Source organism: Scyliorhinus canicula, chromosome 19 (genome assembly GCF_902713615.1).
Source record: "Scyliorhinus canicula chromosome 19, sScyCan1.1, whole genome shotgun sequence".
NCBI classification, from domain to species: domain Eukaryota; kingdom Metazoa; phylum Chordata; class Chondrichthyes; order Carcharhiniformes; family Scyliorhinidae; genus Scyliorhinus; species Scyliorhinus canicula.
The window spans coordinates 93,204,985-93,493,342 of NC_052164.1; the positions used below are offsets into that span (position 1 = coordinate 93,204,985).

The 288,358-nt window shown below is 47.4% G+C and overlaps 3 protein-coding genes and 1 non-coding gene across 6 annotated transcripts in view; 1 reads left to right on the forward strand and 3 right to left on the reverse strand.

The window, feature by feature from the left end:
* Positions 1–21,463: 21,463 nt before the first annotated feature.
* On the reverse strand, positions 21,464–185,577 carry sik2a (salt-inducible kinase 2a). 3 transcript variants are annotated; one of them, XM_038779350.1, is made up of 15 exons: positions 185,322–185,577; positions 144,190–144,306; positions 128,790–128,853; positions 73,644–73,805; positions 63,240–63,364; positions 60,783–60,906; positions 55,720–55,940; positions 52,989–53,141; positions 47,976–48,137; positions 41,150–41,378; positions 37,484–37,768; positions 32,698–32,858; positions 31,524–31,637; positions 27,767–27,858; positions 21,464–26,559 (listed from the first exon to the last, which is right to left on the reverse strand). In XM_038779350.1, the coding sequence occupies exons 1-15, from the start codon at positions 185,454–185,456 to the stop codon at positions 25,986–25,988; spliced, it is 2,718 nt and encodes a 905-aa protein (XP_038635278.1). In that variant the 5' UTR covers positions 185,457–185,577; the 3' UTR covers positions 21,464–25,985. The 3 variants fall into 3 exon arrangements, with proteins under 3 accessions (XP_038635278.1, XP_038635280.1, XP_038635281.1); XM_038779352.1 differs by lacking the exon at positions 31,524–31,637; XM_038779353.1 differs by lacking the exon at positions 27,767–27,858 and having other exon boundaries at positions 26,330–26,559.
* A 68,523-nt stretch (positions 185,578–254,100) lies between these two features.
* On the reverse strand, positions 254,101–274,325 carry trappc4 (trafficking protein particle complex 4). Its single transcript, XM_038779504.1, has 5 exons — positions 274,104–274,325; positions 263,163–263,337; positions 258,529–258,632; positions 257,354–257,480; positions 254,101–254,377 (listed from the first exon to the last, which is right to left on the reverse strand). Exons 1-5 carry the CDS (start codon positions 274,276–274,278, stop codon positions 254,299–254,301), a joined length of 660 nt encoding a protein of 219 aa, XP_038635432.1. The 5' UTR covers positions 274,279–274,325; the 3' UTR covers positions 254,101–254,298.
* trnai-aau lies at positions 254,848–254,921 on the reverse strand. The gene has a single exon. It is a non-coding gene; the product is annotated as a tRNA-Ile (tRNA).
* Positions 274,326–279,801: 5,476 nt separating the features above from the next.
* Positions 279,802–288,358, forward strand: part of LOC119953918 (40S ribosomal protein S25) — an 8,916-nt gene continuing 359 nt past the window's right edge. Inside the window, exons 1-4 of the mRNA XM_038778586.1 lie at positions 279,802–279,918; positions 282,328–282,423; positions 285,286–285,469; positions 287,895–287,993. Of these exons, the coding sequence (XP_038634514.1) occupies positions 279,916–279,918; positions 282,328–282,423; positions 285,286–285,469; positions 287,895–287,989 (378 nt within the window). The 5' untranslated portion in view covers positions 279,802–279,915 and the 3' untranslated portion in view covers positions 287,990–287,993. The remainder of the gene's footprint in view (positions 279,919–282,327; positions 282,424–285,285; positions 285,470–287,894; positions 287,994–288,358) is intronic.

The following is a 288,358-nucleotide window of genomic DNA, read 5'->3' on the forward strand; positions in this document are numbered from 1 at the left end:
TCAAAGCCACTCAACCAAGGGAGATAAATGGAAAGCACTTAACTCTCCCCTTTGACATTCAACAGCATTACTGTCACTGAATACCCCTCCCATTGACGAGAAGCTTATCTGCACTAGCTCATCAATACCATGACTACGAAAGCAAGCCAGAGGCTGGGAACTCAATAGCAAACAACTCACCTCCAAAGTTTTTACTACATCTATTTACAAGGCACAAACCAGGCCTACCCAGCGATGCCCATACACCCATGAATGAATATAAAATAAGTAAAATGGAATAGTCTCTAATAACCTTGCTGAATGCAACTACTGTAGAATGAGGGGCCCACGGTGACGCAGTGGTTAGCACTGCTGCCTCATGGCACCAAGAACCCGGGTTACTGTCTGTGTGGAGTTTGCACATTCTCCCCATGTCTGTGTGGGTCTCACCACCACAACCCAAAAAAGATGTGCAGGGTAGGTGAATTGGCCGCGCTAAATTGTCCTTTAATTGGAAAGAAAGAATTGGATACTTTAAATTTTTTTTAAAATTATTCTGTAGTGACATGCACAGACGACTGATTGAGAGAGCTGACGTCAAACAGGACGTGACAAGGAGGAAGTGGGAGGAAGACTTGGGGTTCGATATAGGGTGGGGGCTCTGGAGCGGAGCACTACAAAGGGTCAACTCCCTCTCCACATGTGTAAGACTCAACCTAACACAACTAAAAGTGGTACATAGAGCCCACTTGACCAGAACTAAAATGAGTAGGTTCTTCCCGAAGGTGGGGAACAGATGTGAACAGTGCCAAGGAGGCCCAGCCAACCACGTCCACATGATCTGGTCTTGCCCCAGACTTGCGGGGTACTGGACAGCCTTCTTCGAGGCAATGTACAAAGTGGTGGGGATGAGGGTGAAGCCATGCCCAAAAATGATGACACATTCACTCCGTGTCTCCCCAGAGTCCAAAGATGTGCAGGTTAGGTGGATTGGCTATGCTATATTGCCCCTTAACTGGAAAAGAAATAATTGGGTACTCTAAATTTTAAAAAAATTAAAAATTATGCCACTGTCCACAAACTTAATTTTTTACTTAGCATTGCCAACAATCCACCTCAAATAATTCAAGAATGATCACTTTATTTATTATAATTCGAACAAGTTTGTATATGGAAGCCCAAGGTTAGCTTTAAAGCCCTGTTTTGCCAAGTAATTGAATAAATCCATACTGGAACTAACTAGTACTACAATTGCAACATTAATCCAGCACTTACTGGCATTAAGGAGACCTGTCTAAATGCTTGCACTCAAACTGACTTTTAATTACAGTAAACTTGCTGCCGTGTGCCTTAGTACGATACTCGGAAATGCATTTAATAATTCAGTCACCAAGGGAGTTTGAGATACATTTAACCCAGTGATGGGGAAGCAGATAGAGGAAGCTTTGTCATATCTCCCGTTGAAAGTCACAGGACACATGACAGTAAAATAAAATGGAGCGATAAGGAAACGCAAGGCCCGTGAACTCATGATCAATCAGCGAGTTTATTTCTTGTGCAATCGAGGAGAGGCTGAAGATCAAATCCAATCTTGGCCGGATTAGTGGCAAGAGTGTTCAGCCTCTCAGGTTAGGGAGGTGGAAATGGGACAGCTTTTGTATCTATTCCCATTTGCCTCTCAGCAACTCCTACAAGAAGAGTTCATGCATTGAGGTCACGTGAGTGCAGAATCGGGCTGGCCTGTGATGCTCCTTATGGACGAGTCGCTCAAGAGATGAAATCAGCCCTGGGGCGGTAACGCAAAATGGGCGATAATGCATGAGCAGCTTGTTTTTCACCCATCTGGTTTTTTTCCCCCTCCAACACAGAAGGTGGGCAGAGGTAATATGATGCTAAAACAGGGCCCATGTCAGTCTGTAAACAATATATCTAAAAAAAAATTAATGGATGGATTTCGATGAAACTTAGTACACAAAAAGGGTTTGTCCCGAAGAAGAGCTGAATTGTTTTTGGCGAGGATGCAGACGTTGATCCAGATCCTGGAATTTTTTAAAGGGTCCATTAACCTTGGGAGATAAAATGAATTGACCTTTTTGAGAATTTTGCGTGTTGTTCTATTTGGAATGCTGTTGATTGTTGTACGTAAGAACACAGGATTAGGAGCAGAAGTAGGCAATTCAACCCTTTGAGCCTGCTCCGCCATTCAATCAGATCATGGCTAATCTCTTCCTGGTCTCTAAGCCACCTTCCTACCTGTTCCCCACTTCCCTTTAACCCGTATTTAAAATCAGAAATACATCAATCTCTTTCTTGAAACCATTTAATAATTCAGACTCCACTGCACTATGGGCCACAAATTCACCTCATCTGCGAGAAGTAGTGCCTCCTCATTTCAGTTTTAAATCTACCGCCTCTCAACCTATAATCTGGGACCTCTTGCTCTAGATGAAATGAAATGAAAAAAAAATAATTTGCCCCACAAGGGGGAATATTTGGTCTATATTTACTTTAGCAATCCCTTTTAGTATTTTATATACCTCGATCAGATCCCTCCTCATCCTTCTAAACTCCAGCGAGTATAAGCCCAAACTGTTTAATCTCTCAACCCCTTCATCTCCGGAATCAATCTGGTGAACCTCCTCTGAACTGCTTCTAATGAACACCACCATAGATCATAGAATTTACAGTGCAGAAGGAGGCTATTCGGCCCATCGATACTGCACCGGCTCTTGGAAAGAGCACCCTACCCAAGGTCCACATCTTTCCTCAAATAAGGAGACCAGAACCAAGCACAATTTCACCAACACCCGATACAATTGTAACAATACCTCTCTACTTTTATACTCTAGTCCCTTTGCAAAAAGCACTAACATTCCATTTGCCTTTCTTATTACATTTCATACCTGCAAACAGACTTTCTGCGATTCATGAACAAAGACATCCAGATTCCTCTGCTCAGATGTATTTTGAATCTGCTTCCCATTTAGATAATAATTTGCCTGACTATTTTTTCAGCCAAAATGGGTAACCTCAGACTTATCCACATTGAACTCAATCTGCCAAATGTTGGCCCAATCTGCTAGCCTAATATGGTGGCACAGTGGTTAGCACTGCTGCCTCACAGCTCCAGGGATCTGGGTTCAATGTCGGCCTCAGGTGACTGTCTGTGTAGAGTTTGCACTTGCTTCCCATGTCTGCGTGGGTTTCCTCCGGGTGCTCCGGTTTCCTTCCACAGTCCAAAGATGCGCAGGTTAGGTGGATTGGCCATGCAAAATTGCTCTTTAGTTACCAAACGTTTAGGTGGGGTTACTGGGTTTGAGGATAGGATGGAGATGTGGGCTTAAATAGGGTACTTTTTCCAAGGGCAGGTGTAGACTCGATGGGCAGAATAGCCTCCTTCCCCACCTATTTTAGTATCATCCGCACATTTTTCTATGTTACACTCTGTCCCTGCTTGAAGATCATTTATGTAGGTTGTAAACACCTGAGGTCCGAGGACTGAATCCTGCGGCACACCACTAGTTACAGTTCACCAGCCAGAGAAGGACCAATTTAACCCAACCCTCTGCTTTCTGTCAGTCAACCAATCCTGAATCCAATCTAGTATTCTAACCCCCAATCCTCTGGATCAATCTTTTATGCAATTGTAGAACTTTATGGATTGTCTCTTCTGCGAGGGAACTTGTCACTGCTGTCAAAATGTGAGCAGAGTTTTCAGGGCAGGTTATTGGATGCGATTGGCCCGGAGCCTCTTCAGTGAGATGGAAGCTCCGAATAAAAAGATTTATTCTTTCAGCTTTGTAGTTACGGAGCAGGTGGTGACCTTGTGGCTCAGTGGTTGTCATTCCTACCTCTGAGCCAGGAATAAAAACTCTGGGGTTTGAGTCCCAATTCTGATGGCCCCAGAAGTTGCATCCATAACGTGGCAAAGCAGGTTTACGATCAACCTGTAGATCCTTCCAATACACCTATGGTGAGTGGTGAGAGCGGGTGAGTCTCCAGGTCAACCAGAGCCTGCAGAAGGAAATGCCAAACCACTGCAGTACCTTGGCAAGCAAAACCATGGACCAACGCTTGGGAGTTCATCATTGCCAATTCCTCTGAAGACACGGTAGCTGAAGCGAGAGAGTTACAGGGTATCAATCAGACAGGGAAAAGCCTCAAGGAAGAGCTGCATAATTGTAATGACGTTGAGTCAACAGAGGTGTGCACTGCACCGTGTCACCTCTTTAATTTTCGGAAATTAACAGGAAATAAAATTGAACAGATTGTAAAAGGGGGCTGACTCGCGACTGACTGCTTTAAAGCTACCACCAAGATTCCTTCTAATCTGCGTCGCCACACTGCAACCAAGGACGAGCCGTGAGAACCTCATAAGCCATGTTAAAGTATGAGCCAGCACTTCAGCAGTATTCCTGGAGATTTCATTATATCACTTCCTACCTCCAACTACCCCACTGTTGATCACCCAATATATCCATCCTCACAGTGTAACGCCTTCCAGCATGATGCGACCATCAATTCACGCTAGACAAGAGTAGAAGTAAACTGTGGCTTTAATCAACTTAGAACATTGCCTGCCTGCGACTGATCCAATACTGAGAACCGCCTACAGGTCGACTGCTCTTTATACCTCCCTTCGAGGGGAGGAGCCATGGGCAGAGCCCATACATGCCCCAACATGTTCCCCTATGGATAATGCCATACAATGGCCCACAAGAGAAGCCCACAAGGGCTACAGCATAGAACAGATACAAATACAAGGGCAACAGCACAGATACACATACAATGGTGGATTATTGGCATAATACATTCACCACATTCACCCCCTGTTAAAAAAATGAAGTCCGGCGGGGGTGACGGCTTCATACGTTCAGCCGGTCTGGCGCATAGATTGTGCGCTGTGATCGCCGAAGCTCTGGCATTGTTGCTGGCCCGGGTGTCGAACTCGTCCGTGCTGGCATCGGTAGTGAGGGCGCTGGTGCGGGTACAAACGTGGACTCTGGGAGCGTCTTTTCTGGAGCTTCATTCCGTGGATCGGTGAAGGGGGGATGGCGGACGGGAGGGAGCGTGGGAGCGTGGGGGCAGGGGCGCTGGTCATGGTAGGTTGGGCGGGATATGGTGGAGGGGCGGTGGTGGTGGTGGAACCGGTGGGCACCAGGTCCTGGAGAGAGACTGTATCCTGTCGGCCATCGGGGTGTTCGATATAAGCGTACTGGGGGTTGGAGTGTAGGAGCTGGACCCCCTCTACCAGAGAATCGGACTTATGGCTCCTGACGTGCTTTCTGAGTAGGACTGGCCCCGGTGTCTTCAGCCAGGATGGAAGCGAGGCCCCTGAGGTGGATCTTCAAGGGAAAACAAATAGGCGGTCATGAGGGGTCTCGTTTGTGGCCGTGCAAAGTAGGGACCTAATAGAGTGGAGCGCATCGGGAAGGACCTCCTGCCAGTGGGAAACTGGGAGATTCCTGGACCGCAGGGTCAGTAGGACGGTCTTCCAGATCGTCGCGCGTAGACCTCGTTCACGGGTCGTACATAGAGGCGTTTGAGCATCGTAAGGGCGTCTGCTTGGGAGGAGGCCTCGTTGAGTTGAACAGAGATTCGATGGCTCACCCGTGCGTGGAGGAGGCTCAGCTTCTGTTCATCAGTGACAGAAGGCGTGGAGAAGGCTGTGAGATAGGCCTTGAAGCAGCGGAGCCAGTGCGAAAAAATTTATTTCGCCTCAGCGGCCTGCAGATCGAGTTCCAGTCGGTCAGGTTTGAGGGCCGAGTCCATAGTTGCGTTTAAGTTGATTAAATTGATGCGACCATCAATTCACTCGAGACAAGAGTAGAAGTAAACTGTGGCTTTAATCAATTTAAAACAGTGCCTGCCTGCGACTGATCCAATCCTGAGAACCGCCTACAGGTCGACTGCTCTTTATACCTCCCTTCAAGGGGAGGAGCCATGGGCGGAGCCCATACATGCTCCAACATGTTCTCCCTTGGATAATGCCATACAATGGCCCATAGGAGAAGCCCACAAGGGCAACAGCATAGCACCGATGCAAATACAAGGGCAACAGCACAGATACAAATACACTGGTGGATTATTGGCATAATACATTCACCGCACAGCAATCAACTGAAAAGCAAGTAGCCACTTCATTATCAAATGTAATTGTTGACTGTCAATACAGAGCCTTCTTTCCCAATCTCCCATACTTTTCTAACTACTCACCTTCAATCCCAGCAGTTTCCAAGCCAATCCCAACCCCAACTACCAAGCAACACCAGATTTTTTCCCCCCTCCGTGTACCAGCTCACCAATTAATTGTGGCCCCTTAGACAAGGTGTCACTGGACGATTGGCAACTCTGAGACTCTATCCCAGATGAGATGGGAAAGTTAGTTTTGGGGCGGGGGGCAGGAAATTGTCAGAGGAAAATGAGCGGCACGTTGGTGCAGTGGTTAGCACTGCTGCCTCATGGCACTGAGGACCCGGGTTCGATCCCGGCCCCCGGGTCACTCTTCATGTGGAGTTTGCACATTCCTCCCGAACTGCTTGGGTCTCACCCCCGCAGCACGGTAGCATTGTGGATAGCACAATCGCTTCACAGCTCCAGGGTCCCAGGTTCGATACTGGCTTGGGTCACTGTCTCTGCGGAGTCTGCACATCCTCCCCGTGTGTGTGTGGGTTTCCCCCGGGTGCTCCGGTTTCCTCCCACAGTCCAAAGACGTGCAGGTTAGGTGGATTGGCCATGATAAATTGCCCTTAGTGTCTAAAATTGCCCTTAGTGTTGGGTGGGGTTACTGGGTTATGGGGATAGGGTGGCGTTGTTGACCTTGGGTAGGGTGCTCTTTCCAAGAGCCGGTGCAGACTCGATGGGCTGAATGGCACTGTAAATTCTATGATTCTATGAACCCAAAGATGTGCAGGGAAGGTGGATTGGCCACGTTAAATTGCCCCTTAATTGGATAAAAAAGAATTGGGCTCTCTAAATTTATTTTTGAAAAGGGGGAGGGAAGTGCTATGTAAAAGAAACAGAGTAAAGAAAAAGTGAACCATGAAAAACAAGTTTTTAAATTAATATTAAAGAAACAGAGTTAAATAATAACACCCTCGCAAACAAATAAAGCTTAAAGGAGCCATCCATTGAAACTGATCTGTAGAACACATCAAAATAAGGTAATTTGATTCTGTTCCATTGATGGAGACAGGCTCAATGCTATTAATGGGCTGTTAGGCTGTAATGAGATGAATTTAGTCAGGAGCACATCATCAATCAATATGTTTCACAAGTGAAGCAAACTGCAAGCAAATGGCCATTAAATAACCAAGGCAACCTCCCGTTACCCTCCTCAGGACCAATGCACTCAAATTATCCTTAGATTCATCATCAATTTTTAAAACAACAAAGCTGGCAATTTGGGATTGAAAGTTTGGCATCATTTCCCTTTCTAAACTGAAAAAAACAGCGAGCAAGTTTATTGCTTCTATCCAGAATCATCAACACCTGAGCAAATGTTTTCCATTGCAAGAAATTAAAATATATTTAATTCCTAAAAATATTTTCGGGCCGCCAGCTGGTCTCACACTTTGGGCAGGATTTTCCCACCGTTCCTGCAGGCGGCAGAGGGAGCAAACAACAGGAAACTCTGTTGACACCGGTGGGATCGCCGACGGTCAATGGCAGGCTGCCTCCACCACCGAAAAACACGCCCCTGGGGTAGTGGGGGGGGGGGGGGGGGGAGGGGGGGGGGAGGGGGGGGGAGGGGGGGGGGAGGGGGGGGGAGGGGGGGGGGAGGGGGGGGGGGAGGGGGGGGGGGGAGGGGGGGGGTACAGGAAACCCTGCCCTTCGGATTAAATCGCCCAAATCCCCATATCCAAATTACAAACGTTGATTATTTTTCAAACTACCAATTGTAATCTTTGATCTGTCAGAGACCGTTAGGAACTGGGGGAAATCCTGAGAGGAATTTTCCAGATTTCCTCCCACCAAGTTGGCCTGAGTTTGTAACCTTTTTTTTTTTGGCTTTCCCGGAGATCACGTGGTTTTGGGTGGGGTGGTGTGTGGGTGTGAAATTTAAAAAATGAAATGAAAATCGCTTATTGTCACGAGTAGGCTTCAAATGAAGTTACTGTGAAAAGCCCCTAGTCGCCACATTCCGGCGCCTGTTCAGGGAGGCTGGTACGGGTGTGACCCGAGGTCTTCCAGTTGTGAGGGAAAGACTGGATGATCCGAAGGATCTTCACCTGTCTGTTATTGATTATATGTTCATGATATAATCAGGAGGGCATCATAATGGCGCAGTGGTTAGCACTGCTGCCTAACGACATTGAGGACCCGGGTTTGATCCCGACCCGGGTCACTGCCCGTGCGGAGTTTCAACATTCTCCCCGTGTCTGCGTGGGTCTCACTCCCACACCCCAAAAAGATGTGCAGGGTAGGTGAATTGGCCACGCTAAATTGCCCCTTAATTGGAAAGAAAAATAATTGCATACTCTTTTATTTTAAAAAATGATGTTAATCAGCAGTTGGAGGCAATTCAAAGACTGATCTCGCAATAACTGTATAATTTGCTTTAAACCCTCAGGGCAAACTGATCTAATGTAATCCCTCTTTCACCCGTGATGATTTTCCGTTTGCTCTCACACCGCATTTTTCATTGAGGCATTTTAGAGTTAGTCCACTCATGTATACTATTTTGGTGAAACCAATTAAATTAATTCAACAGACGAAGGGACAAATCAAAAGAGTAGCCCCTTACCGCATCAAACAAAAACAAATGGCAAAGGAAACTTTAAACATCAAATCAAAATGTCAATAAAACACCTCAGTCCCCACGGTGCCCACTGGACATGGAAGGTCTCGATGTTGCCACATGTTCCCTCTCCAAAGACACCTGGCCGTGAATGTGGCCATGGTAGAGGAGCGGACAATCTGGTTGGATGATCCCCTTGATCGCCCATTCCCTGGACGTATCCATTTGTGTATAGGTGTCCAGATCACATGAGGATGTGTAATTGACTTTGCTCAATTAATAATAACAATAATAATTGCTTATTGTCACAAGTAGGCTTCAATGAAGCTACTGTGAAAAGCCCCTAGTCGCCACATTCCGGCACCCGTTCAGGGAGGCTGGTACAGGAATTGAACCCGCGCTGCTGACATTGTTCTGCATTACAAGCCAGCTGTTTAGCCCACTGTGCTAAACCAGCCCCTGTCACAGTGTTGTCCGTGGCTCACTTAGCATCACTCTCGCTGCTGAGTCAGAACAATATGGTTTCAGGATTTGAGCACAGAAATGATGACTGACACTGCAGTGCAGCGCTGAGGGACTGCTGCTTTGCCAGAGGTGCTGGCTTTCAGAAAAACTTTAAACCAAGGTTCTATCTACATCCTTGGGTGGATGTAAAATATTCCATTTTCCTCTTCCAGCAAATGATACCCTGGCAATTATTGATCCCTTAACCAACATCAGTAAAGCAGATACCCGGCCATTAGACATGACTGTTTGTGGGAGCCGGTTGTGAGAACATTTGTCATTCTTTCTACGATGGTGAATGTAATTCACAAGTGAGCCATTGTCTGAAAAGTGCTTTGTATCATCCTGTAGACATGAATGGCACTATATAAATGCAAGTCTCTCTTGAAAAATGAAAATCGCTTATTGTCACGAGTAGGCTTCAAATGAAGTTACTGTGAAAAGCCCCTAGTCACCACATTCCGGCTCCTGTTTGGGGAGGCTGTTACGGGAATCGAACCGTGCTGCTGGCTTACCTTGGTCTGCTTTCAAAGCCAGCGATTTAGCCCTGTGAGCTAAACAGCCCCTCTTCAATGAAGTTACTGTGAAAAGCCCGTAGTCGCCAGATTCCGGCGCCTGTCCGGGGAGGCTGGTACGGGAATCGAACCGTGCTGCTGGCCTGCTTGGTCTGCTTTAAAAGCCAGCGATTTCGCCGAGTGAGCTAAACCAGCCCCTAAAATGAAATGAAAATCACTTATTGTCACAAGTAGGCTTCAATGAAGTTACTGTGAAAAGCCCCTAGTCGCCACATTCCGACACTGCTGGTACAGGAATTGAACCATGCTGCTGGCCTGCTTGGTCTGCTTTCAAAGCCAGCAATTTAGCCCTGAGCTAAACAGCCACATTCCATTCTCTTTCATTCACGTAGATGATGCACTCTTGTTCCCTTCTTCTGAATTTTATCTTTCTTCTTTTGCCCTCTCGACTTGACACCGTTGCAATTTCTACAGTAAATTAACAGCAGCATCCCTGCACGCTATAGAGATCAACTAACTCAGCACAGAGTAGAATTAAGACACATTTATATGATTCATAGAACCTGACTCTTTCAAAGTAGAATGTGTTCCCTTCAACGGACTTGTCACAACTCATTTTTTTAAAATTTAAAGTACCCAATTTGTTTTTCCAATTAAGGGGCAATTTAGAGTGGCCAATCCACCCCCCCACACATCTTTTTGGGTTGTGGGGGCGAAACCCACGCAGACACGGGGAGAATGTGCAAACTCCACACGGACAGTGTCCCAGAGCTGGGATTGAACCCGGGTCCTCAGCACCGTGAGTCAGTAGTGCTAACCACTGTGCCACCGTGCCGCCGTCGTCACAACATTTTTGGACTGTGGGAGGAAACGGGAGTGTCTGGAGGATACCCATGCAGATACATGGAAAACATGCAAACGCCACACAGAGAAGGCTGGAATTGAACCCGGGTCCCTGCTGCAGTGAGACACCACTGTGCCCCCGTGCCATCCAAATGTTGCTGTTGAAAAAGGGAGGAGGGGCAGCTAGATCAAATAGGAAGGCCACAGATAGGTTAGAGGTTGGCGTGGATCCAGAATAAGTCTTAATGGCATTTATATTAACACTTAGTCTAACTCTAAGTGTTAAATCTAAATTAATAACTTAGATTAATAATGGGTCCAGAAGAATAACACTTTGGCAGGGCGGTGGTGCAGTGGTTAGCACTGCTGTCTCACGGCGCCGAGGTCCCAGGTTCGACCCTGGCTCTGAGTCACTGTCCGTGTGGAGTTTGCACATTCTCCCTGTGTCTGGGTGGGTTTTGCCCCCACAACCCAAAGATGTGCAGGGTAGGTGGATTGGCCACCCTAAGATTGCCCCTTATTTGGAAAAAATGAATTGGGGACTCTAAATTAATATTACAAAAAAGAAGAACACTTATTCTGGACCCATGCTTAATTTACTGCAACCGTTACCACTCCCTTTTCCTTTTGTTCTGTGACTTCTTTGTTATTTAATCTCTCCCGCCCTGTCCTCCTATCTCTGACCTTCCATTTTGTCCCCTCTGACCGCTATCCTGTATGTTACAGCTTAAAACCCATCATATTTCTACCTCTCCTAAGTTCTGAAGAGGAGTTATGTTGGCTTGAAACGTTAACTGTGTTTCTCTCTCCACAGCTGCTGCCAGCCCTGCTGAGTTTATCCAGCATTTTCGGTTTTTATTTCAGATCGGCAGCATCTGCATTTTGCTTTTACTTTAAAAGTGCTCACATTGAAGCTCCCTGACAACTTAACGGACAAGTGCCCCCCTCCCCGCTCCTCCCCGCTTGTGCTGATAAGGCTTCATTCTTTGAGTCCCAAAGGAAAATAATTTAGTGAATTTGCACCACATCAATAGAACAGAAAGACTTGTATTACTGTGGAGCCATTCACAAACTCCAGATGTCCCCAATTGCTTTCTGAGCAATTTAATGAGGCATCGGACAGCATGGTGGCGCAGTGGTTAGCATTGCTGCCTCACGGCGCCAAGGTCCCAGGTTTGATCCCGGCTCTGGGTCACTGTCTGTGTGGAGTTTGCACATTCTCCCCGTGTATGCGTGGGTTTCGCCTCCACAACCCAAAGATGTGCAGGGTAGGTGGATTGGCTGCGATAAATTGCCCCTTAATTGGAAAAAAGAATTAATTGGGTACTCTAAATTTATAAAAAAATAAAATAAAAATTTAATGAGACATCAAACTGAGATTCTGTCTGCCCTCCCAAATAGAAGTAAAATTCCCATGGTGCAGTTTTAAGGAACAGCATAGAAGTTTCTCCCCTGTGTTTTGACCAATATGTATCACTCAGACAGATAATCTGGCCATGTGGCGTAATGGGTGGCATCTCTACCACTAGACCAGACGCTCCAGGTTTGAGTCCAATGCCAAGATTGGTTGGCCACGGAAGGAGCGTTCATAATGTGGCTCAACGGGCTGATAATCAGATCAGGAATACTTCCAGCACTTCCCCGCTGGGGGACAGAAAAGCAGTGAAAATAGGCTTTTAAAAAAATGTTGCTTGTGGGAGCTTGCTGCGAACAATTTGACTGCCACATTTCCTACATTTAAACAATGACTATACCTCAAAACATGCTGGAGTGGGATTTGCACGGACAACATTCTGACTCAGGGGCGAGGAGGCACTGTGCCACAGTTCGCTTCCCGGTTTTAGTCACTTGGCTAAAGTTCAGGAGCAATTGCCGGCAACAGTATCACAGAAAAGACCAGCACCCAGAGGAAGAGAAAATATTGGCAGGAGAATGACAGAATCTACTAACGTGCGACTTTGTCTTTGAATCAGTGAGAACATGCTCAAAAACAGACACTTTCCTGATAATCCAGATTAACAGACAGGGTCTGGGGACTCTTTAAGACTCATTACTCGGCTGGCCAGCCTGTATATTGCCCTGTAATAAAGCTGGAGAGAGACTGGAACACTTCATCATCAATAAAAAGTGTCTGAAATGTTAAAGGAATGGCTGAATCGGAAACCTTTATCAATAGTGTTAAAAATGATTGCAACGTGTTTATTTTTACTGCTGTTTCGTGTAATCAATCAGATCACCTTTGGAGTTACTTGGGTTTGGGCCTTCAGAAAGCTAAGAGAATTACACTGCATGTGTCCTGTGTTATTCAAGCTCCATTGCGAATGACTGATTTACCCCAGCTAGCCCTTATTTTCATCCCTTTTTGAACTATTTCCACCGTCTGATTTGTAACCGAGGAAGGACAAGTGCCCAGATTCCTCGGGTGATTTTATTGATTGTCAAGAAGTTTGTATGACTCAATGAGGACACGCTACCCAATTCTCCCGGCTCCACCTCCCAATATGCCTAGTCCGTGATCGAGGTCCTCTGGCAGCAACTGTAACAATATGTGTATTGTAAGGAATACAAAGGGTTAACAATAAGATAGTAATACTTCTCACCAGCAGATGGAGATAAGGAGCAGCCGTATAAATATCATGTGACTCCTTGGATTCTGGGAGAATGTGGTTCGGCGTGAGATAGTTTAGGTGCCTAGCACAGAGTTCTGTAAGAGATGTCATATTGTTTTATTTAATAACTTATTCTTTGTTGACTGGTTAGAATCTGTAATTTAGTACTGTAAATAAATCAGCTTTGTTCAATACTCAATGGATGTTCTTCGTTAACACTATGTTCTCAAGACGTCCTGACAGACCCAACAGAGAACATCACAGCAATAACAGCTCAGAGATCAGGAAATCAGCCAATGGACGCATGGAGCCAAAATCCAACAATTCCAGCAGAGTGAAAACAAGAAAATTTACCTTTTTCCTACTTGAAACATAGAAAATAGGAGCAAGAGCAGGTGGAGGCCATTCGGCCCTCCGATCCTGCCGCACCATTCAACATGACCACGGTTGAACCTTTATCTCCACACTCCAGCGTTCTCCGCCTACCCCTTGACTGGTAGCAATATTGTGGCCAATTTTCCCATCAATAACAGACCCAGTTGAGACACAGCAGCCAGAACTTTGGGCAGATTCATCTCTAATTCTACCAATTGTGGTGACCGGATGTCTGAAAGTTATCTGGTTCTTCAAGGAATACAATCAGTTACGTCACCAATGGAGCACACAATCTAAATAATCATGAATGGAATCCCTCAATTTGTTAGTATCATCTTAAGCAGATGGTGGTGTGGTGGTAATGTCATTGGACTAGTTATTCCAAGGCTCAGGCTAATTCCCCAGGGGCATGTGTTCAAATCCCATCTGGCATTTAACTTCAAGAAATAAATCTGGAATATAAAACTACTCAGTAATGGTGACCATTATTGATTTTCATAAGACAATGCCCATCTGGTTGATTAATGCCCTTTAGGGAAGTAAATATTGAGTCCTTACCTGGCTTACAAGTGACTCCAGACCTATGGCAATGTGGTTGATTTTTAATTGCTCTATGAAATGGCCTCTAGCAAGCCACGGACTGTAATGATTCAGGAAGGCAGCTCATCACCACTTTCTCAAGGCAATCAGGGATGAGCAGGAAATGCTCGTGGACCCAACGATGCCGTGAATAAATGAAAAGAAGTAAAGTGATTGTCATTTGGACAAATGTGACAGCCTAGGCCTGCCATTTTCAGTGCAATATTGCTCTAAAATAATAAGACAATTGTAGCAAATCAAAGAAATATTGTATATGCTTGAGTATTTTAAAAATACATTTTTGGTGCCCTATTATTTTTTTCCAATTAAGGGGTAATTTAGCGTGGCCAATCCGCCTACGCTGCACATCTTTGGGTTGTGGGGGTGAGACCCAGGCCGACACGGGGAGAATGTGCAAACTCCACATGGACTGTGACCTGGATACTTGAGTAGCATGGTGGCGCAATGGTTAGCACTGCTGCATCACGGCACCAAGGTCCCAGGTTCGATCCTGGCCCTGGGCCATTGACCGTGTGGAGTTTGCACATTCTCCCCATGTCTGTGTTGGGCTCCCCTTTTTCTATTTATTTCAGCCTCCAGTGTTTGGTGTTTGTGTTTCTTTCCTTTGGCTCCATTCCAGGTGAGTATATCTTTCTATTACTTTATTTGCGTAAATGATTAACTAATTGACTAATTAAATAAATACGGTTGGATAGATATAGCAGGACTGGTGGTGTGCCGTGATTACAGCATGTGGGAATGTGTGGAATGCACTGTTACCCCAGACAATTATATCTGCAGTAAGTGTCTGCCACTTGGGTAACTTCAGCTCGGAATTGCTGAGCTGGAATATGATTTGCGGAACATCAAGGAGGGAGAGTAGCTAAAGTAAACGTTGGTCCCTTAGAAACAGAGATGGGAGAAATTATCATGGTGGAGACATTGGACAAATGTGGCGAGACTTTGTGCCCCCTCCCCGTGGCAGGTTTCACGGCAGGGGAGACAACCCGCCATTGCCCACGTGGTTTTCCCGCTTCACGCACCTCCCCTACTGAAGGAAAACCCGTGGCGGGGGTTCACCGTCGATGGGACCGGAAGATTCCACCAGCTAGGATGGCTGGAAAATTCCATGTTGTGTCTGTGTTCACTGTAGCAGACACAAATATCACACCAGAAATAAGTGGTAACCTAAGTGGTAAAAGGGGAAACTAAGGAAATTAATAACGGCAAAGAAGAAATATTGGAGAAAATGAAGGGACTAAAATTTGACATGTTTCTGGGACCTGATGGCCTCCATCTTCAGGTTCCACAAATCTTCAGAAGCAGTGGGTATACGGCTCTGTTTTTCCAAAATTCCTTTGATTCTGGAGAGGTCCCATTAGATCAGAAGTTGGAAAATGTTGAACCATTTTCAAGAAAGGAGGGAAAAAGAAAACAGTGAACTGCCGACCAGTTAGCCTAACATCAATTGTTGGTAAGTGCTGGCATCTACTATTAAGGAAATCTTAACAATTCACTTCAAAAAACATATAAATGATTAGAAAATTCAACATAGGAACAGGAGGAGGCCATTCAGCCTGTCAATTCTGCTCCACCATTCAATATGATCATGGTTGATTGGATACTTCAGTGCCTTTTACAGCCACCACCCCCATAACCCTTTGCATTGTTGCTAATCAGAAATCTATCAATCTTTGTTTTAAACATACTCAATGGCAAAGCTGCCACAGCTCTCTGGGGCAGGCGAATTCCAAAGATTCACAACCCTTAGAATAAAGAAATTTCACCTCATCTTGGTCGTAAGTGGCTTTTCCCTTAGACTCCCCAACCAAGGGAAACATTGGGGGCTGGATTCTCCGCCCCGCCAGATTTCTGGTTCAGCACGCCAGCGGGATGCTCCCTTTCACTGGCTGGGCAATAGGGTTTCCCATTGTGGGGCAGCCCCACGCCGTCAGGAAACCCCCGGGCTGCCGGCAAAATGGAGCATCCCGCCGGTGGAGAATCCAGCCCCTCACCTGCATCTACCCTTTAAATATATTGTAGGTTTCAATGAGATCACCTCTTATTCTTTGTAACTAGACAATACAAGCCCAGTTTGCCCAATCTCTCTTCATGAGGCTGTTTAGCTCACTGGGCTAATCGCTGGCTTTGAAGGCAGATCAAGGCAAGCTAGCAGTACGGTTTGATTCCTGTAACAGCCTCCCCGAACAGGCGCCGGAATGTGGTGACTAGGGGCTTTTCACAGTAACTTCATTTGAAGCCTACTCGTGACAATAAGTGATTTAGGGGCTGTTTAGCATGGGCTAAATTGCTGGCTTTGAAAGCAGACCAAGGCAGGCCAGCAGCACGGTTCGATTCCTGTAACAGCCTCCCCAAACAGGTGTGGAATGTGGTGACTAGGGGCTTTTCACAGTAACTTCATTTGAAGCCTACTTGTGACAATAAGCAATTTTCATTTCATTTCATAAGATAGTCAAACCAAAGATGTGCAGGATTGATGTAAGTGGATTGGCCAAGCTAAATTGCCCCTTAATTGGGGAAAAAAAATAATTGGGTACGTTAAAGCCTTCCTAATAGTTTGTTGAACCTGCATGTTAGTCTTCAATGATTTATGGACAAGGACAGCCAGGTCTCTGTATCTACACTTTCTAATTTCTTACCATTTAGGAAGTGCTCTGCACAATTATTCCTTTTACCAAAGTGGATTCCCTCATGTTTTTCCAGATGATATTCTTTTTTTAAAAAATAAATTTAGATTACCCAATTTTTTTTTCCAATTAAGGGGCAATTTAGCATGGCCAATCCACCTACTCTGCACATTTTTGGGTTGTGGGGGCGAAACACACGCAGACACGGGGAGAATGCAAACTCCACACGGACAGTGACCCAGAGCCGGGATCGAACCTGGGACCTCAGCGCCGTGAGGCGGTTGTGCTAACCACTAGGCCACCGTGCTGCCCTTCCAGATGATATTCTAACTGCCATGTTCTTGCCCACTCACTAGGTCTGTCTGAATCCTCCTGTAATTGCCTTACAACTTCTTCACAACACACATTTGCACCTAGCTTTGTATCATCCGCGAACTTGGAAGTGTTACATTTGATCCCCATATTCAAATCATTGATATGTATTGTGAACAGCTGGGGTCCAAGTACCGATCTTTGCGTTATCCCACTAGTCCAAGCCTGCCAACGCGAGAATGACCCATTTATTCCTACTCTCTCTGCGGCCTGTTAGCCAACCCTTACTATTGGGTTTACTATTTGCTCAGTTGGCTGGACAGCTGGTTCGTGATGCAGAGCGAGGCCAACAGTGCAGGTTTAATTCCCTTACTGGTTGTGGTTAATCATGAAGGCCCCATCTTCTCAACCTTGACCCTCGCCTGATCCTCAGTTTAAATCGCCACCAGTCAGCTCTCCCCCTCGAAGGGGAAAGCAGCTGATGGTCATCTGGGACAATGGCGACTTTACTTTTACTCAGGGGAAATTCAGTTTGACAAATTTATTAACGTCTTTTGAGCACATAACTAGGTGGATAGATAAGGGAGAACCAGTAGATTTAGCACACCTGGATTTCCAAATGCCATTTGATAAGGTGCCACAGAGAAAGTGAAAAGCAAGATCAGGGTCATGGGTTGGGGGTAATATTTTAGAATGGACAGATGATTGGTTAGTGGTAGAAAGCAGAGAGTGTGCATCAATGGAGTTCTTTCAAAGTGGCAGATAGTGAATAGCAAAGTGCAGCGAGGATCAGTGCCGTGGTCTTAACTGTTTACAATCCACATTGATGGCTTAGATGAAGAGACACAGAGTAATGTACCGATGTTTGCTCATGATACCAAGCTGGGTGGGAAGGTAAGCTGTGGGGAGTTCAAAGAGAATTGACAGGTTAAGTGAGTGGGAAACGAGATGGTAGATGGACTACAATGTAGGGTAGTGTGAAGTTGTTTTCTTTGGTCGTAAGAGTAAAAAAGGAGAACCACTTTTAAAAGGTGTGAAACTTTTTACTGTTGATGTTCAAAGAGATTTGGGTGTGTTTGTACAAGGAACACAGAAAGTTAGCGTGCAGATGCAGCAAGCAATTCAGAAAGAATGTGGCATGTTGGCCTTTATTGCAAGGGGTTTGGAATACAATTATAAAGAAGTCTTGCTGAAGGGGTTTGATAGGGTAGACACTGGGAGATTGTTTCCGCTGGTTGGAGACACTAAAACATGGAGGCGGGGGGGGGGGGGGGGGGCACAGTCTCAGGATAAGCAGCCGATTATTTAGGGCTCAGATGAAAAAAGGTTACTTTAAAAGTTTGTGGAACTTTGGAATTCTCTGCCCCAGGAGGTTGCGGATGACCCATCATTGAAAATATTTAAGATTGGGATAGACAATTTTCTGGTCTCTTGGGGAATTAAGGGATTTGAGGAGTGCGTGGGATAATTGAATTGAAGCCTAATATCAGGCATGATAATAATCTTTATTGCCACAAGTAGGCTTACATTAACACTGTAATGAAGTTACTGTCAAAATCCCCCAGTCGCCACATTCCAGCACCTGTTCGGGATGCACGGAGGGAGAATTCAGAATGTCCCAATTACCTAACAAGCACCTCTTTCGGGACTTCTGGGAAGAAATCAGAGTACCCGGAGGAAACCCACGCAGGCAAGGGGAGAACATGCACACTCCGTAAAGACAGTGACCCAAGCTGGGAATCGAACCTGGGACCCTGGCACTGTGAAATCATAGTGCTAACCATTATGCTACCATGCTCCCCGATGTACTTAATAGCAGAGCAGGCTCGATGGGTTACTCCTGCTTCTTAAATTCTAGAAGATCGAATGGCCTCCTTTCGTGCTGTAATCAATCTATGATTCCATTTATACAGCACCTTCGATATCTCAAAGTGCTGCACCGTTACTGAGACAAGCGCAGCCATCAATTTGCACACAGCAAACAGCAATGGAACGAACATCCCAGATTACTGATAAAATCTCGCAGCTGAACAACGATGGGAGTTCGCCTGCCCCTTTGTGCAATGTGTATCGCCGGGCATCATTGTTAGTGGGAAACCCAATCGTCATGAAGGCAGCTGGCAAGCGACAAAGTAAAACCTCGCCTGTCCAGCTGTTGCCAAGTGAACTTAAATTACAACACTAAGGTGAGCATTTCTGCAAGGTTTCACCGGTGAATAAAATATTGATGTGTCTTTATCTAAATGAGGCTAAGGTCCCTTTCCTAATCACGTCAGGGACCACAGGATGACACCCAAAAGGAGGATTAAATGCTTCTATTTGCTGAGTTATATGAAACATCCCCAAGCATCTTCAGTAAAATTGAATGTTTTTCTAGTGTGTTTAAAGAATAAAGCAAAGTGGAAAATGCTCATATTTCACAGAGTGAGGTTCCAACTCCAGATAAAATCCCCCTTTTGTTTGCAAGCCAATTTATCTATGTGCCTGCCAGCACGTCGTGCTTCACAGTCCTTTCGAGTCCAGTAACAATGCTGACCTTTGTTCTGTTACCCCCTCCAGGGTGGAGAAATCGGTGCAGGTCAGTGAAGTCAGGTCAAGGACTGGTAAACATGCGTCTTGCTAACCCCCAGCTCCGCACATTGCGCCTTGCTCTGCTGTGTCTTTTTTCCTTACTCGTTCTTGGCATTTGAGCTTTACTGGCAAAGCCAGCATTGACAACCCATCCCTAAACACCCTCTAGAAAGGTGGTGGTGAGCCATCTGCTTGCAGTTCATGTCGTGTCGGTGCACCCGCACTGTTTTTCTCCCCCTGTGCGTTTGATACAACCATATTGCTGCGGGTCTGAAATCATGTGTAGGCTAGTCCAGGTAAGGATGGTCATGAATGAACCAAGTCAGTTTTGAAGAGCAATCCAGTCGTTTAATGATCCAGATATATCAATTAATTAACTTCAAATTGCCCCATTAATTGTGGTGGGATTTGAACTTACATCTCTGGGCCCACTGGATTAATTGGCCAGTGACATTTCCACTATGGTATCATCCACTTTTTGCCTTTGAACCTTTAAATCCAATTAGCTGTCAGAAAAAGCAATGGATAGGACAGCACTGCTGCCTCACGGCGCCCAGGTCCCAGGTTCGATCCCGGCTCTGGGTCACTGTTCGTGTGGAGTTTGCACATTCTCCCCGTGTCTGCGTGGGTTTTACCCCCACAACCCAAAGATATGCAGGCTAGGTGGATTGGCCAAGCTAAATTGCCCCTTAATTGGAATTTAAAAAAAAAAGATAAGTGGCATTTCAACTGCTTTGAGTTGCTTAAATGGAGTTAGTAGCAGGTATAGATACTGTAGTAGGTTTAAGTTTTTCCTTGCGTTTAAGAACTGTTTAACTGATAATTGTAAAGCTATTTTCTTCTGTTAATGTGGTTAATTCTGTGTTTAAATTAAAGTTTGTTTTAACATAAAACAAAAAAAGACCTATTGGTCAGTCATCACTTCTGGGTTAAGTATCCTTTCCTCAGTTTTTATAAATTAAAAAAAATTGATCGGAATTCTTGTCTGGTATCCTAGCTAGTGTTGGGGTCAGGTCCGGTATCTTTACTAGTGCTGGGGTCAGGTCCGGTATCCTAACTAGTGATGGGGTCAGGTTAATCCATCTGGTGGTCACACCCATCTGTCAGGATATTACACCCTGCATCCCAACAATCGAGGCTACTGTTAGTATGTATCCGTGTCCCATGGGACAAACTCAAACCATCGCTCCTCTCGGAAGCATGCCAGTGCGTCCATGTGTGAGGGTGGCACTGAGCTCAGCTGCGATGTCCTGTGACGAATAGTTAACACTCTTAACTCAAGAGATGAACAGTGGCCTCTTTTAGTGATGTCTACCTGTGGTTGTGGGAACGATACACTCGTATAAAACATAGAACAGTACAGCACAGAACAGGCCCTTCGGCCCTCGATGTTGTGCCGAGCCATGATCACCCTACTCAAACCCACGTAACCACCCTATACCCGTAACCCAATAACCCCCCCCTTAACCTTACTTTTTAGAACACTACGGGCAATTTAGCATGGCCAATCCACCTAACCCGCACATCTTTGGACTGTGGGAGGAAACCGGAGCACCCGGAGGAAACCCACACACACACGGGGAGGACGTGCAGACTCCACACAGACAGTGACCCAGCCGGGAATCGAACCTGGGACCGTGGAGCTGTGAAGCATTTATGCTAACCACCATGCTACCGTATAGATCAGCACTTTTGAGGAGAGTTGAGAAAATATCAGAGAACGTTCTGAATAGGACAAGAAATACGAGCATTTGCTTCAACTTGCTGTATAAAGACAACCACTCAGTGTTATTGCTCAAAACACTACAGCCTTTATTCTCGCTTCAATCAAACTGGGGATTTGGACCAGTACATGAACGGTATTCAGTTAGATCCTTGAAGTAAATTCTCTATTTAAATTTTCCTTTGGTTAACAGTACAAAGATTGCTTATCAAACTGCCGTAGCCACAGCAGCATCTCCTCCAACAGCCTGGGACAGAGGTCTGCTGAATAATTCAACAACAAAAAAAATGTCATCCTCATCATCGTACGAAAACTTGCTCTTGAGGTACTGAAGACTGCCGACTCTCTCCTTTTGAGTAACACAGACACGAAAAGGCAGCATCACACAATTATAATACAGTTCTGTAACCACAGCCTGCAATTTTCTTCACATGGTCCGTGATGTGTATTAACTTCTTCATCGTAGAAAGAAAACACTATTGTTTAATTACCAAATTGTAAAAAAAAGCAGCTTTTACATACATCAAGAGCATATAGAACTAGTGCATTTCTGAAGCGTCAACTATTTAACAGAATGCATCCTATGTACCACATGTATTGCACTTGTCTCCGTGTACATCTTTACCCCGTATACGGTGCACCAAAGTCTCTTCAAAGTATGTAACCGTATTAAAAGATTATAAAGGTAAAAATACATTTTTTTTACACATCAAATTCAGAAATTGGACAGAAGACTTTTTTTTGAACTTTTACAAAAAACAGACGATGAAAGTGAAATCAGAGGCCACAAGGAAAGATTATTGCACTCAGCTTGTGTCCTTCCATTTTTAATCAATGGGTGAGGAAGAAATAAAGGTGGTAAGGTTGTGGATGAATTCATGGGTTGTTTCATGATGGTCTCGAAATGCAACTTTCCGTTCCCAACATCCCTTTGGTTATTTGGCAGCTAAAACAAAAGCGGAGGGGAGGAGGAAGGTTGAACGTAGTGGGGGCACAGAACAGGCAGAATTCCATTGTCACCTGTTATCTGACCTGCCTCACGTTCCATTCCATTGACGTCCCCAGCTCGTATCCAATTTTACCCCAATAGTGTTTTATCATTCTCAGAGAGATGCTAGTCTTTGACAGCTCAGTTTTAGTGTATGGTTACTTACTTATTTATAGTTTCTTAAATGTAAAACAGAGAGGGATCATGCACACGCTTCTCCATTGGCCTAGTGGGCAAAGGCACTGTGCATTGCAGCAATAAAAACCATACAAGATCCAATGGTCAAATCCTTGATACCCCCTCCCATTGGTCTGAGACAGGCCATACCTCTGGGGTCAGGCTGCGTCCTCGCTCTTGCCTGCTATCCATTCTGCTGGTGCGGATATCAGGCAGGATGAGATATCGTCTTGCCAACAGTCAGGGCCCGCACATGAGGAATGGGGACTTGACTGAGGAACCAGCCAATCCCTGTGCAAAGATGCCAGCGCTCTCAGTCCTCATTCAGGAAAAAGAATTGTAAAAAGAGAGATCACACACACTACAGGTGCATCTGCTGTTCAGTTGTGAACACAGGGCTTATTCTTGTCAGTACACCGAGGAACCGTTGTACCAGTAACAGCTACAGCATAATATGGGTACAGTCTGTGGGTTTACACTGAGGCAGAGAGAGCTCGTTGAGAGGGGAGGCAAGACAAACACTTGCATCCTTACACGTCACTCCCGACAGCCTCTAAAACTGGCTCCCGGGGTGTATGAAGTGAGGCCGTAGCTAAACATCCTGCCTCCAACTGAGCATAGGTACATGACACCAGGGCAGTGATAGATATAACATCTGTGGGGAGTTAAAAAAGTCACAATTTGAAAGAATCTTCATTGCATCAGCACCGCGCTCACAGCACTGGGTGGAGAATGGGGGAAGACATGCTTGTGAAGACCTAGAAACGAATGTATTTATAATCAACCTCCCGTCTCAACACGAATAACACATATTCAAACAACGGATGGAGGAAACGCATTCAAATACATTCAGCATTTGGATGCTCGTATTGCTTAGTGGAATTTACAGATTCAGATTTACTCTCTTGTAAAACACCAAAACCAAAGGAGAAACACAAATTGGAGAACTTTTGCTTACGTTCTGTGACCAATCATTTTCCTTTCAGTTGAAGCGCTCTTTCTGGCTGCAGTGAGGGAGGTGGAGGAGGGAAGCTGGCTCTGCCTCCAGCAGCTTTGAACAGAGTGGAGGAAAAAGTTCTCCCTTCGAAGACGAAGAATCTTGTCCGTCGACCCCACTCCCCGACTCTCCAGTCCATGAAGCAGCAACTGACACAGGTCCCCGAAGGGTCACTGGTTGTGAAAGATTTCTTTTTTTTCTTTTTTCTTTCTATAAACTTAGAGTACCCAATTCATTTTTTTCCAAATAAGGGGCAATTTAGCGTGGCCAATCCACCTACCCTGCACAGCTTTGGGTCGTGGGGGCGAAACCCACGCAGACACGGGGAAGAATGTGCAAACTCCGCACAGACAGTGACCCAGAGCCGGGATCGAACCTGGGACCTCGGCGCCGTGAGACTGCAGCGAGGCTTCACTGGTTGTGAAAGATGCGTCAGAGCAGGGAGAGTTTCAAAGCAGCACAGAAATATGCACACTTTTAAAATTAATTAATTTTGTGCCCCCCCCCCCCCAACGTGCCAAGTTCCGTTGGGGTATGAAATTGTGATTGGAAGGGTGGGGGGGGAAGAGTAATACTTTGTACATTTCACTCCTTAAGTGGACACCCTGGAGGCAGACAGCCGTCATCCTGCAGGCGGGCGATGTCAATTAAAGAGGGACCAGGTAAATAGGCAGCAAAAGCAGGACAGTGCCTTCAACGTTCACAACGTTTGCAGAAGCACAGATTTTTAATGCTGCTGCTTCGTGGTTGAAGTTGGAAACTCAGCACCGACGCTGGTGCCCATCCGACTCACCGCAATATCACCAAGTACAATCGCAGCCCGTAATTTGAACTGGAGGCACCCCCCCCCCCCCCCCCCCCCCCCCCCAAAACTCTGCTTGCAAAACCTTCTGCTTGCTGAGGCGTTTAACACATTTTGTCATTGGGAGGGGTGGGGAGCAGGAAGAGGGAATGTTGAGGTACAATTTTCTACAGGGCAATGTCAACATTGCTAACTCTTCATGGTGACGTGCTGATCCAACCCCCGGATTGGCAGCTTTGAGAGGGCCTGTGGAGTCCAGGAGTTCCCGTCCACTACTGTAATCATGGGCCCTTTTGTCGTGCCATCCAATCCATCCAGATCAGTGCTTCACCACCAATCCCTGACGGTATAATATCCCAGTAAAGGAGGAAAAGAAAAGGTCAAATTATTTAGACAGTGCACAAAACATCCATCACGGTACATGAACGGTACAATCGTCATTTCAAAGTATTTAATAAATATTGCTTTTTACTCTTTACATATAGATCGACTTAAAAAGGAGCACAGAGCAAAACATTGGCCTGAGTTCCACATAGTGGAACCAGAAATAATTACTCTGAAGTGACTTTGGTTAACTTGCCAGTATAAACGGGGCATTGTTTTTCCAAACTTTTTTCCAGAAATGTGTTTTTTTTTTATTCTTAAATTAAAATAAGCAAAAGGCACAGCACTATCACACCTCACAAAACAGTTTCTGTTTCAAAAACTTATTTCTCGTATAACTTCTAAAACCCTAGGTAAAGTGTACAAAGCTTTTAATAAACAACCAGCAACTCATATCTGAAATTCAAAATTACAATGAGTTATTTCTTGAAAAGCAAACACTGAAACAACTACTAACACGTTAACCCGGCGCCCCCAGAAACCAGAGCTAAAATGCCCCTGGAGGAGGCACTTCTTAAAAATTATATTTTCTTTTGAATTTCCATAGTATGTCCTTCCTAGTGCTACATGTAACCTAGCAACATCCTCTGGTGATGAAATGCAAGTGTATCGCTTTCAATAATCTGGATGTTCACAATGTCCAGACTTTGGAGCAAGATGAACTCTTCTCCCCTGCGGGTGGGGGCTTCACTACACTCCCCAGACGGTTCAAGTTGATGGCATCAGCCAGGGTTTGTGGGGGGTGAGTGGGCATCCAGTGGATTAGTGACAGCTTTTAATTTGGATAGCAATACCATTCGTGAAAATTTCCAAGCTCTCTAACTCCAGTTTTTCTGTTCATATATTGCTGCGTGGGCAGAAACATTGACACTCTATTCTGCTTCTGTCCCCTTCCTATTTAGCGTTACGTGCTTATTGTCTGGTGGGTAGGGTGGTGCCTTCTTTCGGAAAGTGCGTTTGCTCCTTAAGAGAGGCCTCTCCTGCCTCTTTCATTCTCCTCAGCACCTGTACACAAGGGCCAACAGTACCACACCACAGCTACATCAACTAATGAGAACTAGTCCAAGCCAATTCCACACTGTTGATTTTCATTCTCTTCGCAATGCTTTAAGGAGGAAAGGTTATCAACTTTAGTGTTTTCTCGAATATACAAACTAAGTTGACTTCCTTTTTTCCTCTTCTCTTCATCCCTTCTTTCTCGGTGAAATAACACTGAAAAGCAAAATAAAGTGACTGAAGTCAGTTCACGAGGACGTAGCCTCCATGTTGGGCATCAACTGTCTCCATCATCTCACAGTCAAAAAGCCCTGGGAGTTCAGGGATGGTTATGTTCTTGAAGGTCGTCGGCGGGTCAGAAGTGGCGCTGCATGCCTGACTTTCAGACAAAGCCAAGGCAACCTGCGGGGTTTGGTTGAGAGCGTATGGACAGTGTTCTGGGTAGCTGGGCTCGGGAGTCGTGGCTCCTACTAGATCACACGGCTGGTAAGGATACTGAAGGACTTGTTGCTGCTGCTCGAGGTGAACGTGCGGCTGAAGTGGAGGTTGGGTTGGCTGCTGAACGGGTGACATTTGGTGCAGTGATAGCTGAAGCTTATAGTGCTGGCTGAGGAAGGGGTCGCACTGCATCTGTTCGGAGGGCTCCAGCACGGGGCTTAGCGGTTGGACCATGCTGAATTGCTGCTGCTGTGCTTCAGGATGAGGTATGGGCATCGGTTGGGTTTGCTGCGGGTACGAGGCTTCTGCAATATGCATCTGGTTAAAATAAGCCTGGAGCTGCGATTGCTTGTGGAGAATCAGGCGCTTCTGTTGTAACCTGAAACGGGAGATCAGGGGTTTAGAACAAAGCTACAATTCACGAGGCAATCAAGGCAAGCTACAGATGGAAGGAACCTTGCTGTCAGGCGATACACATGAGGGGGTTTTCACAGCCTCCCAAATAGGATAACTGAAGGAATCATTTGATTTATTCTTTCAATGGATGTGGGTGTCACTGGCTCGGCCAGCATCTGGTGCCCACCCCTATTTGCCCTTGAACTAAGTGGCCTGATAGGCCATTTCAGAGGGCAGTTAAGAGTTAACTGCATTGCTGCAAATCTGTGGTCACATGTAGGCCACACCAGGTAAGGACGGTGGATTTCCTTCCCTAAAGGACATTAGTGAACCAGATAACACCATTTCGGAGACAAACTTTCAGTTCTAGATTTAGGGCGTGATCCACCTGAATTTGACCATAGACCTATAACGAGCGTGTTTAGCCGGGTGTTCTCTGGCGCTCGGAGCAGTGAGAAACCCGAACTGCCCCGGTTCCTGCACTGAGTTCCGCTCGCCGGACGTCCTCAGTGCAGATCGGTACGCCATTTAAAAATGGCTCCTGATCTCCTGATGCAATCCCCGAAACCGCCCCCCCCAGCCCTAACTCACCTATACGGGAATCTTCAGGCTCCCACTGCACCCCAGGCCCAATCCCCATTGCAGGAAAAATGCCAGTTTGGCACTGCCAGCCTGTCCAGGTGACACCAGCAGTGCCAGGGTGCTATGCTGCCCAGAGGGCTAGCACCTGTGTGGTCTCCAATCCCCTGGGAGACCCCCTCGAGTGCCATTCCATCTCGTCCCCTTTTATGGGGACCTGCACTGAATGTTGCTCGCCCGACGCCACCAAGGCAAAGGGGTTAGATCCCAACGCCTTGGGTAGATCATGGGGGTCCCTATTAGGGTGAGACTTGCTGTCTCTAATATGCAGATTTGTTAGAAAGTGATCCGGCCACAATGGGTGGGATTCAGATCGCGACGTCTCGCAGGATCTCCCGAGGCTTGGCGAATCGGGTAGATCCCGGAAGAGAGATCTCCCGCCATCTACCGGCCACGCCGTGGCTGGCTTTTGTGCATAACGTAGCCGGTAGATCTGCAGCCTCACTAAATGAAGTTACATTTTACCAGCTGCCAAGATGGGATTTGAATCCATGTCCGCAGAGCATTACCCTGGATCCTCGGCCTCTGGAATAGTAGGGTTCGAGTCTTACCTATGTTCCTGTAGTTGCTGCTCCAGACTCCTGGGTGTTTCCTTGCAATACAATGGACAGCTGTTTTGTGCTTTATTCAATAAGCTTGGGTTCTGGAAAACGTATGGAATCTTTATGACAACAAGAACTTGCATTCATATTGCACCTTTAGCACAGCAAGATCACTATAACTACCCCCTCCAAAAAGGCACTTCACAGAAATGGAGCATTATGAAACAAAATTTCAAAACGAGCTTCACAAGGAGAGGAAAGGTCAGGTGTAAGTATCTTTTGAATATTGTCTTAAAGGTGGAAAGGGAGAGGAAGAAAATATTTAGGAGTTTTGAGCCTAGATAACTGAAGAAACGGTGGCCAGTGTTTCGTGGGGGGGGTGGTGGTGGTGGTGGGGGGGGGGGGGGGGGGGGGGGGGGGGGGGAGCCATGGGAGAATTTGACCACAAGGATGAGAATTTTAAATTGCATCATTGGAGACATTGCAAGGAAATTATTATTCAAATGAAGGAATATTACAGTGAGACTCCATTGATCTGAGTTTTTTTTTTGTTGTGTTTTTCTTTTTCAAGATCCAACTCACAAGAAGCCTGCTGGGCGTTTTAGGAATAGATGCTACATTTCCACACCTCTGCCTCACAGACAACGAGATGAGTGTGATCACTGAGGGGAGAAGGCACTCGGTGATGGGTTCATCCATTAAAAGTGCAGGTCTTATTTCAAAATACACAAGTTGTGTCGATGATTCACAGAATTCCTACAGTGCAGAAGGAGGCCAATCGGCCCATCAATTCTGCAACCACCCTCCGAAAGAGGCACCCTACCTCGGCCCATTCCTCTGCCCTATCCCTGTAACCCTACCTAACCCGCACATCTTTGGACACTGAAGGGGAAATTTTTAGCATGGCCAATCCACCTAACCTACACATCTTTGGACACTTAGGGCGGGATTCTCCAGCCGCACCCGCCCGGGCGAGCGGAGAATCCCACCCGAGGTCAATGGACTTCCCCATTGTCCGCGGCTCGCCCGTGGTGTTCTTGCAGCGGGCGGGGCAGAAGAATCCAGCCCTAAGAAACAAGTTTAGCATTGGCCAATCCACCTAACCTGTACATCCTTGGACTTATTTCCGGAACGATTTTAACATTTTGATTAATACAGAGGCAGGCACTATTTTTCTCCCTGTGCGAAGGTGTTATGGACTCTTAAAATAGAATCATACAGGGCAGCACGGTGGTGCAGTGGGTTAACCCTGCTGCCTCACGGCGCCGAGGTCCCATGTTCGTTCCTGGCTCTGGGTCACTGTCCGTGTGCAGTTTGCACATTCCCCCCCGTGTTTGCGTGGGTTTCGCCCCCACAACCCAAAGATGTGCAGAGTAGGTGGATTGGCCACGCTAAATCTCCCCTTAATTGGAAAACATTAATTGGGTACTCTAAATTTTACAAAAAAAAAATAGGATCATACATGGTTACCGCACAGGAAGTGCTCATTCGGCCTGTCATCTGCAGGAACATTTCGCTTCATGGCACTCCCTCTCTCCTGCATAGCCCTGCACATCTCTCCCACTCGGATAATGATCCAATTCCCTTTCGGAAGTCTTGATTGACCCTCCCTCCACCAATCTCTCAGGCACCACATTCCAAATCCTAACCACTCGCTTGCATGAAAACAAATCTCCTCTCGCCATCACTTATTTTGCCAACTGCCTTAGACCTGTGCCCTCTGCTCTCGATCCTTCCACCAAAAGGGCAGAGTTTCCTCCCCAGCTACTCTGGCCCTTGGGCTGGTCACCGTGGGGATACAAATGGGACCTCAGGCCTGACGCTTCCAGTCTACCCATGGCTTCAATTCCTCCCCTGCGCCCACCATCTCCTCCCGCCTCCTGTTCGGTCTCAGCCAAACGGGTACTGAGCATGCTCAGAGCACAGCCCAATGCTGTGCCAGCGCACCAAGCTCATGTAGTCATGGTTAGAAGACTTTCTCACCTGTGGGGGATTCTGGGTCAACGGCCTGCCATAGAGGCCAATTAGCGAAGAACAAGTTTTAAAAAAAACAAGAGTACCTGTTGCGTACTCATAGCTAATTCAGAGAAACACAGTCAGTTGGTGCTCCTCTCATGGGTTCTTGATCAGTACAATTTGTCTGTTTGGTTGTGGGATTGGGCAGTGGGTGGGGTGGTGGGCAGTGGAGGTTGGTGTTTTTCAGGTGGATGAAGGCCAGGAGAGACAGTTCATTGCCAGTTTGACAGTGAGCTTCTGATTGCGGTTTGGCATTTGGTGTGTTGACGTCATCAGGAGCTGAGAATTTGCAACCTTTCAGATGACGGTGCCAAAACTGATGCTTCTTGCCCAACACCTAGCCTTGGATCTAAAAGACTCTGCCACTGGGGAGTTGAGTATCTTCAAATTTTCATGAATTAAAAAAACAGTTTTGAAAGTTAAGCAGGTTTCGTATTGCTCAGTGGCTGATAAATAGCCATTGACCCAGGCCATTACGCCCTTCACATGTTAAATTACAACATCGGATACAAAGGAACCCGAATTTAAGGATTCTCAATTCGTATTGCAGTGGTTTGGAAGACTCCAGTCTCTTTCTGTGAATTTTGCAAATGGATCGTGTTACATTGACCTCTGCATTCACTACAACTCTGCACGGCCGGCCCTAACCAAACCATTGCCAGGCTGGCAGCGGGCACAGCGGGTGAGGGTGAACACCATTTGTTGAGCAGCACAATAGTGCTTTAGACTTTGGGCGCGATCGAACGGCCAAGCTGCGCCCGTAAAGCAGCTCGCCGCAGCGCAGCGCTAGAAGCCAGATGACCCCCCCCCCCCCGGAATCTAACCGGCTCACAGCACCACTCCATGCGGGATCTAATGGGATCTTGCGAGATGTTGCAACGCAAACCCTGCCCACTGTGGGGCGGGATCACTTTCAGGCAAATGTGCCTATTGAAGCGAGACAGCCGGTCTCATCTTAATGTTCAGTTTCCCGAGGCATTGGGAATCTATGCCCTTCGCCGCCGAGACCTCAAGTGAGCGGCCTTCAGTGCTGGTCTCCACTAATGGGGACCAGATGGGACGCCACTCGCCAGGTTCTTGCAGGGCATCGGAGGCTCCAGGTGCATGCCCTTTGGGCAGGGTGGTGCCCTGGCACTGCTGGTTCCGCCTGGGCACCCTGGCAGTGTCACGTGGGTGCCAGCCTGGCACTGTCAGAGGCCAAGCTGGCATCTTTTTGCACAGGAGCAATTGGATTGAAGGTGCCCTGCACCGGCGTTGAGGGAGTGCAGGGGGATCGCTTCGGGTGCCCCAGAGATCCCTCTCGCTACACTGAGGAATTCCAGCGAGTGGAGCATCTCAGTGCTAAAAACGCAGCTATGTGCGCCTCGGCCGCGCGTTCACCGCTGAGGCCCTCTGTCTAACCCGGGTGACGGTTTACTTCTCAGCGCTGCGAGCGCCGGGAAACATGCGGCTAAACGCGCTCGCTATGGGACTTTGTTCCCATTTAGTTAAATCCCGCCCTTCAATGCCAAATGGACATTGCTTCACAGAATGCTAACGCACGTCCAAAATTGAACAGACTTTTGGCACAGCTCCCAAAAGTCATTTCTGGAGTGTAGCACAATGGCACCTCATCCACTGAATTACTGACCGCTACTTGTTTACGAATGAATGCATCCAGAACCTTCTACTAGGTTTTGTTTATTCTTAACTAAATGTTAAAAAAACTAAATGCCTTGCAATTAAAATCCGAGAGTCAAAATACTTATACCGGTAATCGATGTTGCAAATAGTGCGTTTCTAGGCTCTGGCGTCGTGAGAGCATGTGTGGGTGGACTCCATTAGGGTATAATGCTACATTTTCTTGATGACGAGAAACTTCATCCTACAATAAAAGTCATGGCAGTGATTTGTTTTGTTGCAAAGTCTGGTTAATGCTGCCCTATTTAATTTGCAGTTACAACTGATAAATTCAATCAGAATGCAAGGTGATGGTTTCATGGTTTAACATTCAAATTTACTGAACAGGTAATGGTGTAGTGCCCGTAACACAGAAAAAAAACCACATCTCAGTCCACCTTGCGGACGAGATGGTGGATGCCGTCTATGAGAGGGGATTAAAAGTGTACTTGGATGACCCGGTCGGAGAGGTCTTTACAGGCTGGGAGGGAGGTAGAAGCTTGAAGCAGAGCTCTAGTCAACAGAGGCAGGGTCAGAGATCGAGAGATCGACGTGCCACAAAAATAATAAATGGAGTCAACAGAGAGATGCTCCATCAGCAGGAATGTAAAAAACAATCCAGTGTCATGAAGGGAAAATGGGGTGAGGTTTAAAGCACAGGAGGTCGCCACACCTCCCAGCTCACTTTCTGAGGAGTCATGTGGAGAAACAAATAATTGTACAACATGCGATAACAACTTGGGGAAGTGCTTCTCTAGACACTTTTGGAGAGAAGCCCGCACGAAGAGCAGGCAATCTTATGAGAACTTTCCACAGTGATGGGACTGGAACCACCTCCCAATTGGGTTTGTTACTGTTCCTAGATCCTCGTCCAATGTATAATGAATTAATTCACTGCGGTAAACACATCAGAAGATGGGACAGAACTATTCCTGACTTATTGGGTGAGGTTCTGCCCCCGCAGCCTGTTCGGTGGAGGCTGATCTTCTGATACCGCCGCTTTATTTCCGCTTTCATTTCATTCCATTAACGGGGCCTCCCGTTGTTCATATCCGGGAAACCCATGGCGACGGTGGTTGGGGGGGGGGGGGTTTGGCCATGTGTGGACCTGGAACATCCCACCGGCACGAACGGACAGAAAATCCCACCCATTGTTTCTCAGTTGTTCTTAGGCCAGCCCAGTCATTGAAAATACATTGAATCTCACATCTTCTCAATCACTCTAACAATGTCTTTTAACCATGAACCTTGGCAGGAGAGTTTACCTGATGGTGGTTGGTGAGGAGGCCTTGTAAATGTGCTGCCGGTAACACATCAGGATCTTCATCTGAACCCAACTGTTCGTACAACATCTGTACCTTGTTGAGCTCCAGAATTCCTTTGGTCCGGGCTAGATTCTGAAGGTGCTGGCGGAAGGCTACAATACCTAGTTGAAGAAATGGAGGTCAATTGGAGTCCTCTGCACGGTTCGAATCATAGAAAAATGGAATCATAGAAACTTCCAACACAAAAGGAGGCCATTGAGCCACCAGTACTTTGCCTCTTAAAATTATTTACGGACCTACTTCCACCGCCTGCTCAGGTGGGTATTCCAGATCCTGACAACTCTTTGGCTGAGAGGGGGAAAAGCAAGATGTTGAAAGTGCAATGGATAGTCTCTTCAAATTCATAATAGAAAACAACGCTTCTATTAAATGAGGAATCGCTTATCTTGGACCCAAGGTTGTGGTTCAATTCACGATTTTTTGCCTTCGTATTGGAAGGAAGTGTGTGCCATGCCGTAGCTGGGCCGCTGCGGCTGTCAGACACTTTGCCACAGATAGAGGGAATGCTAAAATAGTTTTCTCTCTTACAGCAAGGCATGACCCCAGAAACCTATGACAAAGAGACAGGGGCATGACCAACGGAACCAAACCGTACACTTTTCAAGGGGAAAATATAAAGCCTCCTAATAAAAATGAATCCTATTCTGAGGGACAATACAGCTCTCTGCGAGAATGTGTTACCTCCCTCTCCATTTGTTCCTGTTATGAGCAACCTGTTTCAGCTCAAACCACTGGTCCACAGTCACCTTTTACATGTAGCTTTCTATTTTCGACACTTCCGTTACTGCTCCTTTGCAAACTGCACTTCTCCAAACCAACAGGCTATACAACAACATACAATCTTTTTGGTCGAATACTACTGATACGGGAGCAAATACTTCACAGCAAGTCTGATCACACTATTTTATCTGAAAAGAGTTATTCTGGCAGCATAGCTCAGTTGACAGCATGTTTGGCTCTGGGTCAGAGGATTAAGGTCTGAAGCTCACACCAGGGTTGGGGCACGCACAAGCCACACTGACACTCCAGCGGAAGATGTATTGTTGAGAGCAATTAAAACAATGGCCTTTTCCCAATTCTTTTTTTTTTCCCAATTAAGGGGCAATTTTGCATGGCCAATCCACCTACCCTGCACATCTTTTTGGGTTGTGTGTGTGTGTGTGTGGGGTGTGTGTGTGTGTGTGTGTGTGTGTGTGGTGTGTGTGTGTGTGTGTGACCCACAACAGGCACAGGGGGAATGTACAAACTCCACACGACAGTGACCCAGGATCGAAGCCGGGTCCTCGGCACCGTGCAGCCCTCCGTTGGCCGCTTCCCACATTTAAGTGGGCATAGAAGATTCCACACCGCCACCGTTGAAAGGGCAGAGAGTTCTTCTGGCAACATGTCACACTCAACCAGCACCACCAGAGTGAAATGGGTGTTGTTATGTGAAAAACGCTACTCCGTTTGCCTTCGTAACACTGTTCAAAGTAATTTGCTGATACATAAAGTGCTTAGTCAAAGGTTATAGTGATAATATGTCAAATAAACTATGTGTAGTTAGGAACGAGTTGGCGTTATTTAGGAACTGAAATCAAATTTACATCAAAGTGGGCAGCAAGTCGAAGGAAATGCCTGTCATTTCATCGCACCACAAACCACAAATTGGGAGTTCTCACATTTACAATACAGCAGACCGTGAGAAGATGTTTCCACTTGTGGACAGAGCAAGAACGAGGAGTTATAAATATAAGATCGTCATTAATAAATCCAATAGGGTTAGAACGTGGAGCTCACAAGGAGTAGTTGAGATGAGTGCCACAGATTAATTGAAAAGGGAAGCTAGATAAATGCTTGAAGGCGAGAGATGGGAGGATGAAGTGAAAGGGCGAGATGGGGGAGGGCAGGAGGAAGTTAATGTGCTGCATGAACATAGACCCAGATCTACTGGGTTGAACGGCCTGCTTTTGTGACTTGGAACTTTATAACACGATAGACCCCTAGGCAGCGGGAGACCAGAGCTCAGACATCTGGAAATGTCCAGGGGAATGCTTCTATTCAATGCGAATGGAGGGGCAATGTCCCACTTAAACTCCTTAGTCCCGCCAGTGACCTGCCATGTAACATCTTTCTTACAAAAACATCAGAGTGCGACCCAGCGGATGATAAAGCAGAGGAAGAAACTGGTTGCTTCATGCAGAGATGATGATAATGGTGTGTAGTTTGTTGTTACAATGACAGTGAAACTGTCAGCACTGTCGTGTCTTGCCTTGTGAAATTGATAGCAACCTCTGGTGTCCATACATGCATAATTAAACACGGAAATCCAGAAGTTACGGTCAGTGACTCCTTGTATCTCCACGGGGCGCAGTGTTGAAACCCTCGCAGATGGTAATTAATTAGAAATCACTGATCTGACGTGAACCTCCACTTTTTAAATCCATCATTGTTTAATTGTTGGATGAAGTGTAACTAGGCTTTTAATGGCGTACTGAATCTCAATCATTACTAAACGATTATTTTTAAAACGTGTTCACCATATTTCAGCTTGTACCTTAATTCCATGTATACATTTCGCTCTGCATAATGTTGTTAAAAGTGAAGGATAAACCTTTTTATTTCTTGGTTTGTTGTCTGAGAATTCGTCAATGTGACTGGCTGTTTAGCCTGTTTGGTGAGGCAGCAGTGCTAACCACTGTGCCGCCTGTGGCGGAAGGGAATTCCAAACCTCTACCACCCTTTGTGTAAAAAAGTGTTCATTCCTGAAAGGTACAGCTCTAATTTTTTTATTTCATGATTCACTGACCAGTGCAAATAACTCTTTGCTGTTTACCTTCTCAAATCCTTTCCCAATTTGTACAGGTCTTTGAGACTCTGGCTGAATCTTCTCTGCTCCATTCAATATAGGCCGAGAATTTCTTTATCTAATCTTTTTGTTCCTTATGTTATACATTCTATGTTGCACCTTTTCCATGGCAATTCAACAGGCTGACCCAGCCTGCACAGGACTCCAACCCCAATATAACTTGCAGATTCAACATTTCTTCCCTGCTTCTGTATGGGATCAAGTCAGGAAGTAGATTGCAAACTGGAATTTCCCGCGGGAAATATGCTTGATACAGGCAGCTATCCTGAGACTAACACTGACTGGGTATTAATGATGATCATGGCTGATCATCCAACTCAAAAGCCTAATCCCGCATTCCCCCCACCCCATATCCTTTTGATACCTTTTGCCTCAAGTGTTACATCAAATTCCTTCTTGAAAACATGCAATGTTTTGATCTTAACTACCTTCTGCGGTTGCAAATTGCACAGGCTCACCACTCACTGGGTGAAGAAATTTCTCCTCATCTCTGTTTAAATGGTCTACCCCGTATTCTCAGGCTGTGACCCCTGGTTCTGGACACACCCACCATCGGGAACATTCCTTCCTGCATCTACCCTGTCTAGTCCAGTTAGAACCTTATAGGTTTCTATGAGATCACCCTCATTCTTTTGAACTCCAGTTTATATAATCTTAATTGACTCCATCTCTCCTCATATGTCAGTCCCAGGAATCAGTCTGGTAAACCTTCACTGCCCTCTCTCTAGAGCAAGACCATCCTTCCTCAGACAGGGGGACCAAAACTGCTCACAATATTCCAGGTGTGGCCTCACCAAGGCCCTGTATAATTGCAGCAAGACATCCCTGCTCCTGTACTCGAAACCCTCTCGCTGTACATGATTATGAGGGGCATGGACAGGGTAGATAAGGAACAGCTGTTTCCCTTCGTTGAAGGGTCAGTTACGAAGGGACACAAGTTCAAGGTGAGGGGCGGGAGATTCAGGGGGGACAAGGAGACACCAGTTCAATGTGAGGTTCGGGGGGATTAGAGGAAAAACCTTTTACCCAGAGGGTGGTGACGATCTGGAACACACTGCCTGGGGGGGTGGTAGAGGCGGGTTACCTCAGATCCTTTAAAAAGTACCTGGATGGGCACTTGGCACGTCTTAACATTCGAGCCGTGGGCCTCGATGGGATTAGGATTGGCAGATCAGGTGCCTTTCACGCGACGGTGCAGAGTCGATGGGCCAAAGGGCCTTCTCTGCACTGCATTTTTCTGTGATTCTGCGATACGACGGCCAACATACCATTTGATACCCGGGATGGTCTTTCAAGAAAAATGGCGGAGGCAAAAGCTCTGGGATCATTTTGGTGGCTATTAGATGCAGTTTCTACACCTGGTACGACAGGCCTGCTGGACAGTTTGCACCACCATCCTGCTGATGTATAGGAGTGTCCCACACACTACAACAGTGTAGTACTCAGTGGGCAGAACTTTTTCTTAATCGCATGAAGAGGTGTGACCAGAGGTGGGCAGGTCCACAATTTCCCAATGCCGGCCGGTGTGCCAACACGTTCCCAACTCGGGGGGGGGGGGGGGGGGGGGGGGGGGGGCTCCCGCTTTGAGGGAGTAACTCCCATGGCGGACGGCGTGGTTGCCATTCTCTTTGTGTTGGGAAGGCTTCTGCTTAGACCGCACCCTAGCCTATAATTCGACATGCCAAGTTGGGCATTCGATACCAATGCAGGAATGGGGTCCAGAAATTCCCCCGACATTGGGGTCTCGACCCAATAGGTTAGCCTTTCACCACATTTATTGCACGAGAGTCTCAAATTGCTGTGGTGTAGCGAGGTATTATTGACACAGCACTCACACACGCATATGCGGAAGATAACAGGTGCACGGTAGGTAGCCACCTTGAGTTAAAGACGTATCAGAAGCTCTTCGACCTTCCCGGAAGCTGACTGGCGACCGGTTGTGCACCTCGCGTTTTTGGGATGCCAGTGCCTCCATCGCCGGGTTGGGTGGCCTGATGCCAATCAGCGGTGGGGTCATCCTTGCCACAGGTTGGTTGACGAGTACCACCTCCTTCAGAGACGCCGTGTCCTCCAGGATATTCAGCTCACTGTGCATCAATCCCATGTCGTATTCTGAATCGACACTCCCCAAGGGTGGATTGTTCCCTACGGTGAACAAGTTCCCTGCGATGGGGCAAAAAGCACAAATGGTTAGGACAAGAGAAAGCTGTCGGCTCAATTAAACCCAGTCAGTGGCGCAGCCTCAAACCCTGCTGACTCAGCCCAAAGGTTCTTGTAACTTCGCAATTAATGACTAACAGAGCAAAACAGGTGCTAATTGTATCAGTAAGGCCTCCGAGCCGCTATGAGAAGTCCTTCTGTTGTCACTTCCCTGTATTTTGCTGCCTTTACTGATGATGCGTACTAGATACACCCACCGAAATATTAATGGTGGAATTAAGTCTGCCCCAGTTATCATCATGAAAGCCTTAGGTCCAATGTGGTCATGGCAATGGGCGGGGGTTAAAAATATTAAGCATAACCCAGGCCAACAGACAGGAGTGCAATAGACTTTGGGTATGTGTAGTGGGAGATTTATTTGAAAGAAAATTCACACTTGGCTTGAAGCAAGGAGGTTCACGCTCCGTCCACCCCAACCAGAGGTGGGCAAGCAGGCAAGACTGGGAATACCATCAATAAGGTCAGGGGGGGAGGGCGGGAGGTGGTTTCTGGGGCATCAGATCCGCAGACACAGACCTCAATCTCTTTCAGGAAGGCCTCAAGAACAGAAAAGGAAATATTCGCACTGGGACGGCAAGACGAATTGGTGATCTGATTAAATCATTGACCTCGGGGTCAATTCCAATGCTGCTCGTGTTCAGTCTTAGTCTCAACATCAACAATAACATTAACTGAGGGCAGCACGGTGGTGCACGGATAGCACTGCTGCCTCGCGGCTACGAGGTCCCAGGTTCGATCCCGGCTCCGGGTCACTGTCCGTCTGGAGTTTGCACATTCTCCCCGTGTTTGCGTGGGTTTCGCCCCCACAACCCAAAGATGGGCAGGGTAGGTGGATTGGCCACGCTAAATTGCCCCTTAATTGGAAAAAATGAATTGGGTACTCTAAATTTAAAAAAAAAACAATACCATTAACTGGGAAAAATAGAGCAAACGCAATTCCGGACCTGTGCTTACTTGCAGCAGGCGGAATCTGAAATTAAACAGAATGATACAAGACAGATGAGGGCCATTCGGCCCACCCTTCCTGTGCTAGATATTTGAGAAATTCTATTAGTTTCACACCCCCTTGCTTTCTCCTCATCGCCCTGAAAATATTTCCCTTTCAAGAAATTCCGAAGTTATAATTAACTTTTCTTCCATCTGCCCTTCAGACAGTGTATTTCAGATTGTAACAACTTGCTGCACTAACAAAAGGCTCCTCTTCTAACGTCTGCTTCCTTTGCCAATTACCTTTTCAAATTTTTTTTTAAAGAGTACCCAATTTTCCAATTAAGGTGCAATTTAGCGCGGCCAATTCACCTACCCTCCACATCTTTTTGGGTTGTGGGGGTGAGACCCACGCAGACACGGGGAGAATGTGCAAACTCTACACGGACAGTGACCCGGGATCGAGCCCGTGAGGCAGCAATGCTAACCACTGCGCCACCCGTGCTGCCCGCTTTGCTAATTATCAGAGTCACAATTATAAAATAGTGTTATAGCGAATTGGGTAAAGGAGATTCTCTTAGGGCAGCATGGTGGCCTAGTGGTTAGCACAACCGCCTCACGGCGCTGAGGTCCCAGGTTCGATCCCGGCTCTGGGTAACTGTCCGTGTGGAGTTTGCACATTCTCCCCGTGTCTGCGTGGGTTTCGCCCCCACAACCCAAAAATGTGCAGAGTAGGTGGATTGGCCATGCTAAATTGCCCCTTAATTGGAAAAAATAATTGGGTAATCTAAATTTTAAAACAAAAAAGGAGATTCTCTTAAAAATCAACAACTTGAGTCAAGTGAACACAAAGAAAGGAAGAGAAATAAACTACATCGTTCTGCAGATAAAGGCTCAATGTTGCGTATGGTCCGCAGCAGACATGCCCAGGTGGAACAGCAGCAGCACATTAATGCTGAGAAAGCACCAGAGGTCCTTTCTGAACGCACCCTGCCTGTAACTGTAGACCATGAAAGGCTGATGAATCTCTGGGAACAAGCTACTAAGAAAGCTGAGGGATTCACTGTACATCAGCTTGAAAAATTGTATGCAGTGCTCAGTCAATGCATTTACCATCATCGTAAAGAGGTTGACAAGACTACGCTAATACAGGAAATGGAAAATGAAGTGAAAGAGTTAAGTCAATCTTGAACTTTGATTGCAAATAGATTTACCTTGTGCTTGTTGTTCCCATCACTTCTTCAAGTTTTTGTATTTGAATGTTTGTAATATAGAATGTAAAATCAGCTTTTCCATTGATTTAATCCTTTTGAATGTAAATATATACTACCAGAACATGAAGTTTATACAGTTGGACTAAACGTTTTGCCATATTATCTTGCTAAAAGCCATATTTTGTAATTTTATGTAAAGAATAAAGTATAAACTGAAGAATTTCTACCCACTATCAGGCTAATAGGAACTGCAATATACTGTATTCTTTGCAAAAAAAATAAAAATAAAAATAAAATAAAATAGTGTTATGACACCCTGGGCTAGGACACAGTCAATTTCAGCCCCAGTTGACCCAGACTCGCAACAAATTGAAATTAACTCTTAACTTTAAAAGTACCAAAGTCTTTGGTCTCCGTCTACTCAATAACTACAGTCACCAGGTTTGTAAATTTAAACACAATCAACTTTTATTAACAATAACTAGGAATATGTAGGCAACAATTTAAACTGGTTAACTATTATCTAATTTCTAATCCCCGCCTTGTTAAACTCACTCCACCCTCTACATACATACACACACAAGAGAAACAAAGAGGGGTGTAAAAAATAACACTGAAAGTAAAAGAATAAGAGTCTCTGTTTCTAATGGATGTTTTCCAGTTAGATCTTTCTTCAGTCTAAGCCTCTGGGAGGAGGGAGAGCAACCGAGAGCTAGAGAGAGCGAGAAGAGTGAGAGAGAGAGAGAGAGAGAGAGCGCGAGTGAGAAAGAGTGCGAGAGCGAGATATGCTGGGTCCTCTGAAAACCCATAGCTGGCTCTGTTGCCAGGCAGAATACAGTCCTCGGCCAATCCATTGACTGCCAGCCAGCCAATCAAACTAAATCTCTCTGATCTCCAGGGTGCCAGATGGTCTGAGTTCTTCTGTTCAAAAGTTAAACCTCCATAACACAGTCGATTATTTTGAAACTTTTGAGTTCCTCGCTTCCTCTGCTCGACATAAAAGTATACGTCCATTAAGGATCCTTGGACCAAAAACGATAATGACAAAATAGGAAATCAGGGAATCAACTCAAAGAATATCCAAGGGCTGCGGCCAGTCTTGGGAACTGTACCTCAGATGGAGTGAACCGCTTGAGCAGAGGATGGGATAAAAGTAGAAATAAATACCATAAGACCTTCCTACCTGTGTTCGGCATCGCCATTGGCTGGTTGGTCACTTCGGCGAGAGTGTGCCGCCTCTGGCCACAGCGCATTGCCTGAAATGATTCGTACACCTGGGCAGGATCCTCTTCGGAGTCATCCTCTGTCTCTATCCCCTCATCGATGGACGTCTCCATCATATTGCTAGGAGATGATGGGCATCCCTTCCTTGCTATCACAGGAGGCAGAGGGTCCAGGAGACAACCATTGACCTGTGGAATTAGGCCAACGGGTTAGTTATCTCATACAACATCTTCCGCCAGTCCTTGGATAGTGCTCCGCCTGCTGTTTGAATGAATAACCATGGGTGGACGAGACTTTTGGAAGCCTGGCAAATTACTGTCCAACAAACACCCTAACTAGCCCCTTTGCCGATTTTCCCAGCTGGGGAATCCAGCCTCAACCCTGCACCTTTCAGTTTTAAACAACCTGGGATATATTGTGGAAACAAAATACTGCAGATGCTAGAAACCCGAAATAAAAACGGAAACTTCTGGAAAGGCTGAGCAGGTCCCGCAGCATCAGTGGAGAGAGAAACAGAGTTAACGTTTGGAGCCTGAATGACTCTCTTTCAGAGCTCTGTGCCTTTTCAGCATTTTCTGCTTTTATATCTGGGATATATTATGTTGCATTGTCGAATCACATGACCGTGATATTAATAATCTTTATTAGTGTCACAAGTCGGCTTACATTAACACTGCAATGAAGTCACTGTGAAAATCCGCAGTGGCCACATTCCGGCGCCTCTTCGGGTACACGGAGGGAGAATCCGGAATGTCCAATTCACCTAACAAACACGTCTTTCGGGACGAAACCGGAGCCCCCGGAGGAAATCCACTCAGGCACGGAGAGAATGTGTCGACTCCGCACAGACAGTGACCCAAGCCGGGAATCAAACCCAGGACCCTGGCACTGTGAAGCAACAGTGCTAACCACTGTGCTACGTGCCACCCACAGCATGCGGAGCATGGAATCAGATTATATGGCCCAGCTGGTCCTTGTGGAGTTTATGCTGCGCACAATCCTCCCCCTATCCCTCTTCATTTAAACCTGTCAGTATATCCGTCTATTCTTTCTCCCACATTGATCTGTCAATCTTCCCTTTAACTGTTTCTAAAATTGGGTGTTCTCCTGTAAAGATCCAAGAATATAAACATGTTTAGAAAGCCTGCAGTTGCAATAGCTTATGACAAAACGGAGGAACGGAAAATGGGGGTGCTGAAGTAGAGGGTAGAATTCACGCTGTGACTGAAAACCAGCAATGAGTTCTCCGGCTGCACAGCCGAGTTTTTAGTCCAGATTTCCAGGGGGGGGGTTCACGCCATCAGTCTGGCGACACCGGCTCCACAGAAATCGGGGTCCCATCCATCTTAAAAGACCACCCCAATCAGCACTGAAAGTAAAGAGGCTCCCAGCTCTTCCCCACGGACATGGAGGCCACATCCCTCCCAAGCATCGGGGGCCCCCACCACAGCACAAGCAACGGGGCTTCCCTCCCCCCCTCAATGCCAACATCAGGGCAGCGCACCGCTCCCAACATCAGGGATTTCCCCCCCCACCCCAGTCTCAGGGGAGCAATCCCCCTCTCCCCTTCAGGCCCAGAAATCTAAATGGCGATTATCCTCCTCATAGGCATCAGCACCCCCTCTTCCCCACACACAAGGGGGAAACCCCCTCACATGGTACTGTCCCAAGAGCCCACCCACCCTGGGATTGCCCCCCTGACTGACTCATGCCTTTAAATAGCTGTTGTAAACCTTGCTGGGATGAATATTCAGTGATGGGAGGGGGGGGGGGGGGAGAGGGGGAAAGGAGGGGGTGGGGGGGGGGGGGGGGGGTACTTGCGAATTATACATAAAGGTATTTAAATGTATTGCAAATGAGGTTTCCATCCGGGTGGGAATCTCGTTACATTGTCGAGGGCATGCAAAAATCGGGAAATGCGATCGGGCTGGTGAGAATCACGTTTCCCCACTCTGCCGATATTTTGCACCCGCGGCGCCGTTCTCGCTGACGGGGGGGGGGGGGGGGGAGGAGCAAAATCGTCCCCCGAAAATGTATCAGTTAAAATTTCCGAACCTTTGCAGACATTCTCACAGGGGACTGGGACACATCCTGCCACTTGTGTTCAGTTAGAAGATTCTAGAAATACCAAAGGCACGTCTGCTGTTTTGTACCCCTCCCTCTCTCAGTTTATCAGTGAATGCATTGTCTGAGTCACATCCTCCCAAGCAGCAATTCTGTTTTCACCATTTATGAGATTGAACACTCTTGTTCTTTGCTACATGTGCTTTCTCCCGCTCCATCCAATTCCCACAGACATCCTCACATTTCAAAACAATGAAATCAGAAATCACTTCTGTCAGTTCATCTCTTGATTTTAAATATTTGTCAAAATTGCTTAAAGATGACAGCCTTTCTGAAGTGCACATTTCAGAGTGCGCGCTCCCCCCTGCAAATGGCCCCACAAATAATGGGAATTTTATTGTGGTCAGAAATTTGTTGGGGGGGTGGGGGATATATTGTTGGATAAGTTTTCAAACAGATCAAATGCACAAATTGATCGCCAATCTGTGCTGGCGATGGGATTGCCCACAGACACTCCCTGGGTTACAGGGGTAACAAATCAGCCTGGATTTTCTAGATCAGTGTTCTTCAAAGTCGGGGGTGCGACCCGCAGGTGGGTCGTGGGCGGGTGTCGGGAGGGTCGCGGAGCTGTTGTCCGCGGCGCTCCCGATCGCGCAAATCCCTGCGCAGCAGCCGGCTTTTCATTACGCCGGCTGCAAGCGGCCGCGAACATGTTAAAAATAAACTTCAGCCACATTTGCGCATGCCCGCCAATAATCGGGCACGCATGCGCAGCGCGGCCGCTATTTTTTAAAATGGTTGCAGCTTTTTGTTTTACAAGTTCTGTAGTGGTTTTATTTTATTCATTTAATTTTTTTTTCTCATCATTTATTTTATTAATTTTGTTTTACAAGTTCGGGGGAGGTTTTATCCATTTTTTTCATTTATTTTACTCATTGTATTTTTTTTTACAAGTTCGGGGGGGGGGGGGGGGGGGGGGGGGGGGGTTTATTGATAAAATTTTACAGGAAAAAAATGCGGAACTTTGGACAGATGGAGACTCCATACTTTCCGACACAGGAAGGCTTCACCTTCATCCAACAGGTTCCATTGGAGGATTGTGTACGAGGGCCAAAGGGACCCAAACCCATTTCCTCCATTTTTGTCAGCAGCAAACAAGGTAAGAGAAAATGGTGGGTCGCGCAGGTCGGCCGGCTTGGGTCGCGAAGGTCGGCCGGTCGTTAAAAATGGGTCCCCAGAAAAAAGTTTGAAGAACACTGTTCTAGATCATAATCCAACGATTGCTGTGGAACACACTTGCACAGATATTGGGCGAGGACTAAATTGTCCTGGATAATTGTCCTGCAGCCAATAATAGCGTCGGCTGTGGTCCTCCCAGCTCTGGGTTAGAGGGTTTGAATTTGACTGCCACTCCAGGATTTGAGCTCAATACTCTTTGCTGACACTCCAGTGCAGCGCTGAGGGAGTGCAGCACTGCCACTGCCATTTCTCGGATGGAAACATTAAACTGAACGAGCCCCAGTCAGCCCTCTTAGCTGGGCATAAAGGTACCAAAGCATTATTTCAATGAAATGCCGTGGAGTCCTCTATCCCCAGTGTCCTGGCCAATATTGAACACGTAATCAACATCACGAAAATAAATCAGATTATCTAGTCATTAGCACATTGCTGTTTGCAGGAGTTTACTATGTGTTTCCTACACTAACAGCAGTAAACACACGTCAATACAAAGTACTTAATTGGTTATAAAACTTGTTGGGACATCCTGAGCTCATGATAGGTGCTATATAAATACATGTACTTTTTTCCCCCCATGCACACTGTTTAGTGCAAGAGTTATTTTAATGTTCAATACATTCCTCTAATTGGACTTAAGTGGAAGGAGAGTGCAGATCAGAGATAAAGTCACATCACTGGCAACTATTCTGCAACCCACACTCCCTTCTAATGGGGTTCCACACCGGAAGTGCAGAATTTATCCTATAATCTGCATCCCAAACTCTCAGTACCCCGCCCCCTGCAGAAAGGAAACAAGTTTGTGGCTGGGGCCACAATCCCAAATTAAACTGCATTTTTTTGTCCTGCAAGTTAATTCATTTGGTAAAGCACGGCATCAATAACCTGAATTCATAGAAAACTACACAGTTTTAAACTTTGTCCTTTATAAAAAGCCTTCCTTGTTGAACAAACCTGCTCTACATCACTTGGCAACGCAGGAGGAATCCAAATTAAATGCCAGAGTCCATTGTTAACGACAGATGCACTGACCCTACAGCTCCTGCATTTGTCATCATCAAATTAAGTCTATAAATGTCTGAAGTAAGCGCCAACATTGGGTTTTAAAAGAGTTAATAGGTTTAAAATGATGGTTGCGCCCTGCTGTGCTAACTGGCCTGTTCCTTCATCCAGGGACCGCAGCACAGGAGGAGGGTGTTTTTCCCATCACAGCTGTGCGGGCGCAGGCTCTTCGACTGCAGCCGTCCCCTCCGAACATCTCTCAGCATTAGCACTAACTCATCAGCATCTCATTACGAGGATATACAAGCTGGGCTTACTTTGGCAGGGGAGCAAGTATAATAATGGATACAAAAGGAAGCATGGTTAATTCCCGACAATACCACTATTGTGCCGCACTCAAACATGTACACAGGGAACTGAATCCTGTAATTAGATTCAAGTACAGGCAGGGTGCTGGCCCTACCGTTCCCCCAACGCCCACACCCAGCACTCGAGTGAATTCCCGGTGGAAAGGAGCGTGCGCTGTTGGGAATTTCTCGTCTGCAGGGTTGCAGAGGAGACAGCAAGTGTGAAAAACTACCGTAAATCTTCATATTCCAGCGTTTCAACACATTGTGAGTCACGTCTGTCTCCTCCCAAGGCAATATTTAGCACCGCAGTTTTTTAAAAAAAGTTACGAGCTAATTATATCTGCGTTATTCTGGAAGTTTGCAGACAGCCAGACAGCTACCTGAGCTAATAATGCCCTCCACTACAGAATCACAACCTCAGGGCTCTTTAAAGTCAGTTAAGGGCTATGATTAGTGTGAATGGGCTTCCTCTCTGCCTACCTTTTGTAATCTACTTTTGTTCAGGCACTGTATACCGAGATGATAATTGCAGAGACTGCCTCCAGAAATACCTACCATTCACTGAGATGACACAAAAATGAGAAGGGTAAAAAGAATGCCTGAAGCACCAACAATTAGTGGCTGCATTTGCTGGGGTTATCTAGCGGATACAGGAGCGCCAAAGCAGGGGCGCCTGTCATTTTAAAGAAAAACCCCACTGACTACCGACTTAGTGCAAGGTGATGCATCCTGCCCTCAAGAAGACGCCTTGCCATTTAAAGGTTTAAAAAGAAAATTGCAACCATCAAGTGCTTTCCACAACCGCCGGGGGTCTCGATGCAGCTAATTAAGTTTAAAGTGCAGTCACTGTTGTAATGTGGGAAACCTGCCAGTTGATTTGCGCACAGCCACATGGTAGTGACCAGATAATCCGCTCTGGTGATTGTGGTTACTTGAGAACACAAAGCAGGTCGTCAAATGCGTCGTTTAAAAGGAGGAATTTAAAGATTATTATTATAAAGGCGAATCTTGCTTACAAGTCATCCTCTTACAGACCGAGTAAACCCACCCAAAGCTCACACCTGCTCAGAACCCTCAACAGACGCCAGTAAAAACAATTACATAGGGGAAAGGCTTAGAAGAACAATCTGCAAGAGTGACGTTGACTGAGAGACCAATATTGGCTAGGATATGAGGGATAACGTTTGCCTGCAAAATGGTGCCATGGGGTCTTTGATGCCCACCCAAGCTGGCAGGTGGGTTTTCAGTTTAACATCTGATGCAACAGCGCAGCACACCTTCTGTGCAGCGCTGCACTGTCAGCCATGGTTTTAGTGCTCAAGTCCTGGAGTGGGACCTGAAGCCCGAACTTTGTGATTCAGAGGCAAGGAGAAACACCTTCCCTCAAGAGGGTGTGGAGGCCAAGTCACTGAGCACATTTAAGAAGGAAACAGATGGGTTTTCCAAATGCATCAAGGAGTATGGGGAGAGAATGGGAGTATGGGCGTTGAGATCAGCCTTGATCATGTTGAATGGCTCGAGGGGCTGAATGGCCTATTCCTGCTCCTAGTTTCTGTGCGCTACTAACTGGGGCACAGTTGAAACCCCTCAGCAGCCTGGGTCCGCACAGGATGGCAGTAGGTAATGCCAAGTTTTACCACCTGCCCATCCAATTTCTGGCAAGTAGATAGAGTTACAATGTCCACTTTGATCCAGTCCAACATGAACTCTATACCAAATGAATCTCCGGAGAAAAAAGGTCTGAAGTTTCCCCCCTGCCACCCTCTCCCCACAAATATTCCATAATATCCATTCAACCCTGCACTTACTGCGCAATGCACACTTTCACCAAAATAATAAATAATCCAGTTGCTTACTGATAACTGTGCCGTGAGGCTTGTAACAACAACCTGGATTTATAAAGCACCTGTAACATAGGAAAACGCACCAAAGCATTTTTCACAGGACCATTTTCAAACTGGATTTGACGCCAAGCCACATAAATGTAACGTCACTCTCTCTCTCCCCCTCGATCCCGCGCTCTCTCTGCCCCCCTCCTCCTCCCCCCCCCCCCCCCCCCCCCCCCCCCCACTCGCTCTCATCCCCATTCCCCGATATTCATTGCCGCATGTTAAAACCAACTCAGTAACAAACCTTGGGAGTGTTGACATCTTCCTCCATAAAGCCCAATTCCGGCTGGCAACCGGTTTGCAGGAAGGAGAATGCGTCCACAGAGGAAGGTTGCGGCAAGATGGCGGACCTCAGCAATCTGACATTCGGTGACAGAAGACTCACCTGGGGCACGACAGGACTTGCCTGAAAGGAAATTAAGGTGTTGGTACATATTTTTGAAATACGATGCATAGTTTTTGACCGTTTACAATTCTTTCCCTTGCTTGAGAATGATCTTTAATTCCCTGCCCCCTCAGGGAACAGTAAAGAAATAAGCCCTGTCCTGGAACAGGTGTCCAACCCAAACACCTGTTCATCAATGCGAGTTCAAGACAGCAAATGTCAGCAAAGTATTCAACCACGACAGGGGCATCATTTTAAATGCAATCTTGCCCTGACATTGACATCTCGATGGGGGCGTTGGGGCGGAAGGAGTTTGGGAAGAGCAGAGAAGTTCTTCTGTGTGTAACATAAACAGGATCCTATGGATAGAGCAAAGTAAAATACCGTGGATGCAGGAAACCGGAAATGAGCATTAAAAAAGGGGGAGGGGGGGAAGGAAACAAAAACTGGCGTTTATTCGTTCTTTTCACGATTGCCGGAAGTCTCCATAAAACATCGGAGTAGAATTAGGCCACTCGGGCCATCAAGTGTGCTCCGCCATTCAATCATGGCTGATATCTCAAAGTGCTGTACGGTCACTGAAGTACTTTTGAACTGTTGTGATGTTGGAATTGCGACAGCCCATTTGAGCACAGCAAGCTCCCACAAGCAGCAATTTGACAATGACCAGATAATCTGGGCGGGATTCACTCAGCCCGGGGCTGGGCAGGAGAATCCCCTTAACCGGCGCGGATCGTGCCACGCCACCCCGACACCATTGGCACCGGCGTGGTCGGCGCGGCACCAGTCGAGGGCCGCTCTTCGCTGCCTCCCCGCCGATTCTCGGCCTGGGATGGGCTGAGCGGCCGCAGCAGAAAACCCGAGACCCGCCGGCGGCGTTCTAATCTGCTCTCAGCCGGCGGGACCTGGGCGTGGAAGGGTCCGGGAGCCGCCGGTGGGTGGGGAGAAAATCGACCACGGCCAGGGAGGAGGGGGGGGGGGGGGGGGGGGGGGGGGGGCTCCGTTGTGGCCTGGCCCACGATCGAGGCCCACCGATCGGCGGGCCAGCCCCTAGGGATGTGGGCCTCCTTTCTTTCGCGCCGGCCCCTTTAGCCCTGCGCCATGTTGCGTTGGGGCCGGCACGTAGAAGGCAGCCACTGCGTATGCAGGGACCCCGCGGCGCCCAGCTGACGCCAGGATCAGCAGCTGGAGTGGCGTGGGTCACTCCAGTGCCGTAGGGGTCAGAATTGCTGATTTCCAACGGCGTCAACACTTGGCCTCAGGACCAGAGAATCCCCCCCCCTGTTTTGTGATGTTGACTGTGGGATGAAGATTGGCCAGGACACGGGGGAGGGAAATAATGTCATGGGATCTCTTACATCCACCGGAGCTGCCAGGTGGGGCCTCGCTTTAACATCTACTCTACAAGGGGACACCACCAACAGTGCAGCACTCCCTCAGGGCAACACTCCCTCAGCGCGGCACTCCCTCAGGGCGGCACTCCCTCAGTGCAGCACTCCCTCAGGGCAGCACTCCCTCAGGGCAGCACTCCCTCAGTGCAGCGCTCCCTCAGCGCAGCGCTCCCTCAGTGCAGCACTCCCTCAGGGCAGCACTCCCTCAGGGCAACACTCCCTCAGCGCAGCGCTCCCTCAGGGCGGCACTCCCTCAGTGCAGCACTCCCTCAGCGCAGCGCTCCCTCAGCGCAGCGCTCCCTCAGCGCAGCGCTCCCTCAGTGCGGCGCTCCCTCAGGGCGGCACTCCCTCAGTGCAGCACTCCCTCAGGGCTGCATCAAGTGTCAGCCTTGGATTCTGAACCTGGAGATTGGGAGGCAATAGTGTGACCAACTGAGTCACAACCCTCAGGGGATTCAGCAGTGTCCATGGAGAGAAACAATGGTTGGCCTGGTTAGGGTCGATGATCTTTCACCATGGGAGCAGCACGGTGGCGCAGTGGTTAGCACTGCTACCTCACGGCACTGTCGACCCGGGATCAATCCCGGCCCCGGGTCACTGACCGTGTGGAGTTGGCACATTCTCCCCGTGTTTGCGTGGGTTTCACCCCCACAATCCAAAAGATGTGCAGGGCAGGTGGATTGGCCATGCTAAATTGCCCATTAATTTGAAAACAATAATTGGGTACTCTAAATTTATTTTTTAAAAATGATCTTTCACCAGTTCTGATGAAAGGCTGTCAATTTGAATTGTTAACTCTGTTCCTTTCCACAGCCAATGGAAATCGTCAATTCTGCCTCATCCAGATTGCCACAATGTTACTTCGGAGCATCCCTACAACAACTAACTGCGGCCCAATCAGCTCCAATCAGTGGTTTAAAAGCAAGATGCAGGGTGGCAAGAAACAACTGGGTGACTCATCAAATATGGATATCTCTTAATATTAACGGTTGTTTAGGGTGTTCCAGTGGTTAGCACTGCTCCCTCACGGGCACCGAGGTCCCAGGTTCGATCCCGGCCCTGGGTCACTGTCCGTGTGGAGTTTGCGCATTCTCCCCATGTCTGCGTGGGTCTTGCCCCCACAACCCAAAAGGTTGCGCAGGCTAGGTGGATTGGCCGCGCTAAATTGCCCCTTAATTGGGGGGGGAAAAAAATAATTGGATACTCTAAATTTAAAAAAAAGATTAATGGGCGTTCAGTAACATCCCTCCCCTTTATCAGCACAAATCTTCAAATATTGACACAGGGAGGCGGTGGCGTGACAGTAACAGACCTAGACGGTCAGCAGGGCAGTACTGTTAGAAAATATCTGCGACACTTGCTCAGGAAATCCCAGCTGAAAATTTTGGCAAGTTGCTCCGGCGATTTCACTGACTGGAAAGTTTTTCAGGTAAGTGAAAAGCCAACCGCAGGAGATGTGCGGAAGAAGTGAAGAGCTTGGCCAAGTGGAAGCAGGAAATCTTCAACAGCCCTCAACGGGCCAAGCAGCCAGTTTGAGTTGGGCTTGGGGCAATTGAGACAATCCCCACTGAGACCCCGCTCTGGACAAATTTCAATTACGTGGAATATTAGATGGCAGGTCGGAGAATTGCCTCATCCAGCAGCTGATGATCCACCTTGTCCCACTGTTTTGTGGTTCCTCGAAATGGCTGCTGTACTTGGAATTGAAATAATGACGGTGATTTTAACTCTCCTCAAACCAGTGGAACCTGGCCAGATGGGAAGTTAAAATTCCCCAGGAGGAAGCCATCCCGTCGACTGCGATTTTTACACAGACTTCTGGACGGACACCGAAGCTGCCCATTCCAAGTCAACTGGGTACTTGTTCAACACCACCAGGGCCTCAATTCCCTTAACTCGAGGCACAGCAGGATGCTGGGGTGCACTGCAGATTTTCGCCTCATCACTGTAGAACGCAGGCTATGACCAGCAGGCAGCAGAATGGGGTGCATGCCGCAGGAAGAGCTGCAATGGGGAATCCAGGCCTTACTGTAGGAAGCTCAACCGGGCAAGAATGATCACTCTCACACTTTTAAGGGCGCAGATTCCAGGAACAAGAGGAGCTGGCTGTGGTAATGTAATCACGGGGAGCCTGTCATGAATATTTGCTCACTGTGGGTCTCCAAATCCAGGTGGAGTCCAACACACAACACAGCACCGCACCCCCCCCCCCCCCCCCCCCCCCCCCCCCCCAAAATATATCTACAAACACTTCTCTCCCAAGACTAGGGCTGGGATCTTCCAGTGCCTTCCTGGCAGGACCCGCCGCGGGAGATTAGGCGGCCCAGCCAAAAGTCCACTGACCTTTGGCAAAACCGGATGACCCCTGCGGTGGACGGAGCCAGGAAATCCTGCCCAAAATCAATGGGCGTTTGGCTGCCTGTCCGAATTTTCCGACCCGCCCACGAACAATCCCGGCCGTACCTTTCACAAAAAGGAACTTTTGAAGTGCGCAGACGAGGTGGGCGATCAGGATTTTGGCGACAGGTGAATTTTTAGTCTGGCTTATTACGAACGCTGATTGTGTTTCACATCAGTCAAAATCATAAAGGAGTTCTGATATTTAAAAAAATAAGGAGAAACTTGTTTTCACTGGTGGCAGAGTGTCTAACCAGAGGACATAAATTTAAGGTCATTGTTGAAAAAAAAAAAAATCAAGGGAGGGGGTGAGAATACTTTTAAACACTGCATGCTGTGATTTGGAATGCACAATCTGAAAAACTGTTGTGGAATAGTCAAGATGTGCTTGAAGGGAAATAAAGCAGCAGGACGGCGGGGCACGATCTGGAGCATGGGACTTATTGGATAGCTCTTTCAAAGAGTTGGCAGACGCACAATAGGCTGAAGAGCCTCTCTCTGTTGTGTATCATCCTATGATTCAGAATCCAAACACTTCCTGTGACTCTGTGTGTTGGAGTTCCCAATATAGAACGCAACTCAATATGGTCATGAAGGAGTTGAGGGGAGGAAGGCTTAATGTTCGGCTCAATTAGTTCTTCAATTAACATTCAGTTAATCAGCACCACAGGCGCAAGGAGGGAAACAGCTTAAAACAGATCTTAGTGAATCACTGGCAAAATCCAAGTGTGAAGAGAACCATAAATAATTCAAAACATCATGGGATGTTCTGTATTTTTAGCAAAACTACACACTCCCAAAAGCGCTGTACATTTAGGAAGTCTCAATAAAATCCTTTGCTGCTGATAAAGCACGAGGTTATATAAAAGACTTGAGCTGTGAGGTGTAAAAATAGACCAAAAATATTTTAAAACACAAGCACTAACCTGCACTATTATGCCAGTGCATGAATCGATCAGAGCGTAAGCTGGTGCAACCTGCGGAGCAGAGGGTGGGAATCTTTGGGCTATCGTTACTTCGCCCATTGCAGTGCATGGTACATACACAAGTGACACGACGACCGTCGGGTGGATTATGGCATTACCTTGGCAACACTTTGTTCAGCGATCGTGCTTGGCCGCCGCTGCCGTGCGTCAAGCCTCTGGTCTACGGGGAAGCTGCTTCTGTGAGACTTGAGCCTCTCCACCAGCAGATAATAAATCGCGGCAAAATGGTTATAACTCTTGTTCTGTAGAGACTGCGTAAAATGGCAAAAGAGAAGGCAAAAATCAAAAGGGAAACGGACGAGGAGCAACAGGATAAATCGCGTCAAGTTCTAGTTTATGGAGCACGGGGGGGAAAGAAAACACACAAAGCCAACACAGCGATGATGGGAGAATGTGACTTTCTTTAAAATCTAGTGTACCCAATTCATTTTTTCTGATGAAGGGGCAATTTGGCGTGGCCAATCCACCTACCCTGCACATTTTTGGGTTGTGGGGGCGAAACCCACGCAAACACGGGGAGAATGTGCAAACTCCACACAGACAGTGACCCAGAGCCGGGGTGGAACCTCGGACCTCGGCGCTGTGAGGCAGCAGTGCTAACCACTGCGCTACCGTGCTGCCCTGAGAATGTGACTTTTGATGAATTATAAGGGATCTCAGGGAGGCAACCTTGCTTAAACCTCGCTGTTCTTAACCCTTGTGTGCTCTGCACACTATTTCTCAGTCCTCTCTGATCAACGCAAATTTGTGCTCATTGATTACTGGGCTGTCGGCTTCTTTGTTCTTTATTTACGGGTGGCACGGTTGCACAGTGGTTAGCACTGTTGCGTCACAGCACCAGGGTCCCAGGTTTGAATCCCGCTTGGGTCACTTTCTGTGCGGAGTCTGCACGTTCCCACGCTGAACACCGGGTGTTCCGGTTTCCTCCCTCAAGTCCCGAAAGACATTCTGAATTCTCCCTCAGTGTACCCAAACAGGCGCCGGAATGTGGCGACTAGGGGCTTTTCACAGTAACTTCATTGCAGTGTTAATGTAAGCCTACTTGTGACACAAATAAAGATTATCATTATATGAATTATGAGCAAGTTAGTCCTCGTGCCATCAATCTCATTGAAGTGGGCAAGGGAGGGACAATCTTCAGGCACGGGGATGAATCACCCATGACAGCATTTAGCTTCATAATTTTTTTCTGGAGTGGGAAGAGTGTGATTACATTAATCCAAGTGATGTTCCGAGAGAAGCAACAAAAAAAAAATACCCGCAGTTGAAAATCTTTTTCAGCAATTACAAGGAGGAAGGATAACTACATCAAAAAGGGAAAGACTTCATCAATAGGGAGTTTGTTCTCCTTTTGGAAGAGGGTAGAATATAAGGGGTCGGGATTCTCCAACCCCCCCTGGCCGGGTCGGAGAATCGCCGGGGGGGGATGAATCCCGGCCCGGCCGGCTGCTGAATTCTCCGGCGCTGGGGATTTGATGAGGGCGGGAATCGCGCCGCGACGGTCGCTGGCAGCCCCCCCCCCCCCCCCCCGGCGATTCTCTGGCCCGCAATGGGCCAAGTAGCCGTTCGTTTTCGGCCGGTCCCGCCTGCCTAAATTAGAGTAGGTACTTACCGGCGGGACCTGGCTGCGCGGGTGGCCTCCGGGGTCCTCGGTGGGACCTTGCCCCGGGGGGGTTCCCCCACAGTGGCCTGGCCCGTGATCAGGGCCCACTGATCCGCGGGCGGGTCTATGCCGTGTGGGCACTCTATTCTTCTGCATTGGCAGTCGGCGGGATCTTCTGGCTGTCAACGGTATTTCCCGTTGAATGCAACCCTCACCGCCGTGAAACCGGGGGGTGAACCGCTGGCAGGAGCGGAAGATCCCGCCAGCGTGAACAGCCAAAACTTTCCGGCCGCAGAGTTTGATATTGATCCCCGGAATTCAGGATTGGAACAAACAAAGCTCATCATTATTAAAGCCATTTCTTTTTTTTTTTAATTTCAATTGCTTAATTCTTTCTTTTTGTTCCAAGGGGCAATTTAGCGTGGCCAATTCACCTACCTTGCACATCTTTGGGTTGTGGGGGTGAGACCCAGGGAGAATGTGCAAACACCACACAGACAATTATTGAAGCCATCTCTAACTATTTGCCCATTCAGATGATCTGGCTGTGGAAACTGTTACAATGTTTTATGAAGACTGAAGCAATAGGTTATATCAGGGTGCAGTGTGTCTTTCTCTCATACACAAGGTTTCAAGTAAGCTCACGTCCACCAGGCACTTGGAGCTGCTCAACTCTCGTGGTTAAGGTGGAAAAAACAAGGAATGGGGCAGCACATTGGCACGGTGGTTCGAGCTGCTGTCTCATAGCCCCAGGGACCCAGCTTCAATTCCGGCCTGGGGTGACTGTCCGTCTGGAGTCTGCACGTTCTCCCCATCTCTGCGTGAGTTTCCTCCGGGTGCTCCGGTTTTCTCCCACAGTCCAAAGATGTGCAGGGTAGGAGAATCGGCCACGCTAAATTGTCCTTTAGTGTCGAAGGGTTAAGTGGAGTTACTGGGTTATGGGGATAAGGCGGGGGAGTTGGGCTGAAGTAGGGTGCTCTTTCAGAGGGTCGGTGGAGACTTGATGGGCCGAAAGGCCTCCTTCTGCTCTGTGGGGATCCTATAAAATGAACGACCCCTCATTAGTTCTAGATTCACCCCCGAGAGGAAACATCTCCCCATCCACCCTGTCAATACCCCTCAGGATCTTAGCGGCTTACTCTTACAAACGTTACTAGTGGCGCTGAGAACACAGATTGAAGAAAACGTAACACTTGTCTCAACTGAAATATGCACTCTTTATTTACCTCAATGGTTTTCTGCTGGTCAATTCCCAGGCTATGCATCAGTCGTAGAACTTGTTCGTTGTATTCTCCCACAGTTGTTTCATTCTCAGTGGCTTGAGGATACACGATTGGTCGCTGCACTGGCACCTCAGTTAGCATCCATTTGTGCTCCTTTATCTGGGCAATTGTGAGCCTTTTGGAAGGGTCTAAGACCAGCATGCGTCGAATAAGGTGTTCACAGTCTGGCAGGTAAGAAAGTCAATGAGTTGAGGATATGGTCATCAATAACTGGTTCACACACTGATCAAGGGTCTTACAAACAGAAATTTGTCCAATAGTTTGTTTTAAATAATAGATGAACATTCATTTCCTTGGGTAAACGTGCGACCGGGTATGGTGCTGAGAGCTTGCAGGTTCTCAGTTTTAGACTTGGCCTCTGCCGAGTGCTGCACCTGGAGATTCACCATTGGTCTCGTGTTTCTCTGGGCTGGACAACGAAAAGGAACCAGCCACGGTTTTCCCCGGAACTGCTCCCCAATCTCTATCCAATGACTCCTGCAGGATAGGGCAGGCCACCGTTTCCCCTCATGTGATGCCATGGCCAAACGGGCCGCCACATTCACCAGCTGGGCGTACTCGTGATCGAGAACCCGGGTGAGGGTGGCTGGACTCACAGCAGTGAGGTGGCAGAAAATTGGGACGGAGAGGAGGAAAAGGGGGGCGGGATTCTCCCAACGTGAGTCTAAGTGCCGACGCCGGAGTCAAAACCGGAGTGTTTCAATCCGGTGTCGGCGCCCGTTCCCGGACCCCTATTCTCCGCCTCCGTGGGGCTAGCAGGGGCGTCGTGCGATTTACGGGGGTGGGGCAACTAGCGCATGTGCGGTGGCCGTCCTCCCCCAGGCCGCCCCGCACAAACATGGCGGATGGATCCAGGCTTGCCGGCGGAGGAAAGGAAGCCCGCCGATAGAGAGGCCGGCACACCGATCGGTGGGTCCCGACCACGTACCAGGCCACTCCGGAGGGCCTCCCTGGGGTTGGAACCCCCCCCCCCCCCCCAAAGGCCACCCCCCGAGTGTTCCCACAGTGTTCCCCGCCGGCAGCAACCAGGGGTGGACAGCAGTCATGTCGGAGTGGCCGCTCGGCCCATCCGGGCCGGAGTTCAGCGCCACCGCCGACTCCAGCGGCCCGTGGCCGGCGCAGATTCCCCGCACCTCGGAGAATCGTGCGCCGGCATCGGGGCGCGGCTCCTTCGATTCTCCGGCCCGGCGCGGGGCTCGGAGAATCCCCCCCGGGATATCAAAGGGTACCAGAAAAGGAATCATCTTATCCCTCTCTTCAATTCCAAGATGAATGTGCAAGTCGCTGGCAAGGCGAGCATTTGTTGACCATCCCTAATTGCCTTGAACTGAGTTTGCCATTTCAGGCCATGTCACCCCCTTTCTTGCCGCAGGGCAGGAGTCACGTGTACTCCAGGCCAGGTAAGGTCGGCAGATTTCCTTCCTTAATGAATATTAGTGAAATCAAGTTGCTTTTTACAACAATGAATAATAGTTTACTAAGATCAGACTTCAAGGCCAGAATTATTGGCCGGTCGTCTCCGTTAACCTCCGCTCCTAATGGTGATCCAGTTCGGGTAGAGAATGGAGCATCCCTTGAAACACAGGCATCAACCCGTTGTTATGCACCCATCCACCAGAGGCGGCAGCACGCTACCAGACCCGCATCGGCGGAGACATGTAAGTTAAAGTCCCCCCGCCACACCCCTCACCCCGTCATGCTCCCATCCCCTCATCGGGAACTCCACTGTTGGTGCCAGGTTGGCCTGACATTTCAGACCTGACAGGGTGGAGTCTGAAGGGGAGGAGGGGGGGGGGGATCAAGGGGGTCAGGACACTGATCTGATTCTGCCAGATTGTGGTGTGTGTGTGGTGGGTGGGGGGGGGGGGGGTGGGGATCGTCCCCAATGGTCCTCTTTATGACAGCAGAAATCGATTAGCTGCTTTTGATGTGGTGAGGAGCTATAAATCATAGCAAGAGTATTTATAAATGTTGTGGTTAGCACCAAAGCAGGGCACTGGAGATGCATTCAAGCATGAAGGCAAAGATAAATAAACCAAGCACCTGTATCTGGACCAACAAAACAGTCAATCACTGGCTAGTGAAATGTATTGCTGTGTGAAATTGAATTGAAGATTTCTATTTCAAAGGCTGTCTGGGGATTTGCTCAAAATTGTGGCCCGATACTGGGATTACAACGGAATCCAGCAGACTCTCCACCCTGCATATATGTGCATGGACCTGAAAGGAGACTCGTAGCTGCGCTCCCCCCCCCCCTCCCTCCCTCCCCCCTCCCCCCCCTCCCCCCTCCCCCCCCTCCCCCCCTCCCCCCCCCCCCCTCCCCCCCCTCCCCCCTCCCCCCCCTCCCCCCTCCCCTCCCTCCCTCCCTCCCTCCCCCTCCCCCCCCCCCTCCCTCCCTCCCTCCCCCTCCCCCTCCCCCCCCTCCCTCCCTACCCCCCTCCCCCCCCTCTCCCCCTCCCCCTCCCCCTCCTCCCCCTCCCTCCCCCTCCCTCCCTCCCCCCCCCCTCCCCTCCCCCTCCCTCAGTGCCAACAGAGACAAGGCCTAATTCTCCTAATTAAGCTCCAGAATGGAGAATCCCAAGCATTAACTGAATTGAAATTCCATGAGCCACCATGGTGGGGTTCGAACCCATTTCCCCAGGCCTCTAGATGACTAGCCCCATGACGTTACTACTAAGCTGCTACAGTTTACAGCTACTCCTTTAAAGCTGTGGGACACTCCTAGGCTTAGGCCTTACACCTCAAACATGACAGCACACACTTTGCCAAGTCGGTGCTTTTATCTGATCAAAATAAAGTTTCTTTTGAAAACGGCATTGTCTAGTGCGGGGCCCATGCCTTGGTACGTGCACTAATGGCGGGGAACCCGTTTTCTGCCTAAATGGCCAATTATACAAAACTGAATTCCAAGAACCAAGTTACTCATGGATCAGTTATTCCATTTGGCTCGAATATATTTTGCGCTGAGCAGCTTTCAATCTGATCTTGTTATTTCTGACCGGAGTCAGAATATTGCTTTCGCAGGCTTTTGTTTCTGAACACGTCTGTGAGCCCTTCCGACAGAAATTAGGTCACAAGTTCACCAGTTATTTATTGACTATAATTCTCAACACTATTGACGCAAAATTTAAGATTTGGCTTTTAATGCAAATATGACGCCCAGTAAAACAGCTACAACGGAACTGTAGCTTATTAGCAGGGAATGCACTTAAAAAAAATAATGTTCTTTGATTTAATGTGCCCAATTCCTTTTTTTTTCCAATTAAGGGGCAATATTAGTGTGGCCAATCCACCTACCCTGCACATCTTTGGGTTGTGGGGCTGAGACCCACGCAGACACGGCGAGAATGTGCAAACTCCACACGGACATGAGCCGGGGCCGGGATCGAACCCGGTTCCTCTGCGCCGTGAGGCAGCAGTGCAAACCACTCTGCCACCGTGCCGCCCCGAGGGCATGCACTTTTAACACTGGCATTTAACTTGCTTAAACAGACTTGCAAACTACTTTACTTTAAAGAGGGAGGCTTTACTTTAAAGAGAGAGATTATGGGATTCTGGAGCTGCAATTTATCTACCCTGGTAACGTCTGTGCACCAGCCCCTTATTTTGGAGCGTCCACCAGTCTCCCAAAGTGAGAAACACGGCAGAATATCAGGGCCAGGGTCACAGTGTCGAGATACCCTCTAAAAGTTAACTGAAGGGCAGCACGGTGGTGCAGTGGATAGCACTGCAGCCTCTCGGCGCCGAGGTCCCAGGTTCGATCCCGGCTCTGGGTCACTGTCCGTGTGGAGTTTGCACATTCTCCCCGTGTTTGCGTGGGTTTCGCCCCCACAACCCAAAGATGTGCAGGATAGGTAGATTGGCCACGCTAAATTGCCCCTTAATTGGAAAAAATAATAGGGTACTCTAAATTTTTTTTTAAAGTTAACTGACGAACAAGGATTCCAATTAGCGTGTCCTTCTGTTTTTGTGGTCAACTAGTCAAGTTTAAATAGCAAAGGCTCATTGTGGCCGCTGTGTTAGAACACCATTTGGAACTGAAAGGTCCCTCGTTTTACTGGTGTTCTGTACAGAGTTTGCTAATCATAGCCAAGGCACGACTGAAGGGATTAACACTCTGACCCCATCTTCCTATGATAAAAGCAAATTACTGCGGATGCTGGAGTCTGAAACCAAAGAGAAACTGCTGGAAAGTCTCAGCAGGTCTGGCAGCATCTGTGGGGAGAGAAAAGAGCTAACGTTTCGTGTCTAGATGACCTCAAAGCTCTGACAAAGGGTCACCTGGACTCGAAACGTTAGCTCTTTTCTCTCTCTACAGACGCTGCCAGACTTTCCAGCTTTTTCTCTTTGGCCCCATTTTCTTATGCTGGGAAAGGGGCAAAACAGCCTGGGATTCCGGCTCTTGATGCAGCTCAGCCTGTGTTGACATCAGGTGAAAGGACTAGGCTGTGTTTTGGCTAGAGGTGTACCGCCCACCATCACCCGCTGCCCAATTTACAAATGACGATGGCCCTTGGCAGGTCACTTAACACTTCAGAGGGTCGGGGAGAGTGGGGGAGACAGAGACCCAAGGCATAGCTGCTTTCCGTGATTTTGTAGCGTTGCGTTCGCTTTTTGAAGGAGATCCTGGCCTATAAGGTTTCATTTTTCTTGCTCGGTTGTCCCTGTCCAGTGTGGAGCAATGGTCAACTGTGCTGTTACTACTTGCCCCTTCATCCAGGGCAAAAGCCACTGACAGAAGCTGTGCTCAAAAGATTTAGTCAAAGGCAGCACTTAAAACTTTGGGTCGCCTCTATTTGCGCGCCTGCTGAAAAATCAATCAGAGTGGAGTGCAACATCTGAATTGTTGGAAGTTTGTTCAAAGGCTAGATAACTCGTTTCCCATCTAAACCACACACAGTGTCATTCAACCAGACACCAAGGCTGAGGTAAGTGATGTACTGGAGGCTTATTCCCCTCACGCAGACTGCAGCTTAACAATTATCAAGTGTTTCGTCTATTCTCACCTTCTGACATGAAGTACGGAATTCTAAACCTGCCTTCCAGAACCCTTTGCCTCAGGATGGGAAGTGTTGGACCGTCAAATGGTAAAGCTCCACAAACCAGAACATAGAGGACCACACCGAGACTCTGCACAGACACAAAAATGAGAAGCATTATGGAATGCTTTATGCAAAAACACTTCACTGCTCACCGGTTAACAGGGGTTAGATTGTACTGCATCCAGTACCGAGCGGACCCAAAGCACACACTGTCCCTAGTTCAACCATAATTGCTAGTTCCACTCAGGAAGCCACAGGGTGACCAGTGTCGGGGTTTGCCCTGCTACGGTTGAGCCGGAGGCACATTGCCGGGGCAGAATAGAGGCGAGTTCTTGCTACCAATAATGGATGCCTGGATAGTGAAAGTCATCCACTCCCTCGTACTCACATCCCTCAATTTGATGATCACAAAAAAATAAAATAAAAATGGAAAGATACTCATTGATGATAATGCTTGGGACCTTCATGGTCTTGTAACATAACTGCCCTGTCTTATAAATGTGTTCCTTATCGTTTCGTGCCACTGTTAAAGCAGCAGTGCCTCATTCGCAATTGACTACATACATATTCCAGTGATACTCCAGATGATCCAATGCCCAAGATTTGATATTTTAACAATGTGATGGTTGGAAAATCCAGGAAGTGGGAAATCCAGACAAGAGAATATCTTATTCTGCGCACGGTTCTCACTCCCCACCATTTATTTGGAGCAAGAGCTAGTGAAGCATCTATTTTGAGTGATAAAAACATGGATTGAGGCATGGATTCATATCCAGCTCACTTGATGGAACCAAAGTTTCCATCCGCTGCCTGTTGAGTGTCCGACTTATGAAAATGTTGTGGGAAGTTTTGAAACGTTCCCCGCCACGAAAACCACCAGCACAAAACGGCACATAACTGGGCACCCATTGCACCCCTCCCCATTCAGGTATCAAGGCAGCTGGTACTGGGAATGGCTGAACATAAGAAATAGGAGCCGAGTAGGTCATTTGGCCCTTCGAGCGTGCTGCACCATTTTGCCTGACCTCAGCTCGACCATCCCGAATTGTCCCCCTGCCCCTCAATTCCACCAGTCCACCAAAGTAAAAACAAAAATTTCACACTTGGGGGCGTGATGACATAATCAGGGCCGAGTATAATGCTAGGCTGGAGTAGAGTTTCACTCTGTGACTAACTCTGCTGCCCCTGACGTAGAAATCTGGCTGCTGATGCCAGACCCTTCAAAGGTGGGGGGGGGGGGGGGGGGTTCCATTCCAGTTGCCAGTGCGAACAACCCATGGCAGAATATGTCCAAAACTAATTAACAAGTAAACAAATTTGAAGGAAGACAAAATAAACGACAGGAACATCAGCGCAAAGATTTCTGGACCAGCACATTCTCTGAAGAAGCGTTTTGCCAAAACCTTTGAAAGTCTTCGTCACCAGCAGAGTTTTGAACTCAGTGGCCGGTTATTTGGAGACCGCAGACATACTGCGGCAAGGTGGCACAGTGGTCAGCACTGCTGCCTCACAGCGCCAGGGACCCAGGTTAAGATTCCAGCCTTGGGTGGTTGTCTGTGTGGAGTTTGCACTTTCTCCCTGTGTCTGCGTGGGTTTCCTCCGGGTGCTCCACTTTCCTCCCACAGTCAAAACATGTGAAGGTTAGGTGGAGTGGCCATTCTAAATTGCCCCTAAGGTTGGGGTGGGGTTACAGGGATGGGGCGGGGGATTGGGCCTAGGGAGGGCGGTCTTTTGAATGGTTGGTGCAGCTCAATGAGCTGAATGGCTTCCTCCTACACTGTAGGGATTCAATGACTGCCCATGACACTCTGTCCATGCTTTGTTCAGACTCCCACGGTTCCATTGGGTCTCAGCCACTTCATCTCATCAACTTAACAGGAAGGAAATACATTTTGACCTCATTATACGTAATACCAGGCTGGCAAATAAACATTCATAAATACAACAGCACTTATCAGGTCAATGATAACGGGCACTTAAATTTTGAAAGGAATTTAGTTCAGAATTGTTTCCTGGAACTGTACCCAACCTACGTGTCATTCTAAAAAAGTCACAACCTAGATGGGCGAGGCTAAATGAAGGGATGAAGGTGTATGACTTTAAAAGACCCATCAGACCAGTCAAGGAGATCGCATGTCTTTCTGTAGTCCGTGCAATGGTAGCTGATCTCCAGCAGAGCACCACAGCATCAGTACAGGCAAGCTCAGGGGGTGCCAGGGGCCCCACTCTTCATTGGTAACCACTGACGCCCATCTTTGTTGAGAAAACCAGAAAGCCCGTCCACATGGAGAATGGACAATTTGTCAAGGCCTGAATCCACAGGAACAAAGTCAAAGGGTTGGCGGGTTTCAGAAGGGGGAAGGGAATTACGTTTTTGTTAAATCTCTTAAACTACTTTTAGGGTTAGAGTGATGTTGTTACCCAGATGTCCAGTTGTGGTCCTTCATACTGCTGTCCTTCAAAAACCTCTGGAGCTGCATAAGGTGGGCTGCCACACCAGGTCGCCAAGGGCTCTCCCGCTTTGTAGAAATTACCAAACCCAAAATCTGTTCAAAACAGAAACACAAAACCGGAAGTGAAGCAGCTTTCATGTTACTTCTGATATTGGTATCTCGCGTGGGTCATGCACTGTCACAAACTCTATTTCGGGTCGTCAATTTACCATTGCGGTTGCTATGTCAACATTCAGGTTTGTTTGGTCAAGCGCCACAAACGCTGTTTCAGACATTTGGCAGTGACTGCCACTGTGGAACAGGTTTCCAGAAGTCTTAAATTTATCAACAGGCTAGGGCAATGCCACCGGCAATTTAAATCCATAATGGGCAGGATGGAGTGAGAAATAAAAGTGAGAAATACCGCGGGAAATCGGAATTGAAAACAGAAAATGCTGGATAAAGTCAGCAGGTCTGGCAACGTCTGTGGAGAGGGAAACCGAGATAACAGGTGCAATCGAACGGCCTCGTCACGCCCGAGTCAGGCACAACGAGGCCGGTACACCTCGCGGGAAGCCTCTGGCGAGATTTATGACGCTTGTTACGCCTCACGAGATCGAACAAGATGTCGCGAGGCATCGCGATCTGGGTCCTGCTCTCAATGGGCGGAATCCAGATCTGCTCGTTCAGTGTGAAGTTCAGCTCACTGAAATATGTTCACACCGGAGTTACCCAAGGCGCGAGACCCAACGGCCTCACCTCAGTGACCCCGTTTAGCACTGGTCTGCACAAACGTGGATCGGGTCCCCCAGGGATTGGGCTCTGGGCAGAGTAGTACCCTGGCACTCCCGATGACTCCCAGGCAATACCAACCTGGCAGTGCCACCTGGGAAATGACCCTTCTACAGAACTGCGGAACGTAGATTGGCTACAAGAATGTCATTCTTTGTTTTTTGTTGTTGTAGCTGCTAATATGCGAAACCATCCCCCTTGGAAATTCTAAAGACTAGGAGAACCATCATCAGATAAGCCCAAATAAACCTAGCAATCAACAGATCATTCCCCCCTCTACTGACTGGCATGGCCAGGGTGAGGCTTCTCACCAACCCTTCCTCAAGACTCAAAACTATTCTAAACTGAAGTAAAAAGTCCCCAACTCACCAACAATTCCACAGGTTCGCCACCCTCTGAGTGAAGAAGTTTCTCATCTCAGTCTGAAATGATCTACTCTGTATCCTGAGACTGTGACCGCCATGTTCTAGACCCCCCCCCCCCCCCCCCCACAGCCAAAGGAAGCAAGATTCTGGAGTCCAGTCTGTCCAACCCCGTCAAGAGTTTTACCTCTTTCAACAAGATCCCCTCTCATTCTTCTAAACTCCACAGTGAACACAGGCTCCATCTCTCCTCCTACGACCATCCTGCCGTCCCAGGAGTCAATCTGGTGAACCTTCGCTGCACTCCCTCTCTCTGGCAAGTATACCCTTTCTGAGGTAATGAGACCAAATCTGCGCACGATACTCCAGGTGTGGTCTCACCAAGGCCCTGTACAGCTGCAGTAAGGCATTCATTTTCTTGACATATTTCTGACCTACCCGTGCTTTAGCTTTTAGATCGCAGCTGTACATCATTCTGCCATTTGCACCTCCTCCAGACACATCTCGTTTCTATCTTGTCCCTCTGGTCCTGTACTAGGGAACCATTCTGTCATTTAATGTCTCCAAACCATCACCGTCATTCCCTTTCCACCTTCTCTGCTTTCATTTGCTTAGAAACCGATTACATTTCTAACTTTTCCCAGTTCTGATGAAAGGTCACAGACCTGAAACTCCGTTTCTCCACAGATGCTGCCTGACCCGCTGAGCATTTCCAGCATTTTGTGTCTTTATTCACCCGAGGGAGACGGAGCTGGGGGGGGGGGGGGCACAGCAGTGATGTTTATACCCACTATGCAAATTCCCAAAACATCAGCAGGCAAGACGCCACAACATACACGAGGCTCACCTCGAGCCAGAACGCTGCGAGTCCCAGTCCCACTCCAATCCCACTTGTGCGCATAATCCAGAGTGGCATTCTAATGCAGCGCCGAGAGAGTGCTGTGCTGTCAGGTGAGGTTTTAAATCGCGGGCCCCATCTGCCCGGGTCTGTCTTTGATGGACAGATGGGATTGACAAACATTCATCACAGGAGGTGAGAAAACTGTCCCGTCCCCTCCCACAACGTGCATCAGTGACTTTTGAAACCAATTGCACCAGGGTAGTACACAACTCAAAATAGAAAAAAGAGTTAAAAAATTTTGCTATTGCAGTCTTTGCCATTTGTCTTGTTAAAAATTGCTTTTTCTTATTTTTTGACACGAGAAAAGCTGCAAAGCAATACCCAAGTTTTACACTGGGGCAAGAAATGACCACCCCCCACCCCCATAATCTTACTTTGCCTCTGCCCTTGAATTAACAGTTTAATGGAGCAGTGTAACACTCAAGGGCATGCTATTCTTTGACTGGGATAATGCACAATTACCAAGACCGTTAGACCCACACTGAGCCAACCGTGAGCCCCCCAGGGAGTAATCATCAGGGACCATTCAAAACATGCCCATTTTACAGTAACTTCATTGCGGTGTTAATGTAAGCCTACTTGTGACATAAAGATTATTATTATTTACTGCCCGCCTCTCCACTGCCAAAGTGATTGCTGCAAAATACCATTCAGTTGCTTCCTGCCTTCTGAGTTGCCTGGATTGCTAAGTGTTGGCAAATTGAAGGCCATTTGTTTTGACTAAGTCCGATGGCACAGCCCAAAACAAAAAATAAACTGATTGCACAACTCAGTCTCGTTGACCCCCGTGCCCGCAAACATCCTTCAACGGGCCCACCACTCAATGCGTAACATCTTTTGCAAATGGCACCAGACCTCACGTTCATTCCAACAAATAGAATTTCCTTTAAAAGTCTAAACCAGATTGATTTTCACATGAAAGAACGAAGAGAAATTCCATTCCTTTTCCAGCTAACTACCTCGCTTACATCAGTGAAGACAATTAAAGTCGCACAATGTTCAGTTGCTTGGCTAATCTTTGACTAACGCTGCTTGAAATATTCTGGACCATTTTTCTATCCAGTCCTTAAAAGAAAATAATATCCGTCAGAGAATGCAACGAGGCTTCAAAAGAGTTTCCCCCTGGACTCTTTGCTGTGGAAGCTACCATCACTCCTCCCCCTCTTCCTTATTCCACCCCCCCCCCCCCCCCCCCCCCCCCCCACATCAGCACTGCATTTAAGTGAGGGAATTTATTCACCAACGCTGCTGACAAAAAAAAAGAATAGATAGGAGCCCATGGTTGTGAACTAATTGTCTCAGCTGACCCACTTCATGAGCAGCATACTGATCAGCAGTGTTTGACGTCAATCCTCCTCTGTTGTCTACCAGCTAGGACAACGGAGGCTGTTTCAGAATAAAAGTCACACAAGCTCACCGCAGGCATTAAACACATTCCTGTCACAGTACAGGGTGGGCTTCCTTCGCCCTATCTCCCCCCATCCTACCCCATTCTATCTACCCCTTTTACCATCTTACGCCAGGGCTCACAGGGGGGGGGGGGGGTCACGGCTAAGGATCTCAGTTCTGGCAATTCCCCAGCCCCCACCCCTCGCTCCACAAGCTAAAATGACTTGGGGTTGTTACGGGACTTCTAGATGCGACGGGGAGGAATGATATTTGCCAGAAAGAATCTCTTTCATCTTCCCGTCACTGGTTCATCTATCAAAGCGTATGAGTAAATGATGCCCAGAAATCCTTCTCCCAAGCTTTCAATAAACAAGATTAATACAGAAATGGGCTCACAGATAAATACGGGTCTCTCTCTCTTTGGCACTTAACCCGTTAACTGCCGAGCGAGATTCCAGCAAGAGTTTAAAGGATAGTTGTTAGTTGGTACTATATTTACGATGTTAGAAACGGATTTTAAAATGTTTCTAACACAAAGGAATTTTTGTATAAGCACAAATTTATCTCCGATATGCCCAAATTCAGGGCAGACTGAACAATTGAAGGAGATAGAGAGATTGGTTAATGAAACTAGCCTGCAATCATGTTTAGTAAGATAACGGACTGCACTTATATTATAGGTTGCCAATCATACCCCGGCGATGCATTTTGCTTGCTGTCCATGGGTTAAATCCTAAAGCCCCTCCCTAAGAGCACTGTGAGTGCACCTACACCATCTGGACTGCAGTGGTTTAAGAAGGCGATTCATCTTCTCAAGCTGGCCTAGCACACATGCCAAGAATGAGTTTTAAAGAAATCATGGGATTGCTTCAGTCAGTATATGTGTCTGCTTAAACAACAATTCACCTCTTGCCTCCTCTACCCATCCTTGAATCCGGATGTACATCATTAATGCAAGATGGTGATTTGCAAGTTAAAGACTGAGTGAATTCTCTGGCTGTATTTGATCACTCGGGAATGCTTCAGGAAACTCAAATAGACTCACTATCAGCACCAGCAATTGTGCAGTGAGGAACGGCACTGTTTGATGTGAACCGGCATCGTACAGACTGAGAAAGTCTAAGGTTCGATGCCTGGTCTGTGCTGAATTGACTGACCTCAGCAAGCATAGTGGATAAGACAACAGTGCTAAAACAATTCTCAGTGCTTCTAAGCTAAGGGGGGAGGAGGAGGGGGGGAGGGGGAGGGGGAGGAGGAGGAGGGTGTGTGTGTGTGTGTGTGTGTGTCGTCCCCACCCAGTTACTCCCAAATGACCTTGCTGGGGAGTACATCAGGGCAAGAACAAGCCTGGTCTTACAGTTGTGTGACTGGATCATTCGCTGTGCATGCTTACAGATGGCTACTTGTGAGTGGCAGAGGAGGACGCTGGCTCCTGTATTTACATGCCAATCGGGCTCAGTACCTTCAAAAGTGGAGATGTGGGTGGGGGGGTGGGGGGGGGGGGCACAGAAAGGGGATTTGTTTTGTGAATTCCTCCCCGTCTTGCTTTTGCCTTCTAACCTGCTCGTCCAGAAAAAAGCCCTCCTCCTCTGTGCTTTGCTAAGTGGCCCAATTAAAACAAACAGAACACAGAGTTCACAAACCGCACGCCATCTTCCTGCATTTTAAACCATTCCAGATTACCCCTTCTGCTTTTTAACACTTGGCCCCCACTGTTCGAATCAAAGGAAAATAAGCCAGTGCGGCAGAGCCTTTGGAAGTGGAGAGCGAGCCCCGTTTAACACAGTAACTGGAGGTGCTTTGAAGTTTTGAATGAAAGCACAGTTCGCGCCGCTGACCTTTCTTTGCGTAAAGGTCTCAGACAACAAGTGGTGGAAATGGTCTTTTCAGCATGAAAGTGTGTTGAGTGTGAGCGAGATGTATTTTGACCAGGTGGGGGAAGCTGAAAGGGGCAAGGGCGGAGGCTCCTCCTGGATGGCTAAACACAGAATTATCTGTGTCTTACAGCATAAAAGGCCATTCTTTTTTTAAAAATTTAGAACAACAAAGAACAAAGAAAATTACAGCACAGGAACAGGCCCTTCGTCCCTCCCAGCCTGCCCGATCCAGATCCTTTATCTAAACCTGTTGCCTATTTTCCAAGGTCTACTTCCCTCTGTTCCCCGCCCGTTCATATATCTGACTAGATGCATCTTAAATGATGCTATCGTGCCCGCCCCTACCACCTCCGCTGGCAAAACTTTCCAGGCACCCACCACCCTCTGCGTAAAAGACTTTCCACGCACATCTCCCTTAAACTTTCCCCCTCTCACCTTGAAATCGTGACCCCTTGTAATTGACACCCCCAATCTTGGGAAAAGCTTGTTGCTATCCACCCTGTCCATACCTCTCATAATTTTGTAGACCTCAATCAGGTCCCCCCTCAACCTCAGTCTTTCCAACGAAAACAATCCTAATCTACTCAACCTTTCTTCATAGCTAGCACCCTCCATACCAGGCAACATCCTGGTGAACCTCCTCTGCACCCTCTCTAAAGCATCCACATCCTTCTGGTAATGTGGCGACCAGAACTGCACGCAGTATTCCAAATGTGGCCTAACCAAAGTCCTATACAACTGTAACATGACCTGCTGACTCTTGTACTCAATACCCCGTCCGATGAAGGTAAGCATGCTGTATGCCTTCTTGACCACTCTATCAACCTGCGTTGCCACCTTCAGGGTACAATGGACCTGAACTCCCAGATCTCTCTGTACATCAATTTTCCCCAGGACTCTTCCATTGACCATATAGTCCGCTCTTGAATTTGATCTTCCAAAATGCATCACCTCGCATTTGCCTGGATTGAACTCCATCTGCCATTTCTCTGCCCAACTCTCCAATCTATCTATATCTTGCTGTATTCTCTGACAGTCCTCCTCGCTATCTGCAACTCCACCAATCTTAGTATCATCTGCAAACTTGCTAATCAGACCACCTATACCTTCCTCCAGGTCATTTATGTATATCACAAACAACAGTGGTCCGAGCACGGATCCCTGTGGAACACCACTAGTCACCCTTCTCCATTTTGAGACATTCCCTTCCACCACTACTCTCTGTCTCCTGTTGCCCAGCCAGTTCTTTATCCATCTAGCTAGTACACCCTGAACCCCATACGACTTCACTTTTGCCATCAACCTGCCATGGGAAACTTTATCAAACGCCTTACTACAGTCCATGTGTATGACATCTACAGCCCTTCCCTCATCAATTAACTTTGTCACTTCCTCAAAGAATTCTATTAGGTGTGTAAGACATGACCTTCCCTGCACAAAACCATGCTGCCTATCACTGATAAGTCTATTTTCTTCCAGATGTGAATAGATCCTATCCCTCAGTATCTTCTCCAACAGTTTGCCTACCACTGGCATCAAGCTCACAGGTCTATAATTCCCTGGATTATCCCTGCTACCCTTCTTAAACAAAGGGACAACATTAGCAATTCTCCAGTCCTCCGGGATCTCACCCATGCTCAAGGATGCTGCAAAGATATCTGTTAAGGCGCAGCTATTTTGACCCTCGCTTCCCTCAGTAACCTGGGATAGATCCCATCCGGTCCTGGGGCCTTGTCCACCTTAATGTCTTTTAGAATACCCAAAACTTCCCCCTTCCGTATGACAACTTGACCTAGAGTATTTAAACTCTAATCCCTAGCCTCAACATCCGTCCTGTCCCTCTCCTTGGTGAATACCGATGCAAAGTACTCATTAAGAATCTCACCCATTTCCTCTGACTCCACGCATAAATTCCCTCTTTTGTCTTTGAGTGGGCCAATCCTTTCTCTAGTTACCCTCTTGCTCCTTATATACGAATAAAAGGCTTTGGGATTTTCCTTAACCCTGTTAGCCAAAGATATTTCATGACCCCTTTTAGCCCTCTTTATTGCCTGTTTGAAATTCGTCCTACTTTTCCGATATTCCTCCAAAGTTTCATCAGTTTCGAGTTGCCTCGATCTTATGTATGCTTCTTTTTTCATCTTAGCTAGTCTCACAATTCCACCCGTCATCCATGGTTCCCTAATCTTGCCATTTCTATCCCTCATTTTCACAGGGACATGTCTGTCCTGCACTCTAATCAACCTTTCCTTAAAAGACTCCCACATTTCAAATGTGGATTTACCCTTAAACAGCTGCTCCTAATCCACATTCCCTAGCTCCTGCCGAATTTTGTTCTACTCTGCCTTTCCCCAATTTAGCACTCTTCCTTTAGGACCACTGTCGTCCTTGTCCATGAGTATTCTAAAACTTACGGAATTGTGATCGCTATTTCCAAAGTAATCACCGACTGAAACTTCAACCACCTGGCCGGGATCATTCCCCAATACCAGGTCCAGTATGGCCCCTTCCCGAGTTGGACTATTTACATACTGCTCTAAAAAACTCTCCTGGATGCTCCTTACAAACTCTGCTCCATCTACGCCTCCAACACTACACGAATCCCATTCAATGTTGGGGAAGTTAAAATCTCCCAGCACAACCACCCTATTGCTCCTACATTTTTCTATAATCTGTCTGCATATCTGTACCTCTACTTCATGCTCGCTTTTGGGAGGCCTGTAGTAAAGTCCCAACAATGTTACTGCACCCTTCCTATTTCGTAGCTCCACCCATATCGCCTCAGTGCTCGAATCCTCCATAGTGTCCTCCTTAATCACAGCTGTGATATCATCTCTGATTAGTAATGCAACTCCTCCACCCCTTCTACCTCCCTATCTATCCCTCCTGAAGCATCTATACCCTGGGATATTCAGTTGCCAGTCCTGCCCTTCCCTCAACCAAGTATCAGTAATACTAATAACATCATATTCCCAGGTACTAATCCAAGCCCTAAATTCATCTGTTTTACCTGCTACACTTCTCGCATTAAAACAAATGCACCTCAGACCACCTGTCCCTTTGCATTCATCATCTCTTCCCTGTCTACTCTTCCCCTTAGTCACATTGAGTTTATTATCTAGTACCTTACTGGCTTTAGTTGCTGCCTCTTTACTGACCTCTAACTTCCTAATCTGGATCCCAAATTAGTTTAAAACCTCCCCAACAGTGTTAGCAAAAGCACCCTGGACTGGACATTGGTTCCAGTCCTGCCCAGGTGTAGACTATCCGGTTTGTAATGGTCCCACTGCCCCCAGAACCCAATTTTTTTTTTACAATTAAGGGGCAATTTAGCATGGCCAATCCACCTACCCTGCACATCTTTGGGTTGTGGGGGTGAAACCCACGCAGACACGGGAAGAATGTACAAACTCCACACGGACAGTGACCCAGGGCCGGGATTCGAACCCGGGTCCTCAACGCCGTGGTCCCAGTGCTTTCCATTTCGCCACCCCATAGAAGACCATTCTGCCCATTGTGACTGTGCCACTTCACTAAAAAACTATCCAATTAGTCCCTTTCACACAGCCCTGAAAATGTGTCCTTTGAAGTACGTATCCAATTGCCTGGAAAAAGTTCTGATGAAATCTGTTTCCACTTACCTTTTTAGGAAATGCATTCTGGATTGCACCAACTCACTATGTTTGAAAAAAAAAAATCCCCATATTGTCCCAAATATTTACCATTACGATCTTCATTATCTTAAATCAGTGAGCTCTGGTCCTGACCCTCCCCTAACACGGAAAACGTTTTGTTCCCACCTACACTTATCAAAAAAATACCCTCAATTTTGAACGCCTCTCCTAACTCTCATCTGAACCTTCTCTGCTCTCAAGAGAGAGAACGTTTTTAAAAAAATAATCTTTATTGTCACAAGTAGGTTGACACTGCAACGAGGCTACTTTGAAAAGCCCCTATTGCCACATTCCGGCGCCTGTTCAGGTACACAAGAGGGAGAATTCAGAATGTCCAAATTACCGAACAGCACATCGGGACTATCTCTGGAATTAAAAAATAAACCAATTTCTTTTAAATTTTGGGAAGCTTAACAGGCACGTATCTGGTTATTTTGTTGGTAAATGCACCGCCATTGCATAGGCCAGTAAAGGTTAACTGCAGGGGTGGGTGAGGGGAGACTGCAGAATTCTGCGAACCGACCAGGGCACGCAGCGAGCAGCTCAGAAAGGTGCTTTTGTCCGACTACGCCCAATACTCACTTAATGATGACCAGCAAATAATTATTTAAACCTAGTTAGCATGAAGCAATTGCACAACCATCTCTGAAGTCCTAGCAACACGGTAGCATAGTGGTTAGCACAATTGCTTCACAGCTCCAGGGTCCCAGGTTCGATTCCCGGCTTGGGTCACTGTCTGTGCAAAGTCTGCACATTTTCCCAGTGTCTGCGTGGGTTTCCTCCGGGTGCTCCGGTTTCATCCCACAGTCCAAAGATGTGCAGGTTAGGTGGATTGGTCATGCTAAATTGCCCTTAGTGTCCAAATTTCCCTTAGTGTTGGGTGGGGTTGCTGGGTTATGGGGATAGGGTGGAAGTGTATGCTTGGGTAGGGTGCTCTTTCCAAGGGCCGGTGCAGACTCGATGGGCCGAATGGCCTCCTTCTGCACTGTAAATTCTATGAACACAACTGTTTAAACAGGGCGGAAAGAGGCCTCACGGTGCAGCCCAATCACGGTGTACGGACAAGTATCGCGATGCAGATTCAAGCCTGTGGTAGGCCTCAAGCCTCATCTGTGCCTAGAACAGATCAATAGGCTGCAAATAAATGGGAAGGGAGGAGAAGGGTAGTTGAAATATTCCAAATAGCATAAAACAGTGCAGTACCCCATGTATATATCAAACAGAAGGTGTGTGTGCGTGTAGGGGAGGGGAACGATGGGACATGATGGGTTATCTTAGTCAACAACACTCTGTTTGGCTCCAAGCCAGTAGACAGAATGTTCTCAGCCTCCTGTTAGGTTTTACAGGTAAGTGTTAATATCAACCAAGCTCCGCAGATCTCACACTCTCAATACGCACCCGCTATTTTAATATTCATATTGCTGTCTAACAGAAGGTTCTCAGCTTTCAGGTCCCGATGGACGATTTTGCGGTTGTGGCAATATTCCACTGCCGACAGGATCTGCCAGAACTTCCTCCTGGCCTCCAGCTCACTCAGCCGGCCGTGGTTGGCCAGGTAATCTGAAATGGGAAGGAAGAAAATTGTTACTGGCTTTCTACAAACGCAGCAGGGAAGATTCTTACGTTTAACAGTGCGGCACAGATCAGTGCCAGCGCTGGGTAACTCAGGACACCACAATAAAAAGGAGCAGTGAGTGGGCCAAGGGAAAATCGATCTTGGACCCGTATCACGCAAGCTGCTGCACAAGTCCCATCTTCGCACAGGTGGTCACAACCCGTAAAAACTATTTATTTTATCAATTGAGACATCTGGGCAAAGGGCCAAGGCCCATCGGCCTGGAAAAGCTGGAACAACTAGGAGGGAGAACATGAGCTAAATCAGGAATAGGTGACTGCTAGCTGCAGCTGTGAAAGCCTGCGGTTTGAGGGAGGGAAAAGTTTCAACACACTGCGGGAAAAATGTTATTGGGGGGGGGGGGGGTGGAGAGAGAGAGGGGGGACCGAGAGAGAGAGAGAGAGGGGGGGACCGAGAGAGAGAGGGAGGACCGAGAGAGGGAGGGGGGACCAAGAGAGGGAGACCGAGAGAGAGGGAGGGGGGACCGAGAGAGAGAGACGGGGGCACCGAGAGAGAGAGAGGGGGGACCGAGAGAGAGAGGGTGGACCGAGAGAGAGGGGGGGGGGGGGGGGGGACCGAGAGAGAGAGAGAGGGGGGGGGGGGGGGACCGAGAGAGGGGGGGGGGGGGAGGAGAGGGGGGGGGGGGGACGGGACCGAGAGAGGGAGGGGGGACCAAGAGAGAGAGAGAGAGGGGAGGACCGAGAGAGAGGGGGGGGGGGGGGGGGGGGGACGGGGACCGCAGAGAGGGAGGGGGGACCAAGAGAGAGAGAGAGAGGGAGGACCGAGAGAGAGGGGGGGGGGGACCGAGAGAGAGAGACGGGGGGGACCGAGAGAGAGAGACGGGGGGGACCGAGAGAGAGAGGGGGGGGGGACACCGAGAGAGAGGGGGGGGGGACCGAGAGAGGGAGGGGGGACCGAGAGAGAGAGAGGGGGGACCGAGAGGAAAGAGAGAGAGGGAGGACCGAGAGAGAGAGAGGGGGGAGGGACCGAGGAGAGAGAGACGGGGGGGGGGGGGGGGGGGGGGGGGGGGGGGGGGACCCGAGAGAGAGAGACGGGGCGGGACCGAGGAAGAGGAGAGAGGGAGGACCGAGGAGAGAGAGATGGGGGGGGGGACCGAGAGACGGAGACGGGGGGACCGAGAGACGGAGACGGGGGGACCGAGAGAGAGAGAGAGGGGGACGAGAGAGAGAGGGGGGGAGGGACCGAGAGAGAGAGGGGGGGAGGGACCGAGAGAGAGGGGGGGGGGAGGGGACCGAGAGAGAGAGGGGGGGGGGGGGACGGGGAGAGAGAGGGGGGGGGACCGAGAGAGAGAGGGGGGGGGGGGGACCGAGAGAGAGAGAGGGGGGCACCGAGAGAGAGAGAGGGGGGCACCGAGAGAGAGAGAGAGGGGGGGGGGGGGGACCGAGAGAGAGAGGGGGGGGACCGAGAGAGAGAGGGGGGGGGGACCGAGAGAGAGAGGGGGGGGGGGGGACCGAGAGAGAGAGGGGGGGCGGGGGGGCGAGAGAGAGAGAGGGGGGGGACCGAGAGAGAGAGAGGGGACCAAGCGAGAGAGATGGGGGGACCGAGAGAGAGAGAGAGGGGGGACCGAGAGAGAGAGAGAGGGGGGACCGAGAGAGGGAGAGAGGGGGGACCGAGAGAGGGAGAGAGGGGGGACCGAGAGAGAGGGGGTGGACCGAGAGAGAGAGAGAGGGGGGACCGAGAGAGGGAGAGAGGGGGGACCGAGAGAGAGGGGGTGGACCGAGAGAGGGAGGGGCGACACAGAGAGGGGGGGGGGAACACTGAGAGAGGGGGACACAGAAAGAGAGAGGAAGACAGAGAGAGAGAGGGGAGAGAGAGAGAGAGAGAGACAGAGAGAGAAAGGGACAGAGAGAGAGATGGAGCACACAGAGAGAGAGAGAGAGGGACAGAGAGAGATGGGGCACACAGAGAGAGAGGGACAGAGAGAGAGAGAGGCAGAGGGGGAGCACAGAGAGGGGGAGAGATAGAGAGGTGATGACAAATAGAGGCGGAGAGATGAGTGGGTGGAGGATAAAGAGAGAGTGGATAGAGAAGGGATGAGGACAGAGAGAGAGTGTGTGAAAAAGAGGGGACAGTTGGAGAGGGAGAGAGGAGAGAGAGAGAGTGCGAAAATGGGGAGTACAGAGCTGGGGGGAATGGACAGAGCGAGTGGGTGGAGGACAAAGCAAGGGGAACAGAAGAGCGAAGGACAGGATGGGAGAGCGTCAGACAAAGGGGGGAAAGTGAGAGAAAGAGAGAAGAGAGACAGAGAAAGGAGGGGGAAACTAGAAAGGCAGGAGAGAGAGAGAGAGGAAGGAGGGAGAGAAAGCGAGACAGAGAAAGGAGAGGGAGAGAGTGAAAAGAGGGAAAGCGAGAAAGACAAAGGAGGTAGAGGGAGGTTTGCTGCACTGGTGACAAATTTCTTCTGGAAAACCTTTTGCAGGTTTAAATGATTTGGACACTTGAATACCTAGATAGGCTGTGTTATGTTTTCTGTCGACTCGTGTGATAATTAATACTTGCAAAAAAAGAAAAATCTCACACAGAAAGATGAATTACTAAACATTTATCGGTTGCACACCACATTCTAACATTACATTACAGATTCCAGGGCAACAACTCAATCCCAAAAATAGATTTAAACAGTACAGCAAAAGCAATATTGGTTTCCGCCTTAGTTACAGTATATTTCACGACAAGCTTAGTGATTTGCACTTTGCACCAAGGCTAAAGTACTCGGGCTGAAGGATTAACCCTGTGGACACGAGCTGAGCGAGGGAGAATTCTTCACGCGTGTTGGGGCAGGTTACGTTGACACGCTAGCTGCAGCGACGGTAGAAGGATAATACTCCAGCTGTAGTGCAAGTTCATACATGTGTTAACACTGCACAGAGCTGCTTGTTGCTACTTTAAAATCAGGCACTCGGATCTTCCTGTATGTGTTAAAACTCAAGAAGAAACCTATGCTGGTGTGTGTGGGAAGGAGTCAGTTTATTTTTTAAAATAAATTTAGATTACCCAATTAATTTTTTCCAATTAAGGGGCAATTTAGCGTGGCCAATCCACCTGGCCTGCACATCTTTGGGTTGTGGGGACGAAACCCACGCAGACACGGGGAGAATGTGAAAACTCCACACGGACGGTGACCCAGAGCCGGGATCGAACCTGTGACCTCGGTGCAGTGAGGCAGCAGTGCTAACCACTGCGCCACCGTGCTGCCCTCCATGTCGGTTTGTTAAATCATAACTGCAGTTCATGTGGGCGGCACGGTGGTGCAGTGGTTAGCACTGCTGCCTCACAGTGTCGGGGACCCAGGTTCAATCCCGGCCCCGGAATTTGCCATAGAATTCACCGTGCGGGAGGAAGCCATTCGGCCCATCGAGTCTGCACAGGCCCTTGGAAAGAGCACCCAACTTAAGCCCACGCAGCCACCCTATCCCAGGAACCCCACCTAACCTTTTGGACACTAAGGGGCGACTTATCTCGGCCAATCCATCTAACCTGCACATCTTTGGACTGTGGCAGGAGACCCACGCAGACACGGGGAGAACGTGCAGACTCCACACAGACAGTCATTTGAGGCCAGTATTGAACCCGGGTCCCTGGGACTGTGAGGCTGCAGTGCTAACCACTGGGTCACCGTGCCGCCCCCGTGTCTGCGGAGTTTGCACATTCTCCCCGTGTCTGTGTGGGTTTCGCCCCCACAACCCAAAGATGTGCAGGGTAGGTGGATTGGCCACGCTAAATTGCCCCTTAATTGGGGAAAACAAATGAACCGGGTAATTTTAAATAAAATAAAATAACTGCAGCTCACGGCACATCCCAGTTTATAATCACTGCATGAGCCAAAATACCCTACAAACCTTGAAGCAAATATAAAGGTACATTATTGACTTCAATTATTCTGATTGGGGTTGCGAGGTGGGGAGGGGTATGGTGGTGAATGCAAACACCCCAAATGTTTGGTTATGTGAGAAAAAGTCAAAATTGACGCGAGACGAGGAGGATGGGGGCCAGAGAAAGAATATCTCACATGTCCTTGTCCCACGATCACTCAGTGCCTGAGGCTTGCTCAGGACAGGCAACTACAACCTTCTTGCCTCCTGTTTCAGAGTGTGCGGTGTGGTCCAAAGTCAGCGAAAAGACAGGATGGCAACGAATTGGAAGTCAGGGTGGGGCTCCGGACAGAATTAACAAAAAATGAAGTGACAAACAATTGCTCCCCCTGAAAACCTTGAAGTAAATCATCCCCTATTCCACGGTACAGGGGTAGGAGGTAGAGAGTGACTGTTAGAGGATGCCACAGAAACGCAGGAGACGTCCATTCGGCCCATTGTGCTGATGGCGATCCTTGACGAGTTATCCAATTAGCCCCACTTCCTTGTTAACTCTCCGTAGTCGTGCAAATTTTCCCTTTTCAAACATATATCCAATATGCCTTTTTTATAAATAAATTTAGAGTACCCAATTCATTATTTCCAATTGAGGGGGAATTTAGTGTGGCCAATCCGCCTACCCTACGCATCTTTGGTTTCTGGGGGTGAGACCCACGCAGACACGGGGAGAATGTGCAAACTCCACACAGACAATAACCCAGAGCCGGGATCGAACCTGGGATCTCGGCGCCGTGAAGCGGCAGTGCTAACCACTAGGCCACCGCGCTGCCCCCAATATGCCTTTTGACGGTTATTACCGAACCTGCTTCCACTGCCTTTTCAGGAAGTGCATTCCAGATCATAGCAATGCATCGTTCGAAAAACGTCCCCATCTCCCGTTGAGTTCTGATGGTGGTCACCTTGTGTCCTCTGGTTACTGACTCTCCCACCAGTCGAAATAGTTTCTCCTTATTTACTCTATCAAAAACCCTCCACACATTTTGAACACCTCGGTTAAAACGCCCCTCACCCTTCCCTGCTCAAAAGGAGAACAATCCCAGAGAATACTACGGCGCAGGGAACTTCTGCTCATTTCGAAAGTCTCTCCGATATTCGGGAGCACCCTGGCCGGTCATGTGGGCCGAAGGTGTTTATTCCGCTGCCACGCAATCTCATCCAAGCTGCGGAGTCGTGCACCACATGAACTCCACACGCAGGGAAACACTTAAGACGAAAATACACTTGTGAAATAAACCTCTTGTCTACAAAGGCAACCAACAATCTGGAAGTGGTTTTAAGCAAACTTTTCGGTAAATTCAGCAACGGCATCCAAGCTTGTTTCGTGTCTGAAAGGCTAAAGCCAAGTCATTTGGGAACTTTCACAACCTGTTCACTTTTCAAACTTTCTAAAGCTGTCTCTCTCGCTCGCTCCTCCTAGCTAAACATTTCATTAGTAAATTGACAGAATTACAAAAGGCTTACAGCAGAGGAACAGGTCAATCAGCCCAAATTGACGATGCCAGTGTTTGTGCTGCCCACACACCTCCTTCTCACCAACCCATCTCACCTATCAGAAATGTTCTTCTTCTTCACCCTCAAACTTCCTTCTACAGGCATCCCGCTAATTCATCTCAACTATTGCAAGCAGAGGGCAGCACGGTGGCACAGTGGGTTAGCCCTGCTGCCTCACGGCGCCGAGGTTCCAGGTTTGATCCCGGCTCTGGGTCACTGCCCGTGTGGAGTTTGCACATTCTCCCCGTGTCTGCGTGGGTTTCGCCCCACAACCCAAAAGATGTGCAGGGTAGGTGGATTGGCCATGCTAAATTGCCCCTTAATTGTAAAAAATGAATTGGGTACACTAAATTTATTTTTTTTAAAATTTTTTAAAGAACTATTCCAAGTGGTCGTGTGTTCCACACTCTAACCATTCCCTGGGCACATTTTCCTAAAATCTTTATTGGATTTATTAGCACACATCATATTTACAGCACCTAGTTACCAACCCCACCCCAGAGCGGGGCTATTGGTGAGATGTCAAGGATCCACTCCCACAGTTGGCGTTGTCAGCTGTGCTGCAATTGAGAGAAGCCAGGTATAATAATCCTTATTGTTGTCACAGGTCGGTTTACATTAACACTGCAATGAAGTTACTGTGGAAAGCCCCTAGTTGCCACATTCCGGCGCCTGTTTTCAGAATTCAGAATGTCCAATTCACCTAACAAGCACGCCTTTCGGGACTTGTGGGAGGAAACCGGAGCAAATCCAGGCAGACTCGGGGAGAACGTGCAGACTCCGCACAGACGGCAACAAGAGCCGGGAATCGAATCTGGGACCCTGGCGCTGTGAAGCAACAGTGCTAAGTACAGGCGAACAGGTGTACGGGGCTGGTTTAGCACAGGGCTAAATCGCTGGCTTTGAAAGCAGACCAAGGCAGGCCAGCAGCACGATTCAATTCCCATACCAGCCGCCCCGAACAGGCGCCGGAATGTGGCGACTAGGGGCTTTTCACAGTAACTTCATTTGAAGCCTACTTGTGACAATAAGCGATTTTCATTTCATTTCATTTTCAGAAGGGGCGAGTGAGAGAGACGCATGGAGAGACACAGAAATAGAAAGAAAGGGAGGGAGAGAGCCACTCATGCACAGAGGCAGGCGAGAGAGAGAGAGAGAGAGAGAGAGAGAGGGAGAACACACATGGGGACAGCTGTCGGCTAACCCCCAAATAATAAGCCGAGAGAGGCAGAAGTGAAAGGCCACAGGCTGTCAGCCACCCAGCTGTGAGACTTGCGTTGCTCTGGGGGAAGGAACGACTGGGAGCACCAGAGTAAAACAAAAAAAAAACCAATTCTGCAACCTCCATGGGGCACCTCTGCTTTAAGGAGTCTCTCAACATGCTGTCTGGTTAATTGCACTTAAGAGTCATTACTCATTCCACATGTAGCCGGATGACGCTAATTCGAGCAGGATATTCCTGAGTACAACAACACAATGTTCCCCAATTCAGCAGTGATGGGAAATAAATGAAACAGAAAGCAGTTGTGAGAAAGATTTTAAAATCACACTACGCTCCCAGAAATTGCACGGCACAAATTTACTGTAAAGGGCCGATCAGTTAAGACGCAGGAATGGACAAAGTCACACAAACATGGAGTCACCACCTTGGCCTAGAAACAACAGTGCAAAAATGTAGCTTGTGAGCTGTTAATGCGCTCATGTGCAAATCCTTTATTTCCTCTACTTTACAACGAATTAACCTGCTTACTCTAAATGGATAAGTGCGCACATTAAATTAGCAAGGACATCACGGCAATTTGGTCGGTTCTTCAAATAGCGCAAGAGGATTTTGTTATACGCACAGAGCAAGCAACTGGAGCCTCAAGTTTAAATGCTGGTGGATGGAGGTTCCTGTGACAATGCAGCACTCCCTCGGCACTGCATGCCTGGTTTGTTTGATTGGTCAGGTTGACTGAGAAAGCAATGCTACCTCAGAGGTCACTGGTGCAAATTACTTGCCGCCTTTGACTAGGTAACAAAAGCCATTGCACTTCAAAAAGTAATTAATCACATTTAAAGTGATTCCCCGAGGATGTGAGAGATGTTCCACATGTGCCCTGATCCTTTACACTCTTTCATCTAGTGCGAGAATTGGGTCGCATAAATCAACAGTATAAAAAATAGCTTTTAATTACTTGAGATGCGTTTTACATTATTGATTAACAGCAATCTGAGCTCTGCGACAGCGTGCACAGGAAAAAAAACAATTAACCTTTTGGAGGATCAAATTGACAACAATCACTGCAGATGCATCAACTTTTTTTTTTGTGTAGTACAAGTATACCCAAGCACAATAGCCTTTCACCTCTCGAACCAGGGGTTCAGCATTGTCGAGGTAGAACACAGAACAGTACAGCACAGAACAGGCCCTTCGGCCCTCAATGTTGTGCCGAGCCATGATCACCCTACTCAAACCCACGTATCCACCCTATAACTGTAACCCAACAACCCCCCCTTAACCTTACTTTTATTAGGACACTACGGGCAATTTAGCATGGCCAAATTGTATGGGTCCTAACCTGATCTGAGCTAGGGCAGTCTTAATCCAGTTCCTCATGGCCATAGGCCATGTGCAAAACTGGCCCCCCGATTCAGAACGAGTTGGTAATCTCAATCAGAAGGGTGTAGGCTGCTGCAGTAAATGGTCCTCGTGAGATTGGGGCTGTTAGATGTAACTAGGGCTTCATCCAAACCATAACTAGGAGTGGCCCTTTGAAATGGAAAGGTATTTAATTTCCCTGGTGCCAATATTGGGGCAGCACGGTAGCATGGTGGTTAGCATAAATGCTTCACAGCTCCAGGGTCCCAGGTTTGATTCCCGGCTGGGTCACTGTCTGTGTGGAGTCTGCACGTCCTCCCCGTGTGTGCGTGGGTTTCCTCTGGGTGCTCCCGTTTCCTCCCACAGTCCAAAGATGTGCGGGTTAGGTGGATTGGCCATGCTAAATTGCCCGTAGTGTCCTAAAAAGTAAGGTTAAGGGGGGGGTTGTTGGGTTACGGGTATAGGGTGGATACGTGGGTTTGAGTAGGGTGATCATTGCTCGGCACATCGAGGGCCGAAGGGCCTGTTCTGTGCTGTACTGTTCTATGTTCTATTACTCAGCTTAATAAGCCTAAAAGGTTAAAAAAAAATACACCAAAGTTTGTGTGCAGGTTGGCTACCCTGCGATTCAAGGATGACATCTACTCAGGTTGGAGAGTTTCTGCTGTGGGTCTTCATAAAACTGAACAGGCCAATTCCCGACTGGCAGTTTTTTGGGCACCTGGGGAAGACTGTCACAGGAGCTAGTGGGGTCCAGAACGGAGGGTTTGCTTCTGTCTCCATCATCGTTTGGCCTCATCAGTAAAGAGATTGCGACCCGACGCAGCTTAGAAGATAGAACATACAGTGCAGGAGGCCATTCAGCCCATTGAGTCTGCACTGACCCACTTAAGCCCTCAATTCCACCCTATCCCCATAACCCAATCTAACCTTTTTGGTCACGAAGGGCAATTTCTCATGGCCAATCCACCTAACCTGCCACCATTTTGAACAACTGGTGGCAAGCTCCTCTCTGGTCATTAAAGGCAATGCTGCCTTGCTTCAAGGAGAGCTTCAAAGTGTCTTTGGAGCGCAATATTTGTCCTCCGCTGGAGCATTGGCCATTTTGAGAGCTGAGGAAACAGGACCTTGTCTGGGAAGACATGCCGTCCGGACAACCCGGACACAGTCTCCGGAATGCCCTTGTTGGCTTTGCAGGAGTTTCCCCCGAATGCTTGTGGGGAACATCAGTCAATGCTGGAAAGAACATTTCCAACAAATCCTCAAACGAGAATCAGTGGCAGCTGACATGCTCCAGGCTATCCCCCAGGTACCCTGTGATAAAATCTCTGAACCCTCATCGATGGGAGAGCTGCAAAAAGCAATGTGGGGTTTGGCCGGGGGGGGGGGGGGGGGGGGGGGGGGGGGGGGGGGGGGGGGGGCATCATCCTAATATCATGCTGCAAATCTGGGGGGAATTGCTGGAAAAATGGCATAAATGGGCCGTCACTGTGTGATATGCAGGAAATGCAGTAAACGCCCACAAACAGTTACATTTTTTTAAATTCGTTCTTGGGATGTGGGCGTTGCTGGCTGGGCCAGCATTTGTTGCCCTTCCCTAATTGCCCCTGAACTGAGTGGCTTGCTCAGCCATTTCAATCCCCATTCAACCGCATCGCTGTGTGGATCTGGGGTCACATGTCGGCCAGACCGGTTAAGGACAGCAGATTTCCTTCCCTGAAGGGCATTAGTGAACAGATGGATTTTTATGACAACTGGCAATGGTTTCATGGTTACCATTAAAACTTTTGGTTTTTTTAAAATTTAGAGTAACCAATTATATTTTTCCAATTAAGGGGCAATTTAGCGTGGCCAATCCACCTATTCTGCACATTTTTGGGTTGTGGAGGTGAAACCCACGCAGACACGGGGAGAACATGCAAACTCCACACGGACAGTGACCCAGGGCCGGGATTCGAACCCGGGTCCTCAGCGCCGTAGGCAGCAATGCTAACCACTGTGCCACCGGCTGCCCTATCATTAAGACTTTTAATTCCAGATTTTTTTTTTTAATAAACATTTTATTGAGGTATTTTTGGTATAGTAACAACAACAAAATAAACAATATACATGAAACAATAAACATAGAGCAAAAGTCATTTACCTTTCGTACAGGTCCCACCCTTATTACCCCCCTACTCTAACCTAAACTACTCCCCCATCCCCACCCCCATCTGCTGATGATTAATTTTCCACGAAGAAGTCGACGAACGGTTGCCACCTCCGGGCGAACACTAACAGTGACCCTCTCAAGGCGAACTTGATTTTCTCCAGAGAAAGCTAGCCATGTCCGATAGCCAGGTCTCCGACTTCAGGGGCTTTAAGTCCCTCCAAGCTAATAGTATCCGTCTCCGGGCTACCAGGGAAGCAAAGGCCAGAACGTCTGCCTCTTTCTCCTCCTGGATCTTCTGACACCCCGAAAATCACCACCTCTGGACTCAGTGCCACCCTTGTTTTTAACACCGTGGACATGACATCCGCAAATCCCAGCCAAAATCCCCTAAGCTTTGGACATGTCCAAAACGTGTTGACTCTACGCAACGCGTCTGCCCATAGACCATCCTCTATCTCACCTCCCAGTTCCTCCTTCCACTTGCACTTCAGTTCCACGGTCTGCGTCTACTCCGACCCCATAAGATCCTTATAAATGTCCGAGACTGCTCCCTTCTCCTACCCACCCTCTGGAAACTACCCTGTCCTGAATGCCCCTTAGCGGTAGGAGCGGGAAGGTTGACACCTGTTTACGAAGGAAGTCCCGCACCTGCAGATACCTGAATTTGTTTCCCCTTGCCAACCCAAACCTTTCCTCCAACGCCTTCATACTCTGAAAGCTCCCCTCTATGAACATATCCCCCATCGTCTCAATCCCCGCTCTCCGCCATAACCAGAACCCCCCTTCCATACGCCCCGGGGAAAACCGGCGATTGTCACAGACTGGGGCCCAGACCGATTTAATTCCAGATTTTTACTGAATTCAAATTGCACCATCGGCCGTGCGTGGGATTCAAACCCAGGACCCCAGAGGTCAGGACCCGGGTTCGATTCCGGCTCTGGGTCACTGTCCATGTGGAGTCTGCACATTCTCCCCGTGTTTGCGTGGGTCTCACCCCACAACCCAAAAGACGTGCAGGGTAGGTGGATTGGCCCCTTAATTGGAAATTAATTTATAAACAAAAAAAGGAACAATTGCGTTTTAAGCAAGTTTTATTTTGTTTTAAATTCCAACCTCCTTATCAAATCATTTCAGAAATCTTGATCCTCTGAGATAGTCTAAAGACCTTCAATATTCATGTTAGTGCTTTGTAATTTTAAGAAAGAAATTTGAACTGAAATAGCTGCTGATTTGCAATTGTGCTTTTTGTCGATTTACTTTGATTTCTATCATTTTAATCGGAGAGATTTTCATTTAAAATTTGATCTGGTTCCTTGTCATGCTAATATATGTGCATTAAAATGTCTTGTTAACTTCTTAGAGATGGAGAGTGCTTGGTAGCCATTACCATTCCACAATTACCAGGCATTGTAAAAATACGAGGTGAAATCTACCCAGCACCCCATGGCGCTGAATGTATTTATTGGTAAATTGGACGAACTTCTCTTGAATGCACGAAAGCAATAAAGAGACAGCTTTAATGGCCTCTGCATCTTTCTCTGTGGAAACCTTTTCAGATTTTGTCGTCAACAGGTGAGAAATAAGAGCTTGTTAGCTGCTATGTGAAGTAGAAAATTTTCAAAGCCGTGCAGATGACGCACACAAGCTGTCAACGCTGTGGTGTGATTGTCTACTTACGGCCAGGGGGCTTGGACTGTGGCAGATGGAACCATTTACACCCTGCTGGTTGCACAACACAACTTTAGAAAAGCTAGTTCTTTCCAGTGTCACCAAGGTGGAAGATTTAAAGTGACAGCAATACGTGCTCGGGTGGACAAATGTCGCACAGAACAAGGCAGGTCAACCCACAGTAATTCTACATTATTTTACACATGCATGGAGGTGAACACATTTTGGACATGGAGATCTGCAGGTTTAGGACATGTTGAAACAGAAGTAGATTAAGTTGTTGTTCGTCGTGTGCTGTGTCACACCATGAACCTTTTATAATCATAGGAATCCCTACAGTGCAGAAGGAGGCCATTTGGCCCATCGAGTCTGCACCGACCCTCCGAGAGAGCACCCCACGAAGGCCCACTCCCCCGCAACTCCCTAACTGTTAGACACTAAAGGGCAAATTAGCACGGCCAAGCCACCTAATCTGCACATCTGTGTACTTAATGATTTGATACCTTTACACAGGAGGAGTTCATCATATTAGGAGACTAAATGGCATACAAAGTGGGAGATATTCATTAAATACAGATGGACAATGAATTAGAGAGGGGAAGGCGTCCAAGAGGGATAGAGTACATCAATCTAACTTACTGCCCCCCCCCCCCAACTTTCTCCCCTCCTTTCTCTGTTGTAACGCTCTCACTTCTGAGCCAGACGGTTGTGGGTCCAAATCCCACTCCAAAAACTGAAGCTCATAATCACCGCTGGCCCTCCAGTCCTGGGAGAGTGCTGCATTCGGCCAAGGACCCATCAATCCTCCCAGTTCAACATAAAAAGGTCCCATGGCACAATGTGAAGACTTACAGGAGATTTCTCCTGGTTGTCCTGATCAATATTGGCCCTGTGGCAGGGCAGCATGGTAGCGCAGTGCTTAGCACTGCTGCCTCATGGCGCCGAGGACCCGTGTTCGATCCCGGCCCCGGGTCACTGTCCATGTGATGTTTGCACCTTCTCCCCGTGTCTGTGTGGGTCTCACCTCCACAACCCAAAGATGTGCAGGTGAGGTGGACTGGCCATGCTAAATTGACCCTTTAATGGAAAAAAGTGAATTGGGTACAAAAATTTGTCCAGTGACCAACATCACCAAAACAAATTGTATGATCATTATCTCATTTCTGTTTGTGGGGTCTTGCTGTGCAATTTGACTCCCGCATTTCCACTCCATTGCAAAGTACTTAATTAGCTGTAAAGTGTGTATTTTAAAAATATATTTTGTATAAGAAACGTTTTTATTTATAACAAGGTAAAAAATCAATAATGTACAACAAAGCTGTAAAGTGTGTACTGAGCATCTTTCATGTCTATATAAATGTAAGTACTTTCTTCCCAAAGGTACCACTTGAGATTCTGTGTTGTTTAACAAGTGAATCAAGTGTCAGGAAACTGAGGGCAGCACGGTGGCGCAGTGGGTTAGCACTGCTGCCTCACATCGCCGAGGTCCCAGGTTCGATCCCGGCTCTGGGTCACTGTCCGTGTCGAGTTTGCACATTCTCTCCGTGTTTGTGCGTGGGTTTCGCCCCCACAACCCAAAAGATGTGCAGGTTAGGTGGATTGGCCACGCTAAATTGCCCCTTATTTGGAAAAAATGAATTGGAAACTGTTTAACCAGGAAGGTTGGTAACAAGGAATGCCGTTCCAAATTTGTGGATGCATTTTCCACAAGGGATCAGGAAAGGGAATGCTGTATTTTCTTCATCCCCATCCCTCTGGTCGGGAGACGATCTCCCGCACTGCCCCAGTTAACATTAGTTTATTCGTCACAGGCACAAGAATCAAATCCGGAATCATGTCAGCCTGAACACTGCACCCATGTCCTGTGTCATTGGGAGGCCTAGAGAGTATTTTAAAAATAATATTGTTAAATAGTTACATGAAGGGTCAGCATGTTGACTAAAAGAAAGATTTACATTTATGCAGCATCTTTAAAACGACCCCACACATCCCAAAGCACCTTTCAACCAATTGAGTACTTTTGAAGTGTTGTCATTGGCATGACATAGGGAAACACACGGCCAATCTGTGGACGGTACAGCCCCACAAACGGCAATGAGATTAAGTACCAGATAATCTGTTTGTGGAATACATATTAGCCCACCCCAGGAGGATTCTCCTGCTCTTCTTTGTACAATTAAAACTTTGTCCCACCTGCAATGCCAGACAGAGCCTCAGTTTAAGACCTCTTTAGAAAATCAGCATCTCTGACAGTGAAGCACTCCCTCAGCGCGGCACTGGAGTGTGAGGCTGGATTATACGCTCAAGAGTCTGGACAATGGGTCAACAAACCTGGCTGAGCATCCTCTGATCTGCTGCTGTTCAATACCAGTGCAATAGGATATCCTACCTGTTAAAAGTTAATTAAATGTTGCTATTCCTAATTCATTACTGGGTGAAGCTGTGATACACTGTGCCACGATTGTGGGGTAGACACGCATAGTCCCACAATGTGAGTGTAATGCCTTGGAAAGGCAATAAAAGACAAAAGGTTCAACAAAAAAAAAGGGGGGAGAATTGTTGACAACAGTTACGACGTGTCACCTAGCCGTCGGTTCAGTGATCAATGGCGGAGGACACCTCGGAGAACCTTTGCCATAAGATATCAAAGTGAGCGGGAAATCCGGAGCAGGTATTAATTCCGGAATCTCCACGGGGCACTCCTGCTTTAAGAAGATTCTCAACACACAGTCCAAATAATTGCACAGAAGAGTCATTATTCATTTCACATGGAGCTAGGTGACACTAATTTGTGCAGAACATTCCCCGAGTACAACACGCCAGTCCTCAATCCAATATAAAGAGCGGAGATAGGAAAATAAATGAAACAGAAAGTAGTTGCCTGGAAGAGTTTAAAATCACAATACGCTGCCAGATAATAAACTGGGATGACCATTTACTGTGAAAGGTCCATTGGGCAGGTGCACAATTGGACAGAGTTGCAAAAGTATAACAGTGAGAGCGACACTGAAACGGGTATTCAAAGAAAAATAACGTTGAAGGAGCTTGAATGAAGGATCTGATCCTGGGGGACACCTGACGGGGCTAAGGGACAGGAAATAATGGAGCAAAGGAAGCAACACACAAAAAAATAAAAGAGGAACTAGGAGGGTCAGTCAGTCAAAGGGATTGGTTGTGAAGAGGCTTTTGCGGGGCGGCACGGTGAAGCAGTGGTTAGCACTGCTGCCTCACGGCACCGAGGACCCGGGTTTGATCCCGGCCGCAGATCACTGTCCGTGTGGAGTTTGCACGTTCTCCCTGTATCTCTGTGGGTCTCACCCCCACAACCCAAAAGGATGTGCAGGCCTGGTGAATTGGCCACGCTAAATTGCCCCATAATTGGGGGGAAAAAAGAATTGGGTACTCTAAATTTATATTTTTTTTTAAAAAGAGGCTTTTGCAAACAGGGAGGCAAAGCCGTTTAGGAAAGTGTTCCAGAGAGCAGTGGCTGAAGACATCAAGCTGCTGCGATGATGGCGAGAAATGCCAACTGGAGACAATGTACTGTTGGGTTAGGGCGCATGGTTTAAAGTTACCCAAATGGGACTGAATGAAAAAGTTCATTAAATACTTCAAGACAGAGATGGATAGATTCAAGGGTATTAAGGGATATGAATTAAAGGTGGGCAAATGGGAGTTAAGGTACAGATCAGGCATGAACTAATGGAATAACAGAACAGGTTCAAGGGGCTGGATGGCCTACTCTTGTTCCTCCATTGCCTCCATATTTCCCGAGTACGCAGAGAAGCAAGAGGATCGGGAAGGTTGCCACTCTAATTCTCATGAATCCTGCCGGATGCACAGTGGGAAAGTTACTGCAGCCGTGCCACTATATCTGTACCAGCCCACCTCAAGGAGGCAGCATTTGAACTACCAGCGGCCCTGGACGGGCATCGGTCTGACGTGGAACGAGGGTCACTCTCTGCAGGGTCTCCTCAGGGTGTACAGGCGCTGTGTGGGGGTCATCCCTCTTGCTAAAGCGGCAGCAAATTCACATTGCAGCTGGCACATTCGTCCCACTTGGCATAATTTCACACCACACCATCATATTAAAGAGCTGGTTTTAGCACCACGGTGCTGTAAATCGCTGTTAGCATCAATATTAGCTCCAGTGCGGCTCGCTAGAATAAAATCTCGGCCAAATGACTTCCCATTAGCCTTCTCGTCCGAGCGCAAGGGCTGCGGATAGAAAAGAAAAGCTTTCTGTATTTAGAAAACAGTAATCCAACAGCAGCTGGTGTGAGTTTAAGGGGATTCCAAGTTGTCCACAAATAATCAGTTAAAACCTTGGCCTAGCTCCAGCCACACATAAAATACCGAGGTCACGGTGACAATGCGGAGGCCCAGGTCAAATGGCTGTATTAAAATCCAGAGATTGAAAACCTCCAGTCAAGACATTGCATACATAACAGCTGGTACAAAGAGAATGATATGGGGCGGGGGTCTAGCAATACCTTCATCCCAGCTAATGGGCTGCGTCATTTCAACACAAAGCAGAAAATCTCTGGTTGAAACAAAAATAGAAGCAAAACACCAGGCTTGACAACACTGGTGAAGCAATCCTTGCCTGACAGTTCACTCTCCCCCTAAGTCACCATCCATCCCACCATATGAATTCCCAGGTTCTCCGCAGTTCCTTCAAGTAGCCATTCTCGATAGTCATGGTAGCACCCGCCACTCTCACCATTGGCTAGAAATTGAACTGGACCGGCCAATTAAATACTGCGGCTACAAGAGCAGGCCGGAGGCTAGGAATCCTGCAGCGACTAACTCACCTCCTGTCTCCGCAAAGCCTGTCCACCATCTACAAGGCACAAGTCAGGAGTGTGACAGAATACTCCACACTTGCCTGAGCTTGACACCATGCAGGACAAAGCAGCCCGCTTAATTGGTACCGCTTCCACAAGCATTTGCTCCCTCCACCACCGACGCACAGTGACAGCCGTGTGTACCATCTACAAGACGCACTGCAGAAACTCACCAAAGCTCCTTAGTCAGCACCTTCCAAACCCACGAGCACTACCACCTAGAAGTGCAAGGGCAGCAGATAGTTGGGAACACCAGCACCTGGAGGTCCCTCATCATCTGACTTGGAAATATATCGGCCGTTCCTTCAGTCTCGCTGGGTCAAAATCCTGGAGCCCCCTCCCTACCAGCATTGGGGGAGTACCTACACCCTAGGGACTGCAGCGGGTCAGGAAGGCAGCTCACCGCCACCTTCTCAAGGGTAACTAGGGATGGGCAATAAATGCTGGCCTGGCTGGCAGTGCCCACATCCTGTGAAAATAAATGGACGACAGCAGACTGACCGCTGAAAGCATCACAGCTCGGTGAAATCCCCGGCTGACCCAATATTGGGAAGCAAGTGCCCCCGGGGAGTGATCAGGAGCCAGGTTAATTTATTTCCCCCCCACCTTCTGGTGCCGCTGAACCAGTTGGACTGCCCCAGCCCTCAATCCGAGCAAGTCCTGAAAACAAACCTGGGGCCTGGGTTATCTGGGTGGGTTGATGCCCTGTCTGATAATGCATTGTCTGATGCACCGTTGGGTGCACTTGTGTGTTTGAACTGACAGTTTGTAAGCTTGTTCTTGCACGCGCCGAAATTTTCCATCCACCAATAGTACAACGGCACGGACGTCCAAGTGAATGATCGCGGGGACCCCCACACCAGTCAGCCCAGTTCCTGCACCACACGCCATCATCATCAACTCTTTTACATTATACTGCAACTAATCTAATACTAATCTCTGGGTAATATTCCTTCATGGGCCACTAAATGCAGTTCCTTCCTTTGATTCGTTCTCAGGATAGGTACTGATGCTGGAAAGGCCTGCAATTATTGTTCTTCCCTAGCTGCCTTCTCCTTGAATCACCGCCACACTCACAGCAGGGCTACATCCACGGTGGGGCTCAGCAAGGAAGGCCAGGATTGTCTCCATTTTTGGAAGAGACATTAAACCAAGAACCAAGGAAATAGACCTGGCGAGTTGCTGCGCGGCATCTGAAATGAAAATCGCTTATTGTCACGAGTAGGCTTCAATGAAGTTACTGTGAAAAGCCCCTAGTCGCCACATTCCGGCGCCTCTCCGGGGAGGCTGATACGGGAATCGAACCGTGCTGCTGGCCTGCTTGGTCTGCTTTAAAAGCCAGCGATTTAGCCCAGTGAGCTAAATCAGCCACTAGTCACCAGATCAGCCATCTTGTAGATGATAATGCAATTAAGCATTCTGGCTAACCGGCTGCGCTAAGACATAGTCACCCAACTTGTGCTAAAAGGAATGGGTGACATCAGTCATGGTATTTTACCAGCACATGCTATGTAATCAGAAGAATTTTACACAAATGTATTAAACAGTGCCTCAGCTCAGCTGCTGCTGAAACCCCCATTCATGTCTTTGTTACCTCTAGACTTGACCAATCCAACAGTCCCCTGGTTTCCCTTCCATCTTCACACCCCTCCGTCACCATCTCTCTATCCTTAAATGCAATGGTATCACCTCCAAGGTCTCTAATCCTCCAATTCTGGTGCATTGTTAGCCCCTGATTTCCACTGACGTGTCATGGCCCTCGAGTCTAAAACTTTGTCTTAAAACCTCTCTGCCTCTTTTACTCCTCCTCGAAGAAGCTTCCTAAAACCTCTCTTGGTGGTCACCTGCCTTAATATTTCTTCATGTGGCTCAGTGACAAATTTTGTTAACACTCCAGTGATAGGGCAGCACGGTGGCGCAGTGGTTAGCATTGCTGCCTCACGGCGCCGAGGTCCCAGGTTCGAATCCCGGCCCTGGGTCACTGTCCGTGTGGAGTTTACACATTCTCCCCGTGTTTGCGTGGGTTTCGACCCCACAACCCAAAAGATGTGTAGGGTAGGTGGATTGGCCAGGCCAAATTGCCCCTCAATTGGAAAAAATGAATTGGGTAATCTAAATTTAAAAAAAAACACTCCAGTGAAGCACCCTGGGAAATTTGACTATGTTAAAGCCACTACGTAGAGGTACGGTGTTATTAAACTTTTCAGTGATGCCATTCCAAATGGAATGGAATATATTCAAAAATAATTGATTTTAAAAGTCTGTAACAGTGTAATTTTAGGATTTGGACAATAAACTTTGAGAGCTTTGTGTTTTTTACAAAGCGCTTTGTGACAACACCTGTCCTTTAACTCAGGCATTGCCAAACTCGGGGGCCGGCAGGTAACGGGATGGGTCGCGGAGCAGTCTATTGAGGCGCTCTCGATCGTGCAAATCTGCACACAGCAGCCGGCTGTCAATAACAGCGGCTGCAATCGGCCTTCAAAGTAACCGCGAACATGTTAAAAGAAAAAGTGGTCGCACTGCGCATGCGTGCCAAATCATCGGCGCGCATGGTCAAAACTATGCGCATGCGCAGTGCTGCCACTTTTTTTTAAAAACGGTCGCAGCTTTTTTTTTAAACAAGTGGGGGGGGGGGGTTATTCATCTATTTTATTAATTTAATTTATATTTATTTTATTTATTTTATTCATTTTATTTTTATTTTTTCTCACCAGTTCGGGGGGGGGGGGGGGGGGGGGGGGGGGGGGGTTTATTTGATAAAATTTTACAGCTGGAAAAAGGCAGAACTTTGGACAGATGGAGACTCCTTGGGCGCGATTCTCCGCAAATGCGGTGAGTCGTAAAGGCTGCCGTGAAACTGGCCGTGTTTCACGGCAGCCTCCGCGCCCCCTCCCGGGACCCGATTCTCCCCACGGGCGGGGCTAGGGGCGGGGCCCCGTGAAGCACGGCATCGCGGGCTTAGCGACCGTCGCTAGGTTCGCGCGCCAAGCGTCACGCCGGCTGACGCGCACGATGACGTCAGCCGCGCATACGCGGATTGGACGGCTCCAACCCGTGCATGCGCGGGGCCGTCATCTCCCTTGGCTGCCCTGTGGACTGATCCTGCGGGGCGCCGGAGGGAGAAAGAGTGTGTCCGTTACGGTGCCCACCGATTGCGGGCCCATGCCCCCCTTGGCACAGCCGTGGTACTGCCATGCCAATCGGGGCCCTGGATGCCCAGAACGGGCATGGTGCGGCCGTTTTTACGACGGCAGCAAGCAGGTGTGTTTGCTGCCGTAAAAACGGTCGTAAAGGCCTGGGAACTTGGCCCATCGGCCTGGGGAGAATCGCTGTTCGCCGTTCAGCGATTCGTGTCGTGGGGCGGCCGTGGGGGGGGGGGGGGGGGAATAGCGGGAGGGCGTGAAAAATGTCGGGGACGCCCTCCCGCTATTCTCCGACCCGTCGTGGGCAGCGGAGTATCGCGCCCCATACTTTCTGACACAGGAAGGCTTCGCCTTCATCCAACAGGTTCCATTGGAGGAGCGTGTACGAGGGCCAAAGGGACCAAAAACCATTTCCTCCATTTTTGTCAGCAGCAAACGAGGTAGGAGAAAATGGTGGGTCGCGCAGGTCGGCGGGCGTGGGTTGCGAAGGTCGGCCGGCTGGTAAAAATGGGTCCCCGGAAAAAAAGCTTGAAGAACACTGCTTTAACTGATGTTCCATGCTGCCTTTTCCCGCCACCTTGGTTTTCTATATTTAACACTGTTCTTCCTCTGCTCCAACTCCAGGCTCCTATTGTAAACTCAAGTGCTTTGAAGCAGACTAAAGCTTAGCATTCCATTCTTCTAAATATAAACAAGCGTTGAGCTTTGTAAATAAAAAAAAGGAAGAAACCTCAGGGTTGTGGACTGAAATATATTGCCTCAGTGTGGTTTCTTTGCTCAGAGGGCGCGAGAGGGTCAATAATGCATGACAGCTCGTCTCAACACCGCTTAGGAAGTCTCTTCAAAAGGTTCACGCTACATGTGTGTGGGACCTCGGTGCAACTTGAAGGATTCTTGGCAGCTAAGCGTGCTGGCCTATGAATCACAGGTTCAGAGTGAGAGTCCTCTCTGCTTCCTTTCTCTTACTGTTAAAAGCAAACACACAAATACACGGCATCTGCCTTCCTTCCCGACTTGCGAATTGGCCCCTGGCCGAGTTGAAAAGATGGAGAAATTAAGACACTCGCCGAGCAGAGGATTTTTTTTTTGGTTCCCTCACCTGGCCTGAGAGGCCTCCTGAACTTTCTTAGATGAGGTTTCACCAATAAAAAAAAAAAGGGGTTTTAAACGAAAACACTTTTAAAATGTCAGATGTTTTAACAACAATTATTCAATTTTAAATTTACTATTTTTCCTTTGGCAAGTCTGATCGTTTGAAAGCGCATGGTTCAGAGGGTCAGTGGACCACACCTCATCGTGGAGTTTGTTTATTCACTCTTGGGATGCGTGCGTTTCTGGTCAAGCCAGCAGGGGATGGTTTAGCACACTGGGCTAAATCGCTGGCTTTGAAAGCAGACCCAGGCAGGCCAGCAGCGCGGTTTGATTCCCGTAACAGCCTCCCCGAACAGGCGCCAGAATGTGGCGACTAGGGGCTTTTCACAGTAACTTCATTGAAGCCTACTCTTGAAGCGATTTTCATTTCATTTTCATTTTTCATTTGTTGCCCATCCCCTACTGTCCTTGAGCTGGTGGTGGAGAGGTTCCTACAGATGAGTGACTTGAGGGCCATCAATCTCATTGCTGAGCGTCTAGAGCCACAGGTAGGCCAGTACCGGTTACGGGCAGCAAATTTCCTTCCTCTGAAGTGAACCAGTTGGGGTGTTAACAGCAATCTGGTCGTTTCATTACCATTATTAAAGGGGTTCGCTTCTCATCACAAATTAATTCTATTCCTTCAGCTGCGGTGGTGGGATCTTAACTCATGGCTGGATTGTAGAACACCCCCCCCCCCCCCCCCCCCCCCACACAATGGGCATATTTTCAGCAGCGGGAAGCAAGTAAGTTACGGGAGGTGGCGCAGGGGTTAGCACTGCTGCCTCACGCCACTGAGGGCAGGGGTTCAAACCCGGCCCCGGATCACCGTCCGTGTGGAATGTGCACATTCTCCCTGTGTCTGCGTGGGTCTCACCCGGACAACCCAAAAAAGATGTGCACGGGTTGGGTGATTTGGCCACGCAAAATTGGGGGGGGGGGGGGGGGGGGGGCTAGGTACTCAAAAAAAATTTTTTTTTTAATGTTTAAAAAGGCACACAGACACATTACCTCAGGTTCTCTCTCCACAGATGCTGCCAGACTTGCTGAGATTTTCCAGCATTTCCTATTTTTATTTTCGAATTCCAGCATCTGTAGTATTTTGCTTTTACATTATTTTGTATGCTTCAAAGGTGGGAAAGGGGTGTCCTTTTGATGGGTGCCCTGTGCACATCAGGCATACCCCCTGCTCCAAGATGGTGCCAACCACCCCCATCACCCGCTGACCCCCCCCCCCCCAAAAAAAAACTTTGTTCCTCCCAGGCCAAACTCCGTACCTGCCCTCCCACTCCTCCCGGGTGCCCGATATTCCTCCCTGCCCTAAAAGCCCAGGATTTGCCTCACTTCAGACGGCCATCGCTCTCCCCGTGGGCCTATTTGCTGTCCCGGCAGCTCCCACTACTCAATTCCTGTCTGCTGACCAATCTGACTGGCGGACGGGTGGGACCACCGAGCGGCGGAAAGACCCACTCGCGCTCTGTTTGGCCCGCCTGTAGCGCATGGCGGCTACAGAGCTTCTTTTTAGACGTGCTGACCGTTTGCCGCCTCTTGCGTCAGGAAGGCGAGCAATACCCCGCGCTCCCCTTCGGCGGGACTGGACGTTTCCTGCCACCGGGAAGGGCTGGAAAACACCCCCGTACACTCCCGTATCCGCAACTCTCTTGTGTGCACCTCGGATTAGTGAGCCGACAGCAAAGTAGGCTTGGGATAGAGGGGGCACGGGGCAGGGTCTGGTGGGCTATTGTCTTCCCACCAGGACTGAAAGGCAGCCTGTAGTTAGGCCATCCACCAACCTGAGGACAGAAGGAAATCAAAGCAACACCGACCCGAGAAGGAGTGAAGAGAAACAGCCACAACAGACAGCAAAGCGCCCTCAAATATTTAAATTTAAATTGCCCTTTCTGGATCGGAATCGTTTTCAGGCAACATTTGTCTGTCATTTTGTTGAAGGTTTTCATACATTTGTTGTTATTCAGCTCACGGCAGATGGCGGAATTTTACGTAAACAGGTTACTGTGTAATTTTCTGCAGCATTATTGCATTGCCTTTGTCCCAGTTGTCTTGTGGCCACTTTCAGCTGGTCTCCACCCACCTCTGGCCTTTGCTGATTCATGCATTGGGCGAGGGGGGGGGGGGGGGGGGGGTCAGGTGATGTCAAATGAGCTTCAATGCAAAAACACCATTGACGTAAGAGTTGCACCCAAATAATGAACAACTGTTCTGCCAGCTGAGCCGCAAAATACACAATGGAACCACAAAATGTGACCGTTAAATAAAAGCCAGCAGTGCATGCCTTCATTGATTGGCACAGTGAGACTTTACAAGTGCGGATGGACTCTATAATTGGCAGAGGTTGAGCTCATGTACAGAAGCAGCTGAGCCCTGCTCACCAGCCTTCAGCAGAGAGCTAGGATTTTATCACAAATGATTCAAGTCTCTCTGCTTGTACGCTTGATACTTTCCTATACGACCAGGTTCAGTCAAGGCACTTTTCGCTTTGTTCTCTTATCTGCTGATGGCTCTCCTTTCCAAACCCCAGCCAGTTTCTAGACACCGACTTGGGGACGGGCTTGTCTGGAATAGACACCCGTCCAGGCAATCGACTGCGAGTTCGCTCCCTAGATTCAGGCTGTGCCCATCCCGAATCGGAGACTGGGGGTAGATTTTCAACTTGCTGCCTGTTCACAGAACTGCTTCATGCCCATTTTGCGGGCAGCTGATTCGCAATGCCAGTTTTGCGCTCGGGTGGCAAGTCCATTTCACGCGCTAGATACTTCCTTGGTTAACGGTCCTGGCCACTATTGTAACTGGGCATTATGCGCCTGCAAATCAAAGCACTCCTGACGTTTAGATAACAGTGATGGGACCACCGAGGTCTTGTTACTGTGCTCCCGTTTGCTTCAGTGCCGCCAAACGATTCCTCCTTCAGTAGGTATTTAAAAAATACAATCGACTCAGGTTATAGACAATTAGATGTGCAGATTTTTTATTTTTTTTTATAAGCACAGCGAGCTGCTACAATCAGAAATGGATGAGGGGGGGGCCCTGGGGAGGGTGCAGAGATTTTAATAAAACGATACCAGTTGTGAGGGACTTCAGTCGTGCAGACATACTGGGATCGTCCCCTCCCGAGTGAGAACGTGAGGGGGACATTTCATTGATTTTTCTTCAAGAGTAAATAAGGAGAAAGTATTTGCAATGCCGAGGGGGCCAATAATCAAAGGGCAAAGATTGATGGTAATTGGTAAAAGATCCGGAGGTCAGATGAGGAATTTTAAAAATTAAAACACAAGAGAGTTACTTCGATTGGAATACTCAGCCCGGAAGGAGATTCAATCATACTTTCCAAAGAGGAAATGAAAAGGCGCTCAAAAAGGAATGATTTGGGGGCAGCACGGTGGCTCAGTGGTTAGCACTGCTGCCTCATGGCGCCGGGGTCCCAGGTTCGATCCCGGCTCTGGGTCACCGTCCGTGTGGAGTTTGCACATTCTCCCCATATCTACGTGGGTGTCGCCCCCACAACCCAAAGATGTGCAGAGTAGGTGGATTGGCCACGGTAAATTGCCCCTTAATTGGAAAAAATGAATTGGGTGCTCTAAATTTATTTTTAAAAAGGGAATGATTTGGAAAGCAATGGGGAAGGTCCAGGGGAGTGGGATTAACTCAGCAGCTCTTTCAAAGAGTAGCCACAGGTGCATTGGGTCCAGTGATCTCTTTCTGTGCTGTAGGGTGTGGGGTGCAAGGTCGGAGTGGGTGATGATCAATTGGCAGCTCTTTAACACCCTGAGAAGTATTTTCCTTTCCCAGGAAGGTGGGCTGTCGACTCGCTGTTCACCAAGAATCAATTTCATTCCATTGAACAGTAAACAGGTAAAATGCGCTGCTGTCGCGGCAACCGCAAGTCACTATAAAGCTTCCTAATCGCCTCAGAATCAGGAACAACAAGGGTGCTCCCCCTGTGCAAATGTTCGATATATAACAGACCCGCCCCCTTCATAGATTTCATAGAATTTACAGTGCAGAAGGAGGCCATTTGCCCCATCGAGTCTGCACCAGCTCTTGGAAAGAGCATCCTACTCAAGCCCACACCCCCACCCTATTCCCATAACCCAGTAACCCCACCCAACACCAAGGGAGGTTTTGGACACTAAGGGTAATTTATCATGGCCAATCCACCTAACCTGCACATCTTTGGACTGTGGGAGGAAACCGGAGGACTCGGAGGAAATCCACGCAGACATGGGGAGGACGTGCAGACTCCGCACAGACAGTGACCCAAGCCGGGAATGAAACCTGGGACCCTGGAGCCGAGAAGCAATTGTGCTAACCACAATGCTACCGTGCTGCCCAAATGAAAATTGCTTATTGTCACAAGTAGGCTTCAAATGAAGTTACTGTGAAAAGCTCCTAGTCGCCACATTCCGGCACCTGTTCGGGGAGGCTGGGATGGGAATTGAACCGCGCTGCTGGCCTGCCTGGGTCTGCTTTAAAAACCAGCTATTTAGCCCACTGTGCTAAATCAGCCCCTTGGTCATTTCCCCTTCTCCCCCCTATAAACTATCAGAACTTAAAAGGACATAAAATTCCCTGCGCCTTGCTAACAACAACTAATTTTAACGATTGGGATCAGCCAGAAAGAATCAAATAATATAGCAGGACAAATGTTCGGATGTTCTCAGCCGTCACTGAAAAGGCTCGATATCCTCATTCTGTGGTCAGAGCCCCTTCATTGAAAAAAAGGTAATAGATTTTTAGCCAAAGTCACAAAGGGCCGTACAGAATACTGATCACTCATTTGTTCCCAGGCAGATTGCTCCCCAAGCAGAGGTTCAAAACCGCTATTTACTTTGCAAGGAAAAGAGCAAAACTTCAAGCTCAGTATAAAACTCTGACCTGATTCTATCTTTTCGACACGTTGCGGGTTTGCCCTGTGCTTGAAAAGGCTGTTAATTCCCACGCAGCCCCTTTGAATAAATAATTGCAGCCCAAGAAGAAAAAGCATTCTTTTAAAATTTGTGAATGGAAAGGAAAATATGCTATTCAAACAATTCCCGCCGGGTTTATTTAAGCAATGGGAAAGCAGGCGAGGCTGGAGGAAGGATTTGAGGAACGGGAGGTGAAGTCTAGCTATTTTCAGTGTTTACTGGTGCAAATCACCACGAAGCATTTCTCCACAAAAAAAAAAATCAAGTTGCAAAAGCCTTTCAGGGATTTTTAACGCTGAGATTTCTCAGTAAATAGAATTCCAAAATTCAGCGCTAATGTGTGAAATGCAGCCCTCTTGTAAAAGCCCTCAAACCAGATGGCATGTGAAATGTGGTGGGGGTAAATCTACTGAGGGAGATTACCCTGCATGCTGCGGATCATCAGTAAACCGAGGAGACAAAGAGTGAGAGAAAGAAAGCAACTGGGTTGATAAATGACCCTTCCTCTGACTCAGAACAACAGTAAAGTGAGCAGAAAAGGCTAAGGGCAGAATTCTCCGCTCCCGCGTTAAACCGGGAAGGCCGTCGTGAACTCGGCCGAGTTTCACGACGGCCTCGGAGGCCGCTCCTCTCACCTTATTCACCCCCACCCGGCGGGGGGGGGCTAGGAGCGGCGCTCCGTAACTCTCGGCCGCCGGGTCATGACCCTAGCGTCAAGGCGGCGCGCCGAGAATGACGCAACGGCGGCGCCTAAGTGACGTCAGCTGCGCATGCGCAGGTTGGGCGGCTCCAACCCGCGCATGCGTGGCTGACGTCGCGACGGCTCAAACCCGCGCATGCGTGGCTGACGTCGCGACGGCTAAAACCCGCGCATGGGCGGTTACCGTCTTCCCCTCCGCTGCCCCGCAAGACGTGGCGGCTTGATCTTGCAGGGCGGCGGAGGGGAAAGAGTGCGTCGCTTTGAGACGCCGGCCCGACAATCGGTGGGCACCAATAGCGGGCCAGTCCCCGCTCCCAGCCCCCCGGGTGGGGGTGAATAAGGTGAGAGGAGCGGCCTCCGAGGCCGTTGTGAAACTCGGCCGAGTTCACGACGGCCGTCCCGATTTATCGCGGGAGCGGAGAATTCCGCCCTTAGTCTCTGTTTTTATGGTACCGGCCACTCTTGGCCTCCTTAACCCACCTTTCTACAGGTGCAAAGGCTAATCCTCCACTGACATTACAGCCATATATGGGATCTACTTCAAAAAGTGTATTAAAAGGGGCAGCACGGTGGCCTAGTGGTTAGCACAACCGCCTCACGGCGCTGAGGTCCCAGGTTCGATCCCGGCTCTGGGTCACTGTCCGTGTGGAGTTTGCACATTCTCCCCGTGTCTGCGTGGGTTTCGCCCCCACAACCCAAAAATGTGCAGAGTAGGTGGATTGGCCATGCTAAATTGCCCCTTAATTGGAAAAAATAATTGGGTAATCTAAATTTATAAAAAAAAAAAGTGTATTAATCTCAGGGGTTGTAGCCTGCAAGGCTGTCGGGCAGGGGGTTGCTACGATCAGGGGTGAACTGGGAGTTCAACTCAATTTTCCCTCCCTCTCCCCACATCCTTCAATTCCCTGAGGCACCAAAGATCTGCTGAATGACGGGGCATCCACAACCCTCTGGGGTAGCAAATACCCAAGATTCACGGCCCATTATTTCTCCTCATCTCAGTCCTAAGTGATCCGTCGCTTACCCGGAGACTGCCTTCCTGTGTTTTAAATTCCCGACCTTCGGAATCAAGTTGTGAAGAGGCAACATCCTTGGGCTGCAATGATAAAACTTTACAATGGATAACGTTTTGTAAAGGTATTGATCGCAGGCTTTCCAGCCAGCTGTTTCACCGCGAGCAGCTGGAAGAAAAGTAACCGTGGCACTGAGACACTGCATGTAAATGGAAAGCAGGGCGGCACAGTGGTTAGCACTGCTGGCTCACGGCGCTGAGGTCCCGGGTCACTGTCCACGTGGAGTTTGCACATTCTCAGTGTCTGTGTGGGTTTCACCCCCACAACGCAAACATGCGCTGGTTAGGGGATTAGCCATGCTAAATTGCCCCTTAATTGGAAATAATAATTGGGTACTCTAAATTTATTTTTTTAAAGGCAGCAAGAGCACCCAGACTAATATGTGACTGACTCTTCCAATCTGTACCCTCTTGATGCCTGCCCTCCTCCCTGGAGCCAGCTGACTTCTCTCAGGATTATGGCACTGTAGTCACTGGACACATTCCAGTGTCTCACCCAAGGCAAGCTCTCATATTTAAAAAAATATATATTTTCTTACAAACATGTATCAAAAGAGGTTACAGCGAATAAACACCCCGAGAAACATAGTCCCAGCAATCAACTATAGTCTGTACAGATTTTTCCCTTTATCACCCCAACCCCCGACGAACAGCCCCTCAAACACTGTCACAAACATCCCCCACCTTTCCTCAAACCCCCCCGAAGAGCCCCTTAACTCATACTTTATCTTCTCTAATCGCAGGAAGTCGTACAGATCACCCAACCAAGCCGCTATCCCCGGCAGCGATGCCGACCGCCACTCTAGCAGATTTCGCCACCGTGCAATCAGAGGGGCGAAGGCCACGACATTGGCCGCCTTCCTCTCCATGAGCTCCGGCTTCTCCAAAACCCCAAATATCGCCACCAAAGGGTCCGGGTCCACCTCCTCCTCCACTATCCTGGCAAAGACCGCGAACACTCCCGCCCAATTTTTGACAACCCCAAAACATGTGCATGTGATTCGCTGGCCCCCGCCCACACCTCTCACACTCAGCTGCTACCCCCTAAAAGAGCCCACTCATTCTCACAAGAGGAGGTCCCGTTTACCCTCAGCATTCCCTCACTCCATACTCCCCAATTGATCGCCCCTCCCAACTCCCTTTCCCATTTCTCCTTGATCTTCACCACCCGCTAGCCTCAAGCTCTCATTGTAAACTGAAGTGTTCGGGACACAGCACATAAACTCCACAAAGCAAAGCAGCTTCCCCCCAACTCTACGATCACGAATGATCTGGCAATCTACTTCAGGTGGATCAAGAATCAAACCAAATACCTGCCAGAAACCTAACTGGGAAGGCCACCTATCAAAAACCTATTGAGGGAGCAATGTTTGCAATTCCAGTGAATTTCACAGCTCTGCAGCACACATCCAATTGATCTCAAATGTCATCTACACAATTCACCTCAACTGCTCACCATAGCAGCGAGTTTGATATTCAAATTGCTCTCTGCCTACTGGATGAATTTGTGGTTATTCCATATTTACTGCCATTACATTTCTGGAAGGAAACAAGTTCTGCACATCAGCTGACAGAATTGCCTCCCAGGTTTCCCCTATCTGCTGGATCAGTGCCCACAGTTCTTGTGAAAAGTTACAGGTCTAACCATTGAAATGGAATGAAATGAAAATCGCAAACGACTGATGGTGCCAGTGATAAAATGCTTCTCCCAGATTTCCCCAGCAGATCAGATATTTCAGTCGATGGTGTCAAGCGCTCAGAAGCTGAAGCTCCATTATTTTATCCTGGTGTCGCCTCCTTGCTAATTTACTTTAGCATCGGGCTACCAAAGCAGAGCCTCTTCCGATCTCTCAGCAGCTGTCGTAGCTCAGAATGTCGTCCCCCCCCACCCCGGTAAAAGCCAAGGAGCTGGGACACAGGAATTGATTGTACAGCTCTAAGCTTCACCAGCTGAATTAAGCTAATGATGTGTAATTACATTCGCTGCAATATCATGTATGTGACACGCACACAGTAATAATTTGGTCTTGGTTCAGTAGACAACGTAGAAGAGGTCACATGAAGTCAACTTCCTAAGCTTCCTAATATTCCATTACAAAGATACATCTCGTCATCCACTATAACCTCCGCACATAATCACAGTTGATGTACGAGATGTTTTCATGACTTGTCAAGGCTTTGGACAACAGCCACTCTTCTCGACAGATGGTAACGGTTGAATGGATGGCAGCTTACAAGGACAATAAATCAGAGGTTCAAAATGTCAAGCCAAATTCTCTTCCCAACGGTCTACTCCTCCCCTCTCCCAATGTTCTCCCTCCCACCAAACCCTGCGACTGTGATCCATGTGATGGGATCACTGGACCATAATCAACAATGGTGACCCCCCGCCTGAGTTTCCCCTCTTTCAGTGGATAATACTTTATCTGATGGTATTTACAGAAATTTTACACAAATACCATATTAGCCACACTGGGAAATGAGGGCGAATTGGCGCTAGTGGTTTTGTACGCTACGACAGGCTTGTAGTGAAGTCGGACTCCCATCATACCAGTCTGTATGGAGGAGGCCACCATGCCAAGAAATAACATGGCTGAAGTCTGGGTTCCCTGCAAGGTGCCACCTGTGCCAATTCAGAGGCCCTGTCGCAGTGGGAATGGAACCAACACGTCGCCATTAAAAACTACCTCATCATCACAGAGCCCACTGCCCGTCCAACTGCCTTCAACCTACCACGCCAACATTGGACACTCCTCAACTGTTTACGCACCGGCTACGGTCTTTGTGCAACGAATCGACACAGGTGGCACCTTGCAGGGAACCCAGACTTCAGCCATGGGCCCCCCCCCCCCCTCCCGCAATCAAAAAATCAATTGAGAGTGCCCCCTGACAAAATTCAGCGGAGGGCTCAGGGAGCTCCATTGAGCCACTGCGGAATCTATTGCCTGGCCTGGTGTTTCCAACACAGGCTTTAAAAAAAATAAGCTGTTCAGACTGTGCTGTTGTTCCAACTATTGCGTGCAGATCTTGATACAAGAGAGGACAGGTACGAATGGAAGCTACTGATCACATGGGGGTCACCAAGTGTGAAAGGTTCAAAGTTGTGAATTGGATATCTTTCAAAGAGACAGCATTGGCTGGATGAGCTGAATGGCCTCCTTCCGTGATTTAATTCTCTGATAAATCAGATAAATGGCTAGTTGTTTTTATTTCAGTGTCAGTGTTTGTGCTGAACATGTTTTTTTAAGCCTCCCCGCATGCTGCATTTAGCAAATGCTATTATTAAATAATCTATTATTACCTTATATTGGTGATTCCGCCACCTACCAAGAGCTACTTTGTCAGGGGGCCGTGAACACCGAGCGCTTCACTGTCATGATTATGAAGGAGTTTTAACGCGAGCGATGACTGTGGGAAGAGGGATAATAGAGCATTGATATGAAAACAGGAAATGGAGAAGGACATCGATTGAGGAGATGCAGATCAGATTATAGTAAAGAAAGCTGGCAAGAAATCAAAAGAACAACAGAGGCACAAGTCAAGAAGTTGTCAGATGGATCCCAGGCCCCGAATAAAAGTAGGGATATTAATCCTGAAGAGGGAGAATTGCAAAAACACAAGAGTTGTTTTAGTGGGGCAAATGTAAAAACCTGCGCTGATTAAAAAGGTGACAGTCCGAGGGTGGCACGGTGGCGCAGTGGATAGCACTGTTGTCTCATGGCGCCGAGGACCCGGGTTCGATCCCAACCCCGGCTCACTGTCCGTGTGGAGTTTGCACATTCTCCCCATGTCTGCGTGGGTCTCACTCCCACAAACCCAAAGATGTTCAGGGTAAGTGGACTGGCCACATTAAATTGCCCTTTTGTGTGGAGTATGAACTTTCTCCCCGTGTCTGCGTGGGTTTCCTCCGGGTGCTCCGGTTTCCTCCCACAGTCCAAAGATGGGCAGGTTAGGTGGTTCGGCCATGCTAAATTGCCCTTAGTGTCCAATGGTTAGATGGGGTTACAGGGATAGGGCGGGCGAGTGGACTTATTGGTAGGGTGCTCTTTAGGAGGGTCGGTGCAGACTCGATGGGCCGAATGGCCTCCTTCTACACTGTTAGAGATCCTATGAACCTTTAGTGTTAAGAATAGTTCAATGCACTTTACAGGAAAACAGATGCTGACTCAAAGATTATTCGAAAAATAATATAATTGTGTTAGAAGCAACAGTTCAGAGAAGGTTCATTCAACTCATTGTCAGGAAGAAGTACTTCTCTTATGAAGAAAATTGGTTGGGCCTATACCCATTGGAGTTTCGAAGAATAAGAGGTGATCTTATTGAAACAAGATCCTTGACAGGGCGGATGTTTCTTCTTATGGGGGAGACTAGAACTACAGGTTAGAGTTTACAAATGGGAGGCGAGGAGAATTAAATCCACAATTAGATCAGCCATAATTTTATTGACGTTATTTTATAGCGGAGTCAGATCTAAGGGCCTAATGACCTTCCCCTGCTTCTATGTTGAAGATGGGCAAAGGAACACTTGGTTAAGGAGGTGGGTTTTGAGTGGGCTTTTTTTAAAATTCAGTGGAAGGTGGAAAGGTTTAGGCAGGAAATTCCAAGAGAATTGTTCTTTATTCTCCTCCTTTAAATGGACGATCTCAATAATAAATGTAATAATTGAGAAATAACAACAAGAGCTGACAAAATCAGTTGACATTCGAGCTCTACGGAAAGTTGCATTGCCTCCCCCGATACTGAGCCAAACTCCACTCTTTTAACAAAGTTCAGGTTGGCAGACAACTGGGGACGGGTGGGATTCACTCCGTCTGATTGACACCGCGGAATCATAATCCTTTATGAGGCCATTTATGATATTGTATCTGATGCACAAAATAAATCTTCTCTTCCCACACTGTATAATTTAATGACAGCAATTGTAATTGATGTGTCACTAGTTTAGCAAACTATCTAATTACAGGAAAGGATGAAAAGAAACTTATCTGGAATTATCTAGCACAAGGTCCATGTTCCATGTCAGTCACTGAACTTTGGACAAAGACATTGACCATACAAATCAACAGGAAACAACACTGATGGGGCAAAAGTATGCATTTGGTGAACCAGTTTGGGATGTTTGAGACACAGGCAAGGTGACAAATAAGTGAAAGTTCTTTCTTATGAATAAACCTCATCAATCCTAAAGATTGAAGTCAACTAACCCTCCTCCTTCCCCTTTGGCACAAAGTCGCATCAGGAATTTAGTGTGACGCATCTCAGGACAGACACGCAATGGAGAAGGTGTTTCAAATAATGCCTATTAAGTTAATAAACATGTACCTCTCCAATTATTAATTTAAAAACCCAGCTTGTTCTCAGATATCGGCAACAGCACAGAAAGCAAACTGGTGACAAAATTGGCTCCAACAACGCAGGTGACAAGGGCCTGCACCATATGAACGAGGGGGAGTAGGCCACTTGGCCCTTCGAGCCTGCTCCACCATTCCATAAGAACATGGCTGAGCTGATTACAATCTCAACTCCTCTACCCCCGATAACCTATCATCTCCTTGCTCGTCAAGAATCTATCCACCTCTGCCTTAAAATATTCAAAGACTCTACTTACACTACCATTTAAGGAAGAGAGTTCCAATTAAGCTGCAATTTAGCGTGGCCAATTCACATACCCGCCACTCCTTTGGGTTGTGGGGGTGAAACCCACGCAAACATGGGGAGAATGTGCAAACTCCACACGGACAGAGTGACCTGGGACCTTGGCGCTGTGAGGCAGCAGTGCTAACCACTGAGCCACCGTCCGCACGACCCCTTATATTTAAACATTGGTCCTTAGTTCTAGATTCTCTTACAAGAAGAGTCATCCTCTCCACATTGATCCTGTCAAGATCCCTCAGGTTTCTGTATGTTTCAATCAGGTTGCCTCCTACTCATGAAGTGTTGTGAGCTGGATCGGACCCAGATTTGCATATTCAAGAGTGCATTCAGGCTGACTTGAATATGTTCTCGCTGGTCTTACCCATGACGGGGGATCTAACCCTACGCCTCAGAGTCCCTGGGCGGGATTCTCCGACCCCCTGCCGCATTGGAGAATCGCCAGGGGGCGGCGCCAACCCCCCCCCCCCCCCCACTCCGACGCCGGCTGCCAAATTCTCCGGCTCCAGTTTTTGTGCGGGGGCGAGGATTGCACCGCGCCAGTTGGGGGCCGCTGGCAGCGGCCCTCCCGGTGATTCTCCGGGCCCCGATGGGCCGAGCAGCTGCCCTTTTACGGCCAGTCCCTCCGGCGTGGATTAGACAAGGTCCATACCGGCGGGATCTGGCTTGGAGGGGGGCTTGCAGAGTCCTCGGGGGGTCCGGGGGGAATCCAGCCGCGGCGGGGGGGGAGGGGGGGGGGGGGGGCAATGTGCCAGAACACGTTGGCGGTCCTGCGCATGCAGCAACTCGCGCCGGCTGGCGGAGGCCCTTCAGCGCTGGTTGGCGTGGCGCCAACCCCTCCATGGCCAGCCTAGCCCCCGGAAGTGCGGAGGATTCCGCATCTTCCGGGCGGCCCGGCGCCGGAGTGGTTCACGCCACTGTTTGGCGGCTGTACGGCCCACCCCGCCGATTGCGGGAGAATCCCGGCCCCTGAGCGAGCGCCGTTTAGCACTGGTCTACACCAACATGGACCTGGCGTATCGCCACTTGTGTGTGGGGGGGGGGGGGAATGCCACCTGGGCATCGAAGTGCTGCCAGCCTGACACCCTGGCAGTGCCACCTTGGTGCCACTCGCACTGCCAGGGGGCCAGGCTGGCATCATGTCTGTGCTGGGGCCAGGTCTCGGGGTGCCCTGCCCTTACGAGGTGAGGTGCAGGGGGCTCAATGGCCCCCTTATAGATGAGTTAGAGCATCGGGGGGGGGGGGAGGTGGCGAGAGACCAGAGACTGCAGTGGCGGGGGGGGGGGGGGGGGGGGGGGGGGGGGAGTCCCGTTTAATAGTCAGGTCACCCTCAACGCTGCCATCGCCAGGAAGCAAACACCCGGCCAAACATGCGCGACACGGGACTCGTTTCATTTCCGTTAAATCGGGCCCCAGCATTGTCCGTGTGGAGTTTGCACATTCTCCCAGTGTCTGCGTGGGTCTCACTCCCACAATCAAAAGAGATGTGCAGGGTAGGTGAATTGGCCACGCTAAATTGCCACTTAATTTTAAACAATGAATTGGGTATTCTAAATTTATTTTTTAAAAATCAGGCCCTTATTAAAAGAGAAACGTTTTTTAAAAAATAAATTTAGAACACCCAATTCATTGTTAAAAATTAAGGGGCAATTTAGCGTGGCCAATCCACCTGCCCCGCACATCTTTGGGTTGTGGGGGCGAAACCCATGCAAACACGGAGAGAATGCGCAAACTCCACACGGACAGTGACCCAGAGCCGGGATCGAACCTGGGGACCTCGGCGCCGTGAGGCAGCAGTGCTAACCCACTGCGCCACCGTGCTGCCCGAGAACCGGTTTTATTAAACGCAGGTTAATTGGTCCCTCCATTCACACACAAGCTGGATCTGTGTGCACCACAGTGAAGAGTCCAACATGGCCAGACGCTGCCTGAAGCGTAAAAGGAGGAGTGGGTAGAGTAACCACAGTCATCCCACTTCCTAAACAGGAACAGGCAGGGTTAACAGTGCGTACTGATGCAGACCACTGCACATTTGCTTCTCAACAAGGGCCTTCCTTTTATCAGACAGAAGGCGTCTCATGCTGGCTCACTTTAACCGGCTCTCATTTCATCTCATCAATGATGAACACATATCCGCTACAAATTTTAACCAGTACAATTCTTGCCTTACAATTGAGACAGGAAACAACCAATTTGCAACAAAAAAAAAAGACACAACAAGCACTTAAGACTTTGTCAGCAGGAAGCACGGATTGCTCAAGCCTCCCATTATCCAACAGGATTACAAACACATTGCAGGGACTGCACCCTCAATTATCTGGAGACTGACACCCACGTGGGGTGGGGGGCTTCTCCTCCTCCTCCTCCACCTCCTTCCCAGTAAGGAGGGACAAGAAGTGGGAAAAGAAATGAGCAACACCAAAAATGGGCAGAAAACGCGGTTCACAAATTCTTCTTTGGAAGATCAAAGGTGAAATAGTTCACCCGTCAAGTGAAATTGCAACAGGAAAAAGGAAGCAGTCTCCAGTGCAGTCACTGAACTTTCCTGGAAAGCTTTGTTTAAAAAAAAAACCATACGTGCCTCCACATTGCAGCACTTGACAAACAGGCAAACCACAACAACGGCTGGTGTCGAAAGCGAAAAAGTTAGTGGTGTTCGCTTTAGGCTCCGACAGCTCACTGGGGCACTCCGAACGTAGTTTCACTCTGTAGCTGACTGCGCTGCAACTAGCGGCGGTATAACTCAGGGAGCCGACAGTGAATTAAGAATGGAGAGAGAAGGATAATGCAAGAGCTCGGACAGAGAATATTGGTCCACCCAGTTCACAAGATAGACACCTGAGAATAGGCATTTTTGACCCGCCCAGGAGGACCAACACATTCTCCTCGATCGGCCAAGGGGCATCTTCCTGTGCTGTAAAGTTCTACCACTCTTCGACCCTCCTCGTTAAGCAACCCAAGTGGTTCTTCAAACCATTCCTGGATTACTTCCGCTATCTCCACCCAGAAATCCATCACAAGTCTCATCCACTTTTTGTTGTGAAGAAAAACCTCCTGAATAAGGCTTCCAGGGGCGGGAAACTTCAGTTATGCGGCTAGATTGGAGAGGTTGGGATTGTTCTCCTTGGAGAGAAGAAGGCTAAGAGGAGATTTGACAGAGATGTTCAAAATCATGAAGAGGCTGGACAGAGTAGACAGGGAGAAACCATTTCCCCTCATAAAAGGATCAAGAACGAGAGGCCACAGATTTAAAGTGCTTTTCAAAAGAGCAAATGTGACGTGAGACAAAACGTTTTCACACAGCAAGTGGTTGGGGTCTGGAACACGCTGCCTAGGTGGAGGCAGCTTCAGTCAAGGTATTGAAGAGGACATTAGATGATTATTCAAAGAGAAACAATGTGCAGCGGCAGATAAACGGCACAAAATCATGATGCTCGTTTGGAGAGCCGGTGCAGACATGATGGGCCAAATGGCCTCCTTCTGCACTGTGACAGCTCTGTGATCTGACATCAGGCCAAAATATTTCTTTTAGTTGGAGCCTGTGCCTCTTGTCCACCTATTACCTAAAGAAGTGTTTTAGATTAAATTTTTACTACCCTACATACATAATAATATTTATTGTCACAAGTAGGATTACATTAACGCGGCAATGAAGTTACCGTGCAAATCCCCGAGTCGCCACATTCCAGCGCCTGTTCGTACACTGAGGGAGAATTCAGAATGTCCAAATTACCTAACAGCATGTCTTTCGGGACTTGTGGGAGGAAACCGGAGCACCCGGAGGAAACCCACGCCGACACGGGGAGAACGTGCAGACTCCCCACAGACAGTGACCCAATCCGGAAATCGAAGCTGGGACCCTGGCGCTGTGAATCAACAGTGCTAACCACTGTGCCGCCGTGCTGCCCACAGAAAGAACCTCTAGAAGAACTCCCTTAAGCCACTTCCTTTCACGGCTGAGTAACCTTGAATTTCTCCAGCCTTTCCTGACAATTATTGTCTCAAAAAAAAAAAAATTGCAACACAGAAGAAAGTCTTACGTCAGGTCATAAACTGAAAGGTTGGAGCTAAAGCTATTTACGAGGCACCTGAAGCCCAAGGTTTTATTTTATCCTTCCACTTGAACAACTCAAAGGCCAGGGAAGAACGTCATGTCCAGTTCTGTGGCTGACCACTCAACCGTGATTCAACACCAAAATTCCTTGACGTCACTCGTGACCCTACATTGACGCACAGGCAATACCTCTAGAACACCGGGGCCAAGGCTAGGATGAGAGCAAATCTCATACGGAGACGGTTGGGTAATTCCTGAGGCAGCAGAGCCAACACAACATGCACTGCTTCACCCACCCTGGTCTACCCAACAGGAGCTGCTGCACAAAAATGGGAGATATCCATCGCTGGACTGTTTCTGGGGCGTTAAGACAAACACAGCTTTGAGTGACTCCCTGACACCAAACAGGCCGCTCGACACCAGCGGCCGCCCACCAGAGTGCCCCATTGACATGGGACCTCAAAAGAAAATCCGTGCACCCATTTGAAATCCTGTAGCCCTCACTGGAACACACTCCACACCCTGCAAACTGACAACAGCCCCACTTTTCCTGGTGGCCAGCAAACGTCACCGACCGCAACCTCGGAAACTGACACGAGCCGTGAAGTCACAGGTTTCAACCTTGCAGGGAAATTCTGAGCAACTCTCTTCCGTTTGAGGGTGGGCCACGAAGATTGGGGCCGGGATTCTCCAAAATCCTGGCCAAATGTTGACGCCGCGGTAAACACCGGAGTGGTGTACACTGGCGTCAACGGGCCTACTGGCCTAGCAATTCACCGGTGTTCAGGGGGCTACCACGGCGCTGGAGTGCTGCGCGATGCTCTGGCATCGAAAGGCGGCCCTGCACGGCCGGCGCAGGTCTGCGCACGCGCGTGGTTGCCGTCTCCGCGCTGGCCGTGTCGGGGACCTAACGGCGGGCCGCTGGAGGTAAGCCCGCACCAGATCACGGCCGCCCGCCGATCGGAAGTCCCCGATCGCGGGCCTGGATCTCCCCCCCCCCACCCCACCATGACGTCCACCGCAGCCGCGGGTCCGACCTCCTACCGGGTGGTGCCAGGTTGCACGCCGGTGTGAGTTCAGCCGGTCGCCCACGGAGAATTACCGCGGGGACCATTTCAGCCCCCCCCCCCCCCCCCCCCCCCCCCCCCGATCGCGATTGGCGGCGATTCTCCAGTCACCGGAGAATCGCGGCCCGGCAAAGCGGCGTGGCGGGAATTTCCCGCGCCCGTGCCGATTCTCCGACCCAGAGCGGGCTCAGAGAATCCTGCCCCTGGTCTCTTGCTCCACAACTGGAACTTGAGGAACAGTTCAAATTGTGACTGGCCATCCAGGCCAGATCATGGCCCGAGTACTAAGTTTATGCCCGGAAGTGTCCATTCCTGGTGGCGGTTCAGCCATTCATCCTGCATCTGCTGATGCCATTGACTGGGTTGTCAATCTTGACATTGATCTACAACTGCTTCCCCAGCCATTCAAATTGTTTCACTGCAACGTCAAAATCTTGAAGTGTCCCACTTTGACGTACAAAATGCTCAAGGGATTTTTTTTCAATGGAAATGTTAGAACCCCCGCGAGCTAACGTTGTTGATTCTCAACTGATTCTTGCTCTTTAAGTGTAGCACACGTCAAAGTGACAGTGCAAAGTCAGAGGAGGGTTTAACAAGTTTCTCCAGATCTCGGTGAACAAACATTCCTGATTATCGAGCGTGTCATTGAAAAAAAAAGATAATAAAAGAGACAATTAAGTGAATGGTCACCAAATGGCCAGAGTATTCAACATAAAATAACTTGAACAGAAGTTTTGAAAGCTGTTGAGCTGAAGATTAGAATGTCTGAAAGTTCACTGGCTGAATGTTGTGAGGTCAGTTATATGTTTTACACCAACAGAACCAATAAATAACGAAGAACCAAATTGTTTCAAGGAGCTCGATTTGGGATTGTGGCCCATTTTGAACAACTCCACCAACCCTGTTCATGATTGCGGCAACTTCCTGGTGTAGTGGCCGTGTGTTGACTGCCAGCAACGTACAAATTGAGTGTGTGGCCACAGGCACAGTGATCAACACTTCATTTCATTTGTCTTTAAGTAGCCCAATTGCAAATCAGCATCCACATACGGAGTGTAGAACAGTAAGACATTGGGCAGGCACACGCAATTTGCCCAGTCATAGTCGGGTTGGCAGAAGGCAATGTCAAGAAGGAGTGAAATGCCTTTTCCACTATAAGACGTCTTACAACACCAGATTACAGTCCAACAGGTTTGTTTCGAATCACTAGCTTTCGGAGCGCAGCTCCTTCCTCAGGTGAAGGAAGAGGTGGGTTCCACAAACACTTATATTGACAAATTCAATAATGCAAGACGATACTTTGAATGCAAGTCTTTGCAGGTAATTAAGTCTTTACAGGTCCAGACTGTGCGACTGGAGGGAGGGATAATCACAGGTTACAGAGGTGTGAATTGTCTGAAGCCAGGAGAGTTGGTAGGATTTTGCAAGCCCAGGCCAGATGGTGGGGGGTGAATGTAATGTGACATGAATCCAAGGTCCTGGTTGAGGCTGTACTCATGCATGCGGAACTTGGCTATTAGTTTCTACTATAAGTTGAGGTGAGGGTGCAGTAGAAGAGGTGCACAGTTAAAGGGAGTTAAGACAGAGATAAACACTTACCCAAGGGTAATAGAATTGTGAACAAGGGAAGACGAGAGAGGTGAAGTTTCTGAAGAGAGACAAAATTGAGGGATACGGGGAGAAGGCAGGTAGGTGGGTTCAAAACAATAAACGTGACAAGTGTGTTGAGCTGATGGTTGCTTCCTGCTTCTATAATTAACTAATGCCCTACTGAAGATGATCAGTTATTTTTTGTGAAAATGGTGGAGGAGAATCCAATCCAGACTTCTCTCATGCATGTGCTTGTGATAGACGATGGATACCACTCTCCTGTCAACCTCGTAATAAGAGACTGGCTCAGGGGAGTGAAAGGTTGGGGTGGACCCTCCTCTTCAGCAGCCAAGAGTTTGGCAGAACACACATCAGAACTTTCAATACACCCAATTTTAACAAGGAGTCATGTGCGGGTTTGGCACAAGTTTGTGAATAAATATTTAAACCCCGCCCAACCCAGCACCAAAGAGAAAATCCACACCCAATAATTATTTTAAAACTAAAATCAGTGCCTTGTACTGCTCATTATGATTCACAGAGGAATATGTTCCGGGATCTGTAATTTTAATGCGTTCTTAAGCCCCACCTAAGCTGTCCAAACAAGTTCTCATGTGTGCGATACATCTTTTTACTGTTTCATTGATGGTGACATTTTTATTCATAGTATGTTTTGTGAACTAGGCTTCAATTGAAGAAGAAATAATACCTTATAAAAAATTCACACCAACATCTATAGAAAAAAAGGGGCTGGCATAATGGAGTAGTGTTTATAATATGCCAGGAACACAATAGTCAGTGTGCTGATAAAAACTAGCTGTAAAACTATTTAAATGTTGATTTAAAACAGATAGTCAACTCTCGATTCCTACATGGAAAAGAGAGAGGATTTTTTTATTGCACTATAATAGAATTTTAGTGTGTTATCTAAGGCACAAGTTTCAAAGATAATAACCAATAGTGCTGAGGTACAAGAGATGATCAGATTCCTGTCAGGTAAACTCTCCAGCAAGAACACTCAATTTGGTATTTTTTGGTCTGTATTGTTGAGGATTTTTTCTATTGCTGTGTATGATTAAGAATATTTTCCCCGTGTCTGCCTGGGTTTCCTCACAGTGCTCCAGTTTCCTCCCACAGTCCAAAGATGTGCAGCTTAGGTGGATTGGTCATGCTCAATCATTCCTTCGTGTCCAGGAATGTGCAGGTTGGGCTATGGGGATAGCGTGGGCTGGATGTGGGAGTGGACCTGGGTAGGGTGCTCTTTCGGAGGGTCGGCGCAGACTGGATGGGCCGAACGGCCTCCTTCTGCACTGTACAGATTCTATGTCAGAAACATTTCCTGCCGTGAACACGTCGGTTCCCTTTGGGTTTCTGACGCCATGTTCTAAAAGCTGAGGCAGAAGAATCTCTGGAGTCCACTCCATCCCACATGGAGGGAGTACCAAGGAAGTTATGTTCACTTTCAGGGCATTCTTTTGGAGCGTGTTCCCATTCACAGGAGTCGCCGTGGTGTGTTACAATTCAAAGGAAGTCATGAAGAGCATATTGCCAATTACGCACGGTGTTAAGGGCCCATGCCTCCCATTTGCAGGGGATCCCTTGGGCTGTGCTCGTGTTTGCAATGGGTCATATTCACTGATTTCAGGAAATGGACCCGAGTGCAGCACTCGTTCCTTCTCTACTTGTGCTGATGGTGGTGTTTGGACTCCACAGTGGAATGTGGAAACCAAGAAACACAGGACTTGGGTGTTTAGATCGGCGAAACCAGTTCCTTAACCTGGTGACACTTTTTCAGAGCCACACCAGAGTACGTACATGGGGCTATCAGGGCAAAAAGATCTATAGCATGGAGTGGAGCTGATGAGAAGTGTCCCATTCACCTCCCAACGCCGCCAAGGTACACAAACACCTCAAGCACATCTGTTGAACAGGTGACAAGGTGGGCTATGAAAGGGAAAATGCTGGAAAATCTCAGCAAGTCTGGCAGCATCTGTAGGGAGCGAAAAGAGCTAACGTTTCGAGTCCAATGACTCTTTGTCAAAGCTAACAGACAGAGAAAGCGTGAAATATTTATACTGGTGGAGTGAGACTGAAAGATGAGTCATAGCCACAGAAACCCAGGGAAACCAGGTGCTAATGGCCACAGATACCAAGGTTAAAGAGTGCTAATGGCAGTCCCCAGAGGACAAACATAGAACATAGAACAGTACAGCACAGAACAGGCCCTTCGGCCCTCGATGTTGTGCCAAGCAATGATCACCCTACTCAAACCCACGTATCCACCCTATACCCGTAACCCAACAACCCTCCCCCCCTTAACCTTACTTTTTAGGACACTACGGGCAATTTAGCCTGGCCAATCCACCTAACCTGCACATCTTTGGACTGTGGGAGGAAACCGGAGCACCCGGAGGAAACCCACGCACACACGGGGAGGACGTGCAGACTCCACACAGACAGTGACCCAGCCGGGAATCGAACCTGGGACCCTGGAGCTGTGAAGCATTTATGCTAACCACCATGCTTCCGTGCTGCCCACAACGATGTGAAAGGTCAAACAACAGGGAAACTAACATCAGAGGATGAACTAACCGCATTCTATTCACCATGGAACTAACCCCCTAACTGCATTCTATTCACCATGGATGTGTAATCCCTCTACACCTCCATCCCACACCAGGATGGCCTGAGAGCCCTTCGCTTCTTTCTCGAAAAGAGACCCGGACAATTCCCATCCACCACCACTCTCCTCCGCCTGGCTGAACTCGTTCTATCTCTCAACAATTTCTCCTTTAACTCATCTCACTTTCTCCAAATCAAAGGTGTAGCAATGGGTACCCGCATGGGTCATAGCTACGCTTGCCTTTTTATGGGGTATGTGGAACATTCCTTGTTCCAGGCCTATCCGGGCCCCCTCCCACAACTCCTTTACCGATACATCGATGACTATTCTGGTGCCGCGTCATGCTCTCGCCTGGACCTGGAAAAATTCATCAACTTCGCTTCCAGTTTCCACCCCTCCATCACTTTCACCTGGTCCATCTCAGACACTTCCCTTCCCTTCCTTGATCTTTCTGTCCCCATTTCCGGCAATAGACTATCCACTAATATCCACTACAAGCCCACTGACTCCCACAGCTATCTGGACTACAGCTCTTCACACCCTACACCCTGTAAGGACTCCAACCCTTTCTCTCAACTCCGTCGCATTTGTTCCGACGATGCCACTTTCCAAAATGGCGCTATTACCCCACAAGGTCAGCTAGTTCACCTGGGATCCCATCTTTCTTATTTGTATAACCCTTGGGCCATTGATTCTTGGCAACATAAACGGCAGTATATTTTTATACTTGCATGTATGGAGATGACACTTGGTTATCTCTGTCATAGTCCAGAGTCAATCCGGACACACACTGTGTTAATTTCGCAAACAAGATTACTGAACACATTAATACGTTGCTCAATACTGATTTGATCAGGGAAACAGAATCATAAAGCACAGAAGGTGGCCAAGCGGCCCATTATGCCTCGCCTCGCTGGCTCTTTGAAAATACTATCCAATTTGTTCCATCTTTTCCCCCCCAGAGCCCTGCAATTAAATTCACTCTGCGGAGTGAAAAAGGCCGCTGCCACTGTGAAAAATTAATTTTTCCTCGATACCAACCCACGCTTTTCCCAGAGCGAGATGACATCAAGCCAGCCAACATGTGACACAGCCACTCTGTAAACTACTACTGCAAGGCAGCAGGAATAACACTCAGGGCGATTATGTCCCCAAATTGATGAGGGTGATAGGGAGAGGGCAGTGCCTAGCCATTGCTCAGGAAGTTTCAAGTCAGGAACATACCACGGGCAGAGTGGTGGGTTGCTCACAGCCTACCAGGGCAGCATGGTAGCATAGTGGTTAGCACAACTGCTTCACAGCTCCAGAGTCCCAGTTCGATTCCCAGCTGGGGTCACTGTCTGTGCGGAGTCTGCACGTTCTCCACGCGTGTGCGTGGGTTTCCTCCGGGTGCTCCGGTTTCCTCCCACAGTCCACAGATGAGCAGGTTAGATGGATTGGTCATGATAAATTGTCCTTGGTGTCCAAAATTGCCCTTAGTTACTGGGTTAGGGGGATAGGGTGGAGGTGTAGGCTTGGGCAGGGTGCTCTTTCCAAGAGCGGGTGCAGACTCGATGGGCCGAATGGCCTCCTTCTGCACTGTAAATTCAATGATTCTATGATTCAATCTATCACCACACATTAGGTATTGAAGGTAGTACCAGGAACACCTGTCAGGAAAACACAAAAAAATGGGAATATTTTCCTGTTGGTAACATTCTTGTAATTTTATTTTAAACTGTTGGGGCAATGTGAGTGGTAATTAAAGCACGGGCCATAGTGAATGCGAATCTTTTTAAAAAATAAATTTAGAGTACCCAATTATTTTTTACCAATTAAGGGGCAATTTAGTGTGGCCAGGGCAGCATGGCGGCGCAGTGGTTAGTGCTGCTGCCTCACAGCGCTGAGGTCCCAGGTTCGATCCCGGCTCTGGGTCACTGTCCGTATGGAGTTTGCCCATTCTCCCCGTGTTTGCATGGGTTTCGCCCCCACAACCCGAAAGATGTGTAGGGTGGGTGGATTGGCCACGCTAAATTGCCCCTTAATTGGAAACAAAAATGAATGGAGTACTCTACATTTAATGAAAAAAAATTTGTGTGGCTGATCCATCTACCTTGCACATCGTTTTGGGTTGTGAGGATGAGACCCACGCAGACACCGGGGGGCGGGGGGGAATATGTAAACTCCACACGGACAGTGACCTGGGGCCAGAATCAAACCTGGGACCTCAGCGCCGTGAGGCAGCACTGCTAACCACTGCGCCGCCATGCCATCCCCAGAGTGGATGTGAATCTAAACTGTGGGTTTGATATGGTAATAATTCTAGCAGAACTTCAAACAGATGTTTACATAAGGTCATTGAGTAATGATGTTTACGCAACAGGATCAGATTTGAATGAGTTGTGATTCAGAGGAAAAGATATGCAAGGTTTGAAAGAAAGGTGTCATTGGTAAAGTGTGAATAGACTGTTTGCTTTCTTTGAAATTCTAAAAACTAAAGTACAAGAGATTAAAGCAATCAACTCTGGGAGAGACCATTTCGAAAAGACACTGAGTGAGACAATGGAGAAATCAACGGGAAAGAACATATTTAAGGAAGTACTGAAACCTTTTAGATTTCAGCGGAAATCGCTGATCAGAATCTCAGCAAGCAGTGTGAATAAAGCCAGCTCTGAAAAGCCAACTGCTGTTAACCTCAGAAGACACCCAATAGAAATCAGACACTGTGCGGTAAACGTTACTGGACTTTATAGATCTTAAAACCTACACGGTGTTGCTCAACGGATGGGGAAGGTTAGCTCTGTAGGTAGTTAAATTAAGATCATTTGGAACGGTTTTAAAATACTGGTACTATGTACCATTATAGTATGTATGTATGATTCTATTTTATTTCATTGACGGTTCTCTCTTTCTCAATAAAGGTGGATTGGCCATGATCAATTGTCCCATAATGTCCAAAAGGTTAGGTAGGGTTCCTGGGTTATGGGGATAAGGCGGGGCTCTTTCAGATGGTCGTTGCAGATTCAATGGGCCGAATGGCCACCTTCCGCACTGTAGGGATTCTATGACTTGCTATAAGATTATCACAAGTAGTCGAGGCCAACCTTTCTTCATACTACACAAATTGCAAAAAGCTAAACATGAGAAACAAGAAGGCAGGAAAATGGGGATGAGGAACATATCAGTCATGATTGAATGGCGAAGCTGACTCAATGGGCCGAATGGCTTAATTCTGCTCCTGTATCTTATCTTCTAGTTGTTTCAAGTTCCCCTTTGGGATTTGAACAGCTCAGAATTTACCACCAGCCCTGCCCTTGATCTTGCCAGCCAAAATAACCGGGGGTTGGGATTGTGGGGGCCTGGGGTAATTAGCTGCGGTTCCATAGAGGACTACGTTAGGAAAGAGACAAGTGGTTAGGCAACACGAGAGACACTACTCCACATCGAATATTAGGCAAGGCAATGAGGCGGTACTCCATGAACTACCACTGCAGGTAGCAACTCTCGTTATTGGCATCATTTTGTACCACTCTCTGGCCAATCAAGCTAACCGGAAGTGGAGGTAGGGGAGGCAACACTCCAGATACCATAGGAATCATCAATTACTGCATTTCCCATGCTGAACAACAATCTGCAATCCCACAGCACCTTTAACATTATAGATGACCATATAAGAACATAAGAACTAGGAGCAGGAGTAGGCCATCTGGCCCCTCGAGCCTGCTCCGCCATTCAATGAGATCATGGCTGATCTTTTGTAGACTCAGTTCCAGTTTCACGTCCGAACATCATAACCCTTTATTCTTCAAAAAACTATCAATCTTTGTCTTGAAAACATTTAATGAAGGAGCCTGCGAAGGATTAAACCGAGTGACAGAAATCAATGACGGTCCTGGGTTTGCCTCCTCCAATTAATCATCGCAGCAGCAATGACAAAGGTGGCATAATTGGCCTCAACACTCCCTGGGATTCGGGAAGGAGTCAGGAGGAAAGTCGACCTGGACCCCCACTGCCATCCTGTGAATGTCCCTCAGCAGAGTTCACTTTGGGAGATCAAGCGAGGGCAAAACTCAAGCTCCGCTGTGATGCTCTCCATGGTCAAACAGCCCTTCAAGGTTTTCAATGTGAAGAATGGTCACTCGAGTGATGAGCACTGGAGAGTGACTGCCTCCCTTAATAGCATTCAATATGAAAATCACTGTCTTCTCGAGAGGGGAGGACACTTAACATTTTTGGGTGGGCAGTTCCAATATTTCAGAAATTGGTGGATAAACAAACCAAGGAGACCGAGGGAGATTTAGTAAAATTGAAGAAGATATGACAGGGGTGCACAAAATTATGACTGGTCCGGATACGGTAGACAAAGAAAAACTGTTTAATTAACTGATGGTTAATTAGTGGGACTAGCGGGAGACAGATTTAAGGACATGGGCAGGAGATGGAGCGAGAATGCCAGGGAGAGCTGTTTTTTTCTTACACAGCGAATGTTAGTCACCTCGTCCCCACTTCTGCTACCCTTGTGGGCAATCGATCGTTTCAAAAGTAAATTGGATGGACACTTGTAAGGAATCATCTTGCAGGGCTCCGGGTAAAGAGCAGGGGAATGAGCCTGACTGGATTTCTCCAGAGAGTTGGCACGGATCAATGGGCCGAATGGCCTCTTTGTGTGCCTATCAATGATCAGAGGGAGAGTTACAGCGTGGGAGAAACAGGCACAAATTGATATGGAGGCAGGGACGAGCAAGGCAAGGTGAGAAAGCAGCAGGGCTGAAGTTTACCTCTCAGTTTGCGGCTGGAGTGAGTCATCGAGCCAATTTTCCTCTGCCACAGAGCAATTGTGTTGCTGGGTGACACTGTAGCTCTGAAGCAACATTAATAATTGAACAGAACTCAAGGCTGAGTACATTTTTCAAGCTGAACTTAATGTTAAAGCATTCACCGGGAGGCACATGAATGCGGTTACTGCACATTCACAACGCTAAAAATATTGAGATTGCCCTCGACAAGAGGCATCAGTGGTCTCTTACTGTGACAGAGGCAGGAACAATCGTTGAAATAATTGATAGGATCTCAAATGTGCCTGAAAAGATAGCAGGAACAGCGGTTGCAGAGTTTGGGAAATAGCTATTTACATCACATTGCAAAATGACAATTTAAACGGTTTGCTTCACAGTGAGATAATACTGAATTGTTTGCTTTTTCATTCACTCCTTCACGCAAAAAAAAGAGCAAACATTCATAAATACCTCAACACAGGGCACATTGTTCAGCCTTCACCACTCTGATTATCTGCAACAATTTTCATGGGAGTTTCTGCATCAACCAACTGAAAGTCAATTAAATGTTTTTAAACAAACTTTTCAAATAGGCTGGGATCTGATTCTGATAAAATGAGCAATTATTATCCAAATGTGCAGCATGTTCTCAATGTATGCTCCTGACAAGACGATGCTGCATTTCAAATTCATAAAATTGCACCACTCCTCCCACGTCACTATTGCTACAACAAAAAAAAAGGGGCATTAGCCAAACTCTTGGTGGTCTCTCGCCATCAAAGCCCCAAGTCCTTACAGGCTCATTGCAGAGCGCCAAGAGCATCTCCCCCACCACCTTTGAAAATGCAGCATTTCTTCAATAGTGCACCGTAGGCCCTGGCTCTGGGTCACTGTACGTGTGGAGTTTGCACATTCGCCCCGTGTTTGCGAGGGTTTCGCCCCCACAACCCAAAGATGAAGGCAGCACGGTAGCATTGTGGATAGCACAATCGCTTCACAGCTCCAGGGTCCCAGGTTCGATTCCTGCTTGGGTGACTGTGTGGAGTCTGCACATCCTCCCAGTGTGTGCGTGGGTTTCCTCCGGGTGCTCCGGTTTCCTCCCACAGTCCAAAGATGTGCAGGTTAGGTGGATTGGCCATGATAAATTGCCCTTAGTGTCCAAAATTGGGTGGGGTTACTGAGTTATGGGGATAGGGTGGAGGTGTTAACCTTGGGTAGGGTGCTCTTTCCAAGAGCCGGTGCAGACTCAATGGGCCGAATGGCCTCCTTCTGCACTGTAAATTATGAAACTATGAAACTATGTGCAGGCTAGGTGGATTGGCCATGCTAAATTGTCCCTTAATTGAAAAAATGAATTGGATACTCTATCATTTTTTTTTAATGGTGCACTGTAGGAATTGGATTAGACCATGTCCTGGAGAGGGCCTTAAATGTCCACAGTCATGAATGGTACCAACTGAGTGACTCAAGCAAGTGAGCACAGTACGAAGTCTTACAACATCAGGTTAAAGTCCAACAGGTTTGTTTTAAATTCCTCAGCTGAAGGAGCAGTGCTCCGAAAGCTAGTGATTTGAAACAAACCTGTTGGACTTTAACCTGGTGTTGTAAGACTTCTGTGCTCACCCCAGTCCAACGCGGGGATTTCCATATCAAGCAAGGTGAGGATAGAGGATTTCCTCTGATGGGTTCCGAAAAAATATATTAAGCAAGTTCACGGTGTCAAAAGGTCAGTGACCCACTGACACCTCCAGATAAGAGCCTGAATATTCATCCTTATTACAAAAAGAGACACGTTACTGTTTGAAGAGATCACAGGAACTGTCCTCGATCTGCTAAATTTTATGCTGCAAGGGCAGCATACTGGTGCAGTGGGTTAGCCCTGCTGCCTCACAGCGCCGAGGTCCCGGTTCGACCCCGGCTCTGGGTCACTGTCCGTGTGGAGTTTGCACATTCAGCCGGTGTTTGAGTTGCTTTCGCCTGCACAACTCAAAATATGTGCAGTCTAGGTGGATTGGCCATGCTAACTTGCCCCTTAATTGGAAAAAATGAATTGGGTACCCTAAATGTATATTTTAAAAAAAAATTAATTTATTCTGCATCTCACACAGCTACATCGCTGGCTTTGAAAGCAGACCAAGCAGGCCAGCAGCACGGTCCGATTGCCGTAACAGCCTCCCCGAACAGGCGCCGGAATGTGGCGACTAGGGGTTTTCACAGTAACTTCATTTGAAGCCTACTCGTGACAATAAGCGATTTTCATTTTTCACTTGCATAGCTATCAAAATCACGTACCAATATTTTCCAGGGTAACAGGCAAACATAATAGTACTTGAAAGTAAAAGCCCCTTAAGTGGCAAAAAGAAATACTGGCAGCTGGTGGCCTACTGGCTGGAGCGTTAATAATCAGCACCGTGGAGTGTTCCCCTTCCTCTACGGCTAACTGATCAGAGTCTGAAGGAGGACTCTCGACAGGAGCGAGCACAGAACGAGCCTCTCTCTAAAGTCTCTGATCAGACGGTTGAAGAGTGAGTGATCGCAGGCCAGCTTGCAAAACAGGAAATGATACCCTTCCAGCCAACGAAGCTACATGCCGCACAGGGTTCATTACACATCCCTGCTGCTCGGAGTAATCTGGTGATCCGGCTCCACGTCATGGGCCAATTTGCTTTCTACATCAGCGCAAAGTGGAGGAATCTAATGCTGGGCCACCTCTGAAGCCTGGCGGCAACAAGCAGCAGTCGCAACCCCACCTCAAAGCTCTGGGCTGTTGCACTCTTATCCTCAGCTCTGCTGTGATAGCAGTGGCAGAAGCTCCCTTAAGATGTAAACTGTTCGCTTCTGGAACAGGAAGGAACTCTTCAGGCACGAGCCTCCATTGAGAAGAGGGGTAATTTAGAAGCCAGAGTGTTGACCAAGTGCACTGACTCTCTGCCAAAGCCCCTCCATTCACGCTCAGCAAAGCATTAAATGAGAGAGAGTGTGGGGAAGTCAGAACTTTCACCCATAAATGGCTTGCCTTCTGGACAGATGGTTAGCTTATAAACCAACTTCTTCATAATACAGAACTTCCAGCTCTTCAGAAACTTTTTTTTTTTAAATTCCGATTTAAAATTAAATATTTTACTGAAGAGGCCTGAAATAGAGTATGATTGTGTCCTTTGCGCCTTCTCCCCTCGACACACTTCCATCTCCCGGTGGAGGACAAACTTGAATTTACATGGGGCTGAATTCTGCACTTCGCGACGGCGGAAATGCGAATTGCGATCAGGTGGAGAATCGGGCGTCCGGCCAAAAGCGAGGTCCGCTCCCGGTGCCGATTCAGGATTCATGCCCCGGTCCCTCCCTGGTGGCAAAAACGAGGTATGCACTCCGCACGGCAGGGGCACACAAAACCGCCATTTGAAATCTTTGTCGGGATTGCTGGGGCTGGCTGCCCGGGCCGGGAGCAGTAGCGAGGAGTGACTTGATGCCAAGTCCGTGGACCTGGGGGTGTCCCCCTCCGGATGAGAGTGACCTTGCTCAGTTTGCCATTGCTGCAGTCTCTTTTTAAACGCACCCCTTAGGTGCTATGTACAGGTTCCTGGTTGCTCACACCTGTGAGTACTGTCTGTGTCCTTTAAATCCTCAGAAGGCCTTTGATCATCTGGAAGCCCGCCCAGGCCAACCCTCTGGACACCCTCATACCCCAGCTGTATCAAGGGCCAAGCTCAATAAGGAGTTCACCAGGTGTTGGCACTCCTCAGAAGCGTTGCCCCATGGCAGAGGAAGCGGGGATCAGCAGAGCTCACCTTAACCAGAGGACACCTGCACCACGGCCTGTAGACCCTTCCTCGTTCTCTGCCCCTCTCCGGCAGAGACCACATCAGTGACCCCCCACCCCTCGGGATCACCAGCTGTCTTCTCCTGGTGAGACCTCTGCCATCTCCTCTCAGGTGGTGTTTGGGAGGGCAGGCTCGAGTCTGTGGCCCGCACTGGGGAAGTGGCTGTCCCTCCTCCCCCTACTGGCATGGAGCTGTGGGTCAACCTCGGACTCCTGACCTCGGGGGGGCAAGTCTTCTCTGAGCTATCTCCGTGGCTGCAGTGAGTGTAGGGTCAGTGGAGCGCTTAACAACAGCTCCAGCTACCAGGCTCTTTGGCACCAGCCCCGGCCCCAGCAGTTAGAACGGCCGTTGGGCCGGGAATTGATCAGAATTCCCACTGGCAGAGCATTGGCCCATTTGGATGTCCTGACTCGCTGACTGAATAGCGCCCCGACGGGAACACGAACCGCACGCGATTGAGTCCCGGCGGCAACACTCAAGTCTCCCAAATGGAGAATCTTGCCCATGATGTCTTGTCATGTCTTCTGGACATCCCAGTGTACTTCACAACCTTTGCGGTCGTCGCTGCGATGTGGGCAAACACAGCAGCCATTTCTAGTGTCTTCCCAACAGACAATCAGTTGAAAGACCAGCAATGGTGCTGTTGACGGCAACCAATGCAGGATGTGGGAATGCACACTGACCTTCTTCAAGCAGTGCCATGGGATCTTTAATGTCTATCTGACAGGGCCACGGGAAAACCTCCGACAATGCACCACTCCTTCAGCCCAAAAGTGTTGACCTGAACCATGTCTTCAAGTTCTTCCGTGAGTTTGAACCCGTGATCGTCTGACTAAAAAGTGGGAGTGCTGACAACTGAACCAAAATAACACTGAGAAGGATAATAGTTACAGGCTAAACCTTGGGACCGTACAGGTGGCACGGTAGCACAGTGGTTAGCGCCTTGGTTGGGTGCTAGCTTAGTGGGTAGGTGTAGACTCGATGGGCCGAATGGCCTCCTTCTGCACTGTAGGGATTCTATGTTGTAAGTTCCAGAAACAAAGATACGGGAACTATTGAGAATGGAAGTTCCATGGTATCATCACAACTTTACAATTTGCATCACTGATATTGAAGCGGGGTAAAGACCCGGAGGCGTGCGGGTCCTACAGGCCAATCTCCCTGATTAATGTTGACGCCAAGCTCCTGGCAAAGGTACTGGCGGTTAGAATGGAGGACTGCGTACTGGACGTGATTGGGGAGGACCAAACTGGGTTCGTGAAAGGTAGGCAGCTGGCGGCCAACCTGAGAAGATTACTTAATGTGATAATGATGCCTCCGGCGGGTAGGGAGGTGGAGGTAGTGGTGGCGATGGACGCCGAGAAGGCCTTTGACTGGGTGGAGTGGGACTATCTATGGGAGGTGCTTGGACGGTTTGGGTTTGGGGAGGGACTGGTGAATTGGATCAAATTCAGCGTCAGGATTAACAGAGAAGTGTCGGAGTACTTTAGGCTGTACCGAGGGACCAGACAGGGCTGCCCGCTCTCCCCGCTGCTGTTTGCGCTGGCCATAGAGCCGCTGGCGATTGCGCTGAGAGCTGCAGAGGGATGGAAGGGGATGGTGAGGGGCGGGGTTGAACACAGGGTCTCTCTTTATGCAGACGACCTGTTCCTGTATGTGTCGGACCCAGTGGCCGGGATGGGAAGTATACTGGGAATGTTGAGGAAGTTCGGCCAGTTTTCAGGATACAAATTAAATATGGCCAAGAGTGAAATGTTTGTGGTACAGGCAAGGGGCCAGGAGAACAGATTGAGAGGGCTACCGTTTAGGCTGGTTGAGGAAAATTTCAGGTATTTGGGAATCCAGGTGGCGCGAGACTGGGGCAGGCTGCACAAGTTAAATTTGGCCAGGGTGGTGGAGCAAATGAAGGGAGAGTTTCGAAGATGGGATGCACTCCCGCTGTCGCTGGCAGGGAGGATGCAGACTGTAAAGATGACAATCCTCCCTAGATTCCTGTTTGTTTTTCAGTGCCTCCCGATCTTTGTCCCACAGTCCTTCTTCAAAAGAGTTAACGGGCTGATCATGAGCTTTGTCTGGGCGGGAAAATCTCCGCGGTTGAAGAAGGTGATGCTGGAGAGGAACCGCAGCGAGGGAGGGCTGGCTTTTCCGTGTCGGATTAATTATTACTGGGCGGCCAACATCGCTATGATAAGGAAATGGATGGTGGGTACGGGGTCTATCTGGGAGCGGGGTGGAGGCGGCTTCGTGCAGGGGCTCGAGCCTGGCAGCCCTGGTCACGGCTCCTCTACCGCTGCCGCCGGCCAGGTACTCCACCAGCCCGGTAGTGGTGGCGACCCTGCGGATATAGGGCCAGTGGGGGAGGCATGTAGGGGAGATGGGGGCGTCGGTTTGGGCGCCAATCTGCGACAACCATCGGTTTGCCCCCGGGAGTATGGATGGGGGGTTTCGAGCATGGCGGCGGGCAGGGGTGGGAAGGGTGGGCGATATGTTCCTGGAAGGGAGCTTTGCGAATTTGTGGAGCTTGGAGGAGAAATTTGGGTTGGTAAGGGGAAATGATTTTAGATACCTACAGTTGCGGGACTTTGTTCGTCGACAGGTCCCATCTTTCCCACGCCTCCCGCCAATGGGGATTCTCGACAGAATAGTCTCTAGGGGGGGAAGAAGGGGAGGGTAGAGTTTCTGATATTTATAGGGTGCTCATGAGGGAGGAAGGGTCCTAGACGGAGGAACTGAAACTTAAATGGGAGGAGGAGCTAGGCGGGGAAATGGAAGACAGGCTGTGGGAAGAGGCCCTGAGTAGGGTAAATTTGACCGCAACATGTGCCAGGCTTGGCCTGATTCAATTTAAGGTCGTTCACCGGGCCCACATGACGGTGGCTCGGATGAGCAAATTTTTCGGGATAGAGGGCAAATGCGCTAGGTGCGCGGGACGACCAGCAAACCACGTTCACATGTTTTGGGCATGCCCTGAGCTGAGGGGGTACTGGGAGGGATTTGCAGGCGTCATGTCCCGGGTGCTAAAAACAAGGGTGGCGATGGGTCCAGGGGTGGCAATTTTTGGGGTTTCGGAAGACCCGGGAGTCCAGGGGGAGAACGAGGCCGATGTTTTGGCCTTTGTTTCCCTGATAGCCCGGCGACGAATACTATTGCCGTGGAGGGACTCAAAGCCCCTGAAGACTGAGTTGTGGCTTGCGGACATGTCGAGTTTCCTGGGTATGGAAAAAATTAAGTTCGCCTTGAGGGGTCTGTACAGGGGTTCGCCCGGAGGTGGCAACCATTTATTGACTTCTTTGCGGTAGAGTAGAGTAGAGTAGGAGGGATAAAATGGCGGGTAGTACCGGTGGGAGAGGAGCGGGCTTGTGCAGTATGTCAGTATGTTATGATTGAAGTATTGAGTGTACGTGGATGTTTGCACATTTTTGCTTTCTGTCTGTTGATGTCTGTAACTGTTTACAAAGCCAAAAACTACCTCAATAAAATTGTTTATTAAAAAAAAGAATTTACAATTTGCTTTGTTGGGCATCCCATAGATTTCCAACTTCTGCTGACATTTCTGCTGCAATCAGAATGCCTCTTCAAGCCATTAAACTTAAAGTCAATCAAAGTAAGGACTGCCGCTTCTCATATCTTGAACCTGCTTGTAAGCTGAACATCTGTGCCAGGTGTTTTCATGCATTATGGAACGGTGTGGGTCTGTTCGCCAGATGAGGCGGACAGACAGTAGAGGAAATTGATAACAAAAACTAGAGTGGAAACACTTACCAAAGATCTCTCCATTTTTGGCATACTCAGTCACAAGGTACAGCATGTTTTTGGTCTCCATCACCTGTTAACACAAGAGGTAGTAAAGTCACATATAACAGTCACAACACTATTGTTGAGTTTCACTCAAAAAAAATCTACTGCTATTGGGGACCTTAAGAATCCTGAAAATACACAATGGGAGAGCAAAGCACTGAAATCAGGGTCTTACAATCCATAGAACCTTTACAATATAGGAGGCCATTTATCCCATCGGGTCTGCATCAACCCGTTGAAAGTGAACCCTGGGTAGGCCCACTCCCCCATCCTACCCACGTAACCCCACCTAACCTAAAGGGGTAATTTCTGCATGGTCAATCTGCCTAACCTGCACATCTCTGGTCTGTGGGAGGAAACTGGAGCACCCGGAGGAAACCCACACAGACACGGGGAGAAAGTGCAAACTCCACACAGACAGTCACCCGAGGCCGGAATTGAACCCGGGTCCCTGGCGCTGTGAGGCAGCACTGCGAACCACTTAATGGACCTTCAATCCTAATCCCACAAAAACATTATCCTGTTTTGTTTAAGAACCCAGAGCAATAGTTAGGAGAGAGCTTTGAGGGAGAGAAAAAAATGTGTTTCAGCCATTTTTAATCTTGAACCTCAAGCTCCACGTTAAATTCGCAACATTACCGCTGGTCAGAAAATTCTGCTCAATTAGCCTTTGCACCACAGTGGCAAATTCTTACACTTTGCTGACGCGGACCTTTCAATGGGGAGTGAGGGAAGCGCATGACAAAAACCAAGTTCCAAAGTGCACCCGCTGTTCAAACCTCCCACCATTGTTCAATCCTGATGCACCAAGGTGAAACGACTTGGTTTCAAACTCAAGTGAAATGTTCCCTGGTGTTTTAAAAAGAGGTTATTAATAATCAGCACGCTTCGGGATATCCCCTGCAATGTGATGAATCATCGAGGTCAGCGGCCGACTTTCAGATCCTCTGTTAATGTAATTTGGAATCCAGCCAGCGAGAATATGTGAAGGAGCCCTGCAATATTAACATCAGGAGGTGATAACAATGAGGTACAGGTTTGGGAAGGGGACATCGGAGGCCGCTTCAGTCGAGTGCTGTTTAATAATAATAATAATCACTTATCGTCACGAGTAGGCTTCAATAATGTTACCGTGAAAAGCCCCTAGTCGCCACATTCCGCCGCCTGTTCGGGGAGGCCGGTACGGGAATTGAACCCGCGCTGCTGGACTCATCGTTCACTGACAAAAGGTCGGAAGCAGCTCTTGTATCAGGATTGCAAGCTCAGAGGTAGGAGGAGAGATAGAGGCGGGTCTGTGGGCGGATGCCCTAAGCAGGATTAACACATCCTCATCATGTGCCAGGCTTAGCCTGATACAATTCAAGGTGGTCCACCGGGCGCACATGACGGCAGCCCGGATGAGCCAGTTTTTTGGGGTAGAGGACAGGTGTGCGAGGTGCGCGGCAAGCCCAGCAAATCATGCCCACATATTTCGGGCATGCCCGAAGCCGAGAGGGTTTGGCAGGGTTTTGCTAAGGCAATGTCCACGGTCCTCAAAACACAGGTGGGGCCGAGTCTGGAGGTGGCGATCTGTGGCGGGTCGGAAGAGCCGGGAGTTCAGGAGGCGAAAGAGGCCGACATCTTGGCCTTTGCCTCCCTGGTAGCCCGGAGGCGGATCTTATTAATATGGAGGGTCTCGAAGCCCCGGAGCATGGAGACCTGGGTTAGTGACATGGCTGGGTTTCTCAGTCTCGAGAAAATAAAGTCCGCCTTAAGAGGGTCAATGTTAGGGTTCACCCGGAGGTGGCAGCCGCTCGTCTACTTTCTCGGGGAAAATTAAAATGTCAGCAGAAGCAGAATTCCAAAAGTTGGGGAGGAGCAGATTGCTGTTTTATTGTTGGAGGGTGCAAAGATTGGGATGGAGGTGGAAATGCTTACTGAACCATGTTTATGTCGCTGCTTTTGTTATTATTATAAAAACTTGCAAATACCCTAATGAAAATATTTTTTAAAGAAAGGATTGCAAGCTCAGAACCCACAGCCCAAGGTACACTAGGATCAGTTAGCGCATGCTGAGTCTGGAAGGGGGCGAGGAGAAAGCAGGACTTCCAAATCCCTCCCCATGGCTGCTGCTCCCTTTATTCAAGCTGACAAGGCCTCTCATGCCCGCGTATTAAACCTGGACGCTTGTGCGACCACCTTCCCGTGTCTACACTCGCAGGGCTTCTTCACATCAGGCCAAACACACCGCCCTGGTTCAGCACCCCTTGGAATGCCCAACCCATAAGGTGTGAAACTCTGCCCCGACATCACAACGGGGGGGTCTGCTGGTTGGCCAATGGCAACAGCGTGGGGGCCGTTCAGTGAAAGGCAAGATGCCACGTGATGCAACCTCACGTTGCATATCAAACCAGAGTTGGAAAGCCCGCCCTTGCTCTCTGCAGCCACATTTTCAACACACCCAATCTTCTTGCCCCTGAATTGCGCAGAGCAATTGTTCAGAGACATTTCCTCGTCTCACTGCTTGGTTTGAAATTAAAAAATCTTGGCGATATTTTCCAAGCCAATGGAAAATAAAAAGTGAGCACAGCCCATGGCAGGCTGCTGCGTCACTACGGATCCGTGTCAGGCTGCTGGCAAAGATCAATCCCAATGTCTAAATTGAGTTATTAAAAGATCCACAACAAGAGTGCTTGAGATTTTGGCGCAGAATCAAGTCTTTGTTGTATACTAAACAGCCCTAATGTGGGAGAGGGGAAATGTTTATTCATGACACTGTCAGCTGGGCAGTCGGAGGAACTGGTTGGTACCATCACTGAGAAGCAGCACGATACTCGTACAACATTACAGCACAGGAGGCCATTCGGCCCATTGAAAGGGCTACTCAATCAGACCCACTCCCTTCCTCTTGCCCTCCACCCCCTCCCCTCCACCTCCAAGCACGGCAATGTTTTCCCCCCCCCTTTATAAACATCCAATTACCTTCTTGAACCTGCTTCCACCACCCTTTCAGGTAGTGCATTCCAGATCATAGAATGTACAGTGCAGAAGGAGGCCATTCGGCCCATCGAGTCTGCACCGGCTCTTGGAAAGAGCACCCGACCCAAGGTCCACACCTCCACCCTGTCCCCATAACCCAGTAACCCCACCCAACACTAAGGGCAATTTTGGACACCAAGGGCAATTTAGCACGGCCAATCCACCTAACCTGCACATCTTTAGACTGTGGGAGGAAACCGGAGCACCCGGAGGAAACCCACGCCGACACGGGGAGGATGCGTAGACTCCGCACAGACAGTGAGCCAAGCCGGGAATCGAACCTGGGACCCTGGAGCTGTGAAGCAATTGTGCTAACCACAATGCTACCGTGCTGCCCTAAACATTGAGACATGTTGTGTGATCCCCCCCCCTGTTCTTTTGCCAATTATCTTAAATCTGTGTTCCCCCCCCACCCCTGTCACCAACCCTCCTGCTAGTGTGTTCAGCTTCCTCTTTTTACATTGCCAGATCCCCTCTGTTGAATCTTCACTTAACCTTTCTCACCCCCAAGAAGAAACATTTTCCGCTCCTCCACGCGACTTACGGCCTTCAAAATGATATCAGGGATGAAAAAAATCTCCTAGATCACCCCTCGCCAAGGTCTTGCCATTCTTCCAGGAGTGTGTCAGTGTTTTATAAAGAGTAACCTCCTTGCTTTTGTACTCTATGTGAATGTCCAGGCCTCTTGTCACTGCGCCCTCCTTAAAATTGATCCATTTCGTTTTCATTGCCTCTCCTCGTTCTTCCCACCAACGGTCATCATTTCGCATTTTTCTACCTTCAGTTTTATTTGTCACCCTCTGCCCATTTCACCAGTCTGTGCACTGGCCTCTATCCTGCTTCACTGTGTTTGTTGTGGCAACTGAAAACTCCGCTCAAATCCGTGGGCGGGATTCTCCGGTTCCCCCAAACGCTAGTTTCTCAGCGGTCCACCGTTTGCTGCCGGCGGGTTTCTCTACTTCCGCCGCTCGTCAATGGGGTTTCCCATTGAAGCCATCCCACGGCACGCAGGTGGCGCTGCCGGCAGCAACAGAGAATCCCAACGGCCGGAGAATTCCGGCCCATATTACTAACGCCTATCAAAAAAATGCAGTGGTCCTTACGTCATTCTGCAGGGAACACCAGGAGCTACTTCCTTCCAGCCGAAGATACAAACAAGCATTCACCTCTGCTCAGCAAATTTCTTAACTGCTCTACCGCTCAGTTTTAATCCTGGGCTTTAGTTTTGCCAACAAATCTATTATGCGGCTTGTCATAGACTAAACCATCACAAACTAGCACTTCACTCCCACTTTCTGGGCTACTGAGTCAGCACCAGTCACTCAACACCGACATAAACAAATTATAAATTTAACACATGTTGCGTTTGTTGGGAGTCTGCAAAAAAATGTGAACGTCAGTTCAAAAGAGATTTGTTTGTTCTGTCTGGATGTGAATCACGTCATCTCATCCCCAGCTCCGCCTTCAGTGCTCAATGACCGCACTTTGCCAGATACTTCCTGTCCTCGCCTGTTCTCAAGCCTGAACCATGCTGGTTTTCTAATAGTTGCTCGAACATGGGCAATATCAGCCTAGCGGAGATGGCTCTGTAGCAGGGGCAGGAAAGCGACGGTGCTCTCAGTTCGCTCCACACACCCGTACCGCCCTTTCCAGCTGGGGGTATCGAGGCAACCCGCCCACAAGCTACATCACGCCACGTTACTTGCACAAATAAGGGCCGGCTAAGGGCTGAAATTTGGGGTTCCCCAAAGTCAGGAACGGAGGTAGGTTTAGGGAGGAGGTTGGGGCTGGTTTAGCTCACTTGGCTAAATCGCTGGCTTTTAAAGCAGACCAAGCAGGCCAGCAGCACGGTTCGATTCCCGTACCAGCCTCCCCGGACAGGCGCCGGAATGTGGCGACTAGGGGCTTTTCACAGTAACTTCATTGAAGCCCACTCGTGACAATAAGCCATTTTCATTTTCATTTTTCAGGTGGCATGTTTGTCTCGGAACATTCCCAGCCTCGGCCATTTTGGGTCGGGGGGTTGGGGAGGGGCAAAAAGACCACCCAATTCAACCAGGCGAGGAGGCAAAGCAGGCTCTGGCAGTGCCTCGTTAAAAGGGACTGACAAGGGCAGCACGGTGGCCTAGTGGTTAGCACAGCTGCCTCACGGCGCTGAGGTCCCAGGTTCGAATCCCGACTCTGGGTCACTGTCCGTGTGGAGTTTGCACATTCTCCCCGTGTCTGCGTGGGTTTCGCCCCCACAACCCAAAAATGTGCAGAGTAGGTGGATTGGCCACACTAAATTGCCCCTCAATTGGAAAAAATAATTGGGTAATCTAAATTTTTTTTAAAAAGGGACTGACAGGAGGCAGATTGGGTCTTTTCAGCCAGTTTCACAATGCGATGGTGGCGACGGGAAACCAAGTGTGAGGAGGCGGTTACCCAGTAGTTACCAATCCTCCAGGTGGGCTCCACAAGTTGCCCCTGTCTGTGTGGGTTGGGGGTGCAGCCAAAGGCTCCCATCCCACAACAACAGTGGCCTGGCTAATGTTTCTGCTCCTTTTTTAAAAAAATGAAATTTATTCAGAAGTGGCCGAGAGAGCACCACCTTGTCGAGCTGGACTGCCAGTTACTTACCTTGTACCGCAGCTGGCTGGTTCCCTGAAGTTGGAAGGCCTCTGATTGGCCCTCCAGCTTCGAGAGCTTACCTGCTGCCTTTAGTTGGACAGGAAATCTGTCTTCGTGCCAATTAAAGACTTGCCTGCCTTAAAGTCTTAACTTCACTCAGTACCCCCACAGCAGGTGGGTTTCTGAGCTAAAAACCAAACTCGCTCCTCTTTCTCGCCTCATCGGTGAAAATTCAGGCTTTAAGTGTTTGATTTCTTAGACGGTCAAATAAGAAGCTTACTGCTGTTATTCCAAACATCCGAACTGTTACCTCTTTTGCAGACATGTGTCCGCATTCAGGTGCAGGATGGCATTGCGAAACCCTTCCAAAACAGATCCGGCGCACTCCCCGTTACTGTGCCCCTGGCTTAACAAGGCGCAGTTTCTAAGAAGCGAGGGGAGAGCTTTGCTGTGCGTCTAACTGCATCCTGGCCACAATTAATGCACAATGGACCTCAGCATCTGCTTCGGGGGGGGGGGGGATAATAACCCGAAATCGACGGGCAACAAGTCTGGGAAGGGGGGGCCTGGCTGTGACCTGCAAGATGGACAACTACCCTCAGCATCTGTGCTGGTTACACCCATAGTCAGCTCAGCTCTCCAGCAGGTTGTCTCTGCACCAGGTCCAGTCTGTGACGCTATCAGCCAGAGACTCCAATCAAGCAGCAAGTAAAGGGAAACAGATGTTCCCAAGTTCCCAGCTGGGTTACTCTGTTTCTTTTGATCCAAAAACCTGTTGCCACAAGTGAAGTCTCCGATTACATTATAATTTAATCCCTCTGCACTTCACAGCAGAAAGTGGCTCAAACATGGCCATTAAACCTGACGCATAGATAGAAATAATTACACACAGATTGACATTTACCATTTTTACGTGTGCCGTACTTGCGCTCTCTCTCTCTCTTCTTCACTCTGTTCCCGTTTACAATCTGCTCCTCTTTTACTCTTTCCTGTGTCTGCCACACACAAGACAAACGTCCCAGCCCAGGACCATCAGGGCCTGCCGGTCCATGTCCAGGGGTCGCTAACGGCCCCCCCCGCCCGCTCACCACGGGAACTCCTATTGTACCAAGCCCACGGGGAGATCAATCAGTAATTCTGCCGCGGTCCCCCGTTGAGGGTTAGCGCTGAAAGGTTGATGGAGTGTGGTGAAATGTGAAGGCCCCAATTTCAGACTGATCTCTGGGACCATATTAAGTGCCTAACTCCACGCTGGGGAGGTGATTAGCACGCAACGGACTGGGGAAGCAGACAAGCAAAAAAAAAAACCTGAACCAAATAGTACAGTTACACCCACCGCTTGCACGTAGTTCACCCAGAAATTCTGAGTGGGCCTCAAAACTGGCGGCCAATCTTTCTGCTCGGAGCAGCTACATGGAAAGTTGACAACTCTGGTTGAATGTTTTCCTGGAGGTTTCATCACATGATCTTGCCCCTCGCAGTGTCCCACACTCCTGCTATTGGTAGCCCAACATGCCCATCAGTACAGTCTCCTGTAATTCCCCAACCGATTGGAAAGCAAAATGCTCTCCGCTATTTAATCAGATGATTCTGGATTGCCTATCAGCCTGGCTTTCTTCCCAATTCCTTTCTTCTAATTTAGAGTACCCAATTATTTTTTTCCAATTAAGGGGCAATTTAGCGTGACCAATCCACCTAACCTGCACATCTTCGGGTTGTGGGGGTGAAACCCACGCAGACACGGGGAGAATGTGCGAACTCCACACGGACAGTGACCCGGGACCGGCGATTGAGCCCGGGTCCTCAGCGTCGTGAGGCAGCAGTGCTAACCACTGCGCCACCTTCATTTCGATTGTCAATAAACAAAGAAAATGAAATAAGAACCTGTTCACTGCCAATGTGACTTTGCACCTGGTTGCTCGTGGCCGTGTCCTGGTGAGCCACAATTAAATCCTAGGTCCTCCAGGGCAGTTCTGGAGGTTTGTTTTTAGAAAGGAGCCTGTGATGGTGGCTTCAAAGGCAGCTGGCATTTTATTCTTTCGTCATTTGTGGGGCCAGGAGGAGCACGCCCAATCACACTCACACCCTCTCTAATGCCCCTCACTCCATACTGTCATCTGGTTTGGCATAGGAGCTAGCTAATTTCCTGCCTGCCCTTGTGCTCACAGCATGCCAGTAAGGCCTGGCCACCAAGTCTTTCCCTGCTGTAATTGGGGGCTCACTCAAGATGCTTAAAAAGGTACGGATAAAGTAGACGTGGAGCTGATGCTTCCTTTTGTGGGGCATTCTAAAACGAGAGGTCATAATCTTAGAATAAGAGGTAGCAAATTTAAAACAAATCTGAGGAAAATCTACTTCTCCCAAAGGGTTGTGAATCTGTGGAATTCGCTACCCCAGGGGTGCGGTGGATGCAGGGACAGCGAGTAAAAGGAGGAGTTAAGAGAGATTTTTAATTGGTCATGGGTTGAAGGGTTATGGAGAACGGGCAGGACGGTTGAGTTGAGGCCAGGATGGGATCAGCCATGATCACATTGAGGGTGTTTAGGGTCGGGAGGTTAAATTGCCTACCCCCGCTCCAAGGTCATGTGTTCTAGGGAGGCGATTCTCTGGCTGATTGCACAATCCAGCTCTTGGTCTGTAGCATTGTAGGTAGCAGATGTGGGATCAGCCATGATAGAATGGCGGAGCAGACTCGATGGGCCGAATGGCCTAATTCTGCTCCTATATCTTATGAACTTGTAATTGCTATTGTTTGCCACATGCCCAATTCTCTGTGTGAACTAAAATCTGGGTAACAGGCAGATTCTGATTGTCACTCTCAACATCTTTTTCAATAAATTGTACATCAAAGCCTTTGGAGCCAAGTATTTTTCGAGATGATTTTGCAAATGTAGGCAAATTAGAAGACCGTAAGACGCAGGAGCAGAAGTAGGCACTCTGCCTATCGGGTCTGCTCCGCCGTTCAACGAGACCAGGGCTGATCTGATACAATCCTCAACTCCACTTTCCCGCCTCATCTCCATAACCCTCGATTCCCTTACTGATTAAAGTCTGTCTGTCCATGCTGAGGTGCTGTGTGCCAAATCGGTTGTGTTGTTCGAAACAACAATGTTAACAGGAGGCAACTTTGAAGCAGGCTAAGTGGCCAGTGTCGGTGGTGTGACAGGGTGATACATGTGGCATTATTCCCTGTGCCCAAGATTTCATGGAAAAATATCTTCCAGATTAATGCAATTTCCATGAAGAAAAATAACACAATAATTTATACATTGCCCTTTCCTCTAAACCGCACCCCCAACTGCACCATCACTGGAACCAGCTCCTTCAGTGGCAACCCACTCTGGAACTCTCTTCCTGAAAAAGTGGTGGCAGCAGAGCCTTCGAATATTTTTAAAGGGAGAGGTGGATGGATTCTTGGTAAGCAAGGGGGTGATAGATTATTGGGGGTAGGCGGGATGCAGTTTGAGGTGCCTATCAGATCAGTCATGATCTTACTGCTTGGCGGAACAGGCTCAAGGGGTCTACTTCTGCTCCTTGTTTGTATGCCTGATGAGCTAAAAACTCACAAGGTGAAATAAATTCTGCAAAGAACTCTTATACACCCCAATGTAAAATTCAACAGTTCAACCTGAGTTTGTTAAAATAACATACAGAGGCAGAGGTGGCTAACGCACCAGATCTTGCGGTGTTTGTCATTTGCTGCATAATTCCCAGTCGCTTCAAACCTGCCCAAGCAAAGCGATGTCTGCCCGTCTCGTCAAGATCCCAGTAGTTGGGCAGCACGGTGGGGCAGTGGGTAGCACTGCAGCCTCACGGCGCCGAGGTCCCAGGTTTGAACCCGGCTCTGGGTCACTGTCCGTGTGGAGTTTGCACATTCTCCCCGAGTTTGCGTGGGTTTCGCTCCCACAACCCAAAGATGTGCAGGGTAGGTGGATTGGCCACGCTAAATTGCCCCTTAATTGGAAAAAAATGAATTGGGTACTCTAAAAAATTTTTTTTTTTAAAAGATCCCAGTAGTTGGGAATCCACAGAAGAAAACTAGTGGAACGACAAACAGAGGATTAATATGCGCCACGCTTAATAACTTGATGATAGGAACCCAACAATTTTAGTCTGTAGCGGGGTTGAGACATGACTGAAAGAAGGTATTTAAGGTAATGCGCTGGAATAAGCTCTTCTATTTTATCAATTGGTACTTTATCTCTGGGGGAAACGTCATTGAAAGGATGTGCTGTAAATCAGAATAACTTGCCTGCCAGAAAAATATATCCGAAACAAGATCAGCACAGAACAGAAACCCGATAGTGCGGAGTGAAAAATACAGCGGATAAAGTCAAGCTGAACCCAATAAATGTCTGGTTCATCCTCTGCTACGCTCGGTGAAAATCTAACCCCCATCATTCAGGCAGGAGGATTTCAGTAATGCCAAGTGATTATTGAGTGTGTGTGACAGAGACCATCAGGCAGAGATTGTTAAATTAGTTTGTGATAAAACGTAGGAACCTCAATCCCTCATTCCAAAAGTTTGATATTTTTCAGAATTGTACCCATGGGTAACACCATCAAATCTTTTCTTTCTGGGCGGCACGGTGGCGCACTGCTGCCTCATGGCGCTGAGGAGCCGGGTTCGATCACGGCCCTGGGTCACTGTCCGTGTGGAGTTTGCGCATTCTCCCCGTGTCTGCGTGGGACTCACCCCCACAACCCAAAGATGTGTCCGATAGGTGGATTGGCCACGCTAAATTACCCCTTAATTGTAAAAGAATTCGGTACTCTAAATTTTTTTAAAACTCTTTTCTTTAATAAATGTTTTTTGTGCCCAACCCAATCTGTACTCGTGTTTTGTTAAGGTTACATTTTGCAGACTTTAAATTCGATCACCACTCCTCACCCTGTTAGGTCGGTCTGTCTGAGTCACTGTACAAGCCAAGCATACAACATCCTGACCGCCGGATTGTGGAGACTCACTGGAAATTTGATAGTGTGAGATCAATGAAAAAAAACTAATCAAACATCCCCTCAATGATGCTTAAAAGGGCGATGGGCTGGATTCTCCGATTTTGAGGCTATGTCCCCACGCCGCCGTGGGAACAGTGGTGTTTTGCGACAGAAACAATGGCGTAAAACAGCCACCGATCCTCCGTTTGGCTGGGGGCTAGCGTCAAGGCAGCATAGAGCACCCGGCTCTAGCTGCCGATACGGCCCGGACAATTGCTGGGTTCCGTGGCTGCGCATGCGCGCGATGGAGGCCTGCAGCGGCCGCGGCGTGCAACATTGTATCGGCCGCTCGCGGACCCAACCTGCGAAATAGTGCCCCCTTTGGCCGGCTCACGTGTCCTGGACCACATTCCTCCCCCCCCCCCCCAACAGTCCCCCCCGCCGGTGGATTGGCCCTCCCCCGACTGTGGCGACGCTAGACTGAGTCCGCAGCCGCCACGCCCAGTCCCTGACAGATGAGACCACACACGAGCGACGCCGTCGGGAATTCGGCCGGTCGGGGGCGGAGAATTAGGGGTGGGCCTCAGGCAACGTCCTGAGGCCGTCAATACGTCGTGCGGCGCACTCTCCGAGTATGCCGCTTTGGTGGGGGCGGAGCTTCGCGGAAGTGGTGGCACCCCCGATTTCGGCACAAACTTTTTTTCCACAGCCGATTGGCAAACGATTTTGCCGTTGGCGACTGGAGAATACCGACCGGGTACTCTTCGAGAGAAGGGTGGATAACTGCTGCTAGCTAGAAATGAATCTGCCTTGGCATTGCTCAGGTGAAAAGATTGTGGTCGACATTTATGAGATGTCAAGACACTGAAGCAGGATGGTTGGCGGGCATGTGTCCCGTGATTAGTTCCACAAACTAAACATGGATCATTATGAAGTGCTTTAAATTGCGGCACGTTTCCTAGAACTGATTGAAAAAGTCCCAACAATTTGTTTGCTTCCAGACACATGTAAAGTGTTCTATTTACGATGTTAACATAGGTCGACAAATCAAATGAGCTGCATTAAGAATTCTTCACATCAATAAGCAATACATGTTTGGCTTTCCTCTCCACATCAAAAGTGATTGACAGAAAATCTTACAATGACAATATCCACGCAGGGCAAGATTTATATCAGTGTAAATAACAGCCCTCCATCCATGACATAATGATATCATTCATATTATTGTTTCCCCTTGTGGGAGAGTCTAGGACCAGAGGGCAAAATCTCCGAGTAAGCAGTCGCCCATTTAATGCAAGGATGAGGAGGGATCTCTTCTCTCAGAGCGTAGGGAATCTGTGGCATTCTTTACCGCAGAGGGCTGTAGTAGCTGAGCCATTAAGTATGTTCAAGGTGAGATAGATAGATTTTTAATCAGTAAGAGAATCAAGGGTTCATAGAATCACTACAGTGCAGAAGAAGACCAATCAGCCCATCGAGTGTGCACCAACCCTCTGAAAGAGCACCCTACTTAGGCCCACTTTCCTGCCCCATCACCATAACCCCATCTAACCTGCACATCTTTGGACCCCGAGGGGCAATTTAGCATGGCCAATCCACCTAACCTGCAGACATGGGATGGTACAAACTCTACACAGACGGTCACCCATGGTCGAATCTGGATTCCTAGCGTTGTGAGACAGCAGTAGCTAATCTACCTGTCACCCTGCCAAGAGACACGGTGGCGGAGTGGTTGGCACCGCTGCCTCACGGCACCGAGGGCTCGGGTTCGATCCCGGCCCCCTACCCCTGTGGAGTTTGCACATTTCCCCCCAAAGCCTAAAAAGATGCGCAGGGCAGGTGAATTGGCCACATTAAATTGCCCCTTAATTGGGGGGGGGGAAAAGAATTGGATACAAATTTCTAAAAAGAAAAAAAAGGTGCCACTGTGCCAGTTATGGAGACAGAAGCGGGAAAGTGGAGTTGAGGATTATCATATCAGATTAGTCATGATCTCATTGAATGACATTGATGGGCCGAATGGCCCACTTCTGCTCCTACGTCATATTATGAAGAAATGGCACTGTTACTGACAGCAACACGAAGCGTTCCATGTCCCAGATTTTTAAAAAAAAGAGGCATCCTTTTAGAATCGCACATGGTACATTGAAATGCCTGACCGTGCAACAGGAAAAATTACAAGAAGACGGAAGATGAAAATGCCAAGCGATTAAGTTATATGGAACCATGACGAAATCAGTGGTTAAGCCTCAGCTATTGTATCCAATTCTGGGGCACCACATTTTGGGAAGGCTATCAAGAGCTTGGGAGAGAGCGAGTGTGGCAAATATTTACTGAAGTGGTGCCAGGGATGAATCATTACGCGGTGAAACCGGAGACGCTGAAATTGTTCTCCTCCAGCGCAGAGGGCCTTTTTGGGGAGATTTAATAGAGGCATTCAAAATTAAGTGGGATTTTGCTGGAACCAAATAATGAGAAACTGTTTCCAGTAGCGAGAGAGCTGGCAAACAAAGGACGCCAATTTAAAGGTAATTGGCAAAAGACCCAGAGAGGAGTTAAGCACAGAGTTATTACGATCTGGAAGGCACTGCCTGAAAGGATGATGGAAGCAGATTCAATAGTAACTTTCAAAAGGGAATTGGATAAACACAGGCGAAAAGGAAAGTTTGCAGGGATATGGGGAAAAGAGTGTAACTAATTAGACAGATCCCTCAAAGGCTGACACAGGCGTGACTGGCCGAATGGCCTCCTCTGTGCTGTCAGAACGTGTAACAGTAACTTCAGACAGTTTGGGTCACTCTGAATTTTGGATCGACGCAAACTATGTCCCATAAATCAGGAATTAAGGTTGACCGAATTCTGTCAGGCAATGTCTCAGTCCCAAGGCAGTTTCATATTCCCATCAGCAGCAGGACACCCGCAACCATTGGAAACTTTGAAATGAAAAATGAAAATCGCTTGTCGTCACAGGTAGGCGTCAAATGAAGTTACTGTGAAAAGCCCCAAGTCGCCACATTCCGGCGCCTGTCCGGGGAGGCTGGTACGGGAATTGAACCGTGCTGCTGGCCTGCCTTGGTCTGCTTTAAAAGCCAGCGATTTAGGCCAGTGTGCTAAACTAGATGATCATTGGGCTCGCTGGACTCTTTTAAACTTCGGGCAGGGTGCTCCATTTGGAAGACCATGCTCTCCTGCCAGGAGCGCAAATCAGGAAGCAAGTCCCAATTCTTAGCCATTTTTCCATGGCGAGGATAGTGAGGAATTCCCGAGGAATCACGCTATCGGGCTGCCATTTTGAGCGACAGCCCGATTGAGAAGTCCCGCAGCTGGGGCCCCGTAATGTAATTCAGCCTCCCCTCCTCAAAACCCACATCTATCAACCCCCTCCCCTCCCCCCCAAACATCTCAAGTAAGAATCAGTTGAGCAACTAACCACAATGTTTATAAATATCAAGCTTTGATTTACAGCTCCTGGACCACTTCAAACAGAGTTAAGTGCTATCCATTCATCGCCTTTCCCCGTTGAGTGACTTTGAAGTGGTCTGCTGTGAGACTAACAGCACTTAAATCTGTTTGCAGTGGTCCGGGAGTGTCAATCAAAGCTTGATTTTTATAAACATTGTGGTTAGTTCACAGCTCCAAATGGAAGTCCACCAATCAGAGCCCAATGTTGTTCTGTATTGCCTGCTGAGCCTATCAGCAAATTCAAAGTTATCAAGGCTCTGATTGGTGATCCCATCACAACAACCTGTCCGTATGCCACCACCATCCCTCGAGTGTCCTTGAATAATTGTGTCCCTTCATCACAAAGTTCCTCCAAGTAGATCTCATCTGAGTAAGGGTCTCCCAGGCGTTAACGTCTATGTTGCATTTCTTGAAGTAAGACGTCAGGGTGTCTTTGAAACACTTTGGCAGGCCACAATAGGCATATAATAATCAGACCCTTTCTCAAATAATGGAAGAAAAACACATTTTTCTGAATTCAACAAGGCACTTGCAAAGTGAACAAATTCCTATTCATTAGATTCCATACGTTATCACATCGAGTGTGCGAAAGACCTCTGATGGAGTCCATCTATAGCAAGGTGTTCGGATCCAGGGTCTGCATCTCAAATGGCCTGGGAATGGCCGGGGTGGGGGGGGGGGGGGGGGGGGGGGGGGGGGGGGGGGGTCAGAACAGAGAGTCATAAATCTAAAATTACAGGGACAGTGCTTGTGTCAGGAAGGAGAGGGGAAATTTGTCGCTCTGTCCCCAAAAAAGCTGTTGAGGGCGAGTGTTATTTGAAAACTTCAAATCTGAAATTTATTTCAGGCAAGGGTGTTAAAAGTTGCGGAACTCAAGCCAGAGATGGGATTTAGACATGAAAAGCCATTATCTAACCAAATGACAATACAGGCTGGAGGGGCTGAATGGCCGAGTCCTTTTCTTATGTTGATCGAAAGTTTTTTTTAAAGTTTCAGGTTCAGCAGCAGGTTAGTTCATAGAATTTACAGTGCAGAAGGAGGCCATTCGGCCCATCGAATCTGCACCGGCTCTTGGAAAGAGCACCCTACCCACGGTCAACACCTCCACCCTATCCCCATAACCCAGTAACCCCACCCAACACTAAGGGCAATTTAGCATGGCCAATCCACCTAACCTGCTCGAGTCTGTCTGATGGAACCTTCCATCAAAAAAAATGCTTCTTTTCCAAAAGGCTTCTTTGAGTATGGGTAAAGAATTTCCCTGTTGGTAGAAATGATCTTCTAAGAAGAGGACAAGGTGACGACAGCCACGGGGATACGTTTAGATGTCCTGTACCTGATAGAGTTTGATGATGTGTGGGTGATCCAGAAGTTTCATGATCTGTACTTCCCTGTAGATCTTCTCCAGGTTCACAGCGTCCAGTTGAGACTTGTCGATGATTTTTATTGCAACCTGATGCCCCAATGTGAAAGAGAAAAGGGAAAATGTGAAGCATGCAACTGATTATCATGCTGTCTCCAGTGCTCAAAATGCTGCTATCACTTTCACACTTCTACAAATTTTTGAGTAGCAGTTGCATGATTTATATTTTTATCAACTTGAATCATAGGACCATAGATTTCCTACTGTCCGGGGGGGCCATTCGGCCCATTGGGTCTGCACCGACACGCTGAAAGAGCAACCTAACTAGGCCCGCTCCCCTGCCCTTTCCCCATAATCCCAATACGCCACCTAACCTGCACATCATAGAACGTACAGTGCAGAAGGCCATTCAGCCCATCAAGTCTGCACCGACCCACTTAAGCCGTCAGTTCCACCCTATCCCCTTAACCCAATAACCCCTCCTAACCTTTTTGGTCACTGAGGGAAATTTAACATGGCCAATCCACCTAATCTGCACGCTTTTGGACTGTGGGAGGAAACCGGAGGACCCGGAGGAAACCCACGCAGACACGGGGAGAACGTGCAGACTCCGCACAGACAGTGACCCAGGAGGGAATTGAATCTGGGACCCTGGCGCTGTGAAGCCACAGTGCTAACCACTGTGCTACTGTGCTGCCCATCCTTGGACACTAAGGGGCAATCCAGCATGGCCAATCCACCTAACCTGCACATCTTTGGACTGTGGGGGGGAACCAGAGCTCCCGGAGGAAACCCACGCACACACGGGGAGAACGTGCAGACTCCGCACAGGCAGTGACCCGAGGTTGGAACTGAATCCGGGTCCCTGGCGCCATGAGGCAGCAGTGCTAACCACTGTTAAAGTAAAAAAATGCTGGAAGCAGAGGATGTTGGTCAGCATCTGATAAGGTACGGCAGGCTAGCTGCTTTGGTTGTGACCATTCATCAGAGCTCTCTCTCTCTCTCTCTCTCTCTCTCTCTCCCCCCCCCCCCCCCCCCCCCCCAAAGCATTACTCTCTCGCCTTCCGTCTCTCTCTCCCATCTGGTTAAGCATTCCCGGCCATTCTCCATTTTTATTTTACATTTCTGACATTCACTGGCTCCTTTTTGTTGCTACTTAAAAGGAAGCATTTCTTTCAGGCTCTTTTATCCCCCAGTCTGTGCCATTTACTTATAAATTTATAAGACATGAGTAAGATCGACTGAACTGAAATGCTTTATGCAAGACAGCTGTGGAGCCCGGAACTGGTGGGAACCACACGTTGGTACAGTGTTAGGACACACACTGGTACAGTTAATGAACATCACCGGGCCTCAATTACAACCAGCTCAATTTTCAATAATGTACCTTCTTCTACCAGAGTGCAGATCATTTTGGAAGGCTGGAGCAGAACAGAAGAGAACGATGAAAGGCCGTTTACTGTAAATTGCGAAATTGGCAAAAGGAAAGTCCAATAAATTTTTCCGCTAGCTTTAATTTGTTGCTGCCCATTTTTCTGACACTTGACAACAGAAGTGCCACAAACAATATTTGCAACAAATATGTTTTAAAAAGAGGGCAGTGGCAGGGCAATTCTACACAAATAAAAAACAATTAAATCTACATGAAAATGATCCCACACATAGTGCAAGTGGACGGATGCCAGAAACGAGTTGCGGGTGGGGTATTTTTGGTCTCAGTCTACCTATCTCGCTGGCTTACTTTCAGATGATTTTGCAAATGAGAACTAAATGCGGGTCTTGAACTGGAGCAACATTGTTGTACGGAATATGCAATGACATCATTGGGAGCCCATTTTCTGCCGCGTGTTCCCCATCTGTACTCACTAGTGAAATAATCTCCATAAAATATGAACCATATTTCGCAGACATGATGATACCATGTCCGCTCCCAGCAGGCTTGCCAGGCAGGACTGAATAATGAGTGTCGGGCACGACATTCCCGCCTCAAGCAGTCCCGTTTCCTCTTTCATCCTCCCGCCTCAAGCAGTCCCGTTTCCTCTTTCATCCTCCTGCATCAAGCAGTGCTGTTAGGCCGGCCTCTCGCTCGCACATCTCAAGCAGCACTATCACCGTGCTCTCTCTCTCTCTCTCACACTAAACATAAACATCTGCTGGTGTTTGACTGCTCCACACAGAGTGTGGATCTCTCTTGGCGCTATGAGCAGCACCAAGGTAACTGAATGGAATAATAAATAAATAAAAATAGTCAGGGAGGCACCCTCTTGGAGCAGTGTCCTATTGGACAGGATCAGAGGTCAGAGAATTCCGACTGTAATATTATAGCCATTCTCCAATCAACGTTCTCACCCAATCAGACTCTTTTCTGGAAGTGCAGCCTCACTGAATTTCCCCCAAAGTCCTCACAAATGCAACTTGAGGGGCGGCATGTGGCGCAATGGTTAGCACTGGGACTACGGCGCCGAGGGCCCAGGTTCAATCCCGGCTCTGGGTCACTGTCCATGTGAAGGTGGCACATTCTCCCCGTGTCTCCGTGGGGTTTCACCCCCACAACCCAAAGAGGCGCCAGTTAGGTGGATTGGCCACGCTAAATTGCCCCTTCATTGGGGAAAAAAAATAATAATTGGGTACTCAAAAAACAAATGCAACTTGCAAAGCGGCGACTACAAGAGTCCCCATTCCTAAAACGCTGCTTCTGGCTGCGAAACGCTGACCCAAACGCAACGACAGCAACCAAGGAAGCACAGAAATGGGGACGAAAAGCAACCAAGGCCAATGAAGGACATCCTCCAAACCCATTCAGTTTGAGACAAACACTCGAGTTCTCTGCAACAGGGAATGTTTTAAAATTCGGTATCCGTCTCCACACACGCTGCCACATCTGCTCAACCTTCGCAGTCATTGCTCTCGTTTTCATTTCCAATTTCCAGCATCCACAATACTTCAGCTTTGCTCCTCTCGCTGGTTCTTGGGCTCCTTGAACCCAGGTGAGAGAAGATAGGCATTTCATAAACAACATACATACGCAAACACTTGACAGGTGGTTTGGGGGGGGGGGGGGGGGGGGGGGGGTGAGAGGAGGGGGGGGGGGGGGAAGAGAAATGAATGATCTGATCAACTGCTTGAACCCATTCTACATTTACCAGTTCATCATGCTCCCAGCCATTCTATCACTCATCGCTAAGCTGTTTACATATTCTCCATGTCTGGTGAATGTCCTCTTATTTGTTTATTTGATTTCTCTCATTATATCTATTGTCTTGTGCTAATATCATTTAGCCATGACCTTTTTGCCACTTGAGCAGTTGATCAGATCATTCATTTCTCTTCCCCCACCACCTGTCAAGTGTTTGCGTATGTATGTTGTTTATGAAATGCCTATCTCCTCTCACCTGGCCTAACATTTGTTCTGCTCCTTCCCAAATGCCGCACACTGGTGACACCATGCAGTTCTGATGAATGATCTGCACTAAACACTCGCCCCCACTGCTCTTGCCGTTAAAGATTTCCAGCATCTTCTCCCCGTGTCTGCGTGGGTCTCACCCCCACAATCCAAAGATGTGCAGGGTAGGTGGATTGGCCACGTTAAATTGCCCCTTAATTGGGAAAAAAATAATTGGGTACTAGAGATTTCCAGCATCTGCAGTATTTTTCCCCAACTTCAAATCCAAGGGGCTGACCGTTCCTTTCACATGTGCCACAAGGCCTTAAGACAACCACCCGCACGGTTATAAGAATGGCTCACTTCAAACATTTTAACTGGTATTAGAAAGTTTATCATCAACGCACTAAAATGATAAAGACTTGTAGTCTGATCTTATCCCATCCCATCACCCATGGCACCTTCCCATGCAATCACAGAAGGTGTAACACCTGCCCCTTTACCTCTTCCATGCTTAAAGTTCCGGGTCCAAAACACACATTCCAGGTTAAGCAGCGTTTCACTTGCACCTCTTCCAATCTGGTCTATTGCATTCGCTGCTCCCAATGTGGTCTCCTCTATATCGGAAAGACCAAACGCAGACTGGGTGATCGCTTTGTTGAGCATCTTCGGTCTGTTCGCATTCAGGATCCTGGCCTTCCTGTTGCTTGCCATTTTAACAAAAGACCCTGCTCCCATGCCCACATGTCTGTTCTTGGCCTGCTGCAATGTTCCAGTGAAGCGCAACGCAAACTGAAGGAACAACATCTCATCTTCCGGTTAGGCACACTACAGCCTTCCGGCCTCAACATCGAATTCAACAACTTCAGATGATTAGCTCTACCCCACCTCGACCCCTTTGTTTTCATCCCATTTCATTTTAACTGTTTTTTACCATTTCTTTCTTTCCTGCACCTTTCTCCTCTTTGCTTCCCCCTTCCCCTCCCCCCACACCTACAGTTCATCCTCTGATGTTAGTTTTCCTGCTGTTTGACCTTTCACATCTTTTGTCCTCTCTGGGGACTGCCAATAGCACTCTTTGACCTTGGTATCTGTGGCCATTAGCACCCGGTTTCCCTGGGTTTCTGTGGCTATGACATCTTTCATTCCTACTCCACAGTATAAATATTTCCCACTCTCTCTGTCTGTTAGCTTTGACAAAGAGTCATCGGACTCGAAACGTTAGCTCTTTTCTCTCCCTCCAGATGCTGCCAGACTTTGAGATTTTCCAGCATTTTCCCTTTCGTTTCAGATTCCAGCATCCGCAGTAATTTGCTTTTATTTATTATTTGTCTGATCTTATTCGCTTGACATAGCTGATGGTTCAAGTGACCCAAAAGGCTGTTGAAATAATGGTCCTAGTGGCTCTCGAAAATCTCGCAGCACAATTCAAAGAGGAGCTGTAATATCATAGAATTTACAGTGCAGAAGGAGGCCATTCGGCCCATCGAGTCTGCACCGGCTCTTGGAAAGAGCACCCTACCCACGGTCAACACCTCCACCCTATCCCCATAACCCAGTAACCCCACCCAACACTAAGGGCAATTTTGGACAATTTATCATGGCCAATCCACCTAACCTGCACATCTTTGTGACTGTGGGAGGAAACCGGAGCACCCGGAGGATACCCACACAGACACGGGGAGGATGTGCAGACTCTGCACAGACAGTGACCCAAGCCGGAATTGAACCTGGGACCCTGGAGCTGTGAAACGATTATGCTATCCACAATGCTACAATGCTACCGTGCTGCCACCGGAGCTGGCAAGCGATTGCTCAGTACAGGATCTTAATAGTGGTAGCAACATGTACTGTCAGCAACATACCCGTGTGACACCAAGTGGTTCAAGTCAGGGTCACAATTATGAACCCCAAAGTGACTTGGATGAGCTAAAGTGTACATAACCCAAATTCTGTTGTTACCATCCGAATTTGTACTGAAAACTGTTCACCTATCATCCTGGTCTTCACTGGCCTACGTCAGCTCCTGGTCCTTTGGGCCTTCATGTAGCCTCACATCCAACCTCTCCCTATCTTTGTAACGTCCTGCAGCCCCCTACAATCAATGCTATCTCTGCACGGCCCATTCTCACCTCTTCGACATCACTAGTTGTATTCACTCCACCAACAGTGAGAGTGCCTTCAACTGCCAAGATCTGGATTTCCTTCTCTAAATCTCAGCCTCCATCTCTTTTGCCTACTTTAAGGCGCTCCTGAAAATCCACTTCTTTAACCAAACCTTTGGTCCTCTGGAATAGCCACATAAACGCCGTGGCTCCAAGAGCTCGTCACTTACCACCTGATTCCCCCAAAGCCTGTCCACCATCTGCAAGGCACAAGTCAGGAATGTGATGGAATACTCTGCACTTGCCTGGATGAGCGCAGCTCCAACAAAACTCGAGAACCTCGACACCACCAGCACAAGGCAGCCTGCTGGACTGGCACCCAATCCACCATCTTCAACATTCGTTCCCTCCACCACAGACATTCAGTGGCAGCCGTGCCAACCATCTACCAGGCGCATTCCAACAACGCACCAAGGCTCCTTAGACGGCACCTTCCAAACCCGTGATCATTACCACCGACAAGGACAAGATCAGCAGATGCATGGGAGCACCAACACACGCAAAGTTCCCCTTCAACTCGTACACCATCCTGAGTTGGAACTCTCTATCGTCGTTCCTTCTCTGTCGCTGGGGTAAAAGCCTGCAATGCCCTTCCTAACTGCACGGTGGGTGAACCTACATTACACGGACTCCAGCGGTTCAAGAACGTTGCTCACCACAAGTTTCTGAAGGGCAATTAGAAATGGGCAGCAAACACTGGCCTAGCCAGTGACACTCACATCTTGTGAAAGAGCAAGAATCTGTCTTATATCGCCACACGTGGCTCAGTGTTAAATTTCTTTTGATAACAACCGGTCACATGCCTTGGAACATTTGATGACAGAAAGGCATTATATAAATGCAAGTTTCTTTTTATTTGTTCATGGGACATGGGTGTCACAGCATTTATTGCCCATCCCTAATTGTTCTTGAGGGGGCAGTTCAGAGTCAACCACATTGCTGTGGGTCTGGAGTCACATGTAAGGCAGACCAGGTAAGGACGGCAGATTTATTTCCCCAAAGGGTATTATTGAACCAGATGGGTTTTTCTTGTCCAGAGACTTGCTGTTTAATACTTGCAGCCTGCTCTTTGTTATCAGGGGTTATGTCCAGGATCCAGTGGTTCCAGTAGTGAGCCGCACTGAAAGGAACGTGTCTCAGGAGATCGTGGCTACACAGCCTGTGATTTGCTGTCCATTAAAATGACTGCTGGGAGGATTAGATCGGAAAGCAACTCAGCCAACCCAATCTTGAACAATTCGTAGCTGGAATTCACTAATTTGGGGGTTGATGTTGCACACCGCAGTATCAATGAACAGGTTGTGTGAAACGGGTTTTTGATGGCACAGTGGTTAGCGCTGCTGCCTCACAGCGTCAAGGGCCCGGATTGAATTCCGGCTTTGGGTGACTGTGTGGAGTTTGCATGTTCTCCCCATGTCTGCCTGGGTTTCCTCTGGGTGCTCCGGTATCCTCGCACAGTTGGGTGGACTGACCATGTTAAATTGTCCCTTAGTGTCCAAAGATGTGTATAGTTAGATGGGGTTACGGGGTTTCAGGAATAGGCTGGGGTAGTGGGCCAGTGTGGGGTGCTCTCTCAGAGGGCTGGTGCAGACCCGATGGGCCTCGCTCTGCATTGTAGGAATCCTATGGTTAGTTTAAGCGACAAGTTCAAAATACATGGACGGCGTTGCTCTTCGAAGGAGCTGATGTGGACTCAATGGGCCGAATGGCCACCTAGTGTGCGCTGTGCAATTCTACAATTCTGTGAAAGAGGGAGGAATTTCACGTCAACACTTTAGCTCATTCATTACAACACAATTTTATAGTCTTACGTTTGGAAGATTTCAACACTCGAGTTATGGAAATCTAGATCGGAACACGAGGGAAAAAAGTACAGGAGATTACGCTGATTGGGTTAGATGAGGGAGCGGAGGAGGCTCATGTGGATTAAACATCTGGCACAGATCAAGTGGACAAATGGTCAGTTTCTGCACATAATTCAATGAAGTGTAAAAGGAACACACTCTACTTGTTTTATAATGTGCAGGCCAGTCCCGAGAACCTTACGTTAAGATTTCCCAGTAATGTGCTGCAAGAACTATCTTTTAAAAAATTATTCGGCTTGCTCAGTCCAGTTTGTGTATGACTTTAACATTTCTGTGTGGCGAGTCAGCTGAATGATTCATCCTTGACACAACGCTAACTCTGCCAGCCCTACAAATGTCATCGAACCCCAGTAACTGTGAGAACTAATCAGTGATTAGCAAGGGCCGTGAGTCACCACTTGGTCAAGTCACGAGGTTTCAGCTAAAGGCCCTGAGCTCCTGTAACTTTCCCTGAAAGCCAGGGAGAAGAAAACCCTGAATTCAAAGTGAACTAATTAAGTTCTCATTGAAGTTAAATATCAATCTGGTTTTCTAACAATGCCATGTTTTTGTTTTTTTAAACCTGTTTGGTTAAGGATGGAAGAGGTGTCTGCGGCAATGGTGTGTATCAGCGAGCCAGGCCTCGGAGCTGACTGTAAAGGGCACTGCTGTCACTGGCATACTTCTGTTTGGTTAGAGTCAATGGTGCAACATAAATCACATTGAATCATGTCCCTCGTGTGTGGCCTTGTGATATGGGTCATCTGGGTCCCTTGCCGAATAGGGAGGATATATATTTTTTTATACGGAGGCACACAAGCCACAGCTCACCTGGCAGCTCTCCCACCTCAGATTCAGAAAACGGAAGCTGCCAATCCTACTGCAGGTACCATGGGGAGTGCTGCGGTGCCAGAGATGCATTTTTTTTGCAGATGGAACGTTAAATGGAGGGCCCTTTGTTGTAATGTGTTGTGTGCGTGGTTCCTAAAAGGTTCCAAGTCTGACATAACTTCACAGCAAGTGCCTAAGGGCGGCAGGGTGGTGCAGTGGTTAGCACTGCAGCCTCGTGGCGCCAGGGACCCGGGTTTGAATCCCGGCCTCGGGTCACTGTCCGCCTGGAGTTTGCACATTCTCCCTGTGTCTGCGTGGGTTGCACCCCCAACAACCCCAAGATGTGCAGGGTAGGCAGATTGGCCACGCTAAATTGCCCCTTAATTGGGGAAAAGAATAATTTGGTACTTCAAATTTTTATTTTTTTATAAACAGCAAATGTTTATCAACGACTCATAATTATGTGCAGTATAAGGCTAAACTGAAGTGAAAATGGCTTATTGTCACATGTAGGCTTCAAATGAAGTTACTGTGAAAAGCCCCAAGTCGCCACATTCCGGCGCCTGTTCGGGGAAGCTGGTACAGGGATTGAACCATGCTGCTGGCCTGCCTTGGTCTGCTTTCAAAGCCAGCTCTTTAGCCCTGTGCTAAACCAGCCCCTTGCTAAACTAAACTAGGAGCCACCTCTATACCTGCCTCTGCCTTGTCTCTGTCCAGTCCAAGGCCTAGATTCAGGTCATGTGTCCCCGTACACCACAGTGTGGGCGATACTGTGCCCTGTCCCACATTAACCCTTTCTATGTCAGACTCTTATACAACGCCCATCACTCTTTCTGGTGAGCATAAGCAATACGGTAGCATTATTTTGAAGAATAACAGGGCAATTCTCCCTGATGTCCTGGTCAATATTTATCCCCCAACCAATATCACTGAAAGCAGATTATCTGGTTATTAATGTTTAATGGACCTGGATGTACATTACGGAGCCGCTATGTTGCCTCCATTACAACAGTGAGCATACTTCAGAAGTACGTCATTGGAGGTAAAGTACTTTGGGCATCCTGAGATGGTGAAAATTGCTATATAAATGCAAATTCCCTCTTTTCACTTTGACAATGAATGAATTACCAGGATGCTCCACTGTTTTAAAGTAGCAATTACAGCGCTGAGGGTTCAGGGTGACTTCAAATAACCCAGAAAGAACCTGCACTCCTCACAAAATACACAGAATCTATTTTCTTCAGCCTCGTTTGAATTGGGATGCGATTTCAATTCTCAAGCTCTTCCAATCTTCAGCATCATTAACTTTGTGGCTTTTAAACTAAAACAGCAAGCTGATTCAACGTCAAAATCCCAAGGGCAATTAGGGATGGGCAATGAAGGCTGAGCTTTCCAGCAACACCCACAACCCACAAACGAATAAATAAAGAAAAATGTCCCAGTGGTGGGAAACAGGGTTGGCGTGAAAATTCATTTCATGGTTAGATCGCAGTCTCAGAGGAGATCATCAAGGAATCATTCGGAAAAAGAAAACTGTTTCCTTACTTGGTGTGAAAACCTACCCTGTGTTTGAATTTTGGGAACACTGCATTACATGGAATACTACAGCACAGGAACACACCATTCGATCTACAGTTGAGAGAGAGAGAGAGAGAGAGAGAGAGAGAGAGAGAGAGAGAGAGTCCGCAACATATTGCCAGCCCACTCTAGCCACTGGGGCATCCAAAGCTCAGAAGATATCTTGGCCTTGATGATAGTGCAAACAGGGCGGCACAGATGTGCAGTGGTTAGCACTGCTGCTTCATGCCACCCAGAGCCCAGGTTTGATCCCGGCCCCGGGTCACTATCCGTGTGGACAAAGAACAAAGAAACATACAGCTGAGGAACAGGCCCTTTGCTCCTCCAAGCCTGCGCCGACCATGCTGCTCGCCGAACCTTAAACCTTCTACACTTCCGGGTTCCGAATCCCTCTATTCCCATCCTATTCGTGTATTTGTCAAGGCGCCCCTTAAATGCCACTATCATACCTACTTCCACCATCTCCTCTGGCAGTGGGTTCCAGACACCCACTATCCTGTGTATTATAGAATTTTACAGTGCAGAAGGAAGCCATTCGGCCCATCGAGTCTGCACCAGGCCTTGGAAAGAGTATCCCACTTAAGGCCACGCCTCCACCCAATCCCTGTAACCCAGTAACCCCATCTTGACACCAAGGGCAATTTAGCCTGGCCAATCCACCTAACCTGCACATCTTTGGACTGTGGGAGGAAACCGGCGCACCCGGAGGAAACCCACGCAGACACGGGGAGAACGTGCAGATTCCACACAGCCAGTGACCCAAGCCGGGAATCGAACCTGGGACCCTGGAACTGTGAAGCAACTGTGCTACCCACTGTGCTACCGTGCTGCCCACCCTGTAAAAAGACTTCCCTCACACATCTCCTCTATACCTTGCCCCTCGCACCTTAAACCCACGACCCTTAGCAATTATCTCTTGCATCCTGGGAAAAAGCTTCTGACTATCCACTCTGCCCATGCCCCTCATAATTTTGTGGACTTCTATCAGACCTGCACACTATATTCCAAGTAAGCTCGCACATTCTCCACTGTGTCTGCGTGGGTTTCACCCCCACAACCGAAATTTGTGCAGGGTAGGTGGATTGGCCATGCTAAAATGCCCCTTAATTGGAATTTTTTTTTTTTTAAAGTTAAATTATCCCCATAAACTTGGTATGCATTCCATTAAGTTTATTTTCAATTTTCTTTTATAAATTTAGAGTACCCAATTATTTTTTTTACAATTGTGGGGCATGGACAATTTAGCGAGGACAATTCACCTACCCTGCACATCTGTTGGGGTGTGGGGGTGAAATCCACGCAGACACGGGGAGAATGTGCAAACTCCACACGGACAGTGACCCGGGTCCTCAGCGCTGTAGGTAGCAGCGCTAACCACTGCGCCAGCAAGCCACCCGCATCCCATTAAGTATAAAAGATTGAAGGGGTATTTTGATCGGGGTATTTAAAACGTTGGTTGGGGAGAAAACTATTTTCTTAGTCCTGCAAAATCAAAAATGAGCAGGCATCGTCTTAAAATTGGAGCCACTGAGGGGGAAAATCAGGAAAAGTCTTTCTCCCCAAAACAAAGAATAGTATAAATCAGAAATTCTCTTTGGCAAAAGATTCTGGATATTGAAATGATTGAAATTTTGAAACGATTGGAACAAGTTTTGTTGGCGAAGAATATCAGTGGTTGTTGAACCGAGGTACAAGTTAGCCATGGTCCAAATGAATGGTGACGTAGACTCAAAGAGCTGAACGACCTTCTCCCGTTTCTTTGTTCAAAACAGGATCAACCAATTGTGGACTGCTTCCATTCTCTCTCTCCCTCTCCCACTTGTCTACACGCTTCTTCATCAACACAACTTCATTCTTTCAGTCAAGTAATTATACCTGTGTTTAAAAACGGAAGCAGCGCGTCTGAATGTTTGCCGTTCATCGATTCACTTGCCGCCACATCCCGGCTCGTGACCATGGAACAAACAGCTCACGGGTTTTAGTACAATTTCTCACCGTCGGGTTTGCAGTTAGCCATCCTCCCATTTAACAGGCGAGAGTTGAAATATTTTTACTGGACTCGCTCAGCTGCCTGACTAGGAATTATTGAGCTAGTTTTCAATCTCCCCACGTGATGCAATAATCATTTATACATTCCTTCAGCAGAAGTGAAGGCTGTATTCTCCACTAGAGTACAATGAGTATACTGTATGAAAATGTCACACTGAACAGGTCATATTTTCTTTAATATGCCTCAAAATGGCCAAAAATAAAATAGCTTCAAGATAGAACATAAGGTAGAAGATCGGACATGATCTTACCACTGCACCTATTTCCTATGTATAAATTCCCAAATCATACAAGTATATGTACAGGAGGAGGCTATATTAGCTCATTGTGTTGTACTATATACAGTGCTGCACCTTTACTAGACACTTCTATCGCATTTCTCTCCTTTTCTCCTCTGTACAGGTGCCAGTTGGATCCATTATTCCTAGATGCTTTGAGGCAATGGAGTAAATATAATGCAGTAACTGCATCTGCTTTAACAATACATCCCAAGAAGTGCAGGTTCTTTCTGGGTTATCTGAAGTCACCCTGAGCCCTCAGCACCGTAATTGCTACTTCAAACAGAGGAGCATCCTGGTAATTCATTCATTGTCAAAGTGAAAAGAGCGAATTTGCATTTATATAGCAATTTTCCCAATCCAAAGTACTTTACCACCAATGAGGTGCTTCTGAAGTGTACTGACTATCGTAATGGAGGAAACACGGGCAGCTCCTTTATTACAAGTGGGATGGAGTTGAGAAGTCCTATTCCGACTGTGCACAGCATTGGAGAGACCTCAACTGGAGTATTGCGTTCCATTTTGATCCCCTTACTTAAGGAAGGATATTGGAAGTAGGTTCACTGGGCTGATTCCTGGGATGAAGGAGTTGTATCACACGGAAAGGTTCAGCAGGTTGGGCCTATATTCATTAGGGTTGCGAAGAATGAGATGTGATCTTATTGATACATTGGATTCTGAGGGGGGGCTTGACAGGGTAGTTGCTGGGAGGGTATTTCATCTCGTGGGGGGGAGTTTAGAACTCGAGGTTACAGTCTGGAAATAAACGGTTTCCCATTTAAGACAGAGATGAGGAGGAAATTGTCTTCTCAGAGAGCTGTTAGTTCTTGGAATACACTCCCACACACAGCAGTAGAGGCGGAGTCATTGAATACATTCAAAGCTGGGCTAGACAGATTTTTGATCGACCAGGGAGTTGAGGGTTAAAGGGGAAGAGAAAAGAATTAAAGCCACAAATCAGATCAGTCATGATCTTACTGAATGATGGAACAGGCTCTATGGGCCAAATGGCCTACTCCTGCTCCTATTTTTTTATGATCTTATGAACACACTGCCATCGACAAACAAAAAAAGAGTGCAGGGGATGACGAACAATACATGTTGACCTGGGCCAAATAATGTTTAGACACCAGTACTGCCATTATTTAAATGAACAACCACAAACAGAACACCAAAGATCTTAAAAGGATTAGGCGTGTAATCCATCATTTCCATAGACTATTCATGCTATGGAAGGTACTATTCAAAACATTCAAAAGGAACATTTTGCAAATGTTTCCTCTTCTACACCTTTTTCCTATATGCATGATCCAATACTGTAGAATATTTCTAGATCCTAGAACAGCCGCCTTTCCAATATTTTGTCTTAACATCCAACCCCAGTCCTATTCCAAACACTTTCCCTCCCGTTCCATGTTAAAGTGGTCAGCTAGGTTCGATTGGTATCACTCGTGCTTCTGAGACAGAGAGCCTAATGCTCAAGGCGCACTGTCGGACTTGAGCACATTATTCATGCTCTTTCAGTGCGGTTACAGACAAAGGTGTTGCTTAGTCGGAGGTGATGTTTTTTGAAATTAAATACTAAAAGCAATGCTCAGCTCCCCATTCTGATAGTGAAGTGTCACGAGAATGCCACTTTAAGAAATGTTTGTCTTTTCAAGTGGCTGAAGTGATGTCAGTGTGTGGGTGGAGCTGGGCTCTGGCTCTGCTTTTTACTTTCGCTTTGAGCTGTAAACTGTTTTTGACTCGGAGTTTTAGTTTCGTTTTCAGTTGGAGAGCTGCATTCAACCCAAGGTGTATTTTGGTCTCATTCATGCTAAAGAATGTCTTCAGATCACTTGATGACTTCAAAGTAATACCCGTTTCTGTAAGGAATGCAAACCTACTGTCTTATGGATGTTGTTAGGAAAATTACTAAGGGTTACCTATAGAGTACTGTATCTTTTGGGGGAGTATCAGTGTTGGTAGTTGGTAAGATGTTACTGTGAGTTTAAAAAATGTTAACTGGTTTCATAGAATAAACATGGTTTGTTTAAAAATGCTTTAGATCTCTGTTGCATCACACCTATAAATTGGGCCCTTGTGCTACCCATAAACAAAATCTATTAAATGTTGTGGGTCAGGTGAACACCATGATATACGTTGGTGTTCTCTAAACCCTGGCCCATAATAAATGGTACTGTGGCACATGCACCTAAACTATCAGAAGAGCAGGGGGGCGGGTTTGCTGGTGTCCAGACCAGCATTCCTCCCCCAGACAGCAGCTCCAAAATGTTTGCCAGGGAATAGAATACAAGAATGATTACCCTTCCAAAACATATTTTAAAAGATAGTGAAGTGCTTTGAATAACAATCAGGTGACACAAGGCTTATCCAGGATTCCACATATACACAGGAGAAGGAGAAGGAAAGGATTGGAGGTGGAGGTGATGGTGTGGGTTTAATCCTTCTAAACACTAATCCAAATTAATGCATCATCCATTTTTCTCAGCATTTTAGAAATCTAGGTCACGGGGTTAATCTCCCCAATCTACAACCCTGGGAAATCACACGCACGCACACATTCCAGTGAAGAATGCCAGAAATCTGCTTCCTACGGGCAAGGTTCCACTTCAGGATTTCACACTTTTAATAATCGGGCCCCATTTCTCCTCTCCACCTTCTTTGACAGATTCCGTAGGGGGAGTTTCTCAACACAACTTATTGTCTTTTAAGTTCGGTAGTCAACTTTATTTCTCACCTCTGAACTCTCAAATGCATTGATGTCATTATCAAAGCTGGACCTAGAACAGCACACATTATTCCAAATCTGTCCTTAATGGCATTATCAAGGTTAGAACATTTTTTTTCCCAATTTATCATCAAACGTCCTTGGTATGCCTCCAGATTACGATATAGCCTTGTTGATAACAGTTTTGTGTCAACTGTAAAGTTCCACTGGGCAGTCAGCACTCTCCCACTTATACAGCGGGAAATATTCTAAACATGCATTTATGCAGCATTCCTCATGTTGAAGGTTTGAGGGTTCTTTACCCAAGAAAAAGGAGAACACCAACTGGAACGGAAAGGATTTGCGGAGGAGTGAGTGCCCATTGTACGGTCAAAGAGACAGGTTTTTACAAGGCTTTCAAAGGCATGTAGGCATGGCAAGAAAACAGTGGTTTAGGAGGAGAGTTTCAGGGGGGTGTACATGATGGCCGAAGGATTAGTCTAAGCATTGGACAAACGGTAAGGTGAAGTCAGAGAAGTGAAGAGTTCAGGCTCGAACATCTTCCACATAGCCTGGGCTGAGACCATGGAATCACCTGGAAGCTATGAGGGTTTTCACAGAGACATTGATGTGGAATTAGAAAAAAAGGGTTGTGAGGTTTTGTAGGAGAAATAACAAAGGAATATTAGGCCCAGGATAGAATTACATAGAATTTACAGTGCAGGAGGCCATTCGGCCCATCGAGTCTGCACCGGTTCTTGGAAAGAGCATCCTACCCAAGGTCAACACCTCCACCCTATCCCCATAAGCCAGTAATCCCACCCAACACTAAGGGCAATTTTGGACACGAAGGGCAATTTAGCATGGCCAATCCACCTAACCTGCACATCTTTGGACTGTGGGAGGAAACCGGAGTACCCGGAGGAAACCCACGCACACACGGGGAGGATGTGCAGACTCCGCACAGACAGTGACCCAAGCCGGAATCGAACCTGGGACCCTGGAGCTGTGAAGCGATTGTGTTATCCACAATGCTACCGTGCTGCCCTCTGAAATGTATTAATTAGCGGGAGTGAGTCGATCAGAGATCATTTGGGATACTACCAAAAATACTAGTTTCAAAGGCTTGAGAAAAAACCTTCCTACTCTCCTTTGGATAATAACCTTTATTATTGTCACAAGTCGGCTTACATTAACACTGCAATGAATTTACCGTGAAAATCTCCCAGTTGCCGCACTACAGTGCCTGTTCGGGTACACGGAGGGAGAATTCAGAATGTCCAATTCACCTAAGAAGCACGTCTTTCGGGACTTGTGGGAGGAAACTGGAACACCGAGGAAACCCACACAGACACGGGGAGAACGTGCAGACTCCACACCGACAATGACCCAAGCCGGGAATCAAACCTGGGACCCTGAACCAACTCTAACCTCTTATTCCCCATCCCACTTCAGGCACCATATCCTTTTTTAAAATAAATTTAGAGTACCCAATTAATTTATTCTAATTAAGGGGCAATTTAGCACGGCCAATCCACCTACCCTGCACATCTTTGGGTTGTGGGGGCGCAACTCACGCAAACATGGGGAGAATGTGCAAACTCCACACGGACAGTGACACAGGACCGGGATCAAACCTGGGACCTTGAGGCAGCAGTGCTAACCACTGCCCCCCCAGGCCCCCTTATCTAACAGGGTGTTGACAGCCATGGACTTCGATTGGATTGGTCCATGATTATGTTTGGCAAAGTACTGCACTGGTTCGCCTTTGCCTTCTGCGGTACGGCTGACCAGGAAACGCTCCCACTATTACCGTCTGTCATCTGGTGTATTGGAAGGATTTACAACCTGATAATCTACCTGTTTGGCCAGGTTAGGAACGTACCTTCCATGGCCATCAAGTGGGACTTGAACCCTGAGCTTCCAGCCCAGTGGTAGAGACACCACAGCCACTCGCCACAAGGCCTTCCAACCTTTTCTCAGCATCCCTCAAGTCCTATTGTTACATTCACAGAATTGAAACTATTCCCCTCAAGACATGATCTTATAAACAATCCTGTAATGACCTCAGCCTATTTGGATTTTGCTGAAAGCTGCCCCTACGAACATTATTATGTTATTAAAATTGCTTCACTAGGTCTGCATGTTCAAAGTCAATCAGGACCTTTTGAGAGTCAAGGAGGCGAACTAGAAATTTCTGGACAGGTGAGGGACTTGAAGTTGAAGTTTGTTAAAATGAAGAGATGATTGTCTGTAAATACGTGGCTTGGCCAGGTTGAAGAATATCAGATATGTAAGAAAAGTCCTACTGTTAGAACAGTACAGCACAGAACAGGCCCTCCGGCCCTTGATGTTGTGCCGAGCAACGATCACCCTACTCAAGCCCACGTATACCTATACCAGTAACCCAACAACCCCCATTAACCTTATTTTTTAGGACACTAAGGGCAATTTAGCCTGGCCAATCCACCTAACCCACACATCTTTGGACTGTGGGAGGAAACCGGAGCACCCGGAGGAAACCCATGCACACACGGGGAGGATGTGCAGACTCCGCACAGACAGTGACCCAGCCGGGAATCGAACCTGGGACCCTGGAGCTGTGAAGCATTTATGCTAACCACCATGCTACTGTGCTGCTCCCGTGTTAGGGAGGGTCATGGCCATAGTTGTTGTTGAGGTGCTGATCTGTTGTGAATATTTGTGTTGGTTTAATGTTGTTTTGTAAATTGTTGGATACAAAATGTGAAAACTCAATAAAAATATTTTTTTTTTTAAAAGAGATGAACAGCTGGTGAGGGAGAAGAATCCATGATGGAATAATTAAAACATGGTCTCTGAATATTCTACTGTTGAAGGACTCTGGATATTTTCTTGCATCAAGTTTTAAATGATTTATGTTACAGACCATACCAAATACTTCCTAAAGCAAGGATGATAATGAAAAATCGAATGTCTCCTCCCAAAAGTAGGGGGGTTACATGAAAAGTGTCCGTGGCAAATGGTCTTTCCGCTGTCCCCAGCTACAAATAAGTTCTAAAAGAGAAGAGTTTTGGTTGAAACGGATTTGAATAGGTTTCTACAAGCAGCCAGAACACATCTGCCCAAGTCACATCAGGCCAGACATTAAATCAAAGAAAGGTTCTCTCTTCAGATACAGCACTGATGTAGAGTTGTTCAAACTATGGGAAAACCTCCAACTCCGTGGATATAGAATAAATTGGAATATATGGGCAGCACGGTAGTGTAGCGGTTAGCACAATTGCTTCACAGCTCCATGGTCCCAGGTTCGATTCCCGGCTTGGTTCACTGTCTGTGTGGAGTCGGTACGTTCTCCCCGTGTGTGCGCGGGTTTCCTCCGGGTGCTCCTGTTTCCTCCCACAATCCAAAGATGTGCAGGTTAGGTGGATTGGCCATGCTAAATTGCCCTTTGTGTTCAAAATTGCCCTTAGTGTTGGGTGGGGTTACTGGGTTATGGGGATAGGGTGGAGATGTGGGCTTGGGTAGGGTGCTCTTTCAAAGAGCCGGTGCAGACTCGATGGGCCGAATGGCCTCCTTCTGCACTGTAAATTCTATGAAATTACGTTTCCCGAAACCAAAAGGCAGTTTTTCTCTTTCCTTTTCTTTGAAAGCCACAGTCATGAAATCAACCAGATAGAAATCACCACCAAATGGCTACTCTGCAGTACGATATACCCCATCCTGGCATCCAATTTCCCCAGAGTTGTCAATGCAAGAGAACGGTCAGTAGCCACAGACTAGCACTGGTAGGAATGACACATTGGAAATGTGTTTAAACACACGGACCTGTTTACCTTTTGGGGAAAAAAAAGTGATATATGCATCAAAACAAGACACATTCTTAAACCAGGATTTTAAATGGTTGTTGGGCCTAATGAGTGGCGTTTGGCATGTCTGTCCTCACCCCAGGGATGTCATTACACTTGTAATGCATTCCTTCAGCAACACAATCTAATTGTTAAATCCTTCTAGGATCCATTCCAGCGAGATGCAATGCATTATTTCCTTTTCTTTTTAAAAAAAATTTAGAAATGAGGGAAAAAATTATTTCAAAAGACTCATTCATGGTTTTGGAAGTAAATCTGTAAACCTCAACATCTCTATGGTTACATCAACTGATTTTTTTTTCCCCTTCAGTGCATTATTCGCACAAATAATGATTGTATCCCGTAAGTAGCTACACACAAGTCTCGGTTCATAGAACTCATCAAAAAGAAGAATTTAATACAAATCGGGATGTAGCACAAGATTAAAGATAGAAATATAGCTGCAAACGACCACTACTGGGGCTGGTTTAGCACACTGGGCTAAATCGCTGGCTTTTAAAGCAGACCAAGCAGGCCAGCAGCACGGCTCAATTCCCGTACCAGCCTCCCCGAACGGGTGCTGGAATGTGGCGACTAGGGGCTTTTCACAGTAACTTCACTGAAGTCTACTTGTGACAATAAGCGATTTTCATTTCATTTTCATTACTGTGAACTAGCAATAGTTCAAACCCCAGGTTTAGTCCGACACTCCGTGCAAGGGTCTTGTACAAAAAGGGATAAAATGCTCGATTCCTGCTCTGCACAAAGAGAAGCTGATAGGACGATTCCAGCAAGCCCCATTTCTTGTCCACATCCAGCCACTTGCTGAATTAGAAAAGGGGCAATCGCTTCTCGTGGGTCCGTGCGCGATTCAATGACCGAATTCCAAACAGACGTCATACTCTGCACTGAACTCCATATCCATCCCCATCGGGAGAGTTCCATCTTCCACACTCAAGATCTCCCTCTCTCTGTCCCCTGCCGCCTCGCCCAACCAGTGATCAGAAAATATCACCCCCACCACCACCAAGTGATTAGAAAATATCAGCATGTGAGCTGAGGAAATGGAAAATGCTGACTCATCATCTCCTTTAATCCTTTTGCGGGATTTTAAAATTTCCAGACAGCATCTCGGTTTCTCCTTCTCCTGGGATCTACAAATTTGTAAAACCGGGTCTCGGTGTCCCTTAACTGCTACTTCTCGAATCATTCCACCTTTCCTTTTCAATATCCGTGGTGTCCAATCTGAATGCTGACCCACGGAGGGTTTTAAGAGAAAGCTCTGAAGTACAGATTGCCAACGAACCTCGCCAGTCAAGACGCAGCTTGAAGTGTAACTAAGGAATGTGACATCTTCGGATTGAGAATGAGATGACACTTACAGACCACAGAAGCTCTGCTCTTGTGGTTATAATGTCATCTTAAACACTTAATGTGTGAGCAATATAAAACTTACTTCACACCATGTGTCATTCTCCAGTTAGACCTAGTGTTGACATAAAGACGCTCATTCTTCCATCATCTCATTGCAAAACTCAGTCCAGTTCCGATTTCTAAATAAACCCATATTATCCCTACCAATGAAAAAGATTTTCCTGCACTTTAGTTTCTAAGCAACAATCGCTCCTTTACTGAACCATCCCTCATATAACCCAACGATTACCTCATATCACAAACTGCACATACAGATACACACACACACATATATACATATATATATAACCGCTTAGAATGGGGAATTTACAAACACCTGCCAACCTACAAACTATTGCTCACCAACACCAATTAAAATTTAGGTTCAGGCTATTAACAACAATTAGACCTGCCCAGCAGCCAATCAGGCGAAATAAAATGCACGTTAGCGATAGAATAGCTCACTCTGGATTTCCTATTCCTTTTGTTTTGTCACAGTGCATCATCTGATTTATCCTGTGCAATGCCACAGGGGAACTGTCGGTAACCCTAACTCCCAAAGCAACTGCAAAGAATTGAAGCACAGGGCTAGATCTAAGCAATAGACTAAAAACCCTCCAGGACAAAATCTGTTAAGAAACAACAGTCTGAACTTGCAGGTGTGCAGAACCATTTGCAATTTATGCACCGACCTTTTTTTTTGCAATATATATTTAAATGCCATTTTTCTATCTTTATTCCACAAGCCGGATATCGGCAGAAAAAAGGTGATGAATGCCAGACCCACTGCCTGGTTCCCACCACTGTAAACAATCTTGGTTATGACTCTCCCTTCTGTTCTTCTTCCTCCCATTGGGAGATATCGTAATTTGACTCGCATCATGTTCACCGACTACCAGGCACAAGTCAGGAGCAGGATGGAATACTCGCTCCACTGGCCTGGATGACTGCAGCTCTAACGACACTCGGGGCAGCACTGTAGCATGGTGGTTAGCATAAATACTTCACAGCTCCAGGGCCCCAGGTTCGATTCCCGGCTGGGTCACTGTCTGTGTGGAGTCTGCACGTCCTCCCAGTGTGTGCGTGGGTTTCCTCTGGGTGCTCCGGTTTCCTCCCACAGTCCAAAGATGTGCGGGTTAGGTGGATTGGCCATGATAAATTGCCCTTAGTGTCCTAATAAAAGTAAGGTTAGGGGGGGGGGGGGGGTTGTTGGGTTACGGGTATAGGGTGGATACGTGGGTTTGAGTAGGGTGATCATGGCTCGGCACAACATTGAGGGCCGAGGGACCTGTTCTGTTCTGTACTGTTCTAAGTTCAACATCACCCAGAGAAAAGTAGCCTGCATGATTGGCAACCCCGTCCATAAACATTCACTCTCTCCACCACTGACGGACAGTGGCAGCAATGCACCATCCACTAAGGTGCACCGCAGCAACTCACCAAAGCTCCTTAAAAGGGCAGCTTTCAAACCCATGACCTCTACCGTCTAGAAGGAGGAGATGCAGAGGAGACCTCCATCTGGGCAGCACGGTAGCATAGTGGTTAGCACAGTTGTTTCACAGCTCCAGGGCCCCAGGTTCGATTCCCGGCTTGGGTCACTGTCTGTGCGGAGTCTGCACGCTCTCCCCGTGTCTGCTTGGGTTTCCTCCGGATGCTCCGGTTTCCTCCCACAGACCAAAGATGTGCAGATTAGGTGGATTGGCCATGATAAATTGCCCTTAGTGTCCAAAAAGGTTAAGCGGGCTTACTGGGATAGGGTAGAGGTGTGGGCTTGAGTAGGATTCTCTTACAACATAGAACAGTACAGCACAGAACAGGCCCTCCGGCCCTCGATGTTGTGCCGAGCCATGATCACCCTACTGAAACCCACGTATCCACCCTATACCCGTAACCCAACAACCCCCCACCCCTTAACCTTACCTTTTATGACACTACGGGCAATTTAGCATGGCCAATCCACCTAACCCGCACATCTTTGGACTGTGGGAGGAAACCGGAGCACCCGGAGGAAACCCACGCACACACGGGGAGGACGTGCAGACTCCGCACAGACAGTGACCCAGCCGGGAATCGAACCTGGGACCCTGGAGCTGTGAGGCATTTATGCTAACCACCATGCTGCCCTAATGGTCAGTGCAGACTCGATGGGCCAAATGGCCTCCTTCAGCACTGTAAATTCTATGATCTGTAGGTTGCCCTCCAAGCCACACATAACCTGTCTTGGAACTGTCGCGCCGTTCCTTCACTGTCATTGGGTCGAAATCCTGGAGCACCCTTCGTAACAGCACTATAAGGTGTACCTACCTCACATGATCGCAGCAGTTTGAGAAGGCAACTCACCGCAACCTTCCCAACAGCAATTAGGGGTGGGCAGTAAATGCTGCCCTCACCAGCAATGCCCACATCCTCTGAATGAATGAATTTTTAAAAATGGCGAGTAGAAATTGCCTCAGATTGAGAACTGAGTGGTGAAAATGCACCCCTGCTCCCCAGTATGGCAAACGGTAACACTGAGCACCGAGTGGCCCTTGGAAATCTACGCTCAGGAAAAGTCAGATAAATTTGTTGCCCACTTTGTGCTTCTCGTGGCATGTCGGAAGAAATAGGATTTAAAGAGCGGGTTCTCCAAAATGGAGGCAGAGCGTCCGCGCCATCATGAATGCCGTTGCGTTACACGACGGCGCTGAACGGGCGCAGGCACTAACGATGCTGACCCCCATAGGGGGCCGCGCCAACCCGCGCATGCGCGGGGGACTTCCTCAACGCGCCAGCCCCGACGCAACATGGCGTGGGGGTTCAGGGGTCGATCGCGTAACAAAACAGGGCCGGGGCTGGAGGCCGGCCCGCCAATCGGTGGCCCCGATCACGGCCAGACCGCATCGGAGGCCCCCCCCCCCCCCCGGCGTGGCGTGGTTGCGGAGATTCTCCAGCGCGGGGCTCAGAGAATCCCGCCCCTCATCTTTTCTGTCAGGAATCACAAAGCACTTTGCACGTAATGAGTTACTTTTGAGTGCATTCGCCGGTATGTGAATAAAGGGTGGCAGCTAATTTTCATAACAGGATTCCACAAGTGAGAAATTAGATGCGTGATCGGATATCTTTGTTCATTGATATAGGTTAAGGGAGCAAAGGTTTGACAACACAATGAGAACGCCCGGCTCTTCTTTGCATCGTACCATGTCCACCTGAGGCAGCAGACGAGATCGGAGATTTAAAGCCCCCTCTGAAAGATGGCATCACCCATAGTGCAGCACTCCCCCATTCCTACACCCAAGGATCAGCCCTGGTAGTGCTCAAGTTCTAGACTCGGCCTTTGACAGAAAGACTAACAGTGTCAGATAAATTCAATGCTCCCTTACATCCAGAGGGTCATCGTCATGTGACCTCTGCCCGATGGCAGGCAATTAGTTCGTAGTAATTTTTCCATATCTCTCTAACCTGCAACCAGTCTTTCCATTTGCCCAAAACGTCCTTCAATTCACAAGTCATCTAACATTGATACTCTTCCTTTCTTGTCCCCTTTTACCCTAAAATCGTCCTTCCATAACGTCTCTTACAAGTTTGTTTCTCTTAAGGTGTGCCCTCCCCAGATTCACCATCTGTTCCTAATTACCGTCAGCAAGTGTCTTTGTCTATTCACCTATCCCACGGTATTTCTTTATTTGTTACTTTTGAAGATGGTGGGAATCTGTTTAGCACAGGGCTAAATCGCTGGCTTTGAAAGCAGACCAAGAAGGCCAGCAGCACTGTTCGATTCCCTTAACAGCCTTCCCGAACAGGCGCCGGAATGTGGCGACTAGGGGATTTTCACAGTAACTTCATTTGAAGCCTACTCGTGACAATAAGCGATTTTCATTTTTCATCTGTGCTACAGCATTAACCCCATCCTGGCAACATGACGCACTCCTGACAAACAGGATTCCCATTGAGAGGACAAGTATCTGAATTTACTCTATTCCTGATTTAGCAATCAAGAATATTTTAAAACTAACATTACCAAAATGTTGAGCAGTATACAGACTGGTCAAGAGCCAGTTGGTGTCAGACAGCATGGAGCACTTTAGATTTCTGATCAGTTTGAATTGCTTCAGATTTTTCACCTGTTGGATTGCTGTCGTTAGCTTAGAGCAATAAAATGTCCCCTTTTGAATAATAGAAGACTAGGCATTCATAAGACAATTATATCTTTAATATTTCTCAGTGCGCCAGATCTAGCCATCCTCCTCAATTGAAACAAATTAAATAGGCTCAGACCTATTTATATAAATAGGACGCAGAGAGGAAGAGCACACTCAATATTTATTTAATTTATGTGAAAGAGGTTCCCAATGCATTTAGAAAGTTATCATCCCTGAATTAGAAGCCCTCGTTTCCTCATAGACTATGCGGGCTACAGATCTGGGGGTATTGGTTAGCTCAGTTGGCTGAACGGCTGGTTCGTGATGCAGAGCAACACCAACAGCATGGGTTCAATCCCTGCATCAGCTGAAATTATTCATGAAGGCCTGCCATCTCAACCTTGCCCCTTGCCTAAGGTGTGGTGACCCTCAGGTTAAATCACCACCAGTCACCATCTCAAGAGGGGACTGCGATGACATTTACATTTACCATGTTTATGAAAATGCTCCTCCTCATTTTCAACTTAAATCCTTCCACGGACTTCTGCCACCCACCTTAGTAACCCTTGCAGCCACATGCGTGACAGCTGCAACCTGCCCCCTCGACCACAGCAACTTAGAGCCTGATCAAAGAACTGGTCAGTATGAGAGCCACCCTCCAGCCCTTACTACCCCTCGCCAATGACCAATTGGAGTGTGTTCCAGCAGCTCTTCCTGAGAAGAGGCAGCATGGGTCTCTTGCCAGCTCTCCAGCCGTCAAGTAAGCCCCCTGATGGCTGTCTATACTTTATAAACCCACGCTGGTTAATGATCACCCTGTGCTGGCTTCTGCAAAATGGATAGTCATTTAGATAAACCACTGATGATGCAAACAGTGGCTAAATATTATGCAATACAGTTTCAGGAGAGAGCTTATTGAATAACTTACAGTTCTTCACAGTCAGTCAACCATTAGTTTTCCTGTTCACACTACACATTAAAATTATTAGAAAATATTAATATACAAATAAATCTCTGTGATACTACTCATAGAAACCCCGGCAACTTTATTCAATGACATGGTAAATATTATAGAGCGCACGCTGCATTGCTTATTAAATTCTCATCAATGTATTCAACTCCCTCTGTGGCCTTGTTGTCGTCCCATCTCCAACCTCTTCCCCCCCTAACAAGATCTAACGGCAAAGTTTCTAAGTGTCATTTCAGGTGGGTGTGGTTGTGAGTTTCCCCGTGGCTCTGTCGGCCAGTTCCCACCGCTATCTAACCACACTTAAATCAGTTTTTGGGCCCCGGGGAATTCCTCTACGGGCTCGCCCACACTTAGAATTATTTTCATCACTGGGGAGCTGATCTCTCCAGCCAGACCAGCTCCTCAGAGATCAGACTACCATTTTGAAAGTGTGCCCCGATCTCTTAAGTGAGTTTGACCTCTTTTTTAAAAAATTTAGAGTACCCAATTCTTTTTCCAATTAAGGGACAATTTAGCACGGCCAATCCACCTACCTTACATATCTTTGGGTTGTGGGGCAGAGGCCTCTTCATACCCGCCCTTCACCACCCACCCCCTACCCATCATAACCTCCCTCACCCCTTCCTTCATGGGCATGGCCCTCCTTAGGCCCTGGCCCTCTTGACCGAGTCATCATGGCAGCACCCTGGCAATGCTATGGTGCCAGCCTGCCAGTGCCAAGGTGCCCGGGTGCCATCCTGCCCTGTCACGGATCACCCAGGGGTCGCTAATGGCCTGGGAGACCCCCCTGGTGCCGTGACACCTGATCCAAATTTGTGGGAACCAGTACTAATCGGCGTCCGCGTGTCCTCTCGCTGGAGAGCCGGTTAGATCACGGGAGGCCATTAGATCGCGCCTCTTTCTCTCTAATGAAACGCAGATTGGCCTCAATTAGCTTCGCGCCAGATCTAGACGTGATCCGGATCCCGCCAACGGGAGTGGACCAGTTAGATCGCAAACCGCTCACGCACGGCATGGTTCTCAACTCGGCTGTTCAAGGTTTACAGAGTTTAACCAGGATTAACCACTGGGGAGGGTTGGGGGGGGGGAACACGGATTTTGCAAGGTGCTGCACATGGAAATGAAGCCCCTCAGACAGAAGTGCAGGTTGTAGCATCTGCCTTAATAGTATTAGATGCCCTTTGCTTGGGAATCCATGCTGAGGGGAGGGCCCATGGAACTATAGAATCCGTAGAGTACAGAAGGAGGCCATTCAGCCCATCTGCACCAACCCTCTGAAAGACCAACCTACCGAGGCCCACTGCCCCATCCGATCCCCATAACCCCACTAAACATGCACATCTTTGGACACTAAGGGGCAATTTAGCATGGCCCATCCACCTAACCTGCACACCTTTGAGTCTTGCTGAATTACCCTCTGGGTTCATCCAGGTAATTAAGAGGTATATTATTGTGAAGTACTGCCTGGGCTCACACAGCTGCCAATTAAGAGATTACAGATGTCTTGGCTCTGGTATTGTTTTCTGATCAGATCCTTGGACACTTTACAGTTGAAACGCTAAACTGAGGGTGACACTTGCAATGTGACAAGACAGGAAACATGTACCAGATTTACCATTTTAATTTGACATTGCATGTTCTGCGTAGAAACAGGCCACTCTGTCCAACAGATATGTGCCAATGTTAATGCTGCAGAGAAGCCTCCTTCGCCCTATCAGCTTAAACCTTCTATTCCTTTCTCCCTTGTATAATGATCCAGTTCCTTTTTGAAGGGATTAATCTATTTGCGTTTGATGCGACAAAAAAAAAAGAGGTGAAAGGTCACAGGGATGGGTCGAGGCTGGAATGTGGCATTCAACATGGTTCTTCTCGGGGCAGCAGTGGCACAGTGGGTTAGCCCTGCAGCCTCACGGCGCCGAGGTCCCAGGTTCGATCCCGGCTCTGGGTCACTGTCCGTGTGGAGTTTGCACATTCTCCCCGTGTTTGCATGGGTTTTGCCCCCACAACCCAAAAACGCGTAGGCTAGGTGGATTGGCCACACTAAATTGGCCCTTAATTGGAAAAAAAAATGAATTGGGCACACTAAATTTAAAAAAAACATGGTTCTTCTCAACTGTGTAAAAAGAATTTGTGGAAAATATACACTTCCAATTTGGTCATATATTCACATCGGGCGGTTTCACTCTGGACAATGAAGTATTGAGTTCACTGAACTCTTTTTTTTACTGCCTCACTTAGAAGTAAATCGAGCAGCTCTGAAGCAACTCAGTGAGCTGACACAAAACAAAATCTCCAAGTTTGTTCTTGTCCAGCACACTGAAGTAAACTCTGCCTTGCCTCGTCAGTTCTGCACATCAGATCACTTCAATAAAACAGGGGGATCCGACAGCACTTCCATGCAGATCTAGGTGTCCTGCAAACCTGACGAGTCTGGTTTTCATATGGTTATAGTGCTGTAATTGGTCTGGCTTGGTTGGGAGGTCTCCTGCAGTTGATCAGCCAATTAACATCCCGCCCCCACCGTCAAGACTTGCACATGAATGATCACACCTGAAGCATGGTATCAGAGGGCAACCAGCTTGGCCAAACACCAACACCTACTGGGAACAAGGAGAGAGAAAACTGGGGAAGAAAAACAGTCCTTTTAAGTAAAAGATGATTCAAGTATAGGTACGGAATGCTGCAGCTGGGTTAACAAGAACCTCTATGTGTGTGAAAATGTGGGATACTTCCAATCCTCACAATACACCAGTGGTACAAACAATTCCATGAATTATGGTCCAGCTCCAATTCACTCCCAGGGACTACATGACTGCAGTGGGTGAGTGGGTGAGAGGGTGAGAGGGTGAGGTTTAATCATGGTTGCCTGGCAGGCTTCGGGACAAGCTGATCTTTTCCTGCCACTCAACATTTGCTGTTCGATGAACTGAACGGTGCAGAAATCAAGTGAGGAGTTCAAGTACTGTACACATCTGGTCACACTATGTGGATTTTCTCATTGATTAATTTAGCCGATATGCAGGGGGTGGTATGGGTAAATATCCTTTATACATTATATGGTTACGGTACAGATGAAGGGCATTTGAGCGGCCATGTCTGTGCTGAATCTCAATATGAGCAATATGAAGTAAAATCTTCAACATGGAGTTTTATTTTTTTAATATAAATTTAGAGTACCCAATTCATTTTTCCAATTGAGGGGCAATTTAGCGTGGCCAATCCACCTACCTTGCACATCTTTGGGTTGTGGGGGCGAAACCCACGCAAACATGGGGAGAATGTGCAAACTCCACACGGACAGTGACCCAGAGCCGGGATCGAACCTGGGACCTCGGCGCCATGAGGCTGCAGGGCTAACCCACTGTGCCACCGTGCTGTCCAACATGGAGTTTTATGAGTTAATTTACGAAGTCAGTGCATGGAGAAACCAGGAAACCTTTCCTAGATTTGATTGAAATGTATAGGATTTGTTGATTGCTCAATGTTTCAAAGCACTTTCATCAGTTTTACCACGCAACTGTCATGGAATTGCTACTCTGCAAATTGGCACCCTTTCCTGCACAGTAAAAATTGTACGTATTTTTACACACCAATAGAAATGATTCCAACCACAAAACCACTACTGAATGTAATGTGCAACCTAGGTATTTTCTTTCTGCTGTTTCAATGTAGCCACGATGTAATGTGTGCCAAGCTCTAGTCATAAAAGCCAATTATCACCATTCTAGGGGCATGAAAGATGGGCTCTTAATTTCTTCAAAGGAACATATACATACGTCATTGAGTGAAACATCAAGCAATATCTTTGGAAATCAGGAGAATAGGCATAACATGGTGACATGACCTTCAACTATTAAAAAGTTAGTTTAAATAAACCCACAAGATTACTTCACTGCTTAGAAAATGGAACACATGCTGACTGTGCAACTTTGTCCCAGTGCTTTATGAGCCTTTACCAATCATTACTTAAGATAAAGGATTGACGTTCTGGGAGAGGGTTAGAGGGAGTGGAAACAGACTCCTCAAAAAGATCCGTCAGTAAGATTAAGCATATTCCTCATAAAAGAGCAGGCTGGTGAAAATTACAGATACTGCTGGAATTTATTTTTCTCACCACCCCAGGCATGCAGTTAGAAAACATTACGTTAAAGTTATCGGTCTGGAGAGAACGTCTCACGTCTGCAGCCTGCCTGCACTCGTGGGCAAACTAAACTTAAGAGAGCAAAAGGTGCCAACTAACCAGGTTACAAAAACAAATAGCCACCTCCTCATCCCCCCATAACTTCAGGAATGGTGGCAATGTCATCTACTTTGGACTAGAAACAGATAAAATAGGAGGAGGAGGCCATTTGGCACTTCAATCCTGCTCTGCCATTCCTTATGATCATAGAATTTACAGTGCAGAAGGGGGCCATTCGGCCCATCGAGTCTGCACTGGCTCTTGGAAAGAGCACCCTACCCAAGTTCAACACCTCCACCCTATCCCAATAACCCAGTAACCCCACCCAACACTAAGGGTAATTCTGGACACCAAGGGCAATTTATCATGGCCAATCCACCTAACCTGCACATCTTTGGACTGTGGGAGGAAATCGGAGCACCCGGAGGAAACCCACGCACACACGGGGAGGATGTGCAGACTCCGCACAGACAGTGACCCAAGGCGGGAATCGAACCTGGGACCCTGGAGCTGTGAAGCCATTGTGCTATCCACAATGCTACCGTGCTGCCATTTCTGGTCATCCAACTCAGTAGTCTGGTCCCGCTTTCACTCCCCGCCCCCCCCCCCCCCCCCCCCCCCCATATCTTTTGATCCCTTTAGCCAAGAGATATACCTAACTCTTTCTTGAAAAAATTCAAGGTTTTAGCTTCAACTGCTTTTTGCGGCAGCGCAATCCACAGGCTCACCACTGAAGAAATTTCTCCTCATCTCAGTCCTAAATGGTTTACCCCATATCCTTTAAGACTGTGACTGCTGGCTCTGGACTCTCCCGCCATCTGGAACATCCTTCCTGCATCTACCCTGTCTAGTCCTGTTAGACATTTATAGGTTTCATTGAAAACGAGAAAGCTGTGTTTTCCACAGTCCCCTTATACAAATAAGTTTGGTACACTTCAGGACTATTTTATGCCCAAATCTTGTACTAAATCCTGTTGTGCCCTTCACACAAGTTTATACCAATCAGAAAACGTATTGCATGCTCTCCACAATTTGGCTTTCCTTCAGATTCTAATACCGGCAAAATGGCCATCCTGATAATTGTCCACACCTTTTAGCACATTTGAGTGTTAAATGCAAATTGTTGCTGTTGCAACCTGAACCTTAAATATATATTCCAATGTTGAATTACAAACCTGCAAGCCTTTGTGATATTGACAAGGGGTTGTGTATTAAAAGTAAATTATTCAATAAATCCACCAGCAACTCAATCGCCAAATGTAATCACTCCCATCGTACAATAATTGCTTAGTTCATCATAAGTTGGACCATCGAATACACCCTACATATTTCTGCATCAGAAGGGTTCAAAATAATAAGGGTTTCTGAATAGAGATGCCCAACAATATAAAGGTGTCCATATGTGAATTTCTAGTGAAGCCACAACTGGGCTTTCATGTGACAGCCCTGTGACCCAATAGTCCACTCTATGGCTGGGGCAACACAAGGACTGGAATTGGAACTTGAAAGGTAGTCAGGGGCAACCACACTATGAAGATGAAAGACCACTGACCGGAAACGTTAACTCTGTTTCTCTCTTAGACAGATGTTGCAGGATCTGCTAAGTGTGTTCCAGCATGGTCTCGACCAAGAAGGAGACATTAGCCTTCAGCAGAAGAGTGCAAATTGAAGAAGAGTTTTTTTTTAAAAACACACTGAAAAGTAACATTTTTTAAAAGGGCTAAATTTTTTTGCAAGAGCTATATCTAACTCTTTCTCAAAAACATACTTTGTTTTAGCTTCAGCTGCTGTTTGTGGTACAGCATTCCACTGGCTCACCACTGAAGAGATTTCTCCTCATCTCAGTCCTAAATGGTTTACCCCATATCCTTAAGTCTGTGACCCCTGATTCTGGACTCCCCCCACCATCGGGAACATCCTTCCTGCACCTACCCTGTCTCGTCCTGTTGGAGGTTCGTAGGTTTCTACGAGAACCCCCCCATTCTTCTGAACTCCAGCGAATATAATCCTAACCTGCATGCTTACTTTCAGCGACTGGTATACAAGGACACACCCAGGTCTCGTTGCACATCCCAATCTATAGCCATTCAGAGAATAATCTGCCTTCCCGTTTTTACTACCAAAGTGAATAACCTCACATTTCTCCACAATATACTGCATCTACCATGGAGGAAACCCACTTTATAATCTGAGCTGCTAATAAACATCCCCATTTAAACATCAACATTGCATCAGAATGTTTTCAAAATTATTTTTTTGAATTCTGAGGCCGAGGAAATATTATCTCCACGAGTTGGCAAGTTGATAACAAAGGGACACAGAGTAATAATTATCATGAGGATTGATAGAGCATGGGAAGCCTTACAACAAGTCTCCATGGAGAAGGGGGTTATGAAAAAATGAAAATCGCTTATTGTCACGAGTAGGCTTCAAATGAAGTTACTGTGAAAAGCCCCTAGTCGCTGTTACGGGAATCGAACCGTGCTGCTGGCCTGCTTGGTCTGCTTTCAAAGCCAGCGATTTAGCCCTGTGCTAAACAGATTCTAAACAGATATTTGAGATATAGTATCTCAAAAGGAACTGGACAAGTATTTAAAAAGAACGAAAAAAGGATGCCAGGGGTGAAGGACGGAGAAATGGTCCAAAAGGAGATAGCTCCAGTTGAAGCACTAACACGGGCACCATGGGCCAAATGGTTTCCTTTTATGTATCAATTTCTATGATAATTAATTCAAGCATTACAGAATCCCTCCAGTGCAGAAGGAGGCCATTCGGCCCATTGGGTCTGCACCAGATCTCTGAAAGAGGACCCTACCTGTCGGCCCACTCCCTGCCCTATCCCCATGACCCACTTAATCTTTAGACACTAAGGGACAGTTTATCATGGTCAATCCACCCAATCTGCACATCTTTGGACTGTGGGAGGGAACTGGAGCACCCGGAGGAAACCCACAGAGACACGAGGAGAAGGTGCAAATGCCACAGTTAGGCAAGGCCGGAATTGAACCCATGTCCTTGGCACTGTGCGGCAGCAGTGCTAAGTACTGTGCCACCGTGCTGCCGCCGTTTACCTAGGCCCACTCCACCACCCTATCCCCCGAAATCTCATAACCCCACCTAACCTACACATCTTTGCACTCAAGAGGGAAATTTAGTGTAGCCAATCCACCTAACCTGCACATCTTTGGACTGTGGGAGAAAACCGGAGCACCCGGAGGAAACCCACGCAGACACGGGGAGAAAGTGCAAACAGTCACCCAAGGATGTAATTGATTCCAGGTCCCTGGCACTGTGAGGCAGCAGTGCATACCACTGTGCCAGCCCAAAATCAGAGTGGAGAATCAGATCACTGAAAATCCACGGCATTGATTGTTCCTGAAAAATGTCGCTTTTCCAAAATGTAAAAAGAAAAATCTGCAATCGGACTCTGACGGTCAAGATACCAAATCACAATCTAGTCCAGTATTGCTGAGGCCCAAACGTCCTTAACTTATACCGAACACATCACCTGATCACACAAATCAATCTGAAGTGAGAGTGTACAGCTGAAAGTGCCCAACAGACTACAATGATAAGCTCGTCACTAAATGTCTCCAATTCGTTCCAGTGAGTTCACCTGTATTGGACTGAATCTGTTCTGGTTTGACACGGGATTTATATGGAACTGAACAATTATTCTCTCTATATTTCAGAAGCTGGTTTGAATGAAAAGGTTTAAGATGGGGTTTTTATTCCAAGTTTCTAGCTTGACCACCATCTTGTACTGGTTCATCACAAAGAAAAAAAATCATGGTCAAAGCACACCTTGCAAAGTTGTGTTTCCAGACAAGATTTACATTCCTGTAAACCATGTTGGAAAGTCCCGAGATATAAAGGTCCCTTATAGAATATATGTCGTTCTTTCTTTCGGTCAGATTTGAACACGATTGCGTTAGATTTGAACACTGTTAAGGGGCAATGTACTATGTCTAACATCCAATTGGTTTCAAGCCTCAATGCACAAATTTGCACTTTATCCGTAAGGGGGGACAGAGAAGAGTTGCCCAGATTTTATTTTCCTTTATTGACCTTGGGGTTTTCTGCTTTTTGCCTCTCCCAGGAACTTACATACCCGAGGAGGCTTGGGAAGCATTTAGCCATGATGCTCCGGCCATCACGGGTACAGTAGTGAAAAGCATCTGAAAAGCAGATGGCAATTTGTTCTTTTTTTTATCTGCACATCTTCTCCATTCCTCAAATCAATTCACAGGAAAATGATAGAATTTTAAACCATTTGATTATTCTTGGGAGGATAATGCCAGGCCACCTTCTCCAATATTCCTGCTTCGTAATTCATTCTTTCCCTCATGGCAATAAACAGTCAGGCAGGCAAACAAGCATAAAGTGACTAGTTTAAATATCACAATGGTGGTTATTCTTTTTCAGCCATGGTGGTGCAGCCTCCTATCATGCAAGCAGAATTGGTGTGTTTCTTTTGTACAGAAAATGAATACCTATCCATTACAAATACTGCACAGCAAACAATCCCGTCACACCTAAATACCCATTTTAAATAGCCATCGAGCATTAATGTGATCACGATCTTGCTTCTATCACAAAATCCTGCAGATTAGTGATCGCAATGTTCAAGTAGTCTGGGTAGTTTCAACCATTAAAAAAAGATGCCAGTATGTATTAGACAGTTAACAGTATGTTATCACCTTAATTCGAACATTAGCTGTAAACTCACACCAGTCATTTATGGTGTACGGTATTTATACTAAATAGCCATTCATTTTCTACAAAGACGCACACCAGTTCGGTTTACGTGATGGGGTAACTGCACTATGACTGAGTTGAGTTCTTTCAACTAGTTACTTTATACCTGAATTATTTACTTAATTCAACACAATTAACTTCACGTCAGTGATATTGGAATTTTCTTTCAGCTATATAACGGCACATTCTTAAAACCTAATAGATGCGCGAATGAAAGCTTCACGTTACAAATCTGGATAGAGTTGCCTCAGTGAATAAACCATCAACAACTTTGTAACTTACGGCCCCCACCGTCGGCACCCCCTAGGGAAAAAAAAACTTTGTAACTTAATCCTAACCCACTCACCAAACATTTCCACCAGGGGATTCACTATTATTCACCAGAACATAAGATTTACAAGTAGTTAAATGGGTCTGTACGTGTTGTGCAAAGCTGTTCTAATAACAACTGAGCCATGGTTCCCAGCTTCTGCTGATGTAGCTTATCTTAGACAGGGTAAGGGCAGCACGGTGGCACAGTGATTAGCACTGCTGCCTCACAGCGCTGAGGTCCCAGATTCGATCCCGGCGCTGGGTCACTGTCCGTGTGGAGTTTGCACATTCTCCCCGTGTTTGCGTGGGTTTCACCCCCACAACCCAAAGATGTGTAGGGTAGGTGGATTGGCCACGCTAAATTGCCCCTTAATTGGAAAAAATGAATCAGGTACTCTAAGTTTTTTTGTTTTTTAAATCTTAAGACAGGGTAATCAGGAATGCTATAATTGGCCTTTCTAGCCCCTGTGGCCCAGCATGAGGAAGGATACTTTATTCTTGTGCATTACCAAGTAGTCTGTGCAGGAAAATACATACAGGATCAACACAACTGTAATTCTACCAGACTTGAATTGTTACAGCATGCAAGGAGGCCATTTGACCCATCGTGTCTAGGTCAGCTCTTTGCAAAACCAAATCAACTTGTCCCACTACCACCCCTCTCCCCCAAAGTTTTGGAAGCCGTCGCTGAAACTGCATCCATCAACACCCTCAGCTAAGCACATTCCTGATCCCAACCCCTCACTGCATAAAAAGGATTCCCCCCCACGTAAACTCTGGTTCTTTGCTTAGCATGTTAAATTGACGTTCTTGGCTCATCCACCAATGGGAATAGTTTCCCGCTCTCTCACTCTGCTCTCTTCAGAGCCTTCATGATTTTGAGCACCTCTTTCAAATCTCCGCTCAAAATCTGCTCTGACAGAGAACAGCCCCAGATATACCATTCCAACCACATAATTGAAGTCTTTCATTCTATGAATCATTCTCAGAAATATTTTCTTCACCCTCTCCAATGCATTCACATTCTCCCTGAAGCGTGGGGCCCAGAATTGGGCACAATACTGCAGTTAAGGCAGAACCGGTGATTTATAAATATTCACCATAACCAGTGAAAGACGAGTAGAAGCCAACATTATTTTTGTAAAGGCAACCACCGGGAACCACCAGCTATGCATTAAAATAAAGCAACTAAAACATTTCAGTATTATGCAATTTAAAAAAGGGAGAAAGGGTCAGAAGAGATAGCAGTTGCAGAGACAGCATATCACAGATGTAAATGGTCTCCTTCCACACCACAAGTTCAATTCAACATTTTCCTCTGTAGGACTATGCTCTTCAGATCCCCAATGCTGAATTTACTGAGAATTTAAAAAACAAAACAGCTTTAATCCAGTCTGCATGCTGCTTCTGAAGCACACATCCTTGGCACTGACCATCTAACTCAGAAGTATCACAAGATAGAAGAATTAATACAGCCTCTATACACATCCCTCATTTCAATTCCAGTGTCTGTACCATACAATGCACAACCAGAGTTTGAATTTTATTTGGTGATTTTCGACGAATGGGATTCTAAACATCATAGATTGTGGGAACTGGTCCATTTTCTAAAAATGTTTAAAAAACAAGTCTTAATGGGAACGGGTGGCTTAAGTCCCTATTATTTAAAAATGTTCAGCGATGGTCATGCATATTCCAAATTAGCTATAACATGTAACTAAATTAAGGCGAATTGACTAATCCACGAGACATGAAGAAATTTGATCTTTCCCATTTCTGATCCACAGCAATTCGGGATCGGCAGGTAAATCACATCTACATACACTAAATCATACACGGCATTAAAAAGTGTTCCCAGACCACACTGCACATGCACTGACTCAAGAACAGCTGCTTCCCTACTGCCATCAGACTTTTGAATGGACCTACCTCGCATTAAGTTGATCTTTTCTCTACACCTTGCTATAACTGTAACATTATATTCTGCAATCTCTCCTTCCTTCCCTATGTACGGTATGCATTGTTTGTACAGCATGCAAGAAACAATACAATACTATTATACTAATACATGTGACAATAATAAATCAAATAAACAAAATTATAGGGCGAATGGCTGTGGAGAAAGCAGAGGGATGTATTTATTTCAACACTGTGTTGTGTGTAGTTACCTCCCAAACAGCCTGCTTGCTGGTGCATATTAGTGACTTTTAAAAATGTTTCCTTTGCTCCTGATGCTTTGAGCTGCACATGTTGCTTTTTTTTCGATGTTTTACTGAAGGGCAGATTGTTTCAGCAATTTGCCATCCTTCTGTCACGAGCTCGCCACATGTCCGAACTGGAAGAATTACTTATTTTCTGAACTTTTAACCCATCAGAAAAACAAATGTGGCTAAATGTAAAAATCTTATTTGAGCAGCAATATATCTCTTTCTCTGCCCCAACAGATAATAGAGGATTACCTGTAGGATATGGGATTAATGCAAGATTTTGCAACAAAGGTACAATAATTCTCTTTCTACCACTAGACAGATAAATTATAATGCATCTCATATATTGCACAGATCAAGAAAATCTAATATTGTTGGAAGCGCTCAAAATGTACAGCCCAGGGGAGACTGACAGAATACTATTGTATTACAGATACACATGCATATACATATTTCTACATGACACAATGTTGTGGGCATTTCTCCATTCAATTTACCTCGCACATTCCAGAGTATAAAAATATACTGAATCCTGCTATGTTGCAAGCTAAAAATAAATGAAAAGTAATGTGCGTATTTTAACATTCTGCAATTAATATAAAATGTGTTTTAGGTTTATATTTGGGCTACGTGGAGAATGAGAAAGGGGAAAGAGAATGGACAATTATTTTGGTTTTCAACCTTAAACAAATTGTTTGCGCAACATATGGGGGACCCCCTCTCTCTCTCTCTTTCTGTCCGTCCCCGTCCCCGTCCCCCCCAGGGTTAGGACTCAGGGGAAGCCAGTTGGCCCCAGGCTGAGGCTGCCCAAGTACACATGCCCGCTTTTGATCCCAGCAGGGTGACAAAAAAAAGCACAGGAGGTATAGAACCTTCCTCTTTAGGGGCTCCCCACAGGGGCATCATTCAAGCAGTCTTTTCCTGCCCTGGGGACTCCTCCAGCTGGGGACTGATCTGACTGGTGATGGCGTTCCACTTTGAAAGATATGCAGGAAAATTCCACTCTGGCATAACTAAAAAAAAAATAGAAATTAAGTAGGGATTATGGACTGTACAGAAATTGCCAACTTTTGCAGCACCCTTTTTCTAATATTCTCCTGCATCATGTGAAAGACGGTTCACCCCCCTTCTCTCCCCCCCCCCCCCCCCCCCAAAGAACAGTTCCCTAATTCCTTGTTCTGCAACTTGTTTCTGTTGGGAATCTGCAAATCACTTCAAAAGAAACTGACATCCCAAATGCCAGGAATGGTGGAGGGGGGGGGGGGGGGGGAAGAGAATCATCTTTTTTGCAAAAGCCTTTGAGAAATCCAACAAACACCTTGCTAACAAATTTGGAAAATAAATGATTCATATATGCGATTTTTAAATGTTGCATCTTTACACAAGTAACATTTAAAATTCAACTATTTCACAGCATTCACACCGGTATAAACGGGTTAGTTTTTGTTTGGGGGGCGGGGGGGGGGGGGGGGGTTGGTGGACATCGTGTCCCGTAAATGATATTGTCCCTATCTGGCTGAAATCCGTGAGAGAGAAACGGTGGAGCAACTATGACACTGGAGATCACTAAATAATAAGACGCCAAACGTGCAAAAAGAGGACAAAGAAAAAAAACACCGAGCCTGTTTTAAGAATGTGGAAACTCAACGGCGAGTACTTTTCAAAGAAACAGTGCCTCTAACTCTTTATTGGCTGTATGCTGCCAATAAGGTTCAAATTATTGATTGCTGCGGGGAAAGGGGGGGGGGGGGAGAGGAATCGTTCAGAGGGCAGCTTCACATCTCCTCCTGATAACTGCAGGGTATTTAAGAGGAAATACTTGAACAGGCAGGGGGTAGGTGGAGGGGGCAGGTTCCCTGATGTTTTACAGGGTGACTGCACTTCCATTCTTGCTGAAGTTGAGCCAGTGCATTCCCGACATCTTTAACATATCCAAATTAATAGCGTTTGGGTTTTTTTTTCATTCAACAATGGGGGGGTGGAGGTGATGTTGGGAGGGAAACAGGCATTTGTAACCATCATGAACACCACCACCCGCTGGTGACAAACTGAAATAGACTAAAGTGTGCACCTTGAAACATTAAAACACCTAACTGAATTCCCAGGCTGTCGGGGGGGGGGGGGGGAGTCACTTCATTAGCCCCAGTGTAACATTATCAAATCGAAACTCACGCAGCGTTACAACAGGAGATGGAAATAGTTCAACTTCAAAATAAAGTTTACTACCCCTCTCTATTAACTTGCCATAAAATTCACGAGAAAAATATTACTCTTGTTAACATCGTGCAAGTGTAAAACTTTTTTTTAAAACTGGATGGGAGAGGGGGAGAAATCAGTCCGGGTGCGAGATTGGGGGGAGGGGGGGGGGGGGGCAAAAGTACCAAAAGTTTTTTTGTGAACTTTTTGCTCTCGGAACCCCCAGGTCGTACTTGCACGGTCCCATGTCACTAATTCTGCCGGGTGCATCATTCAATTATCAGAATGGAAATCCGAGCTGTTCTGGACATATGATGACTTGAAAGGCCCTTTGATTAATAACATTTTCAAAACAAGACTCTCAAACATAATCCCCACCTGTAAACAACCTCCAAACAAAAACACTGAAAGAGAGATGGGTAAAACAAGGAACAGTTCAGCCTCTTGCCACCGGACCAACAAGTATCTTTATATTATATATACACATATATATATATACAGGCGTCTTTTTTTAACAAACGTTATTTTAATTCAGTTCATTAAATATGGATATCAGTGCTCAATGCCCTGAATGCATGGTTTTATACAATGGAATAAAACAAGAATTTCTATTGTATGTGTTGCAAGTGTACTCTCATTATTCAGCACAGGGGTGCCAGTTACACAAAAAGAGTAAATCAGTGATAAATTGTGACTAATATTTTCTGTATTGAAACAAATTCCGACAGTTTTGCATTCAAAACGGGATCGGTTTTAATGCCCCCGCCCCCGTATCTGTCCCAAAACTTTTATCCAGCTCCGACCTCCGCCGTTTTCAATTTTGTAAAGGCTCCTAATCGCCAAGGAACCTAGCGTAAAACTAATTCAACTCGCAGATCGAATTATATATTTTCCCTCCAACCTGCAGGACAACTCATTCCCGAGTTCATGTCAGTATTATCCCCAAAATGATTTAAGGTGCGGATTATATATATATATATATATATGTATAATAGAAAAGGTCGTCCCTCTATCGCTGAACTGGCCCGGTTACATATGATCGAAGCCAATTTATTTCTGTTAGATCTTCAGGAAAATTGATTTTGTCACAAGGAGATCTTAGAGCCAGCCGAGCTAACCCTGAAGAGAATTTCCAAATGTGGGACTCGGCCTAAAGTGGACATGATTCCTGTTTAGCAAAATGAGTCTAAAATGACTAGAATAAGCTGCCAATTATTGGATACATTTTAACTTACTACATCACTGGATACATTACTGATACAATGTGGACGATTGGAAACATTGTTGCCTCTATTTGCATTGTTGCTAAATAATTGTCTTACATCTGTGCTATAAAAAAGGGACCCGGACCATTCTCGAAGCCAATTGCATTTTGTATCACACAGAGAGAGGTGGCTGATTTCAACATGACAGTAAAATGCAACAACAGCTTGGACAGTTGGATGCAACAAAGGGCGAGATTAGGAACAATGTTATTAGAAACTAAATGAAACAGGTCGTGTCTATGTCTTTAGCCCCAAAATAAACTAACTACATCGTTATTATTCGCTGAAGGATGCCAGAAAAACTCTTTCTATTGCATTTTAAGACCTATTATGCATCGCTCTTCAAAAAACAAGATTATTATTGAAGGTGAATTTGCATCCATATAGTTAGTTAACTGGAGGGGGTCGAAATTATGAATTCCAATAAAGCATGAATGCATGGGCTTAATATTGTTGCTAGATAGAACATCCCTTTTCTAAAACAAAACACGACCAGCACGTTACACTGGAAGAATCACTAACTAAAAATAACAACTATTTCCTATTTTACATGTGCAAACGGTCTGGGTGTGTCTTTTTTGCAGCCAGAACTTGGCATGTTGCATTCAACGTCCCTGACACGAGCAGGGACACACGACCGAATATGAACCAAGCTCTGGGGCTGCCTTGCTCGACACGCAAGTGGGCACGACTCTGTATTCAAGTCTCCAAACCCAAGCCCCTATCGCGCACAGTTTCAAAAGCAAGAATGTAACACACACACACATACAAAAAAAAGGGAAAACAATAAAAACACCAGTCCGGGGGGGGGGGGGGGGCAAAAAAGTTATTTCTTTTTTGGAGTATTAGTCGCCGTTTTGAACTCCAGTGTCTCTTCTTCCTCACCCCCATTCCTCACTCGACCACGATTCAACCTACATGCCCCCTTCTCCTTGAATATTTCCCCTCCTATTTTAATTTTTAAGAACACAAAAGAGGCTTATTTATTACTTTTTTGGGGGGGTGGGGGAATTTTCACTCACCTCGGTTTTGGTGATGCGATGTCTGGCCAGTTTGACGACGGCGAAATTACCTTTGCCTAAAGTGCGCTCAATATCGTAGAACCCCACCCGGACCGGCGCCCGATGCAGTTTGCCCGGGCAATCCGCCATGACCATGCTGGGAGCCGGTATAAGGCAACTACACACATATACACAACAGCCCAGCACACAGCAACAACGGGCAAAAAAAAAGACAAGTTTTTTTTTTTAAATAGAGCCCCCCCCCCCCAAAAAAAGTAATTGAAAAAAAATAAGCCCCCCACCTCTTCCTCCTCCTTCCTTTACTAGATCTGTGGCCAGGTGATATCAGGATAATTTAAGGGGAGGAAGGAGGAATTTTTTTTTAAAAAGGTATGGGGGGGGGGGGGGGGGGTGTAAGAGGGAGGAGGGGGGGGAGAGGGCGGGAAGCTGGATAGTCCAGCCCGAGCTAAGAGAGGCAACAAAAGGGAAATAAAGCTACAAGGTCCCGGTCCTTGCAGGAGGCATCATGTTATCCTGGCTGACGCATATTGACGTAAAAACTCTCGGGTAATGTGTGCAGAAGGCGGGTTCTGAAGCTTTTCTCACTGCCCTGCGAATTTATCTCCATGGCAACCCTATCCACCTTTTACGTCAGTGGCAGCCACTTCTATTCTCGAGGTTGTCAGTCTTCAGTAGTCTAAATGCTGCCACCGTGCTGCTGCTGAATGTCTTCCCTTTCTTTATCTCTCCCTCTCAGAGTCAGGCACTGGAGCTGGGGACTTGCTGCTCTTTTTTATTTGAAGCCTCTCCTGTTTCCTCCCCCCACACCCCCAAAAAAATTGTCTTTCTTTCTCTCTCTCACACACACACAAGGGAGTGGGGGACTTTCTATTGTTTTTGAGTAACTTGCTGGTTACAAAGTCCTCCTCATACATCACGAGGCAGCAAATTGGATGGGCTCTGGGGTTTTATTTTAATGATTTACCAGTGATCTCGAAATAGAGTTCACTACCCCCCCCCCCCCCCCCACCCCCAGACACACACACAGGGTACAGAAATGATATTGGATCTTGGTGTTAATACCCAATTCTACCCGATTGGGCTCCAATTGCCCTTTAGGTCTGGTAATCTTGTCTGTTTTGCAAGAAGGGACAAGCATGGCCACTCAAGAAAGATGGAAGGAAATTGCTGCTGATGCCGGAGATCTGCATTTTTTTTAAAGAACAAAACGCTGGAAGGGCTCAGCAGGTCTTGGCAGCATCTGTGGCGAGGAGAAAACAAGAGTTAACGTTTCGAGTCCATTGTGGCTCTCCTGTCGAGAATGCTGCCAGTCCTGCTGCTGAGTCCTCCCAACGCTTTCTGTTTTCATTTCAAAAGATGTTCGTTTCGATGGCACCTTTCACGTCCCCGGGACACCCCAAAGCCTTTTTACTGCCAATGAAGTGCTTTCGAAGTTGTAGTCAGGGTTGTAGTGTGGGGAACACAGCAGACAACGGCACACAGCAAACTTCCCCCAAAAGTGTGATCATAACCAGGTAATTGTGTATCTTCTTCCATATTGTGTCAAGGATCTTTCGTACACGTGCTGAGAGGGCAAACAGGGCTTAGGTTGAATGTCACAGCACCTCCAACGGTGCAGCATTCCCTCAGTGCACCACTAGCAGGCTATATGTTATGCTTAACCTCTGGAGTGGAACTTTAAATCACAATGTTGTGACTCAGAGACAGTGTAACCAACTGACTGACCAATAAAACTTGACTGTTGAATATAAACATATTTTTCTTGTGGTTCCCGTGCAAATAAAGCCCAATAAACCTACCTATAGCACACTTTTTAGGGGGCCGGTTCAGTGATAAAACCACCATTGTGCTAAAGGTGCATAATTTAACTGATAAGACTGAAAGACATATTCAGGGAACCTTGGTGAAACATTTTGTGATTGCAAGGGAAAACATGTAAAATGTATCCAACTTAGCAAAACAAAATAAATAACGTTTTCAAATTGTGAAAAACACGCGCATTTGTTCTGGTGCAATACAAAATCCATAATGTATAATTTCAAGGGAGGTATACGTACTAAGGTTCTCACGATAAATATTTCCTTTCATTCTTGCCAGACACTTCTGCTGATGCAATGGTGGCCGCATTATGCAACAGTAACAACATCTTGCATTTATATAGCATCTTAAAGTTTAGAGGGGCAAGGTTTAGAGGAGATGTACGAGGCAAGTTTTTTACACAGAAGGTAATGGGTGCCTGGAACTCGCTGCCGGAGGAGATGGTGGAAGCAGGGACGATAGCTACATTTAAGGGGCATCTTGACAAATACATGAATAGGATGGGAATAGAGGGATACGGACCCAGGAAGTGTAGAAGAGTTTAGTTTAGACGGGCAGCATGGTCGGCGCAGGCTTGAAGGGTCGAAGGGCCTGTTCCTATGCTGTACCTTTCTTTGTTCTTTGTAAAAGGACTGAAACATCGCAAAGTATCACTGCAGCATTATCAAACAAAATTTGACACCAAGTCACAAAAGGAGATGTTAGAGCAGATGACCAAAAGCTTGGTCGAAGGTAGGTTGTAGGGAACACCTTAAACGAGGAAAGTGAGGTAGAAAGTTGGAGAGGTTTAGGGAGGAAATTCCAAAGCTCAAAGCTTCGGCAGTTGAATAAAGTACTAACAATAATGGGACGATTAAAATCAAGGTTATGGAAGAGGCCAGAATTGGAGTACCGTAATTTTAATTGTACATCTAAAACATTGATCAGTTTTTAAGAGATCAGACATGGAGTAAGTTCTTCCTTGGTATTAGCAACATCATAACAGTAGTTACCAGGGGACAGTTTAGTTCAGTTGGCCAGACAGTTGGTTTGTGATGCAGAGCAAGGCCAGCAGTGTGGGTTCAATTCCCATACTGGCTGAGGTTATTCATGAAAGCCCACCTGCTCAACTTTGCCTCTTATCTGAGCTGTGGTGATCCTTGGGTTAAGCCACCACAACATGCCCCTCAAAGGTGACAAGCAGCCTATAGACATCTGGGACTATGGCGACTTTACCTTACCCAAGTTATGTTCACTATTTCTAATAAAGTTGTCCATGCATTTTAAAGCAACACGTTTATGATTTCACTTGCAATAGCCATCAGCGAGAATCTTCCTGATACTTTTATGATGTTGCTCATACCTACCGACATGGCTGTGACTAATCATTGGAAGAGAGCTAAGATGAGCCAATGATAGATAGGGGCATGGAACATCGTGAGAAGATTTTCTCTGATGGTTATTTTAAATGGTAAACATGTTACTTTCGAATGCATGGGCAATTTTATTAGAAATTGTGAACATTGAGCATTAACATTGTGTGTGCATGGTCTCTCTGAGACTTATAGAGAAAGGACGTGCCAGAAACCAAGATTCCGTTGGCTATGGGGCCATATGAGGGAGATGTTTCTGTGGGGGAAGTCACAGAAAGTTCTTGCTCATATCAGTGCACATTTACGGTACAGATAATAATGGACAGATCTAAAATAGTTTGAGAGGAAGTATAACTTTTGAACCGGCCTAGCAGCAGGACCCACCTAAATATTTTGTTCTGAATATAGCGTCCAATGTGAATCCACAGCAGACATAACTAGAATGAGGCTATCTTTATCTCCACTATTGGAGCAGAACAGCGTATAGCAACAGGAGTTTCATTGGATAAGCAAGAGGTTTGTCTTGAGTTAAAGCCATTAACATCAAGCAAATTTTATGAGTGAGTTTTATCATTTCAAAAAATGTCAGACCGAATGAAAGCTCATTTTATAGAAAGTTGTGTTTCTTTTTGAAAGTAGATTATATATTTAACCAAAATGAATTCTAGTCTGAATAGATGAGACACAGTAAGTTTGCCTTTGAGCACATAGATTGGGCAGCACAATAGCGCAGTGGTTAGCACCGCGGCCTCACAGCGCCGAGGTCCCAGGTTCGATCCCGGCTGTGGGTCACTGCCCGTGTGGAGCTTGCACATTCTCCCCGTGTTTGCGTGGGTTTTGCCCCCACAACCCAAAGATGTGCAAGGTACGTGGATTGGCCATACTAAATTGCCCCTTAATTGGAAAAAATGAATTGGGTACTCTAAATTTAAAAAAGAATGTACATAAATTTATTTCCCTCACACATTTGGGTTCAGTCTATCCATAAAACCACTTTTCTAATTGTGTCATGAGTGAATTGTAGAAATGACTTACAGTGAGGACATTGACCAAATTCTGATACATTGTGTGATGTGGATTTCTTTTTAAGTGAATGGCGTTTTCAGTGAGACTGTGAGAATAGTTCTCAAACCATGGGACTGCTTACTTAAGTGGTACAGCTGCTAGAAAATGTTAACAACTCTCTCCTGTGCTTCTCCAAATTTGTCTAGACATGTCAAGCTATATTCATCCACCGTACTCTGTTTAAAGTCAGCATTAAAGAGCACATCCCAATATAAGGGACTTAAGAATAATGATTAACTTTAACATCCATATGTCAGTGATGTGAAGTGATGATTCAAAGCAACTTGTCATGGAGGGGCTGGATGGGACGAGGATCATTCATCCACTTGGCATATGGCAAGTTCCCAATTTTGGCTGTGCTGTCACAATGTAGGTGGTGAGAATATCCTTGATCTTTGTTCTACGGGAAAAGCAGAGCATTGAAGAAGAGTCATCCCCTTGCACACTTCCTAGTGGGAGGATTACAGCGGCGTAGCTCAGTCGTTGGAGCAGCTGGTCTGTCAGCTCTCTCAGACAGCGACTGATGAATGGCATGAGGAGGCCCAACAAAGAGAGAAACAATAAAATGAATAGCAAGCAGAGAAAACTTCCTCACTTTAGTCCTCAGTCATTTTTACGCCCCTTTGCAAAAAAAAACAGATAGGTCGAAAGATAAATGTTTCTGACATCATTAGAGGATTTAGCTGGGCCTTGCACTCATGCCAATAGTGTGATGCGACCAAATTAATGCCAGAAAAGGTGGCCATTAATTTAGGAGATGCTGTAATTAATTTAATGATATTATTATTTCGAATGTGCACATTAATTCATTTCCCTCATATTTCTCCTTCAAGCCAGCTTCTCAATTAAAGTACCAGCATTTAACATTTAAATGAAACATTAAAAATAAAAACAGGAAAAACTCAACATAATGTAAGTTAACTGGCTGATTAATTCAGTTTCGGGCTGTGTTTTCCACAATGGGATTTTGCAATGCTGGGATATGCTTTTTCAAAGCAAATCACACATCCTGACTTGGAACTGTATCACCTTTCCACTTCCGTCCCGAGACCAGAATCCTGGAATTCCCTCCCTAACAGCACTGTGGGTGTACCACATGCACTGTAGCGGTTCCAGAAGGCGGCTCGCCACAATCTTCTCAAGGACAATTAGGATGGGTAACTGCCATGGCCTTGTCGCGTGAGACAATAAATAACTTTTTTCATTATTATTCCAATTAAGGGGCAATTTAGTGTGGCCATCCACCCAGCCTGCACACCTTCGGGTTGTGGAGGTGAGGCTCACGCAGACAAGGGAGAATGTGCAAATTCCACACGGACAGTGACCCAGGGCCAGGATCGAAACCGGGACCTCGGCGCCGTGAGGCAGCAGTGCTAACCATTGCGCCACAGAGCCGCCCATGAGAGTTAAAATGTGGCCTCCCTAAAATAACATTCGTCCCTCCCACAATTGGACCCCTCCCACAATCAGACACAACTGCAATTGGATTTCCTCAGGCCAATCACATACTGGCATCATGGGCCATTCCCTTGATTACTAGCCCCCAAATCCCCCATCTCTCTGATTCCTGCACTGAGCAGTCACACCCGGTCCTTCTAAAACATCCTGTTCCCTCCCCGCCCCCGATCACTACTCTGAGGAGCAGGAAACTATCTCCTGAGCTAGGAATTATTTTACAGTGCTCCCCCCACAAGGGGGCCTATCCCCTGTCAATCAGGCTCTGTTGTGGGCAGCGATCATAAGAACATAGGAAGACACGAGCAGCAGTAGGCCATTCAGCCCATCAAGCCTGCTCCACCATTCAATACGATCATGGCTGATCATCCACTTTAATGCCTTATTCCCACACTATCCCCATTTCCCTTGATGTCATTAGTATTTAGAAATCTATCAATCTCTGCTTTTCTTTTTAGGTTTAGAGTACCCAATTCATTTTTTTCCCAATTAAGGGGCAATTTAGCGTGGCCAATCCACCTAACCAGCACATCTTTGGGTTGTGGGGGTGAAACTTACGCAAACACGGGCAGAATGTGCAAACTCCACGAGGACAGTGACCCAGGGCCGGGATTGAACCTGGGGCCTCAGTGCTAACCACTCCGACACCGTGCTGCCCAATCTCTGCTTTAAATATACTCACTGACTGAGCTTCTACAGCCCTCTGTAGAGAATTCCAAAGATTCACAACCCTTTTGCAGGAAGAAAGTTCTCTTCATCTTAGAACATAGAACAGTACAGCACAGTCCAGGCCCTTCGGCCCACGTGTTGTGCCGACCATTTATCCTAATCTAAGGTCCACCTAACCTACACCCCTTCAATTTACTGCTGTCCATGTGCCTGTCCAAGAATCTTGGTCCCCCTTATTTTGAAACTGTGTCCCCTGGTCCTAGATTCCCGTGTTTAAAAAACACACACACAGTCAAGGAAACCCAGAATTCAAAAGCTGCTCCTCCCCTGCATTGGAAATATTGCCCCAGTAAATATCAGAGGTTGAATCTCTATAAACTGTGTATATCTGACCAGTCAGTAAATCCTGCATGTGACTGCCTCTTTGGAATACTGGATGAATTTTTACACTTATCATTCCTTTAGGGGCAGACAGCGCCACAGCACAGTAACAATATTCTTTTTAATCTGGGGATGATGCGAATCCAGTTAATGAATCAAGGCACAATACCTATTCACACTTATATGCAAGAAAGTAGTAATAAACAAGGGGAATCCATGAGTATCCATGTGAAAGAATAGAGGGCGAAATTCTCCGCCCCCCCACGACAGGTGGGAGAATAGCGGGAGGGCCTTCCCGACATTTTTGCCGCCCTCCCGCTATTCTCCCCCCCCCCCCCCCCCGCTGAAGTCCCGACCCGAATCGCTGCCGCCGTTTTTTTACAGCCGGCAGCGATTCTCAGCTGTTAGATGGGCCGAAGTCCCAGCCCTTTCCGCCGTTTTTACGAACGGCAAACACACCTGGTCTTGCCGTTCGTAAAAACGGCGTCACAAACTCGCTATTAATAACCATGGCACCGATTGGCATGGCCGTACCACGGCCGTGCCAAGGGTGCCATGGGCCCGCGATCGGTGCCCACCGATCGCGGGCAGCGGGCCCGATGCCCGCGCACTACTTGTCCTTCCGCCGCCCCGCAGTATCCATTCGTGGGGCGGCTGAGGGGCAACCCGGCCCGCGCATGCGCGGGTTTCGCGCAAAAACGCGATGACGTCACCCGCGCATGCGCGGGTTGGAGTCTTCCAAACTGCGCATGCGCGGCTGACGTCATATGACGCGTCAGCCGGTGCTAACTCCGGCAAGCGGGCTTAACGAAAATCGTTAAGCCCGTCTTGCCGGAGCCGACGGCGTCGGGCTGCTAGCCCCGACCGGGGACCAGAATCGGTCCCCCGTCGGGAAGGGGCGCACTGCCGTAAAACCCGCCCGGGTTTTACGCCAGCTTTACGATTTCTCCCGTTTTGGGAGAATCTCGCCCAGAGTGTTAGCAGAAACAAATGCCACATTGATTTACCATAAAATACCTTTAATGCCCTTGACCCAAAGATAGAGCAGTCATGTACACCATGCAGAAAGTTGGACAGTCCTTCAGCAGATGGGATGCCAGCGCTCTGGGATTTCAAACAGCCTCTGAAGTGCCTGGGAAGAATGTTGAACGCAAAGACAAGCCACCAAAAGTCTTCTTTGCATTGGAGATGCAACACCGGGCATGTAACGTGGCAGTCAATCATTGACATACATGCAAGCTGCAACGTATGTTACCCCGCGTGACACGCTAAACAATTAGATGCTACAACACTACACAAATCGGCTAGGTGCACAACAGGGTCAGCTTTCACCACTGTTCTCAACCTTGCCCCTCGCCTGAGGTGTGGTGATTCCTCAGGTTAAATCACCACCAGCCAGCTCACCCCCTCAAAGGGGAAAGCAGTCTATGGTCATCTGGGACTATGGCTTTTAATAAACCACGCACATGAGGTAATGAGAGCGGTCAAAAAATAGTTCATGCATGCTCCTGGCGATAGATAACAATCCTACTTTTATTTGGAAAACCATTATTGCTTAACCTCAAGCCTAGTTTAAATAATTGAAAACATGTTTTCTCTTTATTTCTCTCCCCCTTCTCTCTCTCTCTCTCTTTCTCTCTCGCCTCCTCTGTCCAAGCACTGGAGTTTGGACACGTGTTCAGGGAGGGTTATCACAGACAGACCAATCCATTCCTCACCCAGTGCCCATTCAGCTGCAGAAGAACACACTGGATATTGATCAGCATTGGGAACTCTGGCTGAGCTGGGTCCATGCTGGTGGGTTTAGCGTGCATTGCCAAAAGGAAGAACTGTGAAGCTTACATCTTCAAGACGCCCCAAAGTGGGTGCACGGTTCATTAAGTATTCTTTGGTGTGGAGTGTCGTGTTAATCACCCTGGGCTAACACGGACTGCAACTGGATGCAGTTGTACTTGAAAGTAGACTCCAAACTTTGATGTTAGTTCAAGACGCTTTATTGAACTTGTTGAACAGTGCCCACAGTTTGCTGTGGGTTTGACACTCTACTAATCTAAGCGTGCTTACTATAACTAACTAGACCAGACTAGATCTGAGCCACGTGTAGAAGGTGCTAACTGATATATACACCCTGACTGTCACTACAGTTGTCACCAGTGGAAAGAGGCAGAGTGTTGATGCCTCGTGTGATTTTTAGTGGGAGACCACCTTCTACTGTTCTGCCTGGTGATTGGTTGTGTTCTGTCCTGTGTGTTGATTGGCTCTACTGGGTGTCTGTCACTGCCTGTCTGTATCTCATTATGTGCATGAGTGCATATTAATACATGGAGGTCCCTGTTGTTTTTTTAAATTTGATGGCAAATTCAACAATTAATTCGCCCATGATCAGTGACTCTTTTTTTGGAGTTGAGATAAACAGCAGCCACAACAAATCCTTTCTTCCATCAGTGCCCTCTCTGCTCTCTGATGAATCGGTACCACAGTTTTAACACCTCAGTGGATGGATGTGCCCGCAAGACCCAGTCAGCCCTCAACTCACACTCAGCCTTTGAAGTTTCAACACTGAGTTCAGCACAGACCACAGGCAACACCCAGGGTCTCCTCCTCTCTGTATCTCAGGACTGTGCCCCTTAACACACCAAACCATTTCGGGGAAGGGGGGGAAGATTATAAAGAGATTCTTCCCCTTTTTCAAAAATGCCAACATTCCGCAGCATGCTTTTAAAGATTTGGATTCTCTGCTGGGCACTCCCAGACGTTGCCTCCTCCCGGGGAAATCTGATTTGTTAATGTCTCAGTGACACTTCCAATGCTCCGGTGGCCTTGTTTTGCTTCTCTGGACTTGAGTTGTCACTAACACGGTTCCAGGCAGTTCCTGTTCTCGGCCTCTAAATACCAGCCCCCCCTCCCCCCATCAGCAACCCAAACCAACCCCACAAGTTTGATCTCTTCAGGTGTGTGTTGTTGTTAAGCTTAGAGTGAAGTCCCTGTCATCAGTGGGTTATGATCTGGCCAAGATGAAGCGTGATCACAGAACGGGGCAAGAAAGCAATTTGTCATTACATATAGGGTTCTGGGGGGCTAGGGGTAGTGGTTGGGAGGGGGGAGGTGCTGGTCAGAGTAGACATTGAGAGGTTGTTTCCCCTTTGTGGGAGAGTCTAGGACCAGAGGACATCATCTCAGAGTAAGGGGATCGCCCATTTAAGGCAGAGATGAGGAGGAATTTCTTCTCTCCGAGGGTAGTGAATCTGTGGAATTTTTTATCACAGAGGGCTGGATCGTTAAATAGGTTCAAGGCTGAGAGAGAGAGAGACAGAAGGGAATCAAAGGTTACGGGGATAAGGCGGGAAATTGGAGTTGAGGATTATCAATCAGCCATGATCTCATTGAATGGCGGAACAGACTCGATGGGCCCCTACCTCTGCCCCTACGCCTTATGGTCTAACAAGATCCTAATATGGCACACTTGATTTCTCCCAGTTTTGTTTTTAAATTTAGAGTACCCAATTATTTTTTTCCAATTAAGGGGCAATGTAGCGTAGCCAATTCATCTACCCGGCACGTCTTTGGGTTGTAGGGGTAAGACCCACGCAGACACGGGGAGAATGTGCAAACTCCACACCGACTATGACCCGGGGCCGGGATTGAAGATTCCTCCCATTTTAAGCACCACATAGGAACTCTTGTTCTTTTTTAAAGTTTTAATTTTTTCCACTTCCTCTTTTCTCCGCTCCTCTTGGGAAGGTACTGGCTCTCACTGGGATGCAGTTCACAGGATCGCAGAATCACACAGTGCAGAAGAGGCCCTTCGGCCCATCAAGTCTGCACCGATATGTGAAAAAAACAATCTGTTCCCCTGACTATAGAATCCCCTCCTGCTATTTCTCTTTGTCTCCTCCTGTGCAGACAGGCTGCTTGTGGTGCCAGTAGTTTGGCTCTGTCTGCACTCCCTGGAGGATCCAGCCTCATGAGCCTCCAAAACGGAATATCGATTTGGGAGTGGGACTTCAGGAGACTCCTGAACCACCTGCCTGTTTCTCTTGGACTGCCTGGTGGTCACCCATTCCCTTCCTTCCTCAGATCCCTTCAGTTGCGGTGTGACCACCTCCTGTTGTTCGTTCTGGGTGAGTGTGCTTAACACTCAATTTGGCTCTGTTTCGTTCCTTAGCTTTGGAGTCGCCAGGTATCCACAAGTTTCAAGTTCAAAGCAATAAATCCATACACCAGTTAGTAAGTTCAAACAAGACACGTTTAGTATATTACAGCAATCTACTAATCATGCATATAAAACTATAAGACTAGGCTAATCCTACCACTAATAGGCCAAATACTTATCTGGATAAGGGGACTGCCGGATCAGGGAACAACGGCCTCTAGCTTTGTCCTGGGTCCGCAGGCTTCCAGTAGTTATGGACTAAAGGGGGGTCAGGAGTGTCTACTCTCGTAGCGTGCGTTGTGACACTTGTTGGCGGCTGCTGTCCAGACCTCTACTCCTCAAGGTTCTTCTGCTGCAACGGTGTTCTGCTGGGAGGGCTGGCTGGTCAAGGAGAGGCTGGCAGAGAGAGCGAGCTGGGGTCGGGGGTCTCTGTCTTATACTCCTCTCAGAGACCTCTCAGGTCTCTTCCCAATAGATTGATTTGAATTCCCCAATAACAGGGCAGTTCCTCGATCACTGGGCGGTTCTTGGGACTTATTGTTTTGGACTTCCTTTGGCGCCGTGAAGTCTGGCCTTCCATTCAATGTATCGATTTGTGTTAACTTGTTTCCATTGTACCTGGGGATCGCCCGGTATCGCCTCATTAGTATGCTAACTTGTTCTTTTCACAGTGCTGTCTGTGCAGCAGTCAGAACTGGTTTCTGCAGTAGTCAGAATACACACGCGCTTTGCAAGCTGCTTGCTTTTGCAACATGTCCATTTTCCCTGCATTCCTTGCAATCTTCCATTTTGTGTTGGGCAGTGGTCACCCCAGGTGGCTACACTCCCTAAATGATCTATCCATGGTGCTTTGACTCACGGATGCTCCACAGAGTCCCCAACCACCGTTCCAGCTCGGAAACCCGAACTTCCAGGAGCTGCAGCTGGACACACATCCTGCACACATGCTGGTACCAGGCACTAAAAAATGTACCTGGCCACATAGAGCAGGAAGAGTACACCACAGCTTTGCGTTGTCCCTTTAAATTAAAAACTTTAGAAGATCTTTTAAAATGAAATGAAATCGCTTAAATAAGTTCTTACCCCTGCTTAAACAATGATTTACAAGTGAATATAGTTTGAAAATACCCACCAGGACTTACTCACCAATCAGCTGCTCCCATGATACTTTCTGAACTGTGACGTCACCTCGGAACACTGCCGTCTGTCCCCGTACTTCCACTCATTTACTACCACCGCCGAAACTCTCGCTTCTCTCGATGTCCAAGACATGCAGGTTAGGTGGATTGGCCATGCTAAATTGCCCTTCGTGTCCAAAAAGGTTAGGAGGGGTTAATGGGTTACGGGGATAGGGTGGAAGCGAGGGCTTAAGTGGGTCGGTGCAGACTCGATGGGCCGAATGGCCTCCTTCTTCACTGTACGTTCTATGTTCAAACTGAAACCCCCGGCTCTCCTCTCGCTGTTTCAAACTGTGAAATTCCCAGCTCTCTTGTTGTTTTAAACTGTAAAACAGTTCTTGTTGTGGGTGTTAACAAGTTGTTTTCTTGTTCTTTTCTGTGGTTATGCTTCATCATGGCTAAATCATAGTCATTAAGGAATTCTCTAGAATTATGCCCAATAGGATGCCCACATTACAGGTCTCCAAACACCAATGAATCATTCTACCAGAGGTTGTAAGTTGCTATAGGAATCCTTTATTTCTAAGTATGCATAGTTCCAGAGGCAGGTACAATGAAACATACCATGCCTAGGAACAAGGCCCTGGCTTATGGGGGGCCCCATGCCAGCCAGTGTCTGTGGGGACCAATCAGAGCTTGATGGTTCTGCATTTACTGATAGGCTCAACAAATGAGCCTATCAGCAGGCAATGCAGAGCGACATCAGACTCTAATTGGCTGAGTGCCTGTAGAGTGGGAAAACACTGATGAATGGTGAGGTGACTAGGCAGAAGGGAGGCAGCAGTCAAGGTGAAGATCTCCTGTGTTTGCTGAACTAATCTTTTTGCGAATTGGTGATAAAAGCTACAAGTGAGGGTGGTGGTTGTAGTGATATCATGGTTGTGTTGCAATTCACCGACTGAACACCAGGAGTCTCACTAGTATTTCAGTAAATGTTAGAGTCAGCTGGCCTCAGACTGGCTGGAGGAAGCTGTAGAGAGAGGTTACTTGTACATGATTTTACTGTTATTAATCTGCTGTTTTATATATAGTTTACTCACAGTTAATGTTAATAAATCGTTTATGGCGCAGCGCCGAGGTCCCAGTTTCGAAATTGGCTCTGGGTCACTGTCCGTGTGGAGTTTGCACATTCTCCCCTTGTTTGGGTGGGTTTCACCCCCACAACTCAAAGATGTGCAGGTTGGTGGATTGGCCATGCTAAATTGCCCCTTAATTGGAAAAAATTAATTGGGTACTGCAAATAAATTGTTTATAACGTTCGCTACAGTAGTCCCCCTTTATAACGCGGGTGTTGGGGTCCAAGACAGCCACCCGCGTTGCAACCGAGCCGCGGATATCCACGATGGGGGTTTTAAATTTATTTAAAAATCTATGCTAGCGCTTCCCATTGAGAGTCTACGGGGGGCGGGGGGAGAGGTCAGACCCCCGTAGACTCACAATGGGAAGCGCTAGCATAGATTTTTAAATAAATTTAAAACCCCCATCGTGGATTTAATTAAAACAGTGTCAATTTCAGCGGCCGGAGAGGGAAGCTGCTCTCTCACTGAAACAATCAGCCAGCCGCTGAAATTGACACTGCCCGCTGCTCTCTCCCTCCAATCCAACTTTTAAGTTTTAATGTTTCTGATTGGAGGGAGAGAGCAGAGAACACAGGAGGAGGTCATACGGGCCTCTGCAACACCAGCATGGTCTCACATCGCCCCTCCCCTCTGTAGCTGGGGTACAGGCTGTGGCTCCTGGGGTACAGGCCGTGGTGCTGGGCTTCAGGCTGTGGCTGCTGGGGTACTGTGGCTGCTGGGGTGCAGGCTGTGGCTGCTGGGGTACAGGCCGTGGCTGCTGGGGTGCAGGCCGTGGCTGCTGGGGTGCAGGCCGTGGCTGCTGTGGTGCAGGCCGTGGCTGCTGAGGTACAGGCTGTGGCTGCTGGGGTACTGATTGGAGGGAGAGAGCAGCCGGCAGTGTCAATTTCAGCGGCCGGCTGATTGTTTCAGTGAGAGAGCAGCTTCCCTCTCCGGATCAAAGTGAGCCGGCCGCTGAAATTGACACAACTGACAGTTGGGATCCATAAGCCCCCCCGCGGTATATCGCGAACCGCGGTATTGCGGAGCGCGGTATAACGGGGGACTACTGTACAAGTGTTCTTGTAATAAATCAGACCATCCGACAAGAACATTACAGTGGTGAGCCAGCGAGCCGTTTGGAACCCAGAAGCAAAAATTAAGGAGAGCAGAGGCAACCTGACCCCCAGGCCAGGACTGAGGAGGGCTAGTAAGGCCATATCCAGACAGCCAACCCAGCAGCACGGCGGTGCCGTCCAGGTGAGGTGCAAGGCGCCACCAGAGCTGGGCATATTGGCAAAAAAGTTATGAGGTTCGGAAGTGGTGAGCCAGATAGCCAATTGGGACTCAGAAACAAGCCGTCACGAGGGGAGTAGTGGCTACTTGACCCCCAGGCCAGGGCTGGGCAGAAGACTGAGCCAGCAGCGAGGCAATGTTGTTGAGATGAGGTGAGAGCACCCAGCGGTGAACTGGGGAAAAAAGCCACATGGGAGGTGCTGAGTGAGCCAGCCAGTAGGGACTCATGTAGCCAACGTCGGGCAGCGAGGGGAGCAGACACAACTGAATCCCAAGGCTGAGGAGGGGAAAAAAAACATGCCCTATCAGAAAATCCATATTCTTTAAAATCTAGAAAGGTCAGTTAATATGAAGCAGCAATTATCACTCTGATAATCAAAAACACAGAAAATTGAAGACAAGGCAAGAGGACAAAGCCAGGCAAAAAGACAGTTTGTAATTTTATTTCAAAACGTTTGAAGTATTGAACTGTGCACATACTGCACATTCATCCTCATCTACCAAAAGTATGGGTGAATTATCCGATGACTTAGACTTGCCGATTTCTAGAGAAACCACATTGCCTGAAAAAGTGGAACAAGAAGTGGAATCTGAAATGATAATGGAAATACAAGATAACGCTGATTCTTCTGTTGAAGTGAGGGAAGAAACCTACCCTCAAGACATTTCCTTATGGCCAAAATTTGTTCCATAGAAAGCATAGGTCATTTGGAAACTTTGAGAATGTAGTTTCAAGCAAAAATTAAGGCAAACAGTTAATGTTAATTTTGAAGTGCGTAAGTTGGGAACATAGGCTGTCAGGGAAGGACACAAGTGAAATGTGGAACTTGTTCAAGGAACAGGTACTGCGTGTCTTTGATATGTATGTCCCTGTCAGGCAGGGAAGAGATGGTCGAGTGAGGGAACCATGGTTGAGAAGAGAGGTTGAATGTCTTGTTAAGAGGAAGAAGGAGACTTATGTAAGGCTGAGGAAACAAGGTTCAGACAGGGCGCTGGAGGGATACAAGATAGCCAGGAGGGAACTGAAGAAAGGGATTAGGAGAGCTAAGAGAGGGCATGAAAAATCTTTGGCGGGTAGAATCAAGGAAAACCCCAAGGCCTTTTACATATATGTGAGAAATATGAGAATGACTAGAGCGAGGGTAGGTCTGATCAAGGACAGTAGTGGGAGATTATGTATTGAGCCAGAAGAGATAGGAGAGGTCTTGAACAAGTACTTTTCTTCAGTATTTACGAATGAGAGGGGCCATAATGTTGGAGAGGACAGTGTAAAACAGACTGGTAAGCTCGAGGAGATACTTGTTAGGAAGGAAGATGTGTTGGGCGTTTTGAAAAACTTGAGGATAGACAAGTCCCCCCGGCCTGATGGGATATATCCAAGGATTCTATGGGAAGGAAGAAATGAAATTGCAGAGCCATTGGCAATGATCTTTTTGTCCTCACTGTCAACAGGGGTGGTACAAGGGGATTGGAGAGTAGCGAATGTCGTGCCCCTGTTCAAAAAAGGGAATAGGGATAACCCTGGGAATTACAGGCCAGTTAGTCTCACTTCAGTGGTAGGCAAAGTAAGGGAAAGGGTACTGACGGATAGGATTTCTGAGCATCTGGAAAGGCATTGCTTGATTGGGGATAGTCAGCATGGATTTGTGAGAGGTAGGTCATGCCTTACAAGTCTTATTGACTACTTTGAGGAGGTGATCAAGCATGTGGATGAAGGTAAAGCAGTGGATGTAGTGTACATGGATTTTAGTAAGGCATTTGATCAGGTTCCTCATGGTAGGCTTATGCAGAATGTAAGGAGGCATGGGAGAGTGGGAAATTTGGCCAGTTGGATAACGAACTGGCTAACCGATAGAAGACAGAGAGTGGTGATGGATGGCAAATATTCAGCCTGGAGCCCAGTTACTAGTGGCGTACCATAGGGATCAGTTCTGGGTCCTCTGCTGTTTGTGGTTTTCATTAATGACTTGTATGAGGGAGTTGAAGGGTGGGTCAATAAATTTTCAGATGATACGAAGATTGGTGGAGTTGTGGATAGTGAGGAGGGCTGTTGTGGGCTGCAAAGAGACATAGATAGGATGCAGAGCTGGGCTGAGAAGTAGCAGATGGAGTTTAACCCTGACAAGTGTGAGGTTGTCCATTTTGGAAGGACAATATGAATGCGGAATACAGGGTTAACGGTAGGGTTCTTGGCAATGTAGAGGAGCAGAGAGATCTTGGGGTCTATGTTCATAGATCTTTGAAAGTTGCCACTCAAGTGGATAGAGCTGTGAAGAAGGCCTATGTTGTGCTAGCGTTCATTAGCAGAGGGATTGAATTTAAGAGCCGTGAGGTGATGATGCAGCTGTACAAAACCTTGGTAAGGCCACATTTGGAGTACTGTGTGCAGATCTGGTCACCTCATTTTAGGAAGGATGTGGAAGCTTTGCAAAAGGTGCAAAGGAGATTTACCAGGATGTTGCCTGGAATGGAGAGTAGGTCTTATGAGGAAAGGTTGAGGGTGCTAGGTCTTTTCTCATTAGAACGGAGAAGGATGAGGGGCAATTTGATAGAGGTTTATAAGATGATCAGGGGAATAGATAGAGTAGACAGTCAGAGACTTTTTCCCCGGGTGGAACAAACCATTACAAGGGGACATAAATTTAAGGAAAATGGTGGAAGATATAGGGGGGATGTCAGAGGTAGGTTCTTTACCCAGAGAGTAGTGGGGGCATGGACTGCACTGCCTGTGGAAGTAGTTGAGTCGGAAACATTAGGGACCTTCAAGCGGCTATTGGATAGGTACATGGATTATGGTAGAATAATGGAGTGTAGATTAATTTGTTCTTAAGGGCAGCACATTAGCATTGTGGATAGCACAATTGCTTCACAGCTCCAAGGTCCCAGGTTCAATTTCGGTCTCCCACAGTCCAAAGATGTGCAGGGTGGGTGGATTGGCCATGATAATTGCCCTTAGTGTCCAAAATTCTATGATCTATGATTAACCTAGGACAAAAGTTCGGCACAACATCGTGGGCCGAAAGGCCTGTTCTGTGCTGTATTTCTCTATGACTCTATGAGTTTGGTGGTCGAAAGCAAATTAGACCATAAGGCCATAAGATTAAGGAGCAGAAATAGACCACTTGGCACAAAATGTCTGTTCCTCCATTCAATGAGATCATGACTGACCTGATATAATCCTCAACTCCACTTTCCAGTCTGACCCCATAACCCTTGATTCCCTTCCTGATTAAAATTGTGTCAATCTCAGCCTTGAACATACTTAATGACCCAACCTCTACAGTTCTAAACGGTAAAGAATTCCACAGATTCACTATCCTCTGAAAGAAGAAATTCCAAATTCTCATCTCTGTATTAAATGGGTGACCCTTTACTTTGAGATTCTGCCCTCTGGCCCTAGTCTCTCCCACAAGGGGAAACATCCTCTCAGCATCTACCCGGTCAAGCCCCCTGAGATTCCTACATGTATCAATAAGGTCACCTCTCATTCTTCTAAACTCCAATGAGTACTGGCTCAATCTAATCAACCTCTCCTCATAAGAAAATCCCTCCACACCCAGATTCAACCTGGTGACCATTCTCTGGACTGCCTCCAATCTTTCCTTAGAAAAGGGGACCAAAACTGTTCATAGTATATCAGGTGTGGTCTATCTAATGTCTTGTATTGTTTTAGCAGGGCTTCCCTATTTTTATACTACAGTCCCTTTGCGATAAAGGCCAATATTCCATTTGCCTTCCTAATTAGCTGCTGAACTTGCATGTTAGCTTTTTGTGATTTATGTATGACAACCCCCAAATCCCTCTGTGCTGTAGCTTTCTGCAGTCTTTCGCCATTTAAATAGTACTCATACCAAAGTTCATAACGTCACATTTTCCTTTTTTTCAAATTTAAAGTACCCAATTTTTTATTCCAGTTAAGGGGCAATTTAGTCTGGCCAATACACCTAACCTGCACAGCCTTGGGTTGTGGGGGTGAAACCCACGCAAACACGGGGAGAATGTGCAAACTCCACACAGTCAGTGACCCAGGATGTGGAGATGCCGGCGTTGGACTGGGGTGAGCACAGTAAGAAGTCTTACAACACCAGGTTAAAGTCCCAACAGGTTTGTTTCAAACACGAGCTTTCGGAGCGCAGCTCCTTCCTCAGGTGAATCCTGAGGAAGGAGCTGCGCTCCGAAAGCTCGTGTTTGAAACAAACCTGTTGGACTTTAACTCAGTGACCCAGGACCAGGATCAAACCCAGGTCCTCAGAGCCATAGGCAGCAGTGCTAACCACTGCACCATGGTGCCGCCCTCACATTTTCCTACATTATATTCTATCTGCCAAGTTTTTGCCCACTCACCTAACCTGACTATATCCCTCTGTAGACTCTTTGTGTTATCCTCACCACCCGCCTTCCCATCTATTTTTGTGCCATCTGCAAACTTGGCAATAGTGCATTCGCTTGCCTTTATTGTGAATAATTGTAGCCCAGGGGCAACACACTGGCGCAGTGGGTTAGCCCTGTTGCCTCACGGCGCCGAGGTCCCAGGTTCGATCCTGGCTCTGGGTCACGGTCCATGTGGAGTTTACACATTCTCCCCGTGTTTGCGTGAGTTTTGCCCCCACAATCCAAAGATGTGCAAGGTAGGTGGATTGGCCACGCTAAATTTCCCCTTAATTGGAAAAATTTAATTGGGCACTCTAAAATTTAAAATAATAATAATAATAATTGTAGCCCAGCGCGGATCCCTGCGGCACTCAACTAGTTACAAGTTGCAATCCTGAAAATGCTCCTCTTAACCCAATTCTCTGTCTTCTATCAGTTAGCCAACTCTCTATCCATGCTAATATACTACCCCAACACCATGGGCTCTTATCGTATTAAGTAGCCTTTTGTGCGGTACCTTATCAAACACTTTTAAAAATCCAAGTATATTGCATCTACTGGTTCCCCTTCATCTACCCTGCTCATTACCACCTCAGAGAATGCTAATGAATTTGTCACTTTGACAATGAGTCATCCAGACTCGAAACGTTAGTCCCCATCTCTCTCCACAGATGCTGTCAGACATGTTGAGATTGTCCAGCATTTTCTGTTTTCGATGGAACCTTAAAGTCATCCTCACTTCTAAAGGGTATCTTTCGAGCTGGTGTGGAGCACCGGGTGTCTTATATGCTGATGACCTCCTGTTATAAATCATGATGAATATTTTCAGCGCCTTTGGCTTGTTCTCTGGCAGTAAATTGAATATCAGCAGAAGTGAGTGTTTCCCAATTCAAGAGTTTGCCGTTTCATATGTCTGGTGCTGGTTTTCACTAATTTAGGTGTGAACCTAACGCACTCTCTTGCAACTCTTCATAGAACAACCTTTACAAGCCTGGTCACCAAAATTAAAGTGGATTTACAACCAGGATAGTTTGCCTCTTTACTTATCTGGCAGAATTCTATCTATAAAAATGAACATTCTGCCCAGATTTTTGTTCGTTTCCAATGTTTCTCTATTTTGCCACACAACTCATTATTTTTTAATGGTTTACAAGCTGACATCTACATTTATCTGGACAGGCAGAACTCCTGTGATCCCGCAGAGCGATACTTCAAAGAGGGAGACAGTTTGCTGGACTAGCCCTTCCTAACCTACTGTGCTACCATTGGGTGGCCAATATTCAAAAGATTTTAACATGCTGTCACAATCCGAGTTGAAGCTGGTGTCTTATGGAAGCGCACCCCCTGCTTCTTACCCTCTCTTCCTGCCTTAATTCATGCCCCCCCCCCCCCCCTCCAAATACACGTCAAATCCCGTGGTGATTTCTAATTAAAAATTATGGAAACAATTTTGACAGCATTTTAAACTTTCCACTCCTTCGCTTGTAGGTCATATTTGTAATAACCACTCATTCTTACCCTCCATGCTTCCTCTCACCAGTTGTCCTGAAGGTCGAGCCCTTTTAGGGTCAACTTCACATTCTCCTGCGCTCGGTTCAGCTTAATTTGGTTTTGAGTTCTGCGCAGAATTCACTTCACCAAGGCCAGAATCAGTAAGTTTTTCTCCAACACAAGTGACAGATGCTCAATTGTACATGCAGGCCATACCCACATGTTCTGGTCAGGTCCAAAGCTGGCCGGTGTTTGGTCATCCTTATTTGACACTCTCTCCACAGTTCTAGATATTGACATACAGCCTTGTCCTTTTGATAGCCGCGTTCGGAAATTCACCTGCACAGGACATTTCACAAAGATTGAGGCAGAAACAATTGAATTTGCTTTATTAATAGCCCACAGGGGGATTTTATTAACGGGGAAGCCTCATGGTGATGAGGACCCGGTGTCTGTGTGGGTCTTACCCCTACAAACCAAAAATGCTCAGGTTAGGTGGATTGGCCACATTAAATCGCCCCTTAATAGGGGCGGCATGTGGCACAGTGGTTAGCATTGCTGCCTATGATGCTGAGGACCTGGGTTTGAATCCCGGCTCTGGGCCATTGTCCATGTGGAGTTTGCGCATTCTCCCCATGTCTGTGTGAGTTTCACCCCCACAACCCAAAAAGATGTGCAGGGTAGGTGGATTGGCCACACTAAATTGCCCCTTAATTGGAAAAAATTAATTGGGTACTGCAAATAAATCGTTTAGAACTTTCACTACAAGTGTTCTTGAAATAAATCCAACCATCCGACAAGAACATTAATTGGGCACTCTAAATTTTTTTTTTAAATTGCCCCTTAATTGGATGTATTTTTTTAAAAGGTAAAGTTGAAATCCACCACCCAACCAATACTTCATCCTAGTTGGAAGACTTAATGGGCTGGATTCTCCGCACCCCGATGCCAAAATTGCAGTGGGCGCCGGGGTGGAGAATCCAGTTTGACACCAAAATCGGGCCCGGCACGGTTCGGCGATTCTCCGGGCACTGAAAAGCAGCATCACCGGGGAGTACGCTGCGCCGCCGGGGGCCATTGTTAGAGGCATGCGCTGACATTCTCCGTCCACGACCGGCCGAGTTCCCGACGGCGTGGAACTAATCTGGTATTGCCGGTCGGGATACTCGTGTGGCGGCTGCGGACTCAGTCCGCGGCCGCCCTGGTCGGGTGGATCGGAGACCAGGGGGGACCTGATAGGCGCCGGGGAATGATTGTGCGGGGTTTGAGGGTCGGGCGTGCGGCCGATCGGGGGTCTGTTTTTCAGGTCCAGCTCCGTGGCCCGAGTCCGCCATGGAGCACAGTGCGGCCGCTGGAGGCCGCCGCCGTGCTCATGCACGGCCTCTGACCCGGAAGCACGGGGGCCCACATCTGCAGCAAAAGCTGCAAGATTTACTCCGGGTCCCTGCCAGCCTCTGCAGGGCTGGGAATTCGAGTCTCTTTTTTCCAGGATTTTTAGGAGTAAATGGCGTGGGGACAAAGTCCCAATAATGGAGAATCCAGCCCCATGACGTTTCTATGTTTGGAGAAGATTAAGTCTGCCATCAGAGGATCAACTGAAATTTTCTTTGTAGATGGCGACCCGTTGTATTTTTTCTTTAAAGAGTCAATTAGTATCAAATAGGGCAGCACGGTGGCACAGTGGGTTCGCACTTCTGCCTCACAGTGCCGAGGTCCCAGGTTCGATCCCGGTCACTGTCCGTGTGGAGTTTGCACATTCTCCCCGTGTCTGCGTGGGTCTCACCCTCACAACCCAAAGATGTGCAGGGTAGGTAGATTGTCCACACTAAATTGCCCCTTGGAAAAAAATAAAAAATAAAAAAAAACATTTAAATTGCTGTCAACTGTTAAGTTTACTTTCTTGTATAGTTTTTGTCTGTTTTTTGTTGATGGGGGGCGGGGGGGAGTTGCATTATCGGACTATATTGTACTTTGTTCACCTGCTCCTTTCCACTTTTGGAAATCAATAAAATAAATTTACAAAAAAAGACTGAACGATGCAAGCCCTTGTACATTATTCATCCCATGCTCGAGTCACTCCCTGAATTTAATCTGCAACGCTGCAGCTGAATCCTGTGAGGAACCTGTACATTTTTTTTACTTTGTTCAAAACCGGTATGCCTTTTTTTCGGGTTCCATGCATCGGCGGAATAGGTTGCAATCACATTTGTCGTAGACAAATGGAAAACATTTGACGGTCAAAAGAATTTGTGACACTAGATAGTCCGCTCTGTTGCTCTGTTTACTTGCTGTAAACATAGCAGTCAATATGGTCACCTTCCTTAATCCTAATTATGTTTACTTTCAGAGTCGCCAGGTATCTTTCGATACCGCCACAATGTTCAAACCCGAATACCGATCAAAGAGCCAGTTAGTTAGTTCAAAGTCAATACTGTTTATTAACACACACAGTAAGATCTACTCATGCACAACAGTACTACAAACTAAACTATCTTTAACGCTAACGCCTATACTTAACTTCGGGTGCCCACTCAGTCAGAGGAACAATGGCCGTTGTTCGGATCTGAGGCTGTTGGGTTCGAAGAGGTAACAGGGGAGCAGCTAAGGTCATCCGTCTGGTCGCGAGCGTTGGCCTTGAACTTACTTGCTTCTGGTGATGCTGGTGGATGGGTCTCTCCGCTTTGAGAGCCAACTCCAAGAGAGCGAATCTCTCGTGTGGGTTCCTTCTTATACTTGGAGGGGCTTCGCGCGCTTTTAGGTGGGCCTTAAACTTGGTCCCAATGAATTGGGCAGCTTCTCGATCATTGTTATCGATCTTGACCAATAAAGGGGTGAGTGCCCTGATGGCTGGGCGTGTCTTACTTTGACCTTTGGCCTGGCTTTGTTTGTGCTTTTCGGTTGGGGAACTGGCGCCGGGATGCCTGCAATAGTATCGATTACCTGAGTGTCATCCTTTTGTTTCCCGGTGATGGGCCACCAATACGCTCATCGACCCATAGTTTCAATTCCATCTGGGAGCTGTTTCCCGAATATACATTCAGGCTCTGTGCCTGCTTATTTTCTCGCATTGTCCGCAGTTCCCGACATTCTTTGCAAGCGTCCATTTTGTATTCTGGAAGTGGCCAATCCCAGATGTCTTCAGCTCATACTGATGCTGTCTTGGTTGTGAAAATGAACTTTGCTGATATAAAGGAAACCTTATTAAACAGAGCTGCATCAAATTGAGAAAAAGACACAGGTGAAAGCTAAAGCACCATCCTTAGCAGGGAAGATTTAAGAATCCAAAAGTGCTGTTTTTACTGTTTTCTGGAACCATTTACTTCAGATAGTTAATGCCATCAGAAAATCAGTGTCAAATGTTGAGAAATATTATTGAATGCTGCACAATTGTTAGCCTCGGTTAAAAGTTTTGCCATGGAAATTTGAAATGACTATAACTCAGAAGAAGCAGAGGCAGAAATACAGGTCCCTCTGATGATGCACAGAGCACACCTGACCAGAAAAGACACAGGAAGTAGGGGCAGCACTGTGGTGCAGTGGTTAGTACTGCTGCCTTATGGCGCCAGGTCACTGTCCTGTGGAATTTCTACATTCTTCCTGTTTGTGCGTGGGTCTCACCCCCACAACCCCCACAAAATGTGCAGGGTAGGTGAATTGGCCATGCTAAATTGCCCCTTAATTGGTAAAAAAAATATTAAATTATTTTTTTTAAAACACAGGAATTAAACTAGAGACAACGAATCACTTTAAAAGGGAAAGCAAAGATCACCATTGAGATTGTGACACAATAACGTTGCAATTGCAGAGTGGAAGTAAATCTCTGAAGAAACCTGTTGTTTTATTTTTCGAGCGAAGTTTGGATGAGAATGCTAAAAGTAACTGCAGTAAGAAATGATGTGAACTCTACTGGGAGGATAAAGTCACAAATATTTTTGAACATGAAGTGAAATAATTCATTCATTTCATCGATAGCGATGAGATCTGTGCTTTGAGAACATCAGCTGATTTGTACAGACTACTATGTGATGGTTTGCAAGCAACCTTTCCAAATGTGCAAGCCATTCTGAAAATATTTTCAACAATACCTATCACAAATGCTTCCGATGAATGTTCGTTTACTGTATTGCCAAGAAGTACAATGAGTCAGAAATATTTGACTAAACCTTCAAAAGGTGGAGGCGGTTCGAGGGCACACTGACGGTCGGGGACTTCTACATAGGGCGCAGGCTGGCGACACTGGACAAACTAACGAGGAAGTGGAAACTAACAAGAGGACAGGAATTGAGACACCTCCAAATAAAGCACTTCCTCCGCAAAGAGACAGTTGGGTACCCCGGGGCCCCAGAAAGCACACTATTAGAGGACCTGATAGGCACAAGCAGCGAGAAGAGGGGGCTATGTGGGAAAATATAGGGACAGCTACTGGACAGAGCCCGGACTCCACTGGACGGGACCAGACAAGAATGGGAGGGACAAACTGGGGACAGAGGTAGGATGGGGACTCTGGAGTGAAGCGCTGAGCAGGGTGAGCTCCACCCCCTCTTGCACAAGGCTCAGCCTAATGCAGCTCAAAGTGGTGCACAGAGCACACCTGACCATAACCCGAATGAGGAGGTTCTTCCCGGAGGTGGGGGACAAATGTGAACGGCGCCAGAGGGGCCCAGCCAACCACACCCACCTGTTCTGGGCTTGCCCCAAGCTTGCTGGGTTCTGGACAGCCTTCTCCGAGTCAATGTCCAAGGTTCTGGGGGTGAGGGTGAAGCCATGCCCAATAACAGCAATCTTCGGGGTATCGGAGCAGCCAGAGCTGCACATGGGGAAGGGGGCCGACGCCCTTACTTTCGCTTCCCTAATCGCATGCCGGAGAATCGTGCTCGGCTGGCGATCAGCAGCACCACCCACAGCTGTAGACTGGCTCGCTGACCTCTCGGAATTCCTCCACCTGGATAAATTTAGTGTACCCAATTCATCTTTTTCCAATTAAGGGGCAATTTAGCGTGGCCAATCCACCTAGCCTGCACATCTTTGGGTTGTGGGGGCGAAACGCACGCAAACACGGGGAGAATGTGCAAACTCCACACAGACAGTGACCCAGAGCCCGGATCGAAACTGGGACCTCAGCGCCGTGAGGCTGCAGGACTAACCCACTGTGCCACCGTGCTGCCCTACCTGGAGGCCATCCGAGGGTCAGAGGAAAGCTTCCTGGATACTTGGGGGCAGTTCGAGGCCTGTTCGAGGCCTGTTCGAGGAGTAAGCCAGGGAAAAAAAAAGATGAAGAACCAAAGGACTGCACAACCTGGGGGGGGGGGGGGGACCACACGAGAAGAGGAAGGGTGCTGAAACCAATGGAGGGGGGCAGGAGGACGGGGGGATATCATAGACCGATCGAGAGGGCAGCAAAATGTATGTACAGTTAGTCAAATGAGGGACAAAACAAACCTCTCTGTAAAATAAAGTAATTTAGTGTGTGCAAGGAAAATGCAATGTATATAAGCAACAACTGTTTATAAATATGAGAAAAGCCAATAAGAAGATTTAACAAAAAAATATTTGACTATGGGGCGGCACGGTGATGCAGTGGTTAGCACTGCTGCCTCATGACCCCAAGGACCCCGGTTGATCCCGGCCCTGAGTCACTGTCTGTGTGGAGTTTGTACATTCTCCCCGTGTCTGCGGTGTGCAGGGTACATGGATGGGCTACACTAAATTGCCCCTTAATTAGAATAAAAAGAATTGGGCACTCTAAATATTTTTAAAAAAGTTTTCATGAGTTAAAAAGCACTAAACAAGTGATCAATTTGTGTATTTTTGTGGCATGTACCTTTCCCTTCTGTGGGGCTAGGGTGGGCAGGGGTCGGGAGGGGGCGTGAGGTCATTGGGGGTTCACTAGAAATTAAGGTAAGTGCAGGGCCCCACAAAGTGTAAGTCTGCCTCTGCATAATTCATCTAATTTTTGTTCTTAATATATTTATAACAATAATAATAATAATAAAACCTCATTGTCACAAGTAGGCTTACATTAACACTGCAATGAAGTTACTGTGCAAAGCACCTCGTCGCCACATTCCGGCACCTGTTTGGGTACACAGAGGGAGAATTCAGAATTCTAGCGTGCCCAATTATTGTTACCAATTAAGGGACAATTTAGCGTGGCCAATCCACCTACCCTGCACATCTTTTGGTTTGTGGGGGTGAGACCCACACAGACATGGGGAGAATGTGCAAACCCCACACAGACAGTGGCTCGGGGCCGGGATCGAGCCTGGGACCTCAGCGCCGTGAGGCAGCAGTGCTCACCACTGTGCTACTGTGTCTCCCTGCATAATTCATCTAAATAGTGCAAGGTTACTCGGCTGTGGTCGCTGTCATAATATACACACAGGTATATGATGGTGCACAGACAGGCAGTGATTGACACACAGGATGACCAATGAACACACAGAACACAGCAGCCAATCACTAGACAGGAGACGGCCACTATAAAGCCAGAGGGCACTAGTTTTCCCGCTCTCTCGGGATCCAGCCTCTGAGACAGTCAGAGCCCGTGAGCAACAACTAGAACATACACCATGTGGTAGTAAGATAGTCTGGTCAGGTTAGCCTCAGGTCTCCAGTCAAGTCAGCATAGTGTCAACCCACAGTTAAAGTATGTTTAATAGTTAAGAGTTCAATAAAATAGAGTTGCATTTCTTCAAGTGTTGGAAGCCTGTCTCTCTTACTGCTACAGTAAACACAGTCCTCGCAGACCCAGCTTACCCAACACATCAGCCACATCACAGCCCAGCCCAATCTTGTCTGAGCCTGATACATGCATTTTCCACGTGAAAAATAGTGATCCGAGGAGGCAAGCTGTCTGGATTTCTCCCCTCCGGGGTAGGCTATGTGATGCTGCGGGCAACTACAGTGTCCTGCTATCAACCCACTGATAATGTGAAGTCAGCCAAGACCAGGATTAAAACAACCAGACCTTCCTCATCTTTATCGTTTCAGAACACAGTAAGCCAATCTGATTGAAGTACTGTAAATGATCATTTTCAAAGGACAGTTGAGATCTCAGGGTGCTATAGAGCAGCTGAATACAGGGCTGACCCTGTCACTTTGCCAGTGAATTCCTGATCTTGGCCTTGCAGCTATGGGTAAACAAGAGGGCTTTGGTAATCAGACACCAGTTACTCAGAAGTGTTCTTGGGGTCACTTCCCTTAGTCACTAGCCATAAGGCGCATCTATCGTGGAATGAAAGATGTATCCATTTCATCCTATTGGCCAAGATAATATGACGCACTGACACATTCTAAAGCTGAACAGAAAAAAATAAATATCATATTAAACAAACAATTGCATTAATAATCCCCAATATCACTCTCCAGGGTCATTCATAAGCCACTTGGTAAGGCTCAAATGTCATCGCTCAGTACCATGAATACTGTACCTTGTATACTGTACACCCTGAGTGTAATATATAGCAATGTGTTGTAACCAAAGAACAATCACAGTATTTAATGGAAGATATAATTTCCCATCAAAAGACTTTGCAACATGCTGACGCACTACTGCCTCAGGCACAGAATGGTCACACATCATTTCTCAGCAGTCTGTCTGGGGAGATTGAGGTGAAGGGAAGAGCAATTGGAGGAATTCTCAGCTCAAATAACAAGCAACCTCCCAACACCCTGTATAAGAACTGAATGGCAACTCCCAGTGAACAGATTGTTTGTTGTTTACAGTCGGAGAACAATGTATGATGTCGAGGCATGTAAAACAACAGGAGCAACAACAGAAGGTTAAAATATAAGAGATGGGGAACAACTAGCTACATATATTTTAATTTATTATTCATTTAATTGCTTTATTTCATTCTAAAACAAGGGTTCAATCACAATCGATCATTCCCAACAGACCCCGCTGTAATCTAGTAGGCAAGGGCTAGTAGGCTGGTTTAGCTCAGTGGGCTAGACAGCTGTTTTGATGCAGAATTCAATTCCCGTACCAGCTTACCCGAACAGGCGCCGGAATGTGGCGACTAGGGGCTTTTCACAGTAACTTCATACTTGTAACAATAAAAGGATATTTATTTATTTATTTAAGGTATGTACTTGAATGTAAAATACTGTTTTTTTGTGATCTCAAGAAGACATGCTATCAAAAATAGGCAAATTGGTGGTTGAAATTGTTAAATTCAGTTCACCAGACTTTTCATTCAAAAATATCAAATATAAAACGGATTGAAGCACGTTCCATGTTGACTAACTCTTCAATAATTATTTTATTAATGTTTTTCGTTCCTCTCCATTTTTATCCCTTCTCTTATAACTCTACAAGATTATGATTGGCATGGACAGAGTGGATAGTCAGATGCTCTTTCCTAGGGTAGGAGAGTCATGTATTAGGGGACATAGGTTTAAAGTGCATGGGGGAAAAGTTTAGAAATGATGTGCGAGGCAAATATTTTACACAGAGGGTGGTAAATATATGGAACGCGCTGCCTGGGGGGGTGGTGGGAGCAGGTACGATAATGGCATTTAAGGGGCATCTAGAGAAATATATGAATAGGGTGGGAATGGAAGGATATGGACTCTGTAAGATGTAGACGGTTTTAGTTTAGGCAGGTACCATGATCGGCACAGGCTTAGAGGGACAAATGGCCTGTTCCTGTGCTGTATTGTTCTTTGTTCTTTGTTCAATCGTCTTCTCCCAAATCTATGTCAGTGACAAATTTTGAGTCTCTGTGTTTTCCAACCTTATCTGATGGACAATGGGAGGTTGGTGATCGGGTTTATTTTACTGCTCCACTTTCCCAATTTTCTCTAACCCTGTTCTCATTGAGAATGCCTTCTGCAGAACCCTGCTTCAGACACCATGAAGTAGGCTTTGTAGTCATAGAGTCATAGAGGACTACAGCACAGAAAAGACACGTTAGCCCATCGTGTCTGCTGTAGCCATCTAAGATGGCCATCTGCAAAGGACCATGGGAATTATGGCCAACCCAAGACTCAGACAGATACAGAGCCTATGTGTATCTGAAACACAGGTAACCAGACCTGATCGAAACCCCCGCTCATTTGCATTTTTAATGGCCCATTTTCCCAGGACATTAGAACTCTAATCAAGCAACCGGTCCAGCCACAGACTGATCGGCACCACTCCCTTTACTCAGAGAGCCCAACTTCCAAGGTCAATGACTGCTAAGGACACACCCAGCCACCAAGGCACCCGCCCCTTTATTGGCCGAAATCGAAGACAGTGATCAGAGCCCTGTCGAACTATTGGGTCCAAGATTAAGGACCGTCCCAAAGAGCGTGATATCCCAGAGGGATAAAAGAGGACACAGCCATGTGTTCTGTCTCTTTTGGATCTGCCCTGTGCCAACCCAATCATAGCAGGAACAGCCAGCCAAGTTCAAGACCAACGATCGCTACCTGACGGATGAACCCAGCAGAGACAGCCACTTTCTTCAAACCAGCCAAGTGAAATCCAGATAAAGACCTTATCCATTTGCACAGTGCCGGCTGCTCTGAAGTTAAGTATAGGTTATTGTAGCTGATAGGCATAGTTTAACTCATAGTAGATATTGTGTTTGCATGTTGATATAACTCTTGTGTATGTAAATAAACCACCTTTTGAACTAGCTAACTGGTTGTGTGGTCATTTGATCGATGTAAGGGAAGGCTTGTGGTTCACCAACATTAGTAATAGAGCAACACTGCGCTGGTCAAAAAACAACCACCGAACTATTCTAATCTCATTTTCCAGCACTTGGCCCATAGCCTTGTCTGCCTTGGCATCGTAAGTGCACATCTAAATACTTCTTAAATGTCTGCCTCCACCACTCCCTCAGGCAGCGAGTTCCAGACTCCCACCACCCTCTGGGTGAAAAATCTTTTCCTCACATCCCCTCTAAACTTGTCCTTACCTTAAATCTATGCCTCCTATTCTTTGATCCCTCCACCAAAGGGAAAAGTTTCTTCCTGCCTACTCTATCTATGCCCCTCATAATTTTACACATTTCAATCATGTCCCCCTCAGTCTATCCAATCTCCCTACACAACTAAAACGTTCCAGCCCAGGCAACATCCTGGTAAATCTCCTCTGCATCAGTCCAAGTGCCATCACATCCCTCCTATAATGTGGATTCCAGAACTGCACACAATACTCTAGCTGTGGCCTTACCACAGGGGTGGATGTAACATAAAGTCTTCATTGACAGCTCCAAGCTATTTACAAATGGGCAGCAGGGTAGCACAGTGGTTAGCGCGGTTGCTTCACAGCTCCAGGGTCTTAGGTTTGATTCCCGGCTTGGGTCACTGTCGGTGCGGAGTCTGCACATTCTCCCTGTGTCTGCGTGGGTTTTCCTCCGGTTTCCTCCCACAAAGGACGTGCTGTTAGGTGAATTGAACATTTTGAATTCTCCCTCTGTGTACCCGAATTGGCAATAGAGCGTGGTGACTAGGGGCTTTTCACAGTAACTTCATTGTAGTATGATGCTCGATCAATGACTCCAGAAGCGAGATTGGACGACAATTGAAGGCTTTAGTGGACTAGATGTTTCCCCCAGCAGCGCAGGTACAGAATGCAGCTGCTGGGGAGACACGGGCTCTTATACTCCGCCTTACTGGGCGGAACCAGCAGGCAGGCTTCACCAATGATACAGCAGTCTCAGGTACCTCCCACACCAATGGTCTTACAGCATTGTCCAGGGTACCGTAATACACCTAATACCGACTACCACACAGTGTTAATGTAAGCCTACTTGTGACAATAATGATTATTATTATTATTAAATTTATATTCGCGGGTACAGGTATGGAGCCTACTCCATTCTGGGACTCTACCCAACTCTGTCCATCTCTAGGTTGACTCTGGCTCTGGGTCATGTGTCTCCTTACATCACTGCCTGGGTGGGGTACTCAAGCCATTATGTGCTTGACCCTACCACTGCACCAAGGGCAGCATGGTAGCATGGTGGTTAGCATAAATGCTTCACAGCTCCAGGGTCCCATGTTCGATTCCCGGCTGGGTCACTGTCTGTGCGGAGTCTGCACGTCCTCCCCGTGTGTGCGTGGGTTTCCTCCGGGTGCTCCGGTTTCCTCCCACAGTCCAAAGATGTGCGGGTTAGGTGGATTGGCCATGCTAAATTGCCCGTAGTGTCCTAAAAAAGTAAGGTTACGGGTATAGGGGGTATACGTGGGTTTGAGTAGGATGATCATTGCTCGGCACAACATTAAGGGCCTGTTCTGTGCTGTACTGTTCTATGTTCTATGCACCAGCATTGCCCATTGGTGCCTTCTTCCTTTCATTGAAATGGTTAACCAGGTCCAAATCTAATTCTATTGGTCAACTTGTTAAATCATATAACATTATTTGAAGAAGGGGGAGAGTGGTTATCCTGCTTTCTTGGCCAACTCTCGCTTCGCCACCAAAACATAGCATTCACTGCACAGATGCAGGTGTTTATTTGCCACATAGGCCTCCCCCCACCCATCCTCTCACCCAAACACCGCAACCTTCTATTATTTTCTCTCTGACATGAAATGAAATGAAAAATGAAAATCGCTTATTGTCATGAGTAGGCTTCAATGAAGTTACTGAGAAAAGCCCCTAGTCGCCACATTCCGGCGCCTGTCCGGGGAGGCTGGTACGGGAATCGAACCGTGCTACTGGCCTGCTTGGTCTGCTTTAAAAGCCAGCGATTTAGCTTTGTGAGCTAAACCAGCCCCTAGTTCATACTCATCTAGCTTCCCGTTAAATGTATCTATGCCACTCACCTGAAGTACTCTCTGGTAGCGAGTTCCACTCTCCCAGCATTCCTTTGATAATGTGGCTTCTACGGAATTCCGTATTGGATTTATTAGCGACAATCTCATATTTATGACCCCCTAGTTTTGATTTCCCTTGCAATAGAATTTTTTTCTTTTTTTAATACATTCTTTTTTTTTAATACATTCTTTTTTTTTTCCAATTAAGGGGCAATTTAGTGCAGTCAATCCACCTATGTGTGGAGTCTGCACATCCTCCCCGTGTGTGCGTGGGTTTCCTCCGGGTGCTCCGGTTTCCTCCCACAGTCCAAAGATGTGCAGGTTAGGTGGATTGCCCATGATAAATTGCCCTTAGTGTCCAAAATTGCCCTTAGTGTTGGGTAGGGTTACTGGGTTATGGGGATAAGGTGGAGGTGTTGACCTTGGGTAGGGTGCTCTTTCCAAGAGCCGGTGCAGACTCGATGGGCCTAATGGCCTCCTTCTGCACTGTAAATTCTATGATAACCCGCACATCATTTGGGTTGTGGGGTTGAGACCCATGCAAACATGGGGAGAAGTGGAATTGTTTTCACTGTGAGCGCAAATCCTTTCATAATGATAAAGGCTTCTATCAGGTCATCGTCTATCACATCACCCTTCAGCCTCCTGTGTTTCATAGTTTCATAGAATTTACAGTGCAGAAGGAGGCCATTCGGCCCATCGAGTCTGCACTGGCTCTTGGAAAGAGCACCCTTACCAAGCCCACAACAAAGGGAAGAATTTGAACCTAGTCTTTCCTGATTTCCTCAACAGCGTTTAAAAAGACTATTTGGTGGTCATACAGCTCCTTGTTGCTTGTGGGAAGTTGCTGCACAGGATTTCTGTTACGGTTTCCTGCACACAACAGTCCCTGCTCTCCAAAACTGGAAAGCTGTGTCAGGCGGTTTGGGACCATTTGATGTTATAAGATTTCGCAAAAAAAATTGAAGTACTTATAGAATTATAGAACAGTACAGCACAGAACAGGCCCTTCATGTTGTGCCGAGCAATGATCACCCTACTTAAACCCACATACCCGTAACCCAACAATCCCCCCATTAACCTTACACTACGGGCAATTTAGCATGGCCAATCCACCTAACCCGCACATCTTTGGACTGTGGGAGGAAACCGGAGCACCCGGAGGAAACCCACGCAGACACGGGGAGGACGTGCAGACTCCACACAGACAGTGACCCAGCCGGGAATCAAACCTGGGACCCTGGAGCTGTGAAGCATTGATGCTAACCACCATGCTACCGTGAGGCCCTAATTGTTGACTTCTCCCAACAAATAGCTGTGGTTAACTACATGAAGGGTCCTGCCTGCCACCCAGCACAGTGCGACGGAGAGTAGTGTGCACCCTGAGCCACCCCTTGGGGAAAATTAGCCCTCAATGAATGTCATGTTGGAAATTGCAGCTTTATTGCAGCGTGTCTCAAAATAGGATATGAGAATTAGGTCACAGAGAAGCAGGACCAGTTTCTACCTGGATTTTGAATTTACCTGAGATAATGAGTAACATTTAGGAAGGGGGCAGCTCCTTAAGAAATTACTTAACTGAGAACATTCTGAAATGCAGTACGTCATCTTGGCATTTCTGATTATTTGTGCTTTCACTTAATATCTAAGATAAGCCTACAATTTATTTAAGTTTGTGAGTCCTTGAGTCCCTCAGGGTAAAAGTTATTTGACAGAGTTCCCCTCACCCTCAAACACTGTGTCCTATTTTTCTAAAGCACTGATTGATGTTGGAATGTGGTCCCACAAGTGCTGGCCTCCAACCACAACCACGCTCGAATACCCGTTCTCCAAAGGCATGGCGAGATAGTAAATGTTGGCAAATCATTCTATCCCTGGATTTATGTCGCTGAGGATGATTCTGTCTCCACTGAATAGACGCACACTTGCACTTTCTGGCAAAGGCCAACGATAAGGTGCGAGAAGCCTGGCTAATAGTTTCCCTCCTTAATTCGAGGATGCTGAGAGCAACTGTGGCAATCCAGCTGCTGCTCTGGCTCTGAGAAATGAGCCTAAGATAGAGTAAGGAAAATGGAGACTTTCTGTTCGATACGCTTCAGTTTCACACAAGGCAGTTCTTCCACCCACTCAGCTATCAGGGGGGCTGTGAGAGTCGTGTCTAGAGCTTTCTTAAAGTGAAAGAGAATAGGTCCGGGGGACTTGCCAAAAAAAGAAACAAGCTGTGAAATTGGGTGCACATCTCATGCCTGTGTTTATAATGGAATATCAATGTCAGATAAAGGTAAAGTCACCAGAGCCCCAGATGACCGTCGGCTGCTTTCCCCTTTTAGGGAGAGAGCTGACTGGTGGTGATTCAACCCAGAGTTTTTCAAACTTTTTTTCTCGAACCCATTTTTGTCAACCGGCCAACCTTTGGGACCCAACCCGGCCGACCTTCACGACCCACGCCGTCCGACCTTCGCGATCCACGCTGGCCGACCTTCACGACCCACGCCGTCCGACCTTCGCGATCCACGCCAGCCAACCTTCGCAACCCACGTCGCCCGACCTTCACGGCCCACGCCAGCTGACCTGCGCGACCCACCATTTTCTCTTACCTTGTTTGTTGCTGACAAAAATGGAGGAAATGGTTTGGGGTCCCTTTGGCCCTAATAGTCCCTTTGGTCCCCCGAACTTGTGAAAAAAAAAGGCTGCAACCGTATTAAAAAAATACGGCCGCACTGCGCATGCGTGCCCGATCATCGGTGCGCATGCGCAGTGCGGCCGAATTTTTAAAATTTGGTCGCGGCCTTTTTGAAGGCCGTTTGCAGCCAGCATAGTTAAAAGCCAGCTGCTGTGGCTGTTGCGTGTGGATTTGCGCGATCGGGAGCGTTGTGACGGACTGCTCCACCACCCTCCCGACACCTGCCCACGACCCATCCGCGGGTCGTGCCCCTGAGTTTGACAATTCCTGATTTAAACTGAGGATCACCACACCTCAGGCGAGGGGCAAGTTTGAGGAGGCATGAATAACCTTATAATGTAATGTAACATAACCTTACAATATAAATGGAACAGCTTCACTCTATAAGCGTTTCGGTGCCGAGCCTGCATTACAGCTGTGGACTTCAACAAAGATATTGGGCTGGATTCTCCGTCGGCGGGATCTCTTGCAGCACACTCACCCCCGCGGATTTCCCGCCGGCGTGGGGGTGCCCACAATGGGGAACCCCTTTGGCCGACTGGCAGGACGGAGGATCCCGCTGCCGGCAGGGGGCGGGCCGCACCGGAAAACGGGTGCAGCGGGACGGAGAATCCCGACCTATGGTGGGGTTCCAGGTCAAGCTAGAACAAGGCCCAACTTGCTTATTTAAGGATTTTTACCTAGCATGATCATTTACAGAAATCCAAACACAATCAGGCTGAAGAAAGATCATGGGCAGGAGTCTCCGTTGGCCGATGCAGAATCGTGAAACGCGATTGGGTGGAGAATCGATTTTGACGTTGAAACCGTGGCCGGCACTGGTTTCACGCCAAATCGCAATTCCCCTTCACCTCGACAGCGGCGTCAATGCGTTCCAGAACGCACACATAGTAAACGATAACCCGGTATTCTCGGGGCCTCCACGATTCTCCGTCTCCACTAGGGCGAATTCCCGACAGCGAGGTTCACATGTGCTTTTAGAAACCGTGAAACAGACGGCGTGACTGCTGAGGGAGAGAGCGGGGGGTACAGAAAGTGTCCAACATCGCCATAGTTTGCTGAGAGTTGTGCCGCTGGTCAGGGGGGCTTCTGCCATGGCTGGTGGGAGTAGTTGGGACGGCCAGGAGGTGGGCTGTGTGGTCGGGGTGGACGGGCATGGAACACCATTGCCGCCGCCAGCCAGGCAGCCATGCAGCTGCACCATGCAGCTGACTGCCCCCTGTGAACTTAGGGCCACAGGTCATTTGGGTATCTCCCCAGGCCACAATGGTCTCCTAGGTATCTCCCTGGGTGCCCTTTGGCCCCAGCCGACCCATCAGTGGGATGGGTAGCTGGGCCATCTTGTTGGCTGGGATGGTGTGTGGGGAGTGAAGTGTGTATCTGCGGCTGCAGCTTGTTAGCTTCCCGAGTGTCAATCGCGAATCTGGCGAATCCGGCCCCGTTTCTCATTGGAATCGATTGTATTCCACATGGCCCGCCCCTCAACGGTCGCTGAATCGGTCCAGGTGGCCCCAATTTTGCTGTTGAATCCTACCATCAACACTTAGTCTCAGGAATAAAGAACCGATGGGTCTTCCATGGCTTGAGCATGTGCCAAAGCACTTTCCAACCAACCTTTCAATTGCAAGCACTGTTGTAAAATAGGTCAAGGAGCAGCCAATTTAAGCGCTGCAAAGTTGCACCCACAAATAGCAATGAGATCATGATCAGTTGATCAGTTTCAGTCATGCTTTTTAAGGAATAAGTATCGGGAGAATTCACCTAATGCCATGGGATCTTCTACTTCCTAACTCAGAGGCCAGGCGGGTTTTGGCGTACTGAAGTTTCAGGGAGATTGTTATCTTAAATTTGTAGACCAGGGCTCAAAACAACAATCTTCTGACTCAGAAGTGAGAGTGAATGACTGCTTTGAGATTAACTTTAACTTACTGCCGCCCAGTCTATGGTTCATGGCTCAGGAATGAGGTGTAACTGAGCCATAAAATTGCTTTCATCACCAATGTGGAAATTGTTATTTTCTGCCTGTAGTTCGGTCTCGATGCACCTATCCAATAAAATTACAAAATGTTTAACTTTGAGTTTTCATCTTTCCTCTGCTGTGGGTTTCTATACCATATCAAAGTATGGATTTCAGTTCTCCATACTGAGTCTGTTACAATGGGATTCCTGTCCCTTTGCCTATAATCGACACTGTAGATAGATCACTGAGATAGCAGATGACCTACAGCATGCATTCCCTAAAACAACCACACAACTTATATTCATATAGCGCCTTTAACATAACACAAGATCCTCCGGCATTTCACAGGAGCAGTAGAAGATAAAGAGTGCCATCGAGCCACTAAAAAGAAAAATTTAAGTCAGGTGACCAAACCCTTGGTAGAGGGGCCAAATGGTGTAGGGAGGTCCAGAGCTTGGGGCTTAGGCAACTGAAGATGCAGCCACCAAAGGTGGAGTGATTAAAATCGGGGATGCATTAGAGGCCAGAATTAGGGAAGGGCAGGTATCTCAGAGAGTTGTGGATCTGGAGACGATTACAGAGATAAGGAGGAGCAAAGTCCTGGAGGGATTTGAAAACGTTGATGAAAATCTGAGGCACATAATAGTTCCCGGGCTAACTAAGTCCTTTGGGCAGTTATCAAATAAACTCAACATGCCAAGAGTTTACAATAAGAATGAAGCACAGTGACTAATTTAGTATGTACCTTTAAAAATAGTGATAGCGCCGTCGTGAATGCCGTCGCGTTTCATGATGGCGCGAACAGGGCCCGGGTACCCGGTTCACGCCGCTCCAGCCTCCATTCCGCCGTGCCAACCTGCGCATGTGCGGGGGACTTCTTTAGTGCGCCGGCCCCGACTCAACATGGGGTTGGTGTTCAGGGGTCGGCCGTGCCAGGAAATAGGGGGGTGGGGAGGGGAAGAAGCCGGCCCGCCATTGGGTGGGCCCGATCGCAGGCCAGACCCCATCGGAGACCCCCCGGGGACGTAGCAACCCCCCCCCCCTTCCCTCCCTCCCACAGGCCACCCCCTGACCTTTTGCGCAGAGTTCCCGCCGGCAGCGACCAGGGGTGAACGGCGGCAGCGGGATTCTGTCGTATCGTCGCGGCCGCTCAGCCCACCTGGGCCGGAGAATCGGTGGCCCCGCTGATTCCTGCGGCCCGCCAAACGCGCCAGCGCAAACGGCGCCGATTCTCCGCACCTCGGAGAATCACGCGCCGGCGTCTGGGCGTTGTGGCACGGTCGCGGCGATTCTCCGGGCCGGCGCGGGGCTCAGAGAATCGCCCCCATTATGTGATAATTTGCACATTCTCTTTATTTTTTTTATAACTTTAGTGGACCTAATTCATTTTTTGCCAATTAAGGGCCAATGTAGGGTGATTGTCTTCCATGATACCGAAGGTGACTGATGAGGCCAATATGGGATCTGCACACTTCATGGCGCGTGAATCATTTGTTGTCATGGTGATTGTCTGGTTATGTGCCAGGGCCTGTTCTTTCCGCTACTATCGTTTTTTTTCTTTTCATTTTGGTATCATTGGGTCTCTAATAGCTGGGATATTTTTCATACACCCTGCCACCATCTGGTTGGTGGTCTCCCAGGAGTTGATGTCAATGTTGCATTTCTTCATGTTGGCTTTCATCACATAACTTGAGGCACTTCTGTCCTCCTCTGGTGCACTTGCCCTGTCTGAACTGTGAGAGGAAGACTGGTTTGGGAGCCTGGTATCTGCCTTATGAACTACATGGCCAACACAGCGAAGCTGATGGTGGATGATCATAGGCTCGATGCCTGAGGTGCCAGCTTTTTGAAAGGGCACTGGTGTCAGTGAGTCCATCCTCCCACTTACTATGTACGATTTTGCATAGGTTGTGTTGATGGTATGACTGCAGTGTCTCCCATACATTGCCCATGTTTCAGCCCCATACAGTAGGGGAGTGATAGGGATCTCAGGGTAGACCAAGAGCTTGGTTTCAGTGTTGTTGTTGCTGTCTTCAAACGCTTGTTTCCTCAGCTGGTCAAAGGCTGCATCAGCCTTTCCATGAAAGATGACTTCCAAGGTATTGGAAGTGTTCCACATTATTCAGGCGCTTCTCGTGAATCCTCATCAATGGGGCTTTTAAAGGAACGAGAGGGGCAGCAAGGTGAAAGCGGTTTAGGACAGGAGTTCCAGAGCATGGTTACCATTGAAGGTAGAAAAGAGGGTGCAGGCAAAGGCCCAGAAGGCCAGAAGTGGAGGTTTAGAGGGACCTGGAAGGTTTGCAGAGTTGGAGCAGGCCACAAAGTTAGGGAGAACACAGGCTTTGAAAAAACTTGGACAAGAGAAAAGAGATTAGTAATTTGTTCTGTTAGAGGAGAGGGCATGAATGGAGGTCGGCAAAGATAAATACATTTAAAAAAAATAAATTTAGAGTACCCAATTAATTTTTTCCAATTAAGGGGCAATTTAGCGTGGCCAATCCACCTAGCCTACACATCTTTGGGTTGTGGAGGGCAAAAGCCACACAAACACAGGGAGAATGTGCAAACTCCACACAGACAGTGGCCCAGAGCCGGGATCGAACCTGGGACCGTGGCACTGTGAGGCGTCACCGTGCTGCCTTAAAGATAAATAAACTAAGTTATAGTACAAATCTTCACAAACTTCAATCAACTAACAATGGGAGCAAAAACATACATGATGTTCTCGGAAAGAATCACATCCTCATTACTTCAGTTGGTGTATTTATATTAACAACACCTTCATGTCAAGATGCCTCCGGAGCTTGAGGGGGAAAAAAAATTATATCAAACTAGCCTGGGAGGTGTGGCCAAAAGCTGAGACACTGAGGGTGAGCTTTGAGGTGAGTCTTTAAAGAAGATTTGGGAATTTAGTAAATAATCCGAAAGATTGGGCTCTCAATCAATGAGAATGTTGGGCATTGTATGCAAATACATCAGTTGAAAATGTAAATCAACTAAAATGACAAGGAGATATAAAAACATTTTTCAGTTAGGTGGAGTTTCGAGACCTCAGGCAAGTTTCTAGAGAACCACACTGTGTTTTCTTTACACCCAGGATCCGCCCTCTCTTGCGAAATGGTATTTCAGCCAAACATCTGTCGGTATCACTCAGAGTGAAGCTTGCTTTGTGTCTTTTAAATTAGTTGCTATCCAAGAATTTGAAAAAGGGACATTTTTCAGTGATGTTCGGATGTGGGCCATCATTGACGTCTCTGCCTTATTCTGAGAAAGGCCCTTACAAAATGCTGCATGGTGACATTTTAAAAATTCATTTTTACGGGATGTGCCTATCCCCAACTTCCCTCCATTGCAGAGGGCATCAACCACATTGCTGAGGATCTGGAGTCACATGTAAGCCAGACCAGGTCAGGACGGTAGATTTCCTTCACTAAAGACCTTTAGTGCACCAAATGGGTTTTAATGACAATGGTCAGCATTAGACTGTTAATTCCAGACTTTTATTAAATTCAAATTTCACCATCTGCTGTGGTGGGATTTGAACCCAGGTCCCCAGATCTTGGCACGGTCTCTGGATTACTGGTCCAGTGATAATACCAGTGTGCCTCCATCCAATTGTTCCAACACTGTGCATTTTTAAAAAATGCTTTCACAGGATGTGAGCATCACTGGCTCAGCTACAGTTTATTGCCCACCTCTTTTTTAAATTTAAAACCCATTTCTTTTTTTTTTCCGATTAAGGGGCAATTTAACGTGGCCATTCTACCTACCCTGCACATCTTTGGATTGTGGGGTGAGACCCACGCAGACATGGGGAGAATGTGCTAACTCCACACGGGCAGTGACGTGGGGCCGGGATGGAACCTGTGTCCTCGGCGGCGAGAGACAGCGGTGCTAACCACTGCGCCACCGTGCCGCCCTTATTGCCCCTGAGGAGCTGATTGTGATCAGTCTCCTCCAACTGCTCAATCTATGTAGGTACACCCATAGTGCTGTTAGGGAAAGAGTTTGACCCAGCAACAGTGAAAGAATGGCCGATATATTTCCAAGTCAGGATATTGTGTGTGCTTATAGGGGAATATGCAGGTAATGGTGTTCCCATTCATCTGCTGCCCTTGTCTTGTAAGGTGGCACATGTTGTGGATTGTAAACATAATTTTGAAGGAACCTTGGTGGGTTGCGCTTTGCATTTTGTACATGGTATACACTGCTGCCACTGTGTGCCAGTGGTGGATGGAGTGAATGTTTAAGGTGGTGGATGGGGTGCCAGCCAAGCGGGCTACTTTGTCCCGGATGGTGGATCTTTTTGAGTACTGGAGCTGCACTCATCCAGGCAAGTGGGGAATATTCAATTATACTCCTGACTTCTTCCTTGCATATGGTGGACAGGCTTTGGTGAGTCAGAAGTTGAGTCACTCAGCACAGAATTGCCAGCCTCTGACCTGCTTTTGTAGTCAGTATTTTTATGGCTCGTCCAACAGGCTCCAGCAGGCTCAATGGGCTGAATGGCCTACTCCTGTTCCTGTGGTTCTGGTCAGTGGCAACTCCCAGAATGATGATGGTGGGCATTTCGGCGATAGTCATTTTGTTGAACCTCAAGGGGTAATTGCACGCAACGCCACTTAACCTCGAGAACTTAGCAAGCACTGATGGAGGCTGCACGTGTACAATCATTTTAAATAAAACCAAATTGATCAATATTCAGGACCTGAAGATAGAGCAGAAAAGATGCACAAGACTGATCCCGAAGCAAAGTGGATCTAGGGCTTAAAGAGACTGGAAGGTTTTGGCTTATTCACCCTTCACCATAGAGAAATAAGAGGTGTCCTCATGGAGATATAATCGGCCAATGTTTCTCAGAGTGGAGTTCACATAACCCTGGGGGTCTACTGGAACTTTTCAGGGGCCTGTAAAGTAGTCAAGCAGTTTGCGGTCGGTAGCAGGCTTGTTGTGAGCGAGGAGGTAGGAGCAGAGTACAGCCACCTGGTGCTACACAGATTGGGCTGGCTGACTTATCTGGGAGGGGAGTGAGCATGGAGGAATCACAAAATTTATAGTACAGAAGGAGGCCATTCAGCCCAGAGCGCTCTACCTAAGCCCTTACCTCCACCTTATCCCCACACTTCCACCCTATCCCCGTAACCCCACTTTACGTTTTTTGGACACTAAGGGCAATTTAGCACAGCCAATCCACCTACCCCTGCAGATCTTTGAACTGTGGGAGGAAACCGGAGCACCCGGGGGAAACCCATGCAGACACGGGGAGAACGTGCAGACTCCGCACAGACAGTGACCCAAGTCGAGAATCGAACCTGGGACCCTGCAGCTGTGAAGCAATTGTGCGAACCACTGTGCCACCGTGCTGCCCACTGCCTGATTCGTCAACAGATTACCATTTATGATAATGTTAAACTCCTAACTGTAGCAAAATTCATCATAATTGAAAATGGTACCCCCCAAAAAAATCTTTAAGCTGGGCATGAAGACTTCAATATGGTGGTAGAATTAATGTCACTTTTCTGTAGATGAAAATGACATACGGCTGGCCTTTAGTAATTGTTTCTGGTTTTGCAATAAATGAAATTGCGGACATTACCTCAGGGGCTATCTCGTGCTCGTCCCACCTGTGTTGCACTTGTCATCAGAAGTCCATTACTTTGAGAAGAACATTACTTGTGGAGGCTGCCTGGCAGCAACGAGCTTTGCCAGAAAATGAAGAAGAAGTGTCATTGTCCGGAGGGACAGACCGCGCCATCATTGCCTTCCCATTTTAGGCTTTGGAAGATTTAACGATGAAGCCCATTAATTAGGATAAACGCAAACCTAAAAGGCTATGAAACAAGCATTCCCGTTGTAAATAGTTGGCGTCGCAGACATTTTTTACTGTTGTGCGCACCTGCAAATATTTATAATTGACAGGATTGGGGTAATAAGGGGCTCCTTCGACAGCACAGGCTGAAGGTCAATGCCGGTGTGCAACAGATGGACTGTTTGCAAAGATGACAAATGCATTTCGGCTGCGAAAATAACTCATTCCGTACGATGCAATTTTTCCATTCTGCGTCCACGCAGTTGAAAAGCTTTCAACAAACTTGGTCTAATTTACAGCACATGGGATTAATGTGGAAATGACTGCTTTGAAGTTGTCCCTGAACCTCAGCTGTTGAATCACTCTGTTTCTCCGTCACAATAGGCAGGCTTGGCAGGGAATCCCTCACTCGCATTCCTGCTTTCTTTCCTCGCTTCAGCTTTATTTATTTTCTTTTCATCTTCTTAAAGATCCCTCCACCCCACCCCCTGTCTCTCCTGTATAATAAACCGTTTTGACACTGAGGATAAAGGCAGCTACATTGATCTCATTTGTTTGACTGTGTTCTTCAGCTGGTAAGTGTGGAAAGGTGGCGCACTGACCCATTTCTTGGAGTCAATGGTTGGTGGAGGGGGGGGGCATTATGGTAGTGGGGGGGGGGGGGGAGGCACAGAGGAGTAGTGGTGGGATTCAGGAGTTTGGAATGAGCTCAGGATTTGTGGAGAGATTTGGGTGTGGGGGTGGGGGTGGGGTGAGCGGCTGCTCGCTCGGGTAGTTTTTGAGGGGGGCAGTCAGCTACCTTGGAGAAAGGGAGACTTGGAAATGTGGTGAAGGGAATGAAGGAGCAAAGGGAATGGGGCTTGGTCAGGGAATGAGGTGAGAGAGGGAGACCGGTGCATGGGCTTTTTGGAATAGGAATGCGGGAGGGAATGGCGAAGAGCGGAAAACTGCATAATAGGAGTTTGGGTCGGGGGGGATTGAGTAATTTACAGCCCCCCCCCCCCCCCGAGCAATACTTCCAAAGTAGGGCATAAACCAAGAAATAAGGAGGGCTGGAGGGCTTGTGAGAAGGCACAACAGTAATCATGGGTGTTTGTAACATGCACATTGACTGGATTAATCAAATTGGCATGGATAGCCTCGAGGGAAATTTCATAGAATGTATCAGGGACTGTTTCTTAGAGCAATATGTTATGGAGTCAACCAGGGGGTGGCTATTTTAGATTTAGTATTATGTAAGAACAAGGGTTGATAAATATCCTTGTCGTTAAGGATCCTCTTGGAAGGAGTGATCACAGCATGCTAGAATTTCAAGTTCAGATTGAGTGCGAGAAGACAGAGGGCCATACTCGAGTCTTTGCGTTGGGCAGAGGCAATTTAATAGGCCCGAGGAAAGAGTTGGCCAAATTTGACTGGGTACAAATAATTGAGGGTAGGACAATTGAGGAACAATGATGGATGTTCAAAGAGATATTAAATACCTCTCAATTAAAGTATATTCCTCAGAAGAAGCGGAAGTGTAAAAGGGAGCAAAACATTCCATGGCTAAACAAGGAAGTCAAAGAGGCCAAAAATGCAAAAACGAGAGCATTCCTTAGTGCAAAAGCTAGTGGTAAGCTGGAGGATTGGGAGAACTTGGGAGAAAGGTTCAGCGAAAGGCTACTAAAAATAAAATCAAAAGAACTAAGATGAACTACAAAAGAAAACTAGCAGAAAACATAAACACTGATACCAAAAGTTTCTATAAGTATATAAGGAGGAAGAGAATAACTAAAGTAAATGTTGGCCCTTTAGCGGACAATACTGGTGAGGTATTAATGGGGAACACAGAGATGGCGGAGGCACTGAACCAATATTTTGCCTCTGTCTCCATGGAGAGGATAATAGAAATTTTTCAATAACCATCACTAGGGAGAATAAACTAATGGGATTAAAGGCAGATAAGCCTCCAGGACCTGATGGCCTGCACCCTAGGGTATTAAAGGAGGTGGCAGCAGAGATAATGGATGCATTGGTTATGACAGTTCATAGTTCTCTCGATTCTGGAAAGGTCCCTCTCGATTGGAAACACGCTAATGTCATGCCCCCATTCAAAAAGGGATAGAGGAAAAAAGTAGGAAATTAAAAGTAGGAACCAGTGGATGTAATATATCTAGACATTCATAAGGCATTTCATAAGGTGCCGCATAAAAGATTGATCCAGAAGGTGAGATCACAGGGGATTGGGGGTAGAGTAGGAGATTGGATTGAGTATTGGCTGACGGACAGAAAGCAGAGGGTCGGGTTAAATGGGTCCTTCTCTGGCTGGCAAACTATAACTAGTAGTGTGCGGCAGGGGTCAATCCTCAGACCTCAACAGTTTACAATCTATATAAATGATCTGCAAAGCAGGGACAGAGTGTAAGACAGCAAAATTTGCAGAAGACACTAGAATAGGTGGGAAAGCAGGCAGTGAAGAGAAGGTAAAGAGTTTACAAACGGATATCGATAGGCTCGGAGAATGAGCCAAAATTTGGCAGATGGAATTTAATGTGCAGAAGTGTGAGGTTATCCATTTTGTCCGAAAAAAATAGAAAGGCAAATTATTATCTGAATGGAAAGCAGATTAAAATGCATCTGGGCAGGGCGGCATGCGGCGCAGTGGTTAGCACTGGGACTGCGGCGCTGAGCACCCGGATTCGAATCCCGGCCCTGGGTCACTATCCGTGTGGAGTTTGCACATTCTCCCCGTGTCTGCGTGGGTTTCACCCCCACAACCCAAAGGTGTGCTGGTTAGGTGGATTGGCCACGCTAAATTGCCCCCTAATTGGAAAAGAGAAATAATTGGCTACTCTAAAATTATAAAAATAAAGTATCCGATAAAAAAAAATAATAAAATGCATCTGGTCAGAGGGATCTGGGTGTCTTTGTTCATGAATCGCACAAAGTCGATATGCAGGTACAGCATGCAATAAAAAAGACAAATGGAATTTTAGTGCTAATTTGAAAAAGGACTGGAGTCTAAAAGTAGAGAAGTGTTGTTGCAATTGTATAGGGTGTTTATGAGACCACAGCCAGAATATTGTGTCCCGTTTTGGTCTCATTATTTGAAGATGGATATGGTGGCATTGGAGACATTTCAGATGAGGTTCACCAGATTGATTCCCGGGATGAAAGAGTTGACGTTGTTATATTACAATTTTGTAATATATATATATTACTCTTTTTGCCTAGCAGAGTTCTTGAAATATAGACGTGGTCTTCCAGGAAATGACAAAATAATTTAATGAGTAATATGAGTAATGAGTAATATAGCATGGTAGCATTGTGGATAGCACAATCGCTTCACAGCTCCAGGGTCCCAGGTTCGATTCCGGCTTGGGTCACTGTCTGTGCGGAGTCTGCACATCCTCCCCGTGTGTGCGTGGGTTTCCTCCGGGTGCTCCGGTTTCCTCCCACAGTCCAAAGATGTGCAGGTTAGGTGGATTGGCCATGATAAATTGCCCTTAGTGTCTAAAATTGCCCTTAGTGTTGGGTGGGGTTACTGGGTTATGGGGATAGAGTGGAGGTGTTGACCTTGGGTAGGGTGCTCTTTCCAAGAGCTGGTGCAGATTCGATGGGTCGAGTGGCCTCCTTCCGCACTGTAAATTCTATGATAAAATTAGTGCATTCTTTTTACTTCAATATTGAACTAGTAAACAAACAAATAACTATAGATTAAACTATTAAATAAGATAATGCAATATACTAAGATCTGTTAACTTCCTCTCTCTAGCTGATCCCTTCTTTACTCTCCACACACCTAACGCACTCTCCTTTAGGAAAGAGCAGGGAAACCTTTTTATAGGTCTTGGTAGTGTGGCCATCTAGTGATCATTTGCCTGTACTTGCTTAACATTACTTGATCATGTATTACTACATACAGAGATCACTACAGATGGATGAGGAGAGATTGATCAGTTTGGGTTGGACTCGCTGGAGTTTAGAAGAATGCGAGGGGATCTGATCGAGATATATAAAATATTAAAAGGGATTAATAAAGTAAACGTAGACCAAATGTTCCTCTTTGTGGGGCAATCTAGAATGAGAGATTATTGGTTGAGAGGTGGTAAATTTAAAACTGAGACGAGGAGGAACTATTTTTCGCAGAGGATGGTGAATTTGTGGAATTCATTGCCCCATAGTGCGGTGGAGTCTGAAACATTAAATGGCGATAGATATATATATTTTTTATGGGTTAAAGGGATATGGGGAACAGGTAGGGTAGTGGATTTCAGATCAGGAAGAGATCAGTCATGATCTGATTGAATGGCGGAGCAGGCTGGAAGGGCCGAATTTCCTACTTCAGCTCCTACTTCCTACGTTCGTAACTGTGGTAAGATGTCTATTTTAAGCCAGTCTGTGCCTGGTGTGGCACCTCCAGCTGTGTGACCCCTTACCCCATTTAGTACCTTCCTCCTATAACCTTTGGGGCTTTTTTAAGATCTTTCTCTTTCGCCGGCCGTCCCTCAGGATCGAGGGTGACTTGTTTTCACTCCAGTGCGTAGCGTTCCAAGATGGCTGACAGTACAATGTGTGACCTACATTCCCTGTCATACGTGAAGCAAATGGTGCTTGATAGGTCAGGCGGAAGACCGTTCCCCCGAAGCCTTGGCTTCAGGCCTCCATGTTCCTGACACCATTTCCCGATGTGCTCACTGGTTTCCCGAATAAAATGTCACCATTTTAGTCAGTCGCAAGCCGGGGACTCCCGTGGGATTGTTTGACCCCCTTCAATCCTTCGTCGAGGACATCCCTAAAACATTTCCTTTTTAAAAATAAAATTTAGAGTACCCAATTATTTTTTTTCCAATTAAGGGGCAATTTAGCGTGGCCAATCCACCTACCCTGCACATCTTTGGGTTGTGGGGGTGAGACCCACGCAGACACGGGGAGAATGTGCAAACTCCGCACGGACAGTGACCCGGGGCCGGGATCGAACCCGGGTCCTCAGCGCTATAAACAGCGGTGCTAACCACTGCGCCACCGTGACGCCCTCCCTAAAACATTTCTACTGTCCTCCTAGGAGTCTCCTGCCGTGACCAGTTAGTCCGGGGGTCTGGTGTCAGGCATACAAACGACATTGGCCCATCCACGGGAGCTGGCCCTTTGAAGCTAACATTGATGACTCCTATCCACTATAACCTGGCTCACCAAAGTCTTCCTTTACTATTCTTCACAGCTTGATGACTAGCACACCCCCCCCCCCCCCCCCACCCCAACCTAGGTTTCTCAATTAAAATAAATCCCGAAGGAGGAAAACACTAACATTTTTTAATTTTCTTTTCCTCCTGCTGAGTAAATCCACCTTAGTGATAATCACAGCAGAATTAATAAACCAGACTCTCCCAGTCTCCACTCTGTCATGTGGCAGCAAGTGTGTGAGACAGACTTAGGAATAACGTGCAAGGGAAATATTAGTTACACGGGAAAATAAGCCAACGCATTGATGAATTCAGCTAAAGGTTGCTCCTTCTCAAAAGATTTACCACTTTCGAAAGGGCAATTTTCCTCCTGTGGTTCTGTATGTGGTTAGAACCTGTGATGCAAAACTGAGTGGTAGAAATCAGAAGGATGCGTGTCTCTGTGGCGTTTTAACTAACCTTGGGTTAGAACAGTGTAGCAGGAAAGCAATACCTCAGCTTTGGTGCCTTGGGTCAAGAGCAGCAAAACTAAATCAGCCTCACTCAATCGGGATGATAATGACAAATGCATGATATTGATTTGGCCACACATTGTGAATTCATTAACTTCAATGGATAGGTGAATCAAGAGGTGTATGCAACAAGAGGCTAAATCAAGGGCAGCAGGGTGGCGCAGTGTTTAGCACTGCTGCCTCATGGCGCCGCGGACGCTAAATTGTCCCTTAATTGGAAACATTCAAAAAAACCCAAGAGGCTGACTCAATTGTCATAGTTACCGGCCGTCCTGAATTCGAGGATGAGGTCGACTCAAGGTCACGTGTTTCTGCCATAGGTCTTTGTGTAACTAAACAGGCTGATTCTCGACCTGCAGATAATAGGCCATTCCATGAGGTAGTGGGATCATTTCTCTGCCCCCGCTCTGCCTTAGCATTAAGAATTGGGACTCAAGACGGGATGACGTTTGGTGGATAAGTCATCACTCTGAACAATTGGTAGCGAGCTCCTCCCAGTCGTTAAGGTCAATGCCGCTGCACTTCAAGGAGACCTTTAGAGTGGCCATTAAAGCATTTTCTATGTCCTCCCAGGAACACTGACACCCCCAATATCATCATCCCTCTCCTATAGAATCATAGATCATAGAATTTACAGAGCAGAAATAGGCCATTCGGCCCATTGAGTCTGCACCGGCCCTTGGAAAGAGCACCCTACTTAAGCCCACGCATCCACCCTATCCCCGTAACCCCAACTAACCTTTTTGGACACTAAGGGCAATTTAGCATGGCCAATCCACCAAACCTGCACATCTTGGGACTGTTAGTAACCAAAGATGTGCAGTTTAGGTGGGGTTACAGGGATATAGCAGGGGAATGGCCCTAGGTAGGGTGCTCTTTCAGAGGGTCGGTGCAGACTCAATGGGCTGAATGGCCTCCTTCTGCACTGTAGGGATTCCATGGTACAGCTGGGCCAGAGGAGTGAGGAGGCTGCTGACACTGAGGAGCTGTGGCGGTTTTCATATTTAGGAATGAAAGGAATATGTTTGCATGTGTGTGTGTTGGGGAGGGCAAGAATAAGGTAACCCAGATGTTCTGGTAACCCAAAATAAGCAAATTAATGAGATTTTAAAAATTGAGATACTGCAGCATGTTTTCAAAGCAATGAGCTATCTTTTTAAAAAATAAATTTAGAGTGCCCAATTATATTTTTCCAATTAAGGGGCAATTTAGCGTGGCCAATCTACCTAGCCTGCACATCTTTGGGCTGTGGGGGTGAGACCCACGCAGACATCCACACCGACAGTGACCCAGGGCCAGGAACGAACCCAGGTCCTCGGCACCTTGAGGCAGCAGTGCTAACCACTGCGCCAGTGTGCCACCCTACAACCAGTAATCCTAAAGTTGGGATAACAGCTAAGATAATGTCCTGATTATGAGATTTGAACTTGCAAAGAAACTGTATTTGTCGTTGGCCTTGGAATGTGTTAACGCTTTCATTTGAAACACCTGTCTGTAACTCTGATAAACCCCTGTTTATTTTAAATGCATTGTTAAATTAACAGTTGAAAAATTTCAACACGATACTATTCAGACATTTGTCACTTACAGCACACATTATTTACTTTAAATAAATTTAGAGTACCCAATTCATTTTTTCCAATTAAGGGACAATTTAACGTGGCCAATCCACCTACCCTGCACATCTCTGGGTTGTGGGGGCGAAACCCACGCAGACACTGGGAGAATGTGAAAACTCCACACGGACAGTGACCCAGAGCCGGGATCGAACCTGGGACCTCGGCGCCGTGAGAATATAAGAACATAAGAACTAGGAGCAGGAGTAGGCCATCTGGCCCCTCGAGCCTGCTCCGCCATTCAATTAGATCATGGCTGATCTTTGTGGACTCAGCTCCACTTTCCGGACCCAACACCATAACCCTTAATCCCTTTATTCTTCAAAAAACGATCTATCTTTATCTTAAAAACATTTAATGAAGGAGCCTCAACTGCTTCACTGGGCAAGGAATTCCATAGATTCACAACCCTTTGGGTGAAGAAGTTCCTCCTAAGCTCAGTCCTAAATGTACTTCCCCTTATTTTGAGGCTATGCCCCCTAGTTCTGCTTTCACCCGCCAGTGGAAACAACCTGCCCGCATCTATCCTATCTATTCCCTTCATAATTTTATATGTTTCTATAAGATACCCCCGCATTCTTCTAAATTCCAACGAGTACAGTCCCAGTCTACTAACCGCTCCTTGTAATCCAACCCCTTCAACTCTATGAGGCAGCAGTGCTAACCACTGTGCCACTGTGTTGCCCGTTACAGCACAAATTAACCCACTATCGATTTGTATCACAGTTAGTATTATAGTGAAACGACTTGCAAAAAATCAGGGGCGGAATTCTCCGACCCACTGCAGGGTCGGGGAATTGCCCGGGGCCGGCGTAAATCCCGCCCCCACTGTGGCCAGAATTCTCCGCCACCTGGGAATCGGCGGGGGCGGGAATCGCGCCCCGGGCCCCCCGCGGCGATTCTCCGGCCCGCGATGAGCCAAAGTCCCGCCGCAGTCAGGCCTCTCCCGCCGACGTGGTTTAAACCACCTCTGGTGCCGGCGAGAGCAGGCGGCGCGAGCGGGCCCCGGGGTCCTGGGGGGGGGGGTGGGGCGGGTGATCGGACCCAAGGGGGTGTGCCCCCAGGGTGGCCTGGCCCGCGATCGGGGCCCACCGATCGGCAGGCGAGCCTGTGCCGTGGGGGCACTCTTTTTCTTCCGCCGCTGCCACGGCCTCCACCATGGCGGAGGCGGAAGAGACCCCCTCCATCGCGCATGCGCCGATGGTGACGTCAGCAGTCGCTGACGCCCCGGCGCATGGGTGGACTCACGCCGACCGGTGAAGGCCTTTCGGCCAGCCCTGACGCCGATTGGCGTGGCGCCAATGGCCGTTGGCACCGGTCGGCGGAGCGGGAGCCACTCCGGCGCGGGCCTAGCCCCTAAAGGTGCGGAGAATTCCGCACCTTTTGGGGAGGCCCGAAGCCGGAGTGGTTGGCGCCACTCCGCTACGCCGGGACCCCCCGCCCCGCCGGGTAGGGGAGAATCCCGCCGCTGAAATCAAATAGAAAAATAGGAAAGGCAAAGCGATATCTGGGGAGGGAATAGCTTATTTTGTACTTTTAATTGGAAGCATTCCCATGAGCGACATCAACATCAATCGAGCGTTCTCCGAGAAATTGTTTGTCTGCAGATTTTGTTACTTTCCCGTTTCATATATTATTTTTAAAGTTGAAGGAAATAGATATGGCAAGAACGAATGGGATTATGTGGATCTGAGTCAAGTGGTGCTTGCGGCCTCTAGTGGCAGTGAACTCAAACTACAAGATCATTTTGGAGTTATACAAACAAGTGTCTTGACATTTGTGGCCAGAAAAAAAAAACGGAGGCACGGAATTAAATCCAGTTCTAATTAAAATATCAGAGTGGGAAAGAGAGAGATTAAAGGCTTAAAAGATAAAAATTCAGTATTAATGTACAATTCAAAATGAGTTTTCATTTGTCTATTGATGCAAAATTAAAAATCTGACTGCTGTGAAGGCGTTTGTCAGCAAATTCAGGGCCGTTTCAGCTCTGGCAAAGTTTGCTACTGAGACCTGGCTGCTCATAGGCTTGAAAATGCCACAAACAAGGGAATAGCAACATTGAACAGTTGCAGGAAACATACTTGTGTTATAGAATCATAGAATTTACAGTGTAGGAGGCCATTCGGCCTATTGACTCTACATCGACCCTTGGAAAGAGCACCCCACCAAAGTCCACACCTCCAGCCGACCCCCGTAACCCCAACTAACCTTTGTGGACACTAAGGGCAATTTATCATGGCCAATCCACCCAACCTGCACGTCTTTTGACTCTGAGAGGAAACCGGAGCACCCGGAGGAAACCCACGCACACACGGGGAGAACGTGTAGACTCCGCACAGACTGTGACCCAAGCCGGGAATCGAACCTGGGACCCTGGTGCTGTGAAGCAATGATGCTAACCACGATGCTACCGTGCCACCCAAAAACAAAGGTGCATCCTCTGCACCTCCGAATGCAGATGTACAGAGTATGCCTGCAGGATGATACCCCCCGCAGCCCATTTGATCCCATCCTATCAAATGCCAAATGCAACCATCTCATCGTTTAGAGCATCTCGCTATTTTTCAAATGAGTCCAGTGCCCCCCCCACCCCGGGCTCAGTCGTAACCAGTTCTGATTGTTTTTCATTGTTTGCAGAAGAAACATAACCTGGCATCTGTTCTTAAAATTTCCTTTCACAACCTTGACTCAGTGCTATTTTGTCCTGCTGCTCTGGTCTGTCCGCAAGTACAGCTTTGATTTTAACCTTCCCCATCAGTTTGGTATCTTAGAAGGGCAGCACGGTGGCCTAGTGGTTAGCACAGCTGCCTCACGGCGCCGAGGTCCCAGGTTCGATCCCGGCTCTGGGTCACTGTCCGTGTGGAATTTGCACATTCTCCCCGTGTCTGTGTGGGTTTCGCCCCCACAACCCAAAAAATGTGCAGAGCAGGTTGATTGGCCACGCTAAACTGCCCCTGAATTGGAAAAAATAATTGGGTAATCTAAATTTTTAAAAATAAAAAGTTTGGTATCTTAGAAAACTTCTCCCGGGGCCCTGTTTCCCTCTGCATCACTCGGCTACCTCCCACAGTGAGGACGAGAATTGTACACAGTGAGCCTGATGTTTAAGGGTCAGTAAGGCTATTTGGAGCACCTAAATGCATCCAACAAGTTCCCCCCACGCGGCATCGGCCAGTCGATTCCAGGGATTTTGTCACCCGTGTCCTGCTTCCCTCAGGACTGCCCTGGACTGGAGTGAGGTTTGGATCCACAAACCTCTGACTCGGAGATGAGCATGCCAAATCTGTGCAATTACACAGCTGGTCAGGACCTGTTCAGTTGACATTACAGATCTGAGTGATGCCTGGCTATTTCCACTTCTGATTTCACTAGTTTAGTATAAAGACATCAGACACGTTTTATGAAAACTTACACATCGACAGTCAGAAAATTATGTCGCTATGCAAGGCTCCCTAAAGTACGTCATATGCAATATGTTGTAGGGTAAAAACAAATTGATTTGCAAATCATGCCATATTCTACCCTTTGTAAGCGTGAGGCAACCCAAAAGTCCCATTCACCTATCACCTCTGTGCTCACTGATCTCTATTGGCTCTCTGTCAAGCAATGCGTCTATTTTAAAATGCTCAACCTCCTCCTTCAAATCCCTCGTTGGCCTTGCTTCTCTGTACCCCTCCAGCCCCTCGGAGATATCGGCACTTCTCTAATAATAGTAATAATCTTCACTGTCACAAGTAGGCTTACATTAACATTGCAATGAAGTTACTGTGAAAAGCACCTAGTCACCTGTTCGGGTACACAGAGGGAGAATTCAGAATGTCCGATTCACCGAACAGCACGTCTTTCGGGACTTGTGGGAGGAAACCGGAGCACCCGGAGGAAACCCACGCAGACACGGGGAGAACGTGCAGACTCCGCACGGACAGTGACCCAAGCCGGGAATCGAACCCGGGTCCCTGGCGCTGTGAAGCAACAGTGCTAACCACTGTGCTACCGTGACGCCCGTAATCCAGGCCTCCTGAGGGGCCCTGGAGGATTGGCGGCAGTGGCCGCCATTTGCACCGGCCGGTAAGCAACGGAATTCCCTCCCTACAATCTCTGCCTCACTGCCTCGCTTTTCTCTTTCAAGTCACTCTTTAAAACTTACCCCTTTGACCAAGCCTTCGCCTCCCTGATCTAATTTCTCTCTAATTTCTCGGTGTCATATTTTGTGTCACAATGCTCCTGTGAAGCGTCCTTTCGAAAATAATTTCCAATTAAGCGGCAATTTAGAGTGGCCAATCCACCTACCCTGCGCATCTTTGGGTTGTGGGGGCGAAACCCATGCAGACACGGGGAGAATGTGTAAACTCCACACGGACAGTGACCCAGAGCCGGGATCGAACCTGGGACCTCAGTGCCATGAGTCAGCAGTGCTAACCTCTGCGCCGCCTGTGAAGTGTCTTGAGATGTTTTATGACATTAAAGGTATTGCATAAGTTGTGATCGCTGTGGTTACACATAAGCAAGAAAACAGGCGCTCCTAACCTAATAGTAGGGTGATCATGGCTCGGCACAACATTGAGGGCCGAAGGGCCTGTTCTGTGCTGTACTGTTCTATGTTCTATGTTCTAATAAACGCTGTCCTACGTTCCAATTCATTCCCTGATATTCAGTCTTGTGCACATACAATTACAACAACCGTAATATTTACACAGAAAGTAGAAAGAGGCAGCTTTGTGAACAGGTTATACAGCGACACTCGCTGCCGACAGTACGTGAGGAACAGGAACTATCAAGACCTCTTTTTAACGTAATTCATTGTGCCTTGTTATCTGCAGTCAGTTTGTAACCAGCGGGCAGTGCAACAGTAAACAACGGTTGTAGCGGTCCTTTGAGCTCGCTGTTTTTGTTATTTGTCCAGCACTTTTCACAAAGAAAGCTTTCTTGCCCGTTCCGACTGCTCCCTCATCGCAAAAAGCTGTCAAAAACCTAGCTGCCGCCACAGCTGCTGATTCGCCACATCTGTGTGTCTGGATGACTGTTGGATAGAAATGAGGCGCAGGGCTGAGGGGGAAAGGCAGCAAGCTGTCACAATGCTCACTCGGAGAGCTGGTGCAGGCACAATGGGCTGAGTGGCCTTATTCTGCACTGTAACCGTTCTGTGAAAATTAAAATCTCTCACAATAATGTCTAAAGAAGGGACAGAAAATGAGGCGGACGTTGTGTTATGCTCCTTCACGTAACGTAAGCTGCTTCCTTGATGTATACTCTGACAAAGGAAGGTTCAGACTTGGAGATAGATTTAACACATTTATTGAACAGTTAACAATTCTCCTACTTGGGTTCGACTCTCCTGCTAATCTACCTATAGTAATTCAATCTAACTAACTAGTCTGCTCTGATCCATGCGGTGGGTGTGATGCTTCTTGATCCGCCCCTGTCTCTCTGAGTGTGGCCTATGGAAAGAGAAAGAGCATGTGTGCCCTGTCCTTTTATATGGGTAGCCCCTTGTGGTAGTGTCACCTCTGGGTGTGTCTTGACTGCCCATTGGTCGTGTCCTATCTTACTGACCTATTGGTTGAATGACTGTGTGTCATGATGTCACTAGTGCTCCCTCTAGTGTTTATTTAGTTGTAGTGCACCTACATTAACCCCTTGTGTATTTACAGTGATGCATATCACCACAGAGGAGGTGAAGCAGGAGTGAGGGTGAAAATAGAACAGGTTTTGTTTTGCAGATTAACCTTTAGCGAACAGATCCATTTGGTGGATCAAAGGCTGTAAACAATCAACGAGTTGAGGTTTTGTTTGATTCATTGATCGAGTTCAAAAAGCTGGAAAAATTTAGACCAGTATTTTTCTTCTTTGTTTTTTTTAAAGGATGTGAGTGTTGCTCATTTGTTGCCCATCCCTACTTGCCCTCGAACAGAGTGCCTTGTTCAGGGGCAGTTACCACATGGCTGTGGGACTGGAGCCTCACGTAGGCCAGACCAGGTCAGGACGGCAGACTTTCTTCCCTGCAGTCACGAGTGAACCAGATGGGGTGTTTCTTTTAAACCCACGGCCAATGATCTCTTCATGAGGGCAGCACGGTGGCGCAGTGGGTTAGCACTGCTGCCCCACGGCCCCGAGGACCCAGGTTCTGTCCCCCGGGGCCGCAAGTCACGGTCCGTGTGGAGTTTGCACATTCTCCCCGTGTCTGTGGGGGTCTCACCCCCACACAACCCAAAGATGATGCGCAGGGTTGGTGGATTGGCCGCGCTATATTGTCCCTGAATTGAAAAAAAGGTGCTCTAAATTTAAAAAAAATTTAATGTCGTCAATCCACCTATGTGTGGAGTCTGCACATCCTCCCCGTGTGTGCGTGGGTTTCCTCCGGGTGCTCTGGTTTCCTCCCACAGTCCAAAGATGTGCAGGTTAGGTGGATTGGCCATGATAAATTGCCCTTAGTGTTGGGTGGGGTTATGGGGATAGGGTGGAGGTGTTAACCTTGGGTAGGGTGCTCTTTCCAGGAGCCGGTGCAGACTTGATGGGCCGAATGGCCTCCTTCTGCACTGTAAATTCTATGATCTACTCTCAACAAAAGCAGGCCATGGACATCAGCTATTGAAACTTATTCCGTTCCAAAAGTGTCTCAAAAAATAATTATTCATCAGCAGCAATATGTTAAGAAAACTACAAGAATACAAGGCAGACTCAAAGATATGAATCAATTAGAAAATGATGGTGAGAATAACATAATGAATGAATATTAAGAAGGGGAATAACTCATTAAAATGCTCATGCATAACAAAACTTACTTAAACGTTGGAAGAATATACTTAACAAAAAGACAAGGATTACAGAGGTGTAAGCGTAGCAATCATAACCAGCCCAGTCTTTCACACAACGGACATTGTTTGTTTCTGCCCTGTAGTATAATCATGCTTTACGAAGTGCAAGATCGCCACATCCTGGTGGAAACTGGTAATACGGAAAAATACAACTTTTTCAGTTCAGTTTGATAGTCTGTCTCTCTTCTCTTTCTCTCTCTCTCTCTCTCTCTCCTCTCTCACTGCTCTGCAAAGGGGTTGAATTCCCTGTGAAAGTATCTTTCAAAACTTGGAAGTGGAAAAGGTGCGAGTGGAAATCTGAAATAAAGTCCTGAAATGCTGCATGAGCTGATCGGGTTTGTCACCACCTCTAAAAAAAATCTAAAATGAGAAAAAGATTCACAATCCAGAGGGTCTCAGAACACAGAGCATCCATACTCAACATGTGCTGCTGTTTGAGATATAGCCGGAGTTCTTAATATAAAATCCATGTCAAAATGTTATAACCTGCCTGGACAACTTATGTCATGTCGCTGCTTATTTTTCTGCCTGTCAAAATTTGCCATGGGACACAGGTGCATCAGGCTGCCATCCATGTGTCAACGCCATGTATTATATGGACTGTAGCGGCTCAAGAAGATGACTGACTCGCCTCCACCTCCCCGCGGGCAACCAGGGATGGGCAATAAATGCTGGCCTGGCCAGCAGTAACTGCAGCCCCGCAAAACAACGCGGAAAAAGAGGGAATTATATTTATTTCACATTTATGCTCTGTAAGTCCTAGTCACAAGGATAGCCACGCTCCCTGATGTCCAGTGTTACGATGGACATCGAAGGAGGTTGGGGTTATGTGGGTGACAGCAGCATTTTAAAAATGTAAATATTGATTTCTGTATTGTAACGAGCAACAATTTTGCAAACTGGCCAACTTATTTTTAACTGATTAGGCTACATAGCTACCCACTTATACGTACTAAGCGTCGGGTTCATGGGACAATGGGCAGAAACCCAATCCTGTAAAGACTTTAATCTTGTGACTATTTCTTATTTTTGAACTGGATTTTTCTGCTGAACAAAGACAATTAAGATGGTTGACACTCTCTCCGGAAATTATCCACGGCCATCCCCGGAACAAATTAATCCTCTTAATTTCGGGGATGTCACACCTCGTTATGCCGAAGGAGCTTCTAACAGATGACCTGGGGCTGTACAGGCCAATTTCAAAAGGGATCGGAGGAATGACATTTGCATTTGATAAGCCAACCTTGCTAGCAGAGTCCATGGGTTTGCTGAGATAATGGCTTCCCAAACACCAGACCCTCAACATGCATGGCACCCCTTTCAACCCAGAATGGCTGAGACATGGTCAGTCTTGGAAACAAAGCCAAATGCCTGATGTTGGGTTAACGTTCTTTGTTGAAGTCACATTAGAGAATTAAGGTCATGTGACCCAATACTTTGGCTTTTAGACCAGTTTAATATTACCTTCCTGAACTGTGTAGCCAATCTGCTGTTTACCATCTTACTAGCAAGCCACACAGAAGCTAGCTCTGTCCAGGTTGGATTACCGTTCCATTTAACCTAACTCTACTGGGAGATTTTGTATCATCGCCTACAGAACTCATGTAATCTCTACATACCTACTTCACCCTGTGACATCAACGCCTCCTGAAAAAGCAAATCTTACAGCACTGGTCTCTAGCCAGCTGACCATTGTAAGTCTACGTAAAAGACGTCCGCATTGGCCTCTGACTTTGGGAGTCTGGAACTCACATGAACCAATATTCATTTCCTTTCTGATCCTTGCACTGTAAATCTTCTTTCCGCGACCCCTCCCTTCACTGTGTGAATGTGGAGTGGGACATTGCATACCCTCCTTTGTTTGCGGGTTTTGAATGTGTGAAATAAACTAACTTTCTGAGTTAATCCTAACCCAAGTTTGTTGTGAGGTTATTAGTAAAACTAGATCACATGAAAACCAAGGGGTTGGGAAAATACGTCACCACTTATTCTAAGAAGGTTAATTCAAAAGACTTGTTCACAGAGAGGCGATAGGAGGAAATCAGTTCTGTTTGACCTGATCCGCTCCTGTCCGTGACATAAGGCCCAAAGAGTTTTGACCTGAAGTGGAAGCCCAATTTCTTCTTAAATGCTGTGGTCTCCCACTCGAAATAAATGCGGGCTAGGGTCAGGAGCACGCAAGGATTGGGCAAAAGCTTTGCTCAGCAACAAGTGTGCAAGAGTGGAATTCCAGGGTCAGTGTGTTTCAAGGCCTCCTGATTACTCAGTAACCATAGATCATAGAATTTACAGTGCAAAAAGAGGCCATTTGGCCCATCGTGTCTGCACCGGCCCTTACAAAGAGCACCCTACTCACACCCACGTATCTACCCTATCCCCGTAACCCAGTAACCCCCACTTAACCTTTTTGGTCACAGGGCAATTTAGCGTGGCCAACCAACCCACCTAACCCGCACATCTTTGGATTGCGGGAGGAAACTGGAGCACCCGGAGGAAACCCATGCAGACACGGGGAATACGTGCAGACTCCACACAGACAGTGACCCAGCCGGGAATCGAACCTGGGACCTTGGAGCTGTGAAGCAACTTTGCTAACCACTACGCTACCGTGCTGCCCACAAAACTTTGTAAACTATGAAGTTCAAGTCTAGTACACCCTGGCAGGAAAGCACTCAACATGAAAATAAAAATACACACATGAAAATCCCAGGTTTTTGTAACTTATTTTGTTTCACTGAAACTGGCACAATGTGTACTTATGTTCTTTTAGTCCATAAAGAACAGTGTAATTGAACTGTGTATTCATATATGTAGCTTCCATCACACTGCGAGCTTGACTGACAATCTTAAATTGATTGCCAGCATAATTCTTAACAAATTTGCCCAATCGCGGAATCATATCTGATGTTGGACACTGGGTTGGGAGTTTTGCAACCATGGGCTGGTTGTGCACGGTCTGTACGTTGCCCATTGCAAGCAGTGGAAGGGACATGCTGTTTTTGTGATCCACCAGTCATTGTGACAGCTATTTGCTGGTTCATTCCTCAGGTCAATGCCTTGACCAATCAGAGTCAAGCTGCCTGGTTTAAATTTCAAACAATGCTTGGTGGTTAACTGTTAGTCATCATCATAGAACATAGAACATAGAACGATACAGCGCAGTACAGGCCCTTCGGCCCACGATGTTGCACCGACATGGAAAGTCAAAAACTAAAGGCCATCTAACCTAAACTATGCCATTATCATCCATATGCTTATCCAATAAACTTTTAAATGCCCTCAATGTTGGCGAGTTCACTACTGTTGCAGGTAGGGCATTCCACGGCCTCACCACTCTTTGCGTAAAAAACCTACCTCTGACGTCTGTCCTATATCTATTACCCCTCAATTTAAGGCTATGTCCCCTCGTGCTAGCCACCTCCATCCGCGGGAGAAGGCTCTCACTGTCCACCCTATCTAACCCTCTGATCATTTTGTAGGCCTCTATTAAGTCACCTCCTAACCTTCTTCTCTCTAACGAAAAAAACCTCAAGTCCATCAGCCTTTCCTCATAAGATTTTCCCTCCATACCAGGCAACATCCTGGTAAATCTCCTCTGCACCCGTTCCAAAGCTTCCACGTCCTTCCTATAATGAGGCGACCAGAACTGTACGCAATACTCCAAATGCGGCCGTATCAGAGTTTTGTACAGCTGCAACATGACCTCATGGCTCCGGAACTCAATCCCTCTACCAATAAAGTCCAACACACCATAGGCCTTCTTCACAAGCCTATCAACCTGGGTGGAAACTTTCAGGGATCTATGTACATGGACACCGAGATCCCTCTGCTCATCCACACTGCTAAGAATTTTACCATTAGCCAAATATTCCGCATTCCTGTTATTCTTTCCAAAGTGAATCACCTCACACTTCTCGACATTAAACTCCATTTGCCACCTCTCAGCCCAGCTCTGCAGCTTATCTATGACCCTCTGTAACCTGCAACATCCTTCCACACTGTCTACGACTCCACCGACTTTAGTGTCGTCTGCAAATTTACTCACCCAACCTTCTGTGCCCCCCTCTAGGTCATTTATAAAAATGACAAACAGCAACAGCCCCAGAACAGATCCTTGTGGTACGCCACTCGTAACTGAACTCCATTCTGAACATTTGCCATCAACCACCACCCTCTGTCTTCTTTCAACTAGCAAATTTCTGATCCACATCTCTAAATCACCCTCAATCCCCAGCCTCCATATTTTCTGCAATAGACGACCGTGGGGAACCTTATCAAACGCTTTACTGAAATCCATATACACCACATCAACTGCTCTACCCTCGTCTACCTGTTCAGTCACCTTCTCAAAGAACTCGATAAGGTTTGTGAGGCATGACCTACCCTTCACAAAACCATGCTGACTATCCCTAATCATATTATTCCTATCTAGATGATTATAAATCGTATCTATAATCCTCTCCAAGACTTTACCGACAACAGACGTGAGGCTCACCGGCCTATAGTTACCGGGGTTATCTCTACTCCCCTTCTTGAACAAAGGGACCACATTTGCTATCCTCCAGTCCTCTGGCACTATTCCTGTAGCCAATGATGACATAAAAATCAAAGCCAAAGGCTCAGCAATCTCTTCCCTGGCTTCCCAGAGAATCCTAGGATAAATCCCATCAGGCCCCGGGGACTTATCTATTTTCACCTTGTCCAGAATTGCCAACACTTCTTCCCTACGCACCTCAATGCCATCTATTCACCGTGGTAGGATATTGTGCAAACCTACTGCAGTAGAATTGGACCGTAGCCATTGAATCACAGCTTCTCAACGCACAGGCATGCCATACAGCTCAGGGTCAGAAAGGTAAATAGGGATGTAGCTACCATCAACTGGTGCATTCTCCATGGCAACGCCCCTACCAGAGCCCACCTGCCAACCAATCAGCACTGAGAATGCCTCCCTTGTATTTTTGCGAAATGTCCTGGTGAGCGCAATATTCAAGATGATCTTTCCTCCAAAATCACTACAATCAAAAGATTTTCACCACATTAGGTATATCTGATTGGAGATCATGAAAACATCAGGGTTAATGGGTTAAGTGCTATGGGTCTAATTTTCTCCTTGTTGTACCTATATTTCTGCAGCAGCCCACACTTTCTCATACATTACCCAAATGGTCATTTTCATGTAGGAGCTTAAATGATTAATATCAGCAAAGTACTTCACCAGGGAGTGCATCACAACCAAGCCTGGTTTTGTCCGTGCTCCGTGCTCGACCTTGGTTCACATGCACACACTTTATAGCCAGGACAGTTAGGTTACTATTGCCCTTTTCAGGCTCTGCTGCCACCTCGTTAACAGCAACAGCACGAGTCAACTTGGGATTGTGAGGGACATTGGTGCTGAAGAATATTCACTTTTGCTTCACAGGAGTAGGTAGAAATCTTAACCCTGCACCTGAGAAAAAGCAAGACTTGCTGTACCAGTGTCGCTCTCCACCCTGGTCACCTTCATTCATTCTTGACCATCAGTGTCAAATTGTGGGCAGTTTCATGCTGCCCCCAGCATTCACGTACAATCCATCCAATACTTTCAGATCCTCCACCTGACTTTATTTTTCCCCCAGTGAAGGGGGAATTTAGCATGGCCAATCCACCTATCCTGCACATCTTTGGGTTACGGAAGATAAGACCCACACAGGCACGGGGAGAACGTGCAAACTCCACATGGACAGTGACCTGGGATGGAACCCAGGTGTTCCGCACCGTGAGGCAGCAATGCGAACTACTGCGGCACTGTGCCGCCCCATCTGACTTGCTTTAAACACCGCGGTAGGACATTGTGCAAACCTACTGCAGTAGAATTGGACAGTAGCCATTGAATCACAGTTTCTCAACGCACAGGCACGCCATACAGCTCAGGGTCAGAAAGGTAAATAGGAATGTAGCTGCCATCAACGACAAGCTAAAGCATTCTTGGGGTTTGGAGAGGGGAAAGGGGAGGTAATCATAGAAGCACTACAGTGCAGAAGGAGGCCATTCGGCCCCTTGAGTCTGCACCGGCCCTCAGCACAGTAGCAGTGGCTCGCACTGTTGCTTCACAGCTCCAGGGTCCCAGGTTTGATTCCAGGCTTGGCTCACTGTGTGGAGTCTGCACGTTCTCCCTGTGTCTGCGTGGGTTTCCTCCAGGTGCTCTGGTTTCCTCCCACAAGTCCCGAAAGCCGTGCTGTTAGGTAATTTGGACATTCTGAATTCTCCCTGAACAGGCGCCGGAATGTGGCAACTCGGGGCTTTTCACAGTAACTTCATTGGTGTTAATGTAAGCCTACTTGCGGCAATAAAGATTATGATAAAAAAAGAAAGGGTACCCTACCTAGAGTCAGGCCCCCACCCTATCCCCTTAACCCAGTAACCTTTTGGACACTAAGGAGCAATTGATCATGGCCAATCCACCTAACCTGGACATCTTTGGACTGTGGGAGGAAACCGGAGCACCCGGAGGAAACCCACGCAGACACGGAGAGAACGTGCAAACTCCACACAGTCACCCGAGGCCGGAATTGAACTCAGGACCCTGTAGCTGTGAGGGCACAGTGCCAATCGACTGTGCCACTGTAATGCCAAGCATTACTTTCAGTGACTCGTGCAGAAGACGTTCTGTAAGAAACAGATGGGGTGGTAAAAAGGGGACAGGCAAGATCAGGCACATTTGGAAAGGCCTCACTTTCCAATGTTGCAAATAAGCAAGTGCACTGAGAATGGCTGGTAGCTGTGGAATCAAACCCTGATGTCAGGGCAAACGAGAGAAAACGTCAGTGTCAGCTATTCCCTTTCCATTAAACAATGGAGATACAAGTGGCTTTCTTGTAGCGTTGGTCATGGTATATCAAAGCATTCGGTATTTTACAAGAAACAGGAGGAAGTTCCAAGGAAGATATTAGCATTCTGCTATGGCATAGGAATTTGACAATCTGTTCCTTCCTGGTAATGATTGTCTGCTGCAATATCCTGAGACAACCCACCCTTGGGGGCATTCAAAGGATAATTAGAAGGCATTCTCTACGGATGGAGAAGTTTGTGAGACAAAATGTGAAAATTTTTCATATTTTAAAGTTTGCATTTAGTATTTTTGCTGTGGTTGCAAAGGGAGAGAAAATCATTGATTTTTTTTGCAGAGGCAAGGTAACCTTTTGTAACAAGACACAAGAACGCGGTGTACTTTTGAATTGCAGGTGGCGTAGTTAATGGGAGGATTCAGATTTATCAGTTGTTTCTGGAACAGAGCTGGACAAAGTGTTCAGTTTACTCTGAAAGGACTCTCTCTCTCTATTAAAGGCTCTATACCGATATAAGCAAGTGTAAACTCTTGTTAACCTTATTCACGAGTGGTATTTAATATATAGGGGGTTTGCTTAATTGGAATGTAGAGGCAGGTTTCAGGAAACTAGTGGAGATGTTGCGATTATTTTTAAAAAACATTTTGTGCAACCAATTAATTTTTTCCAATAAAGGGGCAATTTAGTGTGGCCAATCCACCTAGCCTGCACATCCTCAGGTTGGGGAGCGAAACCTACACAACATACAACATAACAGCGCAGTACAGGCCCTTCGGCCCTCGATGTTGCGCCGACTGTGAAACCCCTCTAAAGCCCATCTACACTATTCCCTTATCGTCCATATGAAATGAAATGAAAATCGCTTATTGTCACGAGTAGGCTTCAATGAAGTTACTGTGAAAAGCCCCTAGTCGCTACATTCCGACGCCTGTCCGGGGAGGCTAATACGGGAATCGAACCGTGTTGCTGGCCTGCTTTAAAAGCCAGCGATTTAACCTAGTGAGCTAAATCATATGTTTATCCAATGACCATTTGAATGGATTTAGTGTTGGTGAGTCCACTACTGTTGCAGGCAGGGCATTCCACGGAAGGGGAGATATATCTATCTCTCCTCAGTTTAAAGCTATGACCCCTTGTGCTAGACATCACCATCCGAGGAAAAAGGCTCTCCCTGTCCACCCTATCTAATCCTCTGATCATCTTGTATGCCTCAATTAAGTCACCTCTTAACCTTCTTCTCTCTAACAAAAACAGCCTCAAGTCCCTCAGCCTTTCCTCATAAGTTCTTCCCTCCATACCAGGCAACATCATGGTAAATCTCCTCTGCACCCTTTCCAATGCTTCCACATCCTTCCTATAATGCGGCGACCAGAACTGCACGCAATACTCCAAATGCGGCCACACCAGAGTTTTGTACAACTGCAACATGACCTCAAGGTTCCGAAACTCAATCCCTCTACCAATAAAAGCTAACACACCGTACGCCTTCTTAACAACCCTCTCAACCTGGGTGGCAACTTTCAGGGATCTATGTACATGGACACCGAGATCTCTCTGCTCATCCACACTACCAAGAATCTTACCATTAGCCCAGTACTCTGTCTTCCTGTTATTCCTTCCAAAATGAATCACCTCACACTTTTCTGCATTAAACTCCATTACCACCTGTCAGCCCAGCTCTGCAGCTTATCTATGTCCCTCTGGAACTTGTAACATCCTTCTGCACTGTCCACAACTCCACCTACTTTAATGTCATCTGCAAATTTACTCACCCATCCTTCTACGCCATCCTCCAGGTCATTTATAAAATGACAAACAGCAGTGGCCCCAAAACAGATCCTTGTGGTACACCACTAGTAATTGAACTCCAGGCTGAAGATTTTCCACAACAGAAGTAAGGCTCATTGGTCTATAGTTACCTGGGTTGCCTCTACTCCCCTTCTTGAACAAGGGGACATTTGCTATCCTCCAGTCTGCTGGCACTATTCCTGTAGACAAAGATGACTTAAAGATCAAAGCCAAAGGCTCAGCAATCTCCTTCCTAGCTTCCCAGAGAGTCCTAGGATAAATCCCATCCGGCCCAGGGGACTTATCTATTTTAACACTTTCCAGAATCGCTAACACCTCCTCCTTATGAACCTCAGGCCCTCCTAGTCTAGTAGCCTGTATCTCAGTATTCTCCTCAACAACATTGTCTTTTTCCTGTGTGAATACTGACGAAAAATACTCATTTAGCACCTCTCCTATCTCCTCGGACTCCACGCACAACTTCCCACTACTGTCCTTGACTGGCCCTACTCTTACCCTAGTCATTCTTTCATTCATGACATATCTATAGAAAGCTTTAGGGTTATCCTTGATCCTACCTGCCAAAGACTTCTCATGTCCCCTCCTGGCTCTTCCTAGCTCTCTCTTTAGATCCTTCCTAGCTAACTTGTAACTCTCAAGCACCCTAACTGAACCTTCACGTCTCATCATTACTTAAGCCTCCTTCTTCCTCTTGACAAGTGTTTCAACTGCTTTAGTAAACCATGGTTCCCTCGCTCAGCCACTTCCTCCCTGCCCGACAGGTGCATACTTATCAAGGACACGCAGTAGCTGTTCCTTGAACATTCTCCACATTTCCATTGTGCCCATCCCCTGCAGTTTTCCTCTCCATCCGATGCATCCTAAGTCTTGCCTCATCACATCATAATTGCCTTTCCCCCAGATATGACTCTTGCCTTGCGGTATATACCTATCCCTTTCCATCACTAAAGTAAACATAATCGAATTGTGGTCACTATCACCAAAGTGCTCACCTACCTCCAAATCTAACACCTGTCCTGGTTCATTACCCAGTACCAAATCCAATACGGCCTCGCCTCTTGTTGGCCTATCTACATACTGCATCAGGAAACCCTCCTGCACACATTGGACAAAAACAGACCCATCTAAAGTACTCGAACTATAGTGTTTCCAGTCAATATTTAGAAAGTTAAAGTCCCCCATAACAACTACCCTGTTACTTTCACTCCTATTCAGAATCATCTTTGCAATCCTTTCCTCTACATCTCTGGAACTTTTCAGAGGCCTGTAGAAAACCCCTAACAGGGTGACCTCTCCTTTCCTGTTTCTTTAAAAAAATTTTTTTAGAGTAGCCAATTCATTTTTTCCAATTAAGGGGCAATTTAGCGTGGCCAATCCACCTACCCTGCACATCTTTTGGGTTGTGAGGGTGAAACCCACGCAGACACGGGGAGAATGTGCAAACTCCACACGGACAGTGACCCAGGGCCGGGATCGAACCCGGGTCCTCAGCGCCGCAGGCAGCAATGCTAACCACTGTGCTACCGTGCTGCCCTTCCTTTCCTGTTTCTAACCTCAGCCCATACTACCTCACTAGACAAGTCCTCATCAAACGTCCTTTCGGCCACCGTAATACTGTCCTTGACTAACAATGTCACCCCTCCCCCTCTCTTACCACCTTCCCTGAGCTTACTGAAATATCTAAACCCAGGCACCTGCAACAACCATTCCTCTCCCTGCTCTATCCATGTCTCCGAAAAGTTCACATCGAAGTCCCAGGTACCAACCTATGCCGCAAGTTCACCCACCTTATTCCGGATGCTCCTGGCATTGAAGTAGACGCACTTTAAATCACCTTCCTTCCCACTGGTACACTCCTACAACTTTGAAACCTTACTCATGACCTCACTACTTTCAACCTCTTGTGTACTGGAGCTACAATTCAGGTTCCCAATCCCCTGCTGAACTAGTTTAAACCCTCCCGAAGAGCTTAGCAAATTTTCCCCCCAGGATATTAGTACTCCTCTGGTCCAGGTGCCGACCATCCCGTTTGTAGAGGTCCCACCTACCCCAGAATGAGCCCCAATTATCCAGGAATCTGAAACCCTCCCTCCTGCAGCCACGTGTTCAACTGCTCTCTCTCCCTATTCCTCGACTCGCTAGCACGTGGCACGGTTAACAACCCAGAGATAATAACTCTGTTTGTCCTAGATCTAAGTTTCCACCCTAGTTCCCTGAATTCCTGTCTTACATCCCAATCCCTTTTCCTACCTATGTCGTTGGTGCCGATGTGGACCACGACTTGGGGCTGCTCCCCCTCCCCCTTAAGGATCGCGAAAACACGATCCGAAACATCGCGGACCCTGGCACCTGGGAGGCAACACACCAACCATGCATCTCTCTCGTTCCCAGAGAATCTCCTACTATCCCCCTATGGAGTCTCCAATGACTAATGCTCTTCTCCTCTCCCCCCTTCCCTTCTGAGCAACAGGGACAGACTCTGTGCCAGAGACCTGTACCCCATGGCTGACCCCTGGTAAGTCTCCCCCCCCAAACAGTATCCAAAGCGGTATACTTGTTACTAAGGGGAACGACCACAGGGGATCCCTGTACTGACTGCTTCCTCCCAGCCCCTCTCACCGTCACCCATCTATCTTTATTCTTTGGCTTAACTACCTCCCTGAAGCTTCTATCTATGACCACCTCTGCCTCCCGAATGATCCCGAACAAACACAAGGAGAATGTGCAAACTCCACACGGACAGTGACCCAGAGCCAGGATCGAACCTGGGACCTCAGCGTTGTGAGGCTGCAGTGCTAACCCACTGCGCCACCGGGCTGCCCAGATATTGCGATTATTAACGGTAAAGTTATTTCTTTGTTGCTAGGGCAGCACGGTGGCGCAGTGGGTTAGTCCTGTTGCCTCACGGCGCCGAGGTCCCAGGTTCAATCCTGGCTCTGGGTCACTGTCCGTGTGGAGTTTGCACATTCTCCCCGGTTTGCGTGGGTTTCGCCCCCACAACCCAAAAAGATGTGCAGGCTAGGTGGATTGGCCATGCCAAATTGCCCCTTAATTGGAAAAAATGAATTGGGTACTCTAAATTTTTTTTTTTTTTTTTTTTAAATTCTTTGTTGCTTAATTGTGTGTTGAAATTAAAGTTTGTTTGAACATAAAAGCTGTCTGCTGACCAGTCATTCCTTTTCCCAAGTTGGGTTCTAGTCCGGAATCCCATAACAAATTGGGGTTCGCGTTCTTGGACCCATAACAATGGAGTTCTTAGTCGGGGATCTTAACAAAAGATTGGGGTTCTGGTCTGGATCCATAATACTTACAGGTTGACTGGAAACAGCTAGCTCTTTAGAAGCAGCAGCAGAAAGTTACACAAGACATTTGAAATGTGGATGTATCACAAAACATGCATGGCTAGGCTGTGATTCCCCTCGGACCATGGTCGACCAGCTTACTGACAATCACCCATCAATTGTCACAAATGATGGCCCTTTAGGGAAGGGGACATAGTGCCCATAGAATACTAAACCACAAAGGAAACAGGAGATACGGAGACCAAATTAGGCTTCATGGTAAAGTTTGTTTATTTCCCATATATACAGATTGCAATTCCTTGTCTGCGTTACACTTCCCTTGGATTCAGGGTTCTGGTCCATATGAGTTTACATTTTCAAAAACATTTGGAGTATTCACAAAATATATACATAACAACCAGATACGCCAAAGACTCTGAAGGTGAGACAGCCTCCCAGGTGGGCTCAAGATCCTGCTCCAAAAGTTCCAGCCTTTTCTGCGATCTCCAAAGCCACTTTCAAATTCTGTTCAAAGAGGTCACACCTGCAGATGAGAGTTTTTAAAATACAAAATAGTTCAAGGGAATTACTTCGAATCCGACCACACCGCTTCAATCAATAAGTTACAACCGAATAAATACAAATTTTGTGATATGAACACCACAACTGATCCACAGATATTTCTGACATGCCGGTGTCTCATAAGGAGGATAACAAAAGGAGAGACTGCCTAATTCCGCTTCTTATTTTGGCAAGGTCTTATTTTTTTTATAAATTTAGAGTACCCAATTCTTTCTTTTTTCCAATTAAGGGACAATTTAGAGTGGCCAATTCACCTATCCTGCACATCTTTGGGCTGTGGGGGCGAGACCCCCAGAGACACAGGGAGAATGTGCAAACTCCAGGCGGACAGTGACCCGGGGCCAGGATCAAACCCGGGTCCTCAGTGCTGTGAGGCAGCAGTGCTAACCACTGCACTACCGGGCGGCACATGGAGGTGGTTTCATTATAGGTTTGCCAGTACAGGGATTGAACCTGTGACCTTGGCGCTATTAGCACCATGCTCTAACCATCTGAGCTAGCCGGCCACGTCAATGGCAGGCAGTGAAGAGTGCGAGACACCCCAGGTCAGCCACGCTTGTTGTGGAATGGCGCCCATCAGGCTATAAGCCCCTGGCAACAGGCTAGCGATCCATTTCAGGAACAAACTCGCCATGAGAACAGATGAAAGTCTGCCTTATGCACCACTAGGTGCGTGGAAGTGAAACAATATCAATAGAAATTAAAAATCCACTTTAAACATCATTACTTTAACCTTGGTTCTGAACTGATATTTGCTATATCGTATGAAGCAGATGCTGAACTCCAGTATCATTCCAGAAGTGAAATGTGGGCCCAAATGTTGTTTTGACAGGTTCTAATGCACCGAAGCACCATTGCAATCTCACCTACAGTTTCTTTTTAAATTGAGGTTTATGAAATTCTTCTAATTGCTGTACAAACATACAAATTAGGAAGACTATGCCATTCAGCTTGCTCCACCATTAACTTTAGCATCACGTGCCCACCTACCCCAACAACTTTTCGCCCCTTGTTTAAGAATCTATCGACTTCTGCCTTAAAGATATTCAAAGGCTATGCCTCAACCACTTTGAGGAAGAGAATTCCAAAAACTCATAGCACTCAGCGGAAAAGAAATCTTCATCTGTCTTAAATGAGCGACCCCACAATGGGCCTGAATTCTAGATTCTCCCACGAGGAGAAACATCCTCTCCACATCCAACCTTTCAAGTTCCCTCAGGATTTTATCTTTTAATCAAGTCACCTCTTACTCTTCAGTAGACGCAAGCCTAACCTGTCCCGTCTTTCCTCACAAGACAACCCACCCATTCCAGGTGTTAGTCTAGTAAACCTTCTCTGAACCGCTTCCAATATATTTACAGCTTTCTTGAAATAAGGTGATCAATACTGTCCACAATACTCCAGGTGTGGTCTCACCAAAGCCCTGTATGACTAAAGCATAACCTCCCTACTTTGGTCATCAATTCCCCTCACAATAAGCAATAACATTCTATTAACTTTGCTAATTACTTGCTGCACCTGCACACCAACCTTTTGCAATTTATGCACTGGGACGCCCAGATCCCTCCGCAACCTCCTCATTTAGATAATACACTTTTTTGTTTGTCCTGCCAAAATGAACCTCACATTATATTCCATTTTCCAAATATTTGCACACTCACCTAACTAATCTAGATTCTTTAGTAGCCTCCTTATGTCCTCTTCACAAGTTACTTTCCCATCTATCTTTGTTTCATCAGCAAATTTAGCAACCATACCATTGGTCGCCTCAACCAAGTCATTGATATAAATTGTAAAGAGTTGAGGCCCCAGTACTGATCTTGTGGAACACTTCTCATCATATCCTACCAATCAGAAAAGGAGCCATTTATGTCTACTCGCTGTTCAGGTTAGTCATTTTTCTACCCAGACCAATATAACCCCTACACCATGGGCTTTTATTTCCTACAATAACATTTGATGAAGCACCTCATCAAATGCCTTCTGAATGTTTAAGTACAGTACATCCACCGGTTCCCCTGTATTCACAGCACCTGTTACTTCTTCAAAGAATGTGTCCCTTTATCCTTATTCAGGTCGAACCAGACGACGTACCCCTGCACCCAAGGGAACAGCAAGCGGCTACTTAGGCTGTCAAGACAACATTTTGCACTGCCATCCTAAAAAGCACAGTGCCCCAAAAACCACGACGACAACAAAGTCTTGTAAATGTCAAGTGAACAAAATGTTAACCTTTTAAATTCAGGAGCAAGCCTTCTCTATCTATTGGCCATCCTGGACAACCCACCAGTTTACAGCAGAGCCAGACCCGCCCCAGATCTCTGCTAATTTCACTCAAGAGTGAGCCACAGCAAGCCCATGTATAACAACCGACTGTTCCTCAAACCTCCCTTCCGTGTGATAGCACCCAGCATCTATTGGCACTTGCTCCAAAGCAGCAGGTTTTATTTTCTCAAAGAGACATGTTAACAGTGGGCAAAGCTAAAAGGCAGAAAATAACTCCCACTGTCATTAGGAAAGAGAGAACAGATGGCATGTTAAAGGAGCAATACAGCAGGCAACGGCAGTGAATCCAACTATTGTTCGCACTGTGCTACGTCTGCCTTGGCTCCAGTGTAAAATCTATCCCAGAGGCGGCTTTACCTGAAGCTAATGCCGAGTTTATAATCAAAAAGGCAAGTTAGCAAAATTTATAAAGGGCTGGTCTCTTCGGCCTCGCAATAGGAGGCAGCACATCATTCGCTGGTGGCAGAATTCTCTCTTCCCACCGTTGTCAATGGGAATCCCATTGAAACCACTCCACACTTCCAGGAAACCTGTGGGGGAGGAGGTACGCTTCCGGTGGGACCAGAGAATCCCACCGCCAGTGAATGGCCGGAGAATTCTGGCCAAAATACGGATACTACAATTCCTTATTCACACCATGTTGCAGCCCTACCTGATCGGCATCTCGAGAGAGTAGAATGGATTTTTAAGAGCAAAGTCTGAATAAATTTCATAAATCTTCCGTAGGAGAGAATCAATTCCAGCTTGTCGAGGGTCTGCCAACACAATGAACTTAATCCCTTAAACAGTGAAGGACAAAACAAAATTAAACACAGAACAAGCAATCAGAATAACTCACTTTGAAGAGCAATCTCGGCCCACAAGCAATAAATAAGCTACAAATTACAAGAACAATGTGGTACTCTATTGAGAATCCAGTAGAAATGGAAATCAGGAACATGACTGGTATTGATTTTCAACCACATTATACTTCCCTCACTTTCCACTGCAGTCATAGAAACGTACAGCACAGGAGGGCATTTGGCTCTTCAGTAGAGATATCTATTCATCCCACTCATCTGCCCTTTCCCCATATCCTACCATTTTTTTTTCCTCGTTCAAGTATTTAACCAATTTTCTTCTGAAAGTCATTAGTGAACCTGATGCTGCTACCATTTCAAACTGTGCGTTCCAACAATTCACTAAATAAAGCAGAATTTCAAAGTGCAAGGAGCGGTTTGATTTTAAGTTTAAGATATTAATCAGGAACAGATAGGGGGAAAGAACGACGCTGTGGGGGTGATAAGAGACATGGCAGGGAAGTCTAGGACTGGGGACAGTCCAAAAATTAGAGCCAGACCTTTCAGGAGAGATGTTAGGAAACACTTTCAAACACAGTGGTAGAAATTTGGAACTCATCCACAGACAGCAATTATTACTTGAGATTGATAAAGCTTTTGTATTAAGGGGCAAAGATAGCATATGAAAGTAGGTTATGGATCAGCCATGGTGTCACTGAGTGGTGAACAGGCTTCAGGCTAAATGACCACCTCCTGTTCACATGTCTTATACATTTCCTCATTTGGTCTCTTTATCAATCACCTTTGATCAGTCACTCGTCAATCACCTTTGATCAGTCACTAGTCAATCACCTCGTCAGCAGAAACAGTTGCGCCTTATCAACCCTAACCAGAATGATTTCTGATTTTTAACACCTCTATTTCATAGAGTAGGGAGAACAAAACTCTTTCTTATCAACATAACCGCATCATCTTTACTATGGAGAAAGGGCGCATAGATGAAATAGTCTGAAACTCCAGAAATAGGAAATAACAGGCAATGATTCACCTGTTAGTGTTTGAAAACAATGCAATTTGAAGGCGTCCGTTTCTAGCATTTCAATGCCAGAACTTCCAGGCTCTGGTGATAACTGGGATCCAATTGCAAAAAGCCTGAGAATACAAACAAAACCTTTTTAGGGTCTGACATAGACACAACATCTTTCAAGAATCACCAAGAAGTAAAGACCGAGCCATTAATTACATATCCGAGTACAATCACTTTGGGATCTCAACCCAAATATATCTGTAAAGAATGTGGTTATGCATGAATGGATTGCGTCATGTAGTTTCCTCACTCAGTGCATCTAACTGACCCCACTAGCAGTATTAATGTGGTCAGAAATTTCTGGAGTTAAGTATTGCTAACTTAAATTTCAGATAAAATGCTGGAAACTCGGCAGTCAGCTTCTGAAAAGACAGGTCACTATTTCAAGCGGAGATCCCGCATTAGATAGGGTGGATATCGAGAGCCTTTTTCCTCTGAGGAGAGATAGATATAGGACAGATGTCAGAGGTAGGTTCTTTACTCAGAGAGTAGTAAGGGCGTGGAATGCCCTGCCTGCAACAGTAGTGGACTCGCCAACACTAAACACATTCAAATGGTCATTGGATAGGCATATGGACGATAAGGGAATAGTGTAGAGGGACTTTAGAAGGGTTTCACAGGACGCGCAACATCGAGGGCCGAAGGGCCTGTACTGCGCTGTAATGTTCTATGTTCTTGGCTCCAGTAAAACGTCTCTATCTGAAACATTAACCAATTATTTTCCGATGCTGATACGAGTGCTGTGCATTTCTGTTATTTTTCATCTTTATTTAATTCAACTTGTGGAGGTTTTCCATTTCAACTCGAATCCTGACAGTTGCATGTTTTCCCACCAGAACCCTGCCAAGCCTGATATCTGTGCAGCTGAGAGAGTGGGGGAAAGTAGGCAGCATGATCGCTTTCTGTAGCCAGTCACCAGGATATGCCAGGGAGGATGAAGGGCTACTTTTGGTTTCCATTCCTTTTGCCTGGGGGACAGTGCAGTCTCTGTACTTGGCCTCCATTCTCTAAGCGGTTTAGGTCAAAAATTGAGCAGACCGGATTTAAAAATTCACACTGTTTCTTATTCTGAGCATGGAGCCAGAGTGCATTAATTTCCAGCGCAATGTGCACTTAATACTGAGGAATAATACAGTGACATGCAGCATGTCAGTCATAGGTGTATTATCTCTAAAGGCTTTATGGAGATCAATAGAAAGGCTAGATTAAATGATTTTCCTACTCGGGAATGAAACAGTTCCTGAATGGATTGGACATGCCAGCTGTGGGGAACGATAGGCGGAGGGCGCTGGAAGCACCAATGGGACTGGGAGAGGTCATGGAGAGCATCAACTCCATGCAGGGGTGCCAGAACCTGATGGGTTCCCGGCAGATCTCTGTACAAAATTCACACCAGCTCTGACCCTGCACCCACGGGAGATGTTCGCAGACTCGCTAGCAAGGGGCTCCCTGCCTCCTCTGCTAACACAGGTCACCATATCGCTGGTATCCAAGAAAGACAAAGACCTGATGGAATGCGGATCATATAGACCAATTTTACAGCTTAAAGTAGATGTGAAAATGCTCACTAAAGTCCTTGCCAAGAGACTGGAAGGCTGTGTACCAGAAGTGGTCGCACAGGACCAGCTGGGCTTAGTCAACGGTAGACAGCTAACGTTGAACATCAGACTGCTGTTGAATGTGATACTAACCCCATTCGGGGAGGTGATCATCTCCTTGGACGCAGAAAAGGCCTCCCACAGAGTCGAATGGGAGTACCTCTCAGAGGTACTGGAGAGATTTGGGCTAGGGACGGAGTTCACCTCATGGGTGAAATTCCTATACAACGCCTCCAAGGTGAGCGTTCGGATCAACACCACCAGATCTGAATACTTCCAGTTGCACAGAGGCATCAGGCAGGGATTTTTGATTTGATTTATTATTGTCACATGTATTAGTATACAGTGAAAAGTATTGTTTCTTGCATGCTGTACAAACAATGCATACCGTACATAGGGAAGGAAGGCGAGACTGCAGAATATAATGTTACAGTTATAGCAAGGTGTAGAGAAAAGGTCAACTTAATATGAGGTAGGTTCATTCAAAAGTCTGATGACAGCAGGGAAGAAGCTGTTCTTGAGTCGGTTGGTACGTGACCTCAAACTTTGGTATCTTTTTCCTGACGGAATAAGGTGGGAGAGAGTATGTCCGGGGTGTGCGGGGTCCTTAATTATGCTGGCTGCCTTTCTGAGGCAGCGGGAATTATAGATAGAGCCAATGGATGGGAGGCTGGTTTGCGTGATGGGCTGGGCTACATTCACGACCTTTTGTAGTCTCCTGCGGTCTTGGGCAGAGCAGGCTCCATACCAAGCTGTGATACAACCAGAAAGAATGCTTTCTATGGTGCATCTGTAGAAGTTGGTGAGGGTCGTAGCTGACATACCAAATTTCCTCAGTCTTCTGAGAAAGTAGAGTCGTTGATGGGCGTTTTTTTAACTATAGTGTCAGCATGGGGGAAACCAGGACAGGCTGTTGGTGATCTGTACACCTAAAAACTTGAAGCTCTCGACCCTTTCTACTTCGATCCCATTGATGTAGACAGGGGCATGTTCTCCACTACGCTGCCTAAAGTCGATGATAATCTCCTTCGTTTTGTTGATATTGAGGGAGAGATTATTGTCATCGCACTAGTTCACCAGATTCTCCATCTCATTCCTATACTCTGTCCCGTCATTGTTTGAAAACCGACCCACTACGGTGGTGTCATCAGCAAATTTGAAAATCGAGTTGGAGGGGAATTTGGCCACACATAGGTGTATAAGGAGTATAGTAGGGGGCTGAGGACACAGCCTTGTGGGGCACCGGTGCTGAGGATGATCGTGGAGGAGGTGTTGTTGCCTATCTTTACTGATTGTGGTCTGTGGGTTAGAAAGTTCAGGATCCAGTCGCAGAGGGAGGAGCTGAGGCCAAGGCCACGAAGTTTGGAGATGAGTTTCGTAGAAATGATGGTGTTGAAGGCTGAGCTGTAGTCGATAAATAGGAGTTTGACATACGTGTCTTTGTTATCTAGGTGTTCCAGGGTAGAGTGCAGGGCCATGGAGATGGCGTCTGCTGTGGACCTGTTGCAGCGGTAGGCAAACTGTAATGGATCAAGTCAATCTGGGAGGCTGGAGTTGATTCGTGCCATGACTAACCTTTCGAAGCACTTCATGATGATGGATGTCAGAGCCACTGGACGACAGTCATTAAGGCACGCTGTTTGACTGTTTTTTGGTACAGGGATGATGGTCGTCTTCTTGAAGCAGATCGGGACCTCAGATTGTTGTAAAGCCCGCTGCCCTGCTCTTGTTCGCTCTGACAATTGAACCCCTGGCGGTCGCTCTGTGGGACGCAAAAGGCTGGAAGGGTATCCGAAAAGGAGGCAGAGTCTCACTCTTTGCAGGTGACCTGCTCCTCTACATCTCTACCCACAGAACAGCCTGAAAGTAATCATGAAGCTTCTGGAAGAGTCTGGGCCTTCTCAGGCTACAAACCCAACCTGGGCAAGAGCGAGGCATTCCCGGTGAACCCAAACGGGGGAGGGATGGAGCTGGAGGGTCGACCACTCCAACTAGCCCAAAACAAATTCCGCACCTGGGGACTCAGATAGCCCACGACTGGACACGGATCCAGACAAAATGATTATGGCGTTTGTGTGTGGGGGGGAAAGAATCCTAGAATCCCCAAAACTACACTGCAGAGGAAAAGAAACATGGGCGGTCTGGACCTTCCAAACCTGCAATACTACCACTGGGCAGTCACAGTAAATTAATTAGAAAGTACATGTCACACTTGAGTGATATTGGACCCAGTGGTAAACTGTAAATCCTCATTCACAGGGCAGCACAACACTCACTTCTAGTCAGATGGTTGAAAGTTTGAGACCCCACAGCAGGATCAAGTCCTAGGTGTATAGTCAAGGCTTGTATTCCAGTGCAGATCTGAGAATGCATTACACTTTTGGAGGCATTGGGCTGCAGGCAAGACCCTTAACTGAGGTCTTATATCTTGATAAAGGCTTTAATAGGAAAACTGGGATGTAGGTTTTGTATTCTAGAAGGATAATATCAAAAGGACAGGATAGCCTTCTCCATTCAAACTTATGAACCAAAACAATCCCATTTTCAGCATTCCAGGAACTTGGAAAATCTTTTAATTATTTGAACCAAGAAACTCATTTTAGGGACAAAAAAAAAAAATCAGCAAAATAGTATTAGATCAACCAGCAAAGTAACAAGAAGCTGCACCCCAAGGCTCATTTATTCAGCTGCACTCTGCTTAAAGGTAGATCCTTGGCTTATTCGTTTCTGATGCTGCGCCCTGAACCATTTCCTTGGCAGTTTTTGTCACTGGTGGCTTGCCATTGCATTCCACTCTCAGGGGCAGAGCGAGGAGGTAGGTCCCAAGTCTACACCCGCTGGAACGGGAACCAAACCCGCGCTTTTAGCATCATTCGGATCCACCTGCCAGCCACCTAGCTAGGTGAGCTAACTGGCCTCCATCCCCAAGGTTCATTGCACTTTGTGAAACATGCCACACTTCTGAACTTAATTATTTTTCTCCATTTCAAAACTTACGAATGAAACATGGAGGCCAACATTAATTTCTCGTTCGATGTCAGACGTGGACGCCCAAAGCGAATTGCCAAAGGGTAATTGAAAGAGGTATTCAGGTACTCCAGCACATCCCTGTTATCAGACATGTACTTTCCATTCACATCAATTCCATTGATTGAAAGCACCGCATATCCAACTAGGGGGAAAGAAGTAGTAATATAAAATTCAAACACCAGAGTAACTGTATTCAAAGCTTGCAAAAACACACACGTCATAGTTAGAACTACCACCATCAGTAAAAAGTTTAAAATTTGACAGACAAAAACACTTAAGAATGATTATGCACAACTTTCTAGCATGAACACAGACAAAATCTACACTTCAGAAACTGCAAAATTTGGATTATGTTTAGTTTCCGGAGTCCTCTTGGCAATGAAAAGTGTTTCATACATGGAGAAACTGAAGAGAAATGGAGTGCTCGGTCTTGCATCTGTGACAAGGTGGAAGGAAACAAACATGATCTACATAGCCCTTTATATTCTCAATGTCTCAAAGTGTTTCATAGCTAAAAAAAAGTACTTCTGAAGTATACTCACTATTGTTACACAGGCTGGAGACGTTTTATTACATTAATGTGCTATGTAAATACAGGTGAGTTTGTAACAATTAGTACCCAGCACAAAGCCCCGTAAACAACAATGAAATAAAGAGCCGCTTTAAAATTTGAACATGATTCTCGTTGAGGCTTCAACATTGATGAGGGCGCTGAGCAAACTCCTAGCGAAACAAAATATTTTACAGGCTCACCTGAGCAGGCAGACCGAGTCCAGATTAACAGCTCAACAGAAAGACAGTCACTAGTCACTCTGAAAAGCCATCAGTCCCTCGATGCAACACCGAGATGTCAGCCTAGATTATGTGCTCCAGTCAGCCTGAATCTACAAACCTTCAGATTCAAAGGCAAGTCCGCTAATTACTGAGCCAGCCAGACAAATCTTCTTTTAAATAAATTCAGAGCACCCAATTCTTTTTTCCAATTAAGGGGAAAATTAGCATGGCCAATTCACCTACCCCGCACATCTTTTTGGGTTGTGGGGGTGAGACCCACGCAAACATAGGGAGAATGTGCAAACTCTACATGGACTGTGACCCGGGACTGGGATCGAACCCGGGTCCTCGGTGCCATGAGGCAGCAGTGCTAACCACTACGCCCCATGCCAGACAAATCGTACATAATATTTGGCATAAATATGGACCAAGAGATGATGAGGAACCTTCGATAGGGTAAAAAGAGATGCCCTGTTTCCCCTAGTGGAGAGGTCAATTACCAGGGGGCACAGATTTAAGATGATTGGTAGAAGGATGAGAAGGGACATGAGGAAAATCTTCTTCACTCGGAGGGTGGTGTGTTTTTGGAATTGGTTGCCTGGTTCAGTGGTGGAGGCAGGAAAACGCAACTCATTTAAAACATACCTGGGTTTGCACCTAAAGTGCTGTAACCTGCAAGGCCAGGTGCTGGAAGGTGGGAGCAGAACGGGCAGCTCGTTTTATTTATTTTTCAGCCAGCACAGACAGAATGGAACAAATGGCCTCTTTCTGTGCTGACATTTTTCCATGGTTCTATAATAAAAACAAAATACTACAGATTTTTTTAAAGTACCCAATTCAGGCGCAGGGCGGCTGCAGCGCGAAGAGCTCCCGCCGGTGGCCGCGAGTTGCGGCGATTTCGGGGAAATCCCCGAGTTTTGACGCACCCCCCGACTACCGCCGGCCTTTGGGGCCGTCGCGAGCAGCCAGCGGGGCTGGTTTAATAACCGGTGAAGAACCCCGCGCGGGTGTTGGGGCGGTGGGGGCTGAGGTCCTGGGCCCAGCGCGGCGTCGGGGCCAGAGCAGCGGGGGCGGAGCTACAAGGAGGCCGAGGAGGCAGGCCCGAGTCCAGGACACCATGTAAGGGCGGTGTCCACGACGGCTGGCTCCCACCTAGGAGGAAGGAAGAAGGCTGGAACTTGGTCCCAGGGAGTTCTGGATGAGTACAGAGGGGAAAGGAAGAGAGCTGGAAGATTTAAAGAAATTTAAAAGAAGTTTGGTGAAGTTTTTTTTCCCTTCCCCATTGTCTTTAAAAAAAAAGAATTATTCAGATTGATGAAGGACAGAAGGGTGGAGGGAGCGAGAGGAGAAGAGAAAGAAAGTGAAAAACAATAAGCTGCTAAAGGATGTGAAAAGCAGCGTCGAAGAAAGGAGGAAACGCGGGGTCGCCGCTGAAGGAGAAGACGAATAAAAGTGGTGATAGGATGGCAGAACCTGAACTGCAAAGCGGGGCCGCACTATTTACGGTGGAGAAGATGACCGAGGTGATGGCGGGGAGCTAGAAAAACAGTTTGCGAGGCACATGGAGGCCTGGAAAAAGGAGACAGCGGCCGCACTGAAGTTACTGGTGGAGGAGGCAATCGCCCCGATAATTGCCCCGTTGAAGGTGGCGGTGGCAAAGGCATTGGCCGAGGTGAGAGAGCAGGGCGAGAAGATGAAAGAAGTGGAGGAAGCCATGTCATGGCACAGTGACTAGGTCACCTTGATGGGAGATGAGTTGCGGAGGGCTGTGGAGATTAATAGAGGTTTCCGAGCAAAGCTGGAAGACTTGGAAAACCGCTCAAGGCGGCATAATTTGAGAATTGTGGGCTTGCCCGAAGGGACAGAGGGCCCAAGGCCAACACAATACTTTGTTAAGAAGTTGGCGGAGCTGATGGGGGAGGGTGAGAGCCCCTCCCAGTACGAGCCCATCGGTCATTAAGGCCAAAGCCCAAAGTGAACAAGCCGCCAAGGGCACTAATTATCTGCTTCATAAGTTTTGAGTGAAGGAGAAGGTGTTAAACTGGGCGAAACCGAAGCAGGAGATACTATGGGATGGTACTACGGTCCGGACCTACCAGGACTTGACGGTGGAGTTGGCAAAAAGACGAGCGGCGTTTGGGCGAGTGAAGGCGACGTTGTATAAGAAGGGGGTACGGTTTGGTATGGTATACCCAGCGAGGTTGAGGGTAACGTACAATGGCAAAGACTTTTATTTTGAGACAGCGGATGCGACTGAGGCTTTTGTGAAGGCAGAAGACTTGGGACAGACATGAAGAGTGGAGCTGGAAGAGAGACTGTGGACTGTGTTTGAACAGCCGGAAAATGTATAAATGTTATAACTTTCTTTTTACAGATTTGTGTTGTAATCTACTTCTCTTTGTATTGTTATTGAGTTTAAGTTAATGGTGGGTTGATGGGCGTTCTGTATTGCGACGGTTACATGTTATGTTAGTGAATTGTATGGGTTGGATTGTTGGGTTGGGGTTTTGTTTCTCTGGGACCGGGTGGAAGGCGATGATATGTCTTGGCAGGGGGGGGGAAGCCACCCGCACTAGCTAACTAAAGTCAGTCAGCTAGTGAACGGAGGTGAGAGGAGAAGAGGGCTGCGGACATTGGAGCCTGGATAGCAGACGTCAACGAACCTACGAGGCGAGCGAGAGGAAGAGGAGGGGGGAGGAGGAAGGGTTGGATGCTGGGGTTGTTGTTTCTAGGGGAAAGGTAGGGGGGTTTTTCGGGAGGTGGGGGGGGGGGTTCGATGTTAACAATGGACAGGGGCGGGTCAGGCTTATGGGGCAGGGCCCGGCGGTGTGTTGATGGTGGATAAGAAAAGTTTTGGGGGGGAGGGGTGTGTGTGTGTGTGAGACCCCCCCCAGTAAGGATAGTTACGTGGAACGCGAGGGCTAGGAGGTCCGGTCAAGAGGTCAAGGGTGCTTGTGCATCTTTAAAGTTTGAAAACCGATGTGGCAATGCTGCAGGAGACTCACTTGAGGGTGAAGGACCAGGTGAGACTTGAGACTTAAAAAGGGTTGGATTAGCCAAGTGTTTCACTCTGGATTTGATGGAATAGCTCGAGGGGTAGCAGTGTTGGTCAGCAAAAGGGTACGCTTCCAGATGGAGAAGGTAGCGGCAGATCAGGGGGGTAGATATGTGATTATGGCCGGGGCGCTGGACGGGAGATTAGTGGCGCTGGTAAGTGTATACGGTCCCAACTGGGACGATGCGGGATTTGCGAGGAAGGTGTTTGGAGCCATTCCTGACTTGGACACACACAAGCTGATTGTGGAGGGGGGCTGGAACCTGGTGCAGGATCTAAGGTTGGACAGATCACGGCCGCGCTCGCTGGTCCCATCAGGGGGGGGGCAAAGCGCTAGCTGGGTTAATGGTGGAAATGGGACGGGTGGACCCTTGGAGGTTCCTGCACCCAGGGGAACGGGAGTACTCGTTTTTCTCAGCAGTCTATAGGGTATACTCGCGGATTGACTTTTTTGTGGTGGGAAAGGCTTTGCTGGCTGGAGTCAAGGGGTAGAAATACTCTGCAATTGCTGTGTCAGATCACTCGCCACATTGGGTGGATATGGTGCTGGAGAAGGGCGTAGTGCAGAGGCCGGGTGGAAACTGGATGTGGGGCTTTTGGGGAACCAAGTATTCTGTGAAAAAATTGAAAAGGTAATTAAGGAATATGTAAGATTCAACTGTACGGGTGAGGTGTCAATGGCAGTCGTCTGGGAGGCTCTAAAGGCGGTAGTGAGGGGTGAGGTAATTTTGTTTAAGGCCAGGGTGGACAAAGAGGAGAGGTTGGAGCGGCAGAGGCTAATAGATGAGATGTTGGAGGCAGATAGGAGTTATGTGGAGGATGGGGACCCAGCGATGCTGGGAAAGAGGAAGGAACTACAGGCGAGCTTCGACCGACTATCCACCAGGAAGGCGGTGCGCCAACTGAGGCGAGTGAGGGGTGCAGTTTATGAGCATGTAGTCAAGGCATGTATGTTAGCAGGTCAGCTCCGGAGGGAGGCAGCAGCAAGGAAAATTCTTCAGGTAAGGGATAGGGCCGCGAAGTTGGTGGTGGCTCCGGAGCTGATTAATAAGGTTTTTGAGGAATTCTACGAGAGGTTGTACAGGTTAGAGCCACCCGGGGGAGACCGTGAGATGCTGGAATTTCTGGATGGGTTGGAGTACCCAAGGCTAGGGGAGGGAGACAAGGCTACATTAGAAGGAGCAATATTTGAGCAGGAGATAAAAGACGCGATTGGGAGGATGTAGTCAGGGAAGGTGGCAGGGCCGGATGGGTTTCTGGTGGAATATTATAAAATATATAAGGATAAGTTGGCACCCCTGATGGTAGGGATGTTTGAAGAGGCGATAGGGAAGGGAGTGCTGCCGCAAACCTTGGGGCAGGCATCGATTTCACTGTTGCTTAAAAAGGATAAGGATCCGACGGAGTGTGGGTCGTATAGGCCAATTTCACTTCTTAATGTAGACGCAAAGGTACTGGCAGGTGGGCTGGAGGGGTGCCTCCCAAAGATGATAGGTGAAGATCAGAGAGAGTTTGTGAAAGGGAGGCAGCTGTTTTCGAATATTAGGAGGGTCTTGAACGTCGTTATGGTACCAGCGGAAGGGAAGGAAACAGGTGGTTGTGGCATTGGATGCCGAGAAGGCGTTTGATCGGGTGGAATGGGGGTACCTAATGGCAGTGCTGGAACGGTTTGGGATTGGACCAAGATTTGTGAACTGGGTAAAGCTATAATATAAGGAGCCAAAGGCGAGTGTCCACACAAACAATATCAGTTTGAGATACTTCTCTCTCCACCGTGGGACGAGGCATTATGTCCCCCCCCCCCCCCCGCTGTTTGCGCTTGCGATTGAGCCGTTGGCCATCGCATTAAGAAGTTCGGGAGCATGGAAAGGAATAGTGCGGGGGGAGGATAGAGCATAGGTGTCCTTGTATGCCGACAACTTGCTGCTGTATGTGTCGGAGCCGAGTGCGTCGGTAGGAGGAATATTGGAGTTGCTGCAGGTATTTTGTTCTTTCTCTGGGTACAAGCTGAACTTGGATAAGAGTGAGCATTTCGTGGTGTCTCAACTGGGGGTGGGGGCAGGGGTGGTGGGGCTGCCATTCCGTAGGGCAGGGACCCACTTTAAGTATTTGGGGGTGCAGGTTGCCCGGGAGTGGGGAAGGCTTCGCAGATACAACATCACTAATTTGGTGGGGAGAGTGAAAGCTGACCTGGCGAGGTGGGATGGTCTCCCTCTGTCACTGGCGGGTCGGGTGCAGGCGGTTAAAATGAATGTGTTGCCGCGATTTCTGTTTATTTTTCAATGCCTACCGATTTTCCTGCCAAAGTCCTTTTTCAGGGAGATTGAGAGGAGGATTACCTCGTTTATATGGGGAGGGAAGGTGGCCAGAGTGAGGAAGGTGCTGCTACAGAGGGGAAGGCAGGCAGGGGGTTTGGGTCTCCCGAACCTGATGTACTACTACTGGGCGGCGAATGTGGAGAAGGTGCGGAGCTGGGTCGGGGGGGTTGATTCCCAGTGGGTCAGAATGGAGGAGAGTTTGTGCAGGGGGTCGGGGCTGAAGGCACTAGCAACGTACCCGCTCCCGATAGCTCCAGGGAAATACTCAGGGAGTCCGGTAGTAATAGCCTCATTGAAAATCTGGAGGCAGTTTCGCCAACACGTCAGGTTGGGGGCAGGGTCGAGGGAAATGCCGATCCGGGAGAACCACAGATTTGAGCCAGGGAGGTGAGATGGAAGCTTTCGGAAATGGGAAGAGAAGGGGATTAAGACTCTAAAAGATTTGTTTCCTCGGGGTCGATTTGCAGGATTGAGGGAGCTGGAAGCGAAGTATGGGCTGGAGCAGGGAGAAGTGTTTAGGTGGATTGGCCATGCTAAATTGCCCGTAGTGTCCTAATAAATGTAAGGTTAAGGGGGGGGGGGGGGGGGGGGGGGGGGGGGTTGTTGGGTTATGGGTATAGGGTGGATATGTGGGTTTGAGTACATGTGGCTCGGCACAACATTGAGGGCCGAAGGGCCTGTTCTGTGCTGTACTGTTCTATGTTCTATATGCAGGTTCGGGACTTTGCCAGGAAGGAGTTACAGAGTTTCCTGGAGGAACCGGTATCCACGTTGTTGGAGGAGGTGCTGGCGGCAAGTGGACTGGAGAAGGGGACAGTGTCAGCGGTATACGGAGCTATGTTGGAAAAGGATAAGGCACCACTGGAGGGGATCAAAGTGAAGTGGGAGGAAGAATTGGGAGGTTATAGAGGAGGGGGTCTGGTGTGAGGTGCTCCGGAGAGTGAATGCCTCCACCTCGTGTGGGGGGGTAATCACGTTCATATGTTTTGGTCCTGTCCAAAGCTAGAGGATTACTGGAAGGAGGTGTTTAGGGTAATTTCCAAGGTGGTGCATGTGAAGCTGGACGCGCGTCCTCGGGAGGCCATATCCGGGGTGTCGGATCAGCCAGGGTTGGAAACGGGTGCGGAGGCAAATATCATGGCCTTCGCCTCGTTGATCGCCCGAAGGCGGATCCTGCTGGGATGGAGAGCAGCCTCTCCACCCTGTGCCCTGGCGTGGCGAGGGGACCTGTTGGAATACTTGACCCTTGAGATGGTTAAGTTTGAACTCAGGGGAAGCTCGGGGGGGTTCTACAAGTCATGGGCACTATTTATTATGCACTTTCAAGAACGGGATAACATTGAACATTAGTTTGGGGGGGGTGCCGGGGGAGGGGGGCTGTGTATGTTGAAGATGGCTATGGGTAATCCCCGATTCCTTTTTTTCCGTTGTCATTTGTTTATGTTAACATGCGGGCGGATGTCTGGGCATGGTGGGAGGATGGGATCGTTGTTAGTGTTATGGGGTTTGAGATATTCGTTGTTGGTTATTGATTGTTGTTGGGTGTAAATTCGGGAGAAAAATAGTGAAAAAGGAGGAATAAAAATATATTTTTTAAAAAAGTACCCAATTCCTTTTTTTTAAATGAAGGGGCAATTTAGCGTGGCCAGTCCACCTAACCTGCACATCTTTGGGTTGTGGGTGTGAGATTCACGCAGACACGGGGGCAATGTGCAAACTCCACCATGCAGTGACCCGGGGCTGGGGTCAAACGCTGGTCCTCAGCGCCGTGAGGCAGCACTACTAACCACCGTGTCACCCCAAAATACTACAGATCTGAAATAAAAACAGAACGTGTTGGAAAATCTCAGCAGGTCTGATAGCACCAGTGGAGGGACAAACAAAGTAAACTTTGTGTGTCCCATATAACTCTTCTGTTCTGAAGAACAGTAATATTGAATAGGAAACCTTAATGCCATTTCTCGCTCCACAGATGACAGACAAATCTTGCATATCTTCATACAATATACCATTTATTCCTACAGCCCATTTCCCATTTATATCCCTCCTGATACACACCGGTTGTTGTTGCAAGAGTGAAAAAAGGCAAACTAAAGTTAATATAAAACGGTAGATAAATTTGTTTTACTAGCCAGTTTGCAGAGCTCAGTGGAGCGACAATAGCTGCAACGGACCTCAATAGCACTCTGCTGCCTGAAGGAGTATAAACTAATGTGGCTGATCATTATCCAGTTCTTCTGTTGGATATATTTGCAGGTGAATGTGGGCAAGGGAAGGATCCCATGATGGTCACGATGCCACACTGACAGAGAGGCGGAGGTTCACTTATAAGCAGTGGCAACCTTAATGGGGAAGTAGAAAGCAGCTTCTGCCCATGGAGAAAACTGACAAATCAGCACCTTCAGGGCAGGAGGTAACATTCCATTAAATATATTGCAGGTATTTAACAGAGCTGCTTCCCATAATTAACTATGGTATCTACGCATATTGAAATCCAGGTAAAGATCTGTTAACAATATTACATATTAAACAATTCCAAACACCCATTTCCAAACTAACCCAAACCCACTGTAACAGATACACTGGCTTCACCAGTGGGCGATGATTTACTTTTACTGGTACATCTCCTTCTAGCTGGTGATACAGTCACAGAATTAATAATCTTTTTATTATTGCCACAAGTAGGCTTCCTATAATACTGCAAAGAAGTCACTGAGAAAATCCCCTAGTCGCCACACTCCTGTGCCTGTTCGGGTAAGCACATCTTTTGAGATTTGTGGGAGGAAACCGGAGCACCAGGAGGGAACCCACGCCAACACGGGGAGAACGTGCAGACTCCGCACAGACAGTGACCCAAGCAGGAATCGAACCTAGAACCCTGGCACTGTGAAGCAACAGTGCTAACCACTGTGCTAGTGATACCTATACAGTGCAGAAGTAGGCCATTCAGCCCATCATGTCTGCACCAGCTCTCGAAATGATCCTCACGACATAGCACCATTCCCCTGCCTTTTCCCTGTACCCTTGCATATCACTTGAATAGAAACAGACATCCAATGCTCTTTGGGACTGTCTCAATTGAACCTGCCTCCACCACAATTCCAGACCCAAACCAACTGCTACGAAAAAGTTTTTCCTCACATGTTTTGCTTCTTTTGCAAATCAGTTTAAATCTGTGCCCTCTCGCTCTTGACCCTTTTGAGCAGGAACAGTTTCTCCCCATCTACTCTGTCCAGCCCTCTCATGACTTTGAAAACCTCCATCAAATCTCCCCTCTTCTCTCCAAGGTGAACTGTCCCAACCTCTCTCATCCATCCTCATAACTGAAGCGTCTCATCCCTGGAACCATTCTTGGAAACCTGATCTGCACTCTCTCCAATGCAATCACATCCTTCTTATCCCAGAACTGTGCACAATATTCCAGCTGAAGTCTAACTAGTGTCTTGTATAAGTTCAACAAAACCTCCTTGCCCTTGTACTCGAGGCCCCTATTAATAAACCCAGAATAGAATCATATCATAGAAATCACAGTGCAGAAGGAGGCCATTCAGCCTATTGAGTCTGCGCCGACACTTGGAAAGAGCACCCTACCTAAGCATACATCTCCAACCCATCCCCTTAACAAAGCAACCCCACCTAACCTTTTTGGACACTTAAGGGCAATTTAGCATGGCCAATCCACCAAATATCTTTGGACTGTGGGAGGAAACCAGAGGAAACCCACACAGACACAGGGAGAATGTGCAGCCTCCACACAGACAGTGACCCAAGCCAGAATTGAACCTGGGACCCTGGAGCTGTGAAGCAACAGTGCTAACCAATGTGCTACATTGTTGCCCATCTGGCCAGTTGCAAATTTTGCCTATACTCTTTTATGATTGGTTATCTCAACAAATTGAGACGTTAACCTCTCTTCATACTCACAAAAGACAAGTTATTCTTTAAAATAAGACACACTTCTGCTGCAGGGGTGCAATCACATAATTATTCTCGTTCATTTGTTTTCAAGGTCTGAGCAAGACCGCTGACACAACCAAGGTACAGTAGAGTCCCAGATGACCACAGGCTGCTTGGAGGGGCAGATGAGACTGGTTACCAAATTCTTTATTAACTGTTCGCTCCACCTGTCCTACTACCTTCAATGATCTTTGCCCATATACACCCTCTGCTCCTGCACCTTATAAGAATTGTACCCCCTATTTTACAGTCTGTCATGTGAATGATTTTGAAGTAAAATCTTAGAATCTATTGAAATTTGGTCATGGATAATGGGCAGCACAGTAGCACAAGTGGATAACACTGTGGCTTCACAGCGCCAGGGTTCCAGGTTCAATTCCCCACTGGAGTCTGTGTGGAGTCCGCACGTTCTCCCAGTGTCTGCGTGGGTTTCCTCCGGGTGCTCCAGTTTCCTCCCACAGTCCAAAGGCATGCGGGTTAGGTGGATTGGTCATACTAAATTGCCTTTAGTGTCCAAAAAGGTTAGGAGGGGTTATTGGGTTACGGGGATAGGGTGGCAGTGAGGGCTTAAGTGGGTCGGTACAGACTCGATGGGCCGAATGGCCTCCTTCTGCACTGTATGATCTGTGATAAAGGATAGCAAATGATAACCAATGGATCATTTGTTAAGATGTCAGACTAACTATTCGCTTTAATGTCAGGGCGTTGTTTAAAGCACTCTATACACCAGGCCCAGGTTTTCAGGGACATTTGGTAAGAGCAGGAGCCCCCAGCCACGCCCCATCCCCCCCACACTCCCCTCACCTTTGATGCCGTCCCTCTGACCGAAAGACACCACCACCCGCTCGTCATACACCTTCAGCACCAGGTCGAGCGGGTAGCTGAAGGTCTTCTCCACGTCTGTACGCGGTAAATAGTTGTCATACTGGTAAACCAGGCCGCCGGCTTTATTCACCACATAAACACTGTACACCACCATTGCTGCACCGCCCGGGGGGACGCCGGGAAATGTAGTCCATTTCCTCCTCCCCGCGGCTGCGCAGTGAAGAGCCTACCCTCCCCCGGAGCACGGCGCGCAGGGACGCTGGGAAATGTAGTCCATTTTCTCTCCCCTGCGGCTGCGCAGTGAAGCGCCGACCCCCCCGCCCCCCTGGGGGGGCGTGGCGCGCAGGGACGCTGGGAAATGTCGACCCCAATGGCGACGCAGGGAAGAGCCTGTGACTCCCAGCTGGCACCGCGCTGACGGGGCAGATGAGTTGCTGGGAAATGTAGTGATCTCCTCGCAGCTATGCCATAGACAGCCTACATCCCCCAGGGTACACAGCGTATCTCTGCCACCTCAATTGGGAATGAAAGTCTTGCATTTATATAGCACCTTCCAAAGCCAGTGGAAGTGGCTTAGGTGGATTGGCCATGCTAAATTGCCCATAGTGTAAGGTTAATGGGGGGATTGTTGGGTTACGGGTATACGGGTTACGTGGGTTTAAGTAGGGTGATCATTGCTCGGCACAACATCGAGGGCCGAAGGGCCTGTTCTGTGCTGTTCTATGTCTATGTCTATGTCTAAGTCCCACTGGCCTTTTGCAGGCAGATAATTAAGTACTATTGAAATATAGTCACTGTTGTAATGTAGGAAAATTTTGCAGTTCGATTAAACAAAACAAACCTCCACAAATAGCAACGTGATAATTACAAGAAATGTACAAGTTTTTGGTATGTTGGTTGTGGGAAAACGTATTGCCAGGATACTGTACTCTTCTTTAATTTGGATTTGGATTGGATTTAGGTTTATTGTCATGTGTACCGAGGTACAGTGAAAGGTTTTGGCCTGTGTACAGTTCAGCCAGATTGTTCCATCTATGAAAAAACTTAGAGGGTAGGATTCTCCGTCCCGCCAGCCCCATTTCAGGTACGGCGCGCCCCGCTGGCAGCAGGATTCTCTGTTCCAGCAGCTGGCACAAGGGGTGACACACGATCAATTGTACAAAGACTAAGGTTGGATACAACTGTGGCTTTATTGCAGTAAGATGTGTGGCCTCCCACAGCAGCTGGCGTAATGGCTGCTGAATAGAGGACACGTTCCTCCCACTGGGTGGAGCCAGCAGGCAGGAGCTACCGGCGAACCTGTGGTACAGGTTCTACCTCACATCACCTAATACTGGTGTAACAGTGGTTTACCACAAGGGGTTTCCCATTGTGGCCACCCCCACATCATCAGTAAACCCGCGGGCGCTGCCGGCAAAGCAGAGGACCCTGCCGACGGAGAATCTGCAGAGGACATCCGATAAATACACAATGTAAATACATAGACACAGACATAGGGTGAAGCATACGGAGTGTAATACTACTCAGTGGAGACGATGTGTGAAGAGATCAGTTAAGTCTGTAAAAGGATCATTCAGTAGTCTGGTAACAGCGGAGAAGGAGCTGTTTTTGAACCTGTGAGTGCTTGCTCTCGGACTTTTGTATTTCCTGCCCGATGGAAGAGATTGGAGGACAGAATAATCCGGGTACGAGGTTATGCCTATGATTATGCTGCCCATTTTCCCAAGGCAGCGGGAAGTGTAGACAGAGTCAATGCATGGTTTTGCATTGGGCTGTGTTCACAATTCTCTGTGGTTTCTTACAGTCTTGGGCTGAGCAGTTACCATACCAGTTACCATAGCAGTTACCATGCTGTGATGCAGCCAGATAGGATGCTTTCATCTGTAAAAATTGGTAAGGTCAATGAGGATATTCCGAATTTCCTTAATTTGCTGGGGAAATATAGGCGCTGTTGTGCTTTCTTGGTCGTAGCTTTGACGTGGGTTGTTCTGGACAGATTGTTGGTGATGTGCACACCTAGGAATTTGAAGCTGTCGGCCATCTCCACCTCGGCACCAGTGATGGGTTTTTGCAAATTAATGAAAGGCATTAAGTGTCTTGGAGTGTGTGAATGTAGTGTCTGCAGATTCAAGAATATATTTTCAGGGTTCGGGAGAGGCAGTGAGAAGGCAGGAGGTTGTAACTAACTGAGGAGCTCTTGCGTAGAACATTGGGCCGAATGGCCTCTATCTGTGCTATTATTTGTAGCCACCTGGGTTGGCCATGTCCCGATTTCAAAATGGACACTTGCAGAGAATGAAGAGGAAAAATTGGACAATGCTAAGAAAGCAAGCAGGTGCAAGATTTGTCTGTGGATTGGGGTTTGCAGCTCCCAGACACGACCGATACTACCAGCCATTAGCATACTAATGAGCTATCTCCAGGGACAAAAGAGAAACATTTAAGCAAACGATACCAGAGCAGACTCCCCGGCGCCAGTGGAGACTAAAACAAAGGCAGGCCAATGGTCACCTAGGGCCCGCCCAGCGATCAGGCAGCCACCCCTTTATCGGAGAAAAGCAATACAGATGATTAGGATATGGTCCAATTAATTGGGGCCAAGTTCAAGGCCCGCCCAAAAGAGCGCGAAGCCCCTTTGGGGTGTAAAGAGGAGCCCCCAAGACAGATCGGTCTCTTCTTCTTCTTCATCTTGGCCTAGACTCTCAGCGACGAGAAACCCGCCAAGCACCAGACAAGTAAGTCCAAAGTCAACGCACGATTCGAGATAGGCGCTCCTAGCTACTATTCTATACAGGTTCGATGCCAGCAGCCTCAGAACCGGACAATGGCCATTGTTCCTCTGACTGAGTGGGCACCCGAAGCTAAGTATCGGCTTTTAGTAGTAGTGATAGTTTAGTGAGTAGAGTTTGTGCATGAGTATAATTGACTGTGTGTGTAAATAAATGTGCATTGATTTCAAACTTACTAACTGGTGTATTGAGTCTTTGATCAGTATTCGGTTTTGAACCTTGTGGCGGTATCGAAAGGATACCTGGTGACTCTTGAGCTAGCATAATTAAAACAGAGCAAATTAAGGAGAGAGCATAACGAGCAACATATTATTATCTTGTGCAGTAATCACTAAGCTAGGCAATAACTTCCGCAGTGGCTAAATGGAACCCTCTCCTGAATTTTGTCAGGGGACAGCCGGGTTCCCCACTTGTGTCAATTTGCTGCACAAAGGTCTTGGCCTGTGCAGAAATAATTGAGTGCCCAATATTGGTATGCAGGTTGAAACCAGGTGGGCAGGCTGTGGGATCTGTGATGAGGAAGTGTTTTGTAATGTGGCGTGTTGGCTCCATTGTTGCTGCCATAGGATCTCTTCTTCCTTAGCACACTGATCGTAGCCACACAGGCTGGCATGAAGGGAGGCAAGCAGCAAGAAGATGGATTGGTAAGGTCCTTGTGCATTGGCATACTGGTATTGATGTAAATCTCCAGGAGTTTTGTTGTTGCAATCCCCCTCCTTATCATAGATTATCATAGAATTTACAGTGCAGAAGGAGGCCATTCGGCCCATCGAGTCTGCACCGGCTCTTGGAAAGAGCACCCTATCCAAGGTCCACACCTCCACCCTAACCCCATAACCCAGTAACCCCACCCAACACTAAGGGCAATTTTGGACACTAAGGGCAATTTATCATGGCCAATCCACCTAACCCGCACATCTTTGGACTGTGGGAGGAAACCGGAGCACCCGGAGGAAACCCACGCACACACGGGGAGGATGTGCAGACTCCACACAGACAGTGCCCCAAGCCAGAATCGAACCTGGGACCCTGGAGCTGTGAAGCAATTGTGCTAACCACAATGCTACCGTGCTGCCCCTTATGCAAGGGGCCGGGATGTTGCTCAGGACTTGAGTTGATTGGAGGGCACCATAGATGATACGCATTGTGTTGAGCTGGTTATCTACAAAGCTGTTTAGGATGCGTTGTACCATATTGGTGCACAGTACACTGTCGCCAAGTTCGCGATGGTAAGGCCTGAGGTCCTGAAGGTTTGGGCATCTGCACCCCATGAAGAATTAGTAAATTTGCTTGGGGTTTATTTTGTGTTTTGATCTTTGTGGCAGTCTTGCTCAGATGTTTTTTGTATGTCAGTGCTCAGTCAAGGGTAACACCAAGATAAACAAGATGTTGTTTGTCATTCAATCTGATGCCACTCAAGGAGATGTTGAATTGCCTCTTGGTGCTGCTATTTTGGAGGTGGAATATACTTGAGGATGTTTTGTGCTGCCAAGCTTAAAGCGCCATATCCTACAGTAGTTCGCCAGCTTTGCAACATCGTTGTTTAGTTTCACCTACAGTTTAGAAAATGCCCAAACTTGTGAGGCAGATACCGTCAGCATAGATTAACTTCTGAGACAGGGTCGGAGGCAATCATTGACATGCAGATTCAAAAAGGTCTGTAACCAAAGAAACCACCATCCCAACTTCGAACTGTATCGCTGTTCCTTCACTGTTGTTGTGCCAAAGTCCTGGAACCCCCTTCCTAACAGGAATGTGCCCCACATGGATTGCAGCGATTCAAGAAGACGGCTCACCGCCTGCTTCTCAAGGGAAACTAGGGGTGGGCAACAAATGCTGACCTCGCCTGCGATGCCCATACCTCCTGAATGAATACATTAAACAGCACAACTGTTCTCTGGTCAATATATCGGGTGGCATCAAGAAATGTTGTGTGGTTTATATATTGATTCGTTGACGTTTATTATCCCACACTAATACCCAACCTTCTCAACCTTACCCCTTGTCTGAGGTGTGGTAGTCCTCAGGTTAAACAACCACCCCTCAGCTTTCCCCCTCAAAGGGGAAAGCAGCCTATAGTCATCTGGGACTTTTGCGGCTTTAGCTTCCCTGGTGGTCTAGTGGTTAGGATCCGGCACTCTCACCGCTGTGGCCCGGGTTCGATTTTCGGTCAGGGGGTGAATTCTGGCGGGACTGGTTTAGCTCAGTGGCTGGACAGCTAGTTTGTGATGCAGATCGAGACCAGCAACGTGGGTTCAATTCCCGTTCTGGCTGAGGCTATTCACGAAGGTCCCGCCTTCTCAACCTTGCCTGAGGTGTGGGGTTCCTCAGGTTAAATCACCACCAGTCAGCTCTACACCCCCCCCCCCCTCCCCTCCCGTACAATGGTGACACGGCACCACAGTGGTTAGCACGGTTGCTTCACAGTGCCAGGGACCCGGTTTCCATTCCCAGCTTCAGTCACTGTCTGTGCGGAGTCTCCCATTGTATGTGTGGGTTTCCTCTGGGTGCTCCGGTTTCCTCTCGTAAGTCCCGAAAGCCGTGCTTGTTAGGTGAATTGGACATTTGAATTCTTCCTCAGTGTACCCGAACAGGCGCCGGATTGTGGCGACTAGGGGATTTTCAAAGTAACTTAATTGCAGTGTTAATGCAAAACCCACTTGTGAAGACTATTATTATTGTGAAGATTATTAACATCAAAGGGGAAAGCAGCCTGTGGTCATCAGGGACAATGGCCACTTTACTAACTTGTTTTGCATTTTCTTCAACAGTGAACATTTGAACACCACGCCACTGAAGCAACTCCAACAAAGTTGGGCTGAACTCAAGAGCTGGATCCCAATTGGCTGAGGTGTGTTCCATAGAAGCCGGAAGCGGCGTGACGCCAGTTCCGCCGGTAACCGGAAGCCGCCGGTAACCGGAAGCCGCCGCCTCGCCGGGGTTTCCTGGGCTGCCGGAGCAGGGGCTCTTCCTTTTCCACGCCGACATCTTGAAGCGACAACATGGTGAGAGAGGGGAGCGAGGCGGCGACGGGAATCCCGCCGGCCGCGGGGCGGCAGGGGTCAGGGTTTGCCATCCAGCCGGCGGCAGTCACCAGGAGCCGCCTCTCCACCCAGTCCCCATGTCGGGGCCGGGCTGAGGAGGGAAGGCCCGGCCCACGTTTCCAGCAGCCGCGGCCTGGATTAGCGGCGCCCCCCCCCTCAACCGACCCTGGACTGTGGGAGCAGCGCCTGCGCATCAGGATGCCCCCTTCCCTTTTGGGGGTGGGGGTCGCTGTTTAAACACGCTGCTCCCTCTTTCTCACCCCACCCACCACATTCTCTCACCCACACCCCCCCAACCTCTTTCTCTCACCCCCCCAACCTCTTTCTCTCACCCCCCCAACCTCTTTCTCTCACCCCCCCAACCTCTTTCTCTCACCCCCCCCCAACCTCTTTCTCTCACCCCCCCCAACCTCTTTCTCTCACCCCCCCCAACCTCTTTCTCTCACCCTCCCCAACCTCTTTCTCTCACCCCCCCCCCCCCTCTTTCTCTCCCCCCCCCCCCAACCTCTTTCTCTCACCCCCCCAACCTCTTTCTCTCACCCCCCCCACCTCTTTCTCTCACCCCCCCACCTTTCTCTCACCCCCCCAACCTCTTTCTCTCACCACCCCCAACCTCTTTCTCTCACCCCCCCCAACCTCTTTCTCTCACCCCCCCCAACCTCTTTCTCTCACCCCCCCCCAACCTCTTTCTCTCACCCCCCCAACCTCTTTCTCTCTCCCTCCCCATAACCTCTTTCTCTCACCCTCCCCATAACCTCTTTCTCTCACCCCCCAACAACCTCTTTCTCTCACCCCCCAACCTCTTTCTCTCACCCTCCCCATAACCTATTTCTCACACACCCCCCAACCTCTTTCTCTCACCCCCCCCCCAACCTCTTTCTCTCACCCCCCCAACCTCTTTCTCTCTCCCTCCCCATAACCTCTTTCTCTCACCCTCCCCATAACCTCTTTCTCTCACCCCCCAACAACCTCTTTCTCTCACCCCCCAACCTCTTTCTCTCACCCTCCCCATAACCTATTTCTCACACACCCCCCCAACCGCTTTCTCACACCCCCCCCCCCCAACTTCTTTCTCTCACCCCCCAACTTCTTTCTCTCACCCCCCAACTTCTTTCTCTCACCCCCCAACTTCTTTCTCTCACCCCCCAACTTCTTTCTCTCGCCCCCCCAACCTCTTTCTCTCACACCCCCAGCCTCTTTCTCTCACCCCCCAACCTCTTTCTCTCACCCCCCCAACCTCTTTCTCTCACCCTCCCCATAACCTATTTCTCACACCCTCCCCATAACCTATTTCTCACACCCCCCCAACCGCTTTCTCACACCCCCCCAACTTCTTTCTCTCACCCCCCAACCTCTTTCTCTCGCCCCCCAACCTCTTTCTCTCGCCCCCCAACCTCTTTCTCTCACCCCCCAACCTCTTTCTCTCACCCCCCCCAACCTCTTTCTCTCACCCCCCCACCTCTTTCTCACCCCCCCACCTCTTTCTCACCCCCCCACCTCTTTCTCTCACCCCCCCACCTCTTTCTCTCACCCCCCCACCTCTTTCTCTCACCCCCCCACCTCTTTCTCTCACCCCCCCACCTCTTTCTCTCACCCCCCCAACCTCTTTCTCTCTCCCCCCCCCCAACCTCTTTCTCTCTCTCCCCCCCCCCAACCTCTTTCTCTCTCCCCCCCCAACCTCTCTCTCTCACCCCCCCCCCCCCCAACCTCTTTCTCTCACCCCCCCCCCCCCAACCTCTTTCTCTCACCCCCCCCCCCAACCTCTTTCTCACCCCCACCCCACTCTTAAGATGGGAATGAGGAGCGATTCTCTTGTCCCTTGAGGGTCATTACAAGGTGGATTTTGCTTTAAATTTTGGGCCATGTTCTGTGGAATTCAGATGGTTAAAAGGGAGAGTTGATCAATATTAAAAGGAGCAGATAAATGGGAGAGGAACTTTCACCTCGCTGTGGGGTCAAGTACTAATCAAAGACATTAGAGCCAGACCACTCAATTAAAATAAATTTCTGATAGCTAAGGGAAGCGGAAGTTTGGAACTCTTCCACAATTGGTGATTGATCGAATATTAATTTAAAAATGTGAGTTATTGAATCTCTTCCCCCCCCCCCAAAAAAACCTTCAAAAGGGTATGGGGCAAAGGTCGATAAATGGATTTGGGTGATCCCATGGAAAGGCAAGATCGCTGGCTGTTCCTTTAGCCATCCACATGGAAGTGGGTGTGATCTCCCAGCATCAATTACTGATGGGTTTGGAGATGATTGCTTTTAGTTGGAGGGTTAGGTTAATTGAGAAGCTTTGTATCGCGCAGTATGTTATTGGAAGCCGCTACTATGCAGTTGATATAATCGTCTATGAAATTCCTCTTCTAGCCTCCTAAAGATGACAAGAAGAAGAAAGATGGGGGGAAAGGAGGCAAAAAAGATAAAGATCCAGTAAACAAAACTGGAGGCAAGGCCAAGAAGAAGGTATGTCCTTTATGTAGATTTCCTCAACTATTTACAATCTATCAGTGTCTTGAATGAATGGTAAATTGATTATGACAAAGACAAGGGAGTGAGTTGTGAAGAAGACATATACAGTCTGCAAATGACTATAGATCAGTTAAGGAACTAGCCAAACAATGACACATGAAGTGTGATGTGGGAAAATGTGAACTTGTTTGTTTTGGCAAATTATTTAAATCGTGAGATTATCAGTACTTTTGGGACGCAGAGAAATCTGGGTATCCTGGTATACGAATCACAATGTTAATCTGGGGGTGCAGCAAATCATTTGGAAGACAAATCTAATGTTTATTGCAAGGGGAAATGGAATATAAAAGTAGGGAAAAGTGGTGAGATCGCATCAGTGGAGTATTGTGCAGAGTTTTGGTCTTAAAGATCATCAGAGGTAGTTCGGAGTTGATTTAATCAACTGATGAAGGAGTTAGTTTATGTGGGTGGGTTGGGCCTGTATTAAGAAGAATGTGAGGTGATCTTATTGAAACATACAAATTCCTAGAGCTAGAGGATACAGTTTAAAAAACAGTCTCCCATTTAAGGTTCAGATGAGAATTGATTCTCCTTGGGGTCATTCCTATGTGGAATTCAATTCTGTAGAGTGCAGTGGAGGTAGTTAGGGTCATTGAATATTTTTACGGCTGATTGAGTTTTGATTGACGAGAAGTCAAACGATATTGGGGTGGTTAGGAAAGTAGAATTGGCTCCAGAGAGCCCTAGTTTTCCACAAAGATCACTTGTGCTTTTTGGATTTGGGCTTTTTGGTAGAATAGTGGCCTGTACTCCACAGTGAATTCTGGACTTGACCCAACTTCACTACTTATTATACAGTCAACACTCTTTTTTTACAAATCTGAGATGGGTCTCAGCATTAAAGCAGTAATCCCCTCTGTACCGTGACTGAGCTGCTGGCATCAACATGACCCAAGTCACTTGTTAGCAGTGTACGTAATCTCTGGCCACTGAAATGAAGCCATTGACATTTTGAGGGTGTGAAGTTTTGTCGCTTGTTGGGATCATCTTGGTAATGAAGCCGGTGGGTAAAAAGAAAAAAAAAGAAAGTAGAATTGAAGCCACAATCAGATTGTGTTATCAAATGAGGAGTAGGCTTGATGGGCTGAATGGTCTACTCCTAATTTATATTTTCGTAGCCTCCCTAATATGAACTGTAAAGGAAAAGATTCAAATGCTGAAACACCAAAGCTCTCTGGGCCAGTCAGCATCTGTGAAGAGATCTGGAAAGGGGAATTGAACATTTAGGACACACAGCAATTATCTGTTCTTTTGAAGATGTTACCTGCCCTTGTTGAGTGCTGTTTCCAATGTTTTCTTTTGTGTTGGTTGTATTAAGTTTGTTTTCTGACTGTTAGCGTATATTACTCGGTATAGAAATTTATCAACTTCAATTTAATTGACTCACTTTGGAAGAATCAGTCTGTATTTGGTTCTGGAATGGTGGGGTTGATTGAGTTCTAATTGTGCTAGCTGAAATAACTGGAGGAAGCCAGTGTGTATGTATATACACCATGGTGCTTATTTTCATCTGTTGATTCTTTACAACCCTGACTTTGAGTCCGGTCTGGAGACTGGTGAATCTTTTTACCTTCTGTTCTCTTGGGAAGTAAAGCTACAGGATGGTATAAAGATATAACACTTTTTTTAAATAAAAAGTAAAACCTCAAGTTAAATGTGCTTTGGTGAAATTACTGTTGGGTCACTTAAACAATCCATTGACAGACATTTTATATAGTACAAATAGGATTGTTTGAAGAGTGAAGAAAGTAGCACCAGTGAGCAAGATCATTTGGATCTGTTGCCTTCAAGGGCTAACAAATGAATCCTCAATCATTTTCACTGTTTCCCCAGTGGCCAGGGAGAGCTAGAGTAACTTGTTGTCCATAGCTTGCAGTTTTTCAGGAACACTGTTTCCTAACCATCTTGACTGGAGAGATTTTCATGTTCCTGCTGCTGGCTAATCCCTTTCATGATGAATCTTTGGAGGATCAGAATGTTAATTGTTTACAACGTAGCTCTGCCAAGCACTTTCAACATAGATCATTGTAAAGCAATAGTGTGTAGAAGTTGTCATTATCCTCTTATTTGCTTTATTGTCCCTTTCCAGCCAGCAATCAGTAATTTTTTACAGGCTAAAGATTGAACCTTGCGGCATCATGGTAGCACAGTGGATAGCGCTGTTGCTTCACAGCCCAAGGGACCTGGATTCGATTCCCAGCTTGTGCGAAGTTTGCACGTTCTCCCCGTGTCTACGTGGGTTTCCTCCCACAAGTCCCGAAATATGTGCTTGTTAGGTAAATTGGACATTCTTCCTCTGTACCCGAATAGGTGCTGTGGTGTGGCCACTAGCGGATTTTCACAGTAACATAATAATAATCTTTATTATTGTCACAAGTAGGCTTACATTAACACTGCAATGAAGTTACTGTGAAAATTCCCTGGCAGTCATGCTAATAGCTCGGTTGTGACTGGAGTGATACTACCTGAAGTCATCTTTGGCTGGTTGCACTCAACTGAGGGGCACAGTCAGGGTATGAAGACTTAAAGAAGCTGATAATTGAACCATTAGGTTAGTTCAACTGTTGAAATGTTTTCATTCGAATAGATCTATCGCCCACTACATAACAGGCAAATCACATTAGCATGAACGTGCTTGTTATATGTGGTGGGATTGTAATTACTTAGTGTGTCACCAATTTCTGTCTCTTCTATTGGTATTTCCAGTTGAGTGCATTGATAATTACATGTTTTGCTAAAGCTGCAGATGTGTTGCAGCCTACTAACCACAATCCTTGTTTTTGTACAATCGAGTAGAAGTGGTCCAAAGGAAAAGTGAGAGACAAGCTGAACAACTTGATCCTGTTTGACAAGGCCACATATGATAAACTGCTGAAAGAGGTGCCGAACTACAAACTCATCACGCCTGCAGTTGTCTCTGAAAGACTAAAGATCAGAGGTTCTCTGGCCAGGGCTGCCCTGCAGGAGCTGCTTGCGAAAGGTAATCACAGACCATCACATATCTTTGGGTTATTTTTTCAATGTTTCAGTGGCTTTTTGGTGTGATTTAGGAAGAGATCATGCCCAGAATCATAGAATCCTTAGTGCAGGAGGCCATTCAGCTCATCGAATCTGCAATGGCCCTCCGAAAGAGCACCCTGTAGGCCAACACCCCCACCCTATCCCCATTATTCAGTCACCCCATGTAACAGTGGATGCTAAGGGACAGATTTAGCATGGCCAATCCACCTAACTTGCACATCTTTGGACTGTGGGAGGAAACCCACGCAGGCATGGGAAGAAAGTGCAAATTCCACACTGACTCACTCAAGACTGGAATTGAACCCAGATTCCTGGTGCTGTGAGGCAACAGTGCTAACCACTACCACCACGTTACTCCTAGAAACAATTCCGTTGCTTGTCACGTAGAACATGTTCACGGTTAGTGAGATTTGAGCTTGCGTGGTGAATAATGACATGGCAGCATAGCATTTTGGCTCTTTGGGTGTAAATGTTCTATATTATCTTTGTTCAGGGTGTGATTGTAGTTTCCTCAGCCCATCTCTCTGTACAGACTCCTGACTGCCCCACAGTTACTCAGAAACAAACTATTTTATTTATTTAATTATTTTATTTATTTAATTAAATCAATTCTTGGCATAGTTTGTGGGGTTCCGTCTATTGCCTGTCGGTCGTAGAATGGAGGCCATTCAACCCATCCCTTCTGTGCTGGCCCTCTGGAGAGGGGCATAGTTTTGCAATATCGGTTTAAGACGAAGGGGAATTTCTTTATGGATATTGGAATTCCAAATCATTAAACTGATGTCGGTGAGTTAGACAGGCTTGATCTGTGAGGGTTATGAGGAATTGACAGGAAAGTGCAGCAACAGTCACCTTAAGGATGCTTTGTCGTCGTGGTGATGATTCCAATGAAGATACAATATATGTCTGGGTCAGATTGGAGATCGCAGTGTACCTGTTACATGGCTGCTGTAGTCCCTGGTAGGGATTTTGGGTAAATGACCAAATATGACGCCATTCTAAAACAGCTTTTCATTTTAGTTATTACAGTTTTGTTTAGATGAATAGGTCCTGGCTGAGTGTGCCACTTCATATGGATGATGGTTCTGCATACAATGCAGAAGGACACCATTCGGCCCATTGAGTCTGCACTGACCCACTTGTGCTCTCACTTCCACCCTATCCCCGTAATCCAATAACCCCTCCTAACCTTTGGTCACTAAAGGCAATTTATCATGGCCAATCCACCTAACCTGCGTGTCTTTGGACTCGGAGGAAACCCACGCAGACACGGGGAGAACGTGCGGACTCCACACTGACAGTGACCCAGCAGGGAATCAAACCTGGGACCCTGATGCTGTGAAGCCACTGCTAGTCACTTGTGCTGCCCCATAAAGTTTAGTTTGTTTTAATAAAATTAGTAGAATTAACAAATTTTTGTTTTTCAACATCTTACAATAAACTGTGACTGGGCACTTTGCTGAATTATTGCTCAAACCCCTGTCCCCAAATGCTCCTCATGTTTAATCCACAGGGCTTTCTGCAAGAGCATTGCAGGATAGGTGAATTGGCTATGCTAAATTGCCCCTTAATTGGGACTGAAAGAATTGGGTACTCTAAATTTAAAAATAAAAAGGGATCTATCAATAGACTGGTAAGCCATATTCAGTCGCATCTGGTTGTGCTGATCGACATTTTTGTCAACTTTCCAGAGAAGTTTTGGAAGTGGTGGGTGAAAACTAATTTTGTGTTTGAGACCCCTGGGTAAATTACCTTGCAGCTTACCTGTGACAGCATATTAAAAACACGCCACTAGTCCATGAGGCTGTCGGCCTTCTGGTGTAGCTTTTCAGAGGAGTATTCAGTGTTGAGTTTTTGTTGCTATTGCCCTGTACAAAGACATTTCCTGACCTCAAAGGAATTGGCGAATCTTTCCCTGATATATATATTCATAGAATTTACAGTGCTGAAGGAGGCCAGCCGGCCCATCGAGTCTGCACCGGCCCTTACAAAGAGCATCCTACTCAAGCCCACCTATCCACCCTATAATAATCTTCATTGTCACAAGTAGGCTTACATTAACATTGCAATGAAGTTACTGTGGAAATCCCCTAGTTGCCACACTCCGGAGCCCGTTCGGACACAGTGAGGGGGAATTCAATGTCCAAATTACCTAACAGCACCTCTGGACATGTGGAAGGAAACCCACACATACTCATTGCCCTCCTGTGAACCTGATTAGAGTGATTGTGAGGACCAAGCAAGCTCCCCTGTCTCATTAAAGGGGAGCGCAAATTGTGTGTTGCAGAGGTTGGCCAGCAGGTAAAAGTGGGTCCTGTTGGGGGGGGGGGGGGGGGGGGGGGGAATTTGAAAAATACTATCCCATGTAACTTTTTGTTTTGTAGGTATGATCAAGCTGGTGTGCAAACACAGAGCACAGGTTATCTACACACGAAACACCAAGGGAGGGGATGCACCTGCTGCTGCAGATGATGCTTAAACAGGTACAGTTTGGACAGCTATCAGTATCTGCTTGTAGCGGTTACGGATCTTTCCTGTCCTTTTCATTGGGGGAATGAAGTGCCTCTCTGAACTTTCAATAATGAGCAAGAGTGCATGTTCCCCATCTAAATGTTCTGAGTCCACAGCAGACTGGAGTTGTATGAGGCAACCTGCACTTCTGAATCCTTTCCAGTAGTGTAGTCAGCCTTTCGGTAAAGTTTCAAAGCTGAGTTTCTCTAGCCGTGCTGCTGGTTACGGCATTAAATAGCGAGGCATGCAAGATTGATTTGGATGCAGACTCTTCAGTTAATTTGATTTTTACCCTTTTTCTGTATCAACCCTGACATCTGAGGGGCATTCTAATCAC

What these genes read in the sequence shown, in the direction of transcription:
- sik2a (XM_038779350.1), bottom strand. Translation starts at nt 185,456, where the DNA reads ATGGTCATGGCGGATTGCCCGGGCAAACTGCATCGGGCGCCGGTCCGG. An exon ending in ACCAGCAGAAAACCATTGAG is followed by an intron (nt 53,142 to 55,719) that starts GTAAATAAAGAG and finishes CATTTTACGCAG; the next exon opens with TCTCTACAGAACAAGAGTTA. An exon ending in TGATACGTCTTTAACTCAAG is followed by an intron (nt 32,859 to 37,483) that starts GTGGCTACCTAC and finishes TTCTTCAACTAG; the next exon opens with GTATTGTAGCCTTCCGCCAG.
- trappc4 (XM_038779504.1), bottom strand. Translation starts at nt 274,278, where the DNA reads ATGGTGGTGTACAGTGTTTATGTGGTGAATAAAGCCGGCGGCCTGGTT. An exon ending in TCAGAGGGACGGCATCAAAG is followed by an intron (nt 263,338 to 274,103) that starts GTGAGGGGAGTG and finishes CTTTCCCCCTAG; the next exon opens with TTGGATATGCGGTGCTTTCA. An exon ending in TCTCTCGAGATGCCGATCAG is followed by an intron (nt 254,378 to 257,353) that starts GTAGGGCTGCAA and finishes TCTCATCTGCAG; the next exon opens with GTGTGACCTCTTTGAACAGA.